Source organism: Heterocephalus glaber, unplaced genomic scaffold (assembly GCF_053883595.1).
Source record: "Heterocephalus glaber isolate CG9 unplaced genomic scaffold, H.glaber_assembly_v1.0 deba00000331, whole genome shotgun sequence".
In the NCBI taxonomy this organism is placed as follows: Eukaryota; Metazoa; Chordata; class Mammalia; order Rodentia; family Bathyergidae; genus Heterocephalus; species Heterocephalus glaber.
Window position 1 is genome coordinate 24,306,325 of NW_028258142.1, and position 288,358 is coordinate 24,594,682.

The following is a 288,358-nucleotide window of genomic DNA, read 5'->3' on the forward strand; positions in this document are numbered from 1 at the left end:
ACAAGGTCTCACTATGTTGCCCAGACTGGTCTCAAACTTCTGGCCCTGAGTGATCCTCTTGTCCCAGCCTCTTGAGTAGTTAGGACTATAGGCACTCACCACTGTACCCAGTTAAGTGCTCAGTTCTTTCTAACAAAAGAGAAAGAAGGAAAAGGAGCCATACTCAATGAATTTAAGTAGTTTATTTGACATTAATTGCAGAATTTACAGCACTACCATTTAATGATAGGAAAAATAGAAATAATCCAGTGTAAGCAATGTTGTAGACAAAACATCAGGGTGGGAAATGAGCAAACTTGAAAATGCAACTAACATTCAAAGAAATCTTCTGAAGGACTGATAAGTTATTCTCTAGATAATGAAGTGTGATCCTCACCCTACGAGGACATCAGGGCAGCCACTGAACATATGCCCTGATGTCTGTCCTTAGAACATCTTTCATTATCTGACTTCATGTGTCTGAGATGGGGCAGAATCTGGGTTACAATATGCTTTGAAATATAGCTCAGGGTGAAAAGAAAATAATATGGATCAGTGTTTGAGGTTTTTTTTTCAAAACAGAAGGGAGTACAAATTTTAGGGGTGTGTTTTCCTGCTTTTAAGCATGAGAAGTGATGTCAAAGGGATTGACTAAAGTTAACAGTTTTTAAGTTTTTCACTATGATTTTCTTGGAGATCATATCGATAAAAGCAAAGAAAAAGAACAGGAGGTATGCACATGACTCTGATCTCTTGTCCTTGTCGAGTCTTGTCAGAGACCTATGAGAAGTAGCTGGGTTTCTACTAAAGTGCTGAGTTTCTGGAAGAGCCACTGAGCAAGCAGGTGGCAGAAGAATATGGTCTTTGACATGAGGACCCATACTTTATACAGCCATTTCCTCATGGGTCTTTTTTCCTTTTTAAACTTTAAACAGAGCTGGGGCAAATTCTTCTCTCTTTACCTCCTTTCTCTCATTGTAGTCATACCATAATGCAATCAACAGACTAGAAGAAAGGATTCAAGCCCCACAGGCCAGCATGTGAAATTAAATGACATTTTTAATACCAAAAATGAACACATCTGAGGCCAACACCTAATGTGAGAAAACAGCCAGGAGTGACTTAGATCCTGAAAAAACTGGATAAAAGAAAAGATATTAGACTTGTTTTCATTCACTTTTGTAGGAGGATAATTTCTTTTCTGAGAAATCACTGACCAAGAAAGAATCCATAGAAATTATACTAGTAAAGTATTAATTTAGATAGAAATATTCAAATAGGAAAGATTAAAAATTAGCTAGGCCGAGGCATTCTCCATAGTCCAGGGAAACACCTTCTTTGAGAAAAGCAAAGGACAAGGAAGAGAACTAATTAGAATGTTGGTCAACTCCTAATGATCCCTTGCCCATGAAATTCTTTGGCATCCTAGATTTGTGGAGAAAACACTGAAATGTTCTGGGATTGAGGGGGAAAATAAGATTTGGTGATTGGGGACAGGGATTAAAAAAGTAGCCAGTGCCAAAATTATATCTGTACTGTAAGTCTCTGATTTACAAATGAGTTCCATTCTGGGAAAAGGTTCATAAGTCAGATTTGTTGGTATCTGAAAAAATGAGTCTTGTACAGTACACCTGTGAAAGTTCCCAACTCAAATGTTCATAAGTTAGGGATTTACTGTATTAGGCCCTTTCTTCAAACTTCAACAGTTCTTTATCAATTTCTCACATGTAAAGCTTGTACTCTTGTTTCAGAAATCCCAATATGCAAGGTGTTTTATAACTTCTCATGATGAGAACTTGTGTTTTACTAGAGTAAAACACAACCTAGTGAAGAAAGGAAATCATATTTTACCTTGAAGAAAGTATCTACCAATGATGTAACTACCTATGCAGCGGCTAGTGTGTCTCTGGATACTTCCATCTTTCTTCCCAAGTAGCAGGGTCCCTGACACGATCTGAAAATAACCTTGCCTGGATAGTAAGCTGACTCTTGAGCTAAATGCCAATTGAGCCAAAGCAAGGATTATTGGAGGAAAGAACCCAAGTTCTACAACTCTTTGAGTGGGTATTACAAGCAGAGATAATGTAAGCATTGATGGGCTGTGCTCTGGTTTGGTTCTATAGTTAGGGTTTAGCCTAACTCTCTAAGAGACAGCAACAGCATGGCAATGTGCATACCCACCCTGAGATGGGAGCAAGGCCTAGAGAGATAGCAGGGTCTCCTTTTCCTTCCTGAAGATTTCCAGATCAAAATGGGAAACTGAAATGTAGTTTAGAAATAAAACATTAGAAAATCCTATTCTGTACCATTTTTTTGCCTTTCAAAAAATCATCAACAGTTGTGGATGGGATAGCTAAATGTTATGCAGGAGATGCATGGGAAGGGGGGTTTTGCTTTGGAAGATCCCCACTGCGTTGAATAAACCTGGGCCTAAAGAAAGTCTTTCAGTGGTGGCCCAGGAAGAACAGGGGGGGCCACCTCAGCTTTGGTGGGGAGAGTGCCCAGTAGGTCACAGAAGATGTAAGGCTGCCATTTTCTTTCTTCCTTTATATGAATTGGGGTCTGTCTTCATGCTGGCATGTGCTCAAGGCTGAGGGATCTCAGAGAGATGTTGGGATGCAAAGAGAGTGAGGTTAGAGAGTTTGGGCCCAGCTCTCTTTAAAGCTGACAGATATGGAGATCTCTTTTTAGTCTCTCAAACCTACCTTCTAGCCCTCGACCTTCTTTAGGCCAGGTGAGACCTGGGCCAGGTGAGAAAACCAGGCTACAGTGAGATAATTCCATAGTTCTGCATCTCCAAGGAAAAGGACATCCATTGGCACAAAGCATTGAGTAAAAACCCTTTAATAACAAAATAACATTCACAATGTAGCTACTTCAGCTGTCTGGAAAACTCAGCTTACACTTGATTCAACATACCACTTTTCACAAAGTTAAAAAAAAAAAAGGACAATAAAATGGCAAACAAAATATACCTCAAATTTCATAAGACAAGTCTTGGCAAATCCTAGTGAGCCAGACCCTTGCATTGCCTGTAATAAAAAGGGCTGGACATGTTCATGTCTCAGACACTCCTCTGTTTGCTCTGGTTGGAAAATACATTTGAACTTTGTAGATACTACAATATCTGCATCAAGAGGAACAGTTTGTAGGTTTGTGAGTATCAGGAGAATTTACTGAAACAAATATTGATTTGATTTATTGTAGAAGAACATATAAAGCTTTCTGAATGATTAAACACTATTACAATCACTCACTGTCTTACAAAAGCTGATTTTAAAGTTCTTGTATCCATTCCCATCTTTGGCAGATTAACAAAAGGAAAAATGGAAAGACTATATTACAAAGCTTTCAGTATCACAATTTACTTTTATAAGGCCAAATGAAAATGTTTCTTTGTATTACTAAAGAAAGCACATTCCCAACATATTCTCATTGACAGATAACGTGAATGCTCTACTGTCTGTCGGTGATTTCCAGTATTTTGCATGGCAGATTTCTGTTTCCATCATTGTTTCCTAGATTTTTCTATTGTGTCCAATAGAAAATGAAGTCTGCTTGGCAGCTGATTTGGCTTTACATAGGCATATTGATTGAAGAAATAACCATGAACCTTGAGACTGGATCTCAGAACCCAAATATAAAAATACAAAAATGTTTTCCTAATCCACTGTAACTGAAAAATACTTCTTAGGATACAGAAATATCAGATAATTTGAGGATTTAAAGATAGTTTCCCTAAACTGGGTCTGAAAATGTATTATACTCCTCTGTTGAAGAGAGGTGTAACACTGTAGAGCAGGTAACACTTAAGCCAGAATCATCCCTGACTCTAGGAAGCAACATCCATGATACAGCTGCACAGGTAAAATTTTAGGGATTGGCCAAGTATTTCTGCCTAAATCACTGGAACTATAAATTGGTGGGGATGTTCATGAGAGTGGACCAAAAAAGCCAGAGAATAATTGTTGATATTGATGCTATTTGAGTTTCTACTGGGAACTGACCTAACAGCAAAATATTAGAAGAAACCACACAGTCAAAAATAGCCATTCCAAACAGAGACCCAAGAGAATTAGAACTGGATGAATTAATATAAACATATACATGGCCAGTTAGGCCTGAGGTTGTGAATATAAAGATAAAATATGTAATTTCTGTAGAAATTAAAAACACAGAAGTGAGTTGCTCGTCAATGCTCATTTTCAAACCCCTATCATCTATAGTGATATATTTGGGTTATGAAGATCCCAATTTGTGTAACAAAAGTTGGCTAACTCAAACTTGGAATGTCCTTTTTCATTATAAAATTTGAACCTGATTTAATCTAACTCATTTTGAAATCCCAACAGATGTAAAGGTATTTTTGAAGTGAGATATCTCCCAATAAAACCACTATTACCACTGTCTGAGGCTGAACTGTGTACATTTTCACAGTTTAATGTATACACAACTGTTCCACAACTGCTAACAAACAATAGGCGCCCATGCATAAATAATGTCCATAGAACCAAAGGGGGAAGATCTAGTTCAAAATGAAAAATGTTGCTATTAAGACCACAATGCATCACACTGCTAAAATTTTTAGCTTCATGCATAAAATTATAGCACTGATTGGCAGTTGCTAATTATAATACTACACTGTTAACACAGAACAATTCATTGTTTAGACCAAGTAGCACAAATGTAGAAAATAATTTTTTTTCAACAGAGCAAATGAACACAGATTGTTTCTTCAGCAAAATATGAAACTGTAAACTTTGGGCTCATTCTGCAACTTTCCCCAATCCAGAATAAATAAAATCCAAAGGGGGAAAAAAAGAACATACGTTTTCTTTTTTAAGCGCACCTGTTTGTCTATTACAAAAGCACAACCTAAAATGTATAAAGCTTTTTTTTCTTTTTTCTTTTTTTAAATTACAGTTACCAAAAGAAACGGTGAATAATTTATTACATACGCTATAATAACATTACTCTAAACACTATTATCTATGAGGTATATCTGAGAAAATTCGGTAAGGAATTGCGCGGTCTGCATTGCCAACATGCCCAGGTTCATATTAAAGCTTTGGAACCATGAACTAGAAAAGGGGAAGAATAGGGAGGCAGAAGAAGGAGACATAGAGAAAGAACCTTTGGTATTAGTACAATTCTTGTTCTTTGCAGGGTTGCATTGCAAAGCACCACAGTACAATAAGCCCACCAATTTACTGTATGGAGGCCCAGTTGAAGCTGAGGTATTCACAGGAAGGATTAAAAAAAGCACAGAGAGGTCCAGACTGGCTAAATCGTTGCTTTGGTTCAAGCAAGGCACTCGTCCCGTGGTTATGTCACACTTTGCAAGTGAAGCATGAGGCTGAGGGGGATTTGTTGAGGAGGGGTCTGCCAATTAGGGATATTTTCTGTGTTCAGGCTGCCATTGCTCTTTCTAGTTTCTTCATATAGCAGGTCTGTAGTAGGAAGGTGGGGGAGGTGACGTTTGCTTGTTATGGAGAAGCAGTCTGCTGCTTGATGAGTTAGGTCATCTTTGTTGTCTCCCAAGTATTGTGAGCATTCGATTTCTGATAGGAATTTGGGGAGAAAACCAAAGCAATTTGCTGTTTGGAAGGAAGGCCTTACAGGTTTGCTTTGTATAGGTAAGAGGATGAAACCTTAGACTTAGTTGACAGGAAGGAACTTTCACAGACGTCAGGAAGGTGGTTGGGAATTTTAGGAAGAGGGTAATTGAGTGTTTTTTATAGTCTGTCAATCTATCTTTTAAATTCCTCTATTTGCTACACTCCTGAATGAAACAGATGAGTTGGTCTTTTCCTTTTTTAGCTTGTCTAAATGGTCTGTTAAAAAGCTCAAGGGTGTGAAATACAAATTTCTAGTATTCAATAAGGAGCTATATAGATTAGTGGTGGATATTTGCATGTGTCTAAAACCCACATGCAAATTGGGTCAAAAGCTGAAAAGATTAATTGGTTAACATACAAATCACTTTGATGAATGATCTTAATAGTGATTTAATCATTTAATGGAATCAAAGAAACTTGAAAAAGGCCAATGAATTTCATGAGTAAGAAAAAAGAGAAGCAACTTTAAGTAACCATTTTTTTTTTTTGGTACTGGGAATCGAACTTGGGACCTTGCGCTTGCAAGGCAGGCGCTGGAACCACTGAGCTAAATCCCGAGCCCTAAGTAACCATTTTTAAAAATGGCATATCCATGCATTTGAAATCTTGGGCTCATTCTTCATTTACAATGAGTAGCTGTTTAGCATCAAAAATGTAAGGCTCTTGAAAATATACCTTTGGCTTAGGAATAAAATTTAAACATCTATAAGTAAAAAAGAATAAAAGAAAAAGCTGATCACTGAAATGCTGTATGTGCAAACTATAGTCATGTTCTCTTTCTTGGTAAATACTGACCTTAAAATGTCCATAATAATTAAATTTAATGGGCCAAGAATGAACTCTCTCTTCCTACTGAATTAAAAGCTTGTTTATACAACACTTTTAATGGGGAGGTTCAAAAGTGATCGCACTGTTTGGATCAATATGCACTTCCCAGGTTAGAAACCTCCAAATGAGCCCTAATATTTCAAGACTGTCGACCTTACTAAGCACTGGATCATATGTACCTCTGTGGAGATGTAACTGGATAAGATACTGAAAGTACCTGTAACTATCCTTATAGGATGAGAATGTTAGATAATAAGCAGCTACAGGATTGCTACTTTCCTACTTGCCTACTTGACAGCAATATGCAGAGCACTGGGGTGGAGCTAGGAGATTAGTGGCTGTGACTCTGGTGTAATTTGACTTGGATAATGATTTCATTTCTCCACGACATAGGGGGCTGGACTTAATGAATCCTATAGTCCTTTTCCTACTCTACAATCCAATGGTTAGAATTTCTATGACCCAGTACTTGTCTCTTTCCTGTGATAGCTCCACAGGAGGGACAGAGGTCATGGCTAGAACTGAAGGCCCTCTCCTACCAGTCTTCATCAATTTAGGGATCATAATTTAGGGAATCCAATTAAAGCAGCATCTAAACTTGCGTCCTGATCATGTGGAGAGAGCAAATAAATGAGAGAAACACAGAAAATATCCCTTTCCAAATTAGCAGCCACCATCACATAGATAATTATTTCTTTGGGGTATCTGAGCTGTGGCTGTACATACCATATGTCAGAGAGAATAGTTAAATTATAAAAGAGCACAAGCAAAATGCAGACCGCACAGAGAAAGAAATCTTTGGTATCTTTGGTGTCATCAACACGATTAAAATTACAAATGGAAAAAGTCAGTGAGGTAGCCTTCTTTGGTTCTCACTAGAAATAGAAAGTTTTTCCTTTTTTTTTCTTTTTTTCTGCTTTTTTTTTCCTTTTCTGTTTTGTTGCTTTACACACACACAGAGTTCATTCTTGGAAGCAGCTAGTGTTAAGGGTTTCTCTCTTTTTTTGTTTATGATTTTTTTAAAATTTATTTTTCCACTTTCCATATAGAAGCCCCGAAATCCAGGCTGGTGAAGCAGGGTCTCAGCTTATGTTTTCTGAATGCACAGGTTCAGGTTGAGTAGTCATTGCTTGTCCACAAAATTTGCTCTGTTGTTCTGACAGCAAACAAACTGCAGTGCTCTCTGTTGTTTTAAATAAAAAATATAAACTATACAATGCATCTTTCACAGATGCTGAATAAGTTAAATAAATAAGTTACAATATGAAGGCTCTGAGGCCCCCAGTAAGAGGTGAAGTTCGCCTGGTACCAGGTGGGGCTGTGAACTTAAATTAAATAATTTAATAATCATTAAACTATTTTAAAAGTTAATTCAATAAGGAAAAATACCCCAAATTCTCTCCTTTTGTAACCTGTATTTCTTCCCTGTCTGTAACAGAATTTCAGTGCTTATAAAGCAAACTAAATTTCAAGAATATTCTAAATAGGATTTTGCATCTCTGATGCACCACTGGTCTAGATTTTGATAAATAAGTACAAGCAGTAAACTCAAACTAAAGAAAAAATTATTAAATAATTACCCAAATCCTATACATCTGTGTACTAGACACTAATTTAAATAAATTAATTACATAATGATATTTTGCTTGGGTCATAACCCAAAGAGACAAGATAAAAAATATTTTTGGGGGATGTCTTCAGTTTTGATGAACAAACTGTATAATCCCTTTCTACAGTCCAAATGAATATAAAGCAGAAAAGTACAACCTCTAAAACTTTCTCATGTTGAAGACCATTTAGATGTGACAATCATGAGAAAAAATAATCACCACTCCCCACTAGCTAGTGCTAGTGCTAGTGCCAGAAGACCACACACTCATTATCCCAACCTTGGAAGCCAGAGCCTACCTTTTCCCACTGGTTTGCGCTTATTTTGCTATTTTTTTCTGTCTTTTTCTTTTTTCACTTTTTTTCTGTTTTTCTTTTCTTTTTTCTTTTTTTGCCCTTTTCCAGATCTTTGGATTTAGCTTTAGTTATGAGAAATCCAGAATAAAGCTATTTAACCGAAGTCATCATCATTCTAACTTAGATGATTAGATAATATCCAAGGTTCCTTTATAAATTGAGTTTATCTTGGATGTGCCCAAATGAAAGTAATTTCAAATGTACACAAAGAAGATGCTGGGATACTTTTTTTATATTCCTGCACTTTGGTTTTCAATGTTACAATAAATAATAATGGAAACATTGTACATTGTGAAAGTACCACATACATGTTGTAAGATGATTTAAAATTTATTTATTGTAACAGATTACAATATATATGTATTAAGTATGTCTGTACACACTTGCATGTACACAGTCTAGATACCTATAGGTAATGTGTAGATGTAAGACAACTACGAAAATACATGTCAAAATATGTCTCTAAATCTGTATACATCCAAGCTGACAGACAGTATAAGCTTTAGGCAAACTTCTCGACCAAGATTTATGCTATGTGAAATGCCTGTCACTAAAAATGGAGCCAAGTGAAAGACTTCTGGGGAATGAACAAGGCTGAAGCACTGTTTTTTCTTACACACATATTCTCCACTAAAAATATATTAGCTGGTTAATTTCAATCAACCTAACTCAAAACCTACAAGGGAAGGGTTGGGCTGTAGCTTTCACTTGCCTCAGGCTGTCAGAATCATTTTGATATCAGAGGACAATGAGCATTTAGAATCCCGTAAGGTTCATACCAGAGCCCACCAGCCTCAATTAAAAATTTTGCATCTATCTGAGGTCCTATATTAATTTGATAATGATTTTGGTATTTCAGAAATATTTTAGGGCTTTCTAAAACAAACATTTTCCCTCCACCATGACCACCTTGAAAAGAAACAAGTCATTGGTAGACAGTAGGCACTGGAACATCCATATTTAAAGCCAACAACATCTTGTGAAATTTATACAACCAACAGGGGTACTGTTCTGCTTTAGTAAGGATTTTCGTGGCCTTATTTTAAAGCTGGAATCGCCTATTGTTTCAGAGGTGACTTGGTCTTAACTAAAGGTATAAAATTATTAAGCTATCCAGTTTTGCCCATAAGCATCAGAAAGTTATAGTTTGCCAGCTCTATCCTGTTTTCCTCTACCACTTCCCACTCACTTTCCTGGTCAGGCTGACAAACGAATCAGAGCATCAGCAACAAGAGCAGAAGTCAGCTCTGGTCTGTTATGAATCCAGAGGGTTACTGTCAAAGCACTTGTGTTTGGGCCCCGTGGTCAACCTTAACCACAGGTAGCATCTCTTTTTCTCCAGCGTTTAAAGAGCCCATTAGTTGTACAACCTCCTGAAGACCAAAGAGATGCAAGTTCACTGCAGAGGCAAATTGTCATGACACTTTAACAATGACAGTCAAACGGATACTCCTGTAATCCTACCAACATTTTCAAAAGTGGGTATCTCCCTCTACCCAAGTAGTTGAATTTTAAAAGTCTGCTCAATTTTAATTTATTGACATTAAAAGGTGGATGCCCAGTATAGACAAGGTAAAATGGTTGATTATTTTAAAAGTATTTACTTTTGGCTTTGGAATATATTGCTTGATTTAGAGTCTATGGCCATCTCACCCTGAACACACCTGGTCTCATCTGATTAAGAAAAATGCGTATCTACCACATTTGCCTTCATAATTTAATTTTATTTTAGACTGAAATGAACATGAGCTTAGATTCTCTGAGCCCGTAACTGCCAAGAGCCTATAAGAGAAGAGTTGCTGTACAGGCAACTTTGTGATTTTTCCAGAGAAAAAGATCACGCTGGGTCCTTCTTGGCTCAGGGTAGCCTGTTCCTTTGGTACAACCAAAATAGTCTTACATTTTGGAGTAAGCATTTAAATGTTGATGTTGAGTGTTATTATTGTTGCCATTTTCCTTTTAAAAATGTATTGGTTCTGATTTTCTTAATTTCTTAGAATGAAAAAATTGTATCCCTGGTACCAAAATCACATTAAGAACAAAAATAAAGCCTAATTACATAAAGAAAAATATCTTTCTACTCAATAGCTATGAGCATTAGGACTTCTGTTGCCTCAAAGGAGTTGAATTTGCCTAAGATCTGTTCCTTCTCGCCATCTCTTTTGTTGCTGATGGCTGAGGTATACCTACAATTTCTCTTGGATTGAGGAAATGGATTCTAAACTATAACCAACTCCAACTGGTTATTTTTTCTGAAATTAACAACTTATAACAAATTTTTTAAATCCTTCAAGAAACTCACTGTGTTAAATTCTATAACCTTTCAATATAGCATTTTTTTTTTCAGATTTCTAACAAGATGAAATTCTGCAGGGCCTAAAATTTGGACACATAAACACGAGCACACATGTATTTATATGTGTATGGAAATAATTTTCAAAAATGCAAGTACTTCTTTCTAGTATGAGATTATCTGGTATGAGATATTTACCAAGAGTATTTGGAGGGAAATTCTTGCCTTTTATTTTTTAATAATGACATCTTCCTTTGATCACTAGACCACTGGTTTGACCAGTGTTGAAATGTCAGGCCACAAAGGCAGCTCTTTTGGCCTATACTTCTTCAGGGGATGCCAGACCCAGATGCTAATATTAGTGTGTCAAAGAATCACTAACCAAATCAACAGGCTTGGCTCCTCGACCTGTTCTCAAGAAGAACAACCATTTTCCATTGGCCACAAGTCACAGGGATTCATTTAGAAATACCCAACTTAAAATTCATCTCTATCTATCTATGTGCGAACCACCCTCTGCTGAAATATGCTCTTTTCTTGACCCTTTGACAAACTATTCGTGGAGTATGAGCAAGGGACAAAGGAACACAAGGGAAAAGTCAAGAAATGATCCCCAGGCAGGATAAATCACAAAAACCATGGAGGACCATTTTCTCTCATAGTATCATGGCTGCTGCCCCTGCAAAGGGCAACCTGAATGGTAAGGGTGAGGAGGTGGCACAGTGTGTGATGGGGCAGTCCAGGGGCAGAACTCCAGAACTCTTCCCCAAACCTGCTCTGTTTTCTCTCCAAGAGTGAAAGCTCCCCCTAACACAACTACCCTACCCCAGTGCCAGCTGTGGTTACACACGGGCTTGTCAATGCAAATTGATAATTACTACCCCGAGGAAACCTGATCAGCCCACTGCAACAGGAAATGGATGTTGCCATGAGAAGTCTCTGGTGAATCTGCTCATTAAGGGATCTGGAACACCCTGATGGAGACAGCATCTCCTGGAGAATGAATGGATTTCTGGGCTGGCGTCATGTCACACAGCTGGTGGGAATGCACCACTGAGCCTTCCTAGCAGTTACAGAAGACAAGCCTCCACTGTCAGCAGCCCAGCTCTGTATGGTGGATGTACCCTACTCACCATCTTAATCATGGTGCAGGCATAGAATAGAGATGGCTCTAAGTATAAATAAAATTCATTTATACCATGAATCCTCTTATCAACAGTTTAAATGTTGAAATGCTTAAACTTCACTTTTGACCTTGACCAGAAATTTTCATAGAAATCAGAATACACCAAATCATCCACAGTGGCAAATTAACCCTGGGATGGCATGAGAAACGAGCAAAAGTCTGAACTGAATATCCAGTGCTTGAAGCATGTGACAAAAACAAGACATGAATTTGGACAGCAAAAATTTTGGGTTATCACCAATGTCTAGTTGATCTATATATGTATTCATATATTATATATATCTTTCTTTAGAAATGCAACTTTACAGCTGATTTTTAAAAAGCTAATAGAAAAGTAGAAACTGGCAATTATTTTTACATGTTTCCCCCACCCCCAAATGAAGCCCTATTAAGATGTAGCAATTACATGAAGATCAGGCTGTAAATCCTCTATAAATTCTTTGGTTCTGTGGCTCAGGAGCGGATGTGTCACCAAGACCCCTACCCCTGATCCTTACTCCCTTTTCCTCCCCTGATGATGAGACTCTGAACATAGAAAGAACCAAGTCTAAGAGTTAAGAAAAGAACATTCAAGTGACAATACCGTTCCCCACACTCTGTTGCGCAGAGAGAGGAGAATCATTCAGTATCCCTACATCTTAAACTTGGAGTCCATGGAAGCTTTTGCGAGATTCCATGTTGGGGTAAAAAGCCATCAAACCAAATTAAAAGGAAACAATAAAATCAAATAAATGGCCCTTTCCTTTTGTTGCTCAGAGAAACAAAATTGGTTACCTTTGTACAGATCAATGGCGCTATTAGTATTTTAGCCAGGCAAAAGAAGATAATGAACTGAAACAAAAGGTGTGAGAAATCCTCATCTTTGGTATTGTAGCTGTTGAGGTTTCTGTTGCTCTGTTCCGTGTTCTTTTGAAAAACTGCATAGGCACAAATTAAAGACAATCTTCAACTTTAAGATTACCATGTGAGTTGTCAAATGAAGCAGCAGCCATTCAGGCTCTTCCTTACTTCAATTCTTGTCTCAACCCTTTCTTTCAAATCTGCTTCCAAAAAATGTCCCAAGAGGTCTGTTTGAACACAGTGTGTCGCGCTGATTTTTGTTTTTTGTGGGTTTTCTTTTTTCTGGCGTGCTTCCTTCTTGTTGATGGTGATTTCCATTGATTTACGGATTTGTTTATTCATTTAATGGGACAGTTCTGTTTGTTGCAGAAGTAGGTGCAGAAAAAGTTTCTTTGGTTTCGATTAAGTAATTCATAAAAAAGTCAGTCTTAAGTGTCTGTAAAGAATCATTGCAGCGTTTGGCTTGCTCTGAACACCCCCATGGTGCCCACCTAGGGCCATTCACTGGTAAATATGCACATATGACCTTTGCAATCTCCCAGAGTTCTGTGGGCGCTCTTCTGCTTTCTGTGGGAAGATGGCAGCCAGGACCCAGAACTGGCGTGATAAAGCCACTACCTGGTGGCTTGGCTAACGTTCTTGGCATAGCTGGTCCGCTCAGCCTGATGGTGCGCCAAATGCAAGAGCTGAATGCCATTTGGAGTTGCAGAGGTTTTCTGATTTCTAAAAGTAATCACAGTATTTTTAGGCTAGAAAATGGCAAGTCATAAATGTCTTTGGTTTGCAGTATCCTGCTTCTTTGGTGTGCTGTGTTTTCTCCAGATTTATTCAGTTGTTTTGCAAGGATGAGTCAACAATGGAAGAGAGTTAGGACTAGATGACAGTCATGAGCAACATGTATAGTTTGATTTATTATTGTTTCTAGAAAACACTGGAAATATCCCTACTAATGGGATGGATGAGGTAACAACACAAATCAGAAAGAATGAGAATGAATTAGGTGGTGGTCATAATGCACAACAGGAGGAACCAGATGACTGATAACCCAAGAAGGACACATTAATGATCTTAAAAAAAAAAATCTAGATCTTTTAAAATGGCACATTTGCTCCATGTACCATAACAGTTAAATTGGCCTCCTGAGTGTGCGTCTGCATTACGTACAAACAAAATTTGTAGCAAACTGCAAAATGTGCTTGAAGCCATACTCTCAACGATTCCCTAATGACTTCATTAACAGGTGTCTTGAAAATCCCGAGAAAATGAATCCAGAACCTTCCTTGCTTCTGTTTATCTTTGTTGTGCTTGATACTTTGAGCTCAAGTGAACTGATTCATTGTTTTTTTTTTTGATGGATCCAAGACCATATGAGATTTTCAGGAGGTAAAGAAAAGACTGTAAACTGGATCAACTTAAAGCTTTCTAACTCATTCAATGAGAAGATGCCTGAGTTGAAAAAATAGGTCCTTGGAGTTTTTTTTTTTTAAACTTCCATATTTAAAACTTGTGCTCAATAATTACTGTTCTGAAATTTTAAATGGTATGGCTGTGAACTTTGGTGTACTGTGATATAATGAGGCTAAGCACTTGGAAAGCAAATGAGGTCATTCTTGTTGCTAGATTCTTCTCCTATTGCAGTGTCTTGGAAGCCTAAACTTGGAGTCCTTAAATGGACCAAATTATCACTGTTAGCTGTGGGAACTCTGACTGCAAGAGGCTGACAGGACCTGAAGTGGTTCTGTTGACATTTTCAGCAATCCTGAGCTTGGTTGGCATCAGACTGGAATTAACTGGCTCCAGGAAGGCCCCATTTGGGTTTCTGGGTTGCTTAGCATACTCAGAAGACAGTGTCTGGTTCAAAGAGATTACTTTTCAGCTTGCACTTGGACTCCGTAGCCATTAAAAACAAAAAAAGAACACCTGGCCTATGATTACAGCTAGAATAGAAGTTTATTTTCAAGAGAATTGTGCTTTCAAATCACCAGTGAAGGGCCCCAGCTAAGAATCTGGTGTCTTTTTCCTTAGTGTTTTCTTTTGATATCTGTTGTCCTCATTTGGAGGTGACTTGTGCCCAGGTGAGAGTCCTTCCATCATGCTTTGGTACAAGTGCTGGAGGTCGCCGAGGAGCCCCCTGTGCTCAGGTCATCTTGCCACTTCTCCAGGCTGCGGCGCCGGGCATTCATGAAGAAGTTGCTGACGGTGGTGAGCTCTAGGCCCAGCTGCTGCGAAATGGTGATCTGCATCTCCTTCGATGGCCGCTTGTTCTCCTTGAAGATGGCAAAGAGTGTTCGGCGTTGGAGGTCGGTGAACACCAGCCGGGATTTCTTCTGGGAATTGTTCCTGTCTTTGTTTGGTTCTTGCTCTTTACGTTTGCACGCTTGAAAAGAAAGAGAAGGAAGAGAGGAGTCAGTGCAGTGTGAGGACTGGCACCGGGAGGCGATCCATTGAAAACATTGACAAAGTCGTACAAAGGGATGTAAACCGTTAAGCTTTATTGTGCAGATTGCCCAACTGTCAATAACCAGCCTTTCCTGTCCATTGCAGGTGATGGAAGGCATCAGTTAGCTAGCAGGAATGGGAGGGAGGAGAAGACAGGGCTGGTTTACAGTCTGGTTTGGATCCCACTGCAGCTGTCCTTCTCTTTTAGTCCCTGCCCCTCAGCACACCCTTAAAATTCTTTATTTCTGAGGGGCGAAGGGAAGGTAGGGGAAGGGGGAAAAATCAAGAACCAAAAGAGATTATGTAAAGGTGCAAATTTCCAATGATGAATGTCATTATATTGTACACCTAAAATGTACCAATAAAAGGATATACAATTTAAAAAATCCTTTATTTCTGAAATGTGGTGAAAGGAGCAAAGGTCCCCAGGAAGATGACTGAAGAGGTGGTTCCTCTTTCATACTCATTTTCTAGAACTGTGTTGAGTTGAGCTGAAATTACCTCTGGAGTCAAAACTTAAAAGTATATATTTTTTTTCCAAAATCAAGGCCTCTGCCTAAGTGACTCCAAAAATCTTTAACAGAATGAAATTAGGAGTGACAGAATGATGGTAGTGTTCTGACCCACATCCCTTTCATCCAGACTTCTTGGAAAAGTTAAAACAAAACAAAAAAACAGGGAGGGACAGATCATAAAACAATTGGCTTAGCCAATTCTAGTTTGGTCAGTTAGAAGTGAAGCTGGTACATGAAGACAGGGAGTAAGGGTGAAGGAAGAAGCTCAAAGTTTCAGAGACAAGACTTTAGGGTCCTAGGTGTGTTGTTACCATCTGCAGTCCCTGTGAGTTAGTAGGAATAGGTATCCACACTTGTCCATACCAGGATATTAATTTTTGCATCATTACCTCTGCTTTAGCCTATAAAACCCTACAAGGCCTAATCCCTACAAGGTCTAGTGTTTCTGTTTTCGGAGCTGTGGACAAATAGCATTCTGACTCAGGGAACTGGTACACTTCTCAGACAGATTTGGTTTTTTCAGAAAAGTTATTTAGGGTTAAATAATACAGTAAACACAAATCACAAGGTTAAGACATGAGAATGTGGGTTAAATTTTCACTTGAAAGAAATCCCACTCCTCCAGGAGTGTGATACAGCCTCAATACAGCAAGCTGGGGAAAGGCAGGGAGGACAGAACTGGAAAGGGCAGTCTCCTCCAAAATCAAGCTCCATAGGACATCCAGCCTCCAGGCTGAGAATCTCTTCACTTAGACTGACATTACCCTGCAACATGCAGTCAGGACCAGGATTGGGTTTTTTATGTATATCTCAAAGGTCTGGTTTGTAGGTATGATTTCCTAGTCATTGGTCCAGGCACTTCCTACCTGTCGTTTTTCTGCAGAAAACACCCACCTCACTATACCAAAGCAATATCCTTCCTGAGTTAGGTCTTAGGAGTTGCTATGATCTGAGTGTCTGTGTCCTCCCAAAATTCCTACATTGAAATCCAAGCTCCCAAGGTAGTGGCAATTATGAGGCGGGGCCTTTCAGAGGTGACCAGGTCATAGATGTAGAGCCCTCAGGAATAGGATTAGTGCCCTTATAAGAGCCCTGAAAGACAGACCTTTTGCCCCTTCCACTATGTGAGGACACATGGAGTGACTGAGATCTATGAACCAGAAAGCAGGCCCTCACCAAACATTAAATTTACCAGCACCTTGATCTTTAACTTCTCACCCTCCAGAACTATGAGAAATAAATTTCTGTTGTTATAATAGTTTATAGTGTTTTTCCATAGCAGCCAAAATGTACCAAGACAGGATTTAATGCAGGGACAACACTCATATAAAAGACACTTTGGAAGCTGACCTTCCCTCACCTAACTGGCCACTGTGCCTGGTGCATGCTCTGCACCACAGAAATATAAATGACTGATGGAGAAATAAATGAAATGCATGACATTTTTCACAGGCCAGGAAGAGGAGAACCTTCCTCTGTTGGGCAGTATTCGCTGGCTAAACTCTTTTATCCTGGTTTTTCTTCTCTCATTTTTTAAAAAAGAAAAGCAATCCTATTACCTTTGAAAATTAAACACATGCACACAGATGCACAAAAATATTTGTTCCTGTCTTAGAACTCATTCTCATGGGGGAGGAAGTCTAGGTCTTTCTCAGACGAGGAGAGCTTCCCCCGTAGAGAGCTGAAATCTATTACTGTTACCTGCTTCTCAGACTTTCCGAGGTGAGTGCCACTTCTTTCCTCATCCCTCAGGGTTCTAGGATTTTGTTGGACTATGATGATTCCTGCATGGTTGTTGTAACCTTGTGTTGAAACTCTCCAGCCCTATCTTAAGTCTTCCCTAAGGAAGATTCTGAACCTGAAGGTGTACTGGGATCATCTGCACAGCTCACTGAAGTACAGCCAGCCTGACGTAGTGTGGAGTTTCTCATGAGCCCCCAGGAGATGCCAAGGCTATTCACATGCCTCAATCTGAGCGGCAATGGTCCATCTGACCTCTAACGTCTCAGATGAGCACCTGATGCAATGCAAAGGTCGAGCCAGATGCTCTGTGTTCAAATGTGGGCTCCTCCATCCCCAAGATAGGGACCCTGCACAGTACTTTACCTCTCAAGGCCTGTGTTCCTCAGCCGAACAGGAAAATAATAATGGTCACCTTCAGGGAGGTAATATAACTAAATGTTTATTTCCCACCTTTCTTCTCATTGAATTACCCTCAGCAACCCCGAACTAGGCAGACCAGGAAGAATGCTTTTCATTTTAAAAAGAAATGGATGGAGAACTAAGGAACGCAAGTGATGATCCTGGGGGCACATTCCAGGTTTGCTGCTGATCAGGCCCAGGCTCTGTCCTTCTCTATTGAGTGCCCTCAAGCCCAGCTGCACAGTAGATGGGCCCTCCAGGCAGGGCTGAGCTTGGGCGCCATCTCAGAGATCTGACAGATGCAGTATGGGGCCAGGTTCTAGACTCTGCTTTTATAACCTTCCTCAGGCCCTTCTCAGACATGGGAACCAATGTGCTCGACCACACTGTCACGTCAGATCCCTAGACCACTGTCCCTGTCCCAACTTCTGGTGATGTCTGGTGCTGAGCCTTCATTTCTGAATAAATAATGGCACATGATAATCTCCTGATAACAAGATCTGGACAAATATCTTCTGCAAACATTGACTGAGGTCCTGTCCTCTGTCAATTTATACTCCTTTGGATTAACCATATAGCCCTCCATTTTCACACCAATATTGATTATTTTTCAGATAATACTGTATTTGTGCTTTCAAAGGGGTGATTAGACAGTCTTATACAGATATACATTGACTTGTCAAATATATTTGGTGAGATATAGATAGATGGATGTTAGATGTATATATTTAAGAGAAAAATATTAAAAACTTGAAATATTCAGCAAACTGCAGAGAAAGAACAGATCAATACACCCTGCTCTTTTGGCTTCCCAACAGCTTTCTGAATCCACTAGATTCTGCACCAGCAATTAAAAACTGTAGCCTGGAGTCTGCAAAGATATGGCAAGTCCAGAAGTCCAAAACAATGAGGCAGTACGTCTATAACTTGCCCAGAGTCCAACTGCCAGCCTACAATTCTGACCAGCTCACCAAAGCAGTTGGTCAGGAGCTGAGAGAATAAACACAATTTCATTTGCTTTGAAACTGTAAGAGAAAGGAAACAGATAGACTGATATCTGGAAGCTGGTTCAAGGTTGTGAACTTCAGAATTCTCAGGACCAAGCTATGGAGCCAGCTATTCCCATAGGCACAAGCAGAATGTAAATGATTTTGGTATTGTTAAAACACTACACTCTATTGTCAACATGTACCCAATTCTAGGCTAGGAAAGTGTCAAATGGCTCCCTACAACCCAGGAACTCTTAGAAACCCAATAAAGTAGCAGGTGTTCACAGGTGGCATTGATGTGAGTACCCACAGCCATGTTGGTTAGTCTCTTGACTTCCGGCTACTCGAAGGAAATCCTCCAGTGGAAGGTGCACGGTTAGCCTAGCCTCCTCTAGACAATTTAATCTGTTTCTCTTCATCCTCCTTCTAGAAGAAGCAAGGAGGACATGTCATGAGTGGATGGTGAGGTGGGCTGAAGATTCCCAAATCCCTCAGTTACTCTTGACCTTCCGCCTCTCACTGGGAGGTGGTTCTTATGAGGGGCTGAGGTGAACCAAGAACTCATTTCAATTTCAAAGATTTTTATACCTACAATGAGGCAAACTACCTTGGCCACAGTGCCTTTTCTCTTTTTAAAAAGAGGAATAACACTGACTCAATATGCATAGATCTGTGTATAATGACAAAGGCAACAGTCAAGTCAGCTACTACCTATAAATGCAGGTCCCTTGATAGACTAATTTTTTAACCCAGTTGGTTCACAGGGTGAAACAGTAAGAAGAGAAGCTTGTCCTAGTTGCAAGCCCCCTCCAAGATCTTGAGAAATCAACTTGCCTTTTATTTTTCTCCCTCAGGGTTTCAGAAACAGGATGAACAAAGATATGCCAAAAACATGCCACTTCTCTGTAGCTGATCTTTCCAAACCAGGAGAGAGATTAATTCTCTCCCCAATGACTTTTTCCCACATCTCCCTACCCAATTCATTGCACAGCCAGCTCTAATTTGCCTTGGAAAAAGCTGTTTCCTGGCATCTCAGGGACTTGGCTCTCCTTAACAACCAGACCAACTGGCCTTTGGCTCTGTTCACCATGCACCATGGGTGGTGTGAAGGAGGACCTCTGAGGAGGACCTTTGGGTCACGCGTGTGCGCACACATATGTCTGTGTGTGTGTGTGTGTGTTTGTGTAGAGTAAGAAAGGCAATATTTGGCTGTGCTGGAGGCAGGTACAGGTGTACTTTACCTTGATGCCTGCTCTGTGCCACAAGTGCAATGGCTTTAGCTCTTCAATGTATCTGGACACTTTTTACCTTCCGCATCTGTCTGGGTCCTCACCTCAGAGTCACAGAACTTCAGGGTTCTTTCCCGGTCCACAGGTGTCAGTTGCACATGGGGAACTGGAGGCCCAGTGAGGTGAGCCCCAGCTGAAATCAAGGTCTGGATGCCCCAGTAGGACTTTCTTTCCACAACATCTTTGAGAGGCAGAGGTTCAGTGATAGCTTTGTTCAGCATGGAACAATTAATGTTGGAGCCTAGATTAGTTCTTGTTTTTGTTTTGTTTGTAGGTTTTTTTTTTTTTTTTTTTTTTTTGGTACTGGGGATCGAACTCCGGTCCTTGCGCTTGTGAGGCAGGTGGTGGAACCACTGAGCTAAATCCCTGGCGCTGTAGTTTTTTTTTTTTTTTTTGGTACCAGGGATCGAACTCAGGTCCTTGTGTTTGCGCAGCAGGCAGTGAAACTGCTGAGCTATCCTTGTAGTTTTTTGAGACAGAGTCTCACTGTGTAGTTTAGGCTGGCCTTGGACTCACTCTGTAGCCCAGCCTGGCCTCAGATTCACAGTGATACTCCTGCCTCCGCCTCCCAAGTGCTGGGATTACAGGCATGTGCCACCACACAGCCTTGGAGCCTAGATTTGGACTTGGCAAACCCTTTTCTAGCCTCCTGAGTCCTCGGGGGACCCTGAAAGTAAGAATGACCCAACAGCAGGGAAGAATCCTTCTGTGTTCCCTGCACTGGAGCTGAACCTCCCCACATATTGGGATTTTGCAGGATGAACTCAGAGGTCTGTTGAGCAACCCTTCTGTACTGGACTAGAACCTCCTATTTGCTTTTAGAGAATCTAGCCTGATAATTTGTGACAGAATTATTAGTATAGAACAATCCAAGAGGATTCCTGCACAATAGCCTTATTAGACCAGAAAAGACAGATTCTTTCCTTCCAGACTGGAAGCTTCAGGGCTTGAAGTAACATCTCTAACTGCAGCCACCATGTAGTGGTAATTCTAGGAGCTGTTCATGAGTTATCTGGGGGCAAGTTGGCAGCTGGGCAAGTGTGGTCTAGTTGGGTCTCCAGTGTCTGGAAACACCGGCTCATCTTCTCATCTCTCATCTTTCATATTTGATTCCTAGACCCATCTCTCTTATTTTATTTTTCTTGAGCTTTCTGGCCTATCCCTGGCCTCCCAGAATCCAGCTATGTTTTCCACCTCTGTCCCCAGCACTCTCTTTCCCAGCTCACCTCCCAGCCCGCTTGGCACCTTGTCCCAAATCTACCCTCAATTCCCAGGCAGACTCACCAGCACAAGGAGTCTTGCAGAAATGACTTTCCCTGTTAACTATTCCCCGCTAAACTACAAGCACATGGGGCAAAGAGCTTGCTGTGGTTTAACTATGTTTTGAGTATGTCACCCAAGGGCTCATGTATTAGAAGCTTGGTTCTCAAGTAGGGTAATGTTGAAGGTGGGGGGACCTTTAAGAGGCAGGACCTGGTCACAAGTCATTGGAGGGTGTGCCTGTAGAAGGAACTCCGGTATTTCTCATGGGACATCAGTCCCTGCTGTCCTACTCTCACCATGTGATCTCTTCTGTTCCTCTCCTATACATTCTTGTCATGATGTCATCTGCCATGGAGTCTGTAGCAGAGCTGAGCGGAAATGAATACCATGACTCTGAACCTCTTTTCTTTGTAAAGTACCTAGCCTAGGGTATTTTGTTATAGTAACAAAATGGACTAATATAGAGGTCTGTGCAGAATGCTCAGGGAAAGGAAGAAGGCCTGTCTCCACAAGCAAACTGCCACACTGTCACTTCCACCATGCTCTCTGCTGGCCAAAGCCAATCACAATGCCAGCCCAAATGCATAAGAAAGGGGTACATTCAGCCTCTGGCTGTAGTCGCATTGCACAGGGTGTGGGTAGTGGTCAGCTAAGGTGCCCAGAGTTGGTGAAGGGGTAGCTAAGCCTGAAGGGAGAATCCTGAAGCACTCTCTTCACTACAGGCTGGTAATGAAGGGCCTGGCTTTCACAAATCAGCTTGGCTGAAGGTTTAATCCCTCCCAGACTGAAACATTCCCTTCCTTGGGAAAGGGGTCATTTCAATCTCCCTGAGGTCATTCTGACCCTTGGTATGAGTGAGAAGGAGCTCCTAGTGCAGGATTTGAAAAGGAGTGGTGGGAACTCAGGTTTCCAGGAAGCAGGTGTCATCCACAGAGCACAGCAGCCCCACAGAGGAACTGAGGCAGACTGACTGCAGAAACAGCCCACCACCCATACCCTGGGCAATGTGACTGCAGCCAGAGGCCGAGTGTTCTCCTTTCTCATGGATCTGGGCTGGCACTGTGATTGGCTTTGGCCAGCAGAGCACGGTGAAAGTGACAGTGTGACAGTTGTGAAGCCATGTGCTTTGTCTGGGCTCTTGGAACTTGGCCTGGCTGCAGTGTGAACAAGCCCTGGCCAGCCTGATGAAGGAGACAGGCTGCCCAGCCCCAGCTCTCCTGATTCCCAGCCTGGCTGACCCAGTAGCTGACTGCAGATGCTCGAGTGAGCCCAGCTGAGATCAGGCAAGCATGGCCTGGATCAGCAGAACCATCCAGCCAATCCATAGTCTCCTGAGCAAAAGGAAATGCTGTTTTCTGCCACCCACTTAGTGGTTCTTTGTTATGCAGCATTATATTGGGATAGATAACTGACACAGAAGCCGAGAACAACCTTTGCCTTCCTGTCCAGGGGCTGAGTCAGATGTATGGTGGAAGCCTCAGATTGGAATCAGAACCTGGCTTCCAATTCTTTGCTGGCCACTTATCAGCTGTGTGACCTTGAGCTTCACTTTCCTCATCTGTAAATTGGGGATTCTAATATCCACTGCTTCAAGACCTCAAGACGCTAGCTGTAACATGTAGTACACAGTAGATACTCAGTTAATGTACACCTTCACAGAGGAAAAAGAAAGAAGATGTTAGAAGGTAAGGTTAAGGGCTGGGGATTTAGCTCAGTGGCACCGCGCCTGCCTTATGTGCGCAAGATCTTGAGTTCGGTCTCTGGTACAAAAGAAATATATATATATACACATATAAATAAGTAAATAAGGTAAGGTTAAGAATTCATGATTTGCAATGATTTTCCAAGCCTTAGTAGTAGATACTGCCTAGAGGTATAAGGGCAAATAAAGCTTAAAGATTTTTGTTTTCCTTGTGAAGTTGTCTCATGGCCAATTCCCAGCCTCCTACAAGAGGTAAGACTGTAATGAGTTTTCACATACGTGCCAGAGATCATAAGCATTCTGAACCCCTAGTGTTTCACTAATTTATATCTAAATACACTCTACATATGATGGGTATTATTAGCTCATAATAAATAATGCAGAAGTGCTCTCTTCTCCTTACATTCAGTAAATACTTTCCCTGAGTAGTTCAATATAATCTTGCCAGGGCATACGGTGGGGTTGGGGGAAGGAGATCATCCTGAGTGTGCATTTGTTAGCAGACACTTAATTTTCAAGTATATGGTTTTGAAACCCATGTTTACAGGAGAATCCTCATCATCAGCAGAAGAGCCTGAAGCTGCACCTCTTACAAGAGCTTGTGCAAAGAGGGAGAGAGTGACCTTCCCCAGCAACAAGGGCAAATCCAGTGGGAACACAGGGTGCAGGTATGTTGGAGAGATCATTTGAGGCCATCAACTAGGGTTGTGTTGGAAAAATCAGTGACAAAAGTAAGTTCATATTTGTATTGTTGGCCTGTTTCCTTGTAGAACCTGTGGGTTTTTGTGGAAAGAAAAAGAGAAACAAACTCCCTTTACTCTGAGAAGGTGGCCCTTAGGTACTGACAGCCTAGCAAGCCCACAGGAGAGTGACAGTGTCCAGGAGAGCATCCTTCCTCGGGAATGAATTTGCATATTCCAGAGCCTACAAATTAAGAATAGGATCTCTTGCATTCAAACAAGGAAGCAGGCAAATAGAATTACACCCTCTGATAGTACATATTTGATGCCCAGTAAGTAAGCCACACCAGTTCTAGTAAATCTTAGGCAGGCAGGCTTCTCTGGCCAGCAGACAGACAGGAGCTGGCACAGTGCTCTAGGGACCTATGAGAAGAGGAGGCTGGCTTAGCTCAAACTCTAGGGAGTGTCACTGGCCACTCACGGCTGCTGGAGCCAGGAACACTGATCACCACTGAGGAGAAAGGAGGGCAAGGGGCGATTTAAAGGCCATTATTTAATTAGGTTTTGCTCCCCACATTTTGGAAACTACAAAAAGTTTACAGTTAGATCCCTTGCAGTTTTTCCTGACTCTCTAATTTCTGGTTCATCACCAAAGTCCATCTTGGCCCAGATTATCATGGAGCCAGTACCATGAATTTGGCCCCTGAGATCTAAATTCTTAACTTTGCCTTGTTTCTCTGAATATCCCTGGACTGGGTCAAATGGAAAGCTTAGCCTAAGCTGGAAAACTGGCTGGGTGTGGTGAACCATGCCTGTAATCCCAGCACTGAAGCCCTGCCTGGGCAACTTTGTGACTTACTGAGACCCTGTCTCATAAATAAAAAGTTGTAGATATAACTCAGCGAGAAACCCCTGAGCTCATTTCCCAGTAAAATGTCTCCAAGGACCACCTGATGCCATTCTGCTCTCCACTCAGGTAGAGTCAGGGGCATCCAGATCAACATACATTGGTAAGTCAAGAGCAGGTGGAAGGGGATTTGTTACTGAATGGACTTAGGGTGATTCCTGATTTGGGGATATACCCCTTCAGTCTCTTCTACGTATGGGTGTAGGCAAAACCCCAGGAAGAGTAACTGCTAAACCATTTGGCAAATTATCCTGGACAGAGAAGGTGCTCTAGAGGTGAATCACCTATGTGCCAGACTAAGAGCTCTGGCCTGGCTTAGAACAAATACAATGGGTGAGATGATGGGAAGAGAGAAAGAAAGAGGAACAGGGAAATGAAACGAGATTAGCAGGGGTCATACACAACAACATCCTCCCATGTGCCTCCTCTTGGAGTCTCTGAATGGTAGGGATCACATCCTCAAGATGAGAGATGCCTGAAGGTATGGTGTTGCCCATGAGCATCTCACCTGTGCATTGGGCTTTACTTATGACTTGGGGCCATATTTCTGTTCATGTGGGAACTCCTACAGTATCCTCCTCCTCTCATTTGGAAAATGTGGATGATGAATGATAACTTTCTGCTCTTTCCTCACATCTCCAGAGCCTCTGCTTTCACTTGGATGTTTGTTGGATTATAAACAAGTGAGTCTTGACAAGCATCATAGCAACTTCGTAATGTCTAGTCCTTGTCCAACAAAACACAGGCAACAGAGTGACCCTTCTCAATTTCTGTGCCTCAGAGATATTCTCTAGAGAAAACAAGTTTTATTTCCTTTCTCTATTTTTACTTCTAATACAAAGTCCCTGAAGGTCTGAGGTCCAAGGCTCAGGAAATGAGGACCACTGGATGCCTGGCAACATTGCAACAGTGAACCTTGACCATGACCTAGGGCAAATCTCCTAGAGGAAGGTGCAGGCCTCTGTGCCCTGGGTTGCCGCACTACTTTTCCAGCTGGCCTACTCTGAAGGCAGGAAGAACCCTGGAGCCAGCACACTAGGTGGGAGAGAGCCTCCTGCCTCCATTTCCCTTTTGGCAGAGAGTAAAAGCAAGATGCACCAAAGAACAGGTTGCTAAAAGCAGATGATTCAGGCAAGGTGGTAAAACCCAGAATGGCACGACTTAGAGACCACTTGGTCTAATCCCCTATTCTAGAGATAAGGAAACTAGAACTCCTATAAGTGACATAATTTACCCTCTGACCACTGCTAGGCAGAGCTCTATGAAGCCAGATGCCTTCCCATCTACTCCAGTGAGGTTTTCTTAGGTTAAATCTTTGGGGCAGTACGCCTTGGAAATTACAATTTCTGGCATTATTTTCCCAAGGAGCCTGGCATAGAGGGATCACTAGTTCTGCTACAGAGCAGCATTCCTCCAAGTTTTCCAGGAAGATGTGAACTACTAAAACTAATATTTAATTCTGGAGAGGAACATCTGGCTTCAAATGGCTAGAAGAGCCTGGAGCAGCCTCTCCAACTTCCCCCTAAAAATCATCTCAAAAATCTGAGTGAATAAAAGCTAAAATTTATCACACTAGAAACTATGAGTACAGTCAATCTATATTATATCTGAGACATATCTGAGGAATTTCCCCCTAAGTGCAAGGCCACTGGAACTGGATTGAAAAATAACATCTGTAGTTTTTTTTTCTTCCTTTTTTTGGTACCAGGGATCGAACTCGGGTCCTTGCACTTGAGAGGCAGGTAGCAGAACCACTGAGCTAAATCCCCAGCCCTATCATCTGTATTTAATAAATAACACCAGAGTCTTCTGACTGTCCAGAAATTCAAATTTCATAGTCATCAGTCTAGCTGTGTTGCCTTTTGAATCAGCCAAAATATCTATTCCCAATTAAGAACCTCATCTCTCAGAAGACAATTGGCAAAGAAAAGTGGGTGGGGGGGTGACAGAAGGTGGAATGTTACTGGAAGGTGCAATTTCCAGAGTGCTCTGAGTGAGCTCAGGGTCGAGGAGCCCCGCACATGTCCTTTGATCAGCATGACAGCAACCAGGATGGGTGCAGAGGGTGAATCCATGTCCATTCACCAGGGCTGAATGACAAGACAGCTATTTAGAGCAGGAGCTCAGGTAGGTATATTCCTTGGTGATTACGTACAGGTCTTAAGAGAGTGAGCGCACTGACATCCAGAAACAGAATCATGAGCAAAACACACCTTTCTGTTGACCACATCAAGCCTGAATGAGTCTTTTGTCATTTGTGAATGAAAAAATACTACAGAAGAGACAGATGAAAAATACTGGAAAGTGGAAAAGGGACCATCATCTGAAAATCAGCGAAAATTTGTCTGAAAATAGCTAAGAAACCTAAAGAATGTTTTAAAGAATCACTTGAGGACTGGGGATATGGCTCAGAGGTAAAGCTCTGGCACAGGATTCATAAGGCCCTGTATTCAATCCACAGCACAGAAAAGAAATCAGTTCCTATCACTTGATACTGCTAAAAAGAAGTGGCTTTGATAAAACATGAACAGAAAATTACGAAGAATAAAAACAGACACAATCTATAGTAACAGCTCATGAAAAAAGGTAGTTAAATCTTATTTTCAGAAATACAGTAGCAGCACTGGAAGAAACTAAGAACAAAATTGATACTGTGATTGTGATGCTAGAATTTTATGCAGCTTTTATGGTCTTTCCTGTAAGAATGCCCTTTTAGCTCCTTAAGGCCTTGCAAACTAAGTTTATATACTAATTGTGAGAAAAAAATACCTTGAAGATATACTCCAGATTCCTAAAAATTTAATCAAACTTAAGAGCTCCAGAATGTGATTTTGTCCTAAAAAAGGATGGTCCAACATCCCTCAGCTCATCCCAATCATCCAGACACCCTAAGGAGACTCGCCACATTCCCAAGGCTGATTCTTTGAGAAGGCTACACAAACAGATCTGGAGGAAAGGAGAGAGGTTGGTGCTTCCTTTCACAACAAGACCCCAGTGATGTTTAAAAACAAAATATTTCATTACTGATGTTTTTCATTTTTATGTGAATAACATGCTTTGAGCAAAGGAAATGCCATTGGAAGAGTACATCTCTTTCTGAGTTTAACATCAGATTCAGAAGTCTGGTTAAATATGACTTCAGATATATCAAACATGAAAAACAAAAAACAATCATGCCTATAAGAAGAAAATGTTTCAAACTGTTAAAGTTTCAGATGAGGCCTGAAAGCACTACCATTCAATACTATGTTGGAAAAGTGGCCAATACAGTAAAATAAGAAAAACAAATAAAAAGTGGACATCTAGAAAATAATGAAGGTTACTGATGAAATGACAAATGTTCAAATAAGGTTCAAGCTCATTCTTTGACAGGCTGTATTCTAACTGTATGAACTCATTTCATCTTTACAACCACTCTCTGAGGCCATTTATAATTAATGATACAAAGGTATAGAGGATTAATTACATTACTTAAGGTTACATAGCAAGTAATGAAGCTGGGATTCAAATGAGTGTAGTCTGACTCCAGACTCCTTGCACTTTACAGCTACTTGATGCTGTTACTCCAGATAGACGCAGAACCTTCGTAATTGTACATTAATCTGATTTTTTTAAACCTAGAAAACCTGAAAATCTCCAAGACAAATGATTAGAATTAATAAGGAGATTCAGTAAGTTGGCCAGTTACCAAACATATAAAGTCAACATTGATTATGTGTACATAAAAAGTCCAAGAAAATACACAGAAAACTGTAAGAATAGGAGAATTTAGCAAAGTGCCCAGATACCTAATCAGTAGGTAAACATCAATTGTATTTCTATGCAATATAACAAACAAGACATAAGATATTGTTTATATGTGGGGAGATCAAAACGACTAGGAAGAATAAATCTAATTATAGTTATGCAAATCTTTTATGGAAAAAGCTTCAAAATTTGTTGGAGAAATTAGAGGATACCTAAATAAATGGACTGGAAGACTTAATTCTTTTCATATTGGTCTACAGGTACAATGCAATTTCTAATCAGAATCATAGCAGGTTTCTCTCCTTCCCTTCCTTCCCTCTTTCCTTTTAGCCTTTGAAATTTAACAAGCTGATTCTGAAATCTATATGGGACTGCACAAATCAAAGAATAGTCAAGCTTCTGGTGAAGAAGAACAAGACAAGAGGCTCTGTTATATCAACTATCACAATCTTCAATAAGGCTATAGCTGTGTTGTTCTGGGACAACGATACACAACTGTAGGCCAATGGAACAGAAGAGAAAGTAGATTCTGCAAGTAGATTCCTACACATATGGATGTTTGATGCAGTGACAAGACTGGCAAGGCAGAACATAAGGAATTGTGTTCTTTCCAATCATGGAGCAGGGTAACTGGCTAAGCATTACACCAAGGCATAATTCTTGGGCTTTACCTCATGCCATAAACCAAAAGTTCTGTCTGCATGAAGTGCAGACTTTAGTGTGAATGGCAGAATGATAACACATTCAGAAAGAGAACATATGGTGATGTTCTGGGAAAGATCTGGGAAAGATTTCTTAAGACCTAAAAGATACTAACCCAAAGGAAAAAGATTTAGATATTAGGACCTATTTAAATTAAGAATTCCTATTTATCAAAAGACAGTAATGAAAGTAAAATGGAGAGTCATGTATATTGCTACACATAAGAATGACAAAGGGGTTGAAGCAGAAAGACATAAAACCTATTGGAAAACATGAAAAACTCAGACATCCTAATATGAAGACAGGCAAAAGGCTGAAACAGGCATATCACAGAAGCAGAAATGTAAATTTCTAACAATTACATAAAATGACGCTCAAAATTATTAACAATCCAGGAATTCCAAATCAAAACACTATATACCCACCAAAATGGCTATAAAAAACAGCCACATGGAAATGCTTGTAGGCCACAATGGGAGTGTAAATTGGTACAAAAGTTTGGGAAGGGGCTTGGTGGTATCTGCAGTAGTTAGAGATATATGTGCCCCACGACTCAAGAAACTTTGGTCCTCCACGACACCCCTGTTCCAAGCTGGGTCCTGTGTGGCGCACTCCCTTGGCCTTCAACACTGTGGTGCACAAAAGCCCAAATTCCAACAGCGAGTATCTTCATCCTCCCACCTGCTGCCCTGTCTGCAGGCAGGGAGGCCAGAGGGGCTGGGGCAATCATGCCCTCTCCAGCAAGCTTCCCTATCCAGGGAATTACTGGAGCTGCACATAAATCCCCCAGGACCCTTGTTCTCCAGCTGGGACAACTCTGAGGCATATTTTCTATGGATTCCAATAGTTATTCAGTAGAATTAAGCTTCATTGGCCCACAGTGGGTATGTGCCTGATAAAGCAACTCTTCTTTGGCTCTGTTTTGCTTCTCCATTCTTCTACTTGTGTTTTCTGGAACCATCTTTCAAATAATCTATCAATACTTAAGTCATTGTTTAAGGGTCTACTTCTCATTGTGCCAAGGAAGAAAACTCCACAGAAATTACTTTTATATATTAGGATACATGTACAAGAATTCTGGGGAAGGTTGGTTTGGAAAGCTGGAAACAACCAAAGTGCTTAAAAACAGAAGAATGGATTAACTGTGGCATATTGGCTCAATGGAATAATATATGGCTATGAAAAGTAAGGAAAACAGCTACTGCTACATGCAACAACACATAACAGAAGGAATATCATGTTGGGACAAAAGAAATCAAACACAAAGAAATATACACTGAGTTGATTTATATGAAGTTTTAAAAAACAGCCAAATAAAACTAGCAATTAGGGATACATACAAAAGTGTTAGGAACTGTGAAAACCAGGAGGTAATAATCATAAAAGTAGGTTAGGCAGATTATTGCTTATCTCTGTGGTTGAGGGAGGGTTTTTGATAAATGGTTTTGATAAGAATATTGTTTTTTCCTTCTAGATTGGTAGGAACATTTAATTTGCTTTAGAATAACTTATTCAGCTATACATTTATGTACTCCTAAATCCACGTTTTATTTTTACAATAATACATTTAATAAAGCTATATCTTTCCTATACAACAGAAATAACCTATTTGAAAAGGCAATAGAAAAAAAGAAAGAAAAAGCCCTTCACGGAAAAATGGAACCACCCAGTCTTAAACTGTTCTTTCTTTATTGAGGATATAAAGATTTGAATAAATAGAACTTTGTGCCTTATGTAAACTGGGAAGATCTAAATAACATATAAACTCAAGCTGATACTGAGGAAGGCTAAGAAAACATAGAAACAAAAAAGGAGGAGGAAAAATAAGCCCTACAAGAGCTCAAGACATAAAGCAAAAGTTTAAATGGTGTGATGTTCACATGGGAATTAACAGATTGATAGAATAGGATGTGCTCCAGAAATAGACCCAAGTGGATAAGAAAATTTAATACATGATGAAGAAGGTATTTCAAGTGATAAAGAAGAAATGAATCATTCAGAAAATAATGTTAAATTAAGTGGCTATCCATTTGAGAAAAAAAAAATAGTTTGGTTGGATGTGGTAGTGCATACCTGTAATCTCAGTACTACCACACCCAACCAAACTATTTTACCTATCACTTACAGAAAGAAATTACAGACAGACTAAATATCTAAATGCTTAAAATGATTCAACAGATAGATGGAAAATAAAAAGTGCTATTTATACATAATGGAGTACTACTCTGCCATAAAGAAGGATAAACTTGAGTCATTCATAGGGAAATGGATGTACCGTGAGGTCATAATATTAATTGAAATAAATTAAACACATAAGCTTAAATATCATATCATTTATCTTATATGAGAAACCCAAAATATAAACAAAGAGCAAAATAAAAGATAGATAATAGGAAGTAGGGAGGTCCTTTTCAAATGGGAAGGGAATCAAGAGATGGGGGGAAGTGGCAGGGAGGGGAGGGAAGGGGATGAAAAGTAATTGGGTCTCTTATGTCCACGTGGCAACTCCGAACAATGAGTGTAATCATTACGTACTGCAAAAACATGTGCAGCTGTACGAGGCAGCTTTCCAGTTCTTGGGGTCTACCTTAGGAAGCCTTCGCACAGTATGGAGGGAAGATATGCATAAGGATGTTCACTAGACATTGCTTGGCAAGCATGGCAAACAGCCAAAGGGGCAATGGCCTGATTAGCCACCAAGACAAAAAGATTAAATAAATGAAGCTATCCATGCCATGAGACAATGTGCAACAGATTCGGGTTGGGGGACCTCATTAAACAGAGAAGCTGGGCAGACATACTTCTGAATGAAAGAAGGGGGCTTCAGAATAACGTGTGCTGTGTGAGGCCACCTAAACATATAGATGTACAACTTACTGACAGGCATTTACCTGTAGACATACATATGTAACATGCCTATGAGGACATAAGGAGGTATAAATCACACCTAGCTTGGCAGACACTTTGCAGCCATGAGTACTGGAAAGTAATGAAGGAGGCTGGGATTAAAGGAGGTGGGCAAAAGGGACTTTGTCTTGATTGTTAATGCTTTGACTTTTACAAAGAGAATGTTTTAATGCATTACTTAAGTAATTAAAAACAATTTTAATAAAAGAACAATATTAATGTGGTTATCCTTGAGTGGAAGAACTTTTTGTGTTCCAATTTTTCTATTTTTTATTTTTATTTTTTTTTCTATTTTTTTTAACTGAGAAAAGATTATGATAGAAATGACTATCCTTCATTTGAAATTGTGGTAACATACAGATAAAACAAATTTCACCATCTTAACCATTTTAAAATACACAGCTGAATAGTGTTAAGTACGTTCACCTTGTGAAAACTACAGAACTTTTTCATCTTGCAAAACTGAAAGTCTGGTGGGTAGTGGTATTGCACACCTTTAATCCCAGCACTCAGGAGGCTGAGGCCGGAGGATCGCCATGAATTTGAGGCCACCCTGGGCTACATAGTGAGTTCAAGGCCAGTGTGAACTACATAGTGAGACCCTGTCTCAAAAAAACAAAAACAAACAAAACAAAACCCTGAAACTCTGTACACAGTGAACAACAATTCTCATTATCCTCTGTCCTGGTCCCTAGCAACCACTATATTGTTTTCTGTTTCTATGATGCTGACTCCCCTAGATACCTCCATAAGTGAGTGTTTGTCTCTCAGTGACTTGAAGAAGCTATCTTCAATCCTCATCCATACTTTTTTTGCTTAAATTCTTTTATTGGTACATTTTAGGTATACAATACATTTACATTTATCATTGGGTGCTTGTACCTGTACATGATGTATCTTGGTTTTTATTTTTTTCCCCATTACCTGTGTGCCCTTCACCCGCTTCACCCTTCCCTATTTACATAGATTTCGTTTCCATTTTTTTCTTTTCTCATAATTTTTCCTTTCCCTTCTTGCCTTTCCCCTGCCCCTCACACTTCCCCTACCCTTTGGACCTTTTCTTTAAATGAGTAACTGATAATTTGAAATAGGGAGAAAAGGTCCTCATCCATATTGTAGCATGTGTCAGAATGTCCTTTGTCTTTCCAGAGAGACTATCAGGGACTGAGAAAAGGACGAAGGGAAGAGGGGAGGACACGGAGGTGGAAGGCTGGATGGACACAATCAGTGCACAAGATATACATACAGGGAAAGACCAGAGCAAATCATTAATTTGTATCATTAATATCCATTAATAATTGTAATTTTTTAAATCTCCATTTAAAAATTGAATAATATTCCAATGTATGTATATAACCACGTTTTGTTCATTCGTTGATGGACACAGGTTAGTTCCATTCCTTCGATATTGTGACTAATGCTGCAATTAACATGAACGTGCAAATATCTCTTTGAGACCTTGCTTTCAATTCTTTTGGTATATGTACCTGGAAGTTGTGTTTCTAGATAAAACAATAATTTGATTTTTATTTATTTATTTTTTTATTTTTAGATTTTAGAAGAACTGCCATATTGTTTCCATAGCAGTTATATCATTTTACATTCCTTCCAACAGTGCACAAGGTTCTAATTTCTCCACAACATTTATTATTTCCTACTTTTTTATAGCAACCATCATAAGGGGTCAGATAAACTTTAATTAAAAAGACTGATGTCAGAGGCCTGAGGAGGCAATGGGCTTCCAGAGGGTAGCTCAGGGCCTGACCACATGTCTGTTGAAACTGAAGAAAGTTGACCTTCCTTCCTCGCTCCTGTCTGCAAATTCTCAGGGCAGATTGTGTCCCATCCTGTCCTTAGCCCAGGCCGCTGAGGATGTTAAAGTGATATTCACTCCCTAAAGCTCCTTGCCTACTCCCTGACTTCCTTCTAAGACACTGCTCCCCTTTGCTGCCTGGAACCCCCTCTTGAGGACTGATCCTCACTGTGGCTTCCTTCCCTGCCTGTAGGATTAAAGCAGGACGAGGGAGTAGCTATAACCAGACCTCATCAGAGCCCAAGATGTGCCTGTGGATCAGAACTAATGGTATTAGGCAATCACTCAGGGAATAGAGCTGCAATTACCCCTTGGATGCTTTCTCCAGGATGACCACATGCAGAACACCAAGAGGGGAGAGAGTAATGAATCACCAAGTGAATTAACTGGAAGCTGCTCTAATTAGTGTTATAATTTTTCATGAAAACACTAATGAATATGAAATAATGTGGCCATGAAACCACTAGGATAATTAATGCTTGGGAGTAACTTGGGGTCAGGAAAGGATATTGGAAGCTGTTTAAATAGACTGGCATGTTGACAATCCAGGAGCCATGGTTTCAAAATCTTATATTAACAAATAAGTTGCTACTTTAGGGAAAGCAACACCTGGGTGACTCTGTGTGTGTGTGTGTGTGTGTTTCCCCCAGAACTGGAGATTGAACTCAGGACCTTCTGTTTGCCAGGCAGGCACAGTGCCACTGAGCTAAATCCAAGGCTTTTTTTTTCCATGTCTTTTTAAGGGTCCTGAATTTGGGAATAAGAACAAAGGTGGGAACTAAAACAGGAACCCTTCAGGAAGTCAGTTGAGAATCCAAGTGAATGGATTTGAGGAATGCAATAAAGAAGCAGGGCCCAGACACACTGAAAGCAGAAAAGAGGTTAAAGAGGAAACTATTTTCTTTAGCCTGTGTAGCCACACAACCACCTGAATGTCTAAGAAAATGGCTTTCTGATGAAATAGGAGCTCCCAAAACCAGTGACCATTATGGAGACAGATGAGTTCGGTCTTGTTGGCTCCACAAGTCCCACACTTATAAAATGAACTGTCTTCCTCCCAGTGTGTCTGTAAAGGTTCAGTCGGAATCTACTCTGAGCACAGTAGGCTTCAGGGTTCTAACTGGGTTCCTATGAGCTTAGCAAAATGTCCATAACTCATAGGAGAGTCTTAAAGGGACATTAGGGAGTGGGAAGAAAATTGTCCTGTTGCATTGAAGGATCTGCAAAGAGCAGATCCTGTGATAATGTAGAGTCTGGCAATCTTGCTAATCATAAATTCTACCACTGGAGGTGATACACAAATTATGCAGAAGAACAGATGCATCCATGTGTAATAGGTGTCATCTTTAGTACCAAGAAAATCAGACGTGAATATGCCAATGTGGGTGACCTTTATGGTATCTTATTAAATATGTGCAACAATGAGATGATATACCTTATCCTCATTCTGTGGAGAAGGGAACTGAAGCTTTCCCTTGCCTGAAGTCAGAGAGCTAGAATAGGGGGGCTGTGACACAAGTAGAACCATCTGATTCCAACATTTGAGCTCTCAATGACAATGCCAAGCAAAACTCTTAATGCATAAAAACTATGAGCAAGTCAATGACTCAGGCTAAGTCTCTTCTTGATATACTGAAAAGCTATAAAGGAGAATAATCAATTAATAATAATAACAGCAGCTAAATTAGCAAGAATCCACTGCTTTCTAAGCATCTATATACATTCACTCATTTAAGGCCCATAATAACTTTATGATATACCTACCATTATTTGAGGCACAGAGATAAATCTTGACATTGAGAGACCTTGAAGATTCTAATGAATTCCAAAATGTACACAGGCTAATTAACAGTGCAACAAAGAGCAGTTATTTGTGACTTTTAAAAAAAATATTAAGCAGTTCTTATGGAATGCCAATTCTCCCATTACATCTCTATTACCTTAAAGTCCCCTGCCATAGAATTAATGAAATGGCTTTCTCAATGAAAGCCAAGAGAAAAAAGAAGGTCTGTTTTTATGTCCTCAGCAGCATGGTAGGTGGAGCTGAGAGATAAGGCCTTGCTCCCGTGTTCTACTTCCAAAGATGCACACTGGGACTCACAAGCTCCTCCACTGGGAATACACCTTCTGACAATTTATCCTATTTGCTTTTAAATCCAAGGCATAGTCTACCCCCTTGGCTATGCAAATAGGACTTCTGCATGCCTTAAAGGAAGTAGCTGCCCTGTGCTGGACTGTGACATAGTAAATAGAAGTCCCAGGACTCCAGCTAATTAATGAAAGACTTAAAAATTGTATTCACAATGCACAGCATCTGAAAAAATCAGCCAGTCAAATTGCAGGCCCCCAAACACAAGGATTTTGTGGAATTACAGAGTAAACAAGCTTAATAGCTATGGGCAGTCTGGTATGAATAACAGGCGACTACATCTGCCTAGTAACAGTGGCATTTCTTCACATCCAGGGGAAGTGTAAACTCTGGTATTGATTCATAGGATGCTGTTTCATATGTATGCAGAACAAATTCAGCTAAACAAAGTTATCTGCCCAATGGAACTCAAAAATATTTCTCAATTTAATTTTAAACAGGCCTTGAAGTGAAGGAAATTTAATTAGGTAAGTAATATAGAACACAATGAAATGTCCATCAAAATTGCTTCCAAAGGTTTAAAATGTTTTCCTTTTCAGACAATGTAGTTAGAGCAGCTGAGATATCTATGTTAGTACCATGTCTTGGAAAGTAGGGCTTGGAAATCAATGTGATCACCTCTCTGAATTAAGTATGCACAAATGAGAGCAGCTGAGATCCATATAAATCAGCTCAAGTAGCCCTCTGTGTACCAGACCATTAGGAGACAGGCGGAGAAGGAGGAAGATGCAAATAAACACATTATCTGGGGCATACTCACTAATGGAAGGCATCCCTTAACACCCGCATTGAGAATCAAGACAAAACTGCCAAGTATTTTTAAACACCGCTTATGATTAAGAAAAACAAAATCAGGCCCCAGATATAGAACCTGAGACTTAAAACAAAAGCTTAGACACTGTTAGAGTGACAAATGAGTACATCTTTTGATCTTTTTGATACTGCCTACAAACTGCTTCTGTATTCATTGATAAAACCCTACAAAATGTCCTTGTTGTTTGCATTCTGTCAAAATAGAATGACTAAGATCTGAATTGGATGTCTTAACTTCTGTAAGCATCTGAGTTGGACTTTTGTTCCTCAGATGTTAGTTAATTATTGCAGTAGAAAAAATTTTCAAAACTTAAAATGAAAGCTTATTTTATGCCTCTGTGAGTGTATGAGAGTGTGTGTGTGTGTGTGTGTGTGTGTGTATGTGTGTGTGTTGCTGTACTGAACCCACGGTGCTTTGGGCATGCTAAGTAAGTGTTCTACTATAGAGGAGCACCTCTAGCCCTGAAAACTTATTTTAAAATACAGGTTGAGCTATATGCAAGCCCCTGGTAGGGCTGGAAGGGACCTCCCTCCACACTAGAGTTGAGTGACTCTTGGGGTCATTTAGCCTTGGGCATTTCAAGTGCTAACTGTGTATTGGGCACTGTTGTAGGTTTCAGGGGAGATGAAAGGGAGCAAAGCTTAGGGTTCCCGATTGTTATGATGGCATAGAGAAGGTCAGGCATGTCACAAATCGTCACAGAGACATAGCTTCTAGCCAAATGGGCAAGGACTTGTTACTCACCAATGTGAAATACTTCCACATTTATCTTCATTTTCTTGCCAAAATTAGTCTTACCTCTGAGACAGTCCTTGATGTTTATATAGCACTAAGGGAGTATCTTTCTGAGAGAACAAATGAGCCAAAATATGTGACAAGAATTAGAGTTAAAAATAAACAAAGCTCCAATTCTCCATCTTTTTCTGTACTCTTCTCTTGACAGGTAAACTTGTAGCATCCTATTCTGTCTCTGGGCTCAGTAATGTGACTTGCTTTCACTAACGGGCTGTACCAACTAAGATACTGCTTGAACTCTTTACCTCTGCCAATGCCATGAGAAGGATAATCCTAGGATAACCTGGTGGTCCTAGAGGAGGACGGAACATGTGGAGCAGAGTAGCCATAGACACATGATCCAGCTGCACCACAGATGGACGAACAGATGGGACTGGACTGAAATAGATCACCAAAATCCTACAGATACAGGAGAAATAATGCCCTCAGTTTTGGGGTGATGTGTGTTGCACATTATTGTTGCAAAAAGATAACAGATGTTCAATAAAATATGTGCTTCATATTCTTTCTCTTCCTTATCCTGATATCCAAAGCTATCTTGTCTCCTGGGTCACCACCCTAGGCAAGGGATTCTGTGGGGAAATCCACAAAACAGTTCACATCAGCCTGTTACTTGCGATTGCTTTATACAGATGGTCTCTAATAGTTACATGTGTTCTCCAAGGTGGACACCCCATTTTGTAAGAGAAGAAAGTGAGACTCCAAGATTAAGTTAGAGCTAGTTAATGGCAGAGTTAGAATTAATACCCAATCCTGTCTAACTCCAATGACAACGGTCATTCATTCTTCCAAGTACCTTGTTCTTTAAATGCATCAGTGAAATCAGCTGGGGTGGGGAAGGAATGGGAGAAGAGGAGAGGGTAGGAGAGGAGAGGAGAGGAGAGGAGGGGAGGGGAGGGGAGGAGAAATGAGTGCTTGTTTTTCCAATTTCTTCTCAGCAGTCTGGGAGAGAGGTATCTAATCATATAGATACTGTTCTTAGGACCTACTGAACCCCCTGTCTTAACCTGGAGCTCTTTCTCTATCTAAGAAAGAAATATTCATATCCAGGGATTTCCAGAGCTGGAAAGAGGCATAATACTTGGATTCCTCAGTTGGTGGGGCTTAAGGTGGAAAGGCTCACTTTCCAGAATCTGCCTATGGAAACTACTCAGGGTGGGGCAGGCCAGCCAATGCTGACTCCTCCTGGCCCCTTCACTTTGTTTGGCAGCATGACCTAGGAGGGAGCTGAAGTCTCAGGAAAAAGAGGAAAGGGCAGTACACGGCCTTTGCTGCCACCATGTCTTGCTATGGTGCCCCAGGCAAGGAAGAAAATGGCCTCTGAAGGGGTGGGCATCTAAGGCCCTCCAGAGAGGCCTCAGAACTGTTCCTTCTGCCTAATCCTGGCTGTCTTTGCCTCATGTCAAAGGAAACTTAGGCACACAAGTGATAGTTATTTAAGTCACTACTTACTGTGCATACCTAATTATCATGCAGCACAGCAATGCACTCAATTGAAGGAATCAAGAAAAAAAGCCTGGAACATTTAAATTTTAACACTATATTCTATTCATATCTGCTTATGCTTTGTAGGTTATTTCTATAGTATGAATGTCAAAGCATAAATATAAAAAAGATAAAATATCAAAGTCAATATATTATTTCCATGTAAGATGTATGGCAAATAAATTAACTTAGTTTCAGTTTCTCACTAAAATTGAGAAAACAAAATCTATTCTTAATCCCATATGGGTGCTGTATATGTAAAAGAGGATTTATCCACTCAAATTTTTAAAATTCAATAGTTTTTTCTGTTCTTGACTATTTAATTCAGTGTTGTATAGGCAGAACTATATTCAACCCTAAAACATTTCTGAACTACTGAGTCTCAAAGATCTTAATTTTATATTTTTGTTTTCTAAAAGATAAGGAAATGAAAAAGGAAGAATCTGAGCTTACAAATACAAAAATAAGACCACTGGATTTTTTTCTTTTCACATAAATTTAATTACAATCTAAGAATTTGCACTATATCAAATAGGGGCCATTTAAGCACAAAGTTCTTTTACTGATAATTAAAATGATGGACAAGAAGAAACTAGTCTCTCCAATTTGCTGATCTGAGTGCTGGCTCAATTGCTCTGACACAGGGGGCATCTTTTGCTTTGCGTGGAGGCAGAACAACCTTTGCTAATCATAAGCACTGTTTTTCATATTAAATTTATATCTAATTTCAGGTTATCATAGGAATCCATTTTTGATTATGTAAGCCAATATTTCTGTCAGGGACCAAATGATTTCTAGAAAAGAACACCTATTTTAAAAAGAAAAGCTGGAAAACAATGGCAGATAAAAGTAAACATACACAATCTATTACTCCTAGACTGTCTACAGTCAAGAGTTAACTCATTTGAAGAAAAGGCCTACTATGGGTTGGGCCTTGGGGCAGCGCCTGTGGGAAAGAAAAGGCATACTATCTTTTCTTTAGAGCCTCTGCCTCTAAGACCTAGACAAAGAAAAAACCTAAAACGAATTGTAAGGAGAGCTAAGAATCTATATTATATAGCAGTCACAGTGAACCTTTTAGAAATGAGTACCCAAATTGCAACCCAAAACCCACTTGTTTATCACAAAGTGCCAACACTGCAATTACACCTAAATACTGAGGTTTTAGTTTTGAAAAAACAACTCAGACATTAACATCTTTTGTCTTTAAAAAACAAACAAGTAACACGCATGCCAGAGTTTCACCACCACTGTTATATAGCGTAGAACACATGGCTGCAGCTGGAGCTCAGGGAGGGGACAGAAAAGAATGAGCTAAAGGGGGAATGGTATCATGTGCCTGTAATCTCAGCACTTGGGAGGCTGAGGCAGGAGGATCACTGTGAGTTTAAGGCCTGCCTGGGATATACAGCAAGACTCTGTCTAAAAAGAAAACAAAGAGCTAAACTCAGCTGGGACAATTTCAGAGCTGAGGTGGATCCAAAGTAACCAGGTAGGATATAGAGGACCTGGAGAGAGGTGCACGGGACCAGAAATTCCAGCCAGAAAGGACTGACTTATAATATAAGGACATAACAAACAGGACATTATGTGAAGAGTAGCAAGGAAAACTGCCTGGCTGGAGTGGGTTACTTTGGGGGACAGAGCCAACAGGTAAAACGAGTCCCTTTCTGAATGTCTACTGGCCAACATTTCATGTCCTTGCTTCCATGGAGATAGGCTGAACCTCTGAGTAAGACTTTACTATAAAACTCTCTTTAACATCAATCCATGGCTCTAGTATTTTAGCTTTGGAGGAAAACGATACTGAGAACTTGATATTGTGAAATATGAAATGCTTATATATGATGACTTAGTACTGATTATTCTTGTTCAAAGTCCATCTACTAATTTGGAAGGGTACAATGGGAAAAATAGCATCATACAAAAACAAAATATTTTTAAAATTTATTCACAAATATTTACTGGCTGCTTACTGCCTGCTGTGTCTGACCTTTGCTCTCCTGGGATTTCATCTTATGGGGTGACTGATTCTGAGCAGGTGATCTCTGTCTGTTGTAAGTCACAGGGAAGGACAGCTAATGGAGATCGAAATTTAGGAGACCAGAGAAAACTTCCTAGAGCCAAGACCTGAAGCTGAGTTCAAGTTAACTGCGAGAAGAAAAGTGCTCTGGACAAACCAATGGTTTAGTGCATTGGACAGACTAAAGGGAGGACATTTGCATGGAGCACAGACAAAATGACTGTGTGGGGTGGGGTAAGGTGAGGTGAGCACAGTTCAATGTGTGTAGGGGTGGTGTGCTTGGCTCAGAATCTGGGCCTTGTGCCAAGGACCATGGGGAGCTAACAATGAGCTCTTAACGAGGGTATATGATGTGGTCAAGTCTGGGTCCAGAAAAACCACTCTAATTTAAGCATGAGAAATGGATGGGAGGGCAAGATTGGAGACAGATCGGTCAGGAGGCTGCTGAACACAATGGTGAGGGCCCAGCTGGGACATCAGCAGAGAGGATGGAGAAACACAGGTAGATGCTTAAGAAGTATGATCCACATGGCTAATATGGTTGACTGATGGGAAAGAAGAAAAGGAAAGAGTCCAAGCTGACTTTCTGACTTGCAAGTAGAAAATCCGTGTCCATAGTACTATGTGTATTATTCAAAGGGGAAATAAAAGAAGAGGCTCATATTTGGTGGTGGTGGTGAGTAGAGCTGGAGGATAAGGAAATGAGTTTACTCTGAGATAGACTGTATTTGAGGGTATTCAGGCAAAGATGTCCAGATGCAGAAGGAAATAGGGACCTGCAGCTCCAGAGAAAGATCCCAGGCTGCAGAGAGACCTAGAAGTCCTCTGTGTGGAAAGAATAACCACATGGAAAAGATCTCCCAGGGTGAGTATGATGAAAAAATGAAACAGCATAGGCCTAGTAGCCAGAATGCTTTAAAAAAATACAACAGTATAGTATTTCAAGGAAAGGAAGGATTTGGAGAGAAGGCTGATCAGTCAACAGGGTGTCAAAGGCTGCAGAGAAGCCAAGTCAAGAACTGAAAAGCATCACTGAATTTAGCTACAAAGATTTCATAGTGGTTAGAGCCAGGCTGCAAAGGTCTAAGCTGAGCAGGCAGCTAGAAGACAGACATTTAGTCACAGCAATTTTTTTCAGAACTGAAGAGAGAAATGAGAGAAAGCTAGGACAGGGTTTTTAAAAGACAGGAGAGGCTGGAGCACAAACCTGCTGATGGAAAGAAAGCAATGGAGAGGAAGTGGTGAGAAGTACAGAAAGATGGGATCCTGAGAAGGCTCAAGAGGCAAGGGCCCAGAACAAGGTAGAGGCTTTGGCCTTCATCAGGAAGACTGCCTTTCTCTTCAGAAGAATGGAAAAAGGATGAGGGGGTCAGGCCTTGAGGGTGAATAAAGAATCCACTCTTCTGCCTTGAATCTGAGCTGACCTGAACTCTGGTATACATTAGGATGGAACTACATCCAAGATTTTTTTCTGTATCTCTTGGATTGGGGGATCTATGACACTGATGTAGAAAAACAAAGTTGAAAATATTTGGCATCAAAGAAGGCTTTGGAAAGGGCCTGTTTACATGGCAGTCCTGTCAGAATATCTTTTAAAAACCGCATGGAGCTCACTAGAAAGGAAATCCATTCAGTACATATCCTTGCAGGGTATGAAATGTCTTATTTTACTCAGATGTAATAATGCATGTAAAATATACTCTTTTTAAAAAGGTTATGCTTACTGTCAAATCCATGTTTTACTGGAAAAGGTTTTGATGGTGTAACCCAACGATTACCTAGAAATGCATATCTGCAAATTCAAAGGTAATATAGCTCAAAGAAACTATTTTAGTCAGAGCTTACCAAATACATTAAAATCCTTTTTAGATTGGATTCAGATATGTGTATGCTCATCTCTAAAGTGAAATTTTAGATATTTAGACACACATATAGAAATTTTTTTTCAACACACTTGAGTTTGAGTGTTTACTGAATTTGTTTTATTTAGGACAGAATTTTCCCTCATCTTATAAAACAGCCACTTGGAATCTAAAGATTGTCACAGAAAAGAAATCTCATTTTTAATATCCTTTACTTTCTTCTAAAGGGACACGCTTGTGTGCTCCTAAGCCCCACCTTCCTGAGAGCCACTTGAGCAATAAACTAGACCTCAACTGAATTTCCTTGAAACAAAGCAAAAGTTTTACATTTTAATTAGCTTTGGGAAGTCAAAGGCCATTTCACTAGAAACCAGAGATGTGAGTTGTGCCCAATTGTTGACCAAAAGGACCCACCTGCTTCTTTTCCATGGAATAAAAACACAAATAGCACAGAGCCAGTGATGGAGAAAGGCCAGTCCAGGGTCAGCACCTAATGTCAGCGCTCACCCTGGTCAGGGCCATCGGACTCCATTGTGTGCCCTGGAGAAAGTGACTGAACACCACTGGCTCTTTGTAGGGGGGCAGAAGCAGTGGGGAGGTCTCTTATCAGTTTCTAGGTTATATAAGGTAGTGAGTGATGTACTCCTCATTTAATGTGAGAATACTCTTTAATACGGTGAAGATCATGTTTTCAAAAAACAGCATCATTCAGGCGGGAAAACAAAAATACCTACTTATGGATGTCTGGGTGTGGGGCAACCAGAGAGTAAAGCTCGAAGGGAAGCCCCTAAATCTGAAATATCATGTTGAGAGTGGCAATCGGTGAGGGCAGTCACATGGAAAAAAACAAAAATATTTCAATCCTCCACTCCCCTACCCTGCTTCGGAAGGCAAGGGTGTTTAGCATCTTTTGTGTTCTCACCCCTAGGCACCTCCTCTCCTTTTATTGTCGCTGATCTCACACTGAGAACCCAAGAAGCCCCGGGGAGCGAGAAGAAAATCTGAAGTCTTGCGGTCAAGTTCCATCCCAGTAGGGGCCGTCTCCCTGGTGGAGGTGGAGACTGATACGCCCAGGAGTCCCCGCGCACTGGCGGGCCGGCGCTCCGTGGTGCTGTTCATGGTGCTGAAGCCTGCAACACCGTCGCGGGGTACTCAACCCAACCACAGGTCTGGGCCGCCAGGGGCTCCGCTACAAGACGAGGCGAGGCGAGTCTGGAAACAGCTGCCGCCCACAGAGCTACAGCCAGCTCCACAATTTGGTTTCAAGTCTAACTCAATACGTCGCTTCTTTGCAATTGCAAAATGGCTGGTTCACTTTCTCTCTTCCCAGAGGATTTCACAGAGCCCATCCTGAGCTTGCCGATTTGGCATATGTATCTTTTTGGCTAAAGCCAATTCTCTTATACTCTCTTCTATGTATAATACCTTACTTTTGCATGGCATCTTGCATTAGGCACATCCCTCTCTGGCACCGTCAACTGAGCTATTCGTCCATACATAACCATTCCTCTTCTCTCCCACATGTACTTCTTGCTTTTCGTACCTCTCTTCCCCCAAGCACCTCCTAACTAAATAGGACACTGTACACTCAACGTGAAGTTGGGCGAATCACCTCACTTATGAGACAAGTTGATTGGCGTCTCCTGGACTATGAATTAGAAGCGGGAGAGGTTAGCATCCCAAGGGACTAGGAAAAAGTTCCATATTTTAAAGGAAGGTAATATTTGCACGGGTGATCTGGAAGGTGGAGAATGGGAACACAGATGCTAGGATGGAAGCAAAGGAGAGTTCAGATCTGGTTAGTCAGGGCTGATTGCAATTCAAAAACTTCCAGCAGGTGGCACTCCAGGTCATGGTGCTCTCGGTGGAAGCTGTGATTGCTCGCCTCGCAATAAACCCTCCTTCTCCCAGCGACCCCCAGCCATATTTGGAGGTCTGTCTTCCTTTTGATCCAAGTACTTATCCAGACTATATTCCTGCTAAAAGCACCAAGTGTGCAATTCTATTTACTGTAATGCACAGTAATGAAGGAAACATAAATAGAAAAGAGGGTCAGTGTAAGGATTTTTTTTTTTTTGGTGTGATTGATGTTGCTCAGATCAAAACTGTTTAATCATCAATAACATGATCCAGCAGTTGGGAAATGTAAACACGTTGTGTAACTACTTGCTTTGGTCAAAGCATTGGAGGGCGCCCATAGGGGCCAAGCCCCAGCAGAATGCCCCTTCCTTCCCATCAGGGTGGGGCTGGCTGTGCTCATAGACTAACTGGACCTACAGACTGATTGGTGTGACCTTTGTCTTTTGCAGCACACACGCAGTTGGGCTAGGGTTAATGGCAGTTTGCAAGGAGCTCCAATTGAGTAAACAAAAAATGCCTTGCCCTGTTCTAATGGAGCACATTATTCCAAGGCCTAAGCCTTCATCCAGGCCCCTGCAGCTGCTCTGCAGGTCAGTGCTACCAATAAAGCAATTAGCCAATGAGAAAACTCTTCTTCCCTGAGGGGGACTTGAGGGTTTTGTTGCAGTTGCTGTGCTTTACTTTGGGTTTTTAAACAGGCAATCCAAGTGGATCTGAGCCTCTCATCAGACTCCAGGATAAGGACAGAGAAATTGTGTGTTTGCCGAGTGTGATATTTTAAGGGACTGGTCCCTTGTTCAATTCAGCCTGGAGAGTTCACTGCTTCCTGTTCAATTAACCTGAACGATAGCTGAACTCTGCCCTTTGAACTCCTTCAGCAGATAAATACATTAGCTCACCTAAGGAATCATTAATATTTTTCAATCACATAAAACAAACATGAATGCCCCAAAACAACTCAAGAGATAGCCAATTAGGAATAGCTCATGTACCATGTTGGGAAAAAAAAAAATCATGAATGGACGTTATTTACAGAGCAAAAAAGGGCCAGAGAAGAAATGAAATGGATTGTGCCAACAGTTCTAGAGACAAAGGAGACCTTCATTTTCAGGGCAATATTTCAGAACTCCTAAATTTACAAAAAAAACTACCTTATCCTTGGACTAGCTTCTGCCTAGAACACAGAGCTCTAAGCCTCCTGAGTGACTTGTGTCCATGCTCATATGCAGAGTGCAAATAATTGCACTTCTAGGGACAATTCTATGCCTGATTTTCTACAAATGAACCAGCAGCCTTATTGCTTTTAGTGATCCAGCTTAAATGAACCAAGCTGATTGAAAGAATTTTACAGTAGAAAATGATGTTCCTAAAACACTGTTACTTTATGCACATAAATTAATTTTTCTTTACAGAAAAAAAAGAAAAAGTCTTTAAATGCATCTGTTTTTGTCTTTATCCCTGCATGTCATCTTAGAAGAATGAGAATAACATCCCCAACTGGGTCATTACACATTTCAGCTTGATTTAATTTCACTTCCCACAATTCTGCCTCCTGACCCCCTCCCCTCCCATTCCCTTTTCATTTTTGTTTGGTTTGGAGTGTGGGCTTAATGCCCAGCTACCCTAGATGAGAACACTTAAAAGGAATATCACAAGCATGAAGGGTAAATCTATTGAATGAGGGTCTTTAACTATGTGGTTTCCTTAAAGGGAAAGGTTGGATCAATAGGATCAATATGAAAGGTTTCCCTGGCCCTGCATAAAAGGGTAAGGGCTTCTCTTTCACTGGTTTAACTTTACTCTCTGACAAATGCAAATCAATGGATCTGTGTTTACAACAGATTCCCTAACAGACTCAATTTGGGCAAAGCCCAGAGCCTTGCCCTGTGGGGTGGGGAGCCCAAGCTTGTTCCAGAGGGGTGCTCTAAGGTAGAGCTTCAAGCTTAAAATTCTGGAGTTGAGTGGAGAGCAAGCTGGTAATGGCTACCAACCACTCTTAAAAGATGAGGCTTGTCCCTCATTTTGATCCTGCTGCCTGTGACCCCTCCAAAGAGGGGAGCAATCTGGCCCACCAAACATGTTCCTTTGAGGATGCCAATGCAATATAAATATAAAATTACATTCTCAGATCTTGTGAGCAGTCAACCTCCTTCCTGTCAATATGGATTTTGGAGGCTACTGGCACAGAGGAAACTGTAGTGAGGTATCTGCAATTGTAGGATGATTATTTGAGCTGTAATAGTGGTCTTTCTGCCCCTTCTTAGGTGGTAACTGGCTCTTTTTAGTAATGACAAGGCAAACCACTAACACTGCAGGCCTTTTCCCTTTAATTTTACCTTTCCTTTTAAAAACCTGATGCTTTCCAGAGATTAACATGACTTCAAGTCAATACCAGTTACAGAGAAATTATTTTTCTTCCTGCAGGAGAAAGTATATGTATATTTGATTACATGAGCCAAAGTCCAATGCTGATTAAATTACGTTGGAGGTGTGCTTCCAACCCAAACAAAGTCTGCTTTCTATTGGAAGAGTAATGGATCCTCTGATGGTGAGAGAGGTGCCAAGGTGGAATGAAGAGCCTCCCTGCCCTCTGGGACAATTTTCGTGGGACAGTTTTTCATAATAAATGTCCACAGCTTCTAGGACTCCTGCTCTGCAAGTGAGACCATCTTTATCCAATGGCCCACTGCCTGTCTCCAGGCCTTGCCCCTCTGTACTGTGCCAGGCATCAGATGGCAACAGACTTCCCTACCCTACCGCCCCCCTCCCTACCCCGTAAAAGCCCTGTGCACTTTGGACAGTCATTGTCTTAGATGAGATTTGGAAATCAAAAAGCATTTCCTGGGGGAGAGGGGAAGGCAAGAGGGGAGTAAAATGATCAAAATGCAGTATTTGTATGTACAATTGCCCAGGAGGAATGTAATTATTATATATCAAAAATATATAATACTACGAATAAAATAAAAACAAAACAAAAAGTCTTTCCCAAAGGCACGGAGACTGGTTATAGGGAAAAACTGGGTGAAGGGGAGTAATGAAGCCCCTTCCTTGGGTTAGCTAGCTCTGTCTCCCACACCCAACAGAAATGATCCCACAGGACTTCCTCATAATGCACTCCCACATCAAGAAGTGTTAACCCCAGAGGAAGCGACTTTCCTCCGGTCGGGTTGGGGTCGGTCGAGGGGGAAAGGGTTCCTAAAAAGATGAGGGAAAACAGCCCAGAGAGTCTTACAGATGAAGTTTAAGGCCCAAATTACCTCTATCTTCACTCTCTTCCCTGTGGCCATTTATCCAGGCAATTATTTCTATTCATGCCCTCCTTATTTCTCTTTCTTTGGCAAAACTCCAGAAATGAAATCTCTGCTTCTCCTTGGGGGTTTTTCATTCCTCCAGGGATCCCTGTAGATGAGACCACTTTTCATGAAGACAGTTTCTGCCAACCCCAGCCACCAGCCATGGTGTGGGGCCCAGAACTCTCTTCTGAGAGGTCTCCAATCCCATTCCTCTGGACTACATTTTAAAGAAAGGGGAGCACTCTCTCTTACATCAAGAAGTGACCCTAGGGCCGGGGATTTAGCTCAGTGGTTCTGCCGCTTGCCTCCAAGTTCAAGGACCTGAGTTTGAGCCCCAGTACGGAAAAAAAAAAAAAGAAGTGACCCTAAATTGAAGTCCTAGAAAGCTGGCCCAGGATCTTGTTGCCTCTGGGCAGACCTGGCTCAAGAAAGAGAGGGAAGGGCGGGGGAATTTAGCTCAGTGGCAACAAGGCTGCCTTTCAAGAACTAGGTCCTGAGTTAGATCCCCACCCCCATACCAAAAAAAAGGCAGGGGGGTGGTGGGAGGGGGGGGACAGCAGCAAAGACTTGTGCCCCTCTTTTTGTAAGGCGAGAGGCAATCCAGGGTAATCAGTTTACCCTCTGCCCTACCCCCACCACTCACAAGGAATCTTCTCTGTCTCAGGACTATTAAATGGAGATGGGGGAGAATTGAAGACGCCCCTTTCCAAAGGCCCACTGATTCCTCCCACAGCCTAGGAGTCCAAATGGGGCTTGAAAGGAGGAGGCCAGTTACTTTACAGCAGAAGGAAACTGTATACCCTCCTTAGTGGCTTACCTGGCTACATGGCCTAGCTTTTAGGAGCAGAATAGGGCACTGACTAGGAACCTAGGCAGGGTACGCAGGCTCCTTTGTTTAAGTAAAGCCATTGGTGAGAAGATGGGAGAGGAACACCTGCTCACCCTCTGCTGCAGCTCAAAGCAAAACAACCCAGGAAGTGACCCATATTCCTCCCTCTTTCTTTCCTCATTGTTCTTAAAGGAAGGAAGATACTCCTTTCCTTGCAGAATGAAACTTTTCTCTTGGAAGAAAAAAGTTCCTGTTCTCAAGCTGAAGGATGTGTTAATTTTGAAAAACAGAGTAATGGAGTTCCCATTCCCTCTCCCACTACAGTCCCAACTCTTTCAGTCTTTGCATAAAATCCACTCCAGTGTTCCTTCCTTCCGGAAATACAAGTCACGGGCCTGCCAGGGAGATGAGTTATCGAGTATGGTGGTGACTCACAAAGGTAGAAGAAAGAGCTAAAAAGTTCTTTCTTTTCCAGTTAGTTCAGGTGTCTCAGAGAATCCCCCCCCCCCTTAGGATGGGCCTCCTACCCTCCCTCAGGGCCAGCAGGGAAGGGGCAGGGTTGGCTTTCCCTTTCATCCTGCCCTAGCTGAGGCTGGAGACAAGATTCTTCCCAGGTTTACCCAATTTGCCCAAAACAGAGCTGACTATTCTGAGGGATAAAGTCCTGGCTTTTGTTACTGGGCAGCATTGGATTGCCCAATTATTGCGTCCCAGAAAGAAGTCTTCAAGTGGGACTTTTAATACAGGAGCCCATATGTATAGAGGGGATCAGATGATTTGTCAGGCAACTTTAAACAAGTCATCTCCAAACTTGGTCATTCTCCAATATTGAGACTGAACTTCGAAATCATCGGGGCTTTCCAGAAGGGTTTAGAAAAAAGAAGTCGGGTGAGGCCTGTCAAACCAGGTGTGTCATGGAGATGAGGACAGGCAAAGACAGGTGAGCTGGGAGCCCTTCTGTGCAGTGTCTCGGCAGCATCACCTCAAAGGTCGTCAGAAATTGGGGAGCAGTGTGCCCACGCGAGCTGGGGCAGAGGGCTGGAAGTCCCGTGAGAGGAGAAAACCCTGGTGAGGAAGGAGCTGGCTAGGACTGCGCTGGGGAGGAGTTTCGGTCAGACCTGAAAGCCCGCCCCAGCGGGGAAAGCGGCTGGGCCAAGCGCAGCGCCGCTGGGAGCCTGGGCGCTGGTGAGCTCTCTGCTGGGAAGAGTGGGCCGTCGGACTTACTGGAAACGCGCCGGATCAAGTTCCAGATCAATGAAATCTGGGTCTACACGTTTACGTTATTGTTGCCAGCATTAATGCTCTTTTAATCTTCTAAACATTATCAGCATCGATCTCCCTCCATATACACATTTGTTTGAGAAAGTGACAGAACCACAGTGGAAAGGCTGGAATAAAAATAAATGTGTGGCCTCTAGAGTGGAGGGCGCCCAGCATCCTGGTATGTTTCTCACCTTGGCTCCCTCCCTTCCTCTTGTCCCTCCTAGGCCGCCCACTCCCATCCACCCAAACACTTGTTAGGAAGACATTCTCCCGCCTGCACCACACTGCACCGCACCGCACCGCACCGCACCACACCGGGACCTGACCAAGCAAGGAAGGTAGCAGGCTTTTCAATTATTAATCCGGCATACATATCATGTCGTCTGTTCCTTACAGCGAGGGTTGCCTTAGGCCTCTCCAGCCGAGATCCCGGACTAAACAGCAGGGAGAGGTGGGCTGGGCCCGGTGCCTGAAAAGCAAGAGATGGGTGGGGATGGGGGTGTGCTACAAAGGAAGTCCCCTAATTTATCTCTTGGCTTTGGAGACAGCGGGGGGCCCAACCTAGCCAAGGACATCCCCAGCGCAGCAGGGAGCAGGCATGAATGCAGTGCCCCTGCCCGGAGCTACAGCACACTGCCCAGGCTGGCCAAGCTCCACAGAGGCAGGCGGCAGGTGGGACATCTTGGATTAGTTCAGGGCCTTCAGCGTCTGAGTAGACTGGCAGCCTGGCCCTGAGACCTACTTCCTCCAGAAAGCTGCAGGTCTGTCAGCGGTGGAGATGGAAAGCCGGCTCCAAGCAGGCCACCAGCGAGTTAGGCCTCACGGGAGGGAGTGGAAACCTCAGCAGTGAGTGTGGGGGGCTTCATGGGGCACACCTTTAGGTTCTTGCTTGGATTCACTGGGTTCCTCCTTGCTCTCATTTGTGCTTAGTGCAGAGACCTCTCGGGCTCAAAGCTGGACTTGTCTGCTTGAATCTGCAGGACTCTGTTCTTGCCGCCTCTTGCCAGGCTAATAAAAACCTGTCCACCTTGGGAACCCCAGAAGTCCCAATGGGTGGGCTTCCAAATAACGGCTGCCCTGGCTGCTTTTTCTGAAGGAAATTATGCATTTGGGGTTCATTTCTCAGAAATCTGGTGTCAGAACTCTGAGTTTCCCCAGTCTTCTCCCTCCCCCTTTAAAGTGCCACTCCGGGCTTGGCTAGCCTGAAGCAGTGGGATACAACCGGAAACGCAGGACAGGAGACACCTGCCTTGGTACTGTTGGAAGTAAGGTGCTTGGCCGAAGGGTAGGATTTGACAGCACTGGCCGAATCAGACTTCTTGACTCCGAGGCCCCTCAATCCCTGTCTGCTGGGAACTCTAGCAGGACCCAGAGGAACCCAAAGTGAGAAAAAGGAAAGGAAGTAAAAGGAAAGACAGGTCTGAGCAAAATGGGGGCTGGGCAGGTAAACAGGGCATGGCCCTGTTTACCCCTGGGCTGGGCCCTGGTGGCTGCCGGTAGGGATTTCGATGCATAGCCCTGGAGGAAAAGGCCTCTGCCTTTCTTCTCCATTTGCTCCTGTACCTTAGTCCTCCTGAGCACACAATACCTACTTACCAGTCAAGTTTCTGCGTCACTTTCTGAAGAGACTGATCTACTGACCCCAAACTGAAAAGCCTTCTGTGTAATAATAACCACTCAACACACTTGTAGTTGCTGATAAAATGGCCAGATAAAAAGGCTAAAGCTCTTGTCCCTTTTCAACCCAGGGTAATAAAACAGACACACATTTGAATGCTTGAGCAAAGCGGAGTCCTCAGCCGCACTGTCTGCTCCCGGGAGGAGGCGTTTTGCCTCCTCCAGAAAAGCCTGGCATGTGGGCAATGCTTTTGGACGCCTGCCCTGTGGAGTTGCCTCTAGAACTCTCTGGATGCTACATGCTTCATCACCCACCCCACCAATGCTCAAGGTCATTGTGCAACCTAATAGTAAACAATCACTTTCCACGTTGCTTTGGACTTATACAGGCAGAAGGCACATGTTTTCAAAAGCCATGTCCTTTGCGCCTTTGCGTGACAGGCATGAGGGGGCGGCAGCGCTCTGAGAGATCGGGTGGAGTAGAATAGCTGTCATTCTGCCTTTAACTGTACCCCCCAGAGCAGCTGCAAGTTCTTTCTGGCTCCTGGTGTGCGGGAAAACCAGCCAGCGGGGCTGGAGCTGGCCTAAAAAGGCCTGTGGCAGTTGGGGGGGGGGGGGTTTCTAAAACAAAGAGGAGCAGTACTACATTGAATTGTCAGTGTCAGCCTATTTCACTTCCATACTCTCTCCTCAGTTGGCTTTATCTTTGCCAGGAACCAAGAACAAATCTGTGACGACCGTAGGAGAGGATGAAGACAGAGAGAGAGAGAGAGAGAGAGAGAGAGAGACAGAGAGAGAGAGACAGAGAGAGAGAGAGCGAGAGCGAGCGCAGGAGACTTCTAAATCAACTTAAAAGTATTGGCAGCCACAGATTTGGGAAAGGTCTTTGGCAGAAAGATGGTCTTCACCTTCTTCAATCACTGAGGGGTGCTTACTGAGTGGAGATCAAAATCCCTCAACAGTGGGCCAAGGAGAAAGGCTGTCAGAACGGAAACGCCCCCTCACAAAGTTAGAGTGCATATGCTGTCTGTCATATCCCACAGCCCTGTGCGGGTTCAGCGAGGCAAGAAAAGCTCCGGGGAGCAGAGTGGAAGCCTGAGCCTGAGCTCGCAGCTCTGGAAGCGCTTGGTGTGCTTCTGGTTTGCAAAAGACCTTTGGGCTACGTAAATCAATGCCACTGTGAATTGTTCTTTCCCAGCACAGCCAGTACTGAACCAGCCCCCTACACACACACACACACACACACACACACACACACACACACACACGGTGAGAGAAGCCTTCTATCCCGGCTTGCAGTAAGATATTGTGTGTCCTCCTCAGTTGGGGATCTGGACACTTTGGACCCACCTCTGGGTCCGTGGCTCAGTACCGGGGGCAGAGCAGTAGCCATGCGCGCAGAGCGCACACTATGTACCAGTCGAAGCTACTGCCGCGTCTTTAGCCCTTGCTCTTGCACCCGCCGCCCACAGGGGAGGTTTCTGTGCTCCTAGAACAATAGAGGGTTGTACCTCGCAGCTTGGCCGCTAGAGGAGGCACAAAGAGCCGAGCCCGCTGCAGAACAATGTAACCCGCGCGTCGACCCGTCCCCTCCCGTGGGCAGCCAGCCCTCCCCGTCACCCGGCTAAGCGCACACAATCAACGCCCGCTTAATGCAAAGGCGGAGCTTGCAGCCTACAGCTGAGATGTATTAACTAACCTGCATCTTAATTTCTGAGCTCTTAGCCTCTGCCAGACTCCCCTCTCACCCCAGCAAATCCCAGTCAACACTAGAAGCCGGGCAAGGGCGGCTGGCGCGTGAGGCAGTATGCTTTCCGCTATCTCTCCTCTCTCCTCTCTCGTCCTCCCAAAGCGGTGAATATGAATCTACCAACCTTCCTCCTTGCATCCTCCCCTTGCTGTAGATACTGAGAACGGAGCTGGCCAAAGCCAGCTGTTCTAGTCAAGACAAATCAGAAAGTCCCTGCGCCAACACCAAGGCAGATGGGCTTTGGGAGTGGTGCTGTATCCTGGCCGCTAGTTCCCCAGCCGGCGGCAAGGCTATGCCTCCTGCCAACAGCCAAAGAATTTTGCCCGATATGAAGGGTAGGAGGCGGGCGGAGAGAGCGCTTTTTCTCTCCCAAGAAGCAAAGCTCCTCAACTGCCTCTTAGACACTAGGAAGCTTAGAAAACTGAAATGTGTTGTCTCAGAGTTCAAGTGCAGAAGGTTTAGAGCCATTCCCGGTTTTTGATGCGTCCGATTGCGCGCCCCCATCCCGTGTCGCACTGCTAGGAAAAGTCAAAAATCGAGGGCAAAGGTTGGCACGCGGGGAGGAAGGTGAACGAAATCAGGGGATGGCCATAAATGAAAGCTCAAGGACTAGAACAGAGGAAAGAACAGGAGGAAAAGTGGGGGGAAAAAAGAAAGAAAAGGGAAAAGAGAAGGAAAGAAAATGTAAGAAAAACAAAGATGCAAAGAAAGAGGAAATGTGTAGGGAAGAGGAAAAGAGAACCCAGAGAAGTGACTGGGAGCGCTGACTCGGGCCCTACAAGCGGGGGGTGGGGGGGGGTGGGGGGGTGGGGGGGGAGCCTATCCCCTGCCTGGCTCTTAGCTGCACCCCTGGGCTTACCTGCCAGGCGTAAGGCAGACATGCGCTGGAACTCGGGCTCCTGCAGCCACTTCCACATCCTGCGGAAGGTCTCCCTACCAGATTTGAGTTTACTCCACGGTTTTGGATTCCGGAGCAGGTCGGAGAGAGTCCCCTGAGACCGGCATAGCACCCTCTGAGCGAAGATCGCCTGTGGGATGCTGTAGCGCTTCAGCTCTGCGGTGATGCGCTGGGCAACCTCTTTGGTGTTGATCTCCTCCAACTGGCCCGACGTGGCTACCTGCGAACCCGACGAGGACGACGGGGGCCGCTCGCGGCTGGGGGCCAGCACTGGCCCGTGGGACTGAGGGTGGCTCGGGTGGTGCAGGCCATTGAGGTGGGACATCATGGCAGCGGGCGGGGTGCCGAGGCCCCGGGACAGGTGTTGCTCACCTCGGGTCAGCATGGCAGTGTGGTGCGCGTCGAAGTTGGGGCTGAGCATTTTGTCGTGGCCCGGCGGACCGTAGTTGGGCAGGCTCTGCTGCGCATTGTGGAGGCCGCCTAGCCCGTTGCCCAGCGGAGTGGCAGCCAGCGGGGACAGGCTCTGGCTCATGCCGGGCATCTCCTTGTAGGGGCTGTAAAGGTTGTTCATGGCCGGGAGCCCGCGCTCATCGCGCATGAGGGTGAAGCTGCCGCTGACGTTGCCCGACAGACGCTGGTGGTGGTGGTGGTGGTGGTGGTGAGGGTGGTGGTGAGGGTGCGGGTGGTGGAACTTGTCCGAGACGGTGGAGATGGGTGGCAGCGGCTGGAGCGGCGTCAGCGTGGTGTAAGTGTTGCTCATGCCCATGCCGGGCGGCGACGAGTCGCAGGACATGCTCATGGCGTGGTGCAGCGGGATGGAGAGCTCGGGCCGGTAGTCGCTGCCATCCAGGATCGAGGCCATGCTGGTGACCATGGCCGAGCGCGACGCCGCCGCCGCTGCCGCCGCCGCGGTGCCCAGCTCCTGGTGCGCCGTGGGCGGCGGCGGCGGGCCACGCAGCGAGCTGGCGGCGCCGCGGCCCGCGTGGTGGGGGCTGGGGCTGGCCAGCAGCTCCTGTTCATGGCCGGGGCCCCCGCCGCCGCCCCCGCCGCCCCCGCCGCCACCCCCGCCGCTGCCGCCGCCGGCCGGCCCGTGCAAAGTGCCCAGACTTTCCATTGTCAGCTCCGGGTTCATGGCGCAGCCTTCTAGGTCTTTGGTGAGGCATCGATAGGCGGTGTAGGCAGCCTTCATTCAGTCCATCGGGGCCCGGGGGCGGCGGGGGCGGCGGGGGCGGCCGGTGGGCTGGCGAGGGGCGCGTGGTGGGGCCTGGCCGCGGGCGCGGGGCGGGCGCGGGTGCGAGGGAGTGTGTGCAGGGGGAGCGTGCGTGCGGGTGTGTGCCCCGGGCTGCGGGCGGGCAGGCGCGCCCGGGGTGGGGGCGGGGTGGGGGGCAGACGGGGCGTGCGTGCGGGGAGGGGGGGCGGGGAGGGAGGAAGGGATCACCGGGCCCCGCCGCTCTGGCCAGCGCGCTGCCTCGCCATGTCCGAGCCCGCTCCGGCGCCGACGTCTTCTGTTTGGGTTAGCGGGAGCTGTCCAGAGGGCTCTGGGCTCGCTGGGGCAGCCAACCTACCCTCCCGGACCCGGGGCGGGGCGGCGCTCGACGGGCATTGCGGGCAGCCAGTTAGAGGCCATAGCTGCCCTGTAGGGCGGGTCTTGTTCCAGAAACTACCAATAGATATGGAGGGGGCGGGGAAGCGCTTTTCACGTTTGGCTGACGGCTCGGTGCCTTTTTTTCCTTCTTTGCTACTGGAATCAAACGTCAAGGAGAGGGAGGGGGTGGGGAAAAAGAGAGAGGGAGAGAGAGACAGAGAGGGAGGGAGGGAGGGAGGGAGAGAGAGAGACACTAGACTGAGAGCGAGGGAGAGAGATTATGTGAAAAATGCCGTGCTGTGTCCCTTTCGGGCAGCTGCGATCTAGGAAAAAGGGCATTGCTTTAGTCCGTTCGCCTCCATCCCAAAGCTTTTTTCAAGGCTGGTGAGCCAGGAGAGAAGGACTCCGCTCTGTGCTGGTGTTAAAAACAAATCCGCGTCTCTTAGCAAGTCACTTCCCGAGTCCCTAGCTGGGAGCCAGTAGTTAAGCCTTTAAAATGCAAGCGCTAATGTATCTTAATGCGCGGTAAAGTCCCGAGACTGCGGCTGGCACGGTCCTTGGGGCACATAGAACTCCAACGCCCTTGCTGTTCTCGAGGTGCTGCCGGCCGGCCGACGGCCCACCGGCGGCACAGGCAGCCGTAATGCATGCAAAGTTAACACAATAACATCATTTAATTACTCGGCGAGCTCATAAATCTCCAACTTATGGGGCTTCTGAAGGCCCTTACTAAATTACAGAACACAACTAGAATTCCGGGAGCTGTGGTTTCAAGGTGAACAAGTGCTGCTCCAGCAGCGACTTGGAAAGAGAAGGGCGAGTATTGGAACCGGTGGGGTGGGGGTAAAGGTGGTGCTTACGGTGAAGAAACTTCTCCCGGGAGCAGGAAGTGTGGAAAGTAGTCTGGACAACAACCGCAGATCTTCCTCCTAAAGCACGCTACACACACACACACACACACACACACACACACACACACACACACACACACACGCCGCGAATCCCGGGGGAGAGGAACGTCCCGGATTATGGAGGTGGTTAGATGACTCTCAGTCTCCACTGACATCTGCATGTTGAAACCCTGTTTCTGAAAAGATCGGAGCCCTAGAGGCTCCAGAAAGCTCATAGCTCTGAACAGCACACCTTCATCTTCCTAGAATTTCCGTTGTTTGATAATCCAAGGTTAGGAGGAAAGAATGGAGCCGGGGGAGAGAGGAAGTGGTGATTTCTCCTGGCCTATGTGGTGGGTGGAGAAGTGGTCTAGCTGGCCGGAGAGGCCAACACCCGGCAAAGAAAGCCTTAAAAGTAACAGATTCTTCCTAAGCAGGTTGCGCTCTGTTTGCCTCCGAAGATTCAAGCTGGCTGAGGTTGCGCAGATGTTGCCTTTGTTTAAAGAGACAGTAATTAAGAACAGGGTGGACATAAGTTTGAGAAGCGTGACCTATTTTCTTTTGATCAGCTGTCAAAAGAAGAGCAGGGGGTCTCCTTAAGACAGCCCCCTCCAACCACTTCCAGCTGTTAAAGAAAACTTGATAAGAAAACAAGAACAGCCTGGAATACTGTATGTGCCTTCTTGGCGGTAGAGAAAGGTTTAATTCATTTGGAAAACCGTTCTTAGTCTCAGTGACCTTTTCTGCTGCCCTCCCCTCTCTTCTAGCTATGGAGACCTCGCTCCCATCCTGTCACATGAATGTATAGTGACGGTATTCATAGATCGACTTTATTGAGCTCTGGCCAATACTTCGACAATTATTCCTTCAAATAGTGTCTTCTCTGTGATACCAAAGCCGGGGTAAGAAAGCAGCAGATCCCTGATAAGCCAGACATAGTTTTCTGGCTGCTTGCATCTTTAGTATGATAATTAAAATGACTCAATTTTTTTGCCTCAGGTTTACCCTCCTCCTTGCCCTCTTCTGTGTTTCTTTCCACTCCCTACATTATATTATAGTGACTGGACACTTGGGATAATTCGAGTCAGTTAATGTTTGAAATACACACAGAGTGAAACAAAAGTTCACAAAGTACAGCCTGCTGTTTGTCACCCAGTGCTCAATGACTGAAATAGAGCAGAAGATGGGCCAAGAAGGGTCTATCTGATGGACCTCAGTGCTCAAAGTAGGCTCCAGGGTCCTGGATTCAGGGTCACAGAATGGCCAGTGACCCCAGGCTGGTGCTGCCTTCAAACAGAAACCTAAGTATATAAATTGCCATTTAAATAATTTTTCAAAATGGTAAACTCATTTAGCAGGCCACCAAGATAAATCTGCTCTTGGGAATTGCATCTCCCCGTGCCTGGGAGCAGAAAGGTGAGTTGCAATTTCTCGACACCGAGCTTCCTTTCTCCTTTTATCTCCCTCCTCCTCTCTCTCTCCCACCATCCCTCCCCCTTCCCTCGATCAATATTGGCGATCTCAGGGAAATCATGAAATCGTATTGGCTTCTTTGTATATAATTTCATTGGGCTAGATTAAAGCAGATTTTTCATGTTTTCTAATGGTGGTTTGAGGTTTTATGTCTTAACCCAAAATCCCATTTAAAAGGAAAATGAAAGTGCTTGTTTAGTCAGCACCCTAATTTTTACTGATTTAGGTTTAGATGCCCTTTTTCCTTTCTTTTTAAAAAGGGAAAATATTTATTTTCTGGTTCAAGATAATTTAAGAATATCAATACTAATAAGATTTTCGAATATGTTTTGAGATAACTTTGATATTTTTTCTCTATAGTTAAGAAAATTGAAAAGAAATGTTGCTTTCTAACCAATCCTTGCTTAGACGTCCATACCCTAACCTTCATAAGTTCTGTAACTCAAAATTTTGTCCTTTGATTTAAAGTTATAATCTGGCTCTCCCTCTTCTCCCACCACCATTTGATTCACAAACAGACAAGATGGAAGTGTGGTGTCTTAAGTGCTAGTCCCTTACTTTCAGAATCTGGACAACTGTACCAAGTAGCCATCGGAGTAGCTTAAATTTAAATGGGTCAAAAGAATCATATAAATAAAATGCAGCTTCAACAACAAACACAGGTTATTGCGTTGTAAAAAAAAATCTGATTTTAAGTTAGCAATTGCAGGAAAAGACTGAATATTTTATTGTCCCTTTTTCATATATATTCTCTGCATTAAAATTGTTATAAAGGGGAGGAGGGAGAAAAAAAGAAACTATAAATTATTCACACGCGCACGCGACCTTGCACGTGCACGAACCCCCCCCCCCCAACACACCACAATTAAACTCAATCTGAATAAGGACCCAACAGCTTTGTTTTTACTAAACAGTAACCATAGCCCAAATCTAGGGCTGGGTTATTTCTACCCAAATGCTCAAAATCTCTTCAGGTTTTGTGTTGGTCAGAACATATTTGTGCTACAGCTAGGTTTATCAGAGCAATACAAAAAGACATAATGGCGGGTTGATTTGGACCATTTTATTTTTGTCCTTCCCCAAACCATCTGGCGTGTGAGTGTAGGGGTATTGATCAGGATCTGTGAGCTGCAGACCCCATGCCAATCCATAGCGTTTCTGGCAATCAGCGTCGCCCATGAATTGCAGCTGTCTGTGCAGCTCCCGAACAGAAATCTTCAAAAAAAGTCCCCCCCTTATCAAACACATCATCCATTCGGGGGTAAGTCAATATCATTTCTTTGTCATTCTGTGAGTGAGGATTATGCAGGAGAAAGTTTTTGTTGTCTGTGTAGCTGCTGCTGCTGTGCGGGCCTTTTTTTTTTTTTTTTTTTTTAAAGGAAGGAGAGCAATTTTCTAGCCATTGAATGGTAATGGTTTTCCAGAAAGGCCTCAAGCATTTGTATGAATCGGACAACAAATGCTGTTTCAATATTGTGGGGGAATTTTAAGAAGAGAAAGAAATTCTCATGTTGCTATACACAAATAATAGTCGTGATAATTGAGGGTTCCTTTTAACGATGGAGAATTTTCTCCCCTTTTCTCCAAGCCCCTGGTAATGAAGACCCCGTAACTCTGTGATTACACGTGCAGATGGACAGTGGGTTTGTGGAGGAAAAGGGGCCTTCGGAATTGTGACTCTGTTTGATATCTCCATTAGCTTCAATTTTCCTCTGTCTGAAAGCTTGGGCTGGTTGAGCACAGGAAGAAGAAAACTGAAGCCAAACCTCAGTTGGACTAAACTCCCTTTGGTCTTTCAGCTTAGAGATTCACTGACACTTCCCAGATTTCCAGGTGGATCTAGGAAAGTTAAATAAAGAAAAAAAGTTTTCTGGATGGTGAGGACAATCAAGTCCTTTGTGGTCTTCTTCTTCCTCCTCGGGGTTGGTTTTGTTAAAATCTCAAACTGCAGTTCAGGAGAATTTGCAGGGGACGACACCCCCAACTTTTCGGTTGGCAAAATACACTTAGTGGGGAGTTGGAAAGAGAGTTTGGGTTTGCTAAGCTTCCTCGCCCACAGCTGGCCTCCTTAGGGGGAAATGAAGCTTAAGGGAGCCCTGCCTGCCTCGGATAGGTTCTCTCTGAATCCCAAGCCCAGCGCCTGGTTACAAGGTGGAGAGTTGGGCTTTGAGCTGCAAGACCTACAATTTCCTCTGTAGTCCACAAGCGGGGAGTGAGTGGGCTCAAGGGGGGGGGGGCGGGGGCTCGGTCCAAAGAACTTTAGCACTTGCTCTGGGGTGATCTGTGTACAGGGGCAGCCGCACCCGGTGTCCCGAGCCGCCAAGCTGAGCTGCCAGCGCGTCCACCTGCCTAGTTTCAAAGACAGCCAGGGACTCCGTCGGCTGACCTTGGTCGCCCTCTACTCCCTGTTGGATTTTGGTATCCTCTGTCACACACGTACGCACACGCACACTCAGACACCTGCACGAAGACATTTCTTTGCTTCCCCTCACCCCGCCCTCCCTGGGGCTCCGGATCCCTCCCTCCTGGAGGAGTTTGGGTGGGCGCGGGGACCCAGGCCTCTGATCTGTAGCAGTCCCGGGACTGAACGTGGAGTCTGCGGACCCTGCCGAGGCACTTTCCTTCCTTGGAATTAGGGCCCCGCCGCAGAACCTTTCTGCCCTACCCTTTTCCTGTTGTTTTCTGGACTACTAACACTGCAGAAGCTGGTGGGAGAAATAATTTTCCTCTTTGGGGAAGACGTAATTCAAAAAAGTCAGTGAGGAAGTTGAGGATTTGAAACTTAGAACAATCCAGGACTAATTTTTTGGGGGGGAGATATTTTCCAAGAGCAGGTATTTTTCTCTAACCGAAGGTTGCAGTTTTAAATAAGCAACTTGTTAGCCTTGAGGACGAAGACGAATTCTCCCTTCCTCGGCTTTCAGTTCCCCTACCACTGTTATCCATCCCCACGTCCTCAAAGTCCCAAAGCCTCGATTTTTAAATTTTAAATTGTTTAGATCCGCCATCTTATTGCCTCTTTCATGGTTTCCAAAGTATAACTCAAATATGCTTAAAATAAAGTTTTCCTCTCCCCCAGTTGTCATCCCACAAAAGAAGAACTGGCGTGAGGTCCCTTTGTTCAGGTCAAGTTGTGCGTGAAATCTTTTTGTTGTCCGTTCCAAAGGAAGGCAAAAGTTGCAGTAGATTGTAAAAAGGACAAATTTAACTCCCTGAAAGTGGAGCTGTTTTCAAGTTGCCGGAGACACTAAGGACACTAAGAACGGGGCGTCGCTTTTAAAATTTATTGCACTCTAAAAAACGACCACTTATTTGTTCTGGAACTAACATATTTGATTGAAGATTCAATATTGTTTAGGGATTTCTACGAATACCTAGTAGTTTCCCTCTCAATTCAAGTAGGATAGTTTAAAAAATCTTTGTGTAAAATTACAGTTGTCCATCTAACATGGAAAACATTTTTATGTTTATAGAGTATTAAAAAAAAAGAGTCGGCCGGCTTTTAAACTTGAGAAATATTGTTTCCGATTTAAAAGGATAATATTTCTAGTTGAAAACTAACAAAACCAATCGAGGCGTTTAAAATATTTATATGACTCAGATCAGTTTTTAAAAGTCGCTTATTTTTTTTAGATTTCTCGAGTGTCAGTTCCGAAAGAAATGAAAGAACCAAGTGAGAATTGATCTTCCCACGGAATCTCGATCAAAAGTCATAGAGCGCGTTGAGTTTATTCGGGGAGCATTTTATTATTGGGAAATCGCCTCGGTGTCACTTTTGGGCATTTTGAATTTGCTCGCGAACGTGCCGGGCCCGCGGGGTTCGTAAGCGTGAGGTTTCGTAGTGGTTCCAACAGCACGACTCGGTGCCCACGGCCCAGAAGAACCAGCACCGGGCCGGTCGAAAGAAGCGGAGCTCCGAGGGTCGGGGGTGCGCTGCGGCCCGGGGAGACCTGTTGGCCTCGAGGCGGCGGCGTCCGCGCAGACCCGGGCCTGCGGGTGGGGGCCGGCGTCGGGGCCGCCGAGGTGGGCGGCCCTGAAGTCGGTGCTGCCGCTTCCCTGGGAGGGGGCTGCGCGGCCCCGCAGCTCTGGAGGCGGAGGGAGCCGGCCAGGATTGATGTCTAAATCAATGCCGTTTCTAGGCGCTTCTCCCTGCTCCTCTCCATCTTCCTCAAAGGCGAATCACCTCCGCAGAGTGAATTTCCTCTCCCTTCGCAAAGTCAGCGTGAGGAGGAGGTGTCAGCGAAGGCCCGCCACAGCCCCACGCGAGGCACCTGGGTGGGGTTGGAATCCGCGCCAAAATGGAGGGCGGTTTGCCGGGCTGGGAGCGAGGCCTCGGCCTCCCTCTGCCCCGGCGCCCGGCTCACACCTGGCTTCCCTCGCGCCCGGAATGGCGGCCGGGCCTGGCCGGTCCTCTCTCCGCCCTCCCCGCGCCCCACGGACACCCAGTTGGATGGGCTGCGGGAGGGGAGCCCCCTAGTCTCCGACGCCAGTCAGGCCTGGCTGCCCCTGATTTAATTATTCACTGATGAATTAGACAGCTGCAATTGTCGTGAAATAGCGGCCACTATTGATTCCAGGGCCGATGGGGGTGGGGAGGCCGCGGGGAAGGGAAGAAAGTCGGTCCCGGCCCTCGCATACCCTCGACTGGGCGACCTCGTCGGCCCAGCCCCGGTCCCGGCCTCGGAGACTCGGCGCCCGTCCTTGCTCCGGCCCTGGTGGGGCCTGACGGGACCAGGCCGGCGCTCGAGGGCTCTTCTGTGCTGGGACAGAGGCGCGGGAGCTACCGATGCCCGAGGGCGGGCGGGTGACGTCTCCACTGCACCCTGCGAGGAAAAGGCGACCCGCGTGGGTGGGACGAGGAAGCCCCAGGGAGCGCCCGTGCCTGCCCCACCCCAGTGGGCGCCGGGCTCCGCAGCCGAAGGCCTGGTGGGGTCTGGGCGCTTCCTGCTCCAAGCGCACCCAGCTCTTCTAGGCCGGGCGTGAGTTCCCGACAGAGCAACAAGTCCTGTGACTGGGAAGCCCCGAGGGCAGTGGGTGGCCTATTTTCTCTCCTCAGCCCTCAGACCTAGGCAGGCATGTTCGTTCTGAGGAGGAAAAAGGTCAGTGCATCCTCAGAACGAGGACATGCCACAGATGTGTGGAGAATGCGTACTAAAGATGTCATTCTAGTTAGAGCTGCATAACCGAGTAACAGAAATGAGGAAGTATTTGATATGTTCAGGGTACCATGAGGCTTTGATTTTGGCATCTATATCAGAAAAGTACTAGAAGCCAGCATATACATTTTATGTCCTGTTCATTGGTCGACTTAAAGCCATGAAAGTTTTCATTTTATTTTGAAATTGTTTTCTATACTACATTCTTTAGCAATCACAGATTATGCAGGAAATATATAGGCTGTGTGAAGCATAAATATTAACCGGTCTTGAGTACATCAGCTCCACGGTTTCACATTTTTTTCCCCTCTCTTTTAAACGCTATTCTTATGTATTAATGATCTTCTTTTCTTGTGAAATGTGTGAGTTGAGCATGGCTCCGCGGAGGAGAGAGGGAGAGGGAGAGGGAGAGGGAGAGAGAATAAAACCTTACACTCCATTCCCCCGTGCATAATCCATGGGGGTGAGCATCCATCATTGAACACAATATGGACTTTCCTGTCTTGCTTACTTGAGTTGGCTTAATGGATTTTGTAACCATTTTTCTGTTGGGAAAGCCTAGTTTGGGGACTTTGTGTTCACATAAACTAAACAAGATGCACTATGTCAAATTCTTTATCAACATAAATTGGTAACAAGATAGTGAGACTCTTCAAGCAATTCTGAAACCTCAAGTTTTGAAACACCATTTGTAATTATAAACATAGAGAGTCTGTTAAATTTCTCATTTAAGTTATTGGGGTGGGAGAAAGTTTTGGTTGATTTAAACTTCCAGTAAAGTAGAGATGGGCTGGGTGAAGACCTTTTTAAGAATTCACAGACCAAGTAACTCCACCTGGTGAGGTAGAGCTATATGATTAAATCAAAGATTTTTGTGTTTGAAGGGACTTTTTGCCTTTGCAGTTTCCTTAGTGATTGTAGATTTTCACCTCCAGTTCACTTAATGAATGTAATATCATACTGAAAGGTAGGTTGTCATTTCTAGACTTCCTTTTCTTTCATGACCCATACTTTCCAGCTCTAATTCCCCAGTTAGTAGTCAAATTTTTCTTTTTAGTTTAGGGTTTCCTTATTACTTCAAATGATAGCTAGTGGTAGCTAACATGAAATTTAAAGGATAGCATACTTTGGGAAATGATGTCTAAACCTAGTTTAGAGTAAAAACAAACTTTTTTTTACTTGAATTTTACATTAAGTATGACTTGCTCTTTTTAAATATTGTAACTTAACAGGACTATAAATGGAGAAGTAACCAGATGCAAAAATTAAGATATGGGAAAGTGGAAATTGTAAGATACAAAAAATTATAATAGTCAATTGAGTTTTTAATTTACAAAAATATATGGGTGTTTACTATGTGCCTAATAGGATTATTTGGTTGCAAGCAACAGAAGCTGCCTTAGACTAACTTAAAAGGACAATGCCTTGTTTTTGTGTCACCTCTACTAGAGTGTGTGTGTGTGTGTGTGTGTGTGTGTGTGTTGGATCTCCTAGGGAATATACCAGGCCTTTAGCTAATAGGGAGTGGAAAGGTGGTCACTGCATTCTCCCTATACTGTACACGTTAGGGAATCACCACAAACCAGGAAGAACTAGGAAGGGTATTTAAATAGTGGGCAGCAAAAATAGCAACAAAACAAACAAAAAAGTATCCAGAAATGTGTGTGAGGATAGAACAAGGAGCGAGTTAGACATGACCCTTATTCTCATGGATCTTACATTTTAGTAAGGTGTTGATGATAACTATTCATTTTTTGTATGACCAGAAAAAGAAGAAAATACCAAAGAATTATTCAGATCCCATTTCAAAGCAATGGGCTCCAAATCTTCTCCTGGACTTTTTTCTTCTTGTTCTCTTTTGGTATGGTTGGATATTAGTTAGGGAAAGTTAAAAATTACTGGTTTAGGAGGCCCTGTGTTTAGTCTACTACTCTTAATCTCAAGGTCAATGGGATCAGAGACCTGCAATCTAGTCCAGGTCCTATTATTGTCTAGCTGGGTGACAAAGGGCCTCTGTTTCCCCTGGGCATGCTCTTCAAGGTCCCTTCCACACTTGACATCTGATTGACATAGATCCCTTTTATGAAAATGGGGTCTTTATGATGAATGGGTTAATTTCCTGTGGACTCTTTTGCTATCCTAAATCTGAATCCAAGTAGTTTTGGGGTTTAGAGCCTTAGAAAGCTATTTCTGATGAATAAATTTATAATAATTGATTTCATATTCTGGAAAGCATTCATATATTTTAACGTAAAATTATTTTAATTCCAAATGAGCTACATCAGTGAACGTTTGTTATTCCTAAGTATAACTAATTTTCAGATGAAAAAAGGTGGAAGAAATAAAGGACAGAGAATGAGAGAGAACAGAAAATGTCATAATTTAAGAAGGTTAATGAGACCAGAATTATTTCAGTATTATGCTACTTCTTAGAATTTACTATAGATTTTTGAGTGGGTATTTCTTCTGAAGATGATTTTATGTTGTATGAGAAAAAAATTGACAGAATTTTATTTTTAAAAAATTAAACCTTGTTTTTCTTTACGACATGGAACTGTAGTGATATTTACTGTATCATCAAATTATCCTGACTGGGAAAGATGTGGGGACAGTTTCAAGGGTCATGTTTAAAGTTAGGTTTGTTACACAATATAAGCAAACAGTAGCAAACCTGGATTTTTTGCATTCTTAGTATCAATCAAATAAAAGCAGGTTAGACCAGAGTTATTTGCCTTGTAAATGAGCCCTCTGTATAACCCATTTTAAAAGTGAATAATCCTTTCATACATCAAATAATCATTTAAAAATATAAATACTTAAAACATTGATTTCTGCATGTGGGGGTTGCTTACAGAGGTAGGTTGTTGAGGTGGGGTGGGTGGACTGAAGCCAGCAGTGGGAAGCATTTCTTCTGTAGGAATTTCTTCATCCTTAATGGGTTAAAATTTTTCCATGGCTTTATTCTCCCTGCCACTTCAAATCCCTTTCATTCTTTAGTACTACATTTGTAAACTTTCTGGGTGAGATCCATAGTAGGAAATGGATTTTATGCTGCAATCCTAGTTTAAACAAATGTGCACATTTCTGGAGGGAAAGAGATTTTTTCCATTTATTTATAAATTGAAAAATAGAATTTTTATATATTTATATGCATAGCATGGTGTGTTGAAATGTGCATATATTGTGGAATAGAGCTAATTGGAGCTAATTAACCTAGACATTACCTCACATATCTTTTTTTTTTTGTGGTAAGAACATTTAAAAATCTATTCCCTTAGCAAATTTCAACTATAAAATATATGTTCCAACCATAGTCACATGGTGCAATAGATGTCTTGAATCTATTCTTTCTGATTAATTGAAATTTTGTACTATTTGACGGTGTTATCTCTCCAACCTCCCTGTTTCCCAGCCCCTAGTAACCATCATTCTACCCTGTGTTTCTGAGTTTGACTTTTTTAGATTCCATTAATAAGTAAGGTCATATAGTATTTGTCTTTCTGTACCTCATGTCTCTTAATATTCTTGAAGTTCATCCATGTTATCAAAAAATTAAGGATTTCTTCCTTTTTAAAAAGGATGCATAATATTCATATATCTATTTCTACATATACATCACGTTTTCTTTATCCATTCATCCATTGGTGGATACTGAGGTTGATTCCACATGTTGACTATTGTTAAAAATGCTGCAATGAACACAGGAATGCAGATATCTTTTTAACATGTGGTTTCATTTCCTTTCGATTATACTCAATACTGGAATATCTGGATCATATGGTAGTCATATTTTTAACTTTTTGAGGAAGAAAAGACATCTTTTAAATTCCTTATGATAGCCAAACTTATGTTCAAAATTAATTGCTAAAGCCCAGAGCCTTGCCTGATGGTTTGAGATGTCTTATTTCCTTCTCTATATTTGTTTGTTCTTGCATGCTTGTTCAATATATGTCATCTAAAGCTTGGCATTGCTATTTATGTCTGTATCCTTGTTTGTGGCTGGTTTTTATGGTAAATACTTACAAAGAGAAGCCTCCAGTGCCATATCATAAGGCTCTTGATCATATGTTGTTTGATATTTTTATTAAAAGTCTTTACTGCAGGTTAGATGGTCTGCTCATCGTATTTGTATGTGACATAGAGTTAATATATTGGTCATAGCTAGCATATTGAAAATCAGAATGAAGATTCACAATGAAATATGAATTTGTAACAAAACCCAACTTGATGTAATTTAACAGGGAGCAATATAAAGCCGTTTATTTAGGCTTAAAAATATAGACCAAGAGAGATCTCTGGATTGTGGCAATAATACATGTGAAAAAGATAGTGGTATTTATCTATTATGGGCTGAGCGTCCCTTACCCAAATGCTTGGAACTGAAAGTATTTCAGATTCTGGATTTTTAAAATTTTATAATATTTGGATATATAAAATGAGATATTTTGTAGATGTGACCCAAGTGTAAACATTAAATGCATTTTTCTCATGTACTCCATATACACATGATCTGAAATAACTTTATATAATCTTTTTAGTAAGCCCAGGAATTGACTGCAACCTGTCACATGAGGCCTGGTATGGAATTTTTTCACTTATGGCACCATGTTGATGCTCAAAAAGTTTCAGATTTCAAATTTTCAGATTAGGAACATTCTACTTGTATAAGTATGCAATGACCTAACAGTATTATGCTGCATAAAAATGTGGTGTCATTTTAGGCTGCATTAATAGAAATATGGTGTATAGCTTTCAAGAGAGATAGCAGTTTCTTGTACTTTGGGGCTGGAGATTTAACCGTAGGCACTTCATTTTTATATAGACATTGATAAATTAGACCCTAGCATGGGCCATTAAGATGCAAGGGAAGAAGAAAGCCATGCTTTACATGGAAAAGCTAGAGCAAAAATTCGGCCTAGAGAAGAGGCAAATGATGTGGTACATGACTGCCACTTCAAATATTTGCCTGTTTGTCATGAGGCAGAGGAGTTAGGATAGTTTTTCCCGCTCCCAGGTCAGAGTTAGGACCAAAGGGTGAAAGTGCTGTTTTTGACTCCAGTAGTTAAAGTTACCCAAATCCAGGTGGTCACAGGGAGGAGTGCATTCTTCACTCATAAAGAATGTTTAGCGAAGGCTCATGACCACATGCTAGGATATTTGTAGGAGTCAGTGAGATAGGCAGCAGGTAGGAAGTGGCGATTTCTCTGATTGAAGTCCACGATTTGCTGAATTGAATATTTGAGAAATTATCTTGTGGAAGTGATTGATAAGACAAATTGAAGAGATAGATTGCTATTAATATTATGCTTGCAAAAACTTTAAGTATGCATGGTAGAGCATTTGCTGTCTCAAAGCACTGTAAGACCACTTCTTTATGAGCAGTGGGAGTTTATTATTTTTGTTTGCATTTCTAAATAAATCTAAAATTAAAAAATCTAAAAACCAAAAGGTTTTTTGGGATCTCATATGTTGAAATGTGAATGAGATGAGACTATCTCATAGTCTTTATTCCACTTAGAATTAATCTTCATACATAATTCTGCAGATACATTGTCCTTTGACGAGAGTGTGCTGTTCCACAGCTCACTGGAGGTTAAGTAATATGATTTTGCCATTAATACCCTTTAGATATCCAAAAAATTCTCTATTCAAAACTGTGTATCTCCAAAAGATTTTGCTAAGGATTGTGTACTTGTATTATTAGTTATCTAATAATTACATAGTTCTGGTTTTCTCAGAGTAACTTGAATTCATTGACCAGAAAATTTAGAAAATAAGCCGTACAGTATTACTTTCTCATGCTAGAATATTTCTCAAAAACTATAAATGAAAATCTAAAACTTGTCATAGAAAAATTTTGTTCTAAAAGCCAAATTTATACAATAAAATACACTTCCATTTCTATGTTTATTTTATGAAGAAGTCAGTGGCAAAAATGATCACTGTGAAGGGTCTCCTCTCCAAAACATATTTGATATTACTTAAGGCTGGCTTTGGGTGACAAAATCCTATTTTTCTGTCCTAGAGAGAGGATTTAGCAACACCAATTAATTAATGGCATCCATTTTACAAATCTTTTGTATATCGTTCTGTAGACATTTATAGACCAGCTATTCCAGGCTGGCCCCAAACTAGGCAAGAGTATTACAGAGATGAATGAGACTAAGACTGTGCATTAATGTGCTCCCATATTCACTGGAGCCTCAAAACAACATGTGAGATATGCAGGACAGATGTTATCATTCCCATTTTAAAGATGAAAAACAAAATCTTCAGGAATTTAAGTGACTTGTTAAGTCACTATTACACATCCAATAACTGGCAGAACAGGACTTAAATTCCAGGCTTTAATTCAGAATCTAGTTATGATTTCACCACATTAAATATACAATATCAAGAACTATTGTTTTCCATAGTAAACGTTTAATTTTCTCCTCACCCACCTCTTATCATAGACATTTATTTTTACTTTATTTCTGGGATCTGTACCCATGTTTTTTGTTTAGAGAATGCATTGTGAAATTAGGTTTTTATGAAAGGTGAGATTCTGCTTCTTACTTTGAAAACCAAAAGCTCAAAACCTCCTTTATTTCCTGTCCTCTGGTAACTGGAACTTGGAAATATCAACTTTACGCAGCCCGTAAGATATTTCTCTCTGAAGATAAGCTGTCCACAAGAGCAGAGTGGGGACTGGCTGAAATTCATGCTGGTGACATGATGCATTCTGTGTCCAGCAGTGGCAGCTCATCGACCACTCTGCTTGTTTGACTGTGGCTCCTTGTGCCTAACCTGCATTGATTTAAGACCATGGTTCTCCTGCCTTTCAATCTATTCTGTGAGCTCTTGAATTCCCTTTCATTACATTTCTTGTCAGCAAAAATTAGCTTGGGTTAGTTTCTGCTTCCCACCAAAAACTCTGCTTAGGAGAGATCCATTTTATAAATGAGGTATTGGTCAGAATCAGCCAGATTGGTGAAAATTGGTCAGATACGGGGTGTCTTTTGAAGAGGGAGATGACAGGATTTGCTAATATATTGGATGTAGATGTGAGAGAGAGTGAAGGCTAACTTCAGTTCCAGTTCTCTATTACTATAACCTACCTCCAAATAGTGAATTTAATAAGCATTTTTATTATTTCCATTAACTTTGGCTTCTTACAGCATGGTGACTGGGTTTTGAGAGGGAAGATTTCCTAGGATTACCATTCAGTGAGGATCTCAAGAGAACCAGGAAAAACCTGCATGGCCTTATAACCTTGCATTAGAAAGCACATAGTGTCACTCCCACCACATTCTATGTGTAAAATTTTGTACAGACTCATCCAGATTCAAGGAGGAGGTGACACTGAAGCATTGAAAAATGTGGGACCATGTTTTAAAATGTTCACACCAACTTATTAGAGAATTATTGGAAAAGTAGGGAAAATGGGAAGAAAGGCAAGTTGGGAAGTAGGAGAGATCAAGTGTTTGTTTCGGGTTAAGTATAAGTGTCACACACTCAAGAGGAGCTGTTGGGTAGGCAGTAGGGTATAAGCAGGAGTTGAGGTGAGAAGTTGGGATGTAACCATAAGTGTTGTCTGTGTATAGGTGGTATGTAAAGTCATAGGAAGAATTATCTGAGATCATCTAGAGAGTGGATGGGGATATGGAAAAGTTAAGGAACTGGAACTGCTTGGTTGGAAACATAATCAGGAGACAGCACCAGAGGGACTGAGAAGGAAAAGCCTGGAAAGAGTGTGCTTAGCATGTCTGAGCATAGTGAGCAGGAGCAGAATGGCAGGAGATAATGATGAAAGAAAGAGAGCAGAGGCTGCTGAGCCAAGAAATGAGAATAACAGCAATCACCATTTTTTAAAAAATAGACTGCTCTTTTTTGGAAGTAGCTTCAGTGATGGCAATGAAATGCCATATATAATAGGTGCTAAAAAGAGAGCCTACTATTTCTTCTCTTATGTCCAGAAAAATATGAGAATAGTGAAGATTGCAAATTCCACAGATAGTTTTGCAAAAGATTATGGAAGTCAGAGATGAGGCAATGTCATTGTTAATAAGTTTATGCTGGTTCTGTGTTCTTGTATTTTCTCAACTGGAGCTTGTAAGTGCCACTTGATATTTTGGAAGCAATTTTCTATTGGTATTTGTGACAATATGCTATTCCTATATATATATCTCTGACCTGTCTTTTCTCCTTTAACTCTTATTTAAATGATGATTTTTCTTAAGACTTGATCTTAGGATTTTTCCAGTTTTGACCATATATTCTTTTCTCTCTATGCAAGGAGATCTTGCATTGCTTTAGGTATCATTTGTTTACCAATGACACTCATATTTATATACACAGTCCTGAATTATTTTCTGTGCTCCAGGCAAATGTATCTGCTGAACTGATATTTAGTTGTCCAATAAGTTCCTACAACTAAACAGGTCTAAAAACTCCTAATTTCTACTTCCCACAATTGTTCTTGCTGACTTCCCCATCAAAGTAAATGGTGATGGTATCTTTCCAGAATTTCTTATTAAATTAAAATTTTAATTTTGAGATAATTGTAGATTCACATACACTTATAGGAAATAATACAAAAAGAACCCTTGTACACTTTTGCCAGTTTCCTCCAAAGCAAACATCTTTCAAAATTAAGTAAATGTCAACCAGGATAACTACAGTGATACAGTAAAGATACAGAATATTTCCATCATCATGAGGATCCCTGCACTGACCTTTTAAAACCAAATTCATTTGCCTCACACCTCCATTTCTTCTTAATTTACTCTAATTTTGTCATCTTAATATTGTATAAGTGCAATCATATAGTATGTGACCCTCGGAGATGGACTTTTCATCCAACTTAATTCTCTGCAGGTTCATTCAGGTTGTTATGTGTGTGAATAATATGTTCCTTCTTATTGCTGAGTAATGTTTCATGGTATAGGTGTGCCCCAGTTTGTCTAGCCATTCAGCCTTTGAAGGTTATCTCAGTTTTGGCAATCTATTCTTATATTTTGGCCATTTTCTATTTGGATTTTTTTTTTTTTACTGTTTTTGAATTTTGAGTACTTTCCCCCTCCCAGTACTGGGGATTGAATCCAGGGATGTGATGAGCTATATCCCCAGCTCTTTTTTTATTTTTTGAGACAGGATCTTGCTAAGTCACTAAATTGCCCAGGCTGGGCTTGAACTTGCCATCCTTCTGGCTCAGCCACCTAGAGCGCTGCGATGATGAGTGTGTACCACCATGCCTAGCTGTTTTGTTTTACGACTGAGTTTTGAGAGTTCTTTTTATGTACTGGATAGCTGTCCTTTAACAGATATGTTATTTGCAAATACTTTTATCCACTAACAAATGCAGAAAATGTGGTATATACACACAGTAGAATACAATTAAGCCTTAAAAATAGAGGGTATCCCAATCTGTGACAAAGAGGATGAATCTAGAGGCATATGTTAAAAGAAATAAGGCAGACACAGAACGACAAATACTATATGATCTCGCTTATATGTGGAATCTAGATAAAGTCAGACTCATAGAAACATAAATTACAATGATGCTTAGGAGGGGGGAAGAGGAGACTAAAGAGATATCAGCCAAGGATAAAAAATTTCATATAGACAGAAGGAATAAGTCCAAGAAGTCTGTTGTACAACATAACTATAATTAATAGCAATAAATGGAGTCCTTTAAAACTGCCAAGAGGGTGATTGTTAGATATTCTTGCCACACAGAAATAAGTATTTGAGGCAATGGATATGTAAATTAGATTGATTTAGACATTTGGCAATGTATATGTATATCCAAATGTGTTCTACACCACAAATATACACAATTTTTGACAATTAAAAATAAAAATTGCAAAAAAGAATTGGTGTTAATTTTTCTTTGACAGAATTTTCTAGTGAAAGCATCTAAACCTGGACATTATTTGGGGCAAGTTTTTAAAGTGCAAATACAATTTCCCTAATGGTTATAGCACTACTGAATTTATCTCATATTGTATGCTAGTTTGCACTTTTTTGACACATTGGTACATTTTATCGAAATTAAGATGGTATGTGTGTGTAGAATTAGTCATAATATTCCTTTTCTATCCTGTTGGTATCTGCAGGGTATGAAGAATAACTCCTGTTTTATTCCTGATATTGGTTATTTGTGCTTTCTCTTTTTCTCTTTTTTTTCTTTGCTTGAACTTTGTCAATTTTATTGATCTGTTTTCAAAGAACTGGCTTTTTCTTCATTGATTTTCTGTTTTCAATTTCATTGATTTCTGCTCTTCATTTCTTTCCTTCTTGTTGCTTAGGGTTTATTTCTCTTTCCAGGCTCTTCAGATGGGAGCTTGGATTATAGCTTTGAAACTTTTCCTCTTTTCTAATATAAGCAGTTAGTGCTATAACTTTCCTGTTCAGCACTGCTTTAGCTGCATCCTACCTATTTTGATTTGCTGGGTTTTTATTTTTATTCAATTGTTTGTACTTAAAAATTTTCATTTAGATTTCCTTATGGATCATCCAAAAGTGTGTTGTTTAGTTTACAAGTTTTTGGATATTTCCTGTTATCTTTCTGTTACTGACTCTACTTTGTTTCTACTGTGGAGAAAGAACACACTTTACAATTTTAATTGTTTAAAACTTGTTGAAGATTTTTTATGGCTCTGAGTATGTTGTTATGTTGATTTATGTTCCATGGATGCTTGAAAATAATTTGTATCCTTCTGTTGTTGGGTGATGTGTTCCAGAAATACTAATTAGATTTTGTTGGTTGCTGACCTCATTGAATTCTTCTTTATTCTTCTTGATTGTATCTAGTTGTTCTTTCAATTAGTAAGAGAGAGGTACTGAAGTATGCAAATATAACTGTAGATTTATCTATTCATCCTTTTAATTCTTTCAGTTTTGCTTAACATAGTTTGCAGCTCTGTCATTGGTTTAGGATTGCTATGTCTTTTTGTTGAAATGAGCTTATCATTATGTCAAGCCCTTTCTTTGCTCTGAAGTTTACTTGATATTAATATAGCTATACCAGTTTTATTTGATTAATACTTACATGGATATTCTTTTAATTTCAACTTATCTATATATCAATATGTTGCATTTTTTTTTGTAGATAGCATATAGTTGAATCATGATTTTAAGTTCACTCTGCCAACCTCTGTCTTTCAGTTAGTGTATTTAGAATATTTACATTTAATGAAATTATTGATATACTAGGATTTTTTTGTTTGTGTGTGTATGTGGTTTTTTTTTTTTTCCTTTTTTTGGTACTGGGGATTTAACTCAGGACCTTGCACTGGTGAGGCAGGCATGGTGCCACTGAACTAAAGCCCCAGCCCTTTGTTTGTGTTTTGATCTTTGGTTCTCTTTCTGTTTTTTTCCCTGCCATCTTGTGTGTTACTTGACACTATGAAAATTCTGGTTTGATTTAGCTATAATGTTTTTGAGTTTATATCTTTTATACAGCTTTTGTACTGATTTCCCTAATATACACATATCTTATAGCCTTTTGGTGTTGATATTTTACTGTTTCAAATAGTATAAAAGCTTTATCTCTTCATATACTTATACCTTCCTCCATGTATAATATATTTAAGTATTATCTTTATATTAATACATGAGATAATATTATAATTTTTCTTCAAATATCAAATGTAATTTTGAGAATTTATGAGGAGGAGGAAAATGTATTTACTCAAATTTTTGCTTTTTTATATTTTTCCTTTCTGATGTTTCAAAATTGAAGTACTTATTTTATAATTTTCTTTCTGTTTAGAGGATTTCCTGTGGCCTTTCTTTTAGGGTAGGTCTGCTGACAAAAGAATTATCTTAGTTTTTTTTTCATCTGAGAATGCCTTGATTCCTCCTTTATTCCTGAAATATATTTTATCTAGATATAGGATTTCGGATTGATAGCTCTTTTCTTTCATCATTTGAAGAATATTGTGTTACTATTTTTTTCTACCTCCTATGGTTTCTGAGAAATTCACTGTTGTGTAAAGCGTTTTGTCCTTCTAGGAAAGATATCCCTCCCCCCGATTTACTCATTAATCTGACCAACATGTCAAAGATTTCAAATTACTCTGGTGATCATTGGGATGCAAAGCTATGTGAGACAAAACAGATTTTACTATGACCATTTTAGATGGTGATTGTTTTATAGTGCTTTTCAGGAAAAAGGATACTGTATAAATGCAAACTATTGTGACTCAAAATAGTCAATCATAATTTATATAAGACTGCAGCAAAGAATTAAGCTTTAGTTGAAAATAATTTTTCCTTTTCTAGAGAGATAAAGAGGGGAAATCCATCTCCAGATGTGAGTACTGTCCTGAAGTCTATTGCTATAAGATCCAAATGCAGATTTCATAGTAATAAATGCATCTGTATATCTCTGTATAGTTTTATGGTATTATCATACACTTTATCTTACATGTCATTATACCTCATTGAGGTCTGCAGGATGATATTATTATTCTTGTTTGATGTGTGAAGACACTGAAGCCTAGAGAAGGTCCATGGCTAACTTACATGGCTAGTAAGGGACAAAGCAAGGACTATAACCTATTCCTGCACCTGGCCTAAGAACTCCCTGTTTTAGGGCAACCTGTTCATGTTCTTAGCCAACTTTTTGAATTATAGTTGAAAAGGAAAAAAAAAACTGATGATGGTTTTGCAGCTGGCATATTTTAGTAGCAGCTGGATTTCTGTATGGCCAAATATTGGGTAAAGTACTGCAACAATTGAACCCTTACTGTGTGTACTGTGTTAAGAACTTTCCCTATTCGATTTCATTTAATGCTAGCTACAAACCTGTTAGACAGGAACTGCACTTGTTCACATTTTACAGAAGAGAAAATTGAAGTAGGGTTAGTAATTTTATCATACTGTTAGAAAGTTGTGCAGCTGTGATTTAATTGGAGGTTTGCTTGACTATGCCTTTAACTACAACTCTGTACAGTCAACCTATCCCAATTCAGTTACTTAGGAACATTAAGGTTAGATGTAAAATTCATGTGGAACATGAGTAAAAGGAGAAGGCAAGAGTAGACAACTTGGAGAGACTGGTAGGCACATGGTCACTACATCATATCTCTTGGTCTGGTGAATGAGAGGAGCATTACTCTTTAGAAGCTTCTCCTGAGCCACCATGTATTCACACAGCTGTGTTCTTTGAATATTGAGACAAAAATCTAAGAGGATTTTAAGATTTTCTTGACATAAAAGTGACTATTTATTTGATAGTTTCTGAACTTTTTGCTGAAAAATGATTCTCTTCCTGGCTTGTTGCAGCCTCTGAAATTTTTATCCTTTTTCATTTCTTTAAGGCAAGCTGATGAAGATCTTGTGAAAAACCAAGCCCCATCTTGAAAAGGCACATATAAGCAACCATCAAGACTTCAGGATTAATGTTTCAAACACATCATTCTGACATAGAGCAGTAATTGAGTGAATGGAACTGTATTAGTCAGCTTTGTCATCACTGAGACACAATACCCAACATCCACAACTTAAAGGACAAGAGGTTTAATTAATTAATTAATTAATTTATTTTTGGTACCAGGGATCGAACTCGGGTCCTTGCACTTGTGCAGCAGGCAGCAAAACCACTGAGTTAAATCCCTGCCCCAAGGTTTAATTTAGCTCACAGTTTCAGGGGATTCAGTACATGGTCACCAGGTTCCAAGGCAAGAATGTTATGGCAGAAGGCTGTGGAACAGCAAAGATGCTCAGTTAATGGCAGCCAAGAAGCACAGCAGGACAACAGCACCAAAGAGCAAGGAGTGAGGGACCAGATATGGTACCCAAGGTCACTCCTCCATTACCCACTCAAACACATCCAGAAGTGTATTCCACCAGTCCCCTTAGAGAATCCCAAGCTAATCAAGTTGACACAATCAAGCTTCCATTACAGGAACCCAACAAGGACACATTTTCAGGAGCTGTACAAAATCAATTTGGGATAGGGCTGTTGTGATTTATGGGGGTCAGTGTTCAATTTAAAGGTGGATCTGCAGATCTTCCAGTGAAATATCAAAGTAGATCATTAATGGAAAGAAACAACATTTTACAATAGGAATGAATGAAAAACATTGTGCAATCTATATCCTCTGTAAAATGATGACCTCTCATTCAAAAATCCAACACTGAGATTCTTACTCTAGAAAGAATGGCTATTATAAAGAAATCACATAATAACAAATGCTGGTGAAGCTGCAGGAGAAAAGAAACCTTTCTACATTCTTGGTAGGACTGCAAACTAATAGAACTACTATGGAAATCAGTATGTAGGCTCTTCAAAAACTAAAAGTAGAAGTCCCACTCAACTCAGCTATTCTCCTACTGGGTATCTTCTTGAAAGAATTAAATACATCATATTCCAGTGATACATTCATACCCATATTAATAATAGCATAACTCACAATAGCTAACTCTTGAAAGCAGCCTATATGCCCATCAACAGATGAATAAATAAAGAAAACATGGCCGGGAATTTAGCTCAGTTGTTTCATCACCTGCGGCACAAGCGCAAGGACCCAAGTTCAATCCTCAGTGCCAAAAAAAAAAAAAAAAGAAAAGAAAACGTGGTATTTATATAGAATGGTATACTACTCTGCCATAAAGAAGGGTAAACTTGAGTCATTTGTGGGAAAAATAGGTGCAATATGTTAGGTAAAATAAACCAGATATACAAGCTTAAATATTGCATAGTTTCTCTTATATGAGAAACCCAAAATATAAATAAATTAAAGAGCAAAATAAAAGATAGATAATAGGAAGCATGGAGATCATTTGCAAAAGGGAAGGTGACCAAGAAGTGGAGGGAGGGGGAAAGCAAGGGGAGGGAAAGGGGATGCAAAAATGAATTAAGATGTGTTATGTCCACGAACATGTGATTGCCCACAATGAATATAATTATTATGTACTGCAAACATATAATCATAAAAATGCTACACAGTGTCTGGGGGAACTACTATGTCATGATGATAACTTTCTCCATGATAAGTGGCTGCTTGTGCCTTGAGCCTAGTGCCATGCAGAGAAAGCAAAGCTGAACACAGGTCCTGGCCTGGCCTCTGCAGTGACTTGGGTATGGGGGGAATTGCAAGTTTCACAAATGAGACAGGCTCTGGAAATTAATATGCATTAGGAAGGCATCAGTAGGAAGTAAAACTTGAGGTTGCCCTGGAAAAGGGAGCTGTTTGGCTGATGCATAAGCTGGGGGGTACTGACACAGAAAAGGAGAAGAAGATACTGGATAAGGAAAAAAAGATAGTCTTATTCACAGGAATGGAATAGAATTTGGGTCTTTCAGAAGATGAGATTAAATGAGATGGATTAGACTGATAGAATTTTTCCAAACCATCCTTATACAGAGACATCCTGGCATTTGTTTGAGTGTTTTTTGAGTTTCCATCAATGTGTTTCCTCATAATACATATGCCAACATTTAAGTGGATCGGAGACAGAAACCCAGATTCATGGGATCACTTTAAGGAGACAGAGATACATGTTTCTAACCATGCAGCTATTTGGCTACATTGAGGTTCCACTTAACAGTATTACCTGGATTTAAGATAATCCTTAGAGGATTTTGATTCCATTAAAAAGTTTGAACATAGGCTAGATGCAATCCTTGATTCCACCTTTAATAAAATATAAAGGGAGATGGCTGCACACACACCAGCACCCTGGAATACTAGGTGGTTAGAAATAACTTTTGGTTGGAATGCATTCAGACAAAGAGGAATGCGTTTGAAATCATTAGGTGATGTTTCCAGTGGCTTGGGGTAGTATAGCTTCCTTTTTCCTTTTTCAGCATGCTGCAAAACAAAAGGAAACAAACAAACAAAGAACAAAACAACAAAAACAAATTTGTATCCAATAGAGCCTTACAGAAGCATTGGTTCTTTCTAGGAATCACAATATATCGAGGCATGGTATTGCTCACTGTTATCTGGTTTGCAAGCCAGGGAAAAGCTTAATGGCATCTATCAAGTGGCAAATACTGCACTGGTTGCTTCAAAGTTAAATGGAAAAAGAAGGACCCTGTTTTTGTTAAGGAGACAAGGATAAACCTCTGAAAAAAGTAAAATATTACACATTAAATGTGTTGTGCTGTAATTGCACTTTCTGTGGCATGTTAGACTTCTCAGAGTAGTGTTTTCAATTATCTTCATGATATTAGCCATATATGACATGTTTACTATGTGCCAGACATTGTAATGTATTAGTGTAGTCAGAACAAGCTTTTTAAATTGATTAGAAAACAGGCTCTTGGAGGTTGGCTTCCACAGGGTCTCATCCTTAATGACCTACTCTTCTTAACCCTTTCTCCTGGGCCAGTCTACAAGGATGATACTAACACATGTACCTTCTGCCATTAAAATGTCCCTCACTTACTATTTTTATTGGCCCTTTATATTGGAAGAAGCAGGATGCTTTGCAAAAGTATATAATTTATTTAATACCCACCTAGGTTTAGAGAGGCTTGGTAGATTCTATTAAAAAGTGAAGAACTTGGGCCAGGGATTTAGCTCAGTGGTTTCGCTGCCTGCTGCACAAGCGCAAGGACCCGAGTTCAATCCCCGGTACCAAAAAAAAAAAAAAAAAAAGTGAGGAACTTAAGGAGATGGAGCTAAGACAAGACATTTTCCTGTGGTCTGTACCAGTGCAGTCTGCTTGGGCCACGTGGTGACTGATGACTGATGTGTGTATGTATGAGTGTGGCTGTCTAAGTGCATTGGGAAATAGACTTTGAGACAGTTTGACAAGGAAAGTTTATTACAAGTCCTATATACATTTGCAAGGGTGTGGCAAAGGAAGGAGTGGGCATAGGGAAGTTCCCTTGTATTTCCTTGTCAATGAGGGGTCCTTGCTGATTCTAAAGGAGGCTCTGGAGTTGGGATGGCCTCTTAGAATTGTCCCATATTCTTCAGCACAAGGACCAGACCTTACTATCCCTTCAGCAACCAGATTCTCACTGTCCCATAGGAGGGTCCATCATCTTGGATGAGGTCGTTTCCTGTAGCTGAAGGTAACCCTCACTTAGGAACTCCTCTGTGAGTCAGCAGCACCCCACACTCTTAGCATCTGGGGGTTGGACAGTCAGTCCTGGGGATCTTGGTGTAGCATCTCAGTGTGTACATTCCATCTCCTGTGTCACTAAAATCCACTTATTGCTTATTGTGAATTCACCCTACCCAGGAGGACTATCTATTGAAGTTTTGTTGGTCTTGTTTGCCAGGAACTAACAAGTGAAGGTTTAGGAAGAACCCTACACCACTTTTTGCCACTACTGATCTTGTGGCTGTCTAGTTGAGCTCACGGCTCATTATTGCACTTCTTTACTACTCATTCTTGATTTTCTTTAACTCTGGCTAGTTTTGGTGCTGGTCCAGGTGGCTTACCTGGTGTAAGTATCCAAAATCCCATTCCCAATCCTCAGCCCCTGGTTACTGTGCCTTCTCAGGCTATGGCTGCTGCTCTTATCCATTTGCCAGGTAATGGTGAGAATGGGGTCATCAGGGGACTCCCTGGTGGAGCACCTGATTTCTGAGCACAACTTTGCTATTCCTGTTATGTAGCAGAAGGCAAGGATCACTTGTCCTTGCCAGGGCAGTTAATTCCTCTACCTTTCTGCTAGAGTGTTGGCATGAAGACTGGCAAGTTACTGGGCAGCAGCAGTAAAGTTCAGGGGGATTCTTAGCTGGATCCCCAGGTAGAATTATTTCCCCTTTGGGAATTAGGATCTTTAGACCATGGACCCTAAACTTGTGTGGATAGCGAGCATCAATATCCCTAGTCCTCAGTCTTGTGTTTGAGGTCCCATATCTAGTCTTTGCCCTTCCTGATGTTCCCCCTTGCCCAGCTACAGCCTACTTTCCTCTGGGTCTTTCTCTCCCACACTTCCCTCTTTCCTGTGCTGCTTCCAATATATTTGCCCTGTTTGGATTGCCCTCTTGACTCTTCTGTGTATTGAAATATTACTTAACCGTCTCCTCCATTCAGCCTCTTGGAGTGGATTCACTCCAGTGACTTCTCCTTTCCCCTTTTCTTGTTCGTATCAAACAGTCAGATTCATGGCTAGTTAGCATAGGATAGCTCTCTTCAAACTTCACTTATTTATTTCTCATTTTGCTATATAAAGTTTAGGCTTCTAAAGAGTAGCAATCACAGTCCTCAAAAAATAAAGTACTGGCTCAATAAGCACTTTTTCAATAATTATAATTGTATCTATTTAAACCTTTCAGCAAATTAACAAGGAAGTCCCTTTGTAGAGAATCTTGAGAGTGATTCAGGGTGACTTTGGCGACATCATGTTACTTCCCTGGCCTCAAATTTAATCAGACATAAATTATAAGGTTGGATTTGATCCCTGAGGTCCCTTCCAGTAAGAAAAATATATGGTACTATAAAATATGAGGCAATCATTCATATTCTCTTGATCTGATCTTTGCATAGCTGGTCACCTCATAACACACATATATGACCCTAACTTTTAATTTTAGACAGTGATAGATGTAAGGAAGCATTATTTCCCTTTCTCCCTTCTATCTTTCTTTTTCTTCTGTATTTGTTCATTGTCTGTCTTCCCTAACTAACATGAGCTCCAGACGGTCACAGTTCATGTTTTATTCACATTTAGTGCCTGGCACATAGTAGGTGCTCTGATATTTTTTCAAAGAATAAACAATTCAACTGGATAGATCCAATTATTCTTGGACTGTTAGAAGTCCAGACTGCTTACCATTGGAGGAGTTCTTATAGTTCATCACATTTTCCATCCAGAACTGCACATATAAGATGTAACTGAAAAATACAGTGAACGTTTAAATTTAAAAAATTGTATCACAGTAAAAGACACATTACCATTAATTTCCTTCAAAACATCCCCCCAGACTTTGAACACACATATCCCATTGTTCTTGCCACTTTCTGAAGAGGTTCTGGAGGTTCTTTTCCGTGAGTGTCTTCAGTTGCACTGTCTTGACTGCCTCGATGTCCTGAATTGATTAAAAATTTTTACCTTTCCTGGTCATTTTGACTTTGGGAAAGAACCAGAAGTCATACAGTGCCAGATCCAATGAATAAGGTAGACGAGAACACACCATAATGTTTTTAAAATCTTGCCTTTCCCTCGCACTTATCAGCAGCATTCAACATGTTTCAACATATTTTGATCACACCTTGTAAAGACACTCGTGAAAGAGGACTTCCAGAACTGCTTCAGAATATGGCAAGAATGATGGGCTAGGTGTATTTGAAACAAGTGGGTATATTTGAGGGGAATTAATGGCAATGTGTCTTTTACTATAATAATTTCTTTAAAAAATTTAAACACATACCATATATATATATGTATACTTTTGGTACCGGGGATTGAACTCGGGACCTTGCACTTGTGAGGCTGGTGGCCGAACCACTGAGCTAAATCCCCGGCCCTTACATACCATATATTTTGATCAGTCCTCGTAAGTTGGTCTGGCTAAATGGCAAGAAGTGCCATAGCACCTTCCACCCCTTAGCCATCATGTTTGCTATGCTTGTTGTCCCTCATACCTTTAAGTTAGTGCAGTGGATCCTCACAGTCCTAGCTTCAGGAACCATATATGATGATGGCTCCTGCCTGATGGAGATGATTTGGGGATTTATTTAAATATATGTTCTTTGGATTAGTCTTGCTTCAAAGCAAGTTTGGAATTTAGCAAGCCTTGTTGAAGTCTTTTCATCTCCCACAGGCTGGTTTATTGTGATGTTTGGTTTACATGGTCTCCCTCCACTAGGCTGTTAGCTCATTTGAATAGTGGTTTATTCCTTCTGCAGTGCTTAATTATTTTCAAAGAAAAATAGCATTTGCCATTGAGTAGAGCTGCAGACCTTGCTCTGGTGGGATTCTGGAGATAAAATAGCTCTGCAGATGAAGGATTATATGAGGTCCAGGACAAGTGGAATTCAGGATCTTTCTGAAATTTAGTGCTTTGGATAGGGTGGTTTTCTAGGTCATGAAGGACATCTAGGATTGAAACAAGAGTCAATCTCAGTCAAGTTGTAGAATAAAGGTAAGGGGAGAGTGGGAAGAGTGATGAATATATATCAGGGGCTGTGTTGTGTACAATCATTTCATCTAGTCCCATGGCAAAACAAAGGAGGAAAAATAGTACTTATCAGCTTAAATGCCTACCAGTGAGTAGGCTGAGCCAATCACTAAGCATAGACCTGACTAATCAATTTTTCTCACCATGGAGTGTCCAGAACAGTCCTTAGTACTTAGGAAGTGTTGAATGAATGAATGAATGAATGAATGAATATGGGCCAAGTTTGTCTTAGATCTGTGCTGTTTCCACCCTGATGTCCCTGTTCCTATTCCAGACCTGTCAGCTATCTAGATCCCCGCACTGATGTTGGTGCTCCCCATGGTTTGCTATTCTCTCTCCTCTCTGATCCATCTTTCACTTGCATACTCAGCTCTCCATCTTTCTAGGCCTTCTGGTCCTGTTCTTGCTCTTTTCAGGACCCTGTCTTTGCTAAGAGGCTGGTAAAATAACAAGCACCTCAATGTTTGTGGTATTTTCTGTGCACTTAGGTTGAATGAAGTAGAACTGAGAGGCAAACCTAGGAGCCACAAGTTCTTGTTTGGGATATAGAACTTGGAATTTAAGGATATTCTAGCTGTGAGGAAGAAATCATCAGGTGACAAAGACCTTCAAGGTTTTGAATCTGAAGAGTGAAAAACTTCTCTGAACTCTTCTTAAGGAAGGGTTTAATGAATAGGATAGGGATTTTGTTTTCCTATCTTTAAGAAAATTGTGAGTCTGTGTATAATGATCTACTCTATCATATAATGATCTACTCATCATAATCAGGGAGGTGTAATTGCCAAGTTTTAAAGCCTTCATGGCTCCCAGCCTAGCACAGTGATATTCACTTCCCCTCCCTTTCAGCCTTTTGGTGGAATGGCTTCCTGGATCTGAGGAAGGGACCCAGCCCCGGAGGGTGGCCATGCCTGTTTCTTTCCAGTACAAGAATCCATCCAATAGTGCTAATGATATTATCTTGAAAATTTCATCTCTTCCTATTTAGTTGCTTTCAGATGAGTAGTGATGACAAATTCTCTTCTCCTTGGTAACATCCACCCCAACCTCTGTTTAGCTCACAGGAGGGCAGACTCAGTCTTCTGCTCCATCCTGGTGCTTCAGTTATTAGGCCTACAGAGGGTTAGTTGTGCTAGTAGCTCTGGTCAGTAGAGGTAAAACATAAAAGACAGTGTGATCACAATAGTCCTTGCTAGCCGATGACCCTCTGCCTCTGGTCCCCAAATTTGTAACGGTGGGTAAAAGATACAAATATGAATCCTAGTTTTTGGTTGATTGTGATAAAAGTCCAGCAGTCTTTGCCTCTGGGGCTCTACATTTCATCTAGAATTTCAACTGTATGTTCAGTGACTGTAAGGACCCTTGGAAAAAAATCTGTGTGTGTATGCATAGTGCATATGTGCATGCATGCATCTGCCTGTGATAGGGACTTGGGTAGGGTAGGGCGTTATAAAGAAAGAATGCTGAGATACAGATTTTTCTATAATTTACAAGGAAGAGCCACTCGAAAAATTTGCAGTCCTCAAGGAAAGTTGATGCATACATTATAGCCATGATCACTAGATTTGATTAGTCATCAAAGATGGAGCCTAACTTTCAAATATTCTTTTTCTGGATATAGTAGCATTCAGTCTTTACAGAATGCCTACTGTGTGGACAGTCCTATTGCTGGTTCTACATAGAATGCATTGTCTAAATCACATGTGAGTTTGAGATTGACTAGAAAAGTCAGCAATATCAATAAAATAACAATAACTAGCTGCTTTCATTGATTCCTTATTCATTAGCTAGGTTCTGTGTAATTTACATAATATCCTCTGCCTCTACCACTGTAAAGTGGTATATTATCAGAGGTTCTAGGATATTATCCTTGCAAAGTGGATATTATCAAAGGTTCTAGGACCAGTATGTGCCATAACTGGGATCAGAGCCCAGTGATTCTGACTGTATAGCTTTGATTCTCTCCGTGAAGCCAACTCCTCCCCATAGGAACAGGGACAGAAATCAGAAGTTCGCAGAAGCAACTTGGTTCTGAAAACACTAGAACAGTCTGATCTACATGGCCTCATGAGCTCGCCAGATCTTATGGAATAACTGTAGTATAGCTAGATATCCTGGAGGACATGTTTCCTTGGCTACATAGTACAAGGAGTAGAAAATTCAAATTGGTGGGGAAATGAACTTGGCCTTGACTTAGATTTGATTTACTTAGGAATCAGACAAAACTGACAAGTAGAAATGCTATGCTCCTTCTTCTCCCACCCCTTTCTCATTCAGTAAGGAGAAAGTCTAAATTAAAGGAAGTAACAAGAGTCTACTACACCTGGTCTCTTTTTGCCTTTGCTGAGGTAGGAAAGCCAGTCTCCCTGTTCATCTTCCTCCCTCCTCTCAGGCTAGTGTTTCTATCCTGTACTTTGTGGTTTTCATTTAACGAATGTTAATGAGACAGCATTGTAATCACCGGGTTTTGTAAATATCTCATCCGCAAACTGGACCACAAAACCCAAATGAGCCAGCTGAGCATCTATATTCCATGAGCCAATGTTTTCCCCACAGTCTTAACCAAAGGATGTCAAACGTGTACTTGCTTTGAAGCTGTTGGGCCCATGGGTGTTAGATGCTGAAGACAACTGCTGTCTGCCTGGGCCAACTCAAGTGGCTTGCTGGGTATGAGCCTCTCACACGGTCCTGGGTGATGTAAGGGATTTAGGCTTGATCAATTATACCCTTTTCAAGTTAACGCTAGAAAAATGAGAAATTGATTTTTTTGACGCAACAATATTTTAGAAATTCAGGATATAAAAATGGGATTTGACCTCTCTTATCAAGTCAGCTATCATCATGATGATTACAGTTCACAATTATGCCATATTTTGTATGTCATGGCCCAATGTGATCAGCTTGTCAGATTTGTTTGGGAGAGGATACTCAATCCTCTGGATGATGAAGCATCCAGCTGTGACTGCTTCGTGGGGCGAGGGAAAGAGGCTGGAGGATCTATCTTGTTCAGCAAATCTGTTAGAGCGAGCATCCTCAGACACGGGCATCAGACCCTAATGACCCTGCTTCATCTCCACAGAGACCTAGTAGGCAAAAGATATATTGAATACTTTCTCTGAAATCTTAGATTTGTAACTGGTATTTCTTGGTTTTACCTAATGAACTTGTGTGGTTATAATCAAATTATAAGCAAATAATGTGATTTTTCAATAAATAAAGATTATTCCTTGGGCTCCCTTCGGCAGCACGTATACTAAAGATTATTCCGGTTTGTGAACTTAACTGATGGGTTAGATAGTATTTTAAAGATAGGACTGAGACTTCCTTTCTCATTTCTATATCCACAGCACCTGACACACTGCTTGGTCCATAGAATGGGCTTAATATATACTTGTTGAATGTAAATAAATAATCTTTCAGCCTTGGAGCTGTCTAAAGAATATTCCATGAGATTTTCTATTGCTGCTAGTAATATGAAAGAAATTCACATTTAAAAATTTTCCAGTGAAAAAATGCTGTTCACTTTGAGTAAGTGACTGTTTACAAACACTTGAGTGACCTAGTAAAAATTTCCTGTTAATGAAACAACAAAAAAAATGAATATAATGGAAGGAGAACATGAGAGCCTGTGTTAAAGAGTACACTATAGAGACATCAGCAAGCCCAACCGCTCTCTGATGAGACCCTGAATAGCCATAACTTGAAGTTTCTTAGGGTTAATTCAGATGCTTAGCTATTTTTCTCAATGCTATTTCTTTAATCACTGATTTAAAGTGTCATTGTAATCATGTACTGAATTCTTGGATTTGCTTTCAGAATTTCTGTTCAAGAACTGAATATGTTGATTTTTCTGCCTCCTCATTCATGAATAATACACCTTAAATTATAATAACTTTTTTTATATGTTTTAAAATTTTTAAAAAATTTTTTAAATTTATTTCTTTTTTGGTACCAGGGATCGAACTCAGGTCCTTGTGCTTGTGCAGCAGGCAGCGAAACCTACTGAGCTAAACCCCCGACCCTATATGTTTTGATATCTGCCAAGCTTACTCATTCATTATCTTTTGCTTTTCAATAATTTGGGGGCTGGTTTTTCATGGTATTCTTTAGGCTGAACTTAATAGTCATTTGTCAAGTAAGTTGTTCTTTGGTTTGCTCTATGATTTTCCACCCCAAAATCTAGTGGGAGTTTTGATTGGTATTATGTTAAATTTCTATATTAATTTGTAGGAAAATTGATAAATTTATGATGTCATATCTCTCAGTTATATAGCTCCCAACAATACTATGGAGGCCACACAATACAACAGGGAAACAACTAGACTATGAATCAAAGCTTGTGAATTCTATTATCTGCCCAGTTGTAACAGAGTATCTGTCTGTACTGTGATTGTCTCATCCCTGAAGTTGAAAGATATATTCTTACAAATATGAGGCCTTATCCTGTATGGAGTTTTCCATGATTCATTATCCTTTTCTATTAAAATATGAGTGCCCTTTCTTCAATTTTAGGATTTTGTATCAGGAAAACAAAATGAGATTATTACACAATATATAGAGGACTTCTGATTCTGGTTAGGGTGTAAAAAATTGCAAGAGACCATTGCTTTGACCCCCCAAAAAAGAAGAGTAAACTAGATAATCTACAAAACTATAACTTTAAACACTCAATAACTAAAAGGTAGAAGCAACACAAGTGTCCATTAATGGACGCATGTATAAAAAATGTGGTACAAATACAGTGAAATTTACTCAGCTATAAAGAAGGAAATTCTGATATGTGCTACAATATGGATTAACCCTGAAAACATTATTTTAATTGAAATAAGCCAGTAATAAAGAACAAATCTTATATAATTCTATTCACGTGAGTCACCTACAGTAGTCAAATTTATAGACATACAAAGTAGAATGGTGGTTGCCAGTGGCTGGTGAGAGAGAGATTTGAGGAATTTTAGTGGTTACAGAATTTCTATTTGGGAAGATGAAAAATTTCTGTAGATGGAAGATGACGATTGGATAACAATGTAAATGTAGTGCCACTGAACTGTACACCTTAATATTTTCAAATGGTAAGTTTTATGTTATAGGTATATTTTGCCATAAAAATCAGAGACCTGAGGCCAGAAAAAAAATTAAAAGAAATATTATTCAGAAAGTGTTGAACTTTCTGAAGAATAAGGCAGTGGGGGGAAAAACATGATAAGAAGCCAATTAAACTTCAAGTAACTTTAACATTTGACTTTTATTGAGCTATAATTGACACACATAAATCTAAAATACTTAAAGTGTGAAATTTGTTAAGTTTTGACATCTTGTATATACTCATGAAATTTCCACCACTATCTTAGTTCATTTTGTGTTGCTAAAACAAAATATTTGAGGTTGAGTACTTCACAAAGAAAGATATTTATTTAGCTCACAGTTCTAGAAGTCCAAGAACAGGGTGCTGGCATCTGCTTGGCTTATGGTGAGGATCATGTGCTACTTCATCCATGGTGGAAACAGGAAAGGGAAGCAGGCCGAAGTGAAAGAGACCACAATGGTGAGAGAGGGAGCAGAGAGGGCTGAGAAAGCTGAATTCACTTTATAACGACCCTTTCTTGTGGTAACTAAATCACTCTTGTGGGAACTACATTAATTTATCCGTGAAGGCAGAGCCCCCCTGACAAAACTACCTATCACCTCTTCATTCTGTGACATTGGAAACTAAATTTCAACATGAGTTTTGGTGTGGACCTGTCATATCTTAGTCTTAGTAACTACCATCAAAATAACGTATGTATCAATGACCTCCAAAACTCTCTTGGTGACCTCTCCCACTTCTTGCCTCTCCACCGTCTATTCCCAGGAAACCAGTGATCTGTTTTCTTTCACTGTACCTTAGTTTATATTTTTAAGAATTTTATAATCATGCAATATGCACAGTTTTAGGTTTGGCTTCTTTCACTCGGCATGATTGTTTTGAGATTCATCTATGATGCTGAGTATTTCAACAGTTCATTCCTTTTGGTTATGGAGCAGTATTCTGGTATATGAATATGCCAGTTTTTAAAAGCCTATTTATTTGTTTATGAGCATTTTGGTTATTTCAAGTTCCAGGCTGCTACAAGTGGAGCTACTGTGAATATTTGTGAACTAGCCTTTGTATGGACATATGTTTGATATTCTTAGGTGAATACAAAGAAATGGAATAGGCAAATTATAGAGCAAATCTATGTTGACTTCTTAAAGGAACTGGTTAAGTGGGCTGGGGATTTAGCTCAATGGTTCTGCTGCATGCCTCACAAGTGCAAGGTCCCAAGTTTGATCCCTGGTACCAAAAAAAAAAGAATTGGTAAGCTGTTTTCTAAAGTGGTTGTACAAGTTTACATTTTTATCAGCAGTACATCAGAGTGCCAATTTCTCCATGTCTTCACCAACATTGGTAGATCCAGTCTTTTTAATTTTAGTCATTTAATGAGTATATAGTGACATTTTGTTGTTATAATTTGCTTTTCTCTAATGGCTAATGCATCTTTTCATTTGCTTATTCACTATCTGTATATCTTCTTTGATGAAGTATCTGCTCAAATCTATTGCCTTCAGTGAACTTTTAATGGCCACATGTGGTCTGACATGAGCAGTTAGTACCTTAAGGAGCCTAGTCACAGACCAGCTCTGCCCTCACCTATACATACTATCTAATGGGTTCCACTCAGTACATGGAAGCAGAACGCTATTAGTTTGTTAGGGCTCCCATAACACAGTACCACAAGCTGAGGGGCTTAAACAATAGAAATTTGTCTCTTAAGTCTGAGGTAATGGTGTTGTTGGGATTGGTTTTTCTTGAGCAATGAGAAAGAATCTGTTCCATGCTTTTCCCTGGCTTCTGTTAGTTTGGTGGTAATCTTTGTTGCCTTTGGCTTGTAGATGCATCACCCTATTCTCTGCCATGTTCACATAGTGGTCTCCTTGTTTGTATATGTCCCGATCTCCCCCTTTTTGTTGAAGGGCGCTAGTCATATAGAAATGGGGACCAACACTACTCTAGCATGACCTCATCTTGATTATGTCCACAATGTCCTTATTCTCAAATAAGGTCACATTCTGAGGTCTTCAGGGGAACAAGATTCAATCCATGCACACACCCAAGGCTGGGAGAAGGAAGGCTAAGAGAACCTCCTCACCTTCCCAAGGCATACTTCCCCACAAGCAAGGTTATTGCAGTACAGGCTCCAGGGGGTGCAAATGACATGAGAGAAGCCTACCTAAGGCCCTCTGGGTCTTCTCTGAATGTACCACAGCATCCTTCTGAAATATGGGGCTGAGACTATTGGAGGGATATTGTTCTTTATAAGAGGAAGTACCTGCTGAATGTAGGGAAGAGGCATGAGAAACACCTGTGGGCATTTTGGACCTTCACTCAGTGCATTGCAGTGGCCCCCAGAAGGCTGGGGAGAAGCATGGCTGGGGGGTGGGGGTGGGGAGAGAGATTTCAATGTATATAAAGCCAAGGGAAGAACTGAAGACCAAAGAAAACTTCCTAGCTCTCCAAAATTTATAGCAGAGCTATAAAGAAGAGAGAGTGCCAGTGATTTCAAGAACTAGTGGCTGGGCTTCCAAGCATTCTCAGGATTTGCAAGGGCTCAGATCCCAAGACCTGCCAAATGGAATGTCTTGATCCTCTCCACAAAACTTCGGAAGCCAGTTGATAAACTGAATATAATTGAAGATATAGAAAAGCCCAGATTCAGTTCAACTCTAGATGAAATCGGTTTGGTTCCCTATCCTACAGCGTGAAACAATATGCCCCTTTCTGGGTAAATATTCACTTTAATTTCCACCACTTAAAAACTACACAATGTCTACCATGCAAAAATACTATAAGATCTGTGGAGAAGCAAGATAATATGATCCGTGGTGAAGAGAGGGATCTGTAATAGAATTAGGCCCAAAGAAGGAACAGAGTTAGAATTACCAGACAGGGACTTTAAAGTAAATATGGAAAATTTATTAAAGAAACTAGTGGAAAAAGTGGACAACATATGTTAACACATGGAAAGTTTAGCAGAGAGATAAAAAGTATGATAAAGAAACACAAGGAAAGGCTAGAAAGAAAAACTACTGTATCAAAATTTAATTGACACATTTAATTGCATACTGAATACAGCAGAGAAAAGAGTAGTGAACCTGAACTTTCACTTTATCTCTTTTTAGTGATAAAGGGAGGATATATTGCAATGATCAATTCATCAAGGAGATTTACTATTCCTAAGTGTGCATACACCTAATAAGTGAATTTAAATATTATGATATAAAATTGACCTTTCTGAAGGGAGAAATGGTGAAAGCTATAGTCACAGATGGTGATTTTGTAGCCTCTCAACAATTGACAAGAATGGTAGGGAAAAAGCCAGTAATGAAGTATAAGTATTGAGCAAAATTGTGTTCTCTGAGCTTCCAGGATCTGTGGTTTTGTGTCACTAATTTTATGAAGTTCTCAGCCACTATTCCTTCCAATATTTCTTCTGTATCCTTTTCTCTTTCTTCTGGTATCCAAATTATGCATGTGTTCCACCTTTTGATGATGTCTCATGGTTCTTGGGTGTTTGTTATTATTACTATTTTTTATTCTTTTTTAATTTTGTATTTCACTTTGGGAAGTGTCTATTGATCTATCTTCAAGCTCATTAATTCTGTTCTTGCCTGCGTTCAGTTTACTGATGAACCTGACCAAAGCATCCTTCATTTATGCTGCAGTATTTCTAATTTTCAGAATTTCCTTTAAAAAAATAATTGGTAGATCAATTCCTTAAGTTGACAAATAAAAATTGCATACATTTATCATGTAAAATGTGTTGTTTTGAAATAGGTATATATCGTGGTAGAGATACTTACACACCCATGTTTATTATGGTGCTATTCACAATTGCCAAATTATGGAATCAGGATATCTGCCTATAAAAGGATGAATGAATAAAGACGTGGTAAATATATACAATGGAGTATTACCCACCCACAAAGAAGAACAAAATCATATCATTTGCAGGCAAATGAATGGTACTGGAGATCATCATGTGCTATGGCTTGTATCTAGATGTCCCACCAAAGCCTCTTAGGTGGGATTTTTTCAGAGGTGGCCGAATTTAAAGTGTGTGATTGATTCATGGTGCAATCCTAGGCTCAAGAGCACTATGATTAAGGATGTGAGTGCTACCTGCCCTATGTAGTCTGGGCAAGATAAAAGGACAGAAAGACACTGTTAAGTTCCATTGCTTACTTGCTTTTGCAGTCTTTGCTGCCATGAACTGTTGCTCCTCTGCCATGTGCCACCCTGCCTTGGAGCCAGCCGATTATGGACTGAAACTGCTACAAATTGTGAGCTAAATAAAACCTTTTCCCCTCTAACTTTGGATGCCGGGTATTTTGTCTTAACAATGAGAGAAAAGTAACTAAGAACAGACTCAGAAAGGCATGGATCACATGGGTTTTCTCATATGTGGAATCTAGGGGGAAGAAAAGACATGAAAGTAGAAGGGAGACTAGTTGGTAATAGGAAAAGGGCCAGGAGGATCAAGAGAGGATGGGTATGACCAAATAATGTAATATGCAAGTATGACAATGTCACAAAGAAACCCATTACATTTTCCAGTTAATACTGCCTGTGCTACTAATTGTAATTTAAAAACTAAAAAATAGGTATATATTGTGTCATTGCTAAAGTCTGCTAATTGAAATATGTAATACCTCATTTTTTGTGGTGAGAATATTTTTTGATACTGGGGATTTTCTTAGTGATTTTTAATAATATAATACATTATTATAAACTACAGTCACCATGTTGTACAATAGATATAGATCTCTTGAACTTACTCTTCTTATTTAACTGAAATTTTATATACTTTGACCAGTATCTCACCGATCTCAACCTCAGCCTCCACCCCTGGTAACCATTATTCTGCTCCACTATTTCCTTTTGATTCTTTCTCAGCTTTCATCTCTATGAGTTTTCCATTTGTTGTAGCATGTTGTTTTCTTTTCTTTCTTTGCAATTCTCCATCCGATGTTTTGACATCTGTGTTTTGAGTGTGGCCCTAAAGCTCGCTTGTCTCTTCAGACTCGGGTTGTCTTTCATTCTATTTGGCCTTCTTCTTTCTTGAAAGCCAGATATATTGCCTTGGATTATAGGGGCTGAGGTAAATAGGCCTCAGTGTGAGGATTTGCATTAATCTACCTAGTCCTTGGTCTGGGTTTAATATTTACAGTGTCAGAAGCTTCCTCTTCTTCTAGCATCCTCGTTTTAGTGTCCTCTTGACTTTGGGCTTCCCTGAGTACTCTGCACAGAGTTCAGGGCCTGTGCCTCTTTCAGTTTTAAACTCTCTTATCTTGCGGGAATTCTTGGTGTGGTAGTAGGGCACCAGGGGAATATTTCTTAATCTAAATCTGAGCTTTTCAGTGGACATGTGTCTCGGGGATGTAACCTTCACAAATGTTTCTTCAGTGGTATTTCTTTTTCTTTCTCCCTCTAGCTCCTACTCTGTTCTCTGGTTGTAGCACTCCCAAAATATTTTCTTTGAACCTCTACCCTTATCTGTTGCACTTTTTCCCCTTTTAGGTGAGTCAGGAAAGCTATTGGAGGTGGGCCTGGGATAAATTCCCAGCTGGTATAAGGCTTTGGCAGTCTTTTCTCGTGGAGAATCTTACAGGTATATGTTACTATGATTACCCTTTTCCTCTTCGTCCCATTAGCTGCATGATTACTTTGTTTTCTTTTATGAAGCACAAGAATAGGCAAAATAGTCCATGGGTCTGAAAATCTCAATGTATTTTTCCTCTGAGGTAGGAGAACCAACTGAAGGGGACCCAGTGGAAATTTCAGGATGGATGGGAATGTTTTATATGTTGTTTGGAGTGCTAAAATTCATGGAACTAAACACTTATGATCTGCATACTTTGTTATATGTAAATTATACTTCCATAGGGGGAAAATCCAGCCTGTATAGAGGAAACACATGTAATGTTAGCAAAATATCTGTAATCGTGAAGATAACAGTGAATTGAGATATTAGTACAGTATGGATGACTCTCTGGGGAAAGGTTAGTTAGCACTATCACCTCACCTAGTGAGCTGGCATCTGTCATTTACTTTTCTGTGTTTTGATTCCCTTTTCTTTGAAAGAAGTGGCTGAAGTGGATTACCAATAAACAGGGTGATCATAATATTATGTATTGCCCAAATTATGACATTCTTGAGAGAGACATTCTTGAAGTTTTGCCAGGACATAATAATGCCATGACAAAAATCATAAAGTGCTCCTGTCCTGGACAAATAGAGATGAACAGTTGTTCTATCAGTGTTACTATAATGTTCAACATCATACGAAGCGACAGAGGCAGTAGTCTGGACCTAGGAGTTGGATATTGTGAGTGATCATACTCTAATCTGGTGCCCTGTCAGTTTCTGGCAGCATAGCCACTTGGGGGGTAATGAGAGAGGTTTTCGAAAGGCTTCTTGCCCTTCAGTAAATGGGCTGTTGCCTCCCATGCTTGCTTAATAATACTTTCTAATATGAAGCCATGGACGTTTCTAGATTAAAACTATTGTTGAGATGAAGCTAATTTTTCAATAGGATGAAAAATGGATCCTACTTTCCCCTGCTCTTAAACTGTGGAAATAATGGGTCTCCTTTACAACACTCAGTTCTTTTCTCCCCAGTCTTTGGCGGCTACCACTTACCTGTATTTATGAGACGTAGAGATTGTAAGCTATCAAAGTCACCTCTGTGCTTGCCAAAGCTCTGAAAAAACTGAAGAAAAGATCTTCAGTGACTAGGTTCAGCCATTCTGAAACATTAGAGTATCAAGGTGATAAAATCCAACTTTACCAAAATAGGCATATGACTAGAATTTGGTCCTAGAAAGCATACAATGAGTAATGTACATTTGTACGTAACAGCAATAGAGAGTAAAAGCAACAGAAAGTATTTAGGAGGGCACCAGAAAATGTTCCAGAAGTTAGTGAACCTCCCTAGGGTTCTGGCCATGGGAGGAAAGTGGGATTTAGGTGAAGGAATAGGTACCCAGTTCAGAGTTAGGGAAACAGAGACTCATAAATAATTACATTTATTTATACATAAATACGATCTCTTAGAGCAGAAAGCAGCCATTCAATTTCCATGCTTCTAAATAGGATGGCTTTATCGTTGAACATGCCCCCAGGGTATCTATCATGGTCTAATATCCAGAGGATAATTCCTGTCCCATCTCTGCCCTGGGAAGGCTGGATTGCATAATGGTTAAGAGCATGGATTATATCAGCATGACCTTGGGACATTAATCCTAACCATACAGAATGGTATGGAGGATAAAGTGAGACAATGTGTATAAATCCTGTAGCAAAATCCCTCCTACATAGTTCCATAAATTCCACCACTAAAAAGTTAGTCTCCTTAACCCTTTTTGGGCTTTTGAGTTTGTTTGGCAGTCTGGTCAATGCCTGTAGACCACACCACAAAAAATTTAAAATGCAATTATATTGCATATAACTATCTAAATATTCTTAGATAAGAAATTCAATGCACACACACACACACACAGAGAGAAAGAGAGAGCAAAATAGAAGATAGATAAATAGAAAGTAAGGAAATCTTTATCAAATGGATGAAAGGGATGAGAAATAGAGGGAAGGGAAAGAAAGAGAGGGAAGGGGGGTATAAAAAAAAGAATTGAGGACTGGGGATGTAACTCACTGGCACCATGCCTGCCTGGCAAATGCAAGGTCCTGAGTTCAGTCCCCTCACACACACACACACACACACACACACACACACACACACACACACTCTCTCAAAGAATTGAAGGGAAAAATGATGAAAATAGAGCTTTTACAAATGAGAAGGGGGCCAAGAGTTGGAAGGAGCAGGGAGGGAGGGGGAGAGAATGAAAAAAAATTAAGATGTGTTATGTACATGTACCAACTGCCCACAATACATGTAATCATTAAGTACAACAAACGTACTAATAAAAAATTAAAACCCATGCACTAGTAATATGTACTTCTTCAGTGCGTTAAATAAGATCTACTTATTTCAAAATAGTGAAGCATATATGGTATTTAAAGATATTTGTGGAAATTTAATGTATTATGAAAATATGTGGGATTTCTTTTGGTAACCAAGTCACAGATATTGCTAATATCATTTTTGTTTTTTGCCTTTCACAATGGAAGGAAATTAGTAATTTAGTCAGGGGTTAGTCAAAATAAAGATGTAATTTATTTCCCATCCAGTTCCATAGATTGCTTGAATTTTATCTAGGTTGATCTACTGTCATGGTTTGCCTGGGATGAGGGGTTTTTCCAGGACTCAGGACTTTCAGGTAAAAGTCACGATCACATCACATCACAATCTTCGGGTTAAGCACACTAGCTCTGGAAGCTTTGTGGAAAGATGTAAACTTCTTTCTCAAAGGCAACATATTACAGAATTATTCCCTTTTCTTCTAAAAGGAGAAATTAGAATTAGCTTCATTTACCAATTTACCAAGTGATATATTTCTTTGAAATCTACTTTGCTTTAATTTTTTTCCCTTTTGATTTTAATTTCCAGTGCACCCCATTGTGTTTCCATTGTTGCTGCTGAAATTCTGACAACTTAATTACTAATTACAGCACAACAGTGGTTATTTCAAATCTAAGCTATTGCCTTTTGATCAGTAGCCAGCAAGTCACATAAATATGAACTCAAAGTACAGCACAAGGTGGGCTTAGAAATGCCTGGCAGGCCACTGAAGCCAGGGGTGGAGGAGGCAGTGCTGACAGGATTGTAGCAATCTGAAAGTGTACTGTGATTCTGATGCCCTGTGCTCTCTCTCTCTCTCTCTCTCTCTCTCTCTCTCTCTCGTTACCATTTACAAGCTATGTGACTTAGGTGAAGTAGCTCGCTCTTCTGAAATTCCATTTAATGTTAATTTTCTTTGGTTTCCAACCTGGGAAGCACATATTTTTTGTGCCCTATTCACCTAGAGCACCATCCCTTGTCATCCTCTTTCTAGATGAAGGAATGAATGGAGGCTAGAGTTGCTTTGACCAAAGTGTTTACCCCTTCTTCCTCAACTTGAACCAGAAGTCAAGCATCCATTACTTATGGCTCATGGAGCTATTATTTCCTGATCTGCAGGCTTCTTGTAGGAATAACGTGGAGTACGATGGTGCACCATGAGCTCAGAACATCATCCAGCCCAAGTGGATATTTTGGATGACTCTCTGTGGAGATTGATACATATATATTATTTGTAGCTATAAAATTGATTGATTTTTTTGTAACTAGAGATTGTAGCTATAAAAGTATGTGAGCCTATTGGTTTTTTTTGTTTTTTGTTTTGTTTTGCTTTAGCTCCTCTTGTTGAACATTTTAGCTGATAGATGAAGACACCTTACTTGGGGTCCCAGTACTTCATCCAGGCAGGGTGGTTGCTTACAGATGGGACTAAGCCCTAGGTGAGATTTGAAGGGAATTTTGTCATGTTTTTATTTGCATTCTGAATAAGGTTTATTTTGGGAGGAGGAGTAGAGGGAGGAAGAGCAAAATAACCAAAATTTTTACAGATCATAAAAAAGAAATGTCCATTGGAGAAAATTTAGAAAATTATAGAAAAGTACAAAAATTTGTACCTATTCCCAGTAGTCTGGATACAATATAAGGGACAGGAAGAGGTCCGTCAGGTCCCTTGCCTTGTTTCATTGCTACCTTCTGCCCACCATGAACTATTCTCTGTGATGCCACCCTGCCTTGGAACCAGCCAATTATGGACTGCAACCTCTATGAACTGTAAGCCAAATAAACCTTTCCTCCCTTAACTTTGTCTCAGCAAAGAGAGAAAAGCAACTAAGACAGTAAGGGATGTGAGAGAAGTGTCATAACTGAATATCAGAGGGTGGAAGGATTTCTGGATATATCTACTCATGAGAACTATATGCAACATTAAGTTAGCCTCATGCTGAAGTTAAGTGGTGTGTTCTGATTCCTCCAAGAAATATACTTTTTAAGAAAAGCAATAATAATCACTACAGAAGTTTTTGGCTGGACTTGGGACAGACTGACCACTGAGAAGTAAATTCGCCTACCTGTGGCTGTTTAGTGCAAAAATGCCATTGAGCCATACCATCTTCCTACATCTGGGCCCACCTGAAACACTTTCTTTTTTCTTTTTTTTGGTGCCAGGAATCTTTTGACAGAAATGATACTGCCAAGGGGCAGGGGTACTGGGCAAGGATTTTATAGATAGGGCTCTCTGAAGAACAACAGGCTAAGTCTGTGCAGTTGTGCAACCAACTGACACTTTCTGAATACGTCCTGTGAGTCACAGTGGAGGAAATGGGGAGATATGGGGAGGGTCCTTGTCCTCAAGAAAGCTACTTTAGTTGGGTTATGATGTACAGAGCAGATATACACAAAGCAAGAGGAGCTAAAGAACAAAGAAGTGGCAAATACAAAGAATGCCATTGATGAAGGATTTTAGGTTCAGGCAAACAATTCATGTCAGGATGAAGGAATAGTGAGGAGAATATAAGCCCATTTGGGGAAGATGGAGACTAGCTGGACATCAAAAGGTTAACCGGAAATAGTTTTTATATGCACACTGTCAGTAACATTTGTTTCTGGAACTCTGAAATCTAAATTAAGCTATGCTTTTATAATAAGTAGATCTACAGTTATCAGTGGTTTTATAACAGAAGTTGATTTGGCTCACTTAGATACTCTTGTACTTATTTATTTATTTTTGTTTGTTTGTTTGAGACAAGTAGTTCTCAAACTACTCTGTAGTTTTCTCTGTAGTTCGGTTGAACTTACTATGTAGCCTAGGCTGGCCTGGAACTCACAGCGATCCTCCTCCCTCAGCTTCCTAAGTGCTGGGATTATAGGCATAGGCTACCATGCCTAGCTTCACTTAGACACTCTTTGAAATGAAAAATCATGAATAGCTTTTAGCAGGTGCCATTTTTCTATGATACCACCAAGAATCTGCCCACTCTGGCTTTCTGCCTCTCTGTCCATAGCCACTTTCTCCCTAATCACAGGAACTCAGCTCCTTCTCCTTTCCTTCCTTCCTTCCTTCCTTCCTTCCTTCCTTCCTTCCTTCCTTCCTTCCTTCCTTCCTTCCTCCCTCCCTCCCTTCCTTCCTTCCTCCCTCCCTCCCTCTCTCTCTTTCTCAATTCTACCTTCTGTTTTTTCCCTTGGGCTGCTTCTTTGTGTCCCTACACTGGCACTGGAGGAGGTCAGATTCCTAATTCCCAGATCCTGGACTTTTTCTGATAATCATCTGATAGTCCTTTTTGTATGGGCTGCCTCAGTCATTTCCAAGGACCTGGCTTAGGCTTGGGGACACCATCGCACATCTGAGATTATGGCTTGCATATCTCAAGGGTGATCTCTGCTTATAAAACAAGGCAAAGTTTGGAATTGGAGTTACTTAATCGCTATAGGGCAGAGAAGGGGCACCAAGATGGGAGCTTCATGGAAGGGGGTATGGGGTCAATATGTGAGGATGGTCAGTGTAGGTAGAGGAAAATAAATAAAGAGGACTTTTCTGAGACAGAATGCTGGGACCATGTCTTGAAAGCCTCATAGAAAAATGGCAGTCAATTTGAGACACTATAACAAAATATAACAAAAATACCATAGATTGAATAGATTATAAACCAAAAAAAGAAATATTATTTCTCACAATTCTGGATGTTACAAAGTCTAAGATCCAGGTGTTAACAGAACTTCAGTGTCTGGTGAAGGGCAACTTTAGGTTCATACATGGCTTGTTTACTTACTTATTTATTTATTTATTTAGAGACAGGGTCTCACTATGTAGTTCAAGCTGGCCTTGAATTCACTATGTAGCCCAGGCTGGCCTTGAATTTGTGGTGATCCTCCTGCCTCAGCCTCCCAAGTGCTGGGATTACAGGTGTGCACCACACCTGGCATACATGGTATATCCTCACTTGGTGGAAAGAGGTAAGGGTGCTTTCTGGGGTATCTTTGATAAGGGCTCTGATCCCACTCATGGAGGTTCTGTCCTTATTGCCTAATCACTTCCCAAAGTTTCCTCCTCCAGTACTATATTGGGGATTAGACTTCAATATATGAATTCTGGGGAGAGGGACACAAGCATTCAGACCAAGAAGACCATTTAAAGGGGAGTACCCACAACAGGCTGAGAGTCTAGGTATGCAATGTAAGAAACATAAGGGATAACAAAGATGAAAGAGAATGGTAAAGTTTTCTACTCCCTTGCCCCGGTTGGTAGTTTGTGAGTCTCTTCATTAGACTCTGTCTAGATCAACAGATCCCCCTCCTTTTATACCAAGGACTCACTAAATTGATCGCTTCCATTACTCTTTCTCCTTCCCCTAGTGTTTACTGGAACTATTGCACAGAAAATCCTCTCTCCTTGGGCTGGATCAGAGTGAGAAAGGATAAGCCACATAGTGCTCCCTGGCATGAGAAGATCATATCCTTGTCTAGACATCCAGGGTGGACAGATGTATGATGTCCACATGAAAGACACACAATTTTTTCTCCTAGAAATGTAGTGTGCAGGCAATCAGTCTACTCTTGACACACTTGAAGACAAAAGTTTTTTATATACAGTCCATTTTGAAGGACATAGTGCTTCCAAGAGGAGGTAATTGGTCTTGTGGCTGCTTTAGTTTCTAGTTTCCTATTGAACTCTGACTTTTTTCTCTTTTAAGTCACTCGATCAGCCTCTGCTGCTATCTTCTATACACTGTTAAAGATGGATTCAATGTGTCCCATTGTCGGAGAACAGAATCTCCGACTAAATTTCCACTTTTGTTCCCAACGGACTTGGTTTTCTGATTAGGTCACAAAGGTTTCTGTAAGCTAAATCAGATGCATTAGTGTTTGTGACTAAAGTTGTTTAGATCTATATCTATATATCTGTGATATGTGCCGCAAAGATGAGAATGAGTTTTAAATTGATCTTTAAGGTGTTGAACATCTGTGCCCACTGAAACAGTTTAGACATTTCTTCTGAACTTATCACTTTATGTCATAGGTTGGCCAACTTTCATATTTTCTCCATCCTTGTTTTTTCTTTCAGTGTGGTAGATGCATCACAGCCAGAAAACTCACTTACACAAGATCAATATCCCCAGCACTGAGCAGCTCCTTGGTGTGGGAAATGAGTTCTTGTCTATTAGAGATGTCATTAGAATTGTTGATTATGGAGAGAATGTTTGATTTGTTTCTGAATCTGTTGTTAGAAGAACATTCATTTACTGTCCACAGACAGTGGAGAGCTTTGTAAAATCTAATTAATTTGAGGACACAACTTCCACCACCCAATAATGCTGTTGGGCTTTTGTAGGATGAATTTGTTGTCACCTTGCAAGGGCTTTAATCACACCCAGAATGCATGTGGGTTTGTGTATTGTAGAATTGTGTTCTATGGGCTCTACTCCATGTGTCCTTGAATTACTTTGTGTTAAGATGTTGGAAATAGATGTAGGAGGTTGAATTGTGGCACTCAATAGATATGTCTACCTCAAAACTCAGAATGTGACCTATTTATAATAAGAGTCTCTGCAGATGTAACCAAGGTAAGAATCTTGAGATGAGATAATCCTGGACTGGGGTAGGCCCTAAGTTCAACTGTGAGTCCTTAGAGAAGATGGAGGAAGAGACTGGAGTTATGCCTCTATAAGTCAAGGAATGTCACAGTTCTGGAAGCTACTGGAAGGAAAGAGAGAAGCAGGAAACGGATTATCTCTTAGAGCTCCCAGAGGAATCAACCTTGCTGATACCTTGATTTCAGACTTCTTGTCTCTAGAGACACAAAATTTTTGATGTTTTAAGCTACCCTCGAAAACAAATACAATGAAAGTCAAATGGAATATTTTACATACAGTAAGGAGTTTGATGTGCAAAGCAGGAGTTGTCAAACTATGGCCCCAGGCTAAATCTGGCTGCTGCCTGTTTTTATAAATTAAGTTTTATTGGACCACAGCCACACTCATTCATTTGTGCATCATTTATGGCTGCTTTTGTGCTACAACAGCAGAACGGAGTAATTGTGACAGAAACTGTAATGTCCACAGAGAGCAATATATCAGCTGATTTTTTCATACAAATGCAGATTTACCTTAAAAAGGGACAATGGTAGGTAGGAAATTCTGTGGTGATTTCTTTGTACACTCTTAACAATATTTGCCTTTAAAAATCTATATGTTAATATTTTGAATTTGCTTAATGCTACGTCTCTCCTATAGAAGTAGAGATATTGATTTAAAAGAGGTTCAACAAAAAACAACAGATCTGTGGGATTTGTGTAGCCTTAAGGTAGATTGTTTGGTTTAACCTCCTTATTTAGACTTCTTGGACTTAATGTGAATTGGAAGCATTATTAGGTTGGTTGGCTTGAGTAAGCAGTAAACATTCTCTTCAAATAAGAAAAAGAGCTATCTATCATTGTATTGAAGGTCCCTCTCTCCCAGATGGTCCTGAGTGCCTTTTATTTGATTAGTAATGAGACTGCGATTGGATGGGCTTTCTCTCTTGAGTGTGTGAAGTTCTCCCACCTCCTAAACAAGAGATATGGTAACTGAATGTAAGTAGAACACAATAGTTTATTTGCGTACCTAAGTTTCATACATAAAAAGGCTTCATTTCTCTGTTGAGGAAGTCATCCTCAGTGATGATGCATGCTTTTCTCCTAACCTTTTTGCAAGTTTTGTAGGGAAATAAAGATTTGGAAAACTTGGTCTGGGAACTTCTACTAGGACATCCTGGCTGGCTTTGAAAAATATTCCTCTCACCAAAGTTGTTTAAAGCTCTTGAAAATCCACTTCAAAGGATTTATCTAAGGAAATAATCAAACATTTAATTACAAAGAAATGGTTTTCAGAGTACTGTTTATAACAATAAAAAATTACAGAAAATCTAAATTTGAAACAATAATAGAGAATTGGTTAAATAAATTGTGCTTGAATACTCATTCTTTGAGCTTATTGTAGAAGATTTAATGACATGGAAAGGTGCTCTTGATCTGTGTTTAAGTGGGGATAAAAGCAGAAACTGGAAAAGAATGTATGATGTAAAACAATCAGGAAAACAGGTGAAAAGTTTTATCCCTATTTTCTAATATTTCTAATATTACGTCAGTGAATACTTTTCTAATACAAATAAGTAAAATAAACAGATTGTCCTTAAATACTATTACTTAGAGTTGAGAATTGCTAGTTGACGTAAAAATAACTTTGTTTTCTTTTTCTTCCTGTAAAAGTTGGTGAAGTACTTCAGTGGTTGCTGGTAGGAGAGGACATTTGGACACATTACTTTGTCCTCCTGAGCCTGAGTTTCTTCATCTGGAATTGAGAGAATGAATTTATTGAATCTCTCAGTTCCTAATCATCTGTGACACTCTGAGTAGTAGAAATTATCAGAGTAGCTTCTTCCATGAGTTAACCCACTTACCAGGAATCACACACTCAACTTGGGGACCATCTCCGGAGCTGAGGCTGGTGCCAGCCGCCTCCAGACCTTTGGACCCCACAGAAGCCTGGCCAGAGGAGGAGCTCCCACTCTTGCTCAGATGAAGCAGAAATCCATGCTTCTCTACTGGTAACCAGCCTTGGACTCAGGTTGGTCTTTTTATGAAGGGAGTTTCTTTTAAAAAATCCTCTGTCTTGATCAAACTGTGGCAATGCATTTTCTTAGGAAAATAATTCTATTTAAAAAATTTAATTTGTACTAATCAGCCCTGGGCAAAGAGGGCCTGCAATAAACTTGGTGACAATTTCATGTTTTGTTTTAGTTTGTGAAGTGTTTTGTTTTAGAACCTCTCTCTCAGCAGTGGGATGGGAGAGAATGGGTAGGAGGGGAATCTTTAGCCTGGCAAATAGTCTTCAGAAATGTAAACCCTGAGCATTATGTCTGACCTGTAATACTTTAAATTGTCTTTTCTAGAATTTCATACGGCCACTCATTTCCCTCTCTGCCCCCACCCCATCCTTCACCTCCACTTGCAATACCCCCTAAACAGTTCCAAATGAGAAATTCTTTTATAATCTGTTGAACAATTTCCTCAACAAGACTTTCAATTCCTTCAGGATAGGCATTATGATTTTGCTAATTTGGTATACTGTTCCTGTCTGTCCGGTGTTACACACAGTGAGCAGTAAATGTTTTTGGTTTGAGTTAGAGAGGAGCAAGCCCTCTCAGATCAACTGTGCCTACTGAAGTTGGATCTTTTCAGTCATTCCGATATTTTTACCCTATTCTAATTTGTCCTTTTGCTTGATATTGTAGTCTTAAGGGACAAGAACAGAATATGTTTTAGTATACTACTATGCCAGGACATTTTTCATGTTGGAGCACGGATATTGAGAACAATAATTTCTAGGACTGTTCATGTATTCCATCAACAAGTGCTTATTGAGTAGTGGTCATGGTGCTGAGGCAGCATGGTCAGAGAAGAGGCATGGCTTTTTGTGTCTTATATAGGTACAAAGATGGGAGGGAGATAAGGGAAAAAAAGAATTGAATGATACACTATATGATATGTGTCTGTCCAACTATCCACCTATCTATTTATCTGTCTATTCATCTATCCTATAACTATTCATTGTTAGTCTACTAGGCTCCTGTTCTAGGTATTAAGGACCTAAAATGACTGAGATGGGCCTGGTCTTGTGTTGTATGAGGTAGAGCTTGTAATACAGTGGAAGACAGAGACAAAGAGTGAATAAATAAATATTATTTTTAGAGATGAGGGACAATGGAGACATGAGAGGAATAACACAGAGTGGGGGGATAAAGGCTGTAATGGCATTCTGGGAAGGCTCTATGAAGAGGTGATCCAATGAAAGTCTACAAGGGTGCAAAGGTGCAGGACGAAGAGCCAGGCTGTGTTCCCACTTTGACTATTACTAACTGTGCAGCATGATATGTTCCTCAGGATGTCTCCCTCACCAAAGTCTCGATTAAATAAAATTATGTGTATGACTGTAACAGTCAAGAGTAATGTATTATTATTATTAATGGTAAGTCTTGTTGCATGATTTGCACATAAAAGCCCTATGGAGAAGGGTGCATGGGGTGATTTTGGCATTTGATACTAGTTCATGACTCTAGACAGCCAGACCCAACCTTCTCCACATCTCCAAGAGAAGCCTTCACACCACTGAAAAAAAATGGTGGGTGCACTCAGTCTCTTCACTGGAGGGAGGGAGGGAGGGAGAGAGAGAGAGGGAGAGAGAGAGAGTGCATGTGAAGGTCTTCCAAACAGGGCAGAGACAACCAATAGTTTTTTCCAATGCACAATAAAACAGTTTATTTAAAAACAATGCATTCATTACTGTGTTTGGCACATGAGGCAATGAGGCAGGCACATTCACACTTAACAGGTACATTTGGGGAGCTGTTAAAGCAAACTGTTGCAGTTTCTTCACACACTAGTCACAATATACACGCAATTACCTCTACGAAAGATGATCATCCTTGTTCACCAAGAAGGCAGAAGATATTTACATGGTCCTCAGTCCAGCAGAACTGGCTTCTTTCAGGTGTCTGTGTCCCTCACCCTCTGGCAGCAACTTGAGTTTCCAAGGGCAGGTGAGGCCACCTCTCACAACATAGGTGAGTCTGATTCATAAGAGCCAGGGCTTCTTCCAAAGAGCAAGGGAACTTCTGATGCAGTTGAGAAGGGCCAAAGTCTTCATTACAAGTCTCTCAGCATAAGATGCATTTTTTCAAACAAATGGGTCAACTGTGGTGGAGGGAGGATTCCACAGTAATAACATAAGAGGCATTTCTTTTCCCTGACACATTCTTTTTGCTCATCTTTAGTTACTCACATTCACTGTTCTCCCGCCTTTTGATCTCTTGGTTTCATTTACTCCACACAGAGCTTTGCTCTTCTTTTTACACTAATATTCTTTAACATGATACTAAAATGAAATGGTGAAACCACAGTAGGTAAAATGAGAGAAAATATCACAAGTATTCTTTTGTTTTTACTTCTATTTTTCTTTCTTTTTTTTTTTTGGTACCGGGGATCGAACTCAGGACCTTGCACTTTCGAGGCAGGCAGCAGAACCACTGAGTTAAATCCTTGGCCCTTGTCTTTACTTCTAATTTATGCTTTCACAATGGAATGTCAACTTCCTACCTAAAGAATAGAAGCAGAATGGTATGATATGGAATCAGTGGTTGGGAGACCCAGATTCTAATTCCAATTGAGCAGAGATGTCACTTTGACCTTCTGAGCCTCATCTCTGCAGGGGGGATGTTGATCTAAAACCAAGACCTGTGGTAATGAGATAGTGAAGTTCTGATATGGACTTAGGTGACCATCCCAGATGATTAAATAATCCTGTGTTGTGATTCTTCAGTGTGTTTTTCCTGTGTCCTGGGAGAATTTCAGTGCTAATGACTGATGCTTGGTGATTGAGTCCCAGCCCATCATGAATCCTTCTTAGGGGTCTTGCTGTAAGGCTGCTTATCTACAGATCTGATCTTGCAATGTGGTTGAACAGCAGTTCTAATGTGAAGTACACTTTCTCTAAGTTTTACAAAATGGTCTAGATTTTGTATTTCAAGGGAAACCTCTCCCTCCATTTTGTAAGTGCCCTAATGACTTCATTCCACCTATATATGTTGACCAAACTTCTTTCTTATTGTCTACCAATTTTTCATCCCTATCTTCCTAGCTAAAAGTATGGTCATGGCTAGTTCCACAAGGCTGGTTTTGCTGGAAATTTCCTACCTGCCAAGTCTCTTGTGCCTGTAGCTATGGGCTTATCTCTTTGGCATCAGGAAGAGCCAGAGAACAAAAGTGTACTTTGTACCCAAGCTACACAAAACTCTTTGGAAACAGAGAAAAACACTCAAATATATACCTGATTTATTTAAAGCAAAATGTGCTTGCTCAGTATAGAAAAACAAGCTAATTTCAATGATTGTTAAGAACAGAAAACAGAGGTATGCCCTAGTCTTTTAAACATAATACTGTATAAAAAAATCTCCAACTTGAGTTTTAAACATTTACAGTGTAGAAATGCCTTATAAAACCTGCAAGATATTTTACTACAGCAAGGAAAGTAGATTTGGTCCTTCATGATCTAATTTTGGTTCACTAATGCAGAACAAACACCTATGTCCAATCACTGTGTCTGAGGAATTAAGTATTTTTCCCCAGCACTGCCTTCCACAAGATTTAATTATACCCACTTCAGAATGATTTCCATCAGAAAAATTTTTAATTTGCAAGCACATTCTGTGTATTGCCAGGGTGTGTGAATTCTAAACACTTAGTAATGGTCCACTCATGACCAGTGGTGAGGGAGGACAGCAGCTCTCTTGCTCAGTGCCAGAGGACTGGATGGCCACATGATTGTGGGTAGATTTTTTTTTTTCAGATACAGCTTTATATTAGTTTAGCTAAGTGCAAAGCATTGTCTGACAACTTGCTCTACAGTGTGGCCACTCAGCCATTCAAGTTGCCCAGAGGTGTTCCAGCTCAGTAGTAATTTTTTTTTTTTATCATTAATGACTTCTCTAAGGAAATAGACCGCCATGTGCATATGCAGATTCCAGTAATGATGCTCAGCTGAGTGCCCCTTGGTGGGGTACAGACAAATCACAGAGCTTCTACAGGTACATGGGACCAGCTAAACTGAAGAAGTGTCTTGTTTTTCCCCTGTGCCATTGTAGGCCTGTTTTATGGATGCCTCTGAATTTTATGCTTTGTCAGAAGGAAGTCGAGCAAGTGGATAGGGCAAACTACAGAATTGAGGAGCCAGGCAATGGGCTATAGGATTAAAAAGATAGAAGAAGTTGTGCATGGTGATACAAGATTGTAGTTTCAACACTCTAGGAGACTGAGGCAGAAAGATGGCAAGTTTGAGCTCAGGAGTTCAGCCCCGGCAACTTAATGGTTCAGAAAGACCCTATCTAAAAAAAAAAAAAAAAACAAAAAACTGGATGGGTATGTGGCTCAGTGTGAAGGCTCTGGGGTTCCATCCTTAGTACTGGAAAAAAAATCAGCCAAAAATGGTTTCAACTGGCAGTTAAATTAGAGATTATTTATGTACTTGGAAGGTCACTCTGAAATTAGAAAAACCACTGCTGATAATCTAAGGTACTGAGGAAGCTGTTGAGAGGTTCCCGACAGCAAATGGCTAGGATATATTTTGAACCCTTTAGGGTGGTAGTCTAAAATCTATATCATCTATATCTATATCTATATATAATCTATATCTAAATCTATATCTATGTGAAGTTTTTTGTGTGTGGTGCTGAGGAGTTTCACCAGATTTCACCCCTGTTAGGCAAGTGCTCAAACACTTGAGATACAACCTCAGCCCAAATAATAGTCTTTCACTAAAAATTGGTGAAACTGTCCAAGGTGGCAAATGCTCCCCTGTGGGAAAGGGGCACTTGGGTGTCCCTCCAAAGCCAATGCTAGCCTCTTCTATTTGCTACTCCCTGACTTGAAAATTGTTCAGGCAGTGCTGTGCTCCAGGAGGCTCATTGTGAAGCCAGCTTATACTGGCTCTTGAAAACACTGTTGTATTTTCAGCTGGTTAAAATTAAGTTAGTGGCTTGAAACTGGCTATGATGAGAGTATTTACACCACAGAAATTGGTAAATGACAGTTCTCCTGTGCTAGTTAGTTGTTTAACACTTAGCAGTGTATCAAAGAGCTAAAACTGTTACTGAATCACATAGAAGGGAAATCAAAGGAGTCATTTGGTTCTTCTGAAGAGTAAAGGCTTGGTATGTGCACATATACAGAAAGAAGCCTGGCAAAAACTTCATTAAGATGCTCACACCTTCTCCAACAGAATGAGGCAGCTAGTAGGAACTGATCACCTCACTTATGCTGGGTTCGTCTGGGAATTTTAGCCCTTTGAATTTCCTTTTTTGATTAGTTTCATTTTAGTTGGAGATCTCTTATTTGGGACATGACTTAGAGACTGAGAAATCAGACTCCTTGAGGAGTATTTTATTTCAGGCTCTGGGAATGACTCCCAAATTGAATCTGAATAAATCATTTAATTTCTCTATTTCTCAGTCTATCTATTTATAAACATGAATGTCCTATGATTAGCCCCTTCATTTGAAATACAGAAAAAGAAATTAAGAGCTGACTTTGGAGTTATGCATATTAAAGCCATGTTCCTAGCTTAGCCCTTGAGCTTGCATCCATTCTGACTAGATTGACTAATTACTCCTCACTTATGGATTAACCAAGGGTCAGTCCGGCCAAGAGATGACTGTTCGAGCCACTAAGACTGTGTCTACACTGCCATATATCATAATAACTTGAACATTTTATACTAACTGGATGATATACATTCAGCTACTCTGGTCAGAATGGTGTATGTGACTATGCAAGATATTAATATTATGGGTTTCCAAGTGCTGGAAACAACAGAATCACCCATGACTCTTTGTAAGCTGGGTTTATCCCAAGACACTGCAAGTTAAAGATTTGGAGGGAGGAGAAAGAATTGTATTTTGAAGAGTCCTAATTTCATACTTTTTTTTTTTTGCTGATGAATCAGTGGCATAAATCAGGTCCTAATCCAGAACCCAAATGTAATCTTAAGCTGAAGTCAGTTATTCCACAACAAGCTCTTCACTGTAATTCCACTGTAATCAATAACAAGAGAATGAGCTTCATAGAGCATAAAGTATCTATTCAAATACATATTTTCAATAAATTACCACAATAAAAATAAATGTTCAGAAATACTGCATACTTCAATAATGACATTCTAAGATGTTTCCCATTTCAAATGTTATATTTAGGTGGCAAAGCAGTCAGAGTGTGAGGGAGACATAATTAGTTATTTTGGTCCTGGGCATCAACTCATCTGTGGCTTTGATTTATTGGGCCACAGAATCCAGACAGGTCAAACAGCCAGCTAAGGTGCCCAGATCCTCAGATCCTGGGGTGTCTCATTTGGACTCTTCAGCCACATGTACACAGCCCCAACTCTGTTAGTAAGCAAAACCCCCACTGTACACATTCAGGAAGGAGTAGAAGCTAAGAAGAAACCTTTGCCTTGTGGGCACAAATAATTATATGATAAAAGGATTTACGATCTAGAGTTATACAGGAAATTGCTCAGTTTATCATTTTGAAGAAAGGAAGTCTCACCAAAGTGATTATTACTTGTACATCTTCTTAGCATGTTGAACTAAATGTAGTACTTTAAAGTGTGCCATTGAAATTATGCATAATACAGAAAGGATTTCTTAACTCAAGGGGCCCCTGCTGAAAATTATACATAAGGAAAAGTCTATAACTATTTTCAACCTTCAGCTTCTAACTTATGCATACATATTACTAAAACAGAGTTTTATTAAGATAGATTATTGGATAAGATTTTTGTCAACTGTGAACCATCAATAACTAAATTGATTTATCAAATGGTGATTTACTAAGAGGGTTTTCCTTCATTTCTGGGGAAAACATGGGTCATTATCAGTGGACTGTTATATACCTATGCAAGCATCTTCTTTATTGTTTTGTGTTGAGAAATATTTTTCTTTTCTTCGTCTTTCACAAGCTTTCTTTTTTTGTACCCAAAGGACCCCAGACCAAAACCTCTTTCCCTTCACTTGATACTGACGAAGTCAAGATGAAGAGTCAGAATTTCTCACTAATTGCCCTGCAATGGGCAAATCATTTGTCCCCTTTGTATGTCCATTTTCTCATTTGTGTCAATAATTAGGACTGGAGAAACTCAAAGACTTCTCTTTCCTGTGTCCTAGCACTTGACAATGTTCCTTTTTCCATGGGCCTCAGGACAATAATGCATTATTGCCTGAGAGTGTCTAACACTTAGTGCCTTGACCAAAGTTAGAAGAAATATTCTTCCATTCCTCAATTTGCCCCACCAAGTGGCACTCACATTCATGGCCAGCTGATAGCCTGTGCACAAGAAGACTGGGAGGGAGCATTCTTGGGGGGGGGCTGTCCTTGCCGGGAGCCCCATGGTCAGGTGTCTGATATCAAGATTGCAGACAGATGGTACAGTGACCACAGACAGCAATGTTGGGCACATACTGCTATTAAAGACACTTCTATAATAATGGTCAAGGACATCTAAGACACAGACACAAGGTGGAGGAACCATATATGTTTTAATCATCAAATATAGGCGTGGGAGGAGGAATTCTCGAGATCACCTTTTAATCCTGTCTCCCAGGATCTACATATCTGCACATGACACAGAACAACTAACTGGTGAAAACTGTGGATCTAGTATTAAGCAGGTTGCCAAATGTTTGTGGGTTTTTTTTTCTCCTGTGCAACTTAATTGGTCATTTGCAGTGGTGTCATGTACAGATAGCCTTGAGGGATTGATGGTGAAATTTATTCCTGTAGCTGGAGGTAGACTCTGCTAGAAATATTTAAAAAGAGGAAAGGTTTCTGACAAAATAATGTATTTAGCCTAGAACCACCAAAGTAAAGGCAGTGCAAAACCAGGGGTGTGTATCTGTAGCTGAATAATGTGGGAGACCCCCTCTGGCCACTTCACTACTCTTGACTATACAAGTCTGGGAGACAAGGGACAGCCAGCAAGCTCTGGTTACTGACACCACTGCCTTCTGATCAGGACACGTGGGACCCACTAAATTTTTTGATCATGATGGTGGTCATATAGCTTTAATCTTTAAACCAGTCTTTAACAACAAAAGGGGATCTTGTATGATTAGCTAGTGGCTGCTTTTTTTCTAGGCTGGAACTGTAGGTATATGATAACCAAAAATGAAAATAATCTAACAGTAAAAGATGCCCCTGTTGAGCACTTACTATGTGCTGAAAAATGGGATAAATGCTTTACTAACAAATTACAAGTATTTTGCAATAAAGGGATCTAGGCTGTGAAAGAAGAAGTTTAGGAGGGCTTGGAATTTTCTTTGGAAAATTTTTTAAAAAAGAGAAGAGTGGTCTTTTGGGATCAGCATCAAGAAATCCTGCCTAAAAGTAGGGATGAGGTGACCTCTAAGCCTTTCTAGCTCTGGAGAAAAGTCCATTTCCCTACTATTTTGAGTTCCTCTCAAATTTATAGTTGAGATGATAGTGGGGTGGGGTGAGAAAGTCTTCCCATTCTAAGGTAAAGATAGAGCAAGTGTGCATTAAACTTTTAAAAATATTTCTGAACTTAAAAAACAAGAAATTTGGCACTGGGATGAGATTCAAATTTAAATAGTCCACTTTGGAACAATGTACTGGTTTTAGGGATTCTGGTCTTTTATGCCTTTAATCTCCTACATCAAAGTGTCTATTCATCTGCATTCACTAAAAAAATACTGGGCACATTAGGACTAAAACCCCAGAGTCAGTATCTGGCCTGGGTAATACTGGCATTAGTATCACTTAGCTATAACCAAATGAACTAAGTGCTTAGGGACAGCCGGCTACATACTTCAGTCAGTTATAAATCTCACAACATTAACCAAGCATAGCGAGAATGGTAGTACGGCTTCAATGACCTCTTTCAACCTCTTTAAAGTGACAACTAAGGAAGAAACATGATTTGGTTTTGATGCCCATAAAGTTGCACCATTGAATTTTAAAACCTTTTATATATCTGGCCTTATAGTTATTTGAGACATAGAGTTGGTTTTTATTTCCTATGTTGAAATGTCTATTCCTATTTTTTTTGCATCTATTGGGATAACTGATATTCACATGATACTGTAAGATGTGTCACCACTGGGGATGACCTGAGTGGTTTTTCTTTCACTAGTTAATATCTGGATCTATGAAAGCTGCTCTGATTATCTTCCTGAAAAGAACAATTCATCTTTAGGACCAGGCAGAACATGGCTGTCTCTGCTTATTGTATTTTGTTTAATTTTAGGCATGATTATATCTTTTCAAAGAGGGGTAATGTGCTGATGAGTGAGCAACAGCAATTAGTTTTAACCATATTTGTCACATGCAAGCAGTTTAGATGAAGTTTCTGGCAAACAATGAGGTATCCCACTCAAACATAAAACAAATGTGTTTGACTGGCATTTGGAAACAGAAAAGAAATTCTTATTAAAATTTAACATCAACTTGGCCAGACTTTGGGCTGAACTGGAAGAACAAAGTGTGCTCAGTAAAAATCTAAGGATAGGAGTGATGTGATTTCTACTTTGAAGGCTGAAATAATGAAAAGGAGAATGGCTGGCTAACTCCTTCATGACAAGTCTACATAATCTCAAATTTCAAGGGCTATTTTGTACAATGGCTTTTCCCTTTGGAAATGCTTAATTTATAGGAATATAGATCTGATTTCAGTGGATTGGGATTATCTAGTGTTTAAAACTGTCTCAAAGTGAACAAGCAGTTCTGGACTGGTGGTGGAGGGCACCGTACTGAGACAATCTCACTCCAGCATTATTCACATGGTGGGTGCTTGGCCAACTTCAGGCTTTCTCTTTCACTCCAACCCTGCTGGTTCTCCAAGGCTCTGATCAGGTAACATGGTTACAGCTCTGCAGTGTACAGGATTCCATAACCACTCTTAAAGTATTCTTTATTTTCCTGTATGTGTCACAGGCTATTCAGCTGACTCATTGCCTCTATATTCTGAGAGGATACCCAGCCCAGTGCTTGGACTGGGACCATCAGAGGTAGGCTAGAAGGCCCTTGCAGATGAGGCCACAGTGATACTGTCTGCCATGATTGTACTCATGCCAAGATATGCAATGCCATCCATGCCACAGGGTTTCTTTAAGATAGTGAAAGATGCACTGCATTGTATTCCACTCACCCCAGTGGGACCACCCTTCTGCTGAATGACCATATGGACAAGTGAGGACTTTATAAGAGGCATTTCTTATAAAATTAATCATGTGGGGATTCAACATGATTTGCTCAGTTTGTCATGAAATATCAAAGTGACCTACAGCCTTTAACACATCAAATACAGAGGCAAACATACAAGCAAAGCTAATTCAATAAGATTCCTAGCAAATTATTAAACTCCATGGTGATGGGGCAAGGGACATGGCTGCATGGAGAGGAAGAGACATGATAGAAAGAAGAGGGAGGAAGAGAGAGAAAGAGAGAGGAGGAGGAGGAGGAGGAAGAAGGGGGAGAAAAGAAAAGAGAAGAGAAGAGGGGGTTTTTGTTTTCATTCTGAAGAGTTTGCTCCCACTGGCTAAACAGATCCTGCCCCAATTGGCCAGAGGCCTGTGATTATGAGGACTATACTTCAGCAGAGCTGTAGAAAACTATAGTTCTTGTCCTCATTGACACAGGAGCAGTTTATTATTAAAATACAAACACGGAAATACTTCAAACCATTTTGTTAGCAGCATACTTCCGAATGCAACATTCCCTTCATCAATCAGGTTTAAATCACATAGTTTCAGTGCATCTGTCCTGCAAAATTGGCTAAGACCATTCAAAGAGCAGTGCAAAAGAAGACATCTTTTCATTTAAGTGGCAGACAAGCCTTATAAGACAGTCTCTGGGGTTCTAGGTAGAAGACTATTCAGTTTGATTTGGGGCACTTCTTTAAACAGCCATCGGGCACTTCCCATTCGGAGTTCTTAGGCACAGTGTGACAGAGTCAGTTTGGTCAGCCCTTCCCCATGCATTCGATACAGCAGCTGAAACTCAGCAGGCAGCTGGTGGGACTCCTGCCACTTGGTGGTAAATTTGGTTCCTTTTTTGTCATAGTAATGGTATGGAAGATCTTCCCTTGTGTTGGGGTCAAATCCAAAAGGCCAAAATCCATACAAGTGGATCTCTTCACATATTGCTGATGCAAGGGTGTACATAAGAATACCTGTGCTCAGCCGTTTGGGTGACAAATGTTTGTTTTTCCAGTACCTGTGGAACAACAAGTACATGTGGATTCAGAGGCCAGTGTTGAAGGTTTCAATCTGATAGGTCAACAGGACTGGGATGGGAGGTGGATTTGTCTAAGAGTCTGTCCAACCTGCACCCTGCAGCAGGCTTGGTCTCTCTCTTTGGTTTTTTGAGACAGGGTCTCCTGCCTCAGCCTCCTGAGTGCTGGGATTATAGGCATGTGCCACCACGCCCGGCTCTCTCTCTTTTTAAAATGGTATAACAACAAATATTTTAAAAGGAAGTTTTATTACTTGTATACATTAGCTATATTATATATTTTATATGTGGCCCAAAACAATTCCTCTTTACTCAGTGTGGCCCCGACAAATCAAAAGGTTGGATATGTCTGGACTCTAGACTATTCCAATTACTTTGACAAATCCACCTCACAGCACAGTCCTAGTGGCTTTCCCCCTTCCAAACGAAATCTAAACGTTTACTGAAATTGAACAACAGGGGAATCAAGTGATGAAGTCCAAAGACAAGGGACAGGTTGACAGAAGACATGGCTTCCAATTCTGGTTCTTTCCACTTTGGGCAGTGACTTTACATAAATAGCTCCTGCTCCCTGTACTTTGCTTGACTCTATTACTTCTTAATATAAATTTAAAATAATAATAAATCATAACATATAATTTTAATTTACAAATTAATGGAATCACCGTATATATTGGAGTCAGATCAGTTTATCAGACTATGACGCCTCCTTTAATGAGAGGTCAACTAAACAGATCTTAAACTTAGAGGACTTCAGGGGATCACAGAATGGGAATAATCTATTGTGTAATGAAAATCTTTAGGTTTCCCTGGTTACCAGGTCTTCCAGAAGCTACCCTAAATTATGACAACATCTGGGGCTCTGTTAGGGCTGGGGTTTCTTACATAGGGGAATTTAGAATTGAAGTAGTTTAGTCAGATGACTTAAAGAAAAAAAATACTACAACTGATCTCGCTTTATAAAATACCCTGGCTAGTGGCTTTCAATTCTGAAGCCACATTAGAACCACCTGACGAGTTATTAAAAACACCACTAGTCCTCACTTCCTTTTCCATTAGAAAAATTATATTAGACTGCTTAAAACAGAGCCCAGGCATCAGTATTTGTGTGTGTGTGTGTGTGTGTGTGTGTGTGTGTGGTACTGGGGATTGAACTCAGGACCTTGTGGTTGTGAGTCAGGTGGCGACTCCACTGAGCTAAATCCCTGGCCCAGCACCAGTATTTTTTAAAGTTCTCCAAGTGATTTTTTTTTTTTGCATTAGATATTGAACCCAGGGCTTCATGTCTTTATGTATGCTAGGCAGGCGCTCTACCACTGAGCTGTATTACCAAACCCCAAGTGATTCTTCTGTACAACAAGACTTGAAAATCATGAGATTAGATGAAAATATGGCATCACTGGTCAGTGTATCAAAGTCATAAAGAATAACAAGGAAATTATACAATACTTTTCACAAGTTTTTGCATTCAAATATCAAATTATAAAGACAGACTACACAGTTTGTGATTTATTTGGTGGTTTGCTAATGTTTGACATCTACAAAATATCTAAACTTAAAATAAAAGAGTTAATTTTAAGTCAACTGCATCTTCTTTAAAAATATAATTCGCTTGGTGTAATTTAGCTATTGGCATTATTTGGATACAGGTATTTATTTAAAGGAAATTTCTTGATTTGTGATGGCTTCCATGACTGTTTAGTAAGTTTACCACCAAGAAGGGCACAAGGAGGACAATAGGGGAGACCTATGAAATACTAATCTCTCCATTTGGCACTTGCCTACTTTCTAGAGGGTAGGTTAAACTTTGAAGCTCAGATGATTCATCCATTCATTACAAAAGATCGTAGTTTGCTCTAAAGTACTAAACTGATCACAATAACTAATTAATTGGTGGTTCCCGCCCCCAAGACTACAATATTAATTTGGCATCTGGTGGGGTATGAGTTAAATGGAATAAAATATACACACCTGTTGACATGCTGCATTATATTTCCAGGCCAAGCCAACTGGACTTTTAACTGACCTCGGTGTTCAACAAAAAAGTCAACTAATGTTCTGGTAACAGTTGCTGAAGTGTGGAAAAAAAATGCAGGGATCCAAAGAATGGCCCCATCAAGCTTTTTTAAACTGAGAAAAAAGTTGTTACGATCCTGAATGGTCAAAAGATTGTTGTAATATTTTTCCAGAATGCTGGGGTTGAAGGTGGTAAGGTTGGTTTTCCTTCCAACATCTCTTTGGAAAGCCTCCGTAGGGGCAAAATTGCAACGAAAAACAAAATCTGATTTATCTATTTCTTGTCCACACTGGCTCCCTGTCAGGATCCCACTATTTCCAACCACAGCACAAATATTGTAATGCTTATTCATAATGGGTGACACATCTGGAAGCAGTGATCGGAAGTTATTGCTAATAGAGAAAACATATTTATGGCTGGAATAATCATAGTGCATCAGTTGTCCGATCCGAACACTATTCTTGGTCAAAGAAAAATTTTTTATTACATCGACATGCTGAAGAATTTCTTGCCTAAAATAAAAAGAAATTCATTAAATGCATTCCATTCAAAAGAATCGAGTTTCCATCTTGTCTTATGCTGCCATTTCATTCAGACAAGAATCTTAAGCACATTAAATCCAAGAAAGATTATACATTCATAATTGTGGTCTTTGAAGGGAAGATTGCTTCAGAATGTATGGACAGGTTCTAATCTTTCAGTTCTGAATGTAATCCTTTGAGGTTTGCAAGTGAAACTTACAGTTTTAGCTACCATTTCGTGGTTTTCTGCTCTATTTGAGGAGTACATTTGATCCAAAATGAGGCATATGTCAAACTGTGACACAGAATATAGGCAGACAATTTACACAGGCCCCAAAGAGCTCATATTAATGCACAAATTTTGGTGACTTGGAGTTTGTAACTAGGGACTACTTGTTTGCTACTGGACTGCAGTGTTCAAGAATATCCACTATCACTGGTGTTCAAATAAGAGCCAAATATACACGAGTCAATACAGCACTATTATTAAAATATGAAAATGGGAATAGTAGTGGGTGTAGCTGAATATTTAATAGAAATGAGATGATAATCTCATTAAGACCCTTTGAATAATGAAACAAGAGTATTTTTTCTGCTCGATTATACAAAGGCAAAATTTAGTGGGACATATCTAATCCTTAGAAAAAGAGGCTATTGTAAACCTGAAAATATGTTAGGTTCTAACAACACAGAATAATCAAGGCAAGAGTGAGACTAAGAATTAACTTCAGGTTGGCATCATATTGAGCTTTAAATAAAATTAAGTGTCTCCTCTTACAGTCTCAGCTACTTAAAATATTTAAGAGGCCAATAACATGTTACTTTGCTGTTAGATTCTCCACTGCTAAGAAATGACATAGAAACTCCTGTGCTGTTTGCCTAAAAACAGCAGGAATAAAACAAAATGTTTGTCATATCAAAACTTTGTTTGGACTTTTATTTTTTAAAAAATGACTTTATTATTCAACATACTGTGTAGAGGAACATAAACTGACATTATCAATCCAAAGTTATCAGTATTGTTTTTACTAGCTGTTGTAAATGAGAGACAGGTTTAAAATGATACTGGCAAAAATTAATTAAAGATTACCTAATAAATGTATGAAAGGGAACTTTTGAGAAGGAAATGTTCTTCTGATTGGATTGGTCATTAGGGTCAGGGTGTGTGAAGAATACTTTCATTGAGCTAGAAATGTTTTGGGGAAGGTATAATGTGTTCTACTCTTCAAAAATTTTTGAGTCATCTATAAAATTAACATTGGATTAAAAATCCAGAAGTTTAAAAAAGCAGTTCTTGAGTTTAGAATTAATCAATTTTCATGAATGTAAACAAATATTTTAAAAACTGTAATGATAATCATGACTGCATGTCAAATTTTCAAGTAAACAATATTTCCCTGACACTATGGATATCCACTGGATTTGTTTTAATTCTGTCAGGACATTATAATTTTTTAAAAAGGAGCAATAACTAGAAATGCTATGCCCTAAACATAACTCCTTAAGTAGAGTGGTTTGTAAAATAAGTACTCACACCCCTAATGAATACACTAGATGGCTCACGTTCCATTTTGCAACACAATAATCCCACCAAAAAGGAATGAGTAAGAATTTTTCTGTGGCTCTAACAGTAGATCAGAATCACCTATGAGAGTAATTAAATTTGAATAAATTTCATCATTCTTTCCCCCACATAAAAACAAAACATTAAGAAAAACTTCTTCATGTATAAAACAAGGCTGCCACAACTCATAAGAATGATGTATGGTATTAGATAGCTTTATAATATGCTATAAGATGTAAAAGATTAATGAAAACAACCAGAACCAAAACAAAATCATAAATACCTGCATATATTTAGGCCCATATCTTTACTAGTAATTTGAAGGAGCTAGATTATGGTATTTTCTGTGTGTTTCAATGGGATAATACAGTTTGTATGTGTGTGTATGAGAAAAATTAAAATGTATTGGGTAGTCTTTTTGCAATTAACATTTAAAAAAATAGGCAGCTTTGGTAGTCTTAGCCAAACTTATTAACTATATACGGTAGTGCTCAATTAAACCCAAATTAGGGAACACATTGGGAATATATCTTTTTTTGCCATTCAAAATCGTCATCCTAACATTTGCCTTTTCAGAGGGCATCACACACATTTGAGAGTGTTAACACCAATCACGGCCTTGTGTAGTTAGGCCAGGAAGACAATACAAATACATGGGGGGTATATTTTTGTTGTTTTGGATTTGTTGGTTTTGATTTTTGAGCTCCCAAATTCCAAAAGACCTTTCGGATGTTTTCCTCCTATCCTACCTTTGATGCAAAAACGCTGTCCGATTAAATGTCCACTTAGAAGGTTTCTCGTGGAGTTCCTGGGTGAGAGAATTCGTAATGGGCACAAATGACGGGTCTAGAAACTTCAGCGCAAACTGTGACCTGGAGAGGAGCACGAGTACAGACAAATGTGCCGGCGAGGTAGCCATTAAAGTCCACCCTGCTGGAGGCGAGGGGTGAGGGGGCAGCAGGGACACTCACAGGCTCCATCCCGCCCCAGAGGCCCTCTCACTTCGTCCACCCTCTGCTCTTACATACACTCAGGAGAAAGAAAGAAAACTAGTGAAACTCATCTTCATTGTCCACCCTCCCAGTGCGGGAGAGACCATAAAATGGCCGTCGCGCAGCGGACAGGGGCGGGAGCCGACCGCGCATCCAGGACCGGAGTCAGCACCGCGGACAGCGGCTCCCGCCGCACGCACCGCCCCCGCCGCCCCCGCACCCCCCCGCCGCCCGGAGGAATTGATTTTTGGGAAAAGGGCAGAGGAAACTGGAGACTCAAGGGGAAGGCTGGGGGTGGCTTCGGCCTTAACCTCTTCCTAACCGACCCCGTGTCTGATTTCACTCCTCAAGCCTCGCTTGGGGACCCCGGGAGGCAGCCCCAGCTCCGCCCGGCCACCCAGGCGGGGCGTCTTCAGACTGCGCACCTCTGGCCTGCCCGCGACCTCGGGTTGCAGTTTGCATTTGCCACCCGCCGGTGCGGGGGGGCTGCTGGGAGAGCTCCGTGGGGCGTAGGTTGGGCGGGGGCTCTGGCTGAGCTGTATCAAGCTGCCCTGGCGCCTCCCGCGTGCAGCCCGCGCCGAGCGGTGACTTCGAACTGGGCGAGGGTATGCAGTCCTTGGGGGCTCGCTTCCCGCCCGGGCGGGCAAGTGCAGAAATCCCGGAAAGGGGGCTGGCGGCGGGGAGGGGGAGGTCCAGGGAGAACGCCCTAGGGGCTTCCAGGGAAGCAGCCCGCGCGGCCTTCGACGGGGAGGAGGGAGGAGAAGGGGAGGGTGCGAGGGGAGTCGGCGCGTGCGCCATTAAATCGCCTAGTACTGCCCGGAGCCCGGCCTCCGAGCCTGCGGACCTCGGGCGGGGAGGGCGCTCAACTCTCGCCTGTCCATCTCTCAGCTCACTCCCCCTTCCACTGACTCTCCCTTCCCCGTTATTCTCCTAAAACCCTCCCCCATTTTTGAAATGGGGGAAGGGACGCTGAGGAAGAATACAAGAAATGCAACCATACCAATCCGGACCACGGCTTTTAGGGGCTCTGGGTTAAAAAAAAAGGGGGGGGGGAGGAGGAGGGGGACTCGAGACACGAATGGAAGAAACACGCAGTTATCTGGCCCAAAGTGTCTTGGAGCAGCCCGAACATCCCTCTTTCGTTCCCTGACACAGCACACAGCAGACAGATACTGAGGGCGCTCCACCGAGGCCCACACTTACCGGAATCCCGCGTGGAACATGTACATTCGGGGCGCCCCTGGGTTGGCGTACTTGGGAGTGGTGAAGATGTTCTCCTTTTTCAGGGACACGTAGCTGATGAGCGATAAAATCAGCAAGGCGACGCTGAGCATGACCAGCCCCAGCACACTGGCGACCCGGGCCATTTTGCAATTTCTCATCCCGGGCTGGACTGGGATCAGGGAACCCGGGGAAATCGGTCCATTGAGCGGCCAGCGGCTCGCTGGCGTGTCAGTTTGAGTGTGAGTGTGAGTGTGTGTGTGTGTGCGCGCGCGCGTGTGCGCTCGCGGACGCGTGTGAGTGTGTGTGGCGGGGGAGGGAGATCCAGGCAGCAGAGCGGCGGAGGCCCGGGGCTGGGGGCGGGCAGGAGTCCCGAGAGAAGCGCGACCCCAGGGCCGGGGCGAGCGGCCGAGCCGAGCTGGAAGATGGAGGGTCTGCGCGGCGCCGTGGCGATGGAGCGCGCCGCGCCGTGCGTCTCGACCGCCGGCTCAGGCTCCCCCGCGCGTTTCCAGAGAGGCTGCCATCTCCTCCGCCGCCTGCAAGATAAATGTGATTGGAATAATGTTACAGTTCGATCTAAGCACAGGATTTAATTAATGAACTCTAATCTCCCAAATAACCAAGGGGAGGGGGGAGGGAAAGGGAGGGGAAAGGGGCTGTGGCAGAGGGAGGGGGTGGAGGCTGAAAGGCTGCAGCCCAGGCCGACAGCCTCCCCGTCTGAGGATGCCCGCGAGGAAGTGGCTGTGAGGAGACAGACGCCCAAACTTAGTTTAATGGACCATTCATTACTTTATAAAATATATCACGCAATAGAGAGATAAATAACTGCATTTGGTGCCCTTAGGATAAACACCAGCTGGGTGCTACTCAGTGATGCGATGCAGAGAGTGGTTTTTAGGAAGGCAAATATGGAAAAGCTTTTTTCCTTGCCACCACCAGGCACTGGCCTGAACCTCAGGGGACAGCGCCTACCTCAGCCTCACAGCCACGAAGCCCCCCCCCCCCCCAGCGGGGCCATCCTGCCTGGGGGAGGGGTTGCTTCAGATCTCCTTGGGATTTTCTAGGACGTCTCCTGGTCCCCCTTTTATGTCCACCACACATTTGATTATCCCTAGAAGGTGGGTACTGCCTACAAAGCTGTGGAGTGAGCTGTTCACGATGGGGGCTTGGCTTGTTCTCCAGTGCTCCTCTGAGTGCACTAGGTGACCCTGTGCACCCATGGAGGAACAGGGTGGTTGCCTGGGAGTTCAGTGGCTTTGGAGCACTTAGCTGGCACTGAAATCTCCTTTTCCCAGTTTTGCTACCCACCACCTCTGAGTGGGCTAGGTGGCCTAAGTTGCCCAGCATTATAAACACACAGAATCTCTTTCACAGGAGCTTAAGAACCAGGTCACAGAGGCTGCCTTGGAGGGTGGTAGGAGAACTCACTGCTTAACACTCTAAATTGCTTGACCTTAAATTTGTTTTAGCATATTCACATGTTATCTGTTTTAATATCTACTGAAATACTAATCAGTCCATTTTCAGTCCTACTATTGGGTGCTCTAGGGAAGTACATATGTTTCTTTAGCTCTGTCCTTTGCAATTAGCTTATGGCCTATTCTACCCTTGCTTTGCCCTTGTCTTGATCCTCCCCAAACTGGTCAATAAGCACTAATGAAAGAAGCTGGAGGTTAGAAATTGGACTTTGTAAGCCCATTCCAATAAAGCCAGCTGAGATTTTTCCAAAGTAGTTATGATTTCCTTCTCCTGTGAACTTCTTGCCTTATGGTAGACTTTAGTGGATGCAATGCTATAGTCTGTTTGGAGCTGTTAATTCGTGGAAGAGGTGAAAAAATCTTACATGACTTAATGTGACGAATATATGAATCATATTTTTTGAATAATTACTTTTCCTTTTTTACAAGAGAAGGTTTTATGAGCAGAGTATAAAATGCCAAAAGGAGTGAGATCTTATGAGAGCTATCTAGGAATTACACATATTGGAAAAACTCTTCTTGAATAAGAGGTCAGAGCAACATGTCGCGGAGATGCAGCCCAGGTAGTTGGACACTTTCAGGCTCTGGAGTGGTCAGATGTGATCTCAATTCTGCTTGTGGTATACAGGAGCTATGTGGCTTTGCATGTGTTACCAACGTCTCTGTGTTTCAGACTCCTCATTTGCAGAACCAGCACAAAAATCTCCTAGGGTTTGCAGTAAGACTAAACACCCTGGCCTGTACCAAACTGTTAATAAGTATGAGCTAAACAGCGAGGACAAGTTTTTGGTGTTTCTCTGACTCCATAAACATCTGCTACAAAAAGGATGTACTTGGGTGAGGCACTTCCATACATAGAATGGCAAAGATCAAAAAACTCCAGTAACCTCTGTAAAACAGCATTCTATGATTTCCAGAGACTGGGATATGGATTCACTCTGGTTGGATTTAAAAACTGATGCGTTACTTGTGGTGCATCTCTAAAGGAAGTTCTAGTAGGATAACTCTCATATTGCATATGGGTCGTTGCGAGTCACATAAGGGGACCAAATTAGCCAGAAAATAAACAGGCAGGCAGGGATTCTTATTATAGGTGCCAGGTCCATGGGTGAAAATAGATTGCTCAGTAATTATCAGGGGGATAATCCTGGTGGTGGTGCTTCAAAGAGCAACTGCAGCTACAGTATAAAAGTTTTTTTTCAGGCTTGGGATTATAGCTATTTAATAAATTAAAAAAATAATTAAGACCTTTGTACAAAATATCATTTATCAAGTTTTATTGCAAATAAGCCCTGTATGGAACTGTAGAAGTGTGAAAACAAGAAATACAGACATGAAAAATCCCTGGAATTTAATATTTTCCAGGAGAGTCATGATTTTGTTTGTTTGTTTTTTGGTACGCGGATCAAACTTGGGACCTTGCACTTAGCAGGCAGGCTGTGGAACCACTGAGCTAAATCCCCGGCCTGGAGTCATGGTTTTGGACATAGCACTTACTTCCCCTTGTCCACATCCATGAGCGGCCACCCACCTTCTGCAAACATGACTGCTGCCCTGTGTCCTCTCACCAATTCCTACCTGAAGGAGACTACCTTAAACTGGTGTTGGGCAGGCCATTTGTCAATTGGCTTATACTTACAATTCAGAGCTGGTCTGAGGCTTAAGTGCACAGCTTAGTGGCTGCAGCTGGCATGCAGAAAGAGAACACCACGTGCCGCTGGCCACGGTCAGCTGAGACCAGCCCAGGTCTACAACACTGTGGTACCTGTATTAGCTGATAGCATCTGTGGCTGAAGACCCCATGATTCTTGCTCATCCTCTACAAAAAATTAATATTAATCTAAGGGAAAAAACAAGTTCCCATTAATTTAAGATTCACTTCTTGCAAGAATGCTTTGCTCTGTTCATGCTAGGCCTTACTCTCGTTAGTACCTCTGATCATTACCCCACGTATCTGACTATATGCCCCTCTTGCTGCTTTGTGCTTAGTAAATATTGGCAAGCCTGGAGGTTCAGGGCCTTTGCTCACTAGAAGCTGACTTCCCAGGCCTCACTTCATTTACAATTTATCTTTGTCTTCATTTCACCCCACGTAGCCAATCCGAGGTAGGAGGCTTCACTGGGGGTCCCCGATAACTGGTGCCCAGAACAGGGACTTTCCTTTTAGCAGAGTAGGTACAAGGACCACCAAGAGTGGATTGAGAGCTGTGGGCTGTGCAGCAGTGATGGAATTTCACAGAACAGATTTCGAGGATGGTTGCTCAGGCACAGGATTGGTAAGTGTTGCTGCCACAAAAAGAAATTTTCTATTAACCGGGATCTGAAGTAGGGCATAATTTGTCAACTGAAGAGTGCAGGTATGTCCATTTACTTCAGGTTTTGCTTAAACAATCAGGAGCCCAAGTGCCAGCTAGCTCCCTATCCAAAATGTTACAGGAAATAGTTATACGTAATCCTTGGTTTTCTCAGGTGGGGAGGGTAGATATTGAACTCTGGGAACAAGAGGGAAAAAGTCTTAAGCAAGCCCATGGGAAGGGAGAGATCATCTCCCCAGAAACCTTTGCTACTTGGAATTTGGTCCAGTCTGTTCTTGATCCCCTACACCCTGTGCAATCAGTACTTTTAGTGCCAGAGAAAGTGAAAATGACAGCAGCAGCTGCTGCAGTCACTGAAGCAGTGAGAGAAACTTCCCCTGCAGCTCCTGTTTCTCCTTTCTCAGAGGAGGGGGCTGAGGGAGAATTTCCCTTGCTGCCTTCACTGCCACCATCCATGGGTGGCCATATAGATAACATCAAGCAAAAAAGTAAATTATCTCAGTGTCAAAAAGCTGCGTTGAGGGGTGAAAGTTTTGGTGGGCCTGCTTGTTTCCAGGTGGGAATTCAACCAGATGAGTACTCCGAGGGAGAGCAGGTAAGTGTTCATTCTCCAGCTCAGTATTTACAATTTGACATAAGATTTAGAAATGAGGTCTCAGAACAAGCTCATAAAAATAGGGAAGAGTATCACCCAGGTATAGAAGAGGACATGTCCAGGACAGGGACCTGTGTGCATTTGAATAGGCAGCTAGGGTATCCAAATGAGGGTATCCCCAGATAGGGGATGCCATGAGGATAGCATGGTCTTCTGTGCAGAGGATGAGTTCTAACTCAGTCCTTTTTACATATGTTACAGGGACCCACAGAGTTATGTATTCAATTTGTGGTTAGACTTCAGGAGACTGGGTGCTGACAGGTTCCTCATACTGAGACAGCAGATATTTTATTCTATTATTATTATTATTTTTTGGTACCGGGGATCAAACTCGGGTCCTTGGGCTTGCAAGGCAGACAGTGGAACCACTGAGCTAAATCCTGGCCCCAAGATATTTTGATCTTACAATTGGCTTACTGTAATGCTAATCAAGATTGCAAATAGGCTTAAATCTGGTCTGGACTTCCAGTGATCTAAGGGCTTATATTAGGGCATGCCAGGATATTGGCCCTGAGACTCACAAATCTGATATGATAGCTCAAGCTATGATGAAGTTTTCTACTGGTAAAAGTAAAACAAAAAGTGTTATGTGCAGAAATTCGGGACACTGAAGAAAAGATTACAAAGTGCCTAAAAATATAAATTCTAATTCTTCCTCACCTGGAGATCAGGGAAATTCCAAACAGGCTCCTACCACTACATGCTCTCACTGTGAAGAGGGACACCACTGGGCTATCCAACGTTGCTCCAAATATCATAAAAATGAAACCCCCTTGACAGGAAAAGGGAGACAAGTCCTTCCCTGGGGCCCTCAAAAAAAAAGAGGAATCAAACAAAAACAGACAAATCCCAGTCTGTTTTATCCTGTCCAGATTCAAAAACAATTCCTAGCCCAAGCCTGGGTGCCAGGACAAACATCACTTCCCTCACCCGGAAACCACTCAAAGCACAGGATTAGATTTGTCTGTGGCACAGAGAACCTTGTTAACTGGGGGAGATTCTCCTACCTCCATTCCAACAGGGATTTGGGGGTCTTCCTTCAAAAGAGACAATTGGTTTAATAATAGGAAAAGATGGTTTTAATCAAAAGGGGATAACAGTGATCCCAAGTGTTATTGATGCTGATTATGATAGGGAGATTAATCTGTTAGTGCATTCCTATGATATTTGGAGTTTTGAGCAAGGAGAGTATATTGCACAGCTACTCTTATTACCATTAAAAGTGCCATCTTATGTTAAATATAGACAATTGGCCAGAGAACAAAATTCAGAATTAAAAACATCAAAGAAGGAGATTTATTTCTCCCAAGAGGTGTTAGGAAGTCGGCTGATGTATTTTATTGATTAATGGAAAATACCTTGAGAGACTTGCAGATATAGGAGCAGATGTGTCTGTTATTGCAACAGATTGCTGGTCCAACATATGGCCCAGTAGATTGGCTCCAACTTCTCTCATGGATCTGGAACAATTGCAGCAATGCTACAGAGTTCTTCCTCTCTACAGTATGAAGGACCAGATAAACAGTTAGGTACCATAAAGCCCTATATTGGCCCTATTCCAGTTAACCTATGAGGGAGAGATCTTTTGTGTAAATGGAGAGTGAGGCAAATGAATGAATCTAGGCATAAGGTAGAAGCTATGATGCAAAAAATGGGTTACCAAACAGGTAAAGGGTTAGGAAAAAATTTACAGGGAATAACAGAACCAATTTCCCCATCAATGAAAACAAGACGATTCTGTTGGTTACCAGTCACCTTTTTAATGGGGCCCATTGAGGCTTCTCCTAAAACTGCTATTCCTCTACAGTGGAAAACAGATGAGCCAGTTTTGGTTGATCAGTGGCCCCTTAAACAGGAGAACCTGTAACAAACAATTGTAGAGGAACAACTTAAATTGGGTCACCTAGAACCTACAGTAAGTCTTTGGAACACTCTGGTGTTTGTTATATTCAAGAAATCAGGGAAATGGAGGCTGCTCCGAGATTTAAGGGCAGTTAATGCATGCATAGTAATCATGAATGCACTTCAGCCTAGATTGCCTAGTCTTGCTGCCATACCACAAGGTTGGCCTTTAATTATGATTGATCTAAAAGATTGTTTTTAAATATTTCCCTCTATCCTAAAGATAGATAGCATATTGCATACTGCATACCCAGTTTAAATTTAAAAGAACCAATGAATAGCTATCAATGGACTGTTCTCCCCCAGGGATGAAGAACAGCCCACCTTGTGTCAAATTTTTGTAGTGCAAGCACTAAAACCAGCTCAAAAGCAGTTTAATTTGGCCCACATAATTCATTATACGAATGATATATTAATAGCTTCCTCTTCAAAACAGAGTTGAATATATTTGCAAAAATAAAACAAGACTTATTGTTGTTTGGATTAGTTATTGCACCAGATAAGGTACAGATGGAGGGTCCTTATTCTTTTTGTTTCCCCTTAACTTTATTGGTAAATTTTAGGTATACAGTACAGTTACATTCATCGTTGTGATCTTGTACCTTTACATGATGTATCTTGGTTCTTCTTTTTTCTCAATTTCCCTGCCCTCCCTTCACCCTCTCCACCCTTCCCTATTTACAAAGACTTTGTTTCCATTTTTCCTTTTCTTGTATTGTTTCTTTTCCCCTACCACTCCCACTTCCCCTACTCCTTTAGATGTTTTCTTCCTATTTTACAATATCAATTATACATTTTGGTCCTTATTTACACTTTTAGTTTTTCACACCAGAGAAACTATTTGGTATTTACACATGTGTGTCCTATTTATTTCACTTAAGAGTATGGCCTCAATGTGCATCCACTTAGCTATAAATGTCTCTAGTTTCTCATTCTTTATGGCTGAGTAGTACTCCATTTTATAAAAAAAAACAACCCACCTCTTCTTTATCCAGTCTCCAGTTGATGGGCAATTGGGCTGTTTCCAAGTTTTAGCTATTACAAACTTGGCTGCTATAAATGTGGGTGAGCATATATCACTGTGGTATGATTCTTTTAATTCTTTGGGGAAGATACCCAGCAGAGGGATAGCTGGCTCAAATGGGACTTCCAATTCTAGTTGTTTGAGGCATTGGAGGGTCCTTATTCTTATTTGGGTAACCTCTTGACTAAAAGAATGATTAGGCCACAAAATTTCAGACTAGGCAAGATAATCTATGGAACCTAAATGACATTCAATTGGCCTAAATTGGGGGTAGCTACTTATCAATTAAAAACTTTATTTAATACCTTACAAGGAGATCCAGATCTAGAGTCCCTCAGACAACTTACTCGTGAGGCAAAGAGAGAACTGCAATTAATACAGAAAATGTTACATGAGAGACAGACATATAGATTGAGTTATAATCATAAATTGATGCTGTATATTTTAGATACCCCTCATTCTCTCACAGAATTATTAAGACAGTATTATGATAAACCAGTATTTTTCCTTGAATGGCTCTATATATCTAGTAAATTAACAAGAACCCTTCAATTGTGTGTAGAACAGATTGCTAAGTTAGTAGTGATTGGAAAAACTTGTGCTAATCAATTATTTGGATTTGATCCTACAGTAGTAGTTTTGCCTATAGATATATTCCAATATGTTACTTTTTAACAGCAAGCAATATATTGGCAAATTGCTTTCACAGATTTTATAGGTGTTATAGATAATCATTATCCTAATGACCCAATATTTCAATTTTTTTCTCAAGAATCCATGTATTCTCCCAATAAATACCAAAACTCAGCCAATCCATGGGGCAAAAACCTATTTTACCAATGAGACCTCTAAAGGTCAAGTGGCAATCTGGACCAGTGGTTATAAAACTATTATAGAGACCTCAAAAATGTCTGCCCAAGGATCTGAATTGACTGTAGTCTTATTTGTAATTTGATATTTTTATCAGATCCTACTAATATTCTTAGTGATTTGGCCTATACTATTTATATGGCCCAGAGGCTTGAGAGTGCCCTTTGTATTCTAATCTAGATTCTCAGTTGTTAAATTTGTTTTTACAGTTACAACAGGCTATTTAAAACTCTACTGCTCCTTTTTATATAAATCATATTAGATCATATTCCAAACTCCTGGAAGCTTTAAGTTATGGTCATCAGCAAGCTGATTCTTTAATAGCATATTTATTTCCATTTGATGCAGCTTGTCAATCTCATGCTTATTGCCATTAAAATAGTAAAGACTTAACCAAAGAATTTCAGTTGTCTAGATCACAAGCAAAAAAAATAGTCATACCTTGCCCTACTTGTCAAAAGGGAGTAATCCTAGAGCCCTAATATGAAATGAAACTTGGCAAATGAATATAACCCATATCTCTTCATTTAAAAGGGTACAATATGTTCATGTGTCCATAGACACTTATTCTCATATGATTCATGAAACATGTCACAGTGGTGAAAAGATTGGACACGTCCAACAACACTGCTTGTCTGCCTTTGCAGCTATAGGAGTACCACATATATTACAAACAGATAACGGACCATCATATACAAGGAAAACATTGGCTTCCTTTCTCCATTCATGGCATATTAAGCATGTTACAGGTACTCTGTATAGCCTACAAGGACAGGCTATTATTGAAAGATCACACCTTATGCTCAGAAGTCAGCTTCAAAAAGAAAGAAGAGGAGTCCAGATACCGCCCCAGGCTCAACTTGGCCTGGCTACACTTACTTTATATTTTTAAAATCCTGCTCTTGGGTCTACTAAAACTCTTGCAGAGTTACATTGGGCACCACAATCACAATCAGAGAAACCATCTCCTCGTGCTTGTGTGTTATGGAAGGACACAATTACAGGTGAATGGAAGGGTCCTTCATAGCTTGTCACATGAGGAAGAGGATATGCTTGTGTTTTAACAGATAATGGCGAGGTGTTATGGTGGCCATCCTGGCTCAAGCGACAATTCTCGAAATTTGAACTGATGTGGAACTGCTGCTGCCGTGTGGCTCCACCAAGAGCCTTTGAGAGGATGACACTGTCACCCATTGGAACGCACTCCAGGAGTCCATCCAATCTGCCCCAACCCCTCTGAGGGATAAATTCCCTCCGGAGAATGATTTGAAATAGGGTCATTCCTACTAAGACATCAGGGGGATATGTATTGTTGTCCCAGAGTGATGTTGAAATTACAGTAAGGGAGGCAAGGGCCACGGTCTCCAGACAAGGCCTACCACCCACTCCGCAGAATCTCCATGTTGCCTTGCTGGCCATACTGAGTGCCACTGTGTGTATACCCTCAGTAAATGGAAAATAATATGGGACCTATGTCCCTAATCCTCCCTTCTTGAGACCTATAACATGGGTGCATTCCCCTCCAGAAATTTATTATGAAACAAAGTCTTCTGATCCTAAATTAGAAGTTATACCAGGACTGGTTAATAATGTAGTGCTAAGAGTCAAAAAGGATAAATTTTACCTCTAATTTTTTCTTTCCACCTCTCTGTGTTCGAGATCCAGGGATCAATAACAATTATGATTGCTGCCTTGTTGCTCAGTCCCAAACTTGGATGTTAAAAACTAAAGAGTTTGGGGCCAAGGATTTAGCTTAGTGGTTCTGCTGCTTCAAAAGTGCAAGGTCTCGAGTTCGATCTCCAGTACCAAAAAAAAAAAAGAGGAAAAAAACCCTAAAGAGTTTGATGTAGTCCTTACCCTGGAATCCACAGCCGTTTTCAGAGAACCCACCATGGATTATAAGCCTTAATTGCCCCCATCCCCTAGAGAGGTGAAATGGGATTATTTTAATGAGGGAGGTCTTCCTCCCATTGGATTAATGTATTGCCAACCAAGGAAGAATGGGAAAAATTGGTGAATGCAATATTGTAGATTGGGGCTGATGGGGACTTTATGAAGTATTTGAGTGAGACAACTCTCCATAGGAATCCCTAAAATGAAAAACATCAGATAATATAATAAAAGAGTCCCGGCCTGTTAAGAGATTTGCTTGGGCAGGCACAGGCCTCAGCCCACCTGTGCCCCAGATGCTACCTGATGGCTAATTAGGTCCTATTCAAAAAACCATTTGGAAAATGGGGTTTCCATTTATGCAGGGCAGTGTTTGGTCAGGTACTGGTATGGAAGCAGATAATGATGACCAAATTCTTTTTTTTTTTTTTTTGGTACTGGGGTTTGAACTTGGAACCTTGTAGTTTTGAAGCAGGTGGCAGCACCACTGAGCTAAATTCCTGGCCCATGATGACCGAATTCTAGTACTTAGCTAGTATAAGGTTCTTAAAACCATCATCTGTGTTTATAATCCTTATGTTTCCCTTCATGGCATTATTTTTTGGGAAAAGGATTCATTTACCTGCCCAAATTGTATTTTAAGTCATTGTGTTAAACTTGGGGATGTAAACAATGAGTATCTTGTGATTTGGGGGCACATGCCTGGTGTTTGGATCCCTGTAAATCTTATGGAGCCATGGATTTATTCTTCAGCCTCCTATCTTTCATGTAGTTTAGAACATTTTAGTAAGAGAATTAAAAGAATGATCAGATCAATTACTGTTTGTATAGTTTCTTTAGTGCTGTTGATATCCAGTGTGGTGACCTTTTCTGTGGCTATTGCCTACTCTGACCAAACTGCACATTTTATTAATAATTGGGCCAAGACTGCTGATTGGGCTTGAAGGATTCAACATGATATTGAAATTAAGTTACAGACCCAAGTTAGAGTATTGGAAACCAATGTCATAAGGATGGGAGATCAAATTGAAAGACTTCAGTTGTGACAAGGTTTAAAATGTCATTATAAAAGGACCCAATTTTGTATTACTCCCATGCCTTATAATAAATCTAGCCACCCTTGGGAGCAGATTAAAAAATAACGTATTGAGAGGGCAATACATCAAACTGTTACCCTTAACATTGATGCTTTACAAAGAGAGGTCCTTTCAATGTCCTAACAGAGTCCAGAATTTGATAAACAGATACAAGGCTGGGATAATTTTTCCCATCCTTTGGATCAACTAAATCCTTTCAAATACTTGAAGGCTCATTTTTGGGTTTATGTTGGAATGCTTGCTATAATTTGTGTTTTTGTGTTCATCTTGATTATTGTCTGTAGATGGGGTGCTCACACCAACAGAAGACTGGATGCTATTCAGCCATGCATCACACTGATGCAACTTTTTCAGCTGCAAAACAAGAAAGGGGGAAATGAAGGAGACTACCTTAAGATGATGCTCAGCAGGCTTTGACCATGTTCTATTGGCTTACTGCAATTGGCTTATAATTCAGAGTTGGTCTGAGGTTTAAATGCACAGCTTAATGGCTACAGCTGTCATGCAGAAAGAGAACTCTATGTGCCACTGGTCATGGCTGAGACCAGCCCAGGTCAGTGATACCATAGTGCCTGTATTAGCCGATAACATCTGCAGCTGAAGACCCTCTATAAAAGGTTAGTATTAATCTAAGAGAAAGAACAAGTTTTCATTAATTTAAGATTCACTTTTTGTAAGAATGCTTTGTTCTGTTCTTGCTAGGCCTCGCTCACATCAGTACCTCCAATCATCACCCCACATACCTGACCATATATTCCCCCTGCTGCTCTGTGCTAGAAAAATACTGGCAAACCCAGAAATTCAGAGTCTCTGGTCACTAGAAGCTCTGACCTCCTGGGCCTCATTTCATTTACCATTTATCTTTGTCTTCATTCTGCATTGAGTACCTAATCAGAGGTCAGGGGTTTCATTGGGAGTCCTCAATACTACCTACCAAGAGTAATTTCCAGGCACCAGAAGTTAGGAAGTTAATAGAGTATAATGTATTTTCTTAACATTTTTCAATCTATCTTTCCTTCTTTCCTGTTTTTTTTCATCAACTCACTAAATAAAATGTATTGGTTACCAGACATCATGCTGGGTAGACTCAGGGATTATAAAATTATCCTTGACTTTGTGCTTATAGTCTTGTGGGGGAAGAAGGATGAAAAAATGGAATTACTCCATGGAAAGCTCAACAACAGAGGCTTCATGAGAGAATTAGGTAATGATCTTTGACTATGTAAGGTCAGGGGAGTTCTTCTTGAGCTAACACCTGGGTTGGATTTTCAAGCATTGTAGAACTCATTAGGTAAAGGAGTTAATAAAAGACATCCTAGGCAGAAGCAAGAGTAAGAGGCAGGGAAGATTTGGGTGGGCTTGGAGAATGGCGAGATATATGCGATGAGTGCCATCTACGAAGAGTGTACCAAGGGAATTGAGGTCAGATTTTGAAGAGCCTGTAGGACATGCTAAGGAGTTAGCCAGTATCATTTAACAGTGCTTCCCAGAAGTGTCCAGAGTTTATAGAGGACAATGATTGTGATTTATACTGAATGGATGCAGAGGCAGCTAGAGCCAGGCTCATGGGGAGATGAAATACCAGCTGCTCATATAGATGTCAGTTGGTATATCCAGTGGCCCTCCAGCCTATCCACATGCTAGAAGCCCCAGTGTGCCTTAATTTATCAGTGAACTGATTTTCACTTTCTGTTATGAAACTCTCCAGGATAAGGCATCTGGGAGTTGACATTCAGGAAAGAAAGTGACTCTCTACCCTGGGAGATCATAGTGCCAAGAACTCAGAGAGAGTGCACTTGGAAACTTCTCTTTTGCCCCCCGGGAATGGAATTCTTTCTGTATGTTATTGCCTGAAAGCAAAGGCTTTTAATAAGTGAACAGTGGCCATAGAGGAAGGACCTTGGGATCCTCTGGGCTTCCAACTCCTATATCCCCACAGAAGTTAAGTACTTTATGATTTCAGAGGTAGGAAAAGTCACTGTAGCCAGAAAAATTGTCACAAATGTTCTCAGATAGCATGGACACTAGAAAGATAGATGCATGAAGTTTCTGCAAATGGAGACGGGCAGAGAGGGCAGAGTAGGCAAAGGCAGCCGGGCTGAACAAAAAGTGTGGACAGAAGAAGGTTTGATGGGACTGGGAGTAGGTAAGCCTCCTTATCAGCCAAGATGCATAGAGCACTCATGTGCCAGACACTTTTTGTACATTACAGATAACATTTGTCCCAACCTGCTGAAGGAGGTAAAATTATTTTTTTATTATAACTGAAGAAACTGATGTTGGAAAAGGTTAAGGATTTCCTCAAGGTGAAGCCCCATTGGCTGTAGCGTCCTCCTCTCCTCACCAGTCCACATTGCTTGTGAATGAGTCCTCAGTTGGAGAGCTGGAAATGTGAGCAGGTCTGGGAAGACTGATACACCACCCTTTGGCAGTCCAAACCAGTTATTTTTGCTACCACTATTGGTGGTGGTGATGATGATGGTGGTGGTAATGGTGATGTCTACATTTGTTGTTCACTTGCTATATGTTAGTATTATACTAGGCATTTTACATAACTGATCCCATTCGATCTCTATCCCATTCTTTTGAGGATATACAGACAGTTTCCTACTTACATTGGTTTAATCTACAATTTATCAACTTCTTGATGATAACTCAACATGTATTCAATAGAAACAGACTTTGAATTTTGATATTGTTGTGAGCTAGTGACATGCAGTATTAATCTCTCTTGAATCTCCTAGTGATCCAAAAGTCCTGAAGGTGAGCAACTGAAGTGTATCACATAGCTGGACACAGCTACTCAATAAATCACATGAGATAATCAACATTTTATTCTAAAATAAACTTTATTTTAGATAATTTTTCCCAAGTGTAGGATAATACAAGTGTGTTGAGCACATTTAAGATTGGATAGGTTGAGCAATGACATTAAATAGGACAGGTGTATAGAAAATTTCAGTTACATTACCAAGGTATGATAATTTCAATTTTCAATGGGTTGATTGAGGAGTAAACCTATCAAAAGCCAAGCAGTATCTGTAATGACTACTACCTCTTCAAGAAAAAAGACTCTGAGGCTCAGAGAGGTTAAGTAACTTATCAAGGTCACACTGCCAGTGTGTTCCAGAAGAAGTTTATTCCCCTGGTACTCCAGAGTCCAGAGGAAGAAGGTATTTAACCTTGCACACTAATTGTATGGAGGGGGGAGGGCAACAAGGAAAAGAGGAGAGTGGTACCTTTGAAAAGCAGTAGCTTATTCTAGGGCTGGGAGAAGGCTGGTGAGGAGTGGAGCCTGGGAAAGAAGGTAGGGATGGCCCGAGACAGCATCTTCATTTCCTTGCATCCTCTGAATGCAGAGCATCATCCAGAGGAGAGGTTGCTCCATCAGAAAAGAAGGTCAGGGACTTCTCTGCTTTCCAGCATACTTGAGTTCCAGGCCAGGGAAAAGGTTGGTCTCCACGATGATTGCAGAGGCAGATCATCTGCTCCACTGGGACACATGGGCTTCCTTGCTTGCTGCAGAGGCCATGGTTAATTAAATTAAGTAATTAGATTAAGTTAGATTACTATTAATACATGCATATATATAAAACATAGGAAAGATGCACTGTAGAAAGGAAAACCCTCTCCCACCCTATCTCTCAGGGTCTCAGTTGCCACCCTCAGCCATTGGTTACTGTCCTAAGGTACTTGATGCATCCCATACTAGGCACAGGAGGATATGTTCATTTTATGTATGTAAATGCCGAGATCATTTTTTAAAAAATTAATTTTATTGGTTCATTTTAGGTATACAATATAATGACATTCATCATTGGAAATTTGCACCTTTACATAATCCCTCTTGGTTCTTATTTTTTCCCCATTACCCTGGCCTCCCTTCAAACCCCCATCCTCCCTATTTACAAAGACTTTGCTTCCATATTTTCATTGTCTCATATTAATCCCATTCCCTTCATTCCTTTCCCCTAGCCCTCCCACTTCCCCTTCCCCTTTGCCCCTTTTCTTCATATTTCACATTACCTATTATACCTTATTTACACTTTCAGTTTCTCACAATAAAGAAACTATTCGGTATTTACACATGTCTCCTATTTATTTCACTTAAGAGTATCACCTCAATGTGCATCCATTTAGCTATAAATGTCTCTAATTTCTCATTTTTTATGGCTGAGCAGTACTCCACTTTATAAAAAAACCACATTTTCTTTATCCAGTCTCCAGTTGATGGGCATTTGGGCTGCTTCCAAATTTTAGCCATTACAAATTGTGCTGCTATGAACATGGGTGCACATATATCACTGTGGTATGATTCTTTTAATTCTTTGGGGAAGATACCCAGTAGGGGAATAGCTGGGTCAAATGGGACTTCCAATCCTAGTTCTTTGAGGTATCTCCATACTGATTTGCACAGTGGTTGTACTAGTCTACACTCCCACCAGCAGTGGAGCAGGGTTCCTCTTTCCCCACAGCCCCACCAGCATTTGTTATTGGTTGATTTCATGATAGCAGCCATTCTTTCTGGAATGAAATGGAATCTCAGCGTTGTTTTCTTTTGCATCTCTCAAATGACCAGTGATGTTGAATATTTTTTTCCAATGTTTATTTACTATTTCTATTTGTTTGTCTGAGAAATGTCTGTTCATTTCAGATGCCCAGGATTGGGTCTTTAAATTTGGGAGGTCTGATTTTTTTAAGTTCTTTATAGATTCTAGATAGTAGACCTTTGTCTGAGGAACAGCAGGTGAAGATTTTTTTCCCCACATTACGGGTTGTCTCTTCACACTATTGATGGTTTCTCTTGCTGTGCAGAAGCTTTTTAATAAGAAGAGATCCCACTTGTTGATTGTTTGTGCTAGGTCACAGGCAACTGAGGTTTTGTTCATAAAATCTTTTCCTACACCAATGTCTTCAAGGGTTGTACCCAACCTCTGTTCCAGGTGATTCAGCGTTTCTATTTTAATATTTAGATCTTTAATCCATTTAGATTTTAGTTTAGTGCACGGTGAGAGATATAGGTCTAACTTTAATCTTTGGCAAGTTGAAACCCAATTTTTCCAGCACCATTTATTAAAGAGGATATGTTTTCTCCAGTGAGGGTGTTTGGCTTCTTTGTCAAAGATGAGATGGCTGAGTGTGTCTGGAGTTGTTTCTGCATCTTCTAATCTGTTCCACTGATCCTCAGGTCTGTTTCTTTGCCAGTACCATGCTGTTTTTATTACAGTAGCTTGGTAGTATAGTTTCAGCAGGCGGTGAAACCACTGAGCTAAATCCCCGGTGGTAGTATAGTTTCAAGTAGGGGGTTATGATACCCCCTGCCATGTCTCTGTTGCCTAGAATTGCTTTTGCTATTCTGGGTCTCTTCTTGTTCTAAATGAATTTTTGGATTGTTTTCTCAAGGTCCAGGAAGTATGCTGCTGGGATCTCAATTGGAATCGCATTGAATCTATGTAGCAGTTTTGGAAGTACAGCCATTTTCACTATGTTGATCCTTCCTACCCAGGAGCAGGGGATGTCTTTCCATTTTCTGATATCATCTTCAGTCTCTTTTCAGAGTGCTATAGTTTTCAGAGAAGAGGTCTTTGATTTCTTTTGTTAGGTTGATTCCTAGGTATTTCAGTTTCTTGAATGCTTTTGTGAAAGGAATTGTTTGCCCTATTTCTGTCTCAGTTATTCTGTTGTTCGTGTAGAGGAAAACTATTGATTTTTGTGTGTTGACCTTGTATCCAGCTACTTTACTGAATTTGGTTATCAAGTCTAGAAGACTTTTGGTGGAGTTCTTGGGGTCTTTTATATAGAGTATCATGCCATCTGCAAATAATGACAATTTGACTTCTTCATTTCCTATCTTTATTCCATTTGTTTCTTTCTCTTGTCTAATTGCTATGGCTAATGTTTCCAAGACTATATTGAATAGGAGTGGTGATAGTGGACATCCTTGTCTTGTTCCTGATTTCACTGTGAAGGATGTCAGGTTTTGACCATTTAGTATGATATTGGCTGTTGGTTTTTCATAGATGGCTTTTATCAGTTTGAGGTAGAGACCATCTATTCCAATTTTTTGTAAAATGCTTTTTCTGCATCTATTGAGATGATCATATGGCTTTTGTCCTTGTCTCTATTGATATAGTGTATTACATTGATTGATTTGCATATGTTGAACCATCCCTGCATCCCTAGGATGAATCCCACTTGGTCAGGGTGTATGATCTTCTTGATGATCTTTCTGCATTCTATTTGCCAGTATTTTATTAAGGATTTTTGCATCTATGTTCATTACTGAGATTGGCCTATAGTTCTCTTTTTTGGTTGGGTCTTTCTCTGGTTTTGGGATCAAGGTGATGCTTGCTTCCAGGAATGAATTGAGGAGTATTGCTTCCCTTTCAATTTCACTGAAGAGTTTAAACAGTAGTGGCAGTAGTTTCTCTCTAAATGTCTTGTAGAGATAAACAGTGAAGTCATCTGGACCCAGGCTTTTCTTAGTTGGTAAGTTTTTAATTAGATTTTCAATTTCATTGATTGATACTGGGTCATTTAAAATTTTTAGGTCCTCTTCCTTCAACTTTCGTAGTTCATACATATCTAGGAATCTGTCCATTTCTTCTGTGTTTTCTACCTTATTGGCATATGAGTTCTCAAAGTAGGTATTGATGATCCTCTGGATTTCTGCTGGGTCTGTTGTAATTTTGCCCTTTTAATTCCTAATTGTATGGGTTTGGGCATTTTGTTTTCCTTTATTTGATAAGGTTGGCTAAGAGTTTGTCCATTTTGTTTATTCTTTTGAAGAACGAACTCTTGACTTCATTGATTTTTTTGTATCATTCTCTTAGTCTTCATTGCATTGATTTCTGCTCTGATCTTTATAATTTCCTCCCTTGTATGAGCTTTATGTTTGTCCTCCTCTTCTTTTTCTAGAAGCTTGAAGTTCAACATCAGGTTGTTTAATTGAGCTCACTCTGTTTTTCTAATATGAGCACTCACTGCTATAAATTTCCCTCAGAAGACTGCTTTAATTGTGTCCCATAGATTCTGATATGTTGAATTGTCATTGTCATTTAATTGTAGGAACTGTCTGATTTCTTCTTTCATTTCCTCTGTGATCCATTGGTTATTCAGAAGTGTGTTGTTCAATTTTCATGTGTTTGTGAAATTTTTGTGGTTTCTTTTGCTATTGATCTCCAATTTCATTGCACTATGGTCTGGTAATGTACAGGGGATAACTTCAATTCCTTTGCACTTACCTAAATATGTTCTATGAGTGAGTATGTGGTTCATTTTGGAGAATGACCCATGTGCAGCTAAATAGAATGATATCGTGGGGTGGAACACTCTCTAAACATCTGTTAAGTTCATTTGTTCAAGTTTGATTGAGTTGTAGTATTTTTTTGCTTATTTTTTGTCTACTTGGTCTATCTATTTGTGACAGTGGGGTATTGAGGCCCCCCACTACTATTGTATTAGTGCTTATTTGATTTTTCATGTCTGTTAGTATTTGCTTTATATAGTTGGGCACACTAGTGTTTGGTGCATATATGTTTATGATTGTCATCTCTTCCTCTTAGATTGTTCCTTTTACAGGGATGTAGTGTCCTTCTTTGTTGGTCTTACTCAGTGTTGGTTTGAAATCCACTTGATCTGTAAAGAGGATAGCTACTCCTGCTTTCTTTTGGGTTCCTGTTGCATGGAGTATTGTTTTTCACCCTTTAACTTTCAGTCTATGAGTTTTGTTTTGAACTGTGTGTTTCTTGTTTGCAGCATATTGTTGGATCTTGCTTCTTGACCCATTCTGCCAGTCTATTTCTTTTGATGAGTGAATTAAGACCATTAACATTGATGGTTATAACTGATACATATTGACTTATCCTTGTCATGACTTTTCATTTTTGTTGTATTCTCCCCCTTTGCATTTAATTTCTTGTCATGCCTGATGGATTCATCCTGCTGGGCTTCCTGGTGTTGTGGTCCTCATTGTCTTTTCCTAGGATATTGTCTAAAATTTTTTTGAGTGCGGGCTTGATATTCATGAAGTTACTAAGGTGCTCTTTGCAATGAAAGTATCTTATTTCTCCATCAATTCTGAAAGATAGTTTTGCAGGGTACATCAATCTGGGTTGGAGGCTGTTTTCCTTGAGGGCTTGAAATATGTCACTCCAAGCTCTTCTTTCTTTGAGGGTTTGCATTGAAAAGTCTGCTGTGATTCTGATGGGCTTTCTTTTGTATGTGATTTCTTTCTTTTCTCTAACTGCTTGTAGAACTTTGTTCTTCTCTTGGGTTTTGGGAATCTTAACAATTATATGCCTATGTGTAGATTTTTTTGATCAAGGCTATTTGGAGTCCTATATGCCTCACTTATCTGTATGTCAAGTTCTTTTCCCCTGCTTGGGAAGTTTTCTGCCATCACTTCTGTGAACAGTTTTTTTAATGTCATCTGCACTCTCTCCTGTTTCTTCAATGACTCCAATATGTCTTAGGTTATTCATCTTTGCATTGTCTAGCAGCTGCTGGATTGATTCCTTGTGGCCCCTTACTGTTTTAAAGAAATTTTTGTTTTCCTAGTCAGTAATTGCAATCTTATCTTCTGTATCTGAAAGTCTGTCCTCACATTGTCTCATTCTGCTGTGTAAACTTTCAGTGGAGTTTTTAATCTCCTGGATATCTGTTTGCATCTATTTTATGGATTCCATTTGTTTCCTATGTTGGGAATCCATCATGTTCCTCAGCTCCTCTTTTTTTTTTATCTGTGTCTTCTCTAGATTTATTAATCATGGCTTGCATTATGGACACAATCTGAGAAATTATTTCTGATTTCATTTTTTCCAAATCCTCTTTCATTGCCAGTTCAGGGAGTCCAGGTGGTTGAATATCAGATTGTTCCATCTTGTTTCCTGTTGAGGTTGCTCTATGTGATCTGTGAGTCTGGTTTTGAGACTTATTTATGTGTCTTCTCATTTCAATGCCGGGGGGCAGGGGGAGGGTTCGGAGGATGTGTGCTGCTGGCACCCTCGAGGCTCATGTCCTTGGGGCTTGGGGCTGTGGTACAGTGGCCCAGAAGTTTCACCTTCTCTGTGCTAGGGGCAGCTCTGCTCCTCTCTGAGACCGTTTGGAAGGTTGTTTATCTCAAGGATTTTCTCTGTATCTTTACAAAGGACATTTTGCATAGCATTTTAACTTTCAGATGTTAGCAAAGATTACATTTTCTAGAAGCCGAGGAATTACTCTTTTGTACCCCCAAATAAATGCTTCTTTTAAATCTCAGTGAAGTGTCTCTATGTGAAAAGAATACAAGAACTTCAAATAGCCTTTTTTTCTTCATTGAATAAATAAAACATATTCAGAAAGCCATCTTAAAACTTCAAGATTTTTGCACTCTAGTCCCTAGGAAATGGTTTGGAAGGAGCTATTGTGTTCAATTGTGTTAATCTCCCAGGCCCTTGCATAGAGTTTTGACTTTTCAAATGTTTTCAGCAATTACTTTTTCTAGAAGCTAAGGTATTATACTTAGAGAAGGTACTTGAAAAATAATCTTGCAGTTAAGTTTTCAGCTATTCTTTTGTCTATTGTGTCTCTTTATTGCACTAATGGTGGGTATAGAACATCACCCACAGTTATAGCAGCCACAATAACATTACCTGGGTCCTGTGTATGGGGAGTGTTTTAAAAAGAAATCTAATTTTAGGTTTCATCTTGAGTTTTTGGGCAGTTTTTGTACTTTGTGCTTCTGAAACTATAATTGTCAACAACATATCTTTGAGAGCAGGAGAAAGAAACTATTGTTTTGTTTGTGTATTACCATAACAGTATACAATGGTAAAATTTCCATGTAATTTTCAAAAATGCACAGCCACTTGCTGATTTATTGATGACCACTTCTTCCACCAAGGCAACAATAGTGACTCTTGAAGGATGAACTGCTAAATGGCTCCTTGGTTGGGCTCTGGACCCCTGTCTCAATTACAAGTACATATTTCTGACTGAGGTTTCTTGTTTTCTGCTCATAGAAAATTCACAGAAGTTAGAGAGGTTGAGGTCACTGGGTGTGTAATATTGAAAAACTTAATAGGAGAAAGAAAATGATTGATCCATACCATGTTTTATTTTGTGAACTTACATGTTACACCTGTAATCATTACATTAGCTCCATAATCTCTGGATAGTAATGTTTTCATAAGCAGGCTAGGACATAAGGAAAGTGACTCCTCAATGGATAAGATCCATGTAAACTTGTGAACAATCCTTTATGGCTTTGTTCCAAAATCCTGTTTTATTCTGATTTTAGTTTTACATGCAAAAGGGTCTGTGTCCTGTCAGAAGTGGTGTAGGATGAGAGAGTGGATGGCTTGTGTGTCTGTCTCTGTTTGAGAAGGGTAGTTTTGAAGCTGGTGGAAGAGGTTGGATGGAAAGTAGTGGAGGAGGTGTGGACAGATCAAGAATGTCATTAGCACCTTCTCCTTAATAGCAACTGGAGGAGAGTAGATGCATCTCTTGTGGCAGACTCAGAGGGGAGATAGTAACTGATCTTCTCCAGGATATCTCTGACGCTCACACAAGTTACCTGATACCTGGCTTAGCTCTCAGTTACAGCTTTATCCATCTTTTTATTTTTTCTCTGAATTCAAAGTGTTTATTAGGAAAAAAAGCCCAACTGTTAAGTATGCTATTCCCTTGACAGAGAATTATATTTCTTACATTTTTATTTAAGAAAAAATATCAAACCACAGGTAAGTCAAATGCCTATTGTGATCCTACCCTGTATATCTATGGTCATCTATGATTAACTGTCTGATGGGCCTTAGCAACCACAAATGGGTACTACTGCTTCCCTGAGGACAAGTAATTGAGAGGAGTACTGCTTTGTTTTCTGGGGACCTGGCATCACACATATTATGGAGGTGGGCATAACTTGGTACCCAAATGGACCTCTAGCTGCTGATTGAATATTACTGGTGGTTTTGGCTCAGATCTTGGACAATCCTTCCTCGTCTGCCTGGAGAATCAGGCTTTTCTGTTCCTGCAGCATCGCTTGCTCTCACAGATGTCTCTCCGTCTGTCCTCTGTCTTCTCCTTTTCTCTACAGCCATAGTGTTAACAACTAAGTGGGAACTTTATAATATTAAACTTACCTTTTAACCTTTATAGCAATATAATTCTACTCTGTAGTTGTATGCTGGATGTCTGTATTATTTAGCAATTTTAAGCAGGATTTGCAAGACTCTGAAAACTGCATCTATTATAGATCCAATATAAGGCTAGCAGTGGAAAAGGAAGAGTCGCAAATAGCATTAGACCTTAGATAGTAGCTGGGAGGACTTATCAAAGGCTACTGTCTTTGTGAACTCAGTGTGGAAAGGGATGTTGGTTCCACGTTGGTCTTTACAGTTCATAATCAGTATCTTTAGGGCCATGTTTGGGGAAAAAATTGGCAACCATATAAATCTTACATTTTTATAGCACTTCAATCTTTTTTCAAAGTACTCTCACATCTATTATCCCATCTTGACCTCCCACAGAAACTGAGTTGGACACAGCAAGTATTTTTATCCTGATTTCATAGATAAGACACAAAGAGGTTAAATCACAAAGCAAGGCAGAAGGAGACTGAAGCTAAACATCCATGTCTGATATCAAGACCGCTAGTCTCTCTACTAAAAATCGCACCTCTCTTTTTGTTCTCTGCAGACTACAGCTACCTCTCTACTGAAATGAATATCTTTTAGAAAATTGACAAACTTTCCTTTTATAAATCTATTTTTTAAATTGACAAAAACTGTATGTATTTATCATTTACAGCATAATCTTTGAAATGTGTATATGCTGTGGAATGGCTAAGTGGTGATGATGGTGCTGTACTTTCTTTAAAACAGTGTTTCTCAACTGTGCTGCAGAGTAGAGTTACCTGAGCCACTGAAAGTAATACCTACACTCATGGCCCACCCTGACCAGTTGAGACAGGATCTTAGGGTAGCTCCCCATATAGCTCTGTGTTTTAAAGTCCCTCAGGTGATTCTGATGCACAGTGAGGACCAAAGCCATTGCTAGAAGCTTACCACGGGGAATTCCCACATCAAATTCAATGACTTTTCTTTTGCTACTAGCCCGGGGCTATCTGACACTGATTTTTTTTCTTTAAATTCATTCTTTTGGTATCTATAAAATGATATCCTCCTGGTCCCCTGTTCTTCTCTGATGGCACCTTCCTTGTCTTATTTTTTTCTTCAACATTTTGATTTTGTTTTTCCAATTTAGCCTTGCTCTTTCCATTGTGTGTTCACAGATTAATATTGCAGTTGTGCAAAGGCTCCTTTATTTTCCAGGGCTCGGACACAGGGGCATAAGGGCAGAGACTTTATTTTGATCATCACTGCAGCTCTAGGGCCTAGGACAGTGCCAGACACATGCTCAATAACTGAATGACAGAGACGTCCATGTGATCCAATCTGTGCAGTTCTGTCTTGCATGCCAGTCCTGCGTGCCATCTCTCGGTGTGCAACTATTTTCTTAAACCCAGCCGTCTCAAAACTGAATACATTATCTGCTTTGCTCCTGCAAAATAGCTCTTTTAAATGTTGCCTGCCCACTTCTCTGCTTCCAGTAGCTTCATTCTTCCAGTTCTTTGGATCAGCTGTCTCTTCTCTGTACTCCTGCCTTGTACCATGGTCTCTTGATTTAGCTGGCTCCATATTACCCATGGCCCCAGTGGGGAGGCAATACCAGACTGTGCTCTGAACACTGGCTGAGCTGAGGAGGGTCCCACTGATTCACCAGCCAATTGTTCATATGACGACCAGGGAGGACAGCTCCCAGTTCCCTCTGGAACAGGAGACAGGACTGAAGAGTATTCACTGGGAGGATTGCAGGAGTGACCTTGTGAGCCAACTTGCTCAGACACTAAATAGCTCTCCAGATGCAATTCCAGATCCTATAAGTCCTTTAGAGAAACTCAGTTTTTCCTGAGGTTGCTGACATGAGACTGTTCTGGCCACACCCATTCACAATCAATTATATCAATGTTAATACTGATATTCTTTCTTTGGAAAACAATATATATATATATATATATATATATATTTCAATTTGCCCCCCCCCCTTTTTGTATCATGTAACCAAAGTCCTAACCATCAGGCTCTGAACCAATTAATAGCTTTTTAGTAGATGTATTTGATTATTCTTGTCTCCTTCAACCCATCCTATTTGTTGTGCCTTTTGCCTGGACTTCCTGTATCTAGTTTAGTCATCGGGGAAACTTGATACATCTTTTTGGAAAAAAAAAAAATTAGGAAAGAGGAAGAATGGCCCAGACATTAGGTTAATAGAAAGGGCCTTTGAGTCAATCTGCCTGGGGTTGAATCCAGGGACTGTGAACTAACTTGATGATAGGAAATGCTGCATGCCTCAGTTTTCTTACCTTAAAAATGGAACTATCAGGAAACTATGCCCCAGGTGATTGAAGAGATCCAAGGATTAATGTGTATGATGCATTTAACACTGTGCTTGATATAAATGCTCAAGATATACTCACTTCATCATTTGATTTGTTATTGGCATTCCTACTATTCAACAAAGAGTTAGATACTTTGCCGCTGTCATCAATTGTGTATTTTCCAATTAGTTTACAACTTAGAGATAAGCAGTGTTTTGCATTCTGCATTTCACAACTTGAGCAATATATTGTAGGTTGACTAATCCAAAGCCTTTGTACTTCCTACCTAATACCTCAGAGCAGAGTGCAACGCATGACTGGTGCCTGTCACAGGCACTGTTGTCAGACTGCCCAACACATATCTCCTCTTTAGAGCAATTCTTGATGAGCCTAAGCCCTCTATGGTAAGTCTACATTTTTTACATATCCTGCTTTGGGAGGCACATGAGCCCTTCAGGACAGTAAGATGTTAATGGGGGTGTCTGGGGATTTCTGAGAAAGGTTATCTTGATTTTAGAATAATACCTGGGCAAGAGCAATCCTTCCTCTTCATCTGACATTATTGCATTTGTTGTGAGTTCTGAAATGGTGGAAGCCAGTTGTGGCAATGATAGCTGAAGGCAAAGTAACACCAAGGATGAGATAGAGGGAGGGCAGAAAGAACTGGATTTTTGAAGATGTTGTGAGCCATTGGACTGACTAATCCTGCAGCTTCCCATTCCCAGAACCTCAAGCTATGTGAAAAACGATCTTTCAGTTGAGTATGCATTAACTTAGCCAAGGCAACGGTCACATCGGGCACGTGCGTGTGTGTGTGTGTGTGTGTGTGTGTGTTTGTGTGTGTGTGAGCATTTTTCCAGGAAGGGTTTGTGACTCCTTGAAAAGTTTGAGGCTCACAGCAGCAAAGATGGAGCTGAAGTTCAATCCATTTCGATCTCTCTCCTGAAGTTCAGGTTCTGGCTTCAACCAAGGTGGTTCCCAAAGGATTGAGAGGTGGAGCAGGTCTCCTTCCCAACATAGCCTTTGCTCTAATTCCTATGGTGCTTCCTTCTTAATCCTCTTGTGTTTCACAGGTATTGCCCACTGTTCAATGGCATAAACTTTGAGGACAGTGTGTTCTCCCCCACACCCAGAAAAGGAATGGTCACACCCCAGCCCCCAGTACCTGTGAATGACTTTATTTAGAAATTTGGTCCTTCCAGATGGACCAATTAGGATGAGTCCTGTTTCCTATCCAATGACTGATGTTCTTATAAAAAGAGGAAAATTGGACACAGAGCACAAAGGTGTAGTGTGTGATGATGGAAGCAGAAGCTGGAGAGATACAGCTACAAGCACCAAAGACTGCCAACAACCAGCAGAGCCAGCAGGGAGGAACCTAGAAGATTTTCCTTCAGAGCTGCAGAAGGAACCACCTTGCCATTACCTTGATTTTGGACTTGTGAGAGAATACATTTCTGTTTTTCTAAATCACCCAGTTTGTGGTAATTGGTGATGGCAGTTGGAAGGAACACAACCACAGAATAGAAAAACTGAGTAAATTAAAAATTAAAAGCTGCACTTGCATTGGACACAAACATGCCTCCAGACCCCTGGAAGAACTGTAGGAGATGTTAGTTTCCCCTTGAGGAGAACAGCAACCAGAACTCTGAAAGCCAAGTTACTGGCTTACATTGCTCAGCTACTGAGTGGCACAACCAGGATGTAGACACGTTTGTCAGAATCAGAGGCCCACTAAGGACCAGATCAATAAACAGGAGATTCTGATAAAAATAATGTGCTACATAGGAAAGTTTACAACCCCAAATGCTCTAGAGTCCCTGTTATTCCTCCTGATGCAGAAGAGAGAGTATTTTTTTAGTGGACCTGACTTGGCAAATGGCCCAGGACTCAATCATTGAAAAAGTCTCCTTGTCTAGTGGGAGGGAAAGATCATGGTTTTACTAAGCATTGACAACACTATGCTCTTTCATCTACGAGATTGTGATGCCCAGAGTGACTCTGTAACAACAATCACTCACCAATGAAGTGGGAGAAATGTGAACTGAGTGAGGTCTGGGTGGCCAAAGCCACCCACTCCTATTATGCCCAGGCAGCCTTTGTTCTCTCTAGGTTCCCTGAACTCTCTTGGTGTTTCCTATCTGTATCCCTTGCTTGGCACCTAGCATATTGTCTTCTTACTTCATTTGCTTTTTAATGTACATATGCCTTGACTTTTAAGGGAGATTTTAAGTCATTTGTGATAAATTGATGCTTTTTATTTCTTTGTAACCTATGTGGAACTTGTTAAGCATTAATGCTCAGTAAATACTTAGTGTTTATTATTGACTCCTACACTCCACCCAGAAATAATAAGAGACTCTAGTACTATACTTTAGGGAGTACTTGAAAAGGGAGCTCAGTCAAGGGCTCTTGATAATAGAGTTGACACAACTAAACAAGGTGTTGTGGACAGTTTAATAAGGGTGTGGGCTAAGCTGGAGGAAGCAGAAAGGGATGGTGAAACACTGTAGGGCTCACAGTGGGAAGCTGTTATTCCTCATGTGAAGGACAGGAGAGGGAAGGGCTATCAGAACCTGAAGAGGATAAGCAATAACAACCATAACCTACAGAACCTGTGGCATTCACTTGAAGATGCAGTCAACCTATGGCAAGTAAGTGTCTGATTTTACGTTACTCTGAGCTTTTGATCTCAGCTTGGGTCTTGCATTAGCTGAACCCAATCTATAGCCAGGTGGCAAGGAAGCCCATTAGTCATGCTCAATTGGGCCTAGATCCTGGACACAGAGCAAAGAGCATCAAAATAGAGAGTGACCCTTAGAATGCAAACACAGAGAGCTGTCACAGGAATCATACCTCCTCCACCTCCTTTCCTTTTGGCTCATGGACTTCAGAATTGCAGAGACTGTTTCTTTAGAATGAGAGTAAATCTGTGATTGTCATCATCATTGAATTCATCACCTTCGTCTTCATCATTATTCTCATTTACACAAGAGGAATTTGAATAGTCTAAGGTAATCCGGAACATTGTAGCAGAGCTAGGATTATACTTCAAGCCTTTGTACTCCTGGTTCAGAACTTTGTGCCAGCATCCCCACCATCACTTCAGTTGCCCTGTTTTTCTTTACATGATTCAACTTCACCTTCACATATTAACAGTGTCAGTCGGCTTTCCACTGTTGTGGTCAAATACCTGAGAAATGGAGGAAAGATACGTTTTGGCTCACAGTTTCAGAAGTTTCAGTCCATGGTTGGCCAACTCTAAGGAAAAATATCAAGGCAGAAGGGTGTGGTGGAGGAACTCTGCTTACCTTGTAGCAGCCAGGAAGCAGAGTAAGAAAGTACAAGATAACCAGAGAAGGCAGTATCAGGGACCAGATATAGTCCCCAAGGTCATGCCTCCATGACCCAGTCATCTCAGCTAGACCCCACTTCCTGTTTCCATCACTTACCAATAATGCCATGAAATTATTATCTCATCAGTGGATTAGTCCACTTGATGAAGTTAGAGCCCAAATAATCCAATCATTTCCCCAAACTCCCATCAGCTAACAACCAAGCCTTTAGCACCTGAGTTTGGGGGGACATTTCCAATCCAACCATACCAATAGTCCATTCTCGTGGCTACCAGTTCACTATAAAGGACTGCTATATAGAATTCCCTAAGTCTGCACACCATGTGGCTGCTGGTTATTTCTTACTTGCACCACATGCACTGTCATGCCAAAACCCCTGGAACTGGGGGACTAAGAGTCACACCAGGTTCTGATGAAATTCCAAGGCAGGGACTCTAATTACCAGCAAAAATCTACTTCTCAATATGGTCTCTCCCTGCAGGAGGACACAGCATTCTGTTTCTGTGCCAGCTGCCAGGAAAGGCTGCCTTCTGGGACAGCTCCTCCCTGGGCATGTGGACAATGTTCTTGGCATGTGACAACTCTCATGGTTGTGAGATGAAGGAGCTATATTCTGAGGGTTCATCAAAGGGACCACAAAGTGGACATGATGTGGGGCTTTGTTCAACCTTGCAACAGTAGAAGTAGTCGCTATTCTGAATGACTGAGAGGTTATAAAAAGAGTGATGAAAATATGAGCAAATATTTTTATATGCTTATTAAGCCAGGCACCAGCCTAAGGACTTTGCAGGTGTGAATTCTTGCACCAGCCTTGAGAGGGAGGTGGAAGTATTTTCCCAACAATCCACCTGTGTTTTCTAGGTCCAGTTGCTCCTCTGTTCCACCATGCATATGATTGTCACACCTGCTCCTCCTTCCTAAACCTGAGTATCTCCTTCTTCATTCTTGTTCTCATCAGGTGACTCCGCTGAAAAGCAGCCAGAATAGAAATTCCATACCAGCCCATCTAATTCCTGAAGAGTCACTGTCAACACTCTACTGTCTACCTTCCCTCCTGTGACCAAGGGTGACAGCAGCCCTATACCTTGCAGTAGAGCCATTTGCTCTTGCCTTTTCGAGCCTTGCTTCGGCAGCCCCTCCATCTCCCAAGCATCATCTTGCTGTGCTTGGCAGCTTCACTCCCAGTAGCCTATTGTTAACCGTTTACATTTAGATGTCCCCCCAAAACCTCATATGCTCGTAAGTGAGGCTTCTGAAAAAATGAGGGCGCTATAGCTACATGTGATGTTAGGAAATGGGAACTGGTTGGAAGAGGCTGTTGGGGGGAGGCGTGACCTGGAAGGGTGCATCTCTTTCCCTGTCTCCTCCCTTTGCTCTCTGCTTCCTGGTAGTCCTGACATGAGCAGCTTTCCTCCACAGCAGGCCCTTCCCCTGTGCTGCTTCTGCCCAAGAGCCAGCCAACTATGGGCTGAAATAAACCTCTCCTTTAATTTCTTGGTGTCAGGTATTGAATCCTACCAACAAGAAAGTGAATAAGACACCTACTAACAGTTCTTATTTTCTCCCACTTGAGGAAAAATTCTTCTCTTGACTCCACACACTCCTTCAGCTATCACCTAGGTTTTCTATCCCTTTTATAGCAAAACTCCTCAAAAGGCTTGTATATATATTCTTGATGTCTCTAGTTCTTCCTTGCAGCCATCCTGCCAAGGCTTTTGCTGATATCATCCCACAGAACTTAGTCCTGCTCAGATTACCGGAGAATTCTCTGTTGCCAGGTCTAATGGTCTGTCTTCATCCTGAGTTTACTCTGCTTTTAGCATCATTTAACACAGAAAGTTTCCTTCCTTTCCAACTGTGTTTGTCTCTGTATTCAGGGACTTCATGTGTCCACAGGTTTTCCTCCTTCCTTTGTTACTTTTTCTTCTCAGACTTATTTTTTTGGATTCTTTTCATCCCTCTCCAACCTCTCAATCTCAGAGGCTCTAGAACTCAGACTGCTATTTCTGTATACTCATTCCTAGATGAACCTAACTAGTCTGATGGCTTTAAAAATGCTGAAAATTTTCACATATATATTTATATACTTCCTTCTGTATTCCTGACATGTTCTTTTCCTTTCAAATTCCGTGACAATTATCATCATCATAATAAAATAATATTAACATAATATTTTAACATAATATTGACATAATATTTTTTACTTATTTATTTTCTCACAGTCAAATGTAAACTCCATGAGGTTGTATTTTTTTAAAAACTCTATACCATATTGTGGAACATTTCAATTATATAATAAGCACCTCCTATCCATCCATCCTCCTCCTATAATAATCAATTTCTATTCAATCTTGAATAATTTATAAGACTCCTTTTAAAAATGATAATTATTAGTACATACTAATTTACAAATTTTGTGGTGACATTCCATACATGCACATAATGTGCTTTGATTGTATCCTTTCTCCCTACTACCTCTCTTACCCTCCCCTTCCTAATTCCTAATAGGGCTTCTTATACTTTTATGTCATCTCCTCCCTCCCCAGATCCCACAAATAAGAGAAAAAATGCTGTACCTGCCTCTGAGACTGGCTTATTTAACTTAACACGAGGACCTTCTGTTCCATTCTTTTCATGCAAATGACATTATTTTGTTCTTTATGGCTACATGATACTCCACTGTGTATATATGCCACATTTTCTTACCCATTTATTTTACTTTTATCTATTTACTTTATTCATTACTTGTTGATAGGCATCTAGGCTAATTCCATAATTTGACTATTGTGAATAGTGCCTCCGTAAACATAGATATGCAGGCACCTCTAAAGTAAGCTGACTTTGATTCCTTTGGGTATGTGCCCAGGAGAGTTATAGCTGAATCATATTGTGCCACCTCTTCTGCCAGCACTAAATTAATTTGAGGCAAATCACATCCATTGCATCATTTAGTTCATTTGTACTTTGATTGGCTTCTCTAAAAGATAAGGATACTTAAAATACAGCTATAGTAATACCATCAAATATCCAGTCAGTATGCAAATTTCTTGAATAGTGGCTTAATAATTTTTTTACTGTGATAAGATGTAAACCACATGAAATGTACCACTTTCACCATTTTTGTGTGTGCAGATCAGTAGCGTTGGGTACATTCATATTTTTGTGCCATTATCTATCTCTAAAACTTTTTTGTCATCCAGAATTGAAACTCTGTATCCATGAAATACATAGATAATTTTTAATAGTAGGTTTGCTTGTATCAGAGTGTCTAACATTCATAGATAGTATCTGAATGACTTACCGCTCCCATTTTTTTTGTAATTTATTATTGCAAGCATGAGATGGTGGTTTGTTCTGGATCTCACTGATTGAATCCCTATGGTGTCATTTCTTGCATCCCTCTGTATTTCCTGAAAACTGATAACTGGATCTTGGGCTTCCTCAAAGTCAGGGTTCGTTTTCATTCTTTTCCATAAGTTTCCCATTGTTTCCCAGCAAGCCATGTTGGGTCAGGGGTCTTCTGTCCTCTGTCCTCTCTGTCTGTGGTGTGAGCAGCCAGTGATGATCATGGTACGGATCCCTTAGTGCCTCAGAGGATTGCAGGATGGTGATAGTCTCTCATTTCTTTTTCACTTATTATCTGGTTCTCCTATAGAGTGAACCAAGCATGCACCAACTTATGGAGCTACTTTGAGGTCCGGATCATTCAGGAAAGTCAGAATTTCAAAATAATGCATCTAGAGTCCTCAAAATGTAACCATCAAAAAGTGTATCAGTATGAACTCATGGACTTTTACAAATGTTATGTGTGCCAATTAGTTGCCATTGGTAGTTTTATTTATGCTTGGCTGGGGGAGCCCTTTTAACCATCTACTGGTCTGATTATTTAAATACAAGATGACCAAAAATTACATGTTTTTTCATTAATTTTTATAAGATAATATAACAGGAAATATAAAAACAATTTTATCAAATTTATTCAATACAAGAATTAACTGGTTGAAATGACACCTGTCCAAGCGATGCCTGGGATAGTCAGTATGTAAACAAATGCGCTGCCTGAGTGATGCTTGGGGTAAACTGTTAAGTGGTTAAATTAGCTCTTGAAAACTTAAGACTGACAAATTTCTTGTTTTCTAGGGTAACAAGATGATCCAGGCTCATCTAGTGCATATTCTGTGATAAACCTGTGGTCTTGATCTCTTTTGTTCATTGCTTGATCCCCAGCATTATTGTTTCAGAATAGTGGCTGGTATATATAGGTGTAAAATAAAAATTTGTTGAATGAACGCATGCATCTCCATTCTGAAGATAAGGGAATGGGACAGAGGCATGAGGGCTCACTCACAGTCACACAGCTAACACAGGAGAACAGACCAAGGAGCCAGGGACTCTGCTTTCAGACTTTATGCTGATCACAAAGGGGCAGAAGATGAGCCTGAATGAAAATACAAATTATTCAAGGAGTGGCACAAACTTATGAATGGTCAATCCAGGGGCAGTCCTTGAAGGGAGAAAGGCCACTGGTGGCTGCCGCATTCTTGCAGACATTCCGCAGCACCATTCTTTATATATATATATATATAGGTACATTTTAGGTATACAATACATTTACATTTATCATTGGGTGTTTGTACCAGAACATGATGTATCTTAGTTCTTATTTTTTCTCCCATTACCTGTGCACCCTTCACCCCCTCCACCCTTCCCTATTTACACAGAGTTTGATTCCATTTTTTTTCTCATAATTTTTCCTTTCCCTTCTTCCCTTTCCCCTTCTGCTCCCACCATCCCCAAACACTTGGACCTTTTCTTATTTCAAATTATCAATTATTCATTTTAATCATTTTCATCCTTATTTACACTTTCAATTTCTCACACTAGAGAAACTATTGGTATTTACACATGTGTGTCCTATTTATTTCACTTAAGAGTATGGCCTCAATAAGCATCCACTGAGCTATAAATGTCTCTAGTTTCCCATTCTTTATGGCTGAGTAGTACTTCATTTTATAAAAAAACCACATCTTCTTTATCCAGTTTTCAGTTGATGGGCACTTGGGCTGTTTCCAAGCTTTAGCTATTACAAACTGTGCCGCTATAAACATAGGTGCACATATATCACTGTGGTATGATTCTTTTAATTCTTTGGGGAAGATTTCCAGTAGGAGAATAGCTGGGTCAAATGGGACCTGTAGTCCTAGTTCTTTGAGGTATCTCCACACTGATTTCCACAGTGGTTGCACCAATCTGCACTCCCACCAACAATGGAGAAGGGTTCCTTTCTCTCCACACCCCCATCAGCATTTGTTATTACTTGATTTCTTGATAGCAGCCATTCTTTGTGGGGTGAGGTGGAATCTCAGTGTTGTTTTCATCTGCATCTCTCAAATGACCAGTGATGTTAAACATTTTTTCATATATTTATTTGCTGTTTTTACTTCTTTTTCTGAGAAATGTCTGTTCATTTCAGATGCCCATTTTTGAATTGAGTCTTCGAATTTGGGGGGGGGTCTGATTTTTTTCAGTTCTTCATATATATTCTTGATAGTAGACCTTTGTCTGAGCTACAGCTGCTAAATATTTCTTCCCACATCGTAGGTTGTCTCTTAGCTCTGTTGGTAATTTCTCTTGCAGTGCAGAAGCTTTTTAATAAGATGAGATCCCAGTTGTTGATTCTTTATGCTAGCTCCCGTGCTACTGAAGATTTGTTCATAAAGTCTTTTCCTATGCCAATGTCATCAAGAGTTCTACCTAACTTATCTTCCAGCAAGTTTAGTGTTTGACTTAGTATTTAGATCTTTAACCACTTCGATCTTAGTTTATTGTGCAGTGATAGGTATGGGTCTAGTTTTAATCTCTGACAGGTTGAAATCCAGCTTTTCCAACACCATTTATTAAATAGGCTATCTTTCATCCAATGAGGGTGGTTGGCTCCTTTGTCAAAGATGAGGTGGTTGAGTATGTCTGGAGTTGTTTCTGCATCTTCTAATCTATTCTACTGATCTTCGGGTCTGTTTCATTGCCAGTACCATGCTGTTTTTATCACAGTAACTTTGTAGTATAGTTTCAAGTTGGGGATTGTGATGCCCCCAGCCATGTCTCTGTTGCCTAGAATTGCTTTTGCTATTCTAGGTTTCTTCTGCTTCCAAATGAATTTTTGGATTGTTTTCTCTAGTTCTGTGAAGTATATTGTTGGAATTTCAATTGGCATTGCATTGAATCTATATAGTAGTTTTGGAAGTATGGCCATTTTCACTACATTGGTTCTTTCTACCCAGGAACAAGGGATATCTTTCCATTCTCTTATATCTTCATCGATCTCCTTCAGAGTGCTGTAGTTTTCAGTGTAGAGGTCTTTTGCTTCCTTTGTTAGGTTGAGTCCTAGATATTTCATTTTTTTAGATGCTATTGTAAAAGGAGTTATTTCCCAAATTTCTCTCTCAATGGGTCTGCTATTTGCATATAGGAAGGCTATTGTTTTTTGAGTGTTGACCTTGTATCCAGCTACTCTACTGAATCTGTCAATTAGGTCTAGAAGACTTTTGACTGAGTTTTTGGGGTCTTCTATGTAAAGTATCATATCATCAGCAAATAATGACAGTTTTACTTCTTCCTTTCCTATCTTTATTCCTTTTATTTCTTTCTCTCTTCTAATTGCTATGGCTAATGTTTCCAGAATGATATTGAACAGGAGTGGTGATAGTGGGCATCCTTGTCTTGTTTCTGATTTTAGTGTGAAAGTTTTCAGTTTTTGACCATTTAGTATGATGTTGGCTCTTGGTTTCTCATAGATGGCCTTTATCAGGTTGAGATAAAGGCCTTCTATTCCAATTTTCTGTAGTGTTTTTATCATGAATGGGTGTTGGATTTTGTCAAATGCTTTTTCTGCATCTATTGAGATGATCGTGTGGTTTTTGTCCTTGACTCTGTTAATATAATGTATTACATTTATTGATTTACATATGTTGAACCATCCTTGCATCCCTGGGATAAATCCGACTTGGTCAGGGTGTATGATCTTCTTGATGACACTCTGTATTCTGTTTGCCAATATCTTTTTGAGGATTTTTGCATCTATATTCATTAGGGAGATTAGTCTGTAGTTCTCTTTTTGGGTTGGGTCTTTCCCTGGTTTTGGAATCAAAGTAACACTTGCTTCCAGGAATGAATTTGGAAGCCTTGCTTCCCTTTCAATTTCTTTGATGAGTTTGAAGAGTAATGGTGATAGTTCTTCTTTAAATGTGTTGTAGAATTCAGCAGTGAAGCCATCAGGACCTGGGTTTTTCTTTGTTGGTAAGTTTTTTATTACATTTTCAATTTCACTCATTGTTATTGGGGTGTTTAGAATTTCTATATCTTCTTCATTTAATTTTGGCAATTCCTACGTATCTAGGAATTTGTCCATTTCTTCTGTGTTTTCCATTTTATTAGAGTACAGGTTCTCAAAGTAGGCATTGATGATTCTCTGGATTTCTGCTGTATTTGTTGTGGCTTCCCCTTTTTCATTCTTAATTGCATGGATTTGAGCCTTTCCTTTTTTTTGATAAGGTTGGCTAAAGGTTTATCAATTTTATTTATTCTTTCAAAAAAACAACTCTTTGATTCATTGATTTTTTGTATCGTTCTCTTAGTGTTCATTGCATTGATTTCTGTTCGGATCTTTATAATTTCCTTTCTTGTACAAGCTTTGGGTTTGTTATCCTCTGCTTTTTCTAGGAGCTTGAGGTTCTGCATTAGGTTATTTAACTGAGTTCTCTCTGTTGTCCTAATATGGGCATTCACTGCTATGAATTTCCTGCACAGAACTGCTTTCATTGTGTCCCACAGGTTCCTGTATGTTGTACTGGCATTATCATTTACTTGTAGAAACTGTCTAATTTCTTCTTTAATTTCCTCTATCACCCATTGGTTGTTCAGGAGGGTGTTGTTCAATTTCCATGTGTTTGTGGGAGTTTTGCGGTTTCTTATGTTATTGATCTCCAATTGTATTGCTCTATGGTCTGATAATATACGGGGGATAACTTCGATTCTTTTACATTTACTTAGATATATCCTATGAGCTAGCATGTGATCTATTTTTGAGAATGACCCGTGGCCAGCACCATTCTTGATAGGGAACCAATATTTACTATGCACCAAAGTAGGGAGTTGTGGTATTTCAGTTCTGTAAGAACTGCAAAAGCTGCGGGATCTGGATTTACCAGATGAGATAACCATGGCTCAGGGAGGTGGAGTAGCTTGGCCTGGATCACATAGTTCGTGGAAGAGCCAACACTGCAGTCCTGGCTGACCTGATTTCAGGGACATACATACTCTTCCTGTGGTCTCCAAGTTCCAATTAATTGTAGTCAGGATATACCTGAGGGCAGACATATTCCTTAAACTTGACGACATTTATCCTCTCTGCTGAGTCCCGTTTCACCCATCTCCCACACACCACTGTCCTGCCTGTCCTTTAGCACCCAACTCAAACAGCACCCTTTCTGAGCTCTCCTGTCTGATTTCCGTGGACCACTGTTTCTTTCCCCACAGTTGTCCTGGATTCGGGTTATGCATGTGTACACCCTCACAACAGGAGATCAAGGGCTCTAGAAGGCAGGGTCAATGCCCAGCTCATTCTTGTATTTTTTGCAGCACCCAGTACAGTGCCAGGACTACAACTGTCCCTCAAGCATTTTGAGTTGCTGCAGAATATGCTGGCTGAATCTTTGAGTTTGAGAGTGAGAGTTAATCTTCTCATCTCCCTCCCTCCTACCTTGATCCACATTTATCCAGATAAATGTGCTCTGTAGGAAGGTGGCACATCTGAGGTGAATGGTGATGAGGGCCATGGCACCTCCAGCAATATTTAAGAAAGGAAAGGATAACAGGCAATGAGGCTATGTAGAACTGGGACTTCCAAGGTGGCTGGTCCCCGGTGATTGGCTGAAGTAGAGGAAGAAACATTAGACCTTCCATCTGCATTTAATTTTTAACTCATCCTTTGAAAATGTCTACTTTTGGATATGCTTTATAGTGTACTAATGTACAGGTGTATACAATTTATAAAAGTTTAAGTGCACATATACTGAGAGTGCTTCTAAAGTTTTACTAATACAGATGAATGATTTCAATGTATATGTACCAAAACATCACCATAGCCTATAAACATGCACAAAAATTTTCTGGCAATTAAAAATAAAATAAAATAAATCAAAAACATCTTTAGAGACCACAAATGTCTAGAATTCCTGGCTGGAACTCTTACTGGATTTTTATGAGGAGTTCCAGGCTGCCATTACCTAAGAGAGGGCAAGGAAACATAATTATTCTAAGATACAAATAATTTGAGTAAGTCTTTTATTTTTTGCAAAATCTGCAACTAGTTTTTCTATTTCAAGGACCCAAAGCATCTGGGCTTGCTCCTTGCTAGAGAGATAAGTGAGTGTTTGGTTGGATAAACTAGATCCACTGAAATGGATGCCTTGGTGCCCTGAAGTGATAACCCACAGGGACAATGGGACTGGTTGCCTGGCAATTATGTCCCTCTATCCTACCTTTCCTGGCTGTATTCTGTACTTTGTTCCTTTGTCACTCTGCTCAACCCTCTTCCTAATCCCATTTTGCTTGTTTACTTTCCAGCTGTCCTGCCCTACATGTTCTCTTTGGCCAGATTTACCTAATTACAGGGAGTGTCTGGACATTGTGTCCTGATCCAATTCTATTCCCCAGGATGACAAACTTGGGAGCTAACATCAGAAATGCCTATTGTCTTCACTGGTGCGCAAAAGTGGGGGTTCTGAAGGTCGCAGATCAGATGCAATGAGCCCCCTAAAACAAAGAGAGGTGGTTGTATTAGAGAAATAGCTAAGGATACAGGCTCCAAGAGAGGCTGAGCATAATTTCAGGGGCAACAACTGGCAGGGGCACTGGAAGGAGGTGCTGAGGTTGAGGACAGCCAAGTTGCTGAGAACAGCATAGAGGGTGGGCAGTGGAAGAGGAGTCCTAAGAGATTCCCTGTTTCTCTGTCTGGGCTATCTGTGCCCCACTCCCACGGGGACTTCATGAGATATTTAAAGTCACAAGGAATACGGTGCATCTTCCTAGGATCTTAATTCTAGATGATGAATATGGAAAACTTCTTGTACTAAAACACAGAAATACTATGGAAAACTATAAAAAGTGCATGCATTTTAGAGGTAATGAAAGGTGTTTTGTTGTAGATCTGCTTGTGTCTTCTTTTCAGATTCCAAGGATTTGCCTCCCCTAATCTGTGCCAGTGGGCAGCCAAGCACAAGGACATCACCCCTGGGTCTGGTCAGTACAAAGGGGTCAAAGAGAGAGGCTACTTCCAGCCCACACAAGCAGGTGAGAAAAACCACTTTGGTTTCCAGCTCCATGCCCTGGGCCAGGAGCACATCCTGGTGTCACAGTCATGTTTGCTGTGGAAATCAGATCCTACCTAGGAGTGTGGTGTCAGCTTCACCTCCCTGCAAGCAGCCTTTGCCTCTCAGCCTCACTTGTCCTGGGAGCTGGGAATAGGGAGAAGTTTCCACTGCCTCAGAGCAAGGTCCCTTTCTGAGGGAGACAGGAATTATTTTTGGGCCCAGTCAGCTTACTGGGAGTCTGAGTGGAATGGTATCTGTCTGTGTGATGTCAAATCACTGATGATCAGAGCAGGGAGGAATCTGACAAACTCCACCCTCACCTAACTCAGTTATTACATGTGAGGATGCTGGATCTCAGAAAGGCAGTTGGCTGGCCTGTTAGTGTTAGAAGCAGAGTCAAAACACCATCTTAGCCTTTCAGCCCAGGGCTGAGTCTCCTCCCCAAATGCTTTGGTTTTGAGAGGAACTGAATGTTCCACCTGCTCCAACTAGGCTAAGGCTTGCCACAATGGTCAGAATTTCCTAGGACAGATTTTGCTAGGGATGAGTCCTAACAAAATACTCAGTGACTTACACCAAAAGGGATCCACAAGAATCTTTATGGTGATGTTGTGGAAAATAGTAAAGGCAGGGACAAAGTAAAAGGCAGATGGTTTATATCCTTTGTGGAACAAGCATCCAATATAATAATGAATATCATTTAAAATCTTGGGTCCATATGTGTTAGTCAGATATCTGTAACTGTGAAGTTCTAAGATTATCAAATTGCAGGGAGGAAAGGTTTAGTTTAACTCACAGTTTTAGATGTTTCAGCCCATGGTTAGTTGGCTCCATTGCCTTTGGATCTGTGGTGGGGAGAACTCAGCAGATGAAGCCATTCACATCATGGCAGCTGGAAGCCAAGAAGGAGGCAAGAAGGGACCAGGGTCCCAATATCCCTTTCAAAAGCACAACCCCAGTGACTTAACCACCTTTCCCTAGACCTCATTTCTAAAAGTTTTCCCACCTACCAAGAGTACCACAGGCTGTGGACCAAGCCTTCAACATGAGTCTTTGCCAGGACATTTCAGATTCAAACTGTAACAAATTGCACTGGTTTAGGGTCTCAGTCGTGGTCACTGAGTCAGTGGAAGCAGCAGTGTGATCTCTAGGTGTTGGACTCTGGATATATTTTATATTTTCTTTATGATTTTCTATATTTTTCAAGTTTTCTGCAATGTCCATTCATTATACAGGTTAAATATCCCTTATCTGAAAGCTCAGAACCCGAATTTTGTATTTTTGTAATATATGTATATCACAGTAATATATGTTACAGTTATAAAAATGTTACAGTAATATATGTAACACACATATACATACAGAGAGAGAGAAAGAGATATTTTGAAAATGGGATCCAAGTCTAAATGCAGAGTTCATTTATGTTTTGTTCATACCTTATACACATAGCCTGAGAGTAATTTTATACAATATTTTTAGTGTTTCTGTGCTTTTTGACTGTAACCTGTCACATTGAGGTCAAGTGTGGAATTTTCTATTTGTGGCATCATATCTGCACCCAAAAAGTTTCAGATTTTGGAATATTCGGGGTTTTGAATTTTCATATTAGGGATGCCAAAGCTGTATTACTGTTATATTATTTTACATTTTAATATACAATATTAAATGTTTTCTTGATTGACTGTAGTTACTAGTTAGTCAAAGTTACCAATATGTTTCATGATTTCTAGATTTATCAAGTAGCCCACTCCTTGTTTCTAGTTTGACCTTTTATTTTGTTGAAAAATGCCTTTTAGTTTATTCCAAGATGATTGATTGTGGGTGGTAAATATATATATATATAATATATATATATATTATATATATATATGTTTTTGTATATTTAAAAATGTCTCTTTTTACCTTACCTTTGAATGATGATTTAGCAGGGAATATAGTTTCTGTTACATTTCCCCCCAGCACTTTGAAGCTATTGTTTGATTGTCTTCTGGCATCGATGTTGCTGATGAAAAGACTGAGGTCAGTTTAATGAGCTTGTCTTTGCAGGTAATCTTTTCTCTCTGTCTCTCTCAGAGCTTTTATGATTTTATCTGGAATATTCTGCAGTGTCACTATGCTTTGCCCAAGTGCAGATTTATCTTTGTTTATTTTGCTTGGCACTTGGTGTACACTTTCAATCTGAGAACTCATCATATCTCATCAATTCTTAGCCATTTCCTCTATGAATATTGCCTTGCCATCAGTTCCTCAGTTCTTTTAGAAGTCTGATTACATGTGTGCTCAGATTTTTTAATCTATCCTATTTGTTTTTTAACTATTAGTTTGCTTTTTAAGTTAAGGTACAATTAAAAAATTAAAGTACAATTTATATACAGTGAAATCTATAGACTTTGTGAGTATAATAATTGGATGAATATATGTACCTGTGTAACCACAATTCCAAATAAAATTTCCATCACCATTAACATTTCCTTATGCCTTCAACCAGTGCATTTCCATTTCTTAGAGACAACAGTTGTGATTTTTTCTACTACAGATTAGATTTTCCTGTTCTTGAACTTCCTATAAATGCAATTGTGCAGAATATAGCTTTTCTATCTGATCTGTTTTACTAAAAATGACTTTGAGATTTAACAATGTTGTTGAATATACCAGTAGCTCCTCTCTTTTTAAAAGCTAAATAATGTTTTATTGTAGAAAAATATCAGAATCTATTTAACCCAATTTCCTGAATCATCTGGGTGGTGGGGAGGCAGAGTCTATTCCACTGACTGCTTTTTTTTTGATAATAAGTTACATTTCCTGTCTTCACATGCCTAGTGATTTTTGACTTCATACCAGACATTGTGGTTAATTTGTTGCAAGGACACCAAATTCTGTTATTCTTCTCTGAAGAATTCTAGCATGGATTTAAATCACTGATTGATTACTTTGGACTTCTGGAGGCTTGAATTTGCTGTTAGTAATAGGGAAGGTCTGTGAAAAGTTCAAGGTGTTTACCAAGCCTTTTTAACTTCATAAGAATCAAGCTTTAAACTCTGATTCTCCTGTGGTGGGCATTTGCTCAGTTTTTTCACTTTTTCAACTTGATTAATTTGAATCTTCATTCTGAGTGTACATTTCAGGAGTAAGCCAACAACTTAAGGAAATTGTCTAAGTCACTTTCCCATCATTGGCCTTTAGTCTAACTGTTAATGGAATCCATGTTCCCAACCGAAACCTCCTGAGCCTGGCCTGTACTGTCTGTATTCTTATCAGTATTCTGGTCTGCTGAGCTCTAATCAGTATTGCACATCAAACACTGCTCACAACATTTTAGGGCTTCCCTAGTCTACATCTCCAAAACTTTTCAAACTTCTGCAAACCAGTTCCAAATGCTTCTAAACTAAATGGTCAGGTATAGTCACAGCAATGGTCCTATTCCTTATACCAGTTTCCTGTCTTAGTCACTTTCCTGTCACTGGGACAAAATATCCAACACCCACAATTTAAAGGAGGAGAGAGATATTTTGGCTCACTGTTTCAGTGAGTTTAGTCCATGGTCAACTGGCTCCAAGGCAGAACAGCATGACAGAAGGCCCTGGTGGAGGATAGCTGTTCACTCCATGGCATTCAGAAAGCAGAGAGAGAATGAGGGAGCTGAGGATGAGAATACACCCTTCCATGTCATACCCTTAGTGACCTGCCCCTTCTGTCTAGGCTTCATTTCTAAATGTGAGACTTTTGGAGGACATTTTTGATCTAAACCATAGCAAGGAGTTTATATGAGATTTTGAGCATATTGTGCTATGATTCTCTCTTTTCCTTGCTTCCTTTCTTCAATTCCAGCTGCTCCAGAGCTTTGTCCTCTAGTAGTTTAGGTTAAACTTTATATATCTATCTAAATATAATATATAATATATTATACATAAAATATATATTATGTATTATCAATTATATTATTAATTATATCATATAATTTGTTATGTATTATACAGCAATATATAATTATATATTATTAATTATATTATTAATATATTTTATTATATATTATTATACATTATATTATAATATTATATATTATTAAATTATAGTCTTATATATTAAATATTCTCTATATATCTAGATATCTAGAGTTTGTAATTGTTAAATGTGCAAGAGTTAGTTCAAAATTGTAAGGAACAGTGAAAAGGGACGTTACTAGAACCTCTGGAGTAAGTCCTAGTCTCCTGTGAGCCACAACAGCACAAGGCAAATTAACTTATTAGACAAAAGAGAAAAAATGAGACTTAGAGAAGAAGCTGAGCTTTGAACCTGATCAGTCCTGCTCTGGGCTGCAAAGACAAAAGCCCCTGAACTTGCCACACCTTTATTCAGTACCTAAGAAGAAACAAATGTAGCAGATGACTCAGGGGACAGTGGTGGAAATTTTAAAACAATGAGGAACTATGCAGATGAAAATTTTGTTCCTCCCAGGATGTTTTCAGCTGTTCAGCTGGTGTAATCTTGTCTTGGAACATCACAACATCACCAGACCATTGAGGTTTTAGCTGTGACCAGAGGCCAAAATGGAGTCATGTCTTGACATGCCATAGCTGGCCTGTAGGCAGAAGAACTAGGCTTAATCATAATTTTAATTGTGAAATGATTTTCCCCCAAAATTATGTAGAATTGCTCCCAGCATATCTCCCTTTCTTTTTGTTTTATGTGAGCGTGCTTTTAGGGAAAAGTGAGCACACCCAACAATGGCTTGTCCCTATATATTGTTAGGACCTATAGTGTGTTTAACTGGCTTAGCTGTCTGTAATAAGCTCTTTTTCAAAGGGCTATTCCCCAACTGTGGTTGGGGGAGAAGGGGCACAAGTTTTATCCAACTGCTTCGAGCTGGGAAGTGTTGATACAGGAAAGACTGCAGTCAGGGGCCCCTTCTAGGGAGCTAATTTAATGGGCCTTAACAAACCACATTATAAATTAGCAATAAAAACCCTTTTTGTAAAGTATATCTGGTGGATATTGGTACAAAATGTCTAGCATATTTGTTGTTGATATTATCTGTATGATCGCTTGGAGTTTGGCAGTCTATAGGCAAGAATAAACAAAAGAAAATTTTTTAAAGAGACTACCACATGCACAGTCAAGGTACAAGCACTAGAAATAAAAAGGGTAGTTTGGGGAAGAAGCATGCTTAGAAATTGTTTTTAAGGGACTGAAATAGTGAATGTAACTTGCTGTAGACCCTCCACTAAATGGAGATTATCCATAAATCAGTTTTTAAAAATAAATTTTGGCTATAAAAGATTAAAAATCTAATAATTTTTTTAAAAAACAATTTTAGCTAAAAACCTTAAAACTCTCATTGAACTAATATAAATTTTATCTTCAGTTAGACTTTTCTACTGGGTGTTTGAGACCAAGTTCCAGTGAGACCTATGTTAAATAAAATTAACATCCTGCTATCTAACAAGATCAATTAAGTCTCCTCAGGCACTGACTTGGAACCATGCATAGAGCCTCTTAGCTCCTCTGTCAGTGTCAGCTGACAGGATATGTCATGGCCTTGCTCAACCATGTTGCTTTTCTGTGAAAGCATGGGAGATTTTTTTCCTCCAGGTGGCACTCCTTTGGCACACCTTTTTGTTGAATCTTACTGTTTTGGTGTTCATCAACCGCTTTGCTCAGGAGGTTGGATGACACCAAAGATGCAGGATCTTGAAGAAGGTTTCTTCATGTTCAGGATCTTTTTGTTGTTGTTGTTGACCTTGGAGGGCCAGTGCCAAAATATTGGCTGTCTACTTAGCCCAGTCACCTTACTAGTTTTGGTCTCTAAACTTTGGTTGTTAAACACCCAGAAGAGAAGATCAATAACATTAGCATTGTAATAGGAGTAGTGAATTTCACTATTATAATTTTACCTGGATATTAGGCATTTTGAAATAAAAATATAGTTAGGAGACTGTTATCATTGCCAATCACGGTTGTTCTAGTAGTTGAATCCCTGTAGAATGTTAACAGAAAAAGGCTTTAAATCATAATATACATAATACTATTCATAATATTTTAGCATGACAATCATGATATTATCTTTCTAATACACTTGAATATGTATCTTAGTATAAAATAGCCATTGTTAAACATATTCACTCCCCCTAAAAAATGTATGAAAAAGGCTCTTACCTAAGCAGATATCTTTTGATAGGGATGTTGTCTAAGGAAAATATATTGGCTTACAAATGTACCTGTTATCATAAGTGATTGTAGCATAAGAGAAAGGCAAATATCTGAATCAAAAGATTATTACCATAAACAACATGTTGGAAGACCCATACAATTAGAGGGCATGGATACATTTTGTACACCAGAAAAGTAGAAGTAATAAGTATCACAATGATATAAAACCTTATGTCATTCAATGTGGCTTGGTACCAAAAGCATCTTTCTAATAACACCTTTGTTTATCAAAATTAATCTCTTGAAGATGTCCAATGTAGGCATATCAAATAACATATTTAGAACTTAACCAATGTAAACATTTTATAATAACATATTTAGAGCTTAAACTTTGATGATAACCAATGTAATCAATTTATAATAACATATTAAGGCAATGTCAGGGTGTGTCTACCATAAGGTTATGAAAATTATTGGGGGTCCCATTAGTGAATTAAGACCAGAATAATTATTTTCTGGGCAGCTACTTCTTTATTCACCAAGGGGAGTCCCATTTAGCAGTCTCTCCAAACCCAAGGGTTTCTATTTATTTACTTTGACAAACAAAACCAATTTTTTTTAAATTTTTATAACTGAATAATCTACAATACTATTACTGGGCCTGAAACCTCCCTCTTAAACATTTTTAGATATTTTCATCTCTTTGTGTCTCTGAGGTATAAGTGAATTACTCTGTCTTACTTTCCAGTTTTCTAATACTCTTTTTTTTCGGTACCGGGGATCGAACTTGGTTCCTCACACTTGAGAGACAGCTAGCAGAATCACTGAGCTAAATCACCAGCCCTCTAATACTCTTTTGACTCTGTCAAGTTTAGACTTATGTGTTGTGCTTCTATTTTTAAAGAGATTTTTACATACTCATGTATTCTTATTAATTCTGATTTTTTATTTTATAATTTCTTTAAAATTATTTCTTTTCGTGGATATCATTTATTCCATTGTTTTGGGGTATTATCACAAAAGAATTTAATTAAAATTCATTTTGTGATTGCTCAGTTATTTTAATTTTGTGTGAAGTAATTTCATCTCTCAATTGTTGATTTTTCTGATTATCTTTCTTAGTATTAGTTTTTTTTCTATTTTTATAACATTTTATATAACTCATAAAACAGTGCTTGTATAAAAATTCACACAATGTTGCTAGACAGCACACAATTTGCAAAAATGTCCTGGGTTTTTGTTACATTCAGTTTTCTAAGGATGCAGTCAAATCAATAGTAAAATGCAGACAGTATATGACAATTCATTATCTGTTTATTATTATTCATTATCTCATTATTTTGTCTTCTCAGAGTATTAACTCTGATATCCACTTTGTGCAGGGTCTGCTCTTACTAGGAGTCAGAAAAGCATTCAGGCTGGATCTACCAAGGCAGGTATTTCCACATGGCAGTGATGGTCCTTGGGGCCCCCACCCACAATTCAGGATCATGGTCTCCACAGCCAGCCAGGAGCCTCCCCAGGGGACTCAAGGCCCTGCTAACTGGGCACGGAGCAAAGCTCTTCAGGGCTGTGCTGTGGTGAGTCAGGCCCTCGACTCTTACCATCCAAACAGCCAATCCCCTCACCACGGAGCAGATCCCATGGTTGGTTGGTCACTACTGCAGGTAGCTCCACCCTCAACTTAAACAAAAAGGAACGGTTGGGATCAAGACTGAACAGGAAGGGCACACCAGCACTCAGGACAACAGACACTTTATTCCCTGTCAAGTGTTTGTTACCATGTAGACACAGACATGAGAACTAAAGCAGGATTCGAACACAGTACATTCATGACTACCCTCAGACATTCTTTAACACCTTACTAACAGAAAACCATGACCACTACCACCTACTGTGACTTACTATTTTACTTATCCTCAAAATGTGTCTGTGCTGTCTTTAATCCTTGGGATCTAAGGGAAAAAAATTCCAAAACACAAACAAGTAAAATCAAAGAATTTGAATGGAGGGAAGCAACAGATTTTATGGAACACATTAGATTCTGAAAAAATAAGCATTTTTGCATTTTTGCTTCATGTAAAAATCTTGCCCACTGGAGCCACCTGTATGGGTGAAGTGAGTGCACTGTACAGACAGAACACAGACCAGAGGACCAGAAACATCTCCCAGAGCACATCCACCCCTCTCACAGAAAGGGGTCACAGGGTTTGGGGAGATGCCCCACACAGGAAAGGTGTAAAGGAAACCATCAAAATGCAGTTTCTAAAACTTTAACATGCTTTAGTTTGGAAACAGACATTTAATTCTCACAACCTGTTGATTTCTCTGATGTGACTAAATAAGAATTTTTAAAAATAAATGATTGTGCTTCTGAAGTTGCAGGGTCACATTCTACTCTCTAGAAAGCAGGGTCATTTTCACATGGCTTGGAATCCTCTTGGATACATCCTAGAGTCCAGAAAAAATTCCATGGTACCCCCAACCAGCAGGGCCAAGCGTACAGGGCCACAGCCATCTTTGGGTAGGGGTTTGTGTGTGTGTGTGTGTGTGTGTGCGCGTGCGTGCCTGCATGTGCGCATGTGCGCACGCTAGGAAAACTAAGGCCAAGAGAAAGGCCTAAATGAATGGGGGAGAAAGGTGAGTCTCCGGGCTGCCCCAGTCAGTATTAGTTTTCCATTTGAGTTTTCAGATTCATTTTGTTGAGATGGGAGTATTTTTCCCTACACTTTTCCTATGGCTAACCCTACCTAGACTTTTATAGCAAGTGCCTCTACTTGCCTCCTGGGGCATCTCACTCAGAACAAAGTGTTGGAGTGTTTGGGGATCTCAGCCCATGATATTTCTGATATCTCAGGACTACTGCCCAACTTTATCAGACAAGGAGTATGTCCTACCTTCCATACTTACGTTAGCATTTGAATAAAGACTCACATCAAATGGTGGGATCTATATCTACCTGCCTTATTTTTAAAGAGACCTTTGTGACTGCTTCAATCAATAGTTTATGATAAAAGTGATTTATGTGACTTCTGCATCTAGAGGATAAAAGTGCCACCCATTTTTAGGGTTTGCTGTCTTGGGACTCTCACTCTCACTTTTGGAACACACCTACTAAGCACTAACCCACATGGAGAGAATACATGCAGGGCCAGCCAGCAGCGCAGTTGAGGTCCAACACTACAGCCAACATGAACCCCAGGCATGGGAACAAAGACACTTCCAGGTGATTCTAGCCAGCAAGTCACCTCCAGCTGAGCCCTAGACATTCTTGCTGTGCCCGTGTCTGAATGCCTAAACTACAAAATTCTTGAGCAAAATACAATGGCTTTTTTTACCTTGCAGAATGTTGAGGAGCTTGTTATGCAATAGTAACTGGAATACCTAGGCTGTCTAGTAGTTTGGCTCTTGGACCCTCTACCAAAGATAAGTGCTTGTTGGCTTAGGAATCCATGGCCAAATAATATTGCTGATAGCTCACAACTGGTCACTGGCCAGTGGTGGTTTTACCTATATTGTAATAAAAGCTGTGCCTGCTTCTTCTGACCTCCCCAGGTGGACAGTTTTAGCTGTGAACAATTTTAGCTGTGCACAATTTTAGCTCAGTGGAGCCCCTGTCAAGGCTGTGTGGGAAACTGTTCATCTTCCTTTAACAAGCATGGAACTCCTACCCTGTCCCTGGCTCTGGTGTCACCCTGGCTTCTTGGAACTGTTGTCCCTTCTACTCCCCAGAAACCAAGCTCTCGGCTGATAGAGAATATCATTTTGGAACCCAGGTTAGCAAGCCTGGTGCTTCAGCTCTGCTTCTACCTATGGAGATGTTCACCTTGATTTATGTCTTTTAAAAAATTTTCTGTTATATTTCACTTTTTGTATCATCATTGTGTTTGCACATAGAGAGGAAAATGGAAAGACTGAATTTACAGCACTATTACAGCTAACAACCCTTTTATGCTGCTCATAAAGTCAGGGAATAAGTCTTTGAAATCAACTCTACGTCACTGCTCCTCTCAGTTTTACAGTCTCCACTCCTCTTTAGCATCCACTGTCCTCCTCCTATCCAGCCTTTGCACAGCCCCACTTAGCTTCCACTCACTTAACCAGGAAGAACCCTATTGTGTTAGCTTTCCGACTGTGTTTCCTATTGTGTTAGCTTTCCTCATTCCTGTTGTGTCGCCTTTCCATCACTGTGATAAAATGCCTGAGTAAAACAATTTAAGAAGTTTATCATGGTTCACGGTTTCAGTCCATGGTTGGCTGGCTCCATTCCTATGGCCTGTGATGAGGTAGAACATCATGGTGGTGTGAGCGTGTGGAGCAGGCTGCTCACCTCATGGTAGCCAGAAATCAGGGGTGGGGGAAGGGACCAGGGATGAGATATAACCTTCAAGGGCATACCTCTGAGGACTTCCTTCCTTCAAGTAGCTCCCATAGGCCCTACCTCTTCAATTTCAGCCACCTGAACAATGCCATTAACTGAGACCAAGTTTTTAGCACATGGCCTTTGTGGGATACTTAAGCTCCAAACCATAATAGCTACTAAAAAGTTGGGAAGTGTGATGAACAGAGAAATGCCTCTCCAATGTCCATGTTTTAATCTTTAGAATCTATGACTATGTTACCTTATGTGGGAAAAATATGACTGCCATATTATTAATGTAATGATTCTGAGATCGAGAGATTACCCTGGATTATCTGGGAGGGCTCAGTATGACCAGAAGGGTCCTCAAAAGAAAGTCGAAGGCAGAGAAAGGGATGACAAGGGAAACAGGCTAAGAGGAAGTGGCGGGGGGAGAGAGATTGTTATGCTGGCTTTCATAATAGAGGAAGGATATGAGGCAAGGAAGGTAGGGAGCCTCTAGAAGCTAGAAAAAGCAAAGACAAGAGTCTCACCCCAGAGTTCCGAAAAAGAATGCAGTCTCCCTGCTCACCCATGTGAACTTCTACCCTTTAGAACTGTGAGAGAATAGAGTTGTGTTCTTTCTTTTCTTTTCTTTTCTTTTGAAACAGGGTCTTGCTATGTAGCTCAGGCTGACCTTGAACTCACTATGTAGCCCAGGCTGGCCTTGAACTTGCAGCAATTCTCTCGCCTCAGTCTCCTGAGTGCTGTGATTACAATCATGCACCACCATACCTGGCTAGAATTGTGTTCTTTTATGTGATAGCAATAAGAAACTAGCACAGGGACTGAAGTTTTAACCTCCCTAGAAATGTTTGAAATCTAAAATGGGATTAGAGGAGAGCATTTAGATGTTCCCTTGTGTCAGTGTTTGGACCTTCTGTGCCAATGCATTGCTGTGGAACAGTTTTTATTTCTCTAGAAGGCTTTGTCTTCAGTGTGAGGAGGACAATAGCACGAGCTGTGAAAATTCATGAAGTTCTCAGCCTATGTGCTGGTGGCCTGATGGGACTCTGCGACTCTCAGGGGAGAGGCCAGCCTGGTAGAGAAGCACCGAAGTTCACAAATGGCCCTAGTGAGGTCTTGCCCTTCAGCCCCACATGCCCAGCGAGGTCACTGGTGGGTCCTCTAACAAATGGTATGGAGGAGCAGGTTGCAGTAAGAAACAAAGGTGATTTTGCTTTACCTTCTTCAGAGTAGCAATATGTCAGCAGCCCCCAGAGAGGCTGAAAGTAAATGAATCAGTGCTAGAAAGTGAAGGATACCATCCGCACTGAATGGTGAAAAGGACTCCCGAACAGTATCTTCATTGATTTTTTTCTGTAATTGATACAGCATCTTGGTTTGCCTTCGGGCTTCAGCAGGAGAAAACAAGGAGCCATGTACACAGAGCTTCCTGGTTTCGGAATTTAATAAAAAAAATCCCCCTGTACGAGCTCTCTTTTCTTTCCCTTCACCATTCCTTCTTTTCTCTCCCTCTTTTTCTGCTTCCTTCATGTCTTCCTCCTTCCCTTCCTTCCTCCCAGTCCCTCCCCCAGCCCTTCCTCTCTGCGACTCAAAATAAGAGTTTAGACAATATAGTACTGGAAACCTGTTTTTGCTGGCCATGACATCAAGGACCTTAGGAAAGCAAACAAAGAGCGCATTCCATCTTTCATGCTGGCTTAAATCTCATTTGGACAGAAGCTCAGTATTTTCACAGAAATATGTATCAGTCACAGATGCCGTATCTGAGAACTGCCCTCTGGAGCAGGATGCTAGGGTTTGGGCTCCCTCAGGGGCTCCCAGGGAGCCCCAGCAGGAGGTGGGGAGATCTCCCTCACCTGCAGGGCATCCCCGCTGGCCTCAGTGGCAGAGCCTGCTCCCGGCTATTTGCTGCTTATGGATTTCAGAGATGAGAAAGCAGAAGTCAGCTTTACAATTTTCAAGACCCCTGAATCAAGTCACTCTGTAGGCCAAGCCTGATAGCTGAGGTGGGGTGTTGTTCCCGGCTTGAAGATGCCTTGATAAGACCTAGAAGGAAAGGGGAGGGAGTGCCTAAACCAGAGGGAAATGCTCTCTGCAGCTTTATCAGCTGCCACTGGCTGGGCTGTCCCAGGGGAAGCAGGATTTGGTGGAGGGGAAGGCAGATTGCCTGATAATCTCTCCTTGTACCAGACATGCCTGCCTGAGTGTGCTCAGAGGAATGGAACACTTCAGACCTTCTGGCAGAAAAATACGCCATCAGGCCAGATGCTAGTCTTGGAACAGAGGAGGCTGAAAATGTGAAAAGAACCCGGTAGTCTCTACTTTCTAGTATTGTTTCATTTGATTTATTTTCATTTGTCTTAAAGCTGACTCCAAATTTGCCTTTGGAAATCATATTCACTCATTTGACAAGTATTAAGTTTGTGCTGTGCACCAGGCATGGTACTTTATGTTGTGAATATAAATGGTCAGCAACAAATCAGGTGATGTTTCCTCATAAGTGAAGGAGATGAATTTCAATTGAAGACTTTTACAAATAAATGTAAATGGACCAGTGTGGTATGCACTATGGAGAAGACATTGTGGGGGATGCAGGTGAGACAGGCTTGGTGAAGAAGGTCAGTAAATAGTTTCCTGAGAAAGTAGTGACTTAGTACAGGGAGTTGAAATCTTTGGGAAGAATATAACAAAGTTAATTGAGAAAGGGAGTGAGAGAGTGTCTAAGAATAAAGCAAGCATGTGCAAAGGCCCTGTGGCATGGCAGTTTCAGGGAATGAGAAGAGCCACAAGAGGATTGGCCACTCTCAGGCTTTGTTAAGAATTTTATCCATTATCTTAACAGCAGTTGGACAGCTTTTTAGCAGCTTTAATATGTGTATGTATGTACAGTAATTAGGTGTAACTGGGTGTTGGTTGGGATGAAGGTTGAGGTGGAGAGGACTGAGTAGATGGAATCTGTGTTAATCAGTTTTCTGTCACTGTGACCAAATACCTGTGAAAATCAATTTAGAGGAGGAAAGACTTATTTTGGCTTGTGGTTTCAGAGTTTTGTCTTTGCTTGACTGGTTCTATTGCTGTGAGACTGAACCTCATGGTGGAAGGGATGGCAGAACAAAACTGCTGGGAAAGAGACAGAGAGAAAAAGAGCAGGCAAGGAAGGGTGAGGGACAAGATAAACCCTTCAAAGACACCCCAGGGATCTGCTTCCTCCAACTGGGCCCCTGCTCCTAACAGCCTACTCAGCTACGAGCTCAGCATGATCCAATCACTTCTCCAAAGCCCATCAGCTGGCCTTTGGAGTGCACTTTAGATCCAAACCACAACAGAGTCAATGGACATTTTTGGGGGACAATTGTATTTGGTAGTGGGTTGGTTGAGGAAAGTAACTGAAGAGAAAATGTGAGCAACTCCTAGGTTTCCGGCCTGAGCAGCAATTGCATGGGTTATGTTGCCATTTGGTAATGAGGAGAACCATGGAGAAGGGGTAGATTTGGGATGAGCATGAATTTGGCATCAGTCACATTGAGGCGGAGATGGTGACAGCCCTCACATGCTCTTCAGCAGGTGCCCTCTGGGGCTTCCTCCTCCCTGTACTCACTGCCTGTCGGAGACCTGTCCCTCCACAGTGGCTGGCTCACCCTGCCCTGTGCTCCCGCCCCAAAAGTCAAACTCCAAATAAAGCAGTAAAACAATTCTTATGGAGCTCTCTTAACAAGGAAAAATTGGTCTAGTCTACTTCATTTTCCTTTCAGCAATCTGCTTTGAACTTGAAAGGGAGATAGGATTTACTAGGGAAGAATGAGAAGTAAGAAGGTTTAGAGGTGGCTTAGGGAACCTAGAAGCAGGGCAGACACTTACCAGCCCTCTAGGTGATGAGTTTCCCTGGCTTCCTGTGACTTCCCTTCATTCGGAGCTCCTTTGTCACTCCCTCTTACCTGGATGTGTCTCCCCTGCCCCAAGAAGTGCATAGGACTCTAAGTCAGGATTGCCACCCTAGTTATGTATTAGAAGTGCCTAGGGGAGACTAAAAATATACAGACATTGGGGCTTACCTAAAACCAATTAAGTCAGAGCCTTTGGCTCTGGGGTAGGTGATTTTAATGTCTTTCGAGGTCTGAGAACCATTGCCTGGGACACTGCTGTCTTTGTCAAACTCACGGGCTCTGGCTTCTGTTCTTTGTGGTCTTATTAGGGGGTAAATAGTTAAGATAAGAAGCTAGATGAGGCTAAGGTGTTAGAGACGTGATGGTAGAATGGGCCAAGCTTTTAGGTGATGTATTTCCATCTGCATGGGACCCTTGGTTTATTTCTGTCCGCTTCTTCCCTGCTAAGCTGTAGCTGTCATCCGGCCCCAGCCACATCACAGGCACCCCTCACCACCAGCGAGGCGGGGGAGTGTCTAGGGAGAGCCTGATCTACCTGCAGGTGGCTCCCCAGAGAGCCATGATGAGCTCCTCCTTCTTTTTTTAAAATTTATATATTTATTGGTACATTTTAGGCATACAATACATTTACATTTATCATTGGGTGTTTGTACCCATACATGATGTATCTTGGTTCTTATTTTTTCTCCCATTACCTGTGCGCCCTTCATCCCCTCCACCCTTCCCTATTTACACAGACTTTGATTCCATTTCTTTTTCTTTCTCATAAATTTTCCTCTCCCTTCTTCCCTTTCCCCTTCCCCTCCCGCCATCCCCAAACCCTTGGACCTTTTCCTATTTCAAATTATCACTTATTCATTTTAATCATTTTCATCCTTAGAGCTCCTCCACCTTACGCTGGTTTGAGGAACAGCTGTGGCTATCCATGGTCCCCTCCCTGACCCAGGTGATAGCCCACCTGACAGAGGCCTCCCAGCATTTCAGCCAGGCCCTGAACTAGTTTAGCTACCATGGATAGAACATATCTCACCTATACTACTAGACCACAGACTTGCTCCTTTCTTTCTTCTTATAATGTAGCCTGTATATCAGGTTGATAGTTCTTTTTCCATTCTTAGTTTGCTAAGAATTTTTAAAAATTATGAATGGATGTTGGGTTTTATCAACTTACTTTCATTGTATCTACTGAGATAGTCACATGGTGTTTGTCAATCACTCTGTTAATGTGAAATGTATTGATCTTTTTCTTCTAATCTGAAACCAAACTTGCATTCCTGGAATCAATTCAATTTGCTTATAAAATAGATATCATTTTTATATTTAAAAAGAAAGGAAAAGACCCAGAGTCCTGAGAGGTGAAATAGGTTAACCAAGACCACAAAACTAACCAGAGGGAGAGTTGGGTCTTGAATAGACTCTGTCAATTCTGAAGTCTATGTTTTTGGCCCCAAAGCCTTCTTGGAACCTCCTGGGAAGGGCTGAATTAGGAGGTCTGCAGAAGAAGGCACTAGGGAAGGTGACCATGACTGCCTTTCAGAGAGGCAGAAGGGAATCTGGCAGTCCTGATGGATGAAGGGGAGAGGGCCATGCCAAGCACTATGTGATGGCAACATCTTAAGGAGAGAGGGGTGAGGATAGAGCACTGGACTCAACTGCTGAAGTCTTTGGGAGCCATTTTCAGGGCACAGCAAGGATGGGAGCTGCCTGAAGTGAGAGGGGATCAGGAGTTGAAAAAGCAGGAACTAGAAGTGTATATGTCTCTTTTAAGGAAATTGTGGTCAAATGAAAGGCAGAAATAGTAGCATACTGCAGACAAGACAAAGGAAGAACGTACTAAAATGCCCACATGCAGAAGTCAAGCACCAGCGAGGAGGGACAGAAAGGTGAGAGAGTGACAAATCTTCCCAGGCTAGGGATCTGATTTATTTTATTCTTGCTACTTCTCAGTTTCCATATCTGTAAAATGGAGATAATCATAATAGCTGCTTTAAAGGGCTATGAAGAATAGAGAGTATCCAGCATATAGTATGGATGGAGTCATAATTTCTCCACCTTGCTCAACACATTCTATCTGCATGATAGACTGCTTTAAGCCCCATGTCCCAGAACAGTGAGCTCCGTAGCTGCCTCCCAGCCTGGATGGGTGAGTGATATGCAAGTGCTGCAGGGTGGAGGAGGAGAATCTAGCTCCTCTGCTCTGCCTCTAACTCAGCTTTTTAGGTGTTTCCTTTTAGCTTCTAGTAATCATCTTAATATAATTATTTTGCAAGCAAATAATGCAAGCATTATTATAATTATTTTGCAAGCACTTAGTCCTCACCACAAATGGTGCAGTGACAAATCTCTGGGTATCAAAGTGAGGGGAAAGTCTTGCATGTCTTTTCATGGAAAAAGGTGTGGTATGTGTGGGCAACCACACTCCTTCCTTGTTTGGCTGCTGGTTCCCTAGTCTGTCCCTGAGCATGTGTCTGTGGGAAGGATTTCAGGCTGAACATCAGATAGTCTGCCCTATTCTACTGGCAGGAAGATTCATGGATGTCTTACTTCTTCATTGCTGGAACAAAATACCTGACACCTACAAGTTAAAGGAGCAAAGATTTATTTATCTCACAGTTTGTAGAGGTTTCAGCCTATAGTCAGCTGGCTCCAAGGCAAGGTGGCATGCTAGAGGGGCATCGCAGAGGAGAAACAGTTCATGGCATGGTAGGCAGGAGGTAGGAAGAAGTGAGCACCCAGCCTTCCTTTTCCTTTCCCAGCCAGGCTACAAGCCTATTGGATGGTGCCATTCACACCCAGGGTAGGCCTTCCCATTATCCACACCCAGAAATATGCTACACCAATCAGTGGGTTAATTTAGTTATCACACATCCTTAATTTATATCCACACACCCTAGATCCAGCCACCTCTCAAAAGCCTCACCTATGAGCTCATAAGGCTTTGAGGGAACATCTGGATACAAGCCACAACAATATGTAACCTCAGGCAAATGGCTTCATATATTTGGATTTAGATGGTTTCTTGGGAGGGCAGTGGGCCTTGATTCTGATAGCTGACCCTGCTTCTTAGCCTTCCCAAGGCTGCTGCACATTATTGCTGTCTACCCAGAGGTCAGGGTGCCCCAGGTACATTTGTATGTTCACCAAGGGTTGCTCAGCAAGGTCAATGTTGTCAGTCATGAGAAAAAAAAACCCACTGAGGAACAGCACAGCTGAGTCTTTAGGGGATTCAAGAGGCTGGCTACATCCCTTAGTTATTTGTACTGGATTTGTTTTGTTTCAAAGCCAAGATCTGGCATGGTACAGTGAGCCCCATAGCTGTCTCCCATGCAAGACCTGGGTATATCAGGCATCTTGTTTGAAGTCCTTTACATGTTAGCACCAATACATGTGTGATGCTTTTCTGAGAGGAGGGTTTTAGGAGGGAGACTACCAGGGCCTGGAGGAGGAGGTGGGCAGAGTGGATAAAATAGAAGACCACTGGGACTAGCTAGGGCAACAGAGGATTCTCATACCCCACAGCTGATCTAGTTGTGCCTCAGTCCCATTGAACTTCCTTTGTGCCTCAGTTTCCACATCCTCAGTGCTCTTCCCTCATAATATCAGCACTCAACATTGGATGACATTCACTGTGGACTGGGATTGTTCATTACACACTCAATCCCTACAGTATCCTATGTATTAGTGCCAGTACTGTCCTCAGTTAACAGACCAAGAAACTGAAGCTCAGACAGGTTACATGACTATGGTAAGTAATACAGCTATAATTCCAGAGCTAGGATGCAAACGTAGGCAGCCTGGCTCTGCTCTGCGCTGGCAGCTCTAATGACTTATTGCCTTGTTGCATTTGGAATCAACCCAACTTATTTATAAAATGATATCTTCTCCTCTCTCTGTGGATAAGCCATCTCTGCTCCCCTGTGGTCCCAAATCTCCAACTGTACACTGAATTTCACCCTCTCTTTCCTAGTTAAGGTCCTGGTTCTGGAGACTACCCTTCTATCCTGCATTATCAAGTTTCCCCTCCCTGTTTTATCATTCCTATCATCTTATAAACATGCCAACCAACATTCTCATATCCTTATAAAAGATAAAGCTATCTTGTTCATTTCTAGTCCTTGCCTCATCTTTTACTCCCTTTTGTAGCAAAAACTCTGCAAGGCTTTCTGTACAGCACTTGCTATCCAATTGCTTTCTTCTGTTCTTTCTTGACTGTACTATAACAAGGCTTTTGCCCTGACAATCCTAAGGTATTACTTTTGTGGAGGTCATGGTGATTTCAGTGTTGCTAAAACCAATGGTCAATTCTCAGTCTTCGTTTTATTGGCCATAGCATCTGTACTTTACTCAGTTGTCCTTTCTTTTCTCTTTGACCCATTTTCTCCACCTTGCTTCCTGAACGCTAAGCACTTTTATGGCTTTGGTTTCATTTCACTGACAGCGCATCTTCAGGATAATTTGCTGTTCTCTACATCTCCGCAGCTTCCAAGCAGTGGCCTTCCCTAAAGCTCAGTCAGTCTGGGAACCTCTTTTCCACCTTCTCTCACTCCCTTGATCATCTTATCAAGGATCCCAGCTTTAAATATCATCCTTTAAGCTAGTTTGTCATACATTTGTTCTCATCCCTGAACTCTAGACTTGTACAGTAGCCACCAGCACAACTCTTGTATCCGTCCTTGAAAATGAACTTCTGATCTTTACCTCCAAACTTGCTCCTCCCTCCAGTTTCCCCAGATCACCTTCCCCAGAGCAGTCACATCCTTCCAGGTGCCCAGGCCAAAACCTTTGGAGTCAACCAGGATTTTCTCCGTCTCTCACACTCCATGCCCAAATCATCACAGAATTCCGTTGGGTCTATCTTAACAATACACCCAGGATCTGACTATTTCCTGACCTCTGTGTTTCCTTCTTATCTGCATAGCACAGTGCATAGAAGTTAGAGTGCCTCGTTCAAAATCAAATCAACTTTTTTTTTTCTGTTTAAAACCTTCTAATAGATTTCATCTATGTGTAAAATCCAGAGTCTAAAAAATCTTCAAGGCTCACTATGATTTCCACTCACTCCCTATTATGCCTCCGATTTTCTCTCTTCTAGAGAAATAAAATTTTTCTACTTGTTCATTTCTGTCTAGCCACAGTGGTCCTTGCTGTTTCCCAAACATGAAGAGAATATGTTTACCTCAGGACCTTTACACGTGCTACTGTCTGCCTGGAACGCTCTTCCCTCAGATAGCTACCTCTTTCATTGAAGAGTTCATTGCCTCTTTCAATGAAGAGTTCTGTTATTGGCCTAGCTATGATTGTTAGCATTGCTTTATTTTTCCATAGTACATGCCAACATTTGATATTTTGTATATTTTAATTACCTATTTTGTTTATTACCCATATCTCCTATTAGTATGTGAGCTCCATGAAGGGAGCAAGATTGTTTACTGCTTATCTCTATCATTGAAGACAATGGCTGAAGCACAGTAGCTGCTCAAAAATTATCTGCTGAACAGATATAGAATCTTCAAAATGGAGGTTCTTATATCATTGCTTTGCTCTTAGATTAAGTAATATGTGATCGTAACATATTCATGGTAAATAAAAGCAATTATTTTCTTTTTAATTATTTTTTGAGTTGGTAAATAATATTGTATATATTTATAGTATACAACAAGAGGGTTTGAAACATGTAAGCATTGTGGAATAACTAAAAAAGGCTAATAAACATATGCATTACATACTCATACTCATCACATACTTACCATTTAGTTTTGGTGAGAACCAAATCTACTCTCAGTAATCAGAGGCATGCAATATATTTTTCAACTATAGTTATCATGCTGTAATCACTATAGAGCCCTTGAACTTATTCCTCTTGTATAACTGAAATTTTACAGTCTTTGATCAATATATCCCCATCCTCTGTTTTCCTGTCACTATACCAGGCCCTGACAACTATTCTGTTTTCTCTTCTGTGAGTTTGACTTTTTAGATTCCACACATAAATGAGATCATGTGATGTTTGTCTTTCTGTGCTGGCTTATTCCACTTAACATAATGTGCTCCAGGTTCATCCATGTTGTTACTATGACAGAATTTCCTTTTTTTTAAGGTACAATAGTATTCCGCTGAATAGGTATCTAACATTTTTAGTCTAATCATTTGTTGGACAGTTGAATTGATTCCATATCTTGGTTACTATAAGTAATGCTGCAATTAGCATGGGAATGCAGAGATCTCTTCCATATAGTGATTTAATTTTCTTTGGATATATATATTCATTAGTAAGATTGCTGGATCATGTGGTTGTTATATTTTTAATTTAAGCAAACTCCATGGTATTTTTTATAATGGTTATACAAATCTACATTCTTACCAACAGAGTCCATGGATCCTCTCTTCCTCACATCCTCATCAATATTATTTTTCTTTTGTGGTTTTGATAGTAGTCATCCTAACAAATGTGAGGGTGACTTTGATTTTCCTTTTTTTTGACGATTAGTAATGTTTCATATAGGTCATTGGTACATCTTTTATAAAATGTCTATTCAAGTCTTTTGCACCTGTTTAAATTGGATTATTTGTTTTCTTGCTATTGAGTTGTAGGAGTTCTTCACAAATTTTTGATGTTAATCTCTTATCAGATGTATGGTTTGAGAAGCAATAATTATTAATCTCCATTACAAAAGGTGAAAAAAAGCAACTATGATAACAATTATATTTTGTGTTGACCAAAACTTTATATTTATGAAAAATTTGGTTAAAAGGTAGTTATGTCATCAGGACTGTAACTTACATTTTGAGAGGAATATAAAAGACCTTGGGGTATGTTATGAAGTATGGTAAGAATTAAACCATGTAGTAAGGGTTAAGGAAACCTTGGCCCATGTTCATTGTGGTACAATTCACAATAATCAAGCTATGGGACTCAGCCTAGGTGCTCATTAACTGATGAATGAATAAAGAGAATGTGACATGTCTTAGTCACTTTCCTTATCACTGGCATGAAATACCTGACACATGTAACTCAAAAGAGGAAAGGTTTATTTTGATTCAGACTTTCAGTGGGTGCATTTTATGGTCAGCTGTCTTCAAGGCAGAGAAGAGACAGTCTCTTTTGGTCTAGACAAAGATTTTTTCTTAAGCAATTTCTTTAAATATTTGGAGGACATTTTTACCATTGAAATAGCTATGCATAATTTACAAGCCTGAGCAGCTGCCTTTTGGAAACTGATGTTCTACTCTGCATGTGCCTGTAGCTGGAGATTGGTCCTTGTGGAGAAACAGGGCCTGGGTAAAAGTCAGAGTTGGCTGAGCATCCCTTCACCAGGTGAACTGGGGGGATGTGGGGAACCTATACATAACCACAGGCTGGAAACCTGCAATGCAAGTATCACAGCGGAGCTAACTTGGGTATCCAGGAGGGGAAAGAGGTACAGGAAATGAATCAATCAGAGTGAAGCCAAGAGTAGAAGCCAGGTCTCAGAGTAGGCAGTCACATAGGTTCCCATTCTGGGACATACGCACGGTGATTCTGATTGGAATTCCAAAAAGAGTGGAGAAAGCCTTGTCCTACTATTGCTTGCCCCCTTGAAGCTTTGAGGACCGGGACAAGATCTTATTCCTCTGCATGATGGGCAGAATACAGTGGGTGCTCAGAAAACCTGCAAAGATGCATAAATTATGCAGAACCTTGTAGGAAAAGGGGTGCTTTCAGTGTTCATTTAAAAGGGAGTATTGGGATGCAAAGGTAATATCTCAGTGAAGCAGATTTTGGGGAGGGATAGTTGCAGACCTGAAGGTATGTTTAAAGCCTTTTCAGCCAAAGCCTGTTTGTGTGCTGGGGTGTGAAACTCTATGAATGTATTATCAGCAGGGCCTTAGATGGGTTTGTGAGATTTGCTTTGGGCAGAAACAGGCTCCTTCTTTACAGATCCCCTGAGGGCAGAGAGACCAACAGGACCACCTGCTACTCTAATGATCTACCCCTCCACCACAATTAATGCGCAAGATATTTTGGTCTTTAAAGGAACAGTCAGCTTGCTGTCAAGGTGAAATGACCGGAGTGGTAGCCACCAGCTATATGATGTGGCTATTAGCACTAGAAATGTAGCTAGTTCAAATTCAAATATGCTATGAGTATAAAATAACCACTAAATATCAAAGGAGTAATACAAACAAAACAACATTAAATACTCCATCATTAATTTTTTATATTCATTACATGTTGAAGTGATAATGTTTTGGATATATTGGGTTACATGAAAAAATGTCAAATAATAATATGATCATTATTTTTGTGGCTACCATAAAATCTAAAATTACATATGTAGCTCACATTGTATTTCTACTATATAGCGCTACACTAAAAGACACCCCATCTTGGCATCCAGTCCTAGAAAACTTGTACTTCATTTAGGTCTTGAAGAAATTATGAGCTGTGACTAGATGGAGAGGAGAATATGATCTGGCATAGAGAAAATTCAGACACCTAAAACCACAAAGTGTATTTAGCAAAAGAAAGTAGGCTAGTTGGTCACACACCTGCCTGGAGGCTTTCCTGTATTTGATCTTATTCTTTGAAGACTCAGGTATCGGTTTCAGTGTTATTTCAAAGTACTGATACTGCAAATGCTATAATAATAGTTAACTTTTACTGAGAACTTGTCATTTACCAGGGGCTGTGTTAACTGCATAATGTACATTATTGCATCAATGAAGTAGGCATTTGACTATTCTTACTTTACAAATGACAGAAAAGACAGATGACATGCAAAAGGATAAATCAGGCAGATGTCACTGGAGGTAGAGGGTAAGGGACAGGGAGTAGGCACAAGTGTGGCCTCAGTTCCTCCTGTGGCAAGTAGGCGGATGCTGAGCCCACACTCTGGTTGAGGATGGGAGGAGGGACTGGTTGATTGAGTATCCTCATGGCACATGCCTGGCTGAATGCCTTCTCTGTAGCATGTGCTCATTAAATATTTGTTGATCCACCACCTGAGCCTTCTCATTTTCTCCTTGCTCTAATCCTGGTCCCTTTCTGTTCTCATCATCTCTTTCCAGAAAACCTCTTCCATTTTATTGCTGTGTAGTGGACAAAGAATTGTCATTAGCATTAGATGGTCTTGGCTGTATAACTTACATGATGGGAGAACTAACATCCCACTCTCAGGGCTGTAATTGGGTTTAATAACATGTGATGTAACGCATCTCCAGACAAAGAGAAGGTACAGGATAAATACTAGATAGTGTCATTGTTTATTCTTTTCAGGTGACTCACCTCTGTGGCTCTCTATTTTCCAGATCTCAGCTGCAGGAGACTGATGTCTAGGAGGCTAGAATTTGAAGGGAGCAATTTCCATGACTCCCATCACAGACCAATTCACAGGTTACTCATCTGCAAGCTCCTTGGGAATCTGAAGAGACAGTCTCGACAGATTTTTTTTTCTTAAGCAATTTCTTTAAATATTTGAAGGACAGTTTTGGCTTTGAAATTTCTATGCGTAATTAATAAGCCTGAGCAGCTGCCTTTTGGAAACTGATGTTCTACTTTGCATGTACATGTAGCAAATGAAAACAAGTTTTCCAATGAGACTATTCTCTAGATCTCTATTGTTTTGGTCCTGGCATCAGTTATAGGCAAGAGGAAGCTGATTGAAGACAATTTCTTCAGTAGAGGTGGAGAGCATCATGCTGACATGAGCCCAACCTGCTGCTGGCAGACCTGGGTTTGTGTTCCAGCTCAGGCATTCAGAGGGAGATGGCTTTGTGCAAGTCATTTTTCCTTGTTGGGCCTCAGTATCCTTATCTGTGTAACTAGGGTCAAAGATCTCAGTTCTGGAGACCTATAATGGAAACTCTGGAAGCCAGGAACTGTACCCTCTTGCTTGTCTCTAGCATCTAGCCCACTGTCTAGAATACAGAAAGCACTTGGTAAATCCTTGTTGAATAAATGGCTGATCCTCAGCTGTTTCAGCTGTGACCACCTGCAGAGTAGATGCTGCTCTTCCTAAACTATCTCTTGGGAGAGATGAATAATAAAGGGACTTAAAAGATGTACAGAGTTGCACTGGACAAGCTCAAAGTTTCTTGACATTTTTCATCTTTCTCATTCCTGTACCATGTATAGACTTGGCCTGAACCTACATCTCACATAAAATTATACAAAAGGGGTTAGTGGTAAAACTACTTACTTACTTGAGGCAACAACTCCTAAGTGAAAACAAATGAATAGAATGTACATATTTAATATTTTGTTTAATTAAAAAACTTCTATTTTATTTGAATTCAAAAGAAAGATCCCAGACAATGCTTAGCTAATTATCTCTGTATATAAGGAGTGTCGCATTTAAATAATTGCCATGGGTAGTGAGTGATTATTTTCTTGACAGACTTGAGAGAGAGATTTCCTTCCCTGGAAGCTTGAAGGCTTCTCTCAATCACGTGTGTCCCAAGGTAAGCAAGGGCTGAGGAGACCTTGCAGACTTACTTTGTGAAGTTCATTGACTCTAAGCCCTTCACCAAGCCAATGTCTGCAAAACATTCCTGTGGCCGTCAGTAGCTGGTGAGCCCATGGAATCTCTTGCCTTGGTGAGGAAGTGATATCCATTGGAGCATTTGGTCTAAGGAGATGTTCAGTATACTTGGTACTTAGAAAGAAAAAAATAATGATCAATAACCTGGGGCTAAAGGTATATGATATCCTGGGGATAAGAAAGACACTGTTCTTGAAATTGTGAGCTCTCTCTTGTACCGTTAGGATTTAAAAGGATAGCAGGTTGGGTGCTGCTCTAAGACCCTTTAAACAGACAGGTGTAACTAGATTATTGAGAGCAGATGAAACCATGCCTTCATTGGAGGAAAAGCCCCCGACCTGGGACTGAAGCCCAAAGTTTTCAGCCTGACTATTTTCAAAGGTTTCAATCTGGCTAGGTTTCAGCAAGCTCCCTCTTGCTCATTCTTCTCTCTCTCTCTCTCTCCCTCCCTCTCTCTCTCTCTCTCTCTCCTCTCTCTCTCTCTCCTCTCTCTCTCTCTCTCTCTCTCTCTCACACACACACACACACACACACAAACACACTTTCCTATTTCACGAACTGGAGCAGTAAGATACACAGAGCATCACCAAGAAATCACACAAATAGGAGGAACCTCATACAACTAGCATGATTTTCACCCTACCCCTTCTGATTTTACTTCCAATTTGTAGTCTTTGTCACATGTAATCTTTTCTATTTTCTAAAATGCTTCCTGTTAGAATCCAAGAGGGATTACTTTCCCCTTCTTCCTCTCCCCAGCCCCCAGGTGTGCTCTGGGCAGTGCAAGGACAGAGATGGCTGCCCCAGCTGTGGAGTGTTGGCTGCTGCCGGCTGCAAGTGCCCAGCGTGCCTAGTGGACAGTATTATTTTGCCTAAGGCAGCTTGCAGGGCTGTCAGAGAGACCATCCTCTGGGGAGGCAATGGCCACTGCTGAAGACTTCTTTCCAGATCTCTTGTTCTGATTAAAATCAAGTCTGAGTTGAGCATTGGATAGGCACATACAGGGAAAAAGGTCAAAGCCTTATGATTTTCCATTTAGTTACAGGTTTGTAACTAGATTCACTGAAAACAGCTGAATCTGGTAGAGAGAGGCAGGTGGATTTGTTGGGGTGACACAGACTCAGCATCTGGGCTCGAGTAGCCTGCATGGCACTGAGCCAGGCTGGTGCCCTCTGTTTGCTCATCATTAAGTGAGAAGAATGATCCAACCCAGGTGCTCTGTGAAGCTGGAGCTCTAGGATCAATGTAATTGACAGCGCTGCTCTCTCTAGCTACAGTCAACGGTGAAAGAGCATTTGGTTTTGATCTTATAACATGCTAACTTATTTAAGGCTTGCGGGCAGCCCTAGGAAATAGGTGCTGTTGTTATTCTTATTTTATGGATGAGGTACAGAGAGGTGAAGCAGTGTGCCTCAGGTCACTCAGCCAGTGAGGAATAAAGGGGGATTTGAGACAAGGAGGCAATATTGCCTCAGAGTCTGAACTTTTAACTACTGAGCCACTCTGTGTTCATTGTGGAAGTGAGGCTGATCTCTGAGAAGCTTTAAGCAAATGGATCTGCTGGCTTTGTTTAACACAGAAATTCCCAAGCCAATGGATCAAAGAATGCTGAGGAAGCAGCACAGTGTGATGGCTGAGGGCAAGTGTTGGCTCTGTATCCCCCCATTCCACTTACATCATGGTGACCTTGGGCAGGTGCTCAGTCTCTCTAAATATCAGTTTCCTCAGCTGTAAAATGGGCATGGTGACCATAATAGCGTTGCTGGGAGGACTGAAAAAGACATTGTTTTAAAAACTCTGCATAGTGCTTGATGTGTTGTATAGATGCCATTGTTTACTATATACAGAAAGTAGAGGCTGGCATCCATATATGCTGGCATATTATATAGATGCCAGATTTAAAATATATTATATATTTAAAATATATAATATATTTACATACATATGGACACATACGGAAAGAGAGAAAAGGATACTATAAAAATAGATATGTATAATATATACATGTTAAATATATAGACACACAGATACACACAGCTTATTAAGAGTCTGTAGAATATTCCTGAAACACACTCAGGGAAATGTTAGTGTAACAATGCACAAGGTCCTTTTCTCTTCCTCTCCCTTAGTATGATTTCTAATTTTGTATTCTAAAATTGTTAGGATCTTATAAAGGTGTATGTGGGCTTCCTGTGTGGAAATAACTCACATTCACAAGACACTACCACTGAGAAAGGACTTAGAGATCACAGTGTCAAAGTTACTGTTTTTTCCTTGGATGAAACCCAGGGAGCTCTGAGCTATATGCTGAGCCCTTTCTGAAGTTTGAGACAGTTAAATTGCCCAGACTGGTCTCAAACTTGGTGATCCTCCTGCTTCAGCCTCTGAAGTAGCTGGAATTACAAGTGTGGGCTGTCACTTCTGACCAAACTGACTTGTTTTATAGAAAGCTGAGACCTAGGTAGCTCCACAGTAGCAAAAGCCAACATGGGACCCAGTATGGCAGGGCATGAAGCTGCAGGGAGAAGGCCATATTGGAGGGGCCAGGCATGGGCTAGTGACATTTGGAATGCAAAGGGAGAGAGACAGAGAGAGTCGAACAGAAAATTTGAGAGCAAGACTCCATCCAGGCTTGTATCTCTAAATTATAAGCCTAGAACATTCAACCTGAGCAGAGCCCTACTTTGGAGGAGTCCTGTTACTTGTGCAGAGTCATTCTCCATGGGCCATCGAAAAATAACATAAACCTATGAATTCATAGATTTACAGGATAGCACCTCATAACTGCTCTTGCCTTGATGGGGCTGGGGGAGTGGGGCTGAGTCCTGATGAACCTTTAGAGCTAATATCCACAGGCAGGCCCCACAGCCTCAGGGGTATGGAATTCTGGGCTTCTCTGCAGATCCACTCAGCCAATTCTCCATGTAGCTAAGGATGGTCCAGAACCTCTATTTCAGCAGGGTCCTCCTGATCACTTTAGTTTTCAGGGGGAGCACGAACACCTCTAAGATCTAAGTTATGTTGAATGAAAGTATCTTAGTCATTTTTATTGTCACAGGGCCACAATTCCTGACACCCACAGTGTAAAGGAGGTGAGGTTTATTTTGACTCACATTTCAGAAGTTGCAGTCCTTACATGGTTAGCAGCATGGTGGAAAGGCCTTGGGGCAGGAAAGCTGCTCACTTCGTGGCAGCCAGGAAGCAGAGGGAGAAGGGAGGAGCATGGGAGGGAGACAGATCCTTCCAGGCCATGTCCCCCGTGACTTGTTTCCTCTGACCAGACCCTTCATCCCAACAGTCAGCCAACTATACCACCCCCCAAATCCAATCACCTTCCAAACACATGAGGCTGTGGGGGCTATTTTAGATCTAAATCTTAACAAAAAGGCTGCAAACTCTTGACCTTCCTGACCAAACTTACAACACAGATGGATAATAGGCCCTATTAAAGACACTGGGAATGATTATTACTGTGGCCATGGGGGATCCCAGGCTTCTCTGAAGTTATCCAAGTCCCCAAGCCCAATAGTCTTCGTCACCAAAGCAGACCTCTGTTTGGATTGAGATTTCCACGATTATAATTTGAAATCATAAGCCTGGCTGGAGTCTTGTTCTTAGACTTGCTGCTCAAGTCTCTTTCTTCCTTTCTAATCTGAGTAATTCTAGGCTATATCCAACTCTGGTATCTTCACTGTGACCATCTCCCTGCAACTTCCCACCTGCCCATCCCTTGGCCTTTACCTACTGTGGCTAGCTTTCCACCAGTTTTGTGTCACCCTTTCAGAGTGCTGTTGCTGAAAGAGTTGATCCATCAAGATACACACTCTGCCTTTTTCATCCAAGTGGGGCAATAGCTGACTGCAGGCCAATGGCATGTGGGAGAAGTGATGGAGCTTGGCAGCCCTGGACTATAAAGCCTTTCCCTAAGATCCTGAGCCATCTTTCCCTCCTATACTGTGTGGTTATCAAAGCCCTGAATGGCCTTGAAAGACTTGTGATGAAAATAGTGGAAGCCCTTCAGCTTCTGACCCTGAATGACTGCACAAAGAGGTAGAAATAAACCTATGGAGTTAAGGTACTGGTTATGAGTATTTTGTTTCAGTAGCTAGCATCCCCTTAACATGTTCACTTCCACGGGGAACATTCTCTGCTCCTGATTCTCAGCTTGCACCTTCCTACCTCCTATCCTCCTGGCCCTGCTGACTTCAGGGTACCCTCTCGTCTGCATTCTGTAGCTCACCTTGTCACACTCAGGCAGCTCCCACTTTGCAACACCTCGGCTTGTGGCGCTAATTGAAGAGGACAGAGACCTTGTTCCATACTCATTCTGCATCTCCCAAAATGCCTCGCATCAAGCCCAGCAAACAGTAGGCACTCAATCAATACTTGTTGATCGATATGAGGGAGGCTGGAATGATCCATATCAAACTCCAAGCATCATCTGGGAACTCACTGATTAAACGGACGAATCTTGCAACCTTTTTCGAACACTGCAGCTCAGTCTTTGCTGTAGGGAGCCCTGAGTCTGGGCTTCTAGACTCGGGAGCCCCGCACCCCACCCCCTGCTGGTCAGTCCCTGGCTGGCTTCCCAAGATCCGAGGCTCACTGGCCACTCACAGATGGCTAGGGTATCCATCAAGTGACCTGCCAAATGGAGGTTATTCTTTGTTCTCTGCTCTTCCTGCTTAAAAAACCCCACAAAAATAAAAAATCTTCTGTAGATCCCTTTCCCTGGGACTCATGTTTCCTTCTCTGAGTCTCTAGGGAAGAATGGAATAGAAGTATCTTCCAGTTACTATTCTAGTATTAAAATATAGATATATTTTTGTTAGAAAGTCTCATGCCAGGACTAATGGTAGGACTAGGGGGCCAGGGCCAGCGGTCCATTAGCAGTGTGCTTTGTGCTGCAGGTACCTGTTCAGGTAACCTCTAATGCTGCAGCAGCTGACAGGTTAGTAACAATTCAGCAATACCACTAGCTGGTATTGCTAAATGAGGCTGAACAATATCTTAGAGACATGACATTGAGTTTTATTTGTTTAATTTTTTCATTATTACTTGTAGCAAAATAGCTGTTTAATGAAAAACAATTAAAGAATATGGATAAGCAAACTAGAAATTAATAGCACATGAATTTCCATGAGTCAAAGATAATTTACTGTGAATATATTTGTGTATATCTTGCCAGATTTTGCCAATGCCAATGTATGTATTTCTGGTATATATATTTACATATCCTATTTTATTAGTTGATGTTTTGCTTATCATTTTTGACACTAAAATGTATAAACAGAATCATTTTCAGTGACTTCGTATTACCCCAATTTATAGAAATGCACCATGTTCAGAAAACTACTGTTATCTGTTGTTGGATATTTTAGTGTTTTTCTGTTTATTTTCTTCTCCTAGTATAAATTCTCTAGTGGATATTCTTAAATATAAGCTTTTGCTTGATTATGTGATTATTTTATAGCATAGATTTTTAGAAATGAAATTACTATGTCGGGGGAATGCAGATTTTAGGGTTCTATGATCCCCGGGGCCAGAGAGGTCATACCATTTCCCTCCTAGCAGCATTCCAGCTCGTTTTAAATTTATACAGTTAAATTGGTTTGTGTATAAACAGTCACAAGATGAAATGGGATGGGGAGAAAGAATTTAAATAGTTAATGAATTTCTAAAGCCATTTATCTTAATCTGATCTGCTTTGGTTTAAAATTTTGCTGCTCTTTAAAACAGATTTGGGAGGTTAGATCTTGTTTTAAAATGACACATGATTTCCAAACATCTTAATTTGTACACTTATATGATTATAAAGGTGATGGGTTCATTTTCAGCGTATTTCAAATGGGCAAAAGCAGCATGTTCTGAGGAGCTGTGTGGTGGCGGTAGGCAGTGGTCGTGTATACGCATGTATCTGTGTGTGTGTGTTTCTGTGTGTGTGTGTGTGTGTGTGTGTACACATTCATGCTGTAGTTTGTAGCCCCCTGAGCCAAAGCCTTGTTGTTCAAAAGGAAAAAGAAGAAAAAAATCTGCTTTTGAGATGCTCAGCGGTAAAGAAAAGGCAAGGCAAAGCGTGGGCCGTTTGTCTTTCTGGGAAGAATGTTGGGGTAGGAAAGAGCTGCGTTAGGGAAACTGGCTTTTGGTATGCGCAGATGTATTAAGATTCTTTTACTTTAATGTGTCAAAAAATCTTTTTTCATAGTAAAAAATAGAAACTCTTAATATCTTCCTCCCTCTCTCCCGCCCTGCTCCATTTTCTTGTCTGCCTTCTGACTCCCACGCTGCTAGCTTGCTGTCAGATGATGAGGGGTCGGCCAGCAGCTGCAGTGGGCACAGGCACTGTGGAGACAACGCCCTGCCGACCAGGCCTTTGTACTGCTGAAGGTCGCATGTCCTGAGTTGCTTGACCTGTGAGGAAGAAGGGAATTAGCTTATTCATGAACACGGAGCAGGGTTGCTTTTGGAAGCCGGGCACGAGCTGTCTGGTGGAGAGGAACTAGGGGGAGCAGCTCGTTACCTTTCTTTTAGATTGTACAGTGAATTCTCCAGATCCTTGGTTTGAGGCTGGGTCAGGCAGGGAGAAGGAAGATCAGTAGTTCTGGCTCTGCTTGTGACCAGTGGGCTGACTTTGTCCAAGTCTTTTAACCTCTCTGAGTCTGAGTCCAAACTTGTCTGTCTCAGTCACTTTTTCAGTCATTGGGATAAAATGGGACACAATTTAAAGAGAAGTTTACTTTGGTTCACAGTTCAGAAGTTTCAGTCTATGTTTGTCAGGCTTAAACACAAGAACATCCTGGTGGAAGGGCTTGGGCAGAAGAAAGCTGCTAATGTCATCACACATCACAGTCAGGAAGGAGAGAGAGGGAGAGAGCAATTTACTCAGGGAGGGAGATATACTCTTCCAGGCCATATCCCCAATTACCTGTCTCTTCCCACTAAACCCCACCTCTTAACAGCAAATCAGCTATATCTCCTCCATGGCTAAATCACCTTCCCAAAGATCCATTTATGAGCATATGAAGCTTCTGGAGGACATTCTTGGTCTAAATCATAACAATGTCAAATGGCAATGGCAGAGCTCTTTGTGAAGACCCTACTGACTGGTCTTCCAGATGCCCTGCCTGTGCTGTAGCTTGCTGGAGTTTTCAGGCAGAAATTTCACCATCCTTCCTTCCTTGTTGCTTGCATAGCCTGTAAGCTCTTTCTACACTGGAGGATTTACATGGTTTGTGTTCTTTGCTGGATTATTGTTCCAGATACAGTAATGCTAGGGTTCATGTCAATGAAAGACTCCAAGTTTTAGAGGCTCAACTACTGGAAGTATATTTATCAGTCTCTAGACTGATGGGAACCTCTGTGTAGAAAATCAAAGACCTAAGTTTCTTCTTTTTATTTCTATTGTCCCCTACACCCTGGAGCCAAAACAACATGGGATAAACATGTGGAGAAGGCACACCACCCCAAGTCATGTCTCTGCAATGAACTAGGAAACTTTGGTGGACAGTTTCCTATCTCTTTCACAACTATGATGCCTATGAGGACAAGACTTTGTCTTCCCTATGTCTCAGAACCCCATGCAGTTGACACAGATGCTGAGTATAGCAGATCTACGTCATTTATGTCTGTCATTTCTGCAAATTTACCCACACAAAGAAAAAGAACAATCAGAATAGTGCCTGCAACTCAAACCAATGGTGTGCATCTAGGGTAGCAGTCTGCAAACTATAGCCTGTGGGTTAAATCCATTCCATGGCTTCTTTCTATAAATGAAATTTTATTGGAATTCAGCCATGCCCATTCATTCACATATTGCCCATGGCTGTTTCATGCTACAGTGGCAAAGTTGAGTACTTATGACAAACACCACAAAGCCTAACAGATTTGCTCTCTGATCCTCTTTAGAAGTTTGTTGATCCCACCTCTCATGAGACACGGCATGAGATAGGAGACTTGATCTACTCTTCCCTTGTGAGCTTTGGTTTCTCACTCTTCTTAAAGTGAGCGTCTTGTACTGATTGTGATTATCAGCCTAACATTTAAAGTTGCATCTTTGTAATACCATATAGCCTCTAAATGCAAGTCAACTGCTGTGTGAGTGCATCAACAATGTTACTGGATGACTGGATTAGTCCGCTTTCCATTGTTGTGACTAATACCTGAGATGCACAACTTATTGGAGGAAGGGTTTATTTTGGCTCAGAGTTTCAGAGGTTTCAGTCCATGGTCACTAACTCCAAGGCAGAAATATCATCATGGTAGCCTGGAAGCAGAGCATAGTTGAGTCAAATAGGAAGGAGCCAGAGACCAGATATGGTCTGGTCACCCCAAGGTCATGTCACCATGATCCCTCCAGGGATAGCCAAAAATGTGCTTGAATAATCTCCTAAGCATCTTTCAAGCCAATCAAATTGACAGTCAAAATTAACCATCGCAGTGACTTAAGGAATTTTTAAGGTCAATGTTTATCTTACCTGGCTTCCTCATAAAATGTGACCTCACCCTAAAGGTTATTGAATGAATGCATAAGTGGATATGAAAACCTAGCAAAAAGTTAAATGTCCCTATGAGTCACAGTATCACTGTTCAGTTCTTTTCAAACTTAATATACAGTGGACCCTCGAGTTATGACTGGCCTGACATAGGAACAACTTGGGTTATGACTGGAATTTTAGTTTTAACTTAGGACCAAAGTCTTGAGTTACAATCTGAATGCTTGGCACTTGTACTTCCAGGTGGTCTCAGATACAGATTTAACCCTTAAAGAGTTCTGGAAGGAACATTACAACATCCTTTCCTTTGTAGGGTTAATTGAGAAATCCTGGGCCAATGTCTCTCTAAGGACACTGAGATCTGCCTGTGTACAGGAGAGAGACTCTGAAGGCTATGTAGAGGATCATTAGCTTTCAATTGACCGACCTGAGTTACAACCAGCCCTTGGGAACAAACTGAGTTTGTAAGTCAAGGGTCCACTGTTTCAAGAAACAGAGACCCTCCCTCCCCAATCTGAACCCAAGGAGAACAACCCCAAGATATTCATTAGAAGCTTGTGTCCTACTGGCTTTTAAATCACTACTTCTCTTTCCTTCTTGGGTTGCTCATTGTAACAAACAAAAAAGAATGACTTTATTTTTCAACATGGGAGGAAACATTACAGACTTTCTGGTTAGGAACTAGTGAAAAAGAGTTTGACTTCTAAATACAGCATCTGAAATCAAATGACATCAGGTGTGCACCTGCCTTGGACTGAGAAGAGAAGCCACTGAGGTTCAGGCTGTGTCTGCACAGATCTCAAGGGCCTGGTGGGAGCTGAAGGCTTCATTTGGGCTTGAAGGTGCCTGCTCTGTTGTACCCCAAAAGTCCATCACCTCTCATTGGGATTTTAACACATTGTCATGAGGCTCAAAGTAGAAAGACTGCATTTATTTTTACCAAAAAGATGTTGCTTTTAATAAAAATAATTTTGCTAACTTTTTAATGCATTACATTCAGACCCTATGGTACGTTTTAAGAACTCAATTTCGTTGGATTTGAAGTTAGGTTTTTGTTTTCATCTTTCAATAGCTTTTCACAATAAGTTTTTATTGAAGTGTAACATAACTCTCAGTCATTGCTAGTGATGATGCAAAATGGTATGGCTCTTTTGGAAGATAGTTTGGCAACTTCTACTAAACTAAACATATTCTTACCATATGACATAGTGATTGCATTTCTTGGTATTTACTCAAATGAGTTAAAGATTTATATACACCTGAGCACCCAGAAGGAAGCTCCCCCACTGCCATCCCAAGCTCCTAGGGTAGAGAAGCTGAGCCGGTCCCAGAACCCAGAAGGAAGCTCCCCACCTCCATCCCAGGCTCCTAGGGCAGAGAAGCTGAGCCAGTTCCAGCACCCAGAAGGAAGCTTTCCGCTGCCATCCCAAGCTCCTAGGGCAGAGAAGGTGAGCCGTGTGGGTACCAGAAGCACTCCCCCCCGCCGTAGAAATGAGAAAACACATAAACAAGGCTCAAAAACAGACTTCCAGATCACCTACAGCAACCCCAAAGGGAAACGAGATGGAACAATCTGATACTCAACCACCTGGACTCTCTAAACTGGCAACAAAAGAGGATCTGGGAAAAATGAAATCAGAAATAATTACTCAGATAACAGCAAAGATTTTGCTCATGGTGCAAGACATGATTAATAAATCTAGAGAGGACATAGATAAAAAAATAGAGGATCGGAGGAACATGATGGAATCCCAACATAAGAAACAAATGGAATCCATAAAACAGATACAAACAGATTTCCAAGAGATTAAAAATTCCATCGAAAGTCTGCACAGTAGAATGAGCCAATGTGAGGATAAAATTTCACATATAGAAGATAAGATTGCAATTAGTGAGGAGGAAAAGAAAAATTGCTTTAAAATTGTAAGGGAACATGAGAAATCAATCCAGCAGCTGCTAGACGATGCAAAGAAGAATAACATAAGACTGATTGGAGTCAATAAAGAGGAGAGAGATGACATAAAAAACTGTTCACAGAAGTGATGGCAGAAAGCTTCCCAAGGAGGGGAAAAGAACTTGACATACAGATAAGTGAGGCATATAGGATTCCAGCTAGCCTTAATCAAAAAAAAAAATCTACACATAGGCATATAATAGTTAGGATTCCAGAAATCCAACAGAAGAACAAAATTCTACAAGCAGTGAGAGAAAAGAAACAAATCACATAGAAAGGAAAGCCCATCAGAATCACAGCAGACTTCTCAATGCAAACCCTCAAGGCAAGAAGAGCTTGGAATGATGTATTTCAAGTCCTAAAGGAAAACAGCCTCCAACCCAGACTGATGTACCCTGCAAAACTACCTTTCAAAATTGATGGAGAAATAAGATACTTTCATGATAAAGAGCACCTCAGGAACTTCATGAATACCAAACCATCACTCCAAAAAATTTTAGACAATACCCTAGGAAAAGACAATGAGGATCACAACCCCAGGAAACCCAGCAGAATGAATCCACTGGGCATGGCAAATTAAACGCAAAGGGGGAGCATCCAACAAAAAGAAAAAGTCATGACAAGGCTTTTAAAACTTTGAAATTCATCTCCCTAATGAGTGTATAATTCAATCTTACTATTGTACTGATTAGTATTTTTCTGATTCTAGAGTTGCACACCTTTCCTTCTGCTATACTGGCTATTTATCATCTTCTTATGTCTACTTTTTAATTGGGTTGTCTATTAATGAGCTGTAAGAGTTCTTTATATATTCTGGTCATAGGTTATATGCACTGTAAATATGGTCTGTTTAAGGACTACTTTTCATTTTAATGATGTCATTTAAAGTTCTACATTTTGATGGAATCTCATTTATCAATTTTTTTCTTTTATACATCGTGTTTTTTGTATCCTAGGTAGTTCTTGCCTACCCTGAATTCATAACTATTTTCCCTTATAATTTCTTCTTAAAGTTTTATATTTTTAGGCTTTCTTATTTAGGTTCATAGATCCCTTCAAGTTATTTTCATGTATGGGAATAAAAGGTTGAGGTTAATTTTTTATATACGGATACCAGGTTTTCTAGTGCCGTTTGGTGAAAACACTATCTCTTCTTCAGCTCTTGAATTGAGTTTATATTCTATAAAATGCTAATGTTAAATAATCTTTCAAAACTCCGTGGACCATATATGTGTGGTTCTATTTCTAGATTCTCTGTTGTATTCAAATGATCTATATATCTTTCCTTACACCAACACTGCCTTGATTGCTGTAGCTTTAGAAGAAGTCTTAAAATTAGGTACCAAACGTCTTCCAACACTGTTTTTGTTTTTGTTTTAACTTTTCTAGGTCCTTTGTACTGCTACATAACTTTTAAATTTCAAAATCCAAATCTTCATTTATAGAAAGTATACACAGACCTGAATTTTTATATATACCTTGAGTTTTCTAATCCTGCTAAATTCAAGTATAAGTTCTAGGGGCTCCTAGAGATTTCTTAGTATTTTCTCTGTAGATGATCATTTCATCTACATATAAAGATTTTGCTTCTGCCATGCCAATCCTATCCTAGTTGTGTCATTTTCTTGCCAGACTATTTTGGTGGGGCCTAGGTTTCAAAGTTTAATGGACAGATAAAGAGTAAGCATATCTGCCCTTGTTCCCCACCTTAAGGAGAAAGCATTGTATCTTCTCCATTTATGTAAGTCATTCTTGCTGGAAGTATGGAGTACATGTCTTTAATCTGTTGAGAAGTTTCTGTTCTACTTCTAGTCTCCTGATAGCTTTTACCATGAACAGCTGTTGAATTTAGTCCAATACTATTTTCTCCAACTAGTAACAGGATCATATGGCTTTTTCCTTTCCTCTGTTAAAATGATGACTTTTGGGGGTGGATCTTCCAATGCTGAACCAACACTGCCATCCCTATAACAAAACCACTTTCTACATCCTGCCAGATCTGACTTCTAATAGTTTGTTTTGTTAAACAAACTTCTATCTCTGTTCATACTTTTTTCTTCTATTATCTTTATCCAGTTTTAGGATTACCACAATGTTGAGTTCCTAAAATGAGGGGAGAACTGTTCCTTCTTTTTTCTGCTTTAATTTTCTGATATAATTTATCAGTTAAAATGTTTATGAGCCTGCTGTTGTCATATAGGTAGGTTTTCACGCTAGGAATATACTTTCTTTAATAGGTGCTATTCAAATTTTATATTTCCTCCAGAGTTATTTTCATTAATTTGTCTTCCAAGGTACTTCTTAGAAGTTGTCAAATTTATTTCAAAAAAGATTTTTGTAATATGCTTTCTATATCCTTTTAAATTCTGTAAAATCTGTGGTAATGTCTTCTAGATCCTTGTGGGATTCATCCCAGGGATGCAGGGATGGTTCAACGTAGGCAAATCAATCAATGTAATACACTATATCAATAGAGCCAAGGACAAAAACCATACGATCATCTCAATAGATACTGAAAAAGCATTTGACAAAATCCAACACGCATTTAAGATAAAAACCCAACAAAAAATTGGAATAGACCGTCTCTAACTCAATCTGATAAAAGGCATGTATGAAAAACCAACAAGCCAAAACTCAGAAGTGACTAAGATGCCCTCTGGTAGCTAAATAGATAAACTATGGTATATACAATGGATTATTATTCAGCACTAAAAATAAATGAATAATCAAGCAATGAAAAGACATAGAGACATTTTAAATGCACTTTAATAAATGAAAGAAGCCAATTTGAAAACACTGAACATTGTATGATTCCAATTACATGACATAGGGAAAAACTATGGTGATAATAAAAGGATTTAGTGACCACCAGATGTTACCAGGGAGGGAGGGATGAATCCATGAATTACAGAGGGCTTTAGGGCAGTGAAATTGGTCTGTGAGATATTATCCTGGTGAGACATTCTTTACACATTTCTCAAAACTCATAGACTGTACAACACCAAGAGTGAGACCCTAATGTAAATTATCAACTTTGGATAATAATAACATTCTGTCAGTGTAGGTTTATCCATTGTTAACAATTATAGAACTCTGCCAGGGGAGAGTGGGAGAAATGTGGGAGTGGAGCAGAGGTAGCATGTGGGAATTCTGTGCCTTCCACTCAATTTTGCTGTGAATCTAAAACTTTAAAAGAAGTCTGTTCAAAAAAGTCTGTGTTCTAAAAATATAACACACATATCAAAGTGAGCAAATTTTGAGTGTAGAAACTGATATATTTTCAAAATTGAACACATCTATAGGTCTGGCATCCAGATCAAGAAACAGAATGTGAATAGTATCTATAAAAGTCCTAGAAAATCCACTTTCCATCATTGACAACTCTGCAGCAAAATAATGATTATGTTGCCTTCTACCAGCATTTTTGGTTTTTTCTACTTTGGAGTTTTGTACACATGAAATCACACATCCTGTCCACTTTTGAGTCTGGCAGTTGTTTGTACGTCATAAGGGTGAGAGACAGTTGTCAACTGTGTCAAATGCTGTGCACAGTGAGTGCAGGATGATTAGACAAAGACTTTGGGTCTGGACCTGAAAAAATTCATTTTCAGTTGATGTGATAGTGATGGATGATCAGGTTGATCAGATTTGAGATTTAGTGGAGAATGTGTAACAAAGCTCAGGGGACAATGAACCTAAAGGGCCCAAACAATACTACTTTCTCTAACCATCCTCTCCCTTTGATTTATCTGAAAGCTTTAGACAAAGATCTTAAAAATGAAAGTGACTTTGGAGAACAAGATTCTTTGAGAAGCCAGGAGTTAAGGCTGTATGTACAGTGCCACAGAAACCAAGATGGCACTTCAAACCAGGAGAAGTTGGGATTTGAAGAGGAATGTAAAGTCAGTAAAATCTTCCAGATTGTTGAACAATGGGTCTTGGCCTTAGTGAAGGTGACAAAAGATTCAAGTTGAGGTGACTGTGGAGAGCTTGGCCTTGAGTGCTGGGTGCTGATAAAAACAAGTGGGCTCAAGGGCATCTTATCTTTGCAGATATTGGGATAAGAATGTGAGATAGTCTTCTCCTGTGCTAGCAATGGATGTGGTAGCTTGGGTGTTTCCATGGTGATCACAAGTAATCCTCAATAATTTACACTTATGGGGATTTCGTCCTTCGAAGGCCCTGTTGACTCATTATAATTTGGGCAAGAAAAGGCCCTTCATTTTGAGGGGCTTGAAAGTTCAAACTATTTTCTTTCAGGCCAAACCCAGAACAGACTTGAGACTTCATCAATGTTCTTCAGTTCTTAGAAGAAATCTCACCGGATTCAGTATTTATGGCTAAGGAATCATAGAGATCTTCCCAGAGGGAATAAGTTGGGTCATGTCTAGTCTCTGGAGGGGTCTGAAGTTTTTAAGTAAAGGCGGTCTTTGCTTTTTATTTTTTTATGGGAAAGCCACTAGGACTCACCCAGGTCTGTTTGTTATACAGGCTATTTATGTTCCAGATAAAAGTATGCTGATCTGAGAGTAGAAGGTCTTAGTTTTATATCTAGTAGGTACTCTGAGTAAGCCATTCACCTCTGCTGGCTTCAGTTTTCCTCTTTTGTAAAGGATGGGTGTGGCAGTGGTGTGGAACAGTAACCTGTCATTACTTTTCAAGTTAAAATTCTTTGTGAGTCAAGGAAGAACTCAGTATCACCAAGAGAGGAGGAGAATCAAGCAGCTCATCATTTTGTGAGAGGGCCCTGGCCTGCCTTGGGGGACCTGAAGTCCAGGCCCAATTCTGCCATCACAAATGACAGGCCAAAATTCCCCCTGGCTTGTCTGGCTGACTTAGAAATAGAAGGTACAAACTATTACTTTAAGAGATCCTTTAGTAAGACACAAAAAGCACATGGTGAGAAGGCTAGTTGAATCAGCCTTCAGAGATTTCATGGAGCAAGGGCCATATAGACACTGGGAATCTTTGCATTAGGGGGATCCATTCACCATTTCCTAGGGAAAGAGTCCTATGTGCTTCTCAGGAGAGATGTTTTGAATGTCATTATGCATTTCATCCATGTTGTGGCTTGTATCCAGATGTCCCCCTAAAGCCTCATGTGGTCATATATGGGGCTTTTCAGATGTGGCTAGATCTAGGGTGTGTGATGCTGGGATTAATGGTGTGATGCTGAAATTAAGGGTGCCTCACCCTAGGTATGAGTGTTACCCACCCTAAGGGAGGGTAGCTTGGATGGAATATAAGGGACAAAGGGAGGGCTGCTGCCTTCACTTGCTACTTCGATGCTTTGCTGCCTTCTGCCTGCCATGAACAGTTTCTCCTCTGCCATGCTCCTTTGCCATATCATCATGCCTTGGAGCCAGCTGACTATAGATTGAAACCTCTACAAACTGTGAGCCAAAATAAACCTTTCCTTCTTTAATTTTGAGTGTTGAATATTTTGTCTCACTAATGAGAAAAGTTACTAAGATAGTCTGCCAATGACAAAAACTGGGCAGATGTTGTTGTCAGAAGAACCAAGTGTGTGCTACATAGATTTAGTGTGTATATGCAAAAATGGATGTGAGAGAGTATACATATTTAAAGAAGATGCTCTCTATAATTTTGTCTCTCAAATCCTATTTCTATGACAGAATCATTTAAAAAATGAGAGTGAAACCTCATTTTCCAGCTTTATTCATTCCTCCTTTTTCTAGTAAACTATTTAAATCCTTGTGCATATCTGCTACTTCTAGTCTTTTTTTTGCACTCATACTTCATCTACTGCTGGCTTTCGCCCCCTCACTCCACAGAAATATTTTGCTAGAGTCTCTATGTGGCCAAGTCCTGCAGACTTCTTTCCTTCTTCTCTTACTTAACTCCTCAGCAGCACTGATCATTGTTGACCTGAATTGAACCATGCTACACCCAATACAATAGGCTCCTGTATTCTTTCTCTTTGTCTTATCCATTCTTCTTTGTCCCCTTGAGAGTTCATTCTTCCCTATCTAATCAGCCCTATTTCTTGACTCCCATATTATCATCCCTAGTCAATTTTATTTACTCCCTGCTTTTGCTTATCATCTGTCTTAGTCACTTTCCTGTCGCTGGGACAAAATATCCAACACCCACTCTTTCTTTAAAGAAAGAGAACTTTATTTTGGCTCACATTTTAGAGGATTTAGTCCATGGTCAGCTGGCTCCGAGACAGAAACATTATGGCAGAAGAGCCTGGGCAGAAGAAAGTTGCACAGCTTATGACAGATAGGAAGCAGGGAGAGAGAAGGGAGGAGGCAGGGTCAAGAACATACTCTCCTAGGTCAAGTGTCCAGTGTCCTACTTCCTCCAACCAGGCCCCCACCTCCCAACAGCACAGTTAGCTACTGAACTCATCAGTGGATGAATCTATTAATGAGTATGGTGCCCCATAATCCAAGCACCTTCTAAACACATGAGGCTTTCTAGTTGTCATTGACACCTAGATTCGAACCATAGCTAGGCTCTCCGGGCTAACCTCTTGGAGTCAAGATGGATTCCCACTTCCCATGTCAGTCTCACCAAAACACCATGAAACACACACGATTCTTTGTAGAATTAAATGATCTCATTTTTCTATTCAAGATAGCAGAGTTGTTATGGTACTTTTAATCAAACTCCAACCTACCATGCTAGGAAACAGCCAAGCCCCACTCTGAACACAACCCTAGTTGAAAAGCAAAACATATATGTGAAAGAAATGCATTCAAGGCAGCTTGCCAGGGAATATGCAGAAGTGGAAAGGCCATGAGCAATTGTGTGGCAATTACGTGAGGTGATAGAGTTTTTCCCTTTGCACACAGATATCTATTAGTCAGAAAGAGAAGTCTGCATTCTGTAGTATTCTATCAGAAATTAACATCATCACCAGCTCTCTTCAAAATAACACACAAACAGCACATCTAAAAGCTATTTAGCAGAACCACTCAATATTACATGCGAGGTTTAAAGATGCCCACTTTGAAATTGCTCCTTTTAATCACACACTGGAAGCAGCAAGATGTAAGGAAAATTATTTTTGCCTCAAATTAATTAGGATTCTCTCTGGTTGAAAGTCCTTTCAATGAATGCAAAGGAAAAATAATTAACACCACATAAAAGATGACAGTAGAAGAGGGTTATGTATGAATGCAACAACTGTTTAAACCACTCGATGCTTGGAAACCATCCAAGGCTTTCTTTGGGGACACTGTTCATAGTGACCTACTGGAGAAGAGGAATCCTTCTATTCCTGAGCTAGTAAGTATGAAGGCTTATTGACAGAAGAAGCAAATGGAAGTTATAGATTTGAATCTGCCCAAAGGTTGATGGTTGGAAAGAAGGGTGGCCCAGAGCAAACTTAAACCAGTGGAAGCTTCTTGTATCTGTATCTTCCCAGGCTGTCTTCCTACTGTGTCCTGTTTTTAAATACCCACATATTAACCACTGGGGGTCCTGGTCTTTTATGCAATCTTATTTACACATAGCAAAACCCCTTCTATCAACCTTCTTCTTCCTTCCGGTGGAACTGTTCAACCTCTCACCTTCTCCAGGCCTTCCTCACCCCAAGTTGTCTGCATTATGTTGTCTCTAGGAAAATTGGTTTTCATTTGAATAGCCACCTTCTGCTCTGCAGGTAGTGATGTAATTCAAGGAGTGGCTTACATGGAGAAGTTACAGGGGCCTGACCAAGCATGCACCCTGTGATCACAGCATATCCAGTGTTTGGGTGAAGAAGGTTGGTCTGAAGTAGAGCATTCATAGTTCAGTGTGGGAGGCACTACTATTTCCCACCTGAGAACTCCTGGGAATGTTGCTTAATCTCTTGGAGTGTTGGTTTCTTTTCTATGATGAATAGATCATGATTGAAAAGCATAAGAAATTAATTGATGTCCTAGGCTTAGCCCAGTGCTTGAAACAAAGTAGATGTTACTTAAATATAAGTTGTTGACTTTATAGACCACTAATCCTGCCTATAGAAATATCATTTTAAAAAGTCTCCAGAGGTGGTTGAGTTGGACAAAAAGTGGAGATGGCAAGATGACTGGCTCTGTACCAACCAGTGGTACACAGGCCCGTGCCCTGATGTGTTTCTGGACTGGCTGTAGGAGTACAGCTCAGAGACAGTTCTGAGAACATATTCCAGTGGGAAGAGCTCCCAGTAAATACTCCAGCAGTTAAGACATAAGATTCTAGTTGGTTCTACCCTAAACTAACTGTCTGATCTAGAAAAGTTATATTCCTCATGAGAATTACATGAGTAACAATTTGTGAGAGACTTTGAAAAGTGTAAAGTGCTATATAAGTGTTTGCTATGAATCAGAATAGCCTCACTGGTATGGTCTCACAGATAGGTTGAGGGGGGCCAAATGTTCAGATATGCTCAAATCCACCAAAGGCCTAGAAGCAGAAAGGTGGAGTAGTCACATGGATCGTCTGGGGAGACACGTGGACTTTGTGTTCATGAGATTTTGCAAAGATTCCTTTCATATCTGTGCTAGCTAAAGACATTCCCATTTCCTACAATCACCCCAATTCTCATAAGTGTGTTTCATGAAGCTACCTTTCTTGGGTCAGGGAGGAGAAGCATACTCTTTTCCTTCTTCTATGGGTAGCTTAGCAAGGTTGGCCTTTTCCAAATGCTCACTCCTTCTTCTAGGACAGTACCATTTTTAGCAGTGGTTACTTGTGGTAGGATTGGTTTCTAGACTATTGTTTCTCAGTCAACCCTGGAGGAAGGATTCCAACTGCTAAAGGTTTTCCAAGATATAAATGTTAGTTATTTTATCACTTTTTCCTCAGTCTTGGATTTTTCACTTGCATTCTAGAACAATAGGAGAGACACTGCCCCACATTCTGGCACATTACTCTGCCATCAAGTTGTGAGACAGCATGTTTACAAGTGAGGAAACTGACCATGGATTCACTTTTGTTGCAGTGGAGAAGCTCAGGGATGTATAATTGTGTCTACATCACCTAGTAGCTTGCTCAACACCAGTCAATGGCAAAGATGAGGGCCAACTGATAGGCAGGTATCATTGAAATACTTTTTTGCTTTTTAGCCATTGTTGATTCATTTAATATTTAGTGCACATTTATTATATGCACAGCTATGAACTTGGCTTTGAAGGGAGTGGAGGGCTTAGGAAACATGACTCCTCCAATCCATTGGAAAAAGCAGACACACTAATAACCAGAACACTGGACAGGCTGGAAGATGTGCAAACCCTGGGTGGGACCTCTAGGCCTATAAGAGTACAGAGGGAGGAGCAATTGATTCAGATGGGCAATCAGGGGTGGCCCCCAAATGAAGACACATTTGACTTGGCCTTGAAGGATAAGTCAGGTGAAAGGCAGAGCAGATGAGAAATGTTTATGTGGCAAGAAAACCTGACATAGACAGACAATGTAACATGATAGGACACAGAGATAGCTAGGGATGGGTGTGAGGGACGAGTTCCACACGGCTGGAGCTGGTGATTGGTGGCATGGAGAAGGAAAGGGGCTGGAAAGACAGGCAGAAGGCAAGACTTGCGGAGGGGGGGGGGGTTGTCGATGTAGAAGTAAGCTCTCCCGAAGAAGGACCTTGTCTGTTTGCTCGCAGGTATTTTCAAGACCTAGAGTACCTGACGCATAGTATATATTCAATACATATTTATTAAATGCAGGAATCCATATTGAAATGAGGAGTTGTGAGATTTTATTCATGCTTCAGAATAAAGCATGTTGTAAAGGGGAGAACAAATAGTAATGAGGACTCCGGGGTAGTGGATATTTGTTGTTACTGCCCCAGAACACTCCATACCTGGTCCCAGAACTCCATTTTCTTGAGCAAGACCTGTTCTGTTTCATCCAAATATCTGTGCTTCTGGTGTAGTGGTTAGAGGACAGTTGGGAGTATGCCTCAGGCTAAGCTGATGAGAACTTTCCTGGACTTTTTTTTTTGCTAGAGCTATGTCAATACCAGTCTGTTTCCACTGGGGTTATTCAGCAAGTGGGATGTGAGTTTCGAGCTACCAGCAAAAATCCTGCATTGTTCAGCTGAAATATGGAGCAATAGAGTCCTGACAATACCGTTGGTGGTCCTGGATCCGGTCATGCCTGAAACCTCCACATGTCTCCATTATGCCAAGTCATAAGTCTCTTCTTTAGCATAAGCCACTTGGAAGTCGAGCTTTGTCTCACATATCCAGGGCAGCCCTGACTAGTTCAATCAATTAAGAGCCTATTTCAAAAGTCTCAATGATTGGTATATTCTCACAGCAAGACAAGGCAAATTTTGACCTCTTCTGCAGAGGTCTTTTACTGGATATATAACCCAGGAGCACTGTCTTAACCAAAAGTCATTTAAAAAACTTAAAGATGTTTTCATTCACACTCTGAGCGCTGTATGTTTTCATTTTGTACCTTAAGTGTAGTACTGGCAACTGAAGGTATATATGGTGTGATGAGAGTAAAGGATACCTTTATGGATGATTAATCATTGCCAGGCCTACAATTCCTTGCTTAGCCCTCATTTTCAACCCCATTCATCTTTAGATTTAAATTTCTAAGGGCTTAAATTTTGAAATGAGCCATGTATTTCCCGCTCATTTACCCAGACAAGGAGGCAAAATTTTTTGAGTTGGAGGATGGAAGAAAAAAATGAGTGAGAAAGAAGACAGTTAGTTTCAGGGTAAGTACCCTGTCCCTTCCTTTTTGTGTAACTCTTTTTAAAGTTTGAAAATTTGGAGACAGGGGAGGGGGAATACTGTGACTCACTTGAAGAATGAAGCCCAGGGGCCCAGCCAGGCTCAGACACAAGTCCTCCAAACAATCAGCCAGAATGGAAATGACGTGCAGTGAAGTATGTGGGGAAGAGAAAACCAGATCAGTCCCTAGGCTCCTGTGGAAGAATGTGAGCTGGATCTGGATGTGTAACCTGCAAAGGGTCTTCTCGTGGTCAGAATCAGGGGGAGTGAGTGGACTCTGCTTCCTCCTTCCCTGGAACTTAGGATCAGCTCCAGGAAGGCACAAGGGATGCAGGAAATCCTGAATGGGTCTGAGGTTTAAACCCAAAATGGTTGAAACATCACTGAATTTGATAATGTTTTGTGAAAGTAATAAGATAACATTTCAGGCCATCATGTTGAATGAGAGTATTGAGAGAGAAATTAAATATTCTTGGAGGAAAAAAAAAGCCATGTACTTCCTTCCCCTTGAATTTGTGGTTTATACCACTAAATGTACTTTTGGTAGTATCCTTAGTATCAAGATAAAGTCTTTGTTTAAGGGAAAAGTAGAAAGTGTTGACTAGCAGCACAGTTTACTAACAACTTCCTCCTTATCAGCTTGTGTTGTGTAGTGGGGCCCAGCCTGTGTGGCCACCTTGACCGTTATGGCTTCTGCATAGTGGATGCAATTATTTCCTGGCAAGAGGGCAACCAGCCTGGATGCTGGTGCCCACAGCCTTTAGTTAAGAGGCATCAGTGATTTCTGAGAGGCCAGGAAACCTTTGCCCAACTAGAAACCTCTTATCTCCACTGTTAAAATGTAGGTTTACCCAGGATTGATCAATTTGTGCAAAGCAAAGCATTCAGATTCTTCCACTTGGGATGCTCAACCTTTAGTTTGCATCAGAATGAACTAGTAGAGGCTGAAGATGTAGCTCAGTGGTAGAGGGCTCACCTAGCATGCTCCAGGCCCTAAATTCAATTCCCAGCATTGAAAAACAAAATTACCTGGTTGGGAGGACAGCCTTCTGTTTACTAAAATTCAGATTCCCAGGCTTCAGCCTTGGATTTTGATTTTGATGTAAACGATCTTTTGCACATTCTTTTTTAAAAATTAATTTTATTGGTACATTTTAGGTATACAATATGATGACATCATCATTAGAAATTTGTGCCCTTACATAATATATCTTCATTCTTATTTTTTCCCCATTTCCCTGCCCTCCCTTCAACCCCTCCACCCCTCCATATTTACAAAGACTTTGTTTCCATTTTTTCATGTTCTCATATTAATTCCATTCCCTTCTTTCCTTTCCCCTAGCCCTCCCACTTCCCCTTCCCCTTTGCACCTTTTCTTCCTATTTCACATTATCTATTATATCCTTATTTACACTTTCAGTTTCTCACACCAGAGAAACCATTCAGTATTTACACATTTTGCGTTCTATTTATTTCACTTAAGAGTATCACCTCAATATGCATCCACTTAGCTATAAATGTCTCTAATTTCTCATTCTCTCTTTTTTTTTTTGGTACATCGAACTCAGGACCTTGGATTTGCGAAGCAGGAAGCAGAACCACTGAGCTAAATTCTCGGTCCTAATTTCTCATTCTTTTTTTTAAGGAGCTGGAGTACTTGTAGGTGTATATATATATATATATATATATATATATATATATATACACACACACACATATACACATTTTAGCTATAAAATATAATGACATTCATCATTGGAAATCTGTACTTTTACATAATATATCTTCATTCTTACTTTCTCCCCCTTCCCCTGCCCTCCCTTCAACCCCTCCATCCCTCCCTATTTACAAAGACTTTGTTTCCATTTTTTCATGTTCTCATATTAATTCCATTCCCTTCTTATCTTTCCCCTACCCCTCCTACTTCCCCTTCCCCTTTGCCCCTTTTTCTCATTCTTTATGGCTGAGTAGTACTCCATTTTATTTTTTAAAAACCCACATTTTCTTTATCTAGTCGCCAGTTGATAGGCAATTGGGCTGTTTCCAAGTTTTAGCTATTACAAACTCTGCTGTTATAAACATGGGTGCACATATATCGCTGTGGTATGATTCTTTTAATTCCTTTTTTTTTTTGTACCGGGGATTGAACTCTGGACGTTGCACTTCAGAGGCAGGAACAACTGAGCTAAAGCCCTGGCCTGATTCTTTTAATTTTTTTTTTTTTTCAATTCTTTTGGGAAGATCCCCAGCAGTGGAATAGCAGGGCCAAATGGGACTTCCAGTCCTAGTTCTTTGAGGTATCTCTGTACTGATTTCCACAGTAGTTGCACCAGTCTACACTCCCACCAGCAGTGGAGCAGGGTTCCTCTTTCCCCACAGCCCCACCAGCATTTGTTATTGGTTGATTTCATGATAGCAGCCATTCTTTCTGGAGTGAGGTGGAATCTCAGCGTTGCTTTCATCTGCATCTCTTGAACCGTTTTTTGTGGTTTTTTTGGTATAGGTTCGAACTCAGGACCTTGCACTTGCGAGGCAGGCACGGTGCCACTGAGATAAATCCCCAGCCCCTCTTTGGCACATTCTTTCAGAAACAGTGTGAAGCATATTGTGTACCATTTGGATTTCCTGAGAGGCTCCAGAATGGATAAATAACTCATTCAAATTCTCTCCTACAGATTAGTTCTAAAGCCAAGCCAAAGTTTTTAAGGGGGAAAAAAACATGTGAAAGGTAGTTTCTCTAGAAAGCTGACAGAAACTAGAAGAAAAAACGTGCCTGGCATAGACATGACATCTTAATCATTGGTGCTGAGGAGCTGCAATGGCAGACCATAGAGAGCTTAAATAAAACTGTAGCTCTTTTTCTTTCTATTAAAGAAAGAAAGCCCAAGAGTACAATGCCAGAACAAGAACTAATTCGAGAAGCTTGCTGGTATGATATTGTCAGTCACACCAGTGATATGGATAAAAGCTTTTAGCACATGAATAATTTCAGTGAAAGGGCTTTATCGCTTTTTATTTGTTGGGCATTTACAGGAGAATAAACATGCTGGTATATATTATATAGAGAGTGAAAGTCAGCAGCGAATGAAAGCGAATGAAAGCGAAGACCCTCGGACCCAGTTACCAGAATGGACAGGGTTGCTTAGCAACCAGACAACTGGAGAATTCTCTCTCCTTTTCTTTCTTTTGTTTTTAGATTGCAGTAACCTTTGATCAATTTTGGCTCCACAACAAAAGCCTTGGATATTTTGAGAGGAGGGTACCTGCTAATTTATAGTAGCAAGGACATAGACTGTGACACCAATTTTTCTCTCTGATTTCATGTTAAACAGCAAAACAGTGAAAATTCCTTTTAGAAGTCTTAAAAGGATGCTGATGGGCTGTATCCCTGATGAATCAGAAGTTACATGATAATTGCTGCAAATTACTCTAAAAGTGTTTGCTGTCTGTCTGTCAATTTTCCTTGATTTTCCTGTTCATTGGCCGGCTTTGGAAGCCTAGCTCTCAATTCTAAATCTGGTTTCTCAGAAGTATCCAAGTCCCCAAGTTCTAAATGCTCAGGAGACTTTCTGTGGCTATTGTGTTAGAAAGCATCATGGAATCGAAGAATGCCAACGTGGAAAGAACTTCATACATCATCATCTCTTCTGATTCCTTCCTTCTTTGCAGCCTCAATTTAAGTTCTTAGGAGGCAATTTACCAACTGTCCACAGATTCAGCTACCAACAAAGGAAAGTCACGGGTCCTTTTTCACCTCAGGGAGCTTTAAAGCTGTGAGGAGTAAGGAAGAGTAGAGATAATGATCCAATCCAATCTGATTTTATTTGTCTGCCTAATAGGGAGGAAAAATATCAGATAGTTGAATTCAGCACATCTATGAAGTATCTTTGAGATGAGGCCTCCCAAGATCAAGCCACCAACAGCTTGGGTTCCAGAGGTCGAGTTGATTTTAACGAAATTATCTTTCCTGAATCAATCAGTCAAGGACTCCTAATAAGCTAATAGCACCTCATTTTCCTTAGTTTGAAAGAGATAAATGCATGAGATGGTGACTGAAGAAAGTAGGAAGGGAGGAGCAGAAGTTGAGAAAAGTGAGGATCATGCCTTTCTGAACCCCAGTTCTTCCTTTTTTGGAGGTGCCTGTCAGCCCCAGTTGAATGAGGCCAATATGACTGTGTCATTCCTTTCCTTTTTAGAAGAGAAGACCATAAGAGTATTTGCAGACCCAGATGACTCTTGATCTCATATCACTTCTGGAGTATATGTTGACTGGATGAGCAAAGGCTAATTTTCTGGAGTCTCCACGGTTCATTTTAACTGAGAAACATAATATCCATAATGCTAGGTGGGTTATAAGTATAAAAGAGATGGTAATGGTGTAACTCTCCCAACCTTGTCTACATGTCCAAGTAAGGTATAGTCCTTTGATTTCTTTTTTTAAAAATAATTTTAATTTACTCATATTAATCCTATTTACCTTAAAAACTGGTTTATTTATTTATTGGATGCTTTTGTTTTTCGTATCAGGGATCAGACTCGGGTCCTTGAGCTTGCAGAGCAGGCAGCAGAACCACTGAGCTAAATCCCTGGCCCTTAGTCCTTTGATTTCTAAAGGCAAGTCATTCTTTTTTTTTTTTTTTGGTACTGGGGATTGAACTCAGGTCCTTGCACTTGCAAAGCAGACAGCAAAACCACTGAGCTAAGTCATTCTTCCAAATTATCCTGTTGAGTATTGTTAGTCCCAACAGGGGTTGGAGGAAGGTGATCTGGCTCACACTATAGTTGAATGCTCTGAAGCCCACATCCAGGTGTGTATCAACTCACTATACACTGCAAGCACACAGCAGCTCCTTGCAGTTTGCTAAAAAAAAGGAGGGGGGGGTGATTAGCAGTGCTCTCCTGCTCTACAGACACCCTCCCCACCCTGGCTGTGTCTGTCCCGTTAGACTGGTGTCTGGCACCTGTCATTTTTCCCCCTCCGCTGTCTCACCGACTGCTACCTGAGCAAATGCCTGGGTGAGGGAAACACTTTGAACTTCAACTGTTGTTGTATTTGCACCTTAAGTTGAGCCTTAATTGCAGCCCTCCACTTGTTTTTGGATTCCGGAAAACCTCTGTGAACTCTCATGCAGCTCATTTAGAACATGCAGAATCCTAGGGAGGCCAGTCAAGAACTCAGTCCTGGGAAAGAATACTCTCTTCTGTGCTTTGTGGGTTGCAACTAACTCCTGAATGAATTGATTCCTGTATCCCCAAGTAGATTAATGTTAATAAAATTCCATTTTGATTATAACTGCTTCCCTTTTAGGATGGATTTAGAATTATGGAGGTACTATTGTTAAAACACTTTTTTCGGGCTGGAGATTTAGCTCAGTGGTTTCCCTGCCTGCTGTGCAAGCGCAAGGACCAGAGTTTGATCCCTGGTTCCAAAAAAAACAAAAAACAAAAACCCCACTTTTTTCATTCCCTTGCTGCAAAAGGATCTAACAACCAGAAATAAATAGGTCAGTGGAACAGTTGAGCTGTTAAAAGGCCCACAGACTGCAAGCAGTCACAGAGGAACACAGTTTTGAATGGTTGGGTTAAACATTTTACAATGGAAACTGTTCCATTCCAGGGCCTGAAAATGTATAGATGAACCTAACCTAGTTACCTGCGAGAACCACTTCTAATATACTCTTCATGCCCTGGTTGATGCTGTCGCTGGTCAATTCAGTGTGAAAACAATTTAATTTAGTAAATAGTATCAACAAAATTGGTAATTCTGTGATGTAGGGGCAAATCAGAGGCCTCGCTGACTCAATTTTTCGCTTTTCCCCAAGATGAGTTAGAATCTTGTAGGGGTCACCTGTAAGCTTTGGTTTCTTTATCCTCAGTTATTAACTGTATATTCTAGGAAGAAGAGGTCAGTGAATTGGGATAATGGCCTAATGGGGAAAACAAACTGCCAAGGGAACAACAGAGATGTACGTTTTCTGGAGTTCATAAACTTAGAAATCTGTATCAAAAAATTTTATGGAGTGCCGGGGATTTAGTTCAGTGGCACCATGCCTGCCTTGCAAGAGCAAGGTAGTGAGTTCAATCCCTGGTACCAAAAACAAAAAAACAAAAACAAAAACACATCTTATGGAAGCACACACCTATAATCCTAGCTACTCAGTTGGCTAAGGGAGGAAGCTGGCAAGTATGAAGCCAGCCCAGGATGCTCAGCTAGATCCTATCTCCAAATAAAATAAAAAGGCTGGGCTGTAGCTCATTAGCCAAGTGCTTGCCATGCACGTGTGAAGCCCAACTTCGGGCTCGCACTTCTCCACCTTGACAAATCTTGGAACAAGTGTGTCACCAAAATATACATTCTTGTCATTTTTATCTCCATCAGGCATTGGAAATAACATTTTCTTAGGAAACCTTCATGAAATTAACCATTTAGGTAGACTATACCCCTCTTTAATGGATCTACTGTTTTGTTGTTCAAAAACACTTGCATAAATTTATACTTTGGGAAATTGCTATTGAACAAAAATATCAACTCCAAAGGTTTAGTTTGATTGATCACAACTGGATCTCAAAGGTCTCATCTTCTACTACCAGCACACTGGGGTTCAATACAGTGTATGGATGTTGGAGGAGACACATTCAGACCACTGTACTTATGGTACAAGAGTAACTAACCAGAGCATGCTTGTCACTCAGTTAATCAAATCTATACTCACTTGTTAGTGTCCATTTTCATCCTAGGCCTCACAGTCAGCCTACCTGAGGCTGAAACCTCAGCTACTTTAGTATCCGCTACTTTAGGAGAATGAGTCACTTAACCACTCTGCGTCTGTTTCTTTATCTGTAAAGTGGACTAATAGAATCCACCTCATAGGGTTGCTATGAGGATCAAATGACATAATACAGGTATATAATTTAGAATATTGACTAGAACATAGTAAATGCTCAACAAATGTGTTAATGTGATAAATTACCACTCCATTTGTTTATGAACATGCTCAGTGTGTTTCATGCTCTCCAGAGAAAGAGTGGAAAATGACACTACTTCCTTTAACATGATTATTTTGCCTCCTCACAACTCTAGTTATTCTTCCTGGTGATAGAATAGTTAAATTATCTTTTTCTGGATCTGGTTTATATTCAAAGGCTCCATAATGGTCAGATCACTTCTGTAGCTAGTAGCAGAGACAATAGAATCCGATTGTAACTACTGGAGGGCCTATTAGTGTAATCTCTGAGATTTCCTCTCAGGCCCATTAGGTCTCAGAAGGATGCTCAAATAACTCTGGGGGCTGGGATTGGATGCTCCACGTTGTCAAACACTTTCATTCCAAACCTTCCAGTAGGGAACATTTTTGTTGGAAATCACTTTGGATGTGGGAAACTTTAGTCCTTAGATGGATAAATCATGGGGGGTGGTGCTGCATAGAGGGATATAGTGAACCAGGTAGCTATTGGAGTACACAAGTTAACTTAATTTCTAGGACACCTGAAGTTTCTTCATTTGATTCACTTTAGCACCTAATGTGATCAAATCATTTCCAAGCTTCTAGGTCTTCTATGGGCTTTGAAAAGTCCAGTCTGTGGCTAAAATTAAACCTTGACCAACTGAGAATGTGTGGAACTTAAGATGCTCTGTTCTCAGGCTCAAAACCACTCCCCAGTCCTCCAGATACAGATGTGGTCGCTTCTCTGAGCTCCAGACCTATTATCTGTAAAACTGGGGTAATAATAGAATCTGCCTTAAGTAGTTGTCATATGGCTTAAATATAAAGTGCTGACACATGCTAATACTATGCAAATATTTGCTATTTTAAGCTTTAAAATTTTTTTATTTAAGGGGGATTATCAAATTAACCAGAATAACCAAATTATTAATTTTACCAAAATTAAAAATACAACTGCCATCATCCAGTAATTCCAGTACTAGATATACAAGGGATGATAGAAAAATATGAGAGATGTTTAAATTAAAATAATTTATTATCATCAAAAACCTATCACCAAGAATGATGTATCTGAAGCAAGGCAGAATATTTTGAGTATGTTGAGGATGATTAATGCCAATGTGCTTTTTACACCAATAAATTTTAAAATGTCAATGTTAAATGTATTTTTTTAGTCACCACACACTGATCAACCATTTATGGCAATTTCTGTCAAATAAAAACATACTATGTGTCCTCTTCCATCCTACTCACCCGATCTGGCACCATGAAACTTCTGGTTCTTCCTCATAGTTACTATGGAAGGTAAACATTTTAGATAGATTCAGGACATTGAAGCAACCATGATAGCACAATTAAAGACACTCATCCAAAAGGACTTCCAGAACTGTTTCAGAAAGTGGTAAGAATGATGGAATAAGTATGTTTGCAGCCTAGGGGAGTATAAGGGAAGGGTGTTAATGACAATGGGGTGTGTTTTTACTGTAAACACTTAAAATATTTAAACATTCATTGCATTTTATGATCATACCTATCTAAAGGAAATGAAATTAGTGTGTCAAATAGATATCTGTAATCTCATGTTAATTGCAGCATTATTCACAATAGCTAAGATATGGAATCAACCTAGGTGTCCACCAATTGATAAGTAAAGAAAATATATACACACAAACAATGCAATACTTTCCTGCCTTTTTTTTTAAAAAAAGGGAAATCTGTTATTTGCAGCAGTATGCTTGGACCTGGAGGGCATTATGCTAAGTGAGACAAGCCAGCCATGGAAAGACAAATGCTTCATGATCTCATTCATATGTGGAGTCTTTTAAAAAACTGAACTCAGAAGCAAAGAGTAAGATGGTGGGTGATAGTGACTGTGTGCTGGAGCGTGGGTGAGAGGAAATGGGGAGATGTTGGGCAAGGGACAGGAGAAATGAGTTTAAGAGACCCATTGTACAGCATGATTACTATCATTAATAACAATGAGTTATACACTTGAAACTTGGGAAGAGAGTAGATTTTAAGCATTTCTTCCCTAAAATAAATGATATATGAAAAATAATTTATTCAAGAGGGACTATCTACTTAACCAAAAATTTTAGTTAGTTATTTTCTTGTTAATCGAGATTTATCTGCAAAATGATGTCTTAAAATTATATCTTTTAACTTTTAAATTACTTAAAATTTACATTATGTTTTAAAAAATTATGTCTAACTGTTTGGGAAAGATAGCACATATCTTGATTTTGAAAGTCTCAGGCATTCAAAAGTTTTTCTGGGTGACATACTTCTGCCCAGAAGAATGTTGTATCTATATAGATGCACTGTAACCATCAACTGATTGGGAAAGTGAGGCTCCTTGGTGCCTGCAGCTGTTATTTGATGCTGCTGGAATCAGGGGCCAGGAGAGGTTGGGTCATGAGTGGGGAGTTTTCTCTTTCTGCTGAGTTCTATGAAGAACAGCTGTTTTGATGTGAGTGGGTCACCAAAGATTGTTTCATTTCCTCCCATCAAATTAGCCCAATGCCATGTGTGATGGTGCACCTCTATAATTGCAGCACTCTGGAGGCTGAAGCAGGAGGATTGCTGCAAGTTCCAGGTCAGCCTGAACTACAAAGCAAGATCCTGTCTCAAAAATAAATTAGCCCAAGGTTGTGGGCTTCTAGCAATAAGAGTGTATCCCAGCAGGAAAAGATTATGACTTCAAGAACTTACATTAAAATTGGTCACTATGAAAAAACAGAACAGTGGAGGGACCATCAATTCCTGCTTTTAGGACCTCCATTCTATCCAGTGCCAGAATCAACATGGTTGCCTTTCAGGTTCATTAACTGCTACTGGGGAGAGGGGTACAAAAAAGTGAGCAGTCGGGGCTGGGGATTTAGCTCAATGGTTTCCCCACCTGCTGCGTAAGCGCAAGGACCTGAGTTTGATCCCCGATACCAAAAAAAAGTGAGCAGTCAATGCATGCTTATTTATCATACCCTTGTTCTTGCTATTCTTAATACGATATTGATGTGTAATATATTCTGATCTGCTCATAGTTATATCAAATATCATCCTTCATATATACAGTTGTTCAGAAATAAAAATTTAATTCAAAATTAGAATTTTAAAAAGTGAATCTAATGCAGAGCAAGTTCTCAAGGGAAATAAGAGTGATAAAGACATCCATGGACTTGCAGCTCTGCAATGAATTCAGAGAGGGGAAGGTTTGGAAAGTCTGCTTTCCTGCGTTTGTCTTCTGCTTTATGGCAAAGAAAGTCAAAGTATATTGGTGTCTTGGTGCAAACCATGGCTTTGTGACTCAGTGTACTGCAGAATTCTTTATCTTCTACTATCATAAAGCAAGGGAATTTTTAGACATGTTACAGCATGTCAACACTGTCTATTCTTTGATGAATACATGTGTTAATGGTTAATACTATAGAGCATTTTCATTGTCCCATTGTTTCATTTCTCTTCAAAGAGGTAAAGTAGGAATCCATGTAGGAAACAGAATCTCAACCAATTAGTGAGGCCTGGACTTCTACTCCTCAATAAACTCATTTATCAGATATACTTCTATTTTAACCAGTTACTTTAAAAAGCAAATATGCTTTATCAGACTTGTCTCTATTTTAACCAATTACTTTATTGCATTTTTATTACAAGTCAAAGGTTAGGCAAAGTCAATGCCTGCTGTCGACCTGGCCCTTAGTCACAGCAAACACTGCTGATTAAGGAAGTTTGGAACTAGGCTTCTTATTGTCCAAACTGTCATTAGTGCCTAAGTAATTATTATAAATGCCTTTTATATGTTAACCATTATGTTGAAAGTCTTCCCAAGTTCAAGCCCATGCAAGGCAAATCACCTCCACCTTGGATTCCTCTGATAATCCTGAAAAGATTATTTTCTCAATCCTAAATGGATGTGTATAAAATAGTCTTTTGTTAGATAAAGCTTAGGGCACTACTCAGTCATAAATAGAGATTGATAGAAACATGAGTATTAATTACATAGCATGTTCATTTGGGCCAAAATTCCAATTTTTGTTTGATTTATGAAAGTTACTTGATTATTTAACTATCTTTCTTGGACCAGACTTTTACTCATTCCAACAACTACAGATGCAGTATTTTTACTGTCACAAATCCTCTGGAATGGCTAGGAGATGGAAAGGCAAGGAAAAAAGAAAATAAATGAACACAAATAATTTAAGGGCATAGAGCACCTCTAATGTTCATTCAAAGAAATCTTTTCCCCTATTCAAATCTTCCTCTGACTTTGTTCTTTTTTCAAGGAAGAATTTGAGAAGTGGAGAGAAACTGGGGAAATAAGTGAAGCTCCGTTGACCTCTGAATTGACTGTCTTGAGTCTTATATTGTTACTTTTGGTCAGAATAATGGAGTTCTGATGGATATTATCCCTCGAAGCTCTATGATCTCAGGTATGTTTCCATGCTTTTTGCAGCCTTAATTTCTCATCTGTATTTTAAAGGATCCTGCTGGATGGACATTTCTTCAAGTCTAGCCCACCAGTATCACTCAGTACTTGTTAAGAAATGTGGTTTCTGGAGCCCACTCCAGACTCTCTCTCTGATCCCTGGGATGGGGCCTGAGAAGTTGCAGGTGTAGCTCTTGTTGAGTATTGCACACTCACTCACCAGTCTGAAAACTCTCGGTGACTCTGAGACTCCTAGCCTCTGAGAGGGACAGAGTGTAGGCACTGAATACAGATATTGGTGGTTGGATGTAAACTTAGTTGACACAGGTGGCTTCATGGGGTGTTGCTTCAGGAGAAGAGGTAATCTTCTGGTCTGCGGCCAGGTAAAGATGGTCAAGGTCCCACTGCGTCTGTTCTCACTTCCCTGAGACACATTGCCTCTGGCCATGGGGTAAGTTTGTGGAAGGTTACATGACCTGGAGGAGAGCCTTGGGCAGCTCTCTGGAGTTTGTTTGGTTCCTTGTGGGCCAAACATTTATCCACATGATGTTTCGCTGTTTGGTCACTCTGTGAACATGGCCTTTTCTCCAGAGTTGTGTGAAATTCTGACAAAGGTCCCTCCCCCCATTCCTTCTCTCCTTTTTCCTTCTACCTTGTTGCTATCTCTATTTAAACATTCCTGATCTCATTGATTGCCTGTCTGGAAAGGCAGGCAACTTTGCCTCTCACCAGGCTGCCCGGTAGAATTTTAAAAAACAGAGTTTCTTGCAGTCCCATGAATTTAATGCTTATTTACTGCCAAAAAGGACAACTCCAGTCAGTAAATAACCTACCTGCTAGACCAGGAGATGTGAGTCATTAATTAAAGATTGGTCAACACAGAATGGCTTGAGGAATGAGCTAGATTGTGCTGCAATTTGGGGTCTGAATCATTCGAGGAGCCTCTAATACAGAGCCATGCTCTTCTTTATGGCCCAGTGCTCTCTAGTGGGGCTTCCAGCCTTGCACTTGCCATACTGGGTTTGTATATTTTGCCTCCCTCATTACACTGTGAATTCTCTGACGTGATACAATATTTTGTATTTCCTGGTATCTCCAGTATCTAGCAAGTGCCTGGCACATGGTGGCCTCCATATCATATTAGTTTTCAAGGACTTCCATAATGAAGTACCACAGACTGGGTAGATTCCAGGACAAAGGATTATTTTCTCACAGTGCTGGAGGCTGGAAGAATGAGGTAGAAGTATCAGCAAGGGTTGGTTCATCCGAGGCCTCTCTACTTGGGTTGTAGATGGCTGTCTCTACCCTTGTCTTCACATCACCTCTCCTCTCTGTATGTCATTCCCAATTTCCTTTTCTTATAAGGACACATTGGATTAGGGCCCACCCTAATGGTGCCAATTTAATTTCATTACCTCCTTAAAGACCCTGTCTCTTAATGTAGTCAGTCACATCCAAGACACTAGCACTTAGGATTTGAAAGTATGAATTTTTGAGGACACAGTTTGGCCCATAACCCTCTTCTATCAATGTTTTGTCAAGGATTAAGTGAATGAAGTAGTAAGACAGCAATCTGTACCTCATTTATAAACAAATCCTCTCCTTTATCTCTTCCAGACAAGTATAAATAGGCATGGAAGTTTTATTGAGCAATACACAGGCAGGGCATTTTATAAAACAAAATCAAAGCTGTTCATGATCAAACTTGTGATTCAGAACAGAGTCAGCAGGAGATCGGGTTGCATAGGCTGTGTTGGGCTTCTCCCTGCTCTGATCCTGGGCTCTCTGGGGGTCTTTGGAGCAGCCCTTTTAGCAGTGGGGAGGTCCCAGGGAGAGATAGGTTTTTGTTCTGTACCACTTTTTCCCTATAATTTTTCGACTTCTTATTTATAAGTGTGTGTGCCATTGAGGGTGTTTCTGCGCAAAGCCTGCAATATAGGGGAGTTGAGGATTCGAAATCACAGCACAAGTCTCAAGCCCCAGGTGGTCTTCTGGGAAGCTGGAGCATGATTTTCTCAAACTACAAAGTTTCCTGGAATCTTTCTCTTACCCACATCACTGTCACCACCGCCCTTGTCTTACTGGCTTTCAGGGTGTCTTGCACTTTTCAATCCTTGTTTATGTCTATAGTTCATTAGGGACTTAGTAGCAACTCCAAGAGGTAAGGAAATAGAGGGTCATTATTCCCTTCTGTAGATGACAAGATGAATAAATAAAATAAGCACAGCTTCCCTCATTTGAACTTTTTCTTTTCAGTCTTCTTAACTCCAGAGCACTGTGCCCAAATGTTATTCTTCTGGATCTTGCCCCTGTTCATCATGTATTATCTGCTCTCCTGCTGAGCTTCTTTAAAGCAGAGGCCCATTTGCTTCTCCTTTATATAAGTTTATGTGCCTGCAATAAGAAGTGCCCAACCATTGCTTGTGGAATGAAACAACACGCAGCACATGTAGTGCCATTTGTTAGCAGCTGCTCCATGCTGGCCACTATGCCTTGCACTGTGATGTATTTATCTCATTTCATTCTGCACTTTATGCAGTAGAAATACTCTTCATTCCCATTAAATAGATCAGAAAATGAAGGCTTTGCAAGGTTAGATGATTTGTTCAATGTTACAGAGCTGGTAAGTGATGAAACTAGGATTTAGCCTGGGTAATGTGACTGACCCAGTTACCAACTATGCTTCATCATTGCCCTATAGTGAATGGTAATTCCCAATGAATTAAAAACAACCAGGACCAGATACCAGGTCTCCTTGCTTTGTAGTGCCTGGAGCCCTGGTGTAGCTGATGAGTATCCTTTAAAATAATCCTCCATGTAACACGTTCCTTTTCACAGATAGCTCAGATTTCCCATTACCCAGTCTCTGGCTCATTCTAGTTATTTCTTTCTTTTTTCTTTTTTTTTTTTTTATACCAGGGATCGAACTCGGGTCCTTGTGCTTGCGCAGCAGGCAGTGAAACCACTGAGCTAAATTCCCGGCTTTCTAGTTATTTCTGATGCAAATTTGCCTTCGTTTGGACACACACAAGCATGTGTATATACATACTCACACCATTCAGTTCTGAGATCATGACCAAGCTTGAAAATGGATCTTGACATCTTTGAGTTTCAGTCCTTTCCCAGGTGTTTTGCGCAAACTTTCTCAGCCTCTCTAACCCCAAGAAGACAGGGTAAGAATTTAGGACTTTAAAATTGTGTCCTTTTCAAAGAGCACAGGGACATTCCCCAGTGCCACTCAGAAGATTCAATTTGCAAAGGAGGCGAGGCAGTGAAATAAATAAAGTATCATTCCCTCCCCTCTTGGAATTAGCAAAAAAAATTCTCCCTTCAGTAAGCAATCATTGCTAATAGTATCTTCATGGCAGAATGTATTATTAGTAATAAAATTCTCAAAGTGTATTTCAGAAATTACAGTTGCAAGAAGTAGTAGCATCCCATTTTCCCCTTCCTTCAACAAAAAGCAGTGATTAGCCTTGGAAGAGGAGTTTCACCCACTTAGCCACCTGGGTGTAATCCCGCCCTTGGGTGTATTTCTGCAGCAAATGCTGCTGGGAGCCAGGTGTGCATTTTTGCTGGCTGAATTTGGCTGTAAATTATGTTTTGTTTTCTGTCAGCCATTTGACAGCTAAAATCATATCTGCTGTCAGAGGTGACAGGGGCCACAATGGTGATGTATTAAAGGGCTACAGAATCAGTGGGGAGCAGGTTTGGCAGCTCCCTCGTGTACATCTGCTGTCACCTTCACGTGGCCTGAGTTTCACGTGCCCAGGGTGCCCATGACCAGACCAGACCTGAATGGGCAAGGTGTGTTTTGCAAGAAAACAACATTAATGAGATTCAATCTCATCCTAGTCATTGGAACCATGGCTAGATTCTACACAGATCTCTTAGTAGGCTTAAGATATTGACTGAATTCTTCCCCTAGTATTGTGTGAGAAATACAAAATATGTTCAAGCATTAGATTCCAGAGCATTTGACTATATTCAAATGGATATTTAAACTCACAGACAACAACTGAATTTTCCCCAAATGATTATTTCTTGCCATCATCCCTGCCCCCACGTTCCAGCCCATGCCAGATGTCTATTTTCTTCGCATTAAGAGACCAGAGTAAATTGTCTTCTTCACTGATGAACTGCACAGCTTTGTGACTTTCAGTAGGTAGAAGCATGATGCTCTCTGACTCTGCTCCAGCCCTTCAAAACTGATCTCTGTGTAGTCTTTCTTATGTGTCTGTCTGAATTCCTCTCCTCTTCTTTTCCTGGGTTCATACCAGATTCACAGGAGCACCTTATAGGACTGGATCAGGCTTCTGAAATATTATTGTTGGAAATCCATCATTCTAGCTATGCCTGCTGTCACTTCCCATTCCCTCACTAGGGCTGGTCACTGTGCTGTGCCTCTCACTCAGTGTGTAAGTGAGAGAACCAGAGTTTGAACTGAGGCCTGACTCTTCTCCAAAGCCCATGCAATCTCTTCTTTGCTGTGGCTCCATAGCTCACAAGCAATGAGCTCTGATCGCCTCTGTTTTGAACAGTGAGTAGGTTGGGGTATTTGGCCTCGAATCTCAGCGGCCCTGCCATCAGAAACTGTTGTGTTTGGGGTTGTATGATCCATGTTGCTGAGTCTTGAAATTCTTAGTGAGCTCTTGTTTAAGTTTGTGTGTTCTATGTGACATCAATGGAACAATGGTGCATTTGATGGGGACTTGGAGCCTTGATTCAGTATACCACCATCACCTCTGACCTCCCTGCCTTCCTTGGACAGGCTCTCAGCTGTCTGTTTCCCAGTTCCCAGGTATGACATCGCCTACACAGCCCTATTCCTCCCCTTCTTCCTTCCTCTTGACCACTTTCACCCTCCAGCTGAGTGTTAATGGAGAGGCTTATAACCTGTTATTGCCCCTGGCAGGGCCTGGTAATAGTCTCAGAGAGGGTGGAGGTCAGGAGCATATCGTATAGCACTGAAGGTTAGTGGCAGTCATCCCCGTCCTGGCTGGAAGGGACCCGCTGGATCTGGCAGGTGGCTCAGCTGGGGCCTCTTGCTTCCCCCCCCAGATCAGACACTGAGCATGTCCGGTACAGAAATTACAATCCTTTGGGAGTTGTCCATCTGCAGGATGTGGAGGATCCAGGGCTATGTGAAGAGGAGTTTGGTTTACCCCTCTCTGGCTAGGGCATTGTATTTTCACCCCAGACCCAGCTAATAATGAAGCAGAGGTCCTTAGGTTTATGGGAAAACAATATTAGGAAATAGAACATGGTATTTGTTAGTGATTTGTGGTTTTGGGGTAAAGGATATCCAATATCTCAGCCTTACTCAGTTGAATACTTTTTAGAACGTAACAGAGCCTGCGTTTTTCTATCTGGAAAAAGATATGAATCAGTGGGAAAAGCAACTTTTCCTGTGAATATCACAAACCAGAGAAGTGAAGCAATTATAGTTAAGAAACAGAAAAAAGGAGAGGCATTAGGTTTCATTTTAAAGACACAAAATTTCATCCTTTTAATTTTTTAGTTTCTCCATGACAGACCCAGAGAGGTGAATGTGTGTCAGCCTCTGGCCAGCACAGAGTGACCCAGAAATAGTTATAGGTGTGATTCCTGGGAGCGCCCTTCAAGGCCAAGCAGACCCTTAAGCCCAGGTACAGCATCTTGTCTGGTGTCCAGAATCCCCACTGTGGAAGTCCAGAGCATCAGGGGTAAAGGAAACACACATGTCCAGGCTTTCATTTTGTTTACGAGAAAATTGAGGTCCAGGGAAATGTCCCTTCCATGTGACTAGTACCAAAAATCTTATGGCTCTTTGCCTAAATTAAAGGGGTAATGTTTATTAGAGCTAACAGTGAATATTTAATGAAGTTCTAGTAAACTAAGCACTTCACATACTTTAGCTCCATTTGATCCTCACAAAACCCCTGCGCAGTAAGTATTTCAGGGGAATCAAAAACACACTTGGTTTGTACAAACCCAACTGTGCAATAGCTTCCTGGACGCATCTATAACAAAGAACCACAGACTGAGTGGCTTAAACAGCAGAAAGTTATTTTCTCATAGTTCTGGAGGCTGGAAGCCCAAAAGTCAGTTGTCCATAGGATTGATTCCTTCTGAGGGCTGCGAGGGAGAATCTGTTCCAGGCTTCTCCCTCGGCTTCTTGTTGACTTAGGTTCTTTAGCTTGTAGATAGCCCCCTTCTCCCTGTGTCTCAGCCGGCCTTCCCTCTCTACATGTCCAAATTCTCGCTTTTTATAAGGACACTAGGCGAAGGTGAGATAGAAGACATTAGCTTCCTTTTCGCTGCCATTAGACTATGTTCCTACATGACTTCCGAAGTGTGAGAATCTCATTCTGGGAGTGTAATTATAATATTTTAGCCTGGCCCTGAAGGCAAGGTCACCACTTCTTCTCAGTGGACTGGAGAATCTTTGTGTGGTGAAAGGGGTTATATTGATCTATTGCTAAACTAACTGACATAAGGGGTTTTCAAGAGTATCTCTGACCAAGGGATTCCTTCCTTAGGGATTGGCTTTAGAATTCAGTCCTCGTAAAATTGCAAATGCCACTGTCCCATTATAGAAAGGGTGATTCCCCCCACTTAAACACAGAGGGATTAAATTCCTTCCTGAAGGTCACATAGATAGTATATGGTAAGTTGGGATGTTAGCCATTGAGTCTAGATCAAGACTCCAAAATCTGTCCTATTTTCCATAATTTGCCACTGGATTAAGGGGAAATTAAATGTTGTATTTCACCCCAATCTCTAGGACTAAGCTCCTAGAGTCTGAGGAGAGGCTGGGGTGGGATATGGAAGAAGCTGCTTTACCCCTAGAAGGAAGGATATTTGTTCTTTATTCAAACTTTCTTTGTTTCCAGAGAGGATTATCTGTATAGAAGCCCAATTTGGGATTCTTTCTCATATTCCTCCTTCTTGCTTGGGTTTTAGACACGGTCATTTGAAATAGTAGAAAAAATTGTCCTGTTCCACAGAAAGCAATATTGAAAAGGATTCTGGGGAGCAATATTTTCTCCACAGATCAGTTCTTGGAAGAAGTTCCTGTGAAACCTACGATTTCTTTTTTCTTTTCTTTTCGTCATCTTCTTTTTTTTTTTTTTTTTTTTTTTTTTTTGTACTGGGGATCGAACTCAGGACCTTGCTCTTGTGAGAAACCTGCCATTTCTAATCTTGTGCTAATGTGAGAATAGGTGTCAAGGAGAAATAGTCACTCAACCAAGAGCTTGACTTGAAGGTGAGGTGGCCAGACAAAGGTCAGGGGAAGAGGTACCACAGCAAGACCATACCAGAAGAGGCACTAGGAAGAATTAAACCAAGAGGTAAAAGATGGAAACTTTGGCATATATGTTACAGGAAGGTTTGGGATACTGATTTTCAGGGTCAAGTCCATTTTATTGATCTCCACATAGTGTTTTCCTAAGGAATAAATCAGACAAAATGCTAATACAGTTTCTGATTTTCTGTTCTTTATTTCCAGTTCATTGAAAAGTTAGTGAGTATGAACATTTAAGAAAGGCCTCTAAATTTAAATGAATGATGAAACACCTAATATCCATATAAGAAACATTTATTGAATCTTCTCACATATGCTGACCCTGCTGGAATCCACAGTGCTCACCCTGTATTTGTGATTCCTTTTCAACATATGTGCTTGGAATTCAAAGGAAATAGAATTGGCAGGGGATTGATTTCTCACCTTTTCAAAACTGCAAGAGAGAAGGGCCTAGAGTGTCTGACTTAGGGGGCTGGGTATGAACCCAGCAGGCTAGACCCATCCAGAGGCAAAATAGCCAGGAAACCTGCCCTTCCCTTCCCTTAAGAACAGCCCTATTTTCACTCCGTTTGTTCTGGGGATGCTGAGGGCTGCTCTACTGCCATAAGCCATTCTCTCCCCAAGATGATGGGATCCCAAGATGCAGTGGAATAAAGCTTTCACTTTAATGTCAGAGAACTGAGTACAAATCTAGACTCCATCACTACAATTTCTGCTCCCCCAATCCCGTACCCGGGATCAAACTCAGGACCTTGCATTTGCGAGGCAGGCACAGTACCACTGAGCTAAATCCCTGGCCCCACCACTGCGATTTCTGACCTCTGATAAGTGATTTAGACTTGCTCAGACTCAGTTTCCTCATCTGTGAAGGTAGGCACTTAATAATGCCTTCACCTTAGAGTGGTTGTGAAAATGATAGGAAATAATGCATATGTAGTCTTTGGCACATCATGAGGGCTCAAACCTGCTGTCTGTTGCAGTAGTGGTGATTATGACAGCTTCTGTGAGACTAGGTAGGGATAGTGCTTGTGCTTGGGCTCTGCACTGAAGATGACTCCAGACCACAGGCTGACGGGAATTCCTTAGCTGGGCCAGGGGAGCAGGGAGAGGCCAGGACAGGTCCTCTGGTACCAACCTGGTTGTTATTCATCCTTGATCCTTGGCCAAGGGAGTGCTAGTCACTTTGAAAGAGCATTGTAGACTCAGGAAATACAAAAAATATGCAGAAAACAGCCTGGGTCAGACTTGGTACTCTTGAAGATCATTAGCCTTTGTCATATCTCAGAAGCCATGTGAATTAACAGAGTGATGTCTCTCAGTCTGGGTGAAAGTGCAGATCACATTCCCTTTGGGGCCATGACAGCAGTGACTAACAATGGTAACCTGTCTTTATGGAGGGAGACTAGGGCTGCAGACACATTGCCTTTAGGGACTGTCCCAGGGGCATGTGTATCAGGCCCCTTGGAAAATCCTAGTGCAGGATGTAGAGTGGTATTTTCCTGTGGTTTCAGAATCAGCTTCTAGGATCCATTGGTGATGACAGGTTTTAAAGAATATTGCAAACAAATGGATGTCAGGATGTCCCAATAAATGATCCACCAACAAATGGCCAAGTGATTGCTTCTTACCCAACCCTGCAGCCCTGTCCTCACAATCCCCCTCCTCAGTCAGCATGAGAAAAGTACTAAACCAAGAGGCAACAGGGAGAGAAGAAGCAGCAGGGAGAGAAGAATCAGTAGGAATTGGGGGATTATTGGTCCCCTGGAGGCTGCTGGGATTCTCTTCTCTCTTCGGGGAATGGACAAAGGAGATGGAGATCTTAGAAATCCCTCATGGAAATTGTGGATGTTTGAAGAAAGGGAAGCCTTTCTCATTTTCTTATTGCCCACATGCATGCAGCATGATGATCCTGTCCCTGTGTATAACTGAAGAAGGGAGAAGAGACTTGGGGCAAGAAGGCAGGATGGCAAAGAAGAAGTGAAAGCAAGGGTCCCTGAATGCCTATGGTTTGGTGATGAAGTTGCACAAATTGCTTGTGGTCCAACATGCATGGTGGGAGCTGGCTGGGCTTGAGTTGTTTATACCCAACTAGAGACAGGAGCTGGCTGGGATGGATGCCAAGTCAAGGACTCATTTTTTCACCAGAATTCCCTCAGCAATTCCCACACATGCCCAAACAGAAGCCTGTAGCATTAGACATGAGTGTGAGTCAGTGTCAATGAAGAAAAGACCCTGACGGCTCCAGGTAAGGAATAGCTGCTTTTCCCTGCCTCCAGGCATCAGAGGAGAGAGGGGTCCAGATCAAAAGGAAAAGAGGAAGGCACAAAACAATCACAGAAGTCAGGGAGGAAGGAATAAGGAATCATGATGCCCTCCTGTCTAAGTCCAAAATACCACAGATGTGAGTTTTAACTCAAACTTTGAGATCATAATGCCGAATGAAATAAATCATACACAGAATATTAAATATCATATGGTTTCTCTTATATGAGAAACCCAAAATATAAAAAATTTAAAGTGAAAAATAAAGAAGAAATAGTAAGAAACAAGGAATAAGGAGGGTAGATTTTGGGGGAAATAGGGACCTGGGCAAAGGGAATCAAAATCACCAAGATTGTATGTATATAGTTTCCCAAATGATTGAAATTATTATGGCTCACAAACATATTATTAAAAATAGATATGCAATTGAAGTTTGGACCTGGATTGGGTAGATGAGAATTTTTAAATAACATCAAAAGGAGTGGGCAGGATTGGGTAGAAGAATTTAGTAAGCTAGGATGTAGCTCAGCAGATGTTGTGGGTTGAATTACATCCCCCAAAATTCATATGTTGAAGCCCTAACCCTAATACTTTGACATGTGGCTTTATTTGGAAATAAATTTTTTGCAGATGTTATTAGATAAGATGAAGTCATACTGGAGTAGGGCAGGCCCCTGATCCAATGTGAGAGGTATTCTTTATAATACTGGGTAAATATTGGAGCTATCCTGCCCCAAGTCAAGGAACTATCAGATGCTAGGAGAGAAGCCTGGATTAGATTTTCCCCTGGCACATTTAGGGAGAGATCTACCGATACTTTTATTTTAGACTTCTGGCCTCCAGAAATGTAGGGCAGTAAAGTTCCACTGTTCTAAGCTACACAGTGTTGTACTTTGTATGGCACCCAAGCAGACCAATACAGCCAGTCTCTGGGGCTGGGAAGTCCTTCAGGGTGGTCCCAGCTGAGTCCAGGGACTAGGTCTTTGAATTCTTCATTGATCAGTATGAGCTGCCGATGGGCTGGGCCACCTCTCCCATCTGAAGGGTATGCAGCAGGATGGGGCAGCTCCCTCTGGTCCAGGGTTATTCCCAGAGAGGTGCTCAACTGAGTCATCAGCAGCCAACTCTCTCTGCCAGGGCCAAGACCAAATTTGGTAAGAGAAGTGAAACCTACATTCCAGGTGTAAAATCCCAAGAGGCACCAAGTTCAGTAATTAAGATAAGTAACATTTTGATGCAAAATTATGAAAAATTAAAGTACAACCACACATGGTCAACATTTTACATGAACAGGAGTGATGGAACTGATATTAGCATTTTGCTGTGAGCCACAGTGTGGTGTGATGGGACATTGCTCTGTGCGCTGGGGAAAGAAGGATCTTGGTCCACAGGAGACATCTGGCTGGTACAGTAGAGCACCTACCATCACCGCTACCCAGGAAGAAGGAGAGCCAGGTTTCAGTTGTAGGTGGTCAGAAGGAGACAGAGGGCTAGGGTTAGGTCATAGGTGGTCAGACTCTACAGCCTGGATGCTTAACCACTGCCCTCTACTGCTTGGAAGTGTCCAGAGGAAGTATTTCTAGGGAAAGGAATGATGGAAAGAAATGAGGAGAGAACCAGGAACAGAGGGAAAAGGTTGGAGTGTGCCTTGTGGGGCACAATCAAATCTACTCTTCATTCTGTGACATGTAAATGCTAATGGGGCTTCTGACAGCCAGGAGCTAGATCATAGTGTTCTGGAGTCTGTGCCTATGAGTATGTGGACGCTTCTGGACTCAGACCAGGGGAGAGGGGAGCTTTCTGTGGTTGCTAAGCAGGTCACTGTGTTGTCATTGACACAGTCAAATCAAGGTCATGATGTCCAAGGACAAGGGTGTATGTTTATCCCTGTCTTTCCATCAATCTGGCCTTTTGAGTGATGTAGAGCTCCTGTCTGGACATGTCTCTAGCTGCTTTAATGACAAATCTGGTAGGTTTTATGTCCTCAGTGCTGGGTGTTTGAACTCGAGGCCGATAGGCTCCAGGCTGGGATAGATGGATGGATGGATGGATGGTCTCTTTACATTGACCTCTGCCCTTCATCCCAAAGACAGGCTCCCCAAGGCCACCTGAGTAATTCACTCCTCTCTTTCCAGACCTTGATTTCCACTCCTCCCCCATACACTGACAGAACCTAAAACAAGAGACAACCTTCCTTCCTCCAAATGTTATAAATTCCCAGCTTAGCAGATTTCAGGCTGATGGCCTCGGCTCCTTTGTCTCTGTAAATGAGGATCTGCACACATGACGGATGGCCCCATGCTCTGGACATACATTTTACCTAACTGGAAGCACCACCACCAACTATTTAACAATATTGTTTCGCAGCCAACTCCTTGAATGGCACTGTCCCTTGGTTGATAGTTTCTAATCAATAAGAATTGTCAGCGGGTGTGCTAGTAACTCCTCGCCTTCCATTGAACGAAGGAATCTGATTCTTGGCTTTGAGCTCCGAGAGCTCCCAGCCTTCTGAATAAACATCGCGTCAAAGGTTATTCTCTGTTCTTCTCGTCAAGCTTAAATTTAGCAAAATTAGGATATGGATTTTCCTTTATTCTCTGTGATCACAAATGTAATGTCAGATTTTTTTTTCCCAGAGAGCTCTCCAACCCACCTCTACTCTGTGTCAAGGTTGTCAGAACCATAATTTATTCATACTTTTGACCTCTGGGGAGGACAATATCCAAAGGGTCAGAGAGCGTTATTGGATGTCAGGATGAAAATTCACTGCTCTGGCTCCCTCTACAACGTTACATTTAATCAGGCCTGTACAAATGTGGCTGAGGCGCTGCCACTGTGATAACCCCTGAAGGACTACCCCTTCCTGATTAGTAATTATGCAATATTTATGCATTTACCTGCATCCTTAATGTGGAAGACAGAGACATGTGGTTTTCTCTGTAAAGAAGTGAGTATCTGTTGTTTCTCTTCCTCTGCTCAGATCACCATGGTGACCTGCCAGAATCTGATGTGAGCTAGAATGGGGGCGAGGGCACCATGGAGCATCCTGCTATGGCCAGGGCCATCTTGTCTGTGTGGTGCCCTTGCATGGTAACTCAGAACTGGCTTATTGTTGAAGGGCTCAGGCACAGCTCCTTTACCCAGACTGTCAAGGCCCGAGCAATTCTCAAAGAGTTAATGATTTTCTGAGAACTGTATGGAAAGGCTGGGGGGGGCGGGGCAGGAGGAACAGTTAATCAATGCTAAATAATAACAGTAGTTATTCTCTAACTCATGGATGGAATAAATCCCTCACTCCTGGCCTGCCTTGGGATTGGGCACCGGGCTTCTAAGGAAGGTAGAGCCTGTCCCAAAGAAGCCAGGAGAGGAACTGGGACCTGGAGTGGGGAGTAGGGTAGAGAAATCACAGGTTGAGGTGGAGCAGTAAAGGTCAAATAAGATGAGGAATGGTGTACAAAGGACCTTCCATGTGACCTTTCTTCCAAATCTTTCTGAGAGTCTTAAACATTCAAGAAATGCTTAGCACAAGGACCTGAGTTCGATCCCCAGTACCCGACCCCCAAAAAAGAAATGCTTGGTGAGAGCATTTCTCCTCATGGAGACTAGGGAAGGATTGGGAGCCTTAGATCCAACTGGACCAGTGCCCGGAGTTAGCAGTGGACAATGAGGGCAGGGGAGCCTGTAGCTCTCAGAGAATGTCACAAAAATCCTCTGGAGGACTTGAGCTTCAAAAGGGCGTGGGTGAGGAATCAAGGAAATGTCACCTTCAGTGGAAGCCTCCCGGTAGACTTTTAGCTTGGTGTGTGGGCTCTGGTAAAATGCACAGTGAATAAGTGCCTTGCCCAATGTTAGAATTATTCTCTTGGTCTGGAGGAGCTAGCACAGGAGGCTGTTTCCTAAGGAAAATCAGGACTGGAGAAGCAGAGTCTCCTGCTTTCTAATGCCCACAGCCTTTGAGTAAGAGCTGGTAGAACTGAAGGCAATTAGTAGTACCTAAAAAGGCAGCCATTGAAAAACAGACCCCTTTGAGAAGTATTTTCTTACATCTTACCTAGAATCTGTAGGTCTTAATTGCCTTGTTTATGTATCAATATAAGACATTTATATTATGGGCTTATTTTTAATTCAAATGTACTTGCTACAGGTGCTGGAAACTGGAGGAGGAGGAGGAGGAAAAAGCTCCTTGCCCTTGTTGCTTGGCATAGCAAGGGTTTTTCTGACAGCTCTCTCTGCTTGCGATGCCCTCTCCCTGTCTCTGTAGGCCAAATCCTACTCCTTCCAGGTCCAAGTCAGATCTACTTCTCCGTAAACATTTGCCTGATCCTCCAGCCAGGGGCCCCGCCTGCCCACTGCAGCTAGAGGCCCCTCTATTCTGGCTTTTGATATTTACTGCAGGGCACAGTGGCTACGTAGTGGGCCTGTAATACTCACAAAGGTTGAGCCCAGGACTTCCACGCTACCTTGATGTTCTAGTCAAGAACTATCTTAGCTTCCTTTCTGCTTCTCCCCACTATTCAAGCACTCACTTTCCTGTGGGAACCATTTTGTTTTTACAGAGCAGTGAGGTTTTACTCCTGCACTCACATTACTGCTCTGAGTGCTGGTAAATAGAGCTGTCCGATAGAACTTCCTGCAATGACGGAAATAATCTCTATCTGTGCTGCCCAATGGGGTAGCAACAACTGTTCCTAAGCACAAAAAAGCAGCTAGCGTGACTGAAGAGCTGATTGTAAAATTTTATGTAATTAATTTAACATTCAATTCAAATAGCTCCATATGGCTAAGACCTCCACTTTGACCACTCAGGCATAGATGCTGAGAAGCAGAGAATCCCATGCCTGGGTGGCTCAGCTCACTCCCTGGCTAAAAGAGCTGCCTCTGCACACATATCCTGAAGGGCATATGACCAAACACACCTCACCAAAATTTCAGCTCTCCTTTCAGACAGGAGAACACAGGAGTTAAAAATCTTGGCATGCCAAGGGTCAACTGTTTTCTTATTTCATCTTCATCACTATTACTTCAGATAAACACATCTCTAGAAGATTCTGGAGCTCCCACAGGGCTTAACATAGTGTTTTTCAAAGGATATTCGTACGATAAATATTGGACTAAGAAATGAGTGAAGAGTTAATAAAACTAAGCAGTGCTTTTTATGAATTTTTTTTAAAACCCAGGTACAACGATTTGAGATGAGGATATCAAGAGATTGGGAAGAATTATTCAGGAAATATTGATGAAAGCTGTCTTCTAGTAAGCAGTGGTCTGCTTCTCTTGCTCCTACAGCACAATGGTCTGGAGACTCCTGGTGATCTTATCCCTATGCTCTATGTTATGGTTTGAATTGGGTCCCATCAAAATATATATTGAAGTCCTAACCCTCAAGTACCTCAAAATGTGAGTTATTTGGAAATAGGGCTATGGCAGATGTAGTTGGTTAAGATGAGGCCATCCTGGAGTAGGGTGGGCCTTAAATCTAGAGGGAATGGTGTCCTTACAAGACAGGGGAGACTTGGGAACAGAGACTGAAACACATGGGGAGGATGTCACATGATGACAGAGGCAGAGAACAGAGTGGTGCAGCTGCAGTCTGAGGACAAGGATTGACGACCACCACCAGAAGTTGAAAAGGCAAGGAAGAGTCCAAACAGAGTCCCGGAGGGAGCATGCTCTGCTGACACCTTGATTTTTGTCCTCCGGCTCCCAAAGCTGTATGAGAGAGCAGATTTCTGCTGTTTTAAGCCACTTCCTTTGTGGCTGCTTGTTACGGTAGCTGTCGGAGACAAAGATAGGCTGGTGTAGGCTGAGATAGTGTGCTGACAAGAGTCCTTACAAGAACCCTACCTGCCCGCCAGTGGGGATGCTTTGGGCTGCACAGTGACTCTGAGGGCACAGAGGAGTTGCAGGCCCAGGTGGAAGCACTGCAGTGGGCAGTGGCCCCTGAAGAAAGTACTTTAAATGGTGCTTCCCCAAATTTTGCAGCCACAAGGAACAGGAGACTTACCGCCATTGAGCCATGTTTCCTTTCTGTGAGATAGGGATCCTCTGCCTTGGGATTTTCCCCTCATTGGTGGAGCTCAGCACAATCCTCCCAACTAGATAGAGATCTTTGCAGGGCTGGAATGCTTCTTCCTCCCGCCTGCCTCAGGTACTCTACATGTATTAGGTGTTCTTTGCACAAAACCCGACAGCTGCGTTAGTCATGTCTGCCTCACTACTATAGACCCAGTGTCTGGGACATACTCGGTGCCCAGCAAGGCTTTACTGAATGAGTAAGAAGTTAATAAATGAAGGCCAAGTACAGAGCTGATGAACCTAGGACAGGCCTGGGCCTATCCCCTACATGTTTGTGGTCACTTCAGGTCAGAATGCATAATGTGCCATGGGAGTGCTGTCCATCCCAGATTGCTCATATCATTTGTATCCCATACAGAAGGAGGGAGCAGCTCAGAAGGACCAGGATGAGCAGGAGGCATGGACTTCTGCTCCTGACCTCAGCTCTGAGCCCTCCATTTTCCATCTGCTAGGTGGTGGAGGAGAGATGAGTCCAGGCTGAGTTCCAAGGATGGTAGTGCACCAGAGCTGCCTGAAAGACAGCTTGGAATTTGGTGAGATTGGGTTTCTTGGTGTTGCATTTTAGAGAAGGTCTGAATTTGTCCAATGCACTTCAAGTGGAAAATGACCAACCAAATGCAATGAAGTGGGCACCTCTATTGAGCTCAAAAAACCCTGAACAGAGACAGGTAAATGGAAAAGGCAGCCTCCTCTTTACAGATGGTTTATCCACCATCACACCCTTTCCCCTTTTTATGAGCAAAATAGTCCAAACATGTTCATGTTTTCATCCTGCAGCCCTGTGCTTACTTGGAAATACATTTCGATCAAATTCGAGCAGGTTTGCCTCATTAGGTTTTTCTGTTCTTCCTTGTCAAGACTTCCCCCTTGACCACCGTGGCATCAATTCCTTGCTTGGCCATCTCAGGGGAGGAGGGGGCAGTGGCGGGGAGGCCTCTTCTGAAAAAGGAAAGGACTAACAAGGAGCTGTCACCCAACGCTGTCATCAGCCTCCTGTAGCCCCACGGAAGCAGAACATTTCATTTAATGAGGACATCAGATTGCAAGTCCTGCTGCTCTGTCCCCCTCGCTCTCCCCACAGCTCGGTGCTCTGAGCCCTGGACCCTTTAGGGAGGTAGAAGTGAATAGCTCCTTCCCTGGATTGAACCTGGGTGGGAAACCAGCGCCTGTGAGCTTGGGTCCCTCTGAACAGAGCTCTTGGCTCTCTCTTCTTCCAAAGGAAAATTTATGATTCCAATTTCTACAATTTACATCTTTCATTTCATAATCCAGCTTTCTTTCCCCAAGGCTTCCAGCACTGCTCCTGACAGAAGAGACTACTTATTTCCCAAACCCTTTTTGCATTATTAGTTTCATTTATTATTTTTATGTTTTCTATTGGGTCCATGTATATCTCATTTCCCTGAGGTCCCCTGAGCCACTGACAATGAGCTGGAAGCAGTCATCTTGCAGCAAAGGGAAGCTAGGAAGCTGGCGCAAGTTCTCCAGGGGAAAGTTTCTAGCCTGTGCATTTAAAATTAGCCCCCAATTAACTCCTCTGCAACTGGCCTCAAAATCTCCATACAGGTGTTCTCAAACCAGCTACTTCCATTCTTTTCTGTTCTGCTCAGTGGATGACCTTAGGGGGCAAAATGTGAAATTTTAACTTCTTAGAGAGCTGAAACATCCTTCCACACCCATGTGTTTTTTAGTTCTACTCAAGGTCTGGGAAGAATGGAGTATAAAATGTCTATGGTTGTTTTAAAGAAAGACAAACTGATTATACTCTGTCTTTAAAACTCATAGTATTTCCAGGAAATAAAGGTGGAACAGGGGCAGAGCAGTTGTGCACTGTATTTTACAGGAGCTACTGGGACACTGAAAAGGGTCCTCATTGCAAGGTTCTGCTTGGGGGCAATAGTCCTTACTGGATGCCCCCATGTCACTTTCAGAACCAGCATAGCCTTTGCACACTCACTTTTCTACACTGGCATTTAGCAGACAAATTTTGAGGTATCATTAGTGTAAGTAAATTCTCATTTGGCTCCTAAGGAGCAGTAGTGTCCTTAGAAAGGGTCCAGGGTTTTGTGTAAGAGGATTGCTGAGAGCACAAATTCTGATAACTCAGACTGGAAAACTGCTGCTCTGGTGCTTGGCAAGACTCAGAAGCACCACAGTGCTTCTGGCAATGGTTGCCAGACTGCTATAAGCTCTTCACTGGGATGAGACACCAACTCACCTTTGCATCTCCCATCTTATCCTGGGTCTTGTATTCAGGAGGAGATGCCTAATGTTTGCCACATCTGTCTCACTACACTGTCTCTCTCTCTCTGTGTAAAGGGTAACAGGGTGTCCACAGGAATGGTCCTGAAGCATGAGGTGAGGTCCACAGGGCTGGGCCTCAGGGGGCCAGTTTCTCCTGAGCTGGGGACAGTTCTGTGTCCCATCATCTCCACTGCTCACTGTTTAATTGCCCATCCTGCTTGTGGAGTTCTTCTCCAAACAAGTGCATCCTGTTTGGTTGTGAAGAGTTGAGGAAGCCACCCATGAAAGACCTGGGGTTAAATATTCACCCCTGATTTACCTGGGGCAGAGTCATTCTCATATCACGTGTCCATGGGCTTGGCCTTATGCACTACACTACACAGAAAGCTGCAGAGTGCAAGGGGCACCAGGCGGGTTTAAAAACCCTATCGTGAGCAAATGCAATTGCATGAAGACTGAGCTGCAGGAGAAATAAACACTTCCTTACCCACAGTCTCATTTTTATAACCTTAGCTGATCTAAAAGCAACTGATTTTGTTTCACACAGAATCCTTTCAGAAAACACTCTTTGAGGGTAAAGTATTTTTTTTCTATTGCCCAAGTGAAAAATATAAAAATTTGCCCAGACTGAGAACTGGTCTAACTGCAAATCAAATCAAATTTGGGTCAGACACATTGATGAAGAATAAATGATACAAATTGGGCCAACACACAGTATGTTCATTTGTCTCAGGTAATAGTAAAGTAAGAATAATAGAAAAGAGAGGGATGGACATTTAATTTTTTTTTGACAAATACAATGTATGGTGTTTTAACCTCTTTGGGAATGGACTCCAGTTCCTGTCGAGGTTTTGTAACATGGCTCTATGCCTGTTTTTTGACCCTCAAATGAATAGTAAGTCTCCAGAACACACTCACAGTCTGTAATACTATTACCACTCATCTGCCATGGGGTCCCTCAGTCACTTTTTCAATTAAAAAAGGCCCAATGCTCTATTAACCTTTTGTCTGCTGCTCCATTCTTCATATTGCTGTTGCTCTGGGATGATGAGCCATGTATTAAAAAGGCATATATTACTGTAAGCCACCGCCAAGTTCTCTGTCTTTAGAAAAATGAAGTATCATTTTTTCATTAAAAACTATGAGACAATTTGCTGTACACACAATTGCTGGACCTGTTTGCAATCTCTCTGTGACAGAAGATGAGAAGCAACTCCCACCTCTCTACATCCCACTCACCTGACACTTCGGGTATTGTTTCCAGAGGCAAAGCTATGGCGATTTGACATTTTTTCTGACAGCCGCTCTTAAATGAAACTCTAGCCTCAGTTTACCAGAAGTCTGAGCAAAGTAAATAAAATTGCATACTTCACAGCACCTCCACTGGCACAAAAAGTCAGATAGCTTTCTAAGTCCTTTCCTTTTTTTCTACGTGGGAAGCAAAGAATGTCTAGGCTGTGTGTCTATACACAGATCTCTGTGGCTTTGGGCTTTTAGAATGAGCTACCCAGAAGTGGCCATTCATGTTACCAAGGCTCAGGCTCACATGGACTTGGGTGATAAGCAGGGCCAGGTGTCTGAACCCCACTGTCATCTATGTGTTACTAGGTGATTGCCACCAAGGGTCAGTGTCATGGCTTCAAGTTCCCCAAACACTTAGAATTGCTACTCTTTTTCCATTCCAAGCTGATTGAGAAGGAAAGGTATCAAGATCCTTAGTTCTTTGTAAATACACCTTGATAACGTTGACTTGGAGCAGGAATAGGTTGGATTGTGACTGCTATTAAAAGCTGTCGGGCTGCTGCTGCTGGATTTCCACAGAAACCTCTGCTCATCTTTCCAGATAACATTGTAGACAAGGCTTGATCCAGTGGAAGAAAGTGAAAAGTCTCAGCTCTATCTCTCTGTGTCTCTCCTGCCCTCCCTACATTGGAGTGTCAGGGCCCTCCGAGCCACTGCAGCCAGGCTCACAGGAAGGAAGCCAACATCTCATTCAGCTGGACAAATATTTATAGACCATGCCGATTGGCACGGGGATGAGTTTATGGTTTCTGACCTCACCTGTGAATACTGTGAAGTGATTCTTTTATCTATCTCTAACGATACATTTCCTGGGCCATTTGCTAGATTTTCCAAACTCTGCTATCTTCCCTGGTGGAAAGACATGATTGTTGTGTCACTGATTTCCATTTGTCAGATGTTTGGGACACATTTTTGTGCAGCTGCTAATGTAGGTGCCAGACTTCTCAAGTTCAAATTCTGACTCTAATACCTACTAGTTCTATGTACTTGGAAAAGGAACTTGAACTCTCTGAGGTGGTTTTCTCGCTTGCTGAACTGGACATAACAGAATTCATGAGCTTACTGCGAGGATTAAATGAGATTGTCTTGGAAGTGTTCAGTCTGTACCTGGCACATAGTTAAGTGCTCAACAAAGGCTAGCTATTATTATTTTCAGCTATTGCAATCACATACTTACTCCTTTAATCTTTGGGACAATCTTTTGAAGTAGATATGTTATCCACATTTTATTGCTGAGGGAAATTTAGGCTCAGTGGGTAAGCTGGGGAGCTAGTTCTCAGACCTAAACCTATGGATCTCAAAATGTCCCTCCTTTCCACTTAATCCTGAAATTCTGTGTGCCCCCAGCCCCCATCTCTGCTGGAATCTCACCCGATGGTACCTGTTGAAATCCCCCATCTGTAAAACATGCACTTCACGCCTTCAGTATCTCTTCATTCCTCCTCCAAACTCTTCATGATCTCCCATCCCATCTCTATTGCATTCCAACGCAGTTGTTAGCCTTTTTCTTTTATTCCTTCTGACTTCCTTAGAATTTGGTCTGAATAATTTCACCTGATACTTGCTCCCATATCTTCCATCTCTCCTTCTTTGTTGGTTTTATCCCTTCAACTAAAAATTTCCCCTATTAACAAAACAGCACTTTTAAACATCCCAGTCAGTGTATGCTGCAGCTAATTCTTAGCAGCACATAGGTCTGACTGTTATAAATCCAAGAATTTTGCAAGACAGTTGACATCTCATTGGTAGATTGCAATCAGCCATGGACAGAATATTTACCCTACAGACATCAGCTAAGACCACAAATGAGGGGTTCATTTTTGTTCCTAGAGACTGGGTTGTTAAAATTCACTAGTGTACCACTGTACCCAGCCACACATTCCCAATATATTTCTCCTTCCCTTTGAAACCAAAGTGACTTATCTATCTCCCTTTCCACAAAAACCTCTGCTTGTCTCAAAAGGCAGTGAAGTCTTTGCCTCTATTCTTACCACCAAGGTCAGTAATGACCTCAGTCCATTTGAAGTCTGTAAACTTACGTGCCACTGACTTTCTCTCTCTTGATAATCATGTCTCCCTTTCCTACTGTGTCACTCTCCTGATCCTGTCATCTCTCTGGGCACTCATTATTATTTCTTCTGTATTCTGATGCTCAGGCCTTGTGCGTCTTATTTTTAAACTCATCAATCTCATCTACTCCATGTTATCAAATATGGTCAAAAATCCTGTTTTATAGTTTTTATCTTTATTGGTACATGTTTGCAGTACATAATAATTATATTCACCATGGGGAGTTGGTACATGTACATAACATTTTAATTCTTTTTTTATTCCTTCCCTTTTGTCTCCCTGCTCCCACAAGCCTTCTGTGCAAAATAACATATATCAGCCTATTGGATTTCAGGGAAATCATGCCACGTAGCTCAGTGCATGCATAAGGATGCTCTTAGTATCTCTCCACTTTCCTGGTTCGAGACTCTTTCTGAATCCGTGGAAGGCCCAGCTTGAGTGCAAGAATGTAGAGGAGCTAAACTTCCCTGTGTGGAATCCTCAACCAATGGGGGATGTGAGTCAGTAGGTAAATGCTCCACCTTCCAGTCCTCTTGAGGGATATTCTGAAGTTCTCTGTGTTGCTCAGGCTGGGCTCAAACTTTAGATCCTCCTGCCTCGTTCTCCCAAAGTTCTGTAAATACTGCATGGGTGTGTATCACCATGCCCAGTTCTTGAACATGTTGTATTTATTTCTGCCTGCATTCTTCTTTCTCTGGACCAGTATGACTCAATCTATGCTAGCACCATCCCAGATCAGATTTCTCTTTATCTTGTGGCTTTACACACATACACACACACACGTGCACATGCACACAAACACACACACACAGTGTGACATGGGGGCTTTGTAGGTACAAATGCTCATAAAGTATTAGAAAAATGTTCTTTTTCACAAGTATGCATATTTCTTTCCCTCCTTTCTAGAAGCAGTATGTTAGGCAGATTTCTATCACTGTGACAAAATACATGAGATAAATAACTTTAAAAAGGAAAGGTTTGTTTTGGCTTGCTGTTTTAGAGATTTCAGTCCATAATCACCAGGCTCCATTGCTTTTGGGCTTGTGGTGATGTCGAAAATGTGATGGAGCAAAGCAACTCACTTCAATGGTCAGGAGGGAGAGGAGGTAGTAAGGAAGGGGTAATGAAGGGCATGAAACAATATACACCTTTCAAAGTCATGATCCCTATGATGACCTACTTCCTTCAGCTAGATTCTAACTCCTGACAACCCATTTGGCTGTGGATTCATCAATAGACTAATCCATTGATGACGTTAGTCCTCATGATCCAATCACATATCCAGCCTCACTTCTGAACATTGCACATTGGGGATGAAGCTTTCAAAGCATGAATCTTTGGGGGTCTCTTCATATTGCAAACATCACTAGCAGCTACTTGTTTAATTACTAATACCACAGGAATATCTCAGTTTGATTAGCTTTATTTTTGAAATGATAACCAATTGAAGAAACATCAGATGTAAAATGATAAATTAAATCTATAACACACTGAACAAATTTTGCTACCTTAAACTTATAGGATCTATACCCTTCTTACCAGCTCTGGCATCTGAAAAGGGCCTTTGTTGGAAGCAATAAATGAATGCCTGTTTCTGATGCTGCAAAGCCCTTACTGCCAGGGCACTATTCCATTTTCAGTGTTGCTGGACAAGAAATGTCTCTTTTTCAAGAATTACAAGTGAAACATGGCACCATTACCCCAAAACTATAATTTTCTAGACCAAAAGTTGACCCCAGAGTCCTCCTCAGGCAACAATATTACCACTCCCAGGAATTTGAGATTGAGATTAAGAGAAATTGACTCACTTAGTTACCAACACTGGCTTTGATGTGAAGCTGTTAGTTTATGTGGAATGTTTTAGCTATTCAGACTGCCAAGGATGAGGCAGCCATTTTGAGGCAATGTCCAATGGTGGACTCTGACAGGCATGAAAAAATCCAGTCTGAACAAAGATGCAGAAGAATGGTGCGGAGAAAAATGAGAAACACAGGTGAAACCCAAGAGTCCCAGAGAGAAACAAAGTTTAGTTTTTTGATATCATAAATTATGTTTTAATGAATATCCTTACACATACATATACTTTTTATGTCTATAGTTTTCTTTAATAATGAATTTCTACATATGGAGTTTCTGAATCAACCAATATTCACGTATTTAGGATTTTGATATATGTTGCCATACAACACTAAAAATTTTTTGAACCAATTTCTATTTCTACTTAAATCTGTGTCTGGGTTCCTATGCTCTTACATCTCTAGGTATTATGATTTAAAGAAAAAATTGGAGGTGATTTGGATAACACAAAATTCATAGGAAAGGGAGAAATGGCAGTTTAATCTATGGAGAGATGCCCAGACTCACTTGTAATAGGAGAAATGCAAATCAAAATTATCCTAAGGTACCACTTTTCACCCATCCATCTGGTAAATTCCAGAAGTTTGATAACACACCCTGTTGGTGGGGCTATAGAGAATCAGGGACACTTTTAAATTTGGGTGGATATGTAAATTGATAAACCATTATAGAAGCCAGTTTGGCAACAGCTTTCAGAATTAAAAATGTAAGGGGCCGGGGATTTAGCTCAGTGGTTCCGGTGCCTGCCTCACAAGCGCAAGGTCCCAAGTTCGATCCCCGGTACCAAAAAAAAAAAAAAGGTGTGGCCTCTTGGAATTCATTCTACAGATATCCTGGCATAACTGAGAAATGACATGTGTTCAAGGTTATTGATCGCAGTATTGTTTATAAAACTAAAAGACTGAAAACTATCTAATTAATATGCATCCCTACAATGAAAAGTAATTTACTGATAAATATAAAAATTCCCTTAGTATAAATATTGAGTATTGTTCAGAGGAAAAAAGCAAGGTGTGAAACTATATACTATATTGTATGCTTCACTTTATTTAAGAGATGAAATCATGAATAATAATGTGTATTTGTATTTTTTTATATATATAAAAAGAAACTCTGTAAATATACCCAAGACATTCACAACAGTGGTTACCTGTTTGAACAGTGGTTACCTGTTTGGAGTATGGCAAATCCTATGTACGTGGGAGATAGGGTGGAAGACCATTCATTGTATTCTTTGTTTTCTGATTTTGAAACTATGCAAATATATTTGCTACCCCAAAATTATAATAAAATAAGTACAAACGACCACTTTTTCAGCTTAACATTTTAATTTGCTCTTAAAATATTTAGTGAGTTTGAACATTTTTCATAAGCCTATTAGCCACTGCATTTCTTATTTAGAAATTATACCATTCATATCCTTTGCCAATTCTTTAAATTGAAGCTTCTTTTCATATTGATTGTAAGTGCATCCTAAATATTAAAAATACTAATGTCTGTCTCTTGCATGTGTCTCAAATGTTTTCCCCAGTTTGATACTTACTGCTTAAACTTTAATGATACTTGGTTTCAATTATAGGTATTTAAAATTTTTATGGAAGTTAAATTTATCTGTTCTTCTATTTGTAAAACTTTCCTTGCAAATATGATTTTAAAATTATTAGCTTTTCTTTTTTTTTTTTTTCTCAGTACCAGGGGATTGAACTCAGGACCTTGCGCTTGCCAGGCAGGTGCAGCACCGCTGAGCTACAACCCCGGCTCAGCTTTTCTAATATTTAGCTATATTTTCTTCTAGTTCTTTTAGAAGTGCTCTCATGTTAAATTCTTAATTCTTCCGAAATTTCTTTTTACATTTTTATGAGGCTAGCATATAATGCTTTCTTTTATCCAAAGGCTAGCCAGTTGTCTCCAAACTATGTATTGACTAAGTCATCCTGTGCCCACTCACTTGAGATGCAGCCTTTCCCATCGAGTAAATTATTTTATATTTGGCCCTATTTCTGACTTTCTATTTTGGTCCTCTATTGATCTATCTGCCTAGACCCACACAAGACCCAGCTCTCATTAAGAAACTCCCATGTAGCTGTGAGCTTAGAGCTGCATGCTGCCACAAGACCCTGGGCAGTGATTCAGCCCTTCTTCCTGCATCTCAATGACATGCCTCATTGTATGCTGCTGTGGATGGGTTTATTTGCCCTCCAAGCCCCTTGAATCTAAAAGATATGTTATCTCCACTAATCCGTGAGCCTCTCAAGTAAAGGCCATGCCTTCTACTTTTTACCCTACTTACACATGCCCACCATCAGCAAGAGGACGTGGTATCAATGGAGAAGCCACTAAATTCCACTTCAGCTATTTAATGTCATCTTTTCTTTATCTTTGAAAGTCATACATCCTCTCTGACCCTCAAGATCTTTGCTGTTTAAATAAAAACATTCCTTACTATGTAAAGTTAGTCTGAGGATTAAAATAAATGATACTCTACACACTGTGGCATAAGCCTGGTACATAGGAATGCCTTTGATAAAACCTCATCTATTCACTAATTCTGGATTCTCACTCAACGGTTATATGTGAACATTTTAATTGGTTCACTGTTTTCCTCTATCTTTATGAGCTTGGCTATGCTGAACTAACTTCTCCCATAATAGTTTCTTAGGCAAGAGACCAGGCATGCATAACTATGGGTTCCAAAATGCTTAACACCAGACAGGATCCCCAACTTCCTTCAGTTGGCGTTTGGACCATGTTAGGGTATGTATATTGAGAAGGACAAGATAAAGGGGACTGAGCATAGTGGAGAAGTATAGGGCTCTCATATGTGTGTTTGTGTGCATATACGTATGTATATGTGAATATATTGTATACAGATATATGTGTGTAAACATGCATTTAGTTTGTTCCCAGAAGTAACCAAGGAGTGCATATTCCAGAGTGGAGATAAAGGTAAGAGAGAGGGGAGAGGTATCTTGAGAACTCCAGGTAACTAGACCACTGCATATTCTCTCTCCCTTTCTTATTCTCTCTCTCTCTCTCTCTCTCTCTCTCTCTCTCTCTCTCTCTGTCTCTGTCTCATTCCAGAAGGTTCAGAGCTACCATTCTACCTGTGGCAACTTCCAGAGCTTCCTCGCTGAGTTGTCAGTCAAATTTCTGTTCTCTTCCCAAGAGCGTGGTGGAATTTGTCAGTGTAAGGGAAGTGGGTGGGGGAGTGGGAAGAGGTAACCAGGTGTCAAGTGTGAGGGTGCAGGAGGATCTTGAGAACAGAGGGCAGGCTGTGGGAGAGACTCCTCTGACTTCCTGGAACACAAGGGCGGACTCCCTCCTCCCAGTCCTGCGGATTTGGCTCCCTCCTTGATTCAGCTCCAGGACTGTGTGTCTGAAAATATGTTTTCTCTCTCGGCTGTTGACTCCTCAAGGCCAAGGGTTGTTTATTGATTCCTAAATGCCCTAAATGTAGTAGGCACTCAGTAAACACCTGCTATTCCCTGGATTTGGCACCACACAACTTCTGGCTCTTCCCCAAAGTCAAAATAACCTTAAAAGGGAAATATTTTGAGTTCATTCAGAACATGGAGGGAGCTACCACAGTGCAACTAAAGAGAACTTCCAGAACTGCTTCAGAAAAATGATGGGCTGCGTGTGTTCAAAGCGAGGAGAGAAGAGTATTTGGAGGGGGAATAATGGCAATGTGTCTTTTCCTGTAATAATTTTTTAACTTAAACATTTGCTGCATTTCTTGATCATACTACATATGTCTTTGGTCAGTGGTGAGATTTCCACAATACTACACAAGTATGTCACTCACCCTTTGTGGTGTGGCACAGATGAGGATATGCTGTGCTCCCTGAATGAATCAGGAGGCTTGCTCCTGAATGTCAGTGGGCTGCTTTTGGCTTCCTTCCCTTCCCTGGAAGAGTCACATCCTGGCTCCTGGGATCTATGGAGTAGTTAGAGGTCCCTGTAGCCTGGACTGTTTGTGCACCCAAGATGAAGAATTTTAAAGTTCATGGTGGTTTAAAAATGGGGGCAGGTTACCATAAGACCAAGAAGCCTCAAATCCTGCTTCCACCAGTTATGTGACCCTGAGCTACAATGTCACTGCTATTTTCAGTATCTTTAAAGTGAAGAGTAGAATCGATCTCCATTGGCAGATGAGAAATACTAAGAACAGTACTGAGTATACAGTAGACACTTAAGAAAATAAGAAATTATTAAGCTATATTAAGTTGTGAGTGAGTATGAGTTGTGAGTTACATTGGAGAAAATGAAAGGCGGGATTAGGGACTCAGATCTGACTTTGCCTTTCTGACTCTGGAAAATACACTGCCTTAGTAGTGAAGCATTACCTAGAGTCTTCTTGGGCGCTGGGGAAGGTGGGTAAATTGAGGTACATAGTTCTTTTCCATGCTTGTAATCACAGCACATTGGAGTTCTCAACTAGGTCAATGAGTGAGACTCTTTTGTGCTTTTTATGTTTTTGGATCTTAAGAAAGTTCTGGAGATAGAAGGATTTTCATATCAATCGATCACTTTGTGCACATTGATTGAACACCTACTGTCTGCTAGGAGATACAAATATGAATTAGACACAGTTCCTGCCCCCTGAAGAGTTCCCAACCTACTTACAGAAACAAGGTGAAAAATCAGAAAAAGTTCAGTCTTGATCCTAGAATTGAATAACAGTTCAAAAGATCCCAACATGGGGCAGTGCGTGATTTCTGCTTAGTGAATGGTGATGATAAGCACTTTGCTTCAGGGGAAGGAGAGACTCCGTTGGTTGGGCTGGGTAGAGATGATGCCCAAAAAGGATCTAAGATGGAATCTGAACCCAAACCAGGACGAGATCTTGGGAGAGCAATGGGAAAAAGGAATTCTGCAGATAGTGAGGAGTCATCCTAGATGGAAAGGTGCATTTATGCAGTAGGCAAGAAGCCTGGCTGGACAGGTCAGGGTCTTATTGTGCAGACTTTAAATGCTGAAACGGGAAGTTTGGAATAGATTTCCTATGTGTTATGGTTTAGAACTAAAATGCCCCCCAACATTCTCATTTGTGTGGAAAGTGATTGGACCATGGAGCTGCCATATTCATCAGTGGATTAGTCCATATCAGAGTGTGCTTTCAGGAGGTGGGGCCTGGGCCTGGTCAGAAGAGGCAGGTCACTGGGGGCATGACCTGGAAGGGTGTAGCTCCCTCTCTAGCTTCTTCCCTCTCTCTTGGAACAGCTTTCCCTTGCCATACCCTTCCATCAGGCCCTTCCTGCCTAGGATCCAGCCTACCAGCTGTAGATCAAATCCTCCAAAAACCATGAGCCGAATAAAGCTCTCCTTTGAATTTTGGGTTCTGGTATTTCGTCTCAGTGATGAGAAAGTGACTAAGATCAGCATATACCCAGAAGAACCTGGATGTCACTGATGGGGTGCAGGGGAGCTATATTTGCTCCCCCAAGGGTGCTGATTGCTGTTTATTCAAACTCAAGTCCTGTTTGGTCAGTGTCTGTTTGCTAAAATGCTTGGTTGCTGAAAAATCGGTTTCATTCAGTCCTCTCAACAGCCTCATGTAGAGTGAGGGGTATGGTAAACTTGCTGGGTTTGTACATCGAGCTACTGGTGGATCTGGGGCAGAGCAAAGTTTCTAACCCCAAGAGCAGTGCCTGATCCCTACATCACAGCTGCCTCATGGGGGGTCTGATCCTGAGTGTGGATAAAATAAGCTGCTATAAGACAACATCTTTGCATGAAGGACATTTTACAACCTCAGAATAGATGTCATTTCCCCAACATTTGTCTTCAAAATGGCTGGTAGTATTCAGATAAGAAGTGAAACTTCAGGGCCAGGGATTTAGCTCAGTGGTTCCACCGATTGGCACAAGGTCCTGAGTTCAATACCCAGTACCAGAGGAAAAAAAAAAAAAAAGAAGTGATACTTCAAGGAACCTAAGAAAAGGTTGCTCCAACCTCTTCACTCTAATAGGCTGATGTTTGGCCATGAACCACAGTGTGGACAACTGGCCATGAGGACTGGCAATGGGCAGACCCTCATCCAATGGGCCCGATGGCAGAGAGGGGATTTATTGTGGCAGCAAATGGTTGCCATGGACACAGCTGACTTAGCCTCGGGCCCCGAGTAAGGCCCAGGAAAAAATTCATTTCAACCCCTTTGTGGCCCTTTTGAGCCAAGTCTGGAGACCATCCAAAAAGCTAAATAAGTAGGAAAGCTATGAGACAGCAGCCCAATTTGGCAATTAGCCTACATTGGCCAGGCAAGATGGATTTTCAACTTCAAGAAAATTGGCAAGAAGAGCAGAGGGAACCCTTACATTTTTCTTTCCTATTCTGGTTCTCTTTCCAGTGAGTTGAAAAATCTATTTTGCAAAATATATGGGCCCAGAACTAACCCAAATCCAAGGAGAGTTTTTACCATTTGATGTATAGTCCTCTTTATTTAAAATGATGAAAGAGAGAAAATGTTTTTCAAAGTGACATCATTTATCTTATGATAATCAATGAAACCTTCATAAACTAATATATTAAAAACAACTTTTAAGCTCAAACCAAGCAAAAATGCAAGAGGGGTCTTAGAAATAACTGTGAAGCTCCGAGGGGAGACCCAAGGACCTACTCATTTTCTTTTTCTTTAGGTCAATTGTGTTTAGTCCCTTTAATTTTCTAGACCCTCTTTCCTGCCTGCCAAGTGTCTGAGAACTAATAAACCACAGGTCACTCGTTCATACCATGCCTGTGCTGAAATACACAAGGAGAGACCACTGGACATCCTGCCACCTGATGCTGACCTTATTACCTCTGCCACCTCCTTTCCAGAGAAGCCAGCCAAGCTGCTTTTATTTTCCTGAAAATCATCAGCCAGTAGAATATGGGACCTGAAAATGAAAGGCTGAAATGAACTCACCCTTTCCCTTCCTTGCTGTGTAAGACATGTGTTGTTCCTTCATGTTCTCTCTGTCTTGAGCGGAGGTGTTTGGAACTAAACTCTCCCTTCCCTCTCCCACCTGCACCCCACCAGTCTGTGGAGGAGACAGCCTTGGAATCTGTCAAGAGAATCACTTCTTAGTACTTTTCCATTTTCCATACTTTCTGACCCAGTTTTGCATGCAGATGTCCCAAATGAAGTGGGAAGGCTGCAGCACAGTGAGTTTGCCTTCTGAAGCTGGTTAGAGAATTGAGAGAGAAATCTGACTTCTCTGAGGACTGAGGGAGGAAAGCTGCTTGGCATCTCTTTGGAATAAGAAGGCAGGTGTAGCATTACCTGGAGGTAGAGGGAGTCAATCTTTTTTATTATGATCTAAGGGGAACTACAGCACCTTCCTTCCACTGTTTGTCTCACTTCCCAGAATATCTTGGTTCCTGAAGCTTCACTTCTGGTGTTTTATGCACAGAGTTTAAGCATTTCTGCCCCCTTCCTTTTCCTTATTTCCCTTCCCTCCTCCCTTCCTCATTCATCTCTACCTTCCCTCCTTCATGTATGTACTGGGTTCTGTTCTTAAGTGGCACCTGGGGATCTTAGCAGACACAAACCCTCTTGAGGGCAACATGATGAATCAGTAGAATTAACCGGTGAATTGACAGGACACTTTGCCTCAGACCAGTGACAGTAGGCATCCTCCTTGTCCCTTGGACCCCACAGGGTATTCATTGCTCCTGGGGACAATGCAAACTTTTGCTGGCTTTTGTTACAATAATACCGAAGGGAACATTTTGAGTGCTATGCGTATCCAAAATGCATTAGCTTGCTTGCAATAATTTATTTGCCCTCCAGAATATAAGCTGCATGACAGCAGGAATTTGTGAGTTTTGGTAGTGCTAGAACACCTTAGAGGAGTTCAAAAATATCTGTTAAATGAATAAATGATTTTCCCAACAATTTTCATTGTTAATATTGTCTTCATTTTAAAGAGAAAGTAGCCATACTTGAGAAGTAATACTTTCAAAGACTCCAATCTATCCAGTCCCAAAGTGGTGAGCAAATATTAGAGAATTTGCAAAGAATCTCTTGCATAAGACTAGACTTCACCATTTTTCTGTCTCACCAAGTCCATGCCGAAGGAATCAGAATAAATGTGGTTCAGATCCTTTTTGTTGCACTTGCTCTATGCTCACTTACGGGTCAGATGCAGATTTAACTTGTTGACAGAATAAAATTGAAGTTCTGGGCCCAAAATATCTGTCAAGTGATGACCCACAGACTGATGTGCTGTGGCTTTCCCAGTGGAACAGCCAGGGAAATGTTGCCTTCCACTGTCTCCTTTAGAAGAAGTGTGCTACTGGGTTTGAGGAAAAACATGGGTTCTTGGCCTGTAACACAGTCTGCTGTTCTCCATACTGAAAACCTACCTTTGGAAAAGAGGGGAAAGGATGGTAAAAGGAACCTCTTCAAAAGACCCCACAGTGAATCTCTTCAGAACTGAATATTTTTGTTGTACTAGTTTATTCTCTCATTTCTCAGCAGGGGCTCTTTCTTACATTACACTAATATCTCCCTTGCAATTCTTACTATGATATTGAGTTCACGATGGAAGGTTAATACACACATATTAGTATAGTAACTGATTTTTTTTTTAAATGCCTTTCCGGAAAAAAAAGGAAAAATCCCAACTGCTTTAACAAAATTAGAGCTCTCAGAAGACAAGATCAGTGTCTTATTCATCTTTGTCTCCCGGAGATAGTACAAGGACTAGCACAGAGTAGCATTTCTTATGGCTTGTGTCTATATGCCCCCCTCCTCAAGCCTCATGGAGTCATAAGTGGAGCTTTTCAAAGATGGCTGGATTTATAGTGTGTGATGCTGGAATCAAGAGTGTGTGATTACTAAATTAATCCACTGATTGGTTTGGCATAGTTCTGAGTGTAGATAATGAAAGGCCCACCCTGGAAGTGGGTGCTACCCACCCTAATGGCATGTAGCCTGGATAGAACATAAAGGACAGAAAGAGGGCTGTGGTAGTCACTTGCTATTATGCTGCCCTGCTGCCTTCTACCTGCCCTGCCATGCTATGAACTGTTTCTCCTCTGTGATGCCCCTCTGCTATGCTACCCTGCCTTGGAGCCAGTCGATTATGAACTGAAAGCTCTACAAACTGTGAGCCAAATAGACCTTTCCTCCTTTAACTTTGGGTGTTGGCATTTTGTCTCAGCAACAAGAAAAGTAACTAAGACAGCATTCATGTGACATGTGCTGAATAAATGAATGACTATGAATAAATTACTTGATTTTAGGTTGATTCTGAGCATTGCTATCTTTAAAGTATCAGTTCTGGTGGTCTTATGAGGATTGGGTGTACTGTAAAAAAGGTTTGAAAAGGACTAGTCTATTGTGGCTAGAATGAATCTAAATCATCACTTTCTCATGTTTTGCTGTCCCTAAAAGATATCATCAATCAGTTCCACACTCTTCTTAGTTAGTTTTCGGTAAGAATTGCGAGAAACCTGCCCTGTTGGAAAGAACTCATCTTCTAATCAGCCTCCCTGATTCTTACTCTATGGAGATATCTCCCAGGATTGCCAGCTCCTCTAACTTTTTAGAAAGAAGTTTAAAATCTGAGTTTTTATGAGAAATACCCCAGTTTTTATGTTTTGGCAACTATTACTAGAGGGTGTTAATTATCCCTAAAAATATTTCCCCCTCTTCCAGAATGAAATTATAGTCAGGTAACAAGACCACTGAGAGTAAAGACTGTATTTCTCAACCACCCTTGCAGCTAATGGTTGCCATGTGACCACATAATAGCACGCAGAACAAGATGGAAAATGTGTGCACATACCTCAGTCTTGCCCTCGTTTTCCTCCCCCACCCACATTCCTACTGGCAGGTGTGTGTACATGCTGGTGACTTCTATGGAGTCCATGGACAGAATAAACACACTAGGAGTGACATAGCAACAAGACAGCAGGAGCCTGGTCCCTCATGCTGAGCTGGCTGTACTCACCTAAATTTAGTATGATATAGAAATAAATTTTTATCTTGTTTAAGCATTCTTATTTTGGGTTTGTTAGTCATGGGCGATCTTGTACCTAATCAATATAGTAACTCATTTTGTGGTTGAAAATGTTTTCTGGGTCAAGGAAAACGTATCTGTGCCTCATGGCAAATGCCGTTTTGTGACTTTGGCTCTAACCCATTACCCTCACCCTGGAGGATTCTGTGAATTGCCAGTTGGAAGAGAGGGCCCAATTCTTTAAAACTGAAGCTATCCTGAAAAATCCTGGAAGAGGAGTGAGGGAGGTGGTCCCTTTTGGACTCTCATCCTGCCCCACAGAGTAATCTGGTTAGTGTAGCCGGTGACAAAATGAATTTGAGAGGTTCAAAACTGGGAGTATGAGGGCATGATTTCTTCAAGTTCCTTTTCTCCTCCCCCTCTTCCTCTTTTTCTTTCTCCCTTTATTCCTCTTTCTTTCCCTCCTCCTCCCCCTCCTCCTCCTCTTTTTTTCCTTCTTGTTTTTAAAATCAAGGTTTCTTTAGAGGGCCTGTATTCTGAGAAGCTGCTTCAGAATGGTGGAGAAGGCTAGGGATGGTAGACCATGAGGGCAGACTGCTTGTTTCCTTTTCCTGAAACTGAAGCTTACAACTGTTTGCTCTTTAGGAGGATCATGAGGAATTACTGGCACAAGGATCTCAAGACATTTCCTCATCTGCAAGAAAAGATTCAGTTTATTCATCATTCTGTTGCACACAAGAATGATAAGGATGGGCCAGGACAGGGCTCCATTCTCAAAGGGCTCAAAGTAGATATGGGGACATGAGCAGAGTTCAGATGTCATGGCACAGATGTGCGCAAGGAATACAAGATGCACAGCCAAGGAGTATCTAGGATACAGACCCAGAAGACATACGGTGCATCTTTTGAATGATCCTGGTGTGGTCTGCCCTGAAAGCACCCTAAAAACACTGTGCTCACAGGCAGGGGAAGCATTCCCCACTTGACTATCTTGTATTAGTAATCAGGCCATCATTAACTGAATCCTTTAGTCATCACTAAGTTACTGAATATTCTCTGTGTACCAGTTAGGCACTGGGGATAAAATAATGTGAAGCTTGGATCATGCTAGGGTGTAGGGTGACAAGCCGGAAGGAAAGGCTTAGAGAATCACGAAGATGCCTGCCTGAGCTTGTCAGATCAACTCCAACGGCTCCTCATCCCCCAGCTACTTCTTATGTGCTGAATCCACAATAGTGCATGCATCCCCTGCTTCTGAGGATCTGAGTGGACAAATGGACAGAGTGGGTGCATATCAAAGAAAATGATAAATCGCTAAGGATCCTGGGGACCCAGAATAGGAACACTGTTCTGGACGTGTCCAGAGCCACTCTTCATCCTTCTTCAGCTACTCTGCATGCAGGAGGCTGACGTGGGAGGACTGGGGCAGGATTCTTGTCCCCTGGCTCTCAGTTGAGTTTGGCCAATGCAAGTCTCTGGTAGGAGATTAGAAAGAGGGAGGAGAGTGAGGTCAGGATGTTCCCCCTCCACTACCACCACTGTCACTGCTTCCTTGCCTGGGCATCCTTTGGAGTGGTGAGTTCTCCTAACAAAAGCCATGGCCTTTGAGGGGTAACCCTCTTTCACAGCAGCTCCCTCCCATTTCTGGAACCTGCCTCCTCCATTAGCTCTTTTAGATCTAAGGTGGAACCTCTCTGAGCTGTGCCCAGGATGCACTGCTATCTTTTGCTGGTTTCCCTTACTCTGTCCACAGTTTCTAAGGGACCCTCTGTCAAACTCATGCTACCTGTTCTCTGGGACTTGGCCAGACTGTCCTTGATACATACTTCTGCCCAGTGATGATGGTTGGAAAAGCTCTAAAATCATATAAATGCACACAAAATAGATGCTTTTGTATCACTGTGTCATATGTGATCCTCATAAGACTCTTATGATGGAAGTAGGAGGTAAACTAAGGTCCCTGGGAACAGCAGCAGCTACAGGTCCCACAGCTAGTTAGTGTGGAGATGGCATCTTTGGCCTCCTAGGGAGAGGGTGGCCTTCCTCTGTCTGGGGGCCCTCTCTGAGGTTGGAACTTGGTCAGTGCAGCCCCCAAAGCTCCCACTGCACCTGTGGCCCCACCCCACTTCACCTTTACACGTCCACCAACCCTGCCCCCAGCCTCACCAAGCCACAGCCCTTTGTTCCAAACTAACTAAGCATGTCGTATGGGGAGCCGGGGGTTCCAACTTCGATTTTCAGGACCCATAAATAGCACTGTACAGCATATTGTTTGCTAGAAATTACCCAGAGCTCAGCTCTTCCGCGCTCATTCTGCCATACGGAAAGAAGCTGCAGCAACAATCGATGGGCTTTCCATGGTCTCTGACTGTCCACTAGCTCTCATTTTACTGGTTTTATTTTGCTTATGCAGTCCCAGCTGTGATTATCAATACGTGCATTCAAACCTCTCCTGACTCTGACTGTAGCAACCATAATAAGATTGGGGGGTGGGGAGGCGGTGATCTCTGGCAAGATTACAATCTCTGGGTTGAGGAGGTAGGTGAGGGAGCAGACAAGAGGGAGGGAGGAAGAGATCCATCTCCAGGAGGAGGAAGGAGAGAAAGGAGGAGGGGAGAGGAGAAAGAAAGAAGAGGCAGGGAGAAAGGAGGAGGAAGGGAAGGGGGTGGGGTGACTGGAAGGAGCAGACAAAGGAAGGGCAAGGAGGCAACTATCAGCCAAGCAGCCAGCTACTCCATCTCATGCTCCAAGCAAACTTGCGTCCTGACACATCTCTCTGAACTCAAACGCTCCCCATTCACAGGCCAAAGACCCTCTCTCCAGCTGTTCCCTGTCACCCCTTAAATCCTTTAAATACAGTCAGATAAAACTAGTGAGTTGCAGGCTAAATTAGCATGTTCAAGCAATTACTGAGGCTTTATGATAATTCAAGTACAAGGAGCTTAAGCCTTGGGTCTGGAGGAAAGAGAATGAACTTCAGGATCCCTGACACCGATTTTAAAATCTTAAAGTGAAAAAGGAAATATTTTCCCAGTGGAATGGGGATAAAGGTGGACATTGTGCTGCCAACTCATTTGCAATTTTGTTATCCAATCAAATTTGAGAGTTATCTTTCTATATTTCCCAAGCTGGTCTGAAATTTCATTTTAAATCTTCTATCAAACCCATGAGTCTTTAGCAAGCACTTTACATTTAAATTGTGCAAATGATCTTATTCATCCTTCCAATAACTCACCTAAGCAAGCACTTAGATTTATGAGTCACTTGGATATTTAAAGTTGGCCAATAGATTTTCTGTGACACTAGGTAAGCCAGAAAAGACCTTGGGGTGTCTGGCGTGGGGGGGTTGTATATCCAGGATTTAGATGCTGATGGGAAAAGTTATAACTCGAGTCAGACAAGGAAAATGAGACATGCAAAATCTAATCAGTTATTATAGTAATATTCACAGAAGTTTCAGAGTCCTAACAGAGAGGAAAATAAAAACAAATCCGAATGGAATGGAATGGTAAATAGATTATTGAATCCAAACCTAGTATGTGACTACCTGAGAAGTTATAGATACTACATATAACTTACAAATTAGCTAAACTCACACCCATGGCTGGGCAGGGGTGGTGGCAGCACTTTGTGACAATCTTGATCCTTAAGTTCTGAAAATCATAATACAGGGACCATAAAAGTGGCTTTAGGGTGGATGTAGGTGTTGCAGACAAGAATCTGGTGAAAGTGTAATTAACAACTTTGATCATCTAAGAAATTTCAGTTAGTAGAGAAAAAATTATGGGAAAATAACTCCCAAATTTGTTTGGATAGCAAAATTTTCCCTTGCAGCACAAGTGCATTCTAACCCCAGGAATTTTTTTTTGTTGTTAAGCACTCTGGGAGGCTGGATTGCAAATTTGAGCCTAGCCTAGGAAATTTAGCAACTTAGTGAGACCCTGCCTCAAAAATTTAAAAAGCCCTGGGGATGTAGCTCAGTACAAAGGCCCTGGGTCCAACCCCCAGTACCACAATCAATCAATAAAAATATACGTTTTAATTAAATATTAAAATATTACAGAAATAATAAAATTTAACATGGGCATTTTTGCATTAGTGAATACAATACTGTATATATTTGGTATCTTCGTTTGTAATGTCTGAGAATTTGCTTCCATAGTAACACTTCCGTCTTCTGCTATTAGTCTAAAATATGGGTCAAATGATTCATTAGGCTGGATTGTAAGTGGAAATATTACAAGATTAACATACAGTGTACACTTAGGAGAACTAAGGGCTCACAATATGCATAAATTTAATTTGTTAGATTTATAAGAATTTAGGTATCTGAAAGATTTTTTTTATCAGTCAAATGAGATACTTAAAAAGAAAATAGAACTCATTAAATCTACAATTGCAACTTAAAATGTTTAAAGGTATTTAATTACCCAAGTTTATAAATAGAGTCAACCATAAATCAAAGTTGCCTTTAAATGGTTGTTGAGATTTATTAGACTTACATATAGAATAGTGAGACATACAAGAAAAGCTAAATGAAAATGCTTAAGGAAGTAGGTTTTTCAATTTGGCTCTTTAGGAAGAAACAATAGAATAAAATGGTTAAGAGTGTTGCTGCTGAAGCCAAACTGGCAGGTTTAATTTCTGTATGTTTTGGGTAGGTAAATTAACCTGGTTATGCATCAGGATCCTTGCCTGTATAAAGGGAGCCCTGACATTATAGCATATTAACGGAGCCCTAAATGATATGAGATGCACGCAACTGCTGAGAATAGTTCCCGTCATATATACACATATATATATGAGTTATAAAATAACTCATAAAATATTAGCACTTCTTACTAATAAATTGAAAATTCTATTTCTAGTGCCAAAACTGAAATAGTCTTCTACACAATAAACCTACTAATGAACACATCAAAGATCCCATAGAGACACACATTTCCGTATAAGGTGCTTCTGACATAGCTCAAAGTAAAAACTGTCAATCAGTTGCTCTTTTTTCTCACCTTTCTTTTAAGTACTTGGCATGGACTCACCCCCCTGGCTGGTCAGATGTGGAAAGTGCCAATCCAGGTAGGTGGCCTGTGTCCGCAGGGAGCCCCAGCCTTCCCCACTGGGCAGGGACCCTGTGAAGCAAGACCCCTGTCTGTTCGGAAGAAGCCATGTTTGATATCAAGTACATCAGGGGTTATATAATGAACCAAAGCAAGGTGGACTTGAGAGAACTTTCTTATTTTATTATGAACCTTTCCAAATGTACTTAATCATTAAAGAGGACAAGGAGTTTTGCCTTCAGTAATGACAAACTGAATAATCCAGACTAAATCTCATACTTAGAGCTAAAGAAACTTGACATAGTCTAAGATATATAATAATTTGCACAGCACGTTGTAAGAATCACGATACTATGATCCAGAAGAGGAGATCTAGAGAAGTGAGCTGGAAATGAAGCACTCTTTTGGCCATAAGAGCACTTGCTTATTTCAAAAGAGACAGCAGCTAAGAAGCTGAATGAAACTTCAAGCCTAAAGGATAAAATCTGGGCTTCCAGGCATAGCAAGGAAGTAGAGACCATTAAACCCAATGCTGGGCTTAGAGTTGGACTCCAAAGGACTAAACTCTCAAACTAAGGGTAAACCAAATATGTATCATCCTTTGTAAGGATTGCATACTTAAAGAGGAAAAATGAAGTGGAAACTTTCATTGCTACACACTGAGATTTAGAAAGTTGCAATAATTAGGACAGTATGTAACTGGCAAAAGGATAAACAAATAGTCCACAGTAACAGAACAGGAAGTTCAGAACCAGTGTCCCACATTCACAGACACTGCAGTTTGTACAAAAATGGCACTTAGACCAGGAGGAAAGGACAGGGCTTTAAAATAAATGGTGCTGGACATGCATATGGGGAAAATATGAACTTTGATACTAAGCAAAAAGCTTCAATTCCAGATAAAGCATGGACCTAAATGTGAAAAAAAAAAAATCCTCCAGAAGGTAATTTAGGAAAATAGCTTCATGTTTTTAGGATAGTTGAAGATTTCTTTTTTATTTTTATTTTTTGGTACTGGGGATCGAACTTGGGTCCTTGTGCTTTTGAGGCAGGTGGTGGAACCACTGAGCTAAATCCCCAGCCAGGTGAAGCTTTCTTAAACAAGATGATATAAAAAACATTTCCTATAAATAAATTAATAAATTGGATTACATTATAATCTAGGACTTTTGTTCTTCAACAGCCAACCTTAAGTGTCAAAGCAAGACACAGTTGAAATATTTACACTCTTGTAAGTGATAAAGATCTAATATCTAGGATATATAAAGATATTCCCACAAAATAATAAGAAAAAGGCAGATAGCACAGTGGTAAAATGGACAAGACACTGGCTCAGATTCTTCACCAAGAACAAATCCAGATGACCAATTAATGTAAACTCAATAATCATCAGAGAAATGCAAATTAAAACCGCTATATGATACTTCTGTAGCCAACCAAGAAATCAAAAACTAAAGATACACCATCCCAAGAACTGCCAAGAATATGGAGAAATGAGAGCACTCATAGTCTACTGCTTGGAATATAGATTTGTGTAATATTTGGGGAAAAATCCTCAGTACAAACGTCTATCTTTGAGCCACAGGTATGCTTATGTTATAAAATTCAGTTTCAAGTATATGTCACGCAGTAATCAGAGCCCTAAAATGGCACCCTGAGATTTCTTGCTCCAATCTCTTGGACTATGACCCTGATAAGATATGCCTCACACCAGTGATGTTACATTGCACCACAGAAGGATCTTAAAGATGTAATTCAGGTTGCTCATCAGTTGACCTTGAGGAAGAGATTGTCCAGATGGTCTTCATCCAATTGTGGGAGCACAGTGTTTTCTTCGATGCTAGCAGAGGGGGAAGATACAGTGAGCCAAAGCAGAAGTATTCAACTGAGCATTGCTGACTTCAAGGTGGAGATGGCCTTGTGGCAAGCGGTGGGGGAAGCCTCCAGGAGGTAAGAGCAGCCCCAGCTGACAGCCAGCCAGGAAAAATAAGGACTTGAATTCTGCTAACAAGAACAAGCTGAGAAATGAATTTTCCCTGGAAACTGCAGACAAGAATTAATTCTGAATGATACCATTCAACCTGAGCAAGCTGATCAAAAAACCCAGTGACACCACACCAGCCTTCTGACCTACCAAACTGAGAGGTAATAAATTGTTGTTTAAACTGCTAAGTTAGTTATGCAGTGATAGAAACTAAAACATACTCAACAGATAAGAATACACATACACAATAGAACATAAATGCAAGAATGTTCTCAACAGCATCATTTGTAGTAACCTCAAACACAAATGTCCATCAACATTAGAACAGATGAGTAAATTAGAGTATATCCCTTCAATGGAATACTATAGACTAATGAAAACGAATGCACAACAGCTACAAACAACCACACAAATGACTCTCACAAACGTTATATTGAGGAAAAGAAAACAGACACAAATACATATTACATAATTCCTTTTATACAAAGTTCAAAAATTGGCAAAACTAATGTATAGTATTATCTTTGGTGAAGAGGCATGAAGGGGAATTTGACATGTTGACAAAATTCCATTTCTTGTCTGGATTGTTGTTACATGGGTGAGTTCCTTTTTTGTAATTCATTTTTGATCATTAATCTAGGATTGCACTGTATTGTTTAGTTTAATTTTTTTTTTTTTTGGTATCGGGGATCAAACTCAGATCCTTCCGCTTGCACAGCAGGTGGCGAAACCCCTGAGCTAAATCCCCGGCCCTAGTTTAATATTTTTAAAAGCAAGAGGAATAATACCTCCAGATTCAACGATTACAGTATTTACACCATTGCTTTGTTTCCCTCCCTTGTGTATACACATAACAGATCACTTCTCCTCTGTGTATGTCAGCAAAATCTCTAAGAATACGGGCAATTTTTGTGTAACCACAATGCCATTATTGAATAACAAAATTTACAGTGATTACTTAGTATAATTTAGTATTTGTGACCATTTTAAGCAACTTTGTGTGCCTTTTTAAAGAAAATCACAAGAATTTCTTTACATTTGAAAAGAATTCACAAGAGAAGAAATACAGATGTCCAACAAATCTGTGAAAAATCTATTCATCACCAGTTATCAAAATAAAGTAAATTAAAACAGTGATTCCATACTATTTATTTGCTATGCTTATAAGATGGGGGGAAATGTTTAAAAAAAAAAGAATAGATTGTAAGATCTGCTTTGCTGGTGATAAGTATGACTCAAAACCTCCCTAAAGGGCATGTTGGTGGTCCACATCAAAAGCCTTGGGAAGGTGTGCCCACTTCTCAGAGCTTAACAGAGGAAAAGTCCAAGCAAGTGTGATAATAGGAATGCAAGTGTGTATTGAACAATTGCTAACCAGAGTGAGCACCTAGCAACAGTATTAAAATAATCTGAGATAGCAAATGGATTTGTTTCTGAAGGAAAACATTGTACACATCCAAAGAACACAATACTATGAAAACAAATAAAATGATAACTTACATGTGTTTTTATTATCATGGTGATGTTTACAGTATGTTAATTGAAAGAAATTATAATACAAGTCATATAATATTATTCCATTTTCATAAGTCTGTGCATATATAAACTAGGTGTGTAAAGACAGACTCCAAAATACTTAATGGTAGTTTTTGCTTTATGGTCAAGTAAAAAGTGCTTCTAATTCTTTTTTCTCTCTGCTTATATATATTTCCTATTTTTACATAATTAAATTATTTTCAAAAGAGAAATATTTAATGAAAAACACATACATGTAGGCAAGGTCATAGCTAACACCTTTCTAGCATTTTAGTACTTATCCTGTGCTGGAAACTTTATAAATATCATCCCACTGAATCATATTACAAGCTTGCAAAGTAAATACTGTTATTATTTTCATTTTATAAATGAAGAAACAGAATAAATTTGTAATAAATTGTATTCTTCTCACATTCAACACTCTTCCCCACCTTCTTGATGCCTGGTTTGGCTGTGCAATTTGCTTTGGGAATAAAATGGTGTGGTGTAATTCACCTCTGAGCAGAAACTTTATCATTACAGATTCTATATTTATCTTTTCTTTCTGCTCAAGGTGAGGATGTTCTCAATAAGGGCTGCTTTCTCAGCTTGGGTGCTGGAATAAAAGGGCTGGGATAATGAATGAGAAATAAAACTTTTGTTTGCTTGTGTTACTGAGGTTTGGGGGCTATTTGTCACTGCAGCATAACTTAGCATAGGCTGGCTGACACACAAGAGGTTAAATTACCTTAAATAATCCAGCTATTAAGTAGATGACTTGGATTTCAAACCCAGGAAGTGCTGCATCAGAATCTTCCCTATTAACCACTTGTGTTTCCATTTATTCTGCTTTTGAGTTGTACTTTTTGCTCGTATGATTTTCATACATAAGCTTTACAATAGCCCTGTGAATCCTAGACCTAGAGTTTTAGGTCTCACTTTGCTCTCTTTGCTAAATCAGCATGTAGGAGCAACACCATTCTGAGATAGTCTCTTCTGTCTTGAGCTTCCAATATTGGTAAGTGTATTAGTCAGGGTTCTCCAGAGCAATAGAACCAATAAGATGGATGAATGTATAGACAGACTGACAGATGATAAATAGATAGATAGGTAGGTAGATAGATAGATAGATAGATAGATAGATAGATGTAAGAAGAAATTTATTGTTGGAATTGGCTTACATGGTAATGGAGGCTAGGAAGTCCCACAGTCTGCTGTCTCCAAGTTGGAGAACAGGAAACATGATGGTGTGATTCAGTCCAAGTTCAAAGGCATGAGAATTGGGGTCCCAGTGGTTTAAGTCTGGATCTGAATCTCAAAATCTGAGAACTAGGAGTGCTGATGTCAGAGGGTAGAACATGGATGTCTCAACTGAAGAAGAAAGAGCAAATTTTCCCTTCTTCCCCTTTTTAGTTCTACTCAGGAACTAACCCAATTGTATGACATCCATCTACACTGGTGAGAGCAAGTCTTTATTGACTCTCCTGATTCAAATGCTGATCTCTTCCAGAAGCAGCCTCACACACACATCCAGAAATAAAATTTGGTCAGCTCAATGGGCACCCCTAAGTGAAGTCAAGTTGACATATAAAATTGACCTTTGCAACCTGGAGAGCAACTGAATTTAAGAATACTCCTCATGAACTCAAATGATTTAGTAAATTATCACCCCTTTCTTATCCCATTAGTCTTGAGATTCTATGCATTTTCCTGCACTATGAGACCTCAAGTTTGAAACTATCTGGGGATACTAGGAATATATTATTTCCATGAGATGTGCAAAGAGAAGTTGGTAAAGTGCTAATTAAACATTTGGTGTAAGAAGAAAGAGAAAGGATTTTCAGCTGTGGAGTTATATATGAAATTATTCAGAGATTGAACATAGCTCACTGGTAGAACCTAATGCAATTCTGAAACAAGCACTTCCAATTATAAAATTCAGCCACAGTCCAATAAAAAGTTAAACACTAAAATATATAATTAAACAAAAACTGGGAGAGCCAGCTAGATAATCTCCCTGAACCCTCCTCTCCTCACTAATACATTATTATCCTGGTCCCACTTTAGCCTCAGCTAATTGCTTCTTTCTCCTATCCCTGTCCCTTAAAACACACACAACACACACACACAGACACACACACACACACATGCAATGTTTTGTGGCATATTATAATCAACTTATAAATCTATTTTATACTAATCGTCTTCAAAGATTAAAAAATAACTACTCAGAATTATGGTGTTTTAAAGCTAGACTATATCTTGGGTATAACCTAGTCAAACTCTCTCAATTTAAAAATGATGGAAATAAGGTTCATAAAATACAGGTGATTTGCCCAAGGTCATATTTGATCTACTTACTTATAGCCCTCAGATGCAAACTTAAGGTCCCATTCTCCAGGGTTCCTTTCAGTCTATCACATTTCATTACTAGGTGAAGAATACCAGGTTTTCTTTTGGGTGATGAAAATGCTTTGGGTCACATTTGATGGATGCACAACAATGTAAATGTATTAAACCCAACTGTATTTTATACTTTAACATGATTGTTTGATGTAAAGTGAATTTTACCTTAAAAATTATATAAACAATACAATGAGAATTAATTATCCACAGAGCCCATTACTAATTGTACAAAAACAACTCCACTTGAATAGTATCCACCCCTAGGGCCAATGATTTTAATTCAGTCCACTGACATCATGACGGTCTCCTATGTGACCTGGGTAAATAAGGCTCTATGTGTTGGCTTTCATCTCTTCAGTTTTAAGACCTGCACTGTTGTTTCCACAGTACTGTAATGTCAGGGAATTATATTTAAGCCATCCTTAACTCCTCCAGCCCACATTGATCTTTCCCTTCTCTGAAACTCTGGCATTTATAGCCTGAACTGGATGATTTAGAACTTAATTAGGTTCCATCTTGTGCTATTCTTTAATTGTTTGATGTAGGATAATCTTGCCTTGCAATAAGATTGTGAAAACTTTGAAGTTACAAATTCTGTCTTATGTTCATTTATTAATGCATTCATATAACAAACACTTTTCACTACCTATTACTCACCATGTACTCCAGAAACAAGGAGAGAACAAGATGTGTTACCTAATGACAAGAAGTTTAGCACCTATAAAATCCCCTGGCTGGGTATAAGGCAAATGGTTCAACAGCATCTAGCCTTACAGTTTAGAGACTTTATCTTGGTTCAGATTCTCTCTTTATCATTCCCTGTTTCAGATCTGCTTTCCAATAGCCCCCTCATCTCTGTTCCCACCAATACTCCCCAGTGCATTTCTTGCCTTGGCTCCTCAAGAGCTTCCAACCATCTCTCCCTGCCCTTCCACCCACCACCAGCTTCTTCTCCTTATTCCAGCCAGAAAGATCTTTCTCAAAAGCACACCCAAGTCCATAATCCCCTGATTTTGAAACCTTCCATTGGTCTCTCGGTGCCTTAGGAGAGATGAAGGCCAACCCTACCGTCCAGCTCCTAAGGCCCTTGTGATTTACACCCTCATGATCTCTCCAACTTTGTCTTTCCTATTTTCCTCCTCATCTATTGACCAAACCTCAGCCATCCTAAATTTATTGAAGTTCCACATGCTCTGACTTGCTCTCTCTTGCCTCTGGTCCTTTGCATATGTTTTTACTTTTTCCTGCAGCACTCTTTCTCGCCTTCCTTTCTCCTCCTCTTTGCCTGTTAACTCCAGTTCACCCTCTAAGTTTTAGCCTGGGCATCACTTACTCACTGACCTCTACCAGGAGTTCTGAAGCCCTTCTGCAACCTCAGTTTCCTATGCCAGTGTCTTTCTCATACTCTATTAAAATATCCCGTTTCACCATCTTTATCCCCTTCATCTTCTATTCTAATTTTCCATGGAGGCAGGGACTAGGTCAGCCTGGTTATAAAGGTCATCCCAGTGCCTAACACACATAAATGCCCAGTGAATATCTGTTGATGTAACTGAATTGTATTACATTGCACCACAGGAAAAACAAAATACCACTTGGACAGCTACTTGTCCCTCAGAAACTGGAGTCATCTCTTGCCCAGATGAACTAGAAAGACCAGTTCTTCTAGTTTCTTGACCCTCACCTGAAAAGACTCCTGCTAGCATGTTTGGGATACTTGGTTCTGAATCTGACAATCTGAAGCAAACCTGGAGATCCAGAGTTAACAGGACCTGATGCCTGGTAGAAGAACTGAGAACCTGGGCCCAGGAAAGCACAGCAATGGGGCACAGGAAAACTGGGTACAAACATAAAAAATTTTGCCTATCAGAGAGAATTTAGTGTGGGGCCTCCTGAACCCACAGAAAGCTTTGGGCATCTGTAACCTACAATGAATTGGTGCCATTGTGGCACCATTGGCTGCAAGGATGGCCACTCTCCTCTTGCCATACTAGGGACAAAGAGCAGGGGTGCCACCCAGTAGGTTTGAACTATAGCAGCGTCTAACACCACTGGACCCTCAGGCTGCCTGTTCATAGGCGATCAGCCGTGTGGTGTGGCTCCACACCACCAGAAAGTGCAGGCTTTCTATGTCTTGTGTCCAAGAAGCCTCCCTATATAAGCTCATGGTTGCTTATAGCTTCTTCCCCACATCTCAAGGCTTCAACTGCTGTGAAAATGCAGATTTCCCAATGAACATTTAACTGGAAGAGGACAAATGAGATATCCAAGATCAGGCTCCATGTGGTTGTGGTGGACACCTGGGGAGGAGGATAGGAGCTGAAAGGGCCATGGAAGAGGGAGACAGGGGACATCTAGATCAGGACAGGGATCTTTAAGGAGCAAGGTCAAAGCTTTATCCTCTCTGAAAGGGCCAGTCCTGACCACTCACGGATACTTCAGTGACATTTGGTCTAGGTTGCTCCCTGCCATCAAGTAAGTATGGAATCTCTACACCTCTACCCTAATTCTCTCTCAGGTTTAATGTAATGTGGGATGCTATATACTGAGGTGAAAGATTTTCCCATTGGTGGATAGACAGCACCAGGTATAAAGTGTAGCAAAATTCTAAATAAGGAGCCAATGAGATTAGCTGAGTCCCGCTGCCCCCCCTAGGATAGACCCTGCAGTGAAAGAATGAGGTAATAGAACTGTCTTGGCAGGGAAAGAGTTGCTTTTCCCCATGAGGAGCAGCTGTGCTTTGCCCAGTGCAGAGGAAAGCCTGGCAAAGATTCCCTCAGAGCCTACTGGTCCTGGCTAGGAGAGGATGAGTCATTGTTCATGTCTAGGGCTGCAGGGAGGGCTTGGCTGAGAGTCGCAGTGTTGCCAGCTAGCTGGCCTTTGGAAGGCAGAGCCTGCACAGATAATGACAGCCAAATTCCCTCAGTCATCTAACGGATATTTTTAAGTCCTGCTTATTAATGCTCGTTATTTCCTATTCAGATAATTTCCCACCTCCATTTTCTCTGTTTGGGGGCTACACTCACGGTTTGTCGCCAAGGGACTGTCAGCAGGGAGTGTGGCTTCAGCAAGTGGCAGATTTACTTAGGGATGTCCCCATCCCTTGGAAGTGAGTTAAAGAGCAAAGAGCTGCTTCTTCCTGCTGCCTCTCCACCTGGCCGTTACATTGCTCAGAGAAAAAATCAATGGGTCCAATGGAAATTTTATTTATCTTCCTCCTGCCGTGGAGTGTCTTTGCGCCTCAGCCTCCCAGCTGTAATTGCAATCCAGGAGCTGGCTACAGTGGACAGTGGGTGGAGAGAAGGACTCTCAGCAGGATCCAGAAGGCTTTGCTTTCACCTTTGTCAGCATTCTTCTGAATGATATCACGATGTGTCCTTTTACATCATGGCATGTCAGAAATCAATAGGCCACTTGGGAAGTTGGCAGGTGGGAGTTGGAGGGAAGGAAACCACATCTTGACAAGCTGGGGGGAAATGAAAGCTTGATCTGGTTTGGGCCTTGGCCTGGGCTTTGTGCTTTAAGTCTCCCTTATCATAGGCCCACAACACAGGAAGACATGCTTATCTGCTTAATGTTTGCCTTCTTCATCAAATGGTGAACTCCGGGAGGGTAGAATCTGTGAATGAATGAAAGAGTGAATGAATTAATGAATGAATGAATGAGATAGTAATGGAGAGAGATGTAGGGCATAAGGACCTGGTTCATTTCATGTTGTATAAAGCCAAAATGATTATCTTTACATTTAAATGTACTTACACAACAACTGAAATGATTGCTATAAAGAATCAAGTATCTATACAAAGCATAAACCAGGTCCATTCATAATTCAGTCTGTCTTGTGACGATTTGTCCATGCATTGGAAATTTGGATTAACTGCTTTTGTGCCCAAATTGACTGAGAGAGCTTTGTCTTTTGATCCTATATGAATGTCGCTTCTGGGTTAAGTAGATCCACCCTGGATAGGACTATTCATTCTCAGATATAAACTCCTGCTTTGGAGAAAAGCTCTCAGAGACAGTTATGCCTTGCTCAGGAGTAGCTCTGCCACTGCACTGTTCTGGAAATACAGAATGGGAAGTTACAAAGATCCAGTGCTGAAGCAGATTGTGTCATGCCCCACATAAATAGCTTGAGTACAAGCCCACCAGGGCACAGTCCTCTTCAATAGGATGAAAGACCCCAGTCCCAGCTCTTTCATGGCCCTACAGACTCACAGCACCCTGCACCCTTTCCCTCCACATTAAGCTTCCCACTGACTTGCTTCATGAGACTGGGCCTCGCTCTCATGAAATATCTTCAGGGGTGAGCACATTATATTTTTGAGATTGCTCAGTTTCTTTGCACAATGAACTTTGATGGATTTATGGCTTTTCTTATCTGCTTCATTCTTGCTCAGAAAAGGAACATGAGGGCCGGGGATTTAGCTCAGTGGTTCTGGCACCTGCCTCGCAAGCACAAGGTTCCAAGTTCAATCCCTGGTACCAAAAAAAAAAAAAGAAAGAGAAAGAAAAGGAACGTGAAAGTTGCCACATGACCACTGAGTAAACAAGAGCCCTCACAGAGCCCTTTTATTCCTATCCAATCTTGCAACCCATCCCTCAGGCCAACCCCACAGCTCTCTCTCCAAGGAAGCACAATGGCAAGCTCTGGCACAGTGGTCAGACACCCATAAGGGGTGACGTAGATAAGATCCACTGGATCTGCTTGTACTCCATAGCCAGCTACAAAGCCTGGACTCCCATGGTTTTCAGATTCCTTCCTCCAGTCATCCTCCAGTGTGGCTCTCTCATACCTTCCAAGGACCTGCTCAGCCACTTGCCTTCCAAAATGATGGCCCACTGGAGAAGATGAATTTAGGGCAGAGAAGGGCATAAGAAAGAGGCTTGCCAAGATCAGGCTCAGGGTAGGGTGTGGAGAATGGGAAAGAAGGGAGCAGGTACTGTAAGGCAAAGGAAACGTGGCTACAAGGCTGCCTTTCTCCTTCAGAGACCCACAGCATACCTGGGAATGGACCACCTGAGCCTCAAGCAGTGGCCCAGAAGTTGACACTTCCTGCATCAGTTGGAAGATTTCAAGTTCAAGGGAGTATCTATTACACAAACAACCAGGAGGTCCCTGCTGCCTGGGCTGTCCCACTTCCCATCAGAGTGCTGCTGTCCACCCCAGGGTGATACAGACACACCTTTTAAATGCCATGTCCTATATCCCATCCCCTTCACGTTTAGGTTCCCTCCCTTAGCCTTTTGCCCTGAGATTTATTATTCTACAGTGATTACGTTGAATTGCATTTGAAATCAATTAGCACAGGTACTCAAAGATGAATGCGTGGGCTCTGAAGAAAGGTGATGAAAACATACCATTTAAATAGAAATCAATTTTCCTTTCATGTATTTCTTCCTTGCTGCTGCCCCAAATTAATAGTTTTTAGATATTTGTGTGTAAAGGGGAGACTTCTTTCACATAAACCATTGCAGCTGCTACCTCCTCTTGCCTCCCTGGCTTACATCAAAAAGCATAATCTCCAGCTTGCAATATTACCGCTTAACTGTCTCCATGGGGATATATTATGCCATGGTCATTTGGATAAGCACAGCGACTCCAGGAACTGCCTTTGGGCTTCTTGTTTTGTCAACAGCTATTAGACAGCCTGGGAGGCAGCCATTGGGTTCCCACAATATCAAATGTCAGGACTGCAGGCAGCAATGTGACCTGCCCAGCCCTCTCTCTTCATTGGTCTGATCAGAAATTATGAGTTTTAATGAGAGAACTTGCTTCAAAAGGGGGATTAAAGAAATGTTGCTTAGGGAATTGGGCCTTTTTAAAATGTAGGTATCAGCGCCGCTGTAGAAGGGGAAAGAGAAAAAGAACTCTACCCTAGGTTCAAGGGTGGAGAAGTGGTTAAGATACTTTAGCCCAGGATGCCCTTCTTTGTTTTGTTTCATTTTGTTTCAATAATGCAGCACAGGGTTGGGCATTCAGGTCCTCATGCATGTTGAGCAAATGCTCTACCACTGGGCTTCACCCCCCAGAAAACCCTTCTCCAACTCCTGCTCGCTCCTTTCCTCCTTCTCCCCTGCCTGGGAACTGGGGCACTTACTATATCCCAAGCATTCCAGTAAGTGTTTTGTTTACATGGCTCTTCAACTGCTCACCAACTGTGCAGAGGAAGCTGCTATCCATTTCACAGATGAGAAAACTGAGGCACAGAGATAAAGTATCTTTGTTAGTTTTTTGTGTCAACTTGACCAGACTGTGGGGTGATCAGATATTTGGTCAAACATTATTTGGGGGTGCCTGTGAGGTCTTCTGGATGAAAATGACATTGGAATCAGTAGGAGTAAACCAGATTGCCACACAGGTGAGATTGGCATTCACCTAATCCATTTAAAGTCTTAGTGAAACAAAAGGCCAAGCCAGGTAAAATATGTTCTCTGCTTGGCTGTATCTGAGCAGGGATGTTGGTCTGCTTTCAGACTCTGACTGGGACTTTCACCATGGGGTTCTCTGGTTCTCAAGCCTTTGCACTGCAGGTCTTGGGCTTCCTCAGTTTCCAGAATTGTGTGAGCCATTTTCCCATAATACATAACATAGTACTGTTCGGTTTCTTTGGAGAATCCTAACATGGAAGTCAGAAAATCTAATTCTAGGTTGGTCCTTAAAAGCATGAGTTTCTGCTTTTTGTTGAAAGCACAGACCTTACAATCTCCATAGGGTTCTGAGGGCATTTGTTGGCAGTGAGGTGACATTTCCATGTCATCCCTAAGAAGCCTTAGGTCCTGCAAGCTGGATCCACAATTTCAGGGATGGCTTTATCCACACCAAGTGTCAGGGCAGAGATAAGACTGCTGTGGGGAGGTAGATAGACAGAGGCCAGTGGACACTTTAACTCGGCTCCTGCTCCCTACGGGTAAGATTGACATGGCCCAAACTCCTTCAAGGAGTCCACAGAAATTATTGTGCTGTTAAAAATGCAGAGGCTGTTCCTTCCCAGGCAAGTGTCTGCATTTCTAGATGGATACATCAGCTTGCCACAAGAGTGTCAACAGCACTGTGACTGACTCATGGTGGTCACCTTCCAGGAACAGAGATGAAGCTCATACCTAGATGATGCAGCTCTTTGTCTTTACTCATAGACAAGAATGCACTGACCAAAGAGGATTGAGCTGTCCATCAAGACCATTCTAATCTCTAGATTCTAGGGCATTCATGGGAAACCTATGGCACGGGTGTCATTTTAAAAAAATGATGTAAATGTATGAGTTGTTTTTTCTAAATTAAAACCTCAGTATTCAAGTTTAATTGCAGTGCTGGCATTTTGTGATAAGTGGGTTTGGGGTTGCATTTGGGGCACTTGTCTTTAGAAGTTTCACCATCACTGTTCCAGGGAGTCTTCTGACCAGCATTCACCCACTCCAATGCCCCAAGACTGAGAATGTTGGGTGGACCCTGTCATCTTCTCTAAGAGTTTTAGAATCCAGTGTGGGATGGGATGCATTTCAGGGCAGGTCCAAATGTTTCCACTCTTTGCTGAGCTTCATTTCATCTTTTCGTTTTGCAAAAGGGAAGATGCATGTTAAACTTCAACTTTCTTTAGGTGTTGTAGGCACGTTTTTCTACTGGAGATTTGAGCTGTGCTCCGAGAGTTGTGCTTTCAGGGACATACAGTTCCCTCCTGCCAGCCCTTTCTGAATCTCACTGAGCAGAGCATTTCTTTAATTTCACTGCAGAATGTAATTATTGTTCAGACCCATTCCAGATACATCTGGCACTCGTTTTCTCTCCTCATCCTCCCTCATTACGCATGTCACAAAATGAAAGAGTTGGCACGAGTGGGAAGAAAAACAGCCTGGTACCCAAAGACAGACTCTTTTCATTACAAACATGTCAACAGCTTACAGGAACCTAAGAGGCATTGCTGGGGTCCTGGGGCAGTAGATTCAGACTGCAGACACACCTAGAGCTTTATTCACTGAAGGGTGAGGAATGTAAATCAGTTCAACAAATACACCTGATCTTGGCTGGCGGTGAAACTGACCAGTGTACATTTTTGGATCTGAAAGAACACCAAGATACCTGTACTCTACAAGGCTGAGCCAATCGTACATCCAAGCAACATAATACAGGGATCCCATGCAAAGGATCCATCCATCCTATTCTATGTAGACATTACCTAAAGTGTAAGATCAAAAGATATCCCGGACAGATAAAATTTAAAAGACTGACACCACCAAGTGTTGGCAATAATGCAGAGAAAATGGAAGGCTCCTATTATTAATGGTGAGGATGCAAAATGGAATGGTCACTTTGGAAAAGAGTTTGGAAGTTTTTCAGAAAGTTTTTACCAACAATTCTATTCTTAGGGGTTTGTTCTAGAGAAATGAAAATACATGTCATGAACATCACAGTAGCCCCAAACTTGGAGCAACCCAAATGTCCATTAGTAGATGAATGTAGAAATAAGTTGTAGCATATCCATTCAGTGGGATATTCTTTAGCACTAAAAAGAACATATTAGTAATATATCTCAATAAATGAATTTTGAAATATTGTATTGAGTGAAAAAAGCCAGACACAAAAGACTATAAGATTAAACTTATTAAACTCTAGGAAAGATTAATTGATAGTGACAGAAAGATCAATGGTACCGATGGCTAGAGTGGCAAGAGAGGGATTCTGGGGTGATAGAAAGTTCTTATTTGATTGTTGTGGTGATGGCATAGGTATATAAATTTATCAAACCCATTAAAATATGCAGTTAAATATATTTTATTGTACACAAATTATACCTTAATAAAGTTTAGTTAAAAAATAGAGCCTGTATCTTGATTTTTTTTTTTTTTGGTACCAGGGATCAAACTCGGGTCCTTGCACTCGTGAGGCAGGCAGCGGCACCACTGAGCTAAATCTGAGGCCTGAGAGCCTGTATCTTATTGTTATGGAACTTGAATTAGAAAATCTTAGGTAGAAAGAGGACCTTAAAGTTTTCTTAGTTCCTGCTTCTCATTTGAAAAAGATTAGGGACCAGAGGGGTTGAGACTTGTCCATCCTCATTTGAGTTTCTAATTTTCAAAGCAATCTTCTTTCCAATAGATACTTCTGGGTTTTCAGTTCGAAAGTGAAAGTTACATGCCCTAAAATGCCAGTGTGTTCCAGAAGCGAAAGGAAACTTGACACTACAGAGCCCACTGTGATACTTAAGCGTGGGCCTCTCTGCATATCTGAGGGAATAATTTCCAGACCTTCTCTCCTCTCTCTCATCTCTCCTCCTGCCCAAACCTTCCACGTCCTCAAGACTCACCTCTTAGCTGACATCGCCTGGGCTCACCCTATTCACAGCTCTGTCTTCTAAAACACCACATTTTTTTTTGGTACCAGGGATCAAAATTTGGGTCCTTGTGCTTGCACAGCAGGTGGCAAAACCCCTGAGCTAAATCCCTGGCCCTCTTAAACACCACATTTGACAAGTGGTTGCAGCAACATTTCTTGAGTTGCTACTCAATTTCTTTATTACTCATTTAATTTTATATTGGTATATTCTGTCTGTCCAACTTCACTGCAGGTATCTGAATAGCCAAGACTGTGTATGATGAATGATTTTCTATCCCACACATCTGGACACACAGTAGATCCAATGAACACTTCTTGAATAAATGAAGTATTTGTTGAGGACAACATTTACACCCAGAGGTTCTGGATGTTGAGAAAACTACAAGAAAAGAGATTATCTGACCCCTGGAGCTCAGGAACCAACTGTCCGGAAGGGGGGGCTCAAAGGGAGAAGCAACACTGAAAGCCTTTCTAGTGGTTCCCAATCTTTCTGGCACACAGAAATCACAGGGGAAGTTCTGAAAGCGCAGATGCCTGATTCCTCTTGCAGCTATTCTGATGTAAATTGGTCAGGAAAGGGGCCTAGGCATTCAGAGATTTCTATATTTCCTCAGATAATTTGAATATACAGCTGAGGTGCAGAAGTACTGAAATAGAGGGTGCAATCTGTCTTTGTAACCCCACTCATTAGCAAAAATCAGACTAGGTCAGAGCCTTCTCAGCCTAGGAGGGGGAGTTATCAGACAAGAGACCATCTTTGCCTCCTCAAGTTTCAAAAGAAAATCCATGACATCCTCCCCTAATATGTGCCCCACCAGCTGCTCCATTAGCATTTCCAAGAGAATATTGAGAACTCCAGAATGTTCATTAAAGGTTTTGGCAGGCATCAGAGGACAAGATTAGAATTAGACAAGAACTCTTTCCTTTGTTTGGCAAAGAGGAAAATGGCTGGTATTTACAGGCTCGGGACGCTGCTTCTTGAAGAGAAGTATGAGACAGGGTGCTTATTTCAGAATTAATTGTGGCGCTCAGCTTTACATCCTTGAGGAGATTGTTCCAGGTGATTCAAACCCCGGCCCTTCCCCATTGCACAGCATTAATCATGTTGCTCTTATGGAAGGGCCTAGAAATCCAGCCGAAGTTGGGCTCACTGCCCCAATACCTGCTTGAAGGAACCAAGCATTGGTAGAATGCTTTGAACTTTAAGTGTCTAAACTTAGATATCTTTTGGGGAAACTGGATATTCTGTCATTCTCCATTCAGGTTGGCTCAACACCCTAAAACTGTGTTTCTCTAAGTCCCTAAACTATCCACATTATGGTCACCTGGGAGACATTAAAAATACAAAATTTTTATTTTGAACCTCATCCCAGATCCTCTGGATCTGACATATTCTGGCAGTGGGAACCTGGGCTCTGCACACCTTTAATTGTGATGACAACTGATGCAATGGAATGAACACCATGCTTGACCTTAGGGGACCCAAATGTGAGTTTTTAATTCTACCACTTACTAGCAGCCCACTCAAATCTTCCATATCCCCTAGACCCACCTAGTCAGCTAGTCTAGCCAAACCACCATAAACAAGTTGAAGAGAGATCTGCAGCATAGTACCCTGTCCAGCTGAAGCCCCATGGTAGAAATTGCTTGCTGTGAGGGTTCCAGTGGACTAAGGGGAGGAGACAACACTGAAGAGGAAGAGGGATACACACAGGCAGCATGAGGCCCTGAGAAGACCGTGAACTTCAGATTCTTACACCCACCCCCCATCCACAGGTTCCCTTTGTCCTCCAAAAGAAGGGAGAGGTTCTTTTATGCCTCTTCATCTCCCTGAGAGGATTTGAACATTGGTAAATAGCTAATCAGAGCCTATTCTGTACCCATCACAAGTGTATTATTCGCCCCACTTCACTAATCTTGAGTCAAGATATGATTTTTCAAAAACATCGGCTCACCTATTATCCAAATGTTCTACTGTTTCCTGCCCAGCTAATGCTTGATATATCATGGGTATCACTTGAACTGTGTACTTAATTTAATAATAACCAGTGTGGTAAATTTTTCATCGTCTTAAAATCATGTCCCCTGAAACGGGCTGTTTTCTCTTCCCCCTCCCATTTCCTTCATAATCAACAGTGGGAGATAATGGGAAGCAAACTGCTGGGTTTGGAGATTGCTCACCTCTTTGTCCCCTTGAGCTCCAGCAGCTGCAGCCCCGTGAGCATCCATCAGGAAGCTAACTTCCCAGACTGGTGAAGAATGTTAAATACTGATGACTTCATTCTTGGATTCCTTGGTCTTTCTTTCAACACTATCCATGGCTTATTCTACTTGCTATGTTTGTTGAGGACTTATGTGTGCAGATGCAAAGATCAGCACAGCATAGATCCTGTCTCCAAGGGTCTGTCAGTGCAGCATGAGGGGAGGGCATGCACACAGCTACAAACTTACAAACCCAAATACTTAAGGTTCAGAAAGAAACTTAAACCTTGCCTTTCTTGACCTTCTTGGACAATGACCTCCCTCCCTGATCCACAGGGGTGAAGTGGAAGGATGGAGGGGTTCTTTTGTGCTTCATGATCTCCCTGAGAGAAGGATTTGAACATTGATAAGTAGCTAATATTTATTGAACATTTACTACATTCCAGGTGCTTTCTGGGCAGGTAGTGTACATTTTTCATTACTCCTCATCTCCATCTCCCAAGAGAGGAAACTGAGGCACAAAAAGATAAGTAACTTGCCCAAGCTCCAAAATCACCCAGCTAGAAAGTGAGTCCAGACAGTCTGGCTCAGCAGCCATTTCCTCGTAGAAATATGGGTTTTGGCTGTTTGCTCTCGAACTAGCTGGTTCTGCTTAGCCCCCTAAAATCCCTTGAGAGAGGAGAACTCTCCCTTTATAAACAAATAAAAAACAAACTTGCCAGGGGTCCAGGGTGAGCCTAACTACAATGGAAGGGGAGGCTCCAAAGGCCTCAGCTCAGACCTCTTAGATGGGACAGGTGCCTATGAGCTGAGTTTGGGCCACTCGTAGGTATATAGGGGGCTCTTGTTCTCCTGACACCACCTTCCTCAGCCCCCATGTCACACTCTCATGATGTGACAAGGCCTGGGGTGCATGCCTCTCGGGAGTGGAAGAAGAAAGGAGAAGAAAGTTGGGAGCAGGGAGAGAGAGGTTCAGAAAGGATCAAAGGTCTAATACTGCAAAGAGGGCAAGAAAGACAGAACAATGACCGTGAGAGCTGGGGTCAGGGAGTTTGGTGAGAGTCCTAAGGATTAGCTTAGTCTCTTGGGGCTGAGAATGAAAGGAGGGAGGGAGAGAGAGGAAGGTGGGAGTTTGATGGGGTGGGGTTGGTCAAGGTAAGGCAGGGTCTGAAAGTGTTTTGTGTAGACACTTGAAAGAAAGGAATGGTAGAGTCTAGCTCTGGAGGTGACCACAGGGGACAGAGGGGGAACTCCAAGGATCTCTTGGGAGCAGGAAACATCTAAAATGCACAACAAAAGTACAATAGAGCAAGATGCATCTATATCGTGGCATGTTTTGCAGCCATGAAAAGTTATACTTTTGAAAGTTATTTAACAACCTGAAAAATCTCCTCATAAAACAATATGGGGAAAAGGAAGTGTAGAAAACTATGGGGTATGATTCCAGTTCCCCTGAAAACGTGCACCTATTTGCACCAGCAAGAAATTGCCAGAATACACGACGTTCAAAAATTATTTTCTGTATGTTCCAAATTTTCTGAAACAAACATGTGCAACTTTTACAATGACAAAAAGGAGCCCAGATGCCTGGTAGTCTTGGTTAAATTACAAGTCTTACTGTGGCTTTCCTTTGTTATCTTACTCTCCAGGAACTGGGAGGAAATGGCTTTGCCCTGAGGTTAGCTCCACGAGAACTCAGAACAGTGTGGACTACACCTGTGCTGGATCTCTGCATCCAGGCCAGGTGATGGGTGGAAAGAAACAGAGAAAATGCAAAGTCGCTCTTAAAAAGCTTTGTTGGAGACTAGAAGAAGCACACAAGGGAAAAACAGCACCCTGGTAATGTGGCCTTCGCCCTTTCAAGAAGCGGTCTGTCCGTGAGGGCCAGGGTGTGAAGTGGGATATGAGCTATACCTAGTGAGGGACAAGGGTTCCATGAGGAGGCAATAGCTTTGGGCTGGGGCCACCGGTCACTGGCTTGAAGGGAAGGAGCTACAGGTGCACTGGGTTTCAGACAGGAAAAGAATTTACTACCTAGCTAGCAGGCGGGGAGCTGCTGGGGTCCTGCCTGCTGGAATCATCATTTCTGAGTTTCTATGCTTTGCCTGTCACACAGGCCACAGCTCTGGTGCGAAGATCCCCTAGGGTCTGGGGAGCAGGGCCCGGAAGCAGAGTCTGGGCTGCCCCAGGGGCTTTCCTCCCTCTACTTCCCCTGGCCACTAACTCTGGAGGAGGGACAGTGCCTGAGAGGGGACTAGAGGAGAAAACAGGGAGCAGAGTTTCATTTAAGTGAGAGCTGGGGCAAGGGGACTGACGCTTGTTGTCAGACAGCCTGGCGGCGCTAATGAACCACTGGGAGGAGGGAGGAGTGTCACCTGCATGGCCCTGTGAGCTACACAGCGGCCGGCCAGGCCAGTCGTCTCCTTTCCGTCGTCTCTGACTCATGTATTCCCTGCAACAGACGCACCCTTTCCTCCTTACCTGCTCTCTTCTCCTCCCTGCTATACCCCCCCACACACCCACACACAGTGTGCAACTGGGGCTATTCCCTCAACATTCTTCCACACAGACACCATGGGTTGCTGCAGGAGTTGGGGAGCTCTGAAGAACGGCCATGCCTTAGACTGTTAGCATCTTCTCTAAGAGGTGAGGTGGGTCCTCAAAGTACATTTTAGGGGGTTGAAAGGGCAGTGATAGTTTCTCCATTTAAGGCCATTGAATATCTGTGCTCAGCCAAGCCCTAAAAATGCACTGGAAATAAAGCAGAGCAAATGTATCTGCTGTATGCTCTCCTGAGAGGGGAGATGAGCAAATAGAGAATCCTAATGTGCACTGTGGCAGACATTGCTGAGCACTTTAGAGAAAACTTAAACAAGGGAAGAGAATGGGGTGTTGGGGGGAGTCTGGCCCCTGAGCTCCTGAGTGCCCCTCACTGGGCAGACACAATGTCCTCAGACAGGTGCAGTCAGCACAAAACAACAGAAGACATAAGCCTGCAGCTTGCTGCTTATACCTCATCCATTCCAAGCACTCTCCCAGAAATAACCCTGGTCCTGGCTGAGAGGGGGCTGTGCTGGCTACTAAGACCTGCAGGTTTCAGTGATAACTTTGGAGAACCCAACACCCCAAAGTGATGGGCTGTTTCAGCACCTGGACACAGCCCCTTCTCTACCTTTGTAAGCCCTGGCTCATCACCTCTACCCTCCTGCCCCATCCAGCATTGCATCCAGCGCTGCTCTCACTAAGCTACTAAGCGGTGGTCAAGAGATGAATTCATTTGTCCTTTTCACTTCTCCAAACTCATCCCCACTGCCAACTTGCCCAGCAGGAAGCCATGGGGTCCAATGGGACAGAAGCTAAGCAAGGATTCGTCTAATCAAAAGGGCTTTTACTTTAGTAGGGACCAAAGCAGAACCCAACTGCCTCATTCATACTGGGATTTGGTTACATGGGGAATGGAAGTGCCAAGAAAACCAGAGAGAGAAGGAGACACTCAGAGATTGGTAAGAGCAGAAAGCCACTACCACCCTCAGACTGCAGAGGGCAGGGGGGAAGAGTATGTTACCAGAGCCCGGAAGCCAGTGTCTGGAGGAAGCAGAACCAGGGGCCGTGGCTACTTAGTGAGGCTGGAGCCAATGCGGAAAGGCTGCCTAGGACACCATCACCGCTGCACGCACAGAGCCAGGAGCCTGTCATGGTTTCCCTCCTCTCCTCTTGACTCTAGTGATCCCTTTCATGCTTAGGTTTTTGTGTGTTCTTACCCAGGCTGTAGTACCCAGTTACTAATCAAACAGGAGTTGAGGTGTGAAGATATTCCATACATGTGGCTACATCTCTCATCTATAGTTAACTTTAAGTGAACATTACTCTGAATGGCACAGGTGGACCTCATCTAATCGGTTGAAAGCCTCAAACAAGTTTCGCAGAGAAGAAATTCTGCCTTAAGTCTGCAGTATCAACCCCTGCCTGAATATGAAGCCTTGCCAGCCTGACGTATGAACTGTAGACTTGCAAGCCCAATCACATGAAGCAATTCCTTGAAATAATGCTATCTACCTGTCTGTCTGTCTGCCTATCATCATCTATCATCTATCAATTTTCTACCTATATTCATCATCATCATCTAACAATCATCTATTTATCAATAATCTATCAATCATTTGTCAATTGTATCATCTATCTAGCAACCAACTACTATCAGTGATTTATCTATCTACCTACTTACCTTTGTCTTATTGGCTCTGTTTCTCTGAGAACCCTGACTGATACCACTTCCTAACAACCAAAGCTCCACAAAAGCCATCCGACAAAGGGGCCCCCAAAATGTAGCTCCTTGCAATTCCGTGCAGAGGAGGGGAAGGCTGGGAAATGAATCTGACCAGCAGTCTCTCACCTGGAATGGCATTCAGAGCTCTGTTCAGTATTTTCCTGGAACATGCCTTTCTCTGATACAGTTCCCAGATGTTTGCAGAGCAAGGGTGGCGAGCATTTCTTGAATACTTAACTATTTACCAGGTCCTGTGCTAAGTACTTTATGTGTATTATCTTATTTATTCCCCTTGACTGTCCAATGAGGAGGATGGTGTTATCATCTCTACTGTTCAGATAAATAAATGGAGACATGAAGGCATTAGAGTTTAACTAACTTGCCCCAAGTCACACAACCAATTAAAGGAGGAGCAAGACTTGAACTCCAGGCCTAATTTTTTTTCCCTTTGAGAAATGGAAGCAATGTAGTTAAAAGATCATCCATCTGGTGATCTAGTAGTCCTGGGTTTCAATCCTGAGTCTACTGTTTATTATCTTCGTAGAGATGGGCAAATTCATATGCTTTGGTCAGATTTCTTTTACTCATCTATGAAATGGGCCCTGAGGTGACATCATCAAATGAGGCCACACCTGCCAAAGTGCTCCAAGACCCACATAGAACAACACAAACCCAAGCATTCTCTTTCCTAATCATCCTGATTTTTTTCTTCCCCTCAAAGTTTCCTGTGCATCTTTCTATTTTCCATTTGCTATGCAGTGCCTCCCATTTTCATCTATACTTACTGACCCTGCCCAGTCTGACACCCAGCCAGGTGGGTAGGTGGTGTCTTGGTTATGTCACCATCAGCCAATCCAAAGGCTGAAAAGAAGCAGTGCATGACTTGTTGTGTCTGGTGCGTGTGCAGTAAAGATTGTAGGCTGGAGGCTTCTCAGAGCAGGACAGTGGCATTTTGCAGATGCCCCAACTTTCCTTCCAGCAGGCTCTGACTGGTTCCTTGCACTGAAAAGAGAGCTGGCCTTTCTCTCCTCCTGGCCCTGGAAACCTGTGTCCACAGGCAGCTACTTTCTTGTACACAATGCATGGATCACGCAATAAAACATGGCCTTTTGGTTTCTTTTCTCCAAGTATTGATCACTGTTCGGAATTTTTCACTCCTGCTTTTTCCTGCAATGATTTATTTTTAAAAGAGAAGGCAGGTTGTTCCTCCTCCGGCTTCTTTTCCTTTCCTTTGCTGTTTTTCATTTTTACCTTTCTCTAAAGAATAGTAAAGCAGTCATAGGATCCTAGAATATTAGAAAAATGACCCAGATTTAGCTGGGTGTGGTAGCACATGCCTGTGATCCCATCAATCAGGAGGATCACTGTGAGTTTGAGGCCAGCCTTGGCTACATAGTGAGTTCAAGGCCAGCCTGAATTACATAGGGAGACCTGGTCTTGAAAAAACAACAATAAAAAATTAAAATAAAATTCAAAAAAAAATTTTAAACCCAGATTTTTATTTCTCTAACACAGGATACACATATGGAGGAGGAGGGATCTGCAGCCTTACATCAGGGGGAGTTTTTGAAATTTAAATTAAACATGGAACATCTTTCTGGAGCATTATCTCACCCAAAGACTTGGCAGACAATATTTTATATTAAAAGGAACTAAAATTTATTATGGAGTTAATTGTAAGATTCACATGATTTTTTAGGTTAAGAACAAAGACTTTTATTTCAAGGACTTCAGATAGAGGGAGGACAAGATGAGTTGGCCCCCATACCAAGAGTTGGCCTTACCAGTCGCCTGAATGCTTATAACCAGCTTATAACTCTGACTGGAGAATGAGAGGGTCTTCTCTGGAGAAACTGAAAAGCCCAGGCCAAAGGCCATTCTTAGTAACATTTGGGAAGCATACCTCCAAATAAAAGATAAAAGGCACCTAATCTGTTATTTTTGCCTTCTAATAAGGAATGGACAGGCGAGTATAGCCTGAGGCTTGGATATGGCAGATTACCACCCAATTCCATTTCTGCCTCCTTGTAGTCTTTCTTCCCATACTCTCTGGGAAGTTAAAGCCTATATTTCCTAGGATTCTTTGTAGCTAGGGTATAAGAAGAAAATCTGGTCCTTCCCATAAGAAGCATTTGACACCTTTTGGAACATGAAAGGTAGGTGGAAACCCTTTTCCTGATGCTTTTGGCTGGTTTGCTGCTGTTGGGCAGGGTAGGAAGGTTTCCTACATCAGCCTTCCCAGGAGCAGTCACTGGCCTTGTAAGAAGCAAGTGACTACTGAGGCAGGAGTGAGTTGGAGGAGCTTCCTGATCCTTGGGTTGCATCTCTGATAAAGCCTTATTGAATTCAATTCTTCCTGTGGCAGGGTGACCTTAGTGGGAAGTAAGGTTGTATCAGATATACTCAGTTAGGATGAGGTCACCCTGGGGAAGGGTAGGACAATATGACCGATGTCTTTTTTAAAAAGAATGCCATGTGAAGAGAAGGACACACACACACACACACACACACACACACACACACATTGCCATGTGAAGACTGGACCAGTGCTGTCACAAGCCCAGGAACCTCCAGGAGCTGGGAGAGTGGCCTGGCACAGATGCTTTTCTAGTGCCTTCAAAGGGAGCATGGTCCTGATGACATTTTAGCCTTCAACTTCCTGTCCCCAGAACTGGGAAGTGATACATTTCTGTTCTTAAGCCACTCACTTCGTTATGCCAAGAGTAGCAAACTAAGACAAAAGGGACATCAACAGGGAAGGGTGGCCACAGAATGACAGCTGGGCAACCAACCTAGTGAACAGCCCATCCATTTGGGAACAGGAAGAGGCTCCAGAAATAGTATCTTTAGGAAGAGAACCGAGCTCAGCAATTCTGTCTATTTTCCCAAGTAGAGGAAAATACAGGGAGAAGATCACCAATTCTGTTGGAGAGTGTTGAAAGAATGAATGATAGGTATGCAGAAAACTAAGCAACCACACCAAAATAAAAACAAAGGAGATAATTATTAACTCTAGGACAGACACAGAAAGGAAATGCCATTGTAACATACTACATGGAATGGCAGTAACCAGTAGTTACCCAATCACAACAATGTATATTGATTTAACCAGAAATTAGTATGGAAAACAGGAAAGAAGGCAGCAAATGAGACAAAAGTTATTTTGTCCCATAATAAAAATCAATAGATAATATAAAAACCAATAAAAGCAAGAAATACAGCAAAAGCATATTATTTAAGGTAAATATTGAAGAAACAAATAAAAGAGTTTTTAAAAATGGCTGCTCAAGGAGCAGGACTTGGGGATGGAAAGGATTAGGGTCAGGGGCCTACTCTTTTTAAAATGTCTTTAGCACTTCTTAATTTTTAAGTGCACGCATGTCTTAATTTGTAAAAAAAGGCACACTTTAAAAATAAAACCCTCCATTTCTTTTTTCCTTACCCAGAGGGGAGATATAAAATGATTATCTGAGCCCTACTTGTCACTCCTACGTCCTTGATGGCAGCTGTCATACCTGACAGTGTTCTCTTCAGTGTTACTGCTTTAGCTGTTTCTCTTGTATCTCAGATATTTTCCCGTCTATTTAATCACCTCAGTCAATTTTTTCTGCACTCCCTCCAGTTTTTCCTCATCCTTCTAAAGAAATAAAGCTGCAAATCCCATAAGGTCTGCTCCATGAGGCACTGAAGAACATTGGCTCCCTGGCCAGATGCCATCCATCTGATGTCATTCATTGAAGCCAAGTGGTTCTGCCATCTGGGGTGTAGCCTGGACCACAGTCTCACAAAGACCAACCTCAACCCTAAGTAATTCAGTGTTGCTCTTGAATCTTGATCCAAGTGTCTCCATTGTACCTCTGTTTTCTGTGCCTTGTTCAACTTAGTTTACTTCATTATGACCCATGAATAATTTGCATTACTAAAATTCTATCATTCGAGGCTGCAGATAAAAATAGACAACCTGTAAGGATTATCTATCTATCTATCTAATCTTGAGGAAGTGGCAACACTGGGGGACAATCTACTTGCAACTCTGTGCACACTCAATCTCAGTTTGGCATAAATAAAAGTGAATTCTGGCATTCTACTGGACCAAAGAACATACTGCTGAGGGTTTGCTTCTAGTCTGTTTGCAATACAGAGACTGGGTTGGGGTTAGATTCCCTTGTCCCAGAGTCCTAACATTGCTGCTCTTATGCCTAAGCATTCATTCATTCATTCATTAAATAAACATTTATTAAGTGCCAACAGGATATGGATCCAAGAGGCACAAAGCAAACATTTGTTAAATAGAATTGCGTGACAACAAACACCAACTCATAGAGCAGAAAGGAAGAGTGCCTGGCAGGAACCGGAACCCCCACCATCCTGCGTAAGAGCTCTGGGGTTGATGACCCCTGGCCTGAACCATAGCAAGTGGCTTGTCACTGAGCCCATCACGTGGGGCAGAAGCAAATGCCTTGCTGAGGTCTCAGGTCGATTACATCTATTGCTTCCACCTTATCTACATAGCCTGTCACTCTATCATAGAAGGAAATTAAATTGCTCCGACTTGATTTACTCCTTACATGGCTGTGTCCATAAGCTCCCCAGGCCTTGCCCCCTTCTGGCTGACTGCACATTGATTGCCTGATGATTTGTTCTAGTGTCTTCCCTGAAAGCCAAGTTAAGCTTATCGGGCTACAAGGAAAGTGGTCATCTTTTTCTGCCTCCTAAAAGATGGACATCATGTTGCTCTTTGTGAAGCTTCTGAGGTAACGCCCCTTCCCTGAGAATTCTCAGAATAATTGCTGGCTCCTCCCCAATAGTCCTTGCCAATTCCCTCATCCTTTCAAATGACTGTTGTGAGTCCCTGTGGATTTAGCTTCAGGCAGCTTTTCGAAAAGACTGTTCTGGTCTATTTTAAGTCTACTGGCCTTGGCCATGTCACACGGGGTAGGAAAGGTACTTCATAGCTAAATAATAAGCCCAAGGGTTAAACACAAGGGAAAGCACAAAGAAGAAATGTTCTGCTCTACTCATCAGCTGTGGGGAGGGCCGAAAGGGAAACAGAAATCTTGAGAATTAATGAGAACTGGTTCCCTGCGAGACAAAATGTCTGCTCGTGGTTGCTTTCTGAGTGCAACTCACAGACCTTACATCAAAATGTAACATCTTTTAGTAAAGACAGAAGTAAAAATACACATTAAAACTTCTACTATTTTGAATCCTTCTGTTACCTGCTTGCCCTCTTTGTCCTTCGGGAATGGCATTTTCCTGGTTTTTCATTTGTGTAATGTAAATGAAGAATACTTCTGGTAACAAGCCTGTCTGCATTCTCTGCCTTGTGCATCCATGATCAGGCCACTTTCTTCTTCCTCAAATGATTTGTTCTTTTCTTCCCATCTCTCTCTCTCCCTCTCCTGACTCTACCTGCTTTCAGCTCTCCTTGTTGTAGGCCATTAAATCCATCACCATCCATCTGCCCTTCCTGTCTTTTCCACGTTCCATGTTTTTCTTGAGTCTCCTGAGCTGATTATTTAAAGGGCACTTGTTTTTTGTTCTCCTATTTATTTACCTAGTTGACTTTTCCCCTCCATTAAGTAATAAGAAATTTGTTAGGGACTTCTTCAGTTTATAGAAATGTGTTTTTATTTATTTCACTTAAGAGTATGGCCTCAATATGCATCCATTTAGCTATAAATGACTCTAGTTTCTCATTCTTTGTGGCTGAGTAGTACTTCATTTTATTAAAAAAACCACATCTTCTTTATCCAGTTTCCAGTCGATGGGCACTTGGGCTGTTTCCAAGCTTTAGGTATGACAAACTGTGTTGCTATAAACATAGGTGCACATATAGCACTGTGGTATGAGTCTTTTAATTCTTTGGGGAAGATTCCCAGTAGGGGAATAGCTGGGTCAAATGGGACTTGTAGTCCTAGTTCTTTGAGGTATCTCCATACTGATTTCCACAGTGGTTGCACCCATCTACATTCCCACCAACAATGGAGAAGGGTTCCTTTCTCTCCACACCCCCGCCAGCATTTGTTATTGGTTGATTTCTTGATAGCAGCCATTCTTTGTGGGGTGAGGTGGAATCTCAGTGTTGTTTTCATCTGCATGTCTCGAATGACCGGTGATGTTGAACATTTTTTCATATATTTATTTGCTGTTTTTATTTCTTTGTCTGAGAAATGTCTGTTCATTTCAGATGCCCATTTTTGAATTGGGTCTTTGAATTTGAGGGGTTTGATTTGTTTCAGTTCTTTATGTATTCTCGATAGTAGACCTTTGTCTGAGGTACAGGTGCTAAAAATTTCTTCCCACATTGTAGGTTGTCTCTTAGCTCTGTTGGTAGTTTCTCTTGCAGTGCAGAAGCTTTTTAATATGATGAGATCCCAGTTGTTGATTCTTTGTGCTAGCTCCTGTGCTACTGAAGATTTGTTCATAAAGTCTTTTCCTAGGCCAATGTTTTCAAGAGTTCTACCTAACTTATCTTCGAGCAAGTTTAGTTTTTCTGTCTTAATATTTAGATCTTTAATCCACTTCAATCTTAGTTTAGTGCATGGTGATAGGTATGGGTCTAGTTTTAATCTTTGGCAGGTTGAAATCCAGTTTTCCCAACACCGTTTATTAAATAGGCTATCTTTCCTCCAATGAGGGTGGTTGGCTCCTTTGTCAAAGATGAGGTGGCTGAGTATGTCTGGAGTTGTTTCTGCATCTTCTAATCTATTCCACTGATCTTTGGGTCTGTTTCTTTGTCAGTACTATGCTGTTTTTATCACAGTGGCTTTGTAGTATAGTTTCAAGTTGGGGATTGTGATATAAATAGGACACACGTGTAAATACCAAATAGTTTCTCTAGTTTGAGAAACTGAAAGTGTAAATAAGGATGAAAATGATTAAAATGAATAATTGATAATTTGAAATAGGAAAAGATCCAAGGGTTTGGGGGTGGTGGGAGGGGAAGGGGAAAGGGAAGAAGGGAAAGGAAAAATTATGAGAAAGAAAAAAGAATGGAATCAAAGTCTGTGTAAATAGGGAAGAGTGGAGAGGGTGAACGGTGCACAGGTAATGGGAGAAAAAATAAGAACTAAGATACATCATGTTCAAGTACAAACACCCAATGATAAATGTAAATGTATTGTATACCTGAAATGTACCAATAAATATACATATTTTAAAAAAGAAATATGTTTTTAAAGTTCCCATGGGTCTGTTCTTCATCACCAAGTTCCACTTAAAATTATAGGTTTGTGCTCAGTTTTAATCTTTACTACTCTTCCAGTAAAATGAATCAGCATAAGTCAGCATTAGACAGACTAATTTTACTATACCATTCAAATTTGGCAACTCTTGTCCTGATTTATTCTGCAAATATTTTAGTGCAGAAGACATGTTCTATTTCAAGGCGCACACATACACACACACACACACACACACACACAGAGGCCACTACCAGCACCACCAAGATCTAAAACTTGCATTTCTTTGAGGATTTCATTTCCCACATCAGCCATAGATCTGTAGATTATCTGTATGCTTTTCACTTACTGAAGGAAATAGTCGAATGCTTTTCCTTTGAAGGAACCATGAAACTCCAACCACAGCCTAAAATCTCCTTCCAGCTTTGTTTGTTTCCTACATTCTCCTCTCCCTTCACATTCCCCCATTTCTCCCTACACTCCTTGCCAGGCAGATGAAACCATGCATGAGATATGAGGCATGTGAAAAGACTTGATTGTCACTTGTGGCTCTCCACCCTCGAGAGCATGTTGTGTCCCATTGCCTGGACTTCCTCAATTAATACCATCCTCTGGTGAAATATCTGGTCTTCAGAAGACAATGGGCCATATTACACTCACTAAGCTACTGTCACACCCCAGCTATCAACTTAAAATAATTTATGAGGACACTGAAAAATTGAGTACATTTTGATGACCCAAGATGAAAACTGGCATCTTCTATGCCACTTGAGATGAGATCAGGGTGAGAAGCAGCCTTAGGGGGATCAGTTAATTTTCCTTGAATTTCTGAAACAGGAAGAAGCAGAATAAGAAATCAAAAAAAAGGTAGGGGCATGGACAAGCTCTATTCATGACATTTAGCTGCAGGGAAATCCTGTGTTTCTCCATAAAAATACTAAAGAAAAATTGGGAAGGTCCACCTGGTGATTTGACCCAAATCATGCTGTATGGTTTGAACCTATCCCCTCCACAACTCAATGTGATAGTATTAAGAGGTGGGCCTTTAAGAAATAATAAGGCCAGGAGGGTTCCTCTCTCCATAAGAGGATTAAAGCTCTTATGAAGAAGCTTCACACAGCATTCAGTAAGCTTGCTCTTATACCTTGTGCCAGGTGAAGTATAGTGCTCCTCTGTCCAGAAGATTCAGCAACAAGGTGCTATCTTGGAAGTAGAGAGCATCCCTCACTAGGCACCTTACCTACATCTCCATCTTGACTCTCAGTGTCCAGAATCACGAAATAAATTTCAGCTCTCCATAAATATCTAGCCTACAGTATTTTGTGATAGCAGCACAAATAAATGAAGACACATACCAACAGAGGGTAGATGGTACACATCTTTCTGTAATGGCTTTTGGTTCAGTTTTAATATTCGAAGGTATGAGGTGCCTCACTCTTGACTGGGAAAATGGAGAGCCCTTCCAGAACGCACTGATTTGGGAAAAATCAGTTCTTTCACTCAACTGAAATTCTCCTATGATTGTTTCCAGTTAACTGCTCGTATCAATAACCATACCCTAAAGCAGTGGAGTTTCCAGTGGTACTCCTCAGACTGAGTAGCCTGCAAAGCTAAATGGAGGTAAAGATTAATTCTGTTCACCTTTCCTCCTCCCAAGGCCCCTTACCCCAACCAACTCCAGGCCATCTGATTGGCTCAGTCGTTCTCAGCCTTGGCGACACCACATTGTAATCACGGGGTGGGGGTGGGGGGTGCTTTCAAAACTCTAATCCCAAACCAATTAAATCAGGACCCTGCAACAAGTTTCAGCAACAGATGTGGTGGCTACAATGTGCAGTTAAGGATGAGAACTGCTGAGTTCTGTGCTTTCACCCCGACTCAGATGGGGCTGAGACACCTGTTGTTTCCTTCTTCCTCTCATCCTAGTGAAGGTCAGTCTTACTGTATTCATATCACACTTTTGAACCTTGAGATTCTTAGAAACATGTTTGAAGTGACACAAAGACTCAACACTGATGAGCCAGCAGTTAGTACAATGTAACTGGCACCAATTTATGTATATGTAACCTGTAAGTTCCTCTGTAAACTGCTGCTTCAACATTCTGTTGATCTACTGTTTTCTACTGGATCAGAATACCTTGGCCCTGTTGAAGCTCTCCTGTATGTGCTCAAGACAAAGTTCTTATTCACTCCAGTAACACTCCTCATCAGCCTGAGGGTATGCTGTTCTTTCACGGGTAGAATTCTTCAACCTAGAATATAGAAAAATATTTATTGATAACAATTTGTGATATATTTCTGGGTCAACAGAGCATGCAACCAGTTTGAAACATCTTAAAACTGCATATATGTGTGTAGTAAAGGTCACAAAGGATATGCACCTAGCTAAGATATTCATGGTAAAATTGTGTATGAAATGTAGCATATCTGCATTTTCCAATTTTCTACCAAAAGTAAAATCACGGGTAAGCAGTCTTTAGGATGGCCCCTAGTCATGTTCACCTCTTGCTATTCATGCCCTGATGCATCATCCCCTCGTGTGTGGGTTGGATTTAGGTCCTTGATTCTAGAGTGCAGTAGAGCTAATGGAATACCATTTCTGAAATTAGGATGTTAAAGAGACTGAGCATGCTCTCTTGTCTCTCATGCTAATAGCCCACAAGGAACTGAATGTTGCCAAGAGCAACACAAATGAACTTGGAAGTAGATCCTTTCTCAAGTGAGCTTTTGGGTGAGAACACAGTCCTGGGCTGAAATCTTGGCTACAGTCTTGTGAGACACCTGGAGCCAGAGGCATCCAGCTAAGTCACGCCAGATTCCTGACCAGCAGAAACTGGGAGGGAACAATTGTTTGCTGTTTCAAACTGCTTACTTTGGGTTTCATTCACTACTCAGTGATAGAAGCTAATCCACATGTGTAACAATATTTTAGAAATTAGTTTTGAAAATCTTAGAGACATGTTTGCTAATAAACTTAACATTAACACCTTGAATTCCCTTTCCCAACCCCAGTTCTTTCTTCCCAACATTGCAAAACTACTGGATCCAAACACCTAAGCTCTGTTCAATTACTGAGTCCCCTACCTCTCCAGGCCTCAGTTTCCTCCTTTTATGAAAAGAGGGTACAATCTAACCACCAAAACCTTGCACTGCTCCTATGTACATCTATTTCCCCAGCTCTGCAGAAAGACAGCTGTCTGTACTTCTCAAGGATGAGCTCTTTACCTGTCTCTCTGCATTTATTCTATTTTTCTTTCCCATCATTTTAGATATAAAGGCTCCAAGACTGTGGCATTCATGTTCTGGGGAAAGTAAATACAACTAACCTGAAGCAGCCCCAAGAAGGAAAGTGACAAGGAATTTAGTTAGCCATAGCTGGAGTTGGTGTCAGATTTAGGGAGCTCCTCAGTCACTGGTCCACTCTTTCAGCCACTGGAAAAGTAGAAATAAGAACTTCTGAAAACACAGCGGCAATCAAACTACCATACTCTGCATACAATCCCTCCTCAAAAGTTCTGGATCTGAAGGAGTTTGTGGCCTCTAGGTAAAAGTCAGCCCTGTTGAAGAGTGCCAGATGAGCATCTAAGCCTCTCCAGACATAGCTTTCTTTTAGGGCCTTTGCCAGCCTTCCAGACATAGCAAAAAATTGTAGTGTTTCTTCAGGCTCCCAAAGGGGAACACTGAGGGGAAGAAGTCAAACAAATACCTCCAACTTCTCTTCTGCAACCCTAAAAACGTAATCTGGTCAGTAGCCCCATTAAAGCAGA

General features: G+C 41.2%; 2 protein-coding genes and 1 long non-coding RNA gene across 7 annotated transcripts; 1 reads left to right on the forward strand and 2 right to left on the reverse strand.

Moving 5' to 3' along the window:
- Positions 1-513: 513 nt before the first annotated feature.
- Positions 514-55,969, reverse strand: Onecut2 (one cut homeobox 2). 5 transcript variants are annotated; one of them, XR_015443371.1, is made up of 3 exons: positions 54,404-55,963; positions 12,644-15,086; positions 514-7,608 (listed from the first exon to the last, which is right to left on the reverse strand). XR_015443371.1 is itself a non-coding variant. In XM_087192131.1 (3 exons), exons 1-2 carry the CDS (start codon positions 55,629-55,631, stop codon positions 50,612-50,614), a joined length of 1,263 nt encoding a protein of 420 aa, XP_087048257.1. In that variant the 5' UTR covers positions 55,632-55,969; the 3' UTR covers positions 14,950-15,086; positions 50,572-50,611. The 5 variants fall into 5 exon arrangements, 3 of the variants coding, with proteins under 3 accessions (XP_087048250.1, XP_087048257.1, XP_087048252.1); XR_015443373.1 differs by lacking the exon at positions 514-7,608 and adding an exon at positions 50,549-50,646 and having other exon boundaries at positions 14,948-15,086; positions 54,404-55,969; XM_087192131.1 differs by lacking the exon at positions 514-7,608 and adding an exon at positions 50,572-50,646 and having other exon boundaries at positions 14,950-15,086; positions 54,404-55,969.
- A 49,954-nt stretch (positions 55,970-105,923) lies between these two features.
- St8sia3 (ST8 alpha-N-acetyl-neuraminide alpha-2,8-sialyltransferase 3) lies at positions 105,924-122,542 on the reverse strand. The gene is made up of 4 exons (XM_004858391.4): positions 121,785-122,542; positions 120,339-120,461; positions 117,459-118,016; positions 105,924-115,469 (listed from the first exon to the last, which is right to left on the reverse strand). The coding sequence occupies exons 1-4, from the start codon at positions 121,961-121,963 to the stop codon at positions 115,187-115,189; spliced, it is 1,143 nt and encodes a 380-aa protein (XP_004858448.1). The 5' UTR covers positions 121,964-122,542; the 3' UTR covers positions 105,924-115,186.
- Positions 121,120-232,818, forward strand: LOC147830061 (uncharacterized). The gene is made up of 5 exons (XR_015443374.1): positions 121,120-121,186; positions 160,038-160,159; positions 210,427-210,575; positions 217,455-217,601; positions 232,325-232,818. It is a non-coding gene; the product is annotated as an uncharacterized LOC147830061 (long non-coding RNA).
- The last annotated feature ends 55,540 nt before the right edge of the window (positions 232,819-288,358 follow it).

Excerpts from the sequence above, each read along its gene's own strand:
- Onecut2 (XM_087192124.1), bottom strand. The coding sequence starts at position 55,631 with ATGAAGGCTGCCTACACCGCCTATCGATGCCTCACCAAAGACCTAGAA. Across the intron at positions 15,087-54,403 it reads GTCTGCCTTACGCCTGGCAG|CGTGCAAACGTAAAGAGCAA; the intron begins GTAAGCCCAGGG and ends TTTCTTTTCAAG.
- St8sia3 (XM_004858391.4), bottom strand. The coding sequence starts at position 121,963 with ATGAGAAATTGCAAAATGGCCCGGGTCGCCAGTGTGCTGGGGCTGGTC. Across the intron at positions 120,462-121,784 it reads ATGTTCCACGCGGGATTCCG|GTCACAGTTTGCGCTGAAGT; the intron begins GTAAGTGTGGGC and ends GCTCCTCTCCAG. Across the intron at positions 118,017-120,338 it reads ACAGCGTTTTTGCATCAAAG|GCAAGAAATTCTTCAGCATG; the intron begins GTAGGATAGGAG and ends TTTTTATTTTAG.